Below are 288,358 nucleotides of genomic sequence, written 5' to 3' on the forward strand. Positions count from 1 at the left end.
GGCTCCAGCGGGGCCTCCTTTCATGGGCACCACTGCTCCTGTGAACTGGCATTTGACTGGGGGTGCAGGGACTGGAGTCCTGGTCTAGTGGGTGCAGTTTCTATGGGGTGACAGGAAAATCTGGTAGGGGATGACAATGACAATACAGCGCATGCAAATGAACATCACTGAATTGTATATTTGAAAAAAAAATAATTGGGAAATATTAGGTTGTATGTATCTTTCCACAATAAAAATTTCAAACATAGAACTGCACAACACAAACAGAACCCTAAAGCAAACCATGGACTACACGTAACACTATAGTTCTAGTAATATTGTTCCATCAGTTATAACAAAAACACAGCATTAAAGCAAAGAATAATACAGAAAACTGCCTGTGAGAAGGTTATATGGAACTCTGTAATTCAGTGTGATTTTCCTGAAAACCTTAAACTTCTCTAAGAAAATATCTTTAAAAATAAAATATTATTAAGATACAAAGTAACAAGCAACATGAATTCAACAAGAAACGAATACTGTGGGGAAGTGGATGTGGCTCAAGTGATTGAGCTTCTACCTGCCATATGGGAGGGCCTGGGTTCCATCCTTGGGGCCTCCAGGTCAAAGGAAAAACGCATGCCTGTGCAGCGAGCCAGTGTCCACGCGGTGAGCCAAGTATCCACGCTCTGAGCTGAGTGCCCGTGTGGAGCATCAAGTCCCCAGGCAGCAAGCCAATTCCTATGCAAGGAAGACATGAAGCAAGATGATGACACAGCAAAAGAGAAACAAGGGGAGAGACAAGGCAAGACACAACAGGAACCAGGAACTGAGGTCATGCATGTCACAGGGAACCTCTCTCCACAGCAGAGGTCCCCAGGATGGGAATCCTAGAGGAGAAAAAAGAGAAGACAAAAAGAGAAATAAGCACAGAACATCACACAGCAAAGGGACACAGACAGCAAAAACAGCAGGGCTGGGGGAGGTGGAAGGAAAATTTAAAAAAAGAATACTGTGGCCATGCCATTTGCTGCAGATAAATCATTTGACACAATCCAATACCTTTTCATAATGAAATACAAAGAAACAGGGCAGCAAAACGAGGACTACATAACTAGCGTCATTCTCGATGGTGAAAGGCTGTGAGTTTGGGCAATAACATCAAGGCCCAATCCATGATGCTGCTTTTGCCCCTGCTATTCCTCACTGTCCAGGATGTCCTAGCCAGAGCATCAGGCAAGAAAAAGGAGGTAAAGGCATCCACATTGGAAAGGAAGAACAGAACTATCTCTGTTTAGAAAGGACAGGATTTATATATAAAAATCCCTCTAGGACTCACAAATACTCTTACAGCTAATAATGCCAGAAAGTTGCACAAAAGTCTGTTGTATTTCTATAACATAGAAGCAAACAATCTGAAAAGAAAGTTATAACGCAATTTCTTTTACAGGAGCATCGGAAAGAATAAAATACTTAGGAAGAAATTTAACCAAGGAGGTACAAGATTTGTTACCTGAAAACTACAAACCATTGATGAGACACATTCAAGGAGGGGGACCTGGGAAGCCATTTTAGGAATTAACCTGAATGAGAACTTATGGATGAAGTTTCTGACTCGCTACAGACAGGGCAAGAGTTGTCCCATGGCCCCCGGAGCTTCCCAGGACAGTCCTGCAGAATGAAGCGCTTGTCCAAATGGGACAGGGCAACCAGGCCTCAGGGCCACAGGGAGGCCTTCTCCACTGGGCCTGAGATTCAGTCGGGTCAAAATGATGGCTCAGTTGTCCTAAATGGCATTGCAGGGACAGATGCCGGACATTGTATGTCCTGCCATAACCCACTGAATGGACTGGGGAGAGTGTAAACTACAGTGTAAACCATTATCCACGTGGGGCAGCAGTGCTCCAAACTGTATTCACCAAATGCAATGAGGGTGTCACTTGATGAAAGAGGTTGTCGGGTGGGAGGAGTGGGGTGAGGGGCGATGGGTACAGGGGAACCTCATACTTTTTGAACATAACTTTTTTATCATCTAAGTATCTTCAAAAAAACAATTAAAACATTGATGGGGTCGGGGAGTGAGGAGTAGGGTATATGGGAACCTCTTATGTTTTTTAATGTAATGTTTTGTGTGGTCTCTTAACTTTAAAATAAGATAATTAAAAAAACAAAAGGTCCTCAGGCACCTCTCTTGGCAGCCAGGGTGCAGGAGAGGAACTGCTTGAGCTCACTGTTCAGCTGTGCACACGCGCCCCCTTCAGGCTACCAACAGAATCACAGAAATTAAAATTTTATATTATTCACTGCTATAAATTTGGAAGAAGGAAATGGAGCTAACTATCCAGTGCCTTGATGAGACTGCATGGAGATAACAAGAAGCAAAGTACAAGGTAAGTATACAAAAATCAATTGATTTCTCCTCCCCTGCAGTGAACAACAAAATAAAAAACAAATGCTTTTATAGTTGTAAAAACACATAATAAATTCCTTTGCTCAAACCTAAGAAAATAAGTACGTATTTCTCTCTCATAACCTACTAAAAACTTGCAAGTAGTAAAAAGTTAAATAAATGGAGAAATATTCCTGTTTCATGGTAGGTAGAGTCAATATTTTTAAGGTCTTATATAAAATCATAGAAAGATATTTTGTATATATTTATGAACCTTTTCTACTCCTAGAAGAGCATGCAAAATGCTTAAGAAGGACAAAACTGAGCAGCCCATACTGCCTGGTTCCAATCCTTATTATAAATCTACAATAATTGATAGAGTTTGATGTTGGTACACAGAAAAATGGGGAAAAAAGAGAGTTCATATGTAGATCCATTAAAATACGTTCAAGTGAACATAATCCTTTCAAAATATGGAAATGGAACAACTGGATGGCCATATGAAAATAAATAAAGACATAAACTTTACAGCTTACACACAAATTCTCCTAAAATAGTTTATATGTGAATGTTTAAGAAGCAAAATGATTTTTTAAAAAAAGTGAGTTTCCAACAGAAGAATGACCTCGTGCTTGCTGATGAGTTTTTAAATGCAACATCTAAAGAGTCATGAAAAGAAAAAATGGTAATGGGACTTCATTTGAAAAGTTAAAAGTTCTACTTTGTAGAAGACACTGCTAATTGAATGAAAGACCTCAATCCTGCACTGGGAGTAAGTTTTGTAAGATACATATATTTTGTACCAAAATATACAAAAGCCCTACAGAGCTCAATAAAAAGAAAACAAACCACACAACTAAGAAATTGGAAAATGGCTGAACAGACCCCTCACTAAATTAGGTATACAATTGAGAAATAAGCACACATAAAGACACTTATCATTTGTCATTATTGAAAAGTAACTTAAAACAACAATGAGAGATACTACCCACCCACTGGAATGGCTAACAGCCAAAGAACAGGCAATCCAACTGCTAGCAATGATGTGGGACAACAGGAACTTGCATTCCTTGCTGGAGGGAATGCAAATGGTACAGCCACTTTGGAAGACATTTTAGCATGATTACTAAGGTCAACTTATCTCAGCATGTGACTCATTAATCACACTCCTAGGCCTGTACTCAAGTTTGTTTGACAACTAATGTCCACACACACAAAAATCCAGCACTGATATATTTATAGCAACTTTTAGTTATAATAACTACAAGTTGGAGAAACCAAGATGTCCTTCACTAGGTGAATGGATAACCAAACTGTGGTACAACTACGCCCATATAGTTACTCAGCAGTAAAAAGGAAAGTGTTATCCTGCCACAGAAGGACATGGATGCATCACAAATTCATATTGTTCAGAGAAAGAGGCTGCTCAGTTAGGGTTACATAATGCAAGACAAGGTCACGCCTGCTTGTTGATGGGGTACGATGTTAAGGGCCTCTTTGCACACAACAAAACTAGGTGCTCCAAAACCTGTCAAATTAAAAAATTCAGATATCTGCTGAACTGTCATTTTGTCTTCCTTTAAGATCTGAATTGCAGTGGGGAAAAGAGATGATATGAAGTAGTTACTCTCAAATCTCAGCATCACAAAATGAGTTAGGCACTGGCCCAGCTGCTAGAGAGGTAAATAGACAGTTGAACAAACAGAAATATTCTTGCCATCTTGTCTCTTACATTATTGCAAGATAAAGAAAAAAAAAAAAAACACTGCGGCAACTGTTTTGAGTTACTTCAAGTTTCCAGAGTTAGAACAATTTCAGGACTCTGGCTGGGCCTTTCTTAGTTGAGAAATGTGGGTCCATAGTTCAACATCCTGTACTTTAGTTATAGTACCAGAAGTTAGATGAACTTAGTAGGGGTTGTTTTTATTAATGAGGGTCCATCACCTTGATGGAGCACCACACCTTGCCAAAATGTTTCCCTCATTCCAAATAGGAATGCTGTCGATTTTAAGTCTTTGCTTCTTCTCATTCTGTATACACACCACAGGAATGAATACTCTACATTCTGATGCTATGAGATTATTTATTCTGTATATTTCAAAAAAGTGAGATGACAATACTTGTCCTTTGTGTCTGGTTTATTTCACTCAATAGGACGTCTTCCAAGTTCATCCATATTGTCACACGTATCATGAATTCATTCCTTTGTACAGCTGAATAATATTTCATTGTATGTCTATTCTGTTATACATTTTATTTATCCATCCATTGGGGGAAACTTGTGTTGCTTCCATCATTTGGCAATTGTGAATAGTGCTGCTATGAACATCGGTGTTCAAATATCTTTTTGAGATGCTGCTTTCAATTCTTTGGGGTATATATCTAGTAGTCCAGTTGCCAGATCATTTGATAATTCTATGTTTTGCTTTCAGAGGAGCCATCACTCTGTCATCCATGGTGGATACACCATTTTGTATTGCCACATCCCTCCAACACTTTTACTTTCCATGCGGTTTAATAAAATAAGAGGTGGCCAATTCACGTGTAAGAAGGACGCTCCCTGGAGGCTCCCTTCTGACAGCAGGCCCGGGAAGCAAATGCTGAGAGGGCAGGGCCACATGGGGAAGGAGACTCGCTCACCAGTCACCTCAGGAGAGACCCCCATCCGGGAAGACTTGGATTAGAAGGGGACCAATGTCTCCACAGAAAATCCATGAAATTTTCAGAAACTGCCAGTCCCAACAGATTTCTCCCAAGATCCTCTGACTGTCATGCAGGTCAATTTGGTGAGACGCTGCAGAAGTCCAGTGCCCCTCCTTGCCTTGAGGAAAGGGGAAACCATGGGTGGGGGGGGAGGCTTCCTGTGATGCCTGCGGCAGGATCCTGCTTCCCAAGGGCAGAAAGAAACACTTAGGAGAATGAGCCCACCAGGCTGTGGGTACAGGAGCCCTCTATTGGCATGGTGCCCATCATTGTGCCCTGACATGCCCTGTGCAGGGGAGGGGTGAGGTCAGGGCACCGCTTGATCCTCTGGGCTTGCTGTAGGTCCAGGTGGGGCTCAGAGAGGCCAGAGCACAGGGGCTGGTCTCCTTTGCCTGACATCAGCCACATCCCTTTCATTAATGCACTTTCTATTTATACAAAAAGCAAAGCAAGAGAGCCCTGTTGCATAGAGCCTTGCTGGTCTCCCCCATGACAGCCCAATGACAGTCTTCCCTGTGACATCAGGACAGCTTCCCTGAGGACCCCAATACAGCCTCCTCTGGCTCTCCTTTCAGAGCTAAGCTCCTTAGAAACAGTCCCGTGCAGCCCCTCTCCAGAGAGACATCTCTATTTCAGCCCTCGGTGTGTCTGAACTTGCTGAAGCCTAGCCAACCACTCCAGTGGAACAACTCTCCTATGGGTATTCCAATTACATTCACATTCTCACATGCAAAGGCCACTTTCTTTATCATGCTTGAACTTTCCTTCCTGATTTTTCAGCAGTTTTACAGATTTGATTATGTCTTCCCCTTCTGCTATCTTGGCTTCACCAGGCTTGGGGCTCCCTGCTAATTTTCTTTCATACATCTCAGTGTCCTCTTCCTCTGTTAACTGTTTACATGTTGATGCTCCACAAGGTTCAGTCTTCTTCTCACTTTCCTTCTCATTCACCCTAGTCTATTTCAGTGACCACATCCAAACCTATTGTTTCAAGCAGGATGCCAAGGACCCTTAACTTTTCATATCTAGCCCAGATCTCTCCCCTGAGCCCCACATGTGAATTTCTCACTTGTCTTTCATAAATCCCTCAAACTAAGGCTGTTACCCCACAGTTCTACTCCATTTTCTTTTTCAGTATGAATGTCACCACCCCATGCCCAATTCTCTAAGCCAGAAACCAGATGATTTCCTTTATATTTCCCACTCTATAATTCTGAAATACAATTAGTCTGAAATTGTGTCAATACTACTTCCTAAATATATCTTCTCAATTCCACCCCACCTTCCCATTTCTCATTGTAGACTTAGTCCAGTATTTCATCACTGATAGCCGGGATTATTGTCACAAGCTTCCACATATTTTCTCCACTTCCGGTCCAACCTCCTTCAAACTTATCTTCTACACTGCAGCTAGGACATGATAAAATGCAAAATATTTCTTATCTAAAACCATTCAATTATTTATATGGTTTGCATAATAAAATTCAAATCCTTCCAGCATTTTAGAACAGAAATCTCCAAACTGGCCATGATCCACCTCTATGACTCATCTGTGAACCACCCAACAGAATTCTCTTATACTAAAGGTCAGCATATTCTAAAGTGTTCCAAGGAGCACTTGTTCCAGATATTAATAAAATTCTGGTCTAATAAGTTTGTGAACATGGGGAAATGGACTTAAACACAGTGATGGGCAGGGAGTGTAAACTATAATGTAAAGTATAATATACTTTAGTGGCAATGCTCCAAAATGTGTTCATCAATTGTAATAAATATACCAATATACCACACTAATGGAGGATGTTGTTAATGTGGGAAAATGTGGAAAGGGTTGGGAGTGGGACATATCAGAATCCCCTCTATGTTTTTTTGTAACATTTATGCGGTCTAAGTACCTTTTTTAAAATTTAAAAGTATATTTAAAAAAAATCAACACAGTAATGGGCATTGGGGATATCCAAATAAGGAACAGAGAAGATACAGTTTGAGTGCTGAACTCCTGTTTTTCACTGAATAGCTACTAACACCTGAAGGCATTCAGTTTGGGAAAAGTTACTGAAAGCACTTGGGAAAAGCTAAAGTTCCAACAATATGCTCTACTCTCCTATTTCTTCACCTCTGCCTGGTGAGCCATCCTTTCATTCAGTCATTCATTTGTTCATACACTCCAAAACAATCACTGGAAATCAACTAGTATATGCTTTACATTCAGGGGGAGAACACACTCCTGGGGAGCCAAACTTTGTAAACATATGATTAAAGCAGTCAGGATAAGTGCTCTGAATTTTGGAGCATAGTGTAAGGACCTGAGTTTGGCAGATCAATCGACAGCAAGCTTTCCCCCTCCTCCTTGACAGGGATATCCCTCAGATAGGTGTCAATGTTTGTTTTTTTTTAAACTTTAGGTATTAAATCGAATCTTAGGTGTTAAATGAGCATATATTTACAGGTGTCATATCTTTCCCTTAGCTTGATCCTTTTATTGTTATGAAATCTCCCTCTCTGTAGAGGTGTAGGTAAAGTATATGTACATATCATGAAAGGTAAGTTGGTATCAAATGAAATATGATTTTATATATTCTGGATGTTGCATTTTAACCCCATGGAAAACACAGGAAAAGGAAATGACAATATATCCATATGGGAAAAGGAAGGCAATCAGTGTGGTACAATTCAAAACATCCAATACATATAATAGCAGGAAAAAAGGGTTGTGATGAAAATGAATTGTTACCTTGGGACAAACTTTCTAGATAGAGTTAAGAAATTCATAATAATAATAATTTGAAAGAGTGACAGAGTAAACTAGGCTGATGGGACAGAAGTGATCGTGAGATTATCCCAGATAGATTTTTTCATTATGTTCATGTACCTAATCAAGAAATCTAATATATTTTAATAAAATGCAGATTTCTGGTTCTCCACACCAAATCACAGATAAAAATATCTGGGTATAAGGTATAGAAAATAGTATTTTAAATATGTTTCCTACAAGATTTTCATGTACGATGAAGATCGAACCTTTCTGTTGGGAGACTGTAATGAATTCAATAATTGAAAGGTGCAGAATCCCTGACATAAGTCATATATATTGGCTTCTTCATTTTCCACTGACCACTAAAATATTACATACCTGGGCCAGAGCTTAACCTCCTGCCTCAATGTCTTTATCAAGTGATACTTCATAATTATAGTTTTGTTTTTTATTTACCAAGAAAGGGTTCTTATTTGCTAAAAAAAAATTATCTTTTTTATTATTGTTCATTTTTATTCATTGTCTCTAATAACAGTTCTGTTATTTAATTATCCCTGTAAAAGCTACCACTTTCAGCATTCTTGCAACAGGAAAACTTTTTCTTAAGAATGGAATGTTTTCTTCTCTGTGAAAAACAAATATGTAATTGCTTTGTAGCCTGAGAGACTATTGAACACAAATGAGAAAAGCAGGGCTGCCCTGATGGAAGGGGCTGAGGGTGAGAACTGTGTACTCTGTTTCCTCCATGACTCCTGCACTAATTTCCTAGCTGCTGTAATGGATTCCATGTAATGGGTTGGCTTACCAGCAGGGATTTACAGACTCAAGGTTTGAGAGGCTAGAAGGCGTGCTTCCTCCCAGAGTCAGTGCTTCTATCTCACCAGCAATCTTGGTGCTCCTTGGCTTTTCTGTCTTGTGCTGATGCGTGTGGCTGCATCTTCTCCTTTCTCTTCTGGGCTCCCTTGCCTTCCAGCTTTAGGCTGCTCCCAGAGCTTCCTTTCCACATCCATTTGCTTTGCTTATAAGGACTTCAGCCACACTGGATTAAGGCCCATATATTCAAAGGTCCTATTTACAAAAGCGTTCACACCCACAGACCAGGGGTTGGAAGTTGAACATACCTTTTGTGGGGGACATTATGCAATCCCCAACACCAATGATACCCTCTGACCACTCTCCTTTCCAATGGGACCCAGAGAGCAAACAAAAAATCATTAAGTGAAAAATCACTTTGGAAACCAGTATTTCAAATGTCCACAATTCTCACTTTGCTCTGAACCCTAAGAAATTCAGTCAAATTTGATACAATTTGTATTAACTCTCTTTGTGAGAATGTTTACTTTTGCCTCCTTTATGGCTTTAACTTCTTTAGTGCTTAAGTTTCAAGAGAATTTCATAATTATTTCTATAAATATGTATTTGTGTGTATATTAAAAAACCATTATGGAAAGATGGGGTACAAATAGTCTGAATACATAGTCATTACTGTTATCTTTGTTGAAATCTTGTGAACTCAAATGGCTTCCATTACTTTACAATGATACTTCTGGGAAGATGGCAGACTAGCAAGATAGAGGACTCTCTTCTCTTCCAGAAAAATAGCTAGAGGACAGGCAGCAATGGCCTGGAAAGAAACTTCTAGGGTTCAGGACCCGCGGGGAAGGCTGGACACCACCCAGCAGAGAGAGGGGCAATGGAAAAGAACCACGGTGGCAAAACTGTGAGTACATGCTGCAGCTGCCAGGATCCACCCCACCATTTAGACACTTTGAATTCTCAGGCCTCAGGGCCACTGGCTACAAAGGGGGACCCACCTCCCAGAAGTGAGGAAAGAGCAACACAGCCTAAGGCTGGCTGCTTTTGCCTGACACCTTTGGTCTGCTGTGCCCTTGAGCTCCTGCAGGCTGGGCAGTGCCCTGCTATTGTTTTCCTGGGAGCCAGCAGGGGACTAAAGAGATCCTGGACTAAGGAGAGCTGACCCTCTCAATCGCCCTCTCTATTGACCAGGAGAGACTGTTTGAGTTAGGAGGCTCTTAGGCTCCAGGCAGGATCCTCTATCCCAGTGATCTGGCCTGGTGGATGCAAACACACTCAGACCAGGCTTTGAACTGAAGGGCTGACAGGGAGTGCCATCTGCTGGTGGACCAAGGAAAAGCATGTGGGGAACACAGTAAATAAGCCAGAGAGGCATTTTCTGGTCTTTACCGTCTCCCTCCCCATGGCCCTAGGAAGCAGGTCTGCAACACATTACTCTGCTCAGGGCCAGATCTGAGCAACTAACAGGGACAATCCTAAAGACCCAGAACAAGTTGAACCAAGAATCAAGGACACCAGAAACACACAGCCTCCTGCCACTAAATCCCTATGAAAGGAAAGTGAGCGTCTGAGTAAACTCACCATCCAAATCAGATGCCTAGACACCAGGGAAAAGTTACAAGTCATTCTGAGAAAAGAGAGGAAGTGACCCAAGAAAAGGAAACTATCAAAGTCCCCAGAAGATACACAGGATTTCAGACAACTAGCCAAGGAGAGGCACACAAATTTCCAAAATCAAATTAATGCATTGAAAGATGATATGGATAAAAAGATAAAAGATACCAAGAAGACACCAAGTGAGCACAAAGAAGAAATTGGAAGCCTGAATAGAAAAGTAACAGAACTCATAGGAATGAAAGACACAATAGTGGGATAAAAAACAAATTAGAGGGCAGCAGTTGTAGCTCATGTAGTTGAGGATCTACTTCCCATGTACGAGGTCTCAGGTTTGATCCCTGGCACCTTCTAAAAACAAACAAATGAAAAAATGAACTCTCACTGTGGAGCAGATGTAGCTCAGTGATTGGGCATCTGCTTACAATTCATAAGGGGTTCAATTGCCAGTACTTCCTAAAGAGGAAACAAACAAAACAACAACAACAAAACATTAGAGGCATACAACAGCAAGTTTGAAATGACAGAAGAAACCATAAGTGATGCAGAAGACAGAACAGCAGAAATGGAAGAGAGAAAAGAACAAAGAGAAAAGAATGTGAAAATTTGAGCTAGGTCTCAGGGAGTTGAATGATAACAGAAAACACAACCACATGCATGTCATGTCAGTTCCAGAAGGGGAAGAGAAGGGAAAAGGGGCAGAAAGAGTATCTGAGGTAATAAGAGCTGAAAATTTCCCAACCCTCATGAAAGTAATGACCTTGCGTGTCCAGGAATCACAGTGTACCCCAATCAGAATAAATGTGAATAGACCTACTCCAATAGGTCTATTCAGATTCATAGTAGGTCTAACAGGACTTCTCCAACTGCCAAATGTCAAAGATAAAGAGAAAATTCTGACAGCAGCCATGGAGAAGCAAACTATCACATACAATGGATGCCCAGAAAGAGTTATTGGGGATTTCTCATCAGAACTTGGAGAAGACAATGGCATGATATAATTAGGTTATTAAAAGAGAAAAACTGCCAGCTAAGAAATCTTTATCCAGCAAAACTGGCCTTCAAATATGAAGGTGCGTTTAAAATGCAAAGAAAACAGAAATTAGGAGAATTCATAACAATGATTCAACTTTGTAGGAAATATTAAAGGAAGCTTTACCACCTGACAGAAAAAGACAGGAGACAGAGGCTTGGAAGAGATTATAGAAGAAAGAATAGCAGAAAGGATAACCAAGAGAGCAAAAATACAGACAGAAATAAGACATGACATATGAAAACCAAAGAAGAAAATGATAGCAGTAAATAATGCATTTACCGTAATATCATTGAATATGAATGGATTAAACTCCCCCATCAAAAGGTATAGGCTGGGAAGCAGACACGGCTCAACTGCTAGAGCATCTGTCTACCACATGGAGGGTCCAGGGTTCAATCCCCAGGGCCTCCTGACCTGTGCGGTAAGCTGGCCCACGTGCATTGTTGCTGCACTCAAGGAGTGCCCTGCCATGCATGGGTGCCCCTGCATAGCAGTGCCCCACGTGTAAGGAGAGCGCCCCACAAGGAGAGCCGCCCCATATGAAAAAAAGTGCAGCTCGCCCAGGAGTGGCACTGCACACAGAGAGCTGACACAGCAAGATGACACAACAAAAAAAGAGACAGTTTTCCACTGCTGCCAGATAATGCAAGCAGACACAGAAGAACACACAGCAAATGGACACCTAGAGCAGAAATGGAGGGGGAAGGGGATAGAAATAAAAAAGAAATAAATAAATCTTTTAAAAAAAGATACAGGCTGACAGAATGGATGGCAAAACATGAGCCATCCATGTGCTGCCTACAAGAGACTCACCTTAGATCCAGGGATAAAAACTGCCTGAAAGTGAAATCTTTGAAAAAGATACTCCATGCTAACAGTAACCAAAAAAGATCATGTCCTCTACACAAGTAAAAGAAAAAACTTGCAAACTTTGATGAGCGATTCTGCAGTTCTTTGGGATTTGAGGGTTCTATGACAATGGAAAGAGGCCACTGCCTGTTGTGGTTTAGGAAAGCCTGAGAGAAGAGAGAGAAGAGGCTGGAGGAGGAGGGGACCAGGGGGAGGAGGAACTGGAGGGAGGAGGGAGAAATGGGACATAAAGAATGGCAGCGAAGGTTCATGTGGTCAGAGAGGACCCTGCAAAGGCACTAGTAGAACAGGGGAAGCTTAAGTGAGCTAGGAGAAAACCCTCTGACCAGGTTCTGGACTAGAGCAGAAAAGAAAAATGCTTTAATTTATTCCAGTGATGAAGACTAGCAAGAGACTTGCTCAATTGCAAAATTCCTTTTTCCTCCTAATTCACTCTTGAGTATGTCTGTGTTGATAATACTTGTTTAACTTAATACCCTAGCCTTTAGCCATTTTTAGAACTAGAGAAACCTATTCCTTGAACAGGAACCAGTCAGGATTTTTGTGGCTCCTTTCCAATGTAGGCACACCTTCTCCTTTTGGATGGCATGGAACTCTACCATCAGCAGGTGACAACTCAGAACGGTGCAGGTGAGAGAGATAGTGGAAAGAAAGTGTTCCTTTCAAGCACCAAAGAGCATTATGATTGAGAGTTTCTTTTTCCTCCACTTCACATTATATTTTTTTGTTAGGTGAAAGTGACATAACATAAAATTAACAATTTTAACAGTACATTCTCTGGCATTTAGCACATCCACTATGTTGTGCATCAAATTTATCTAATTTCAGAACATTTTTATCCACTCCAAAGGAAACCTCATAGATCCAAAGGGAGTTCTTCCGCCTTCCCCACTCCCCTCAACCCCTGCCAGCCATTAATCACCGTTTTGTCTCTCTTTATTTGCATAGTATAGTGGGGGGATGGGGCGTGGGAACCTCATTTTTTTAATGTAACATTTTTTGTGCTCAAGGTAGCTTAAAAAAAAAGGCAAGTAAAACTTTTTTTCAAGTTTCCATTTATATGATAGTTTTTTGACATTACAGGAATAATCTGTTTAGAGTGATTACACAAGTCCTGAAAGATGAGTTACTGACAGCTTGTCCCAAGTATTGCTCTAAAATATTCCAAGTGTTGATTCACTTATAATCATAGCATTTCATAGGTCTTAATTTCCCTTGAAGAGTTTCCACTTTAAAATCCTGTGTATCTTGGGAAACTACAATAATTCTGTTCATTTTAACTATTTTTATCATCTTGGGTCCTAGAATCATGACCTTTAGTTGAAAAGGAACCAGTAACCATCTGTTTACAATGAGACTCCCTGTTCCCCCCCACCCAACGCACCCCCTGCTGCCCTTTATTGCGCTGCGCCCTGAGCTTCAGTCTTCTTTGATGTAGAAGAATATTTACCTCACAATAGGGGGCGCCGGCAGCTCTTCCCGGGAGGCGTCCCCACTCCTGGCCAGGTGGACCAGCGTGGCTGCCAGGCGCTAGCCGGATCTCGGGGGTGCGGAGACCCTCCTCCCGGAGGACGCAGGTAGGGGCCCCGAAGTCTAGTGGGACGGGAGCGCGCAGGAGCCCCGAGTGCGCGCGGGTCCGCCTCGGGCCGCGGCGGGGGCGGGGCTCCTGGCAAGGGCGTGGCCGGCGCTCAGCCCAGCTGCTGGCCGCGCCGGCGCATCCCCACCGCTTAGCCCCGCCCCTGGGCGTTCAGCCCGCCCCGAGGCCCCGCCCCCGAGGCCCCGCCCCCGAGGCCCCGCCCCCCGAGGCCTCGTTCGTGTCTGACCGTTGACCTGGTGCTGCGGCCGGCTGAGGAGCCGCGGGGCCCCCGGTGTGCGGTGTGCGGGGATCCCCGCGGGCGGCGGTTAGTGAGCGCCGGCCCGGAACCCTCAGGCGGAGCTCGCGGCCCCTCCTCAGACGCCCGCCTGCGCCGGCTCGGAGCCCGGGACGTGTTTGGCGCCACCTGGCGGCGGCGGGCGGGCGGCGGGGAGCGCCCGCGGGCCTGCGGGCGGGGGGGGGGGCGCGGGGCTGCGGGGCCGCCGGCAGCGCGGAAAAGCGGGCGAGCGGCCGTCCCCGCGAGGCGCTGAGGGCGCGCCCGGCCCGCGGCCGCCCAAGCTCCCGCTCGCTGGACGGTTGTGCGCGGCGGCCCTGCAGGCCCTGCCCTCTGCGTGCGGTTTGTCGCCAGGGGCGTGGGGGCGCCCTTGGCGGGGGAGCGGGGGCGGGGGCCGGGAGGGGGCCCTCCGGGCCTGCTTCAGTCTTTGGCATTGGCCCCGCCCCTGGGCGTTCAACCCGCCCCGAGGCCCCGCCCCCCGAGGCCCCGCCCCCCGAGGCCCCGCCCCCCGAGGCCTCGTTCGTGTCTGACCGTTGACCTGGTGCTGTGGCCGGCTGAGGCGCCGCGGGGCCCCCGGTGTGCGGTGTGCGGGGATCCCCGCGGGGGGCGGTTAGTGAGCGCCGGCCCGGAACCCTCAGGCGGAGCGCGCGGCCCCTCCTCAGACGCCCGCCTGCGCCGGCTCGGAGCCCGGGACGTGTTTGGCGCCACCTGGCGGCGGCGGGGCGGGCGGCGGCGAGCGGCCGTCCCCGCGCTGCGCTGAGGGCGCGCCCGGCCCGCGGCCGCCCAAGCTCCCGCTCGCTGGACGGTTGTGCGCGGCGGCCCCGCAGGCCCTGCCCTCTGCGTGCGGTTTGTCGCCAGGGGCGTGGGGGCGTCCTTGCGGGGGGAGCGGGGGCGGGGGCGGGGGGCTCGGGGCCTGCTTCAGTCTTTGGCATTTTTCCAGACACGGATAACTTGTTCATCTGTGACCGTTACTGGAGTGCAGTTACCTAGTTAGAGCTGCACCGCTGTTTACCATGTACCACCTCCTCTCATCCAAGCCCCGGGTGACAGGCGTTTGTATGTTTCTCCAGTTTTGGCGGCCGTGAACTTGCCGGGGGCATCATGGTACAGCAAGTCGTCGTGGATAGATACCGCGGAGTGGAACTAGCAACAATGATGTAAGTTTATATTTTTAAGAAACTGACAAAATGTTTCCCAAAGTGGTAGCACCTTTTGGCATTCTCACTAGCAATGTAGGAGGACTCCAGGTTTTCCACATCTTCGTGAACAGTTGGTATGATCTTTCTTGATTTTAGCCATTTTACTATGTCTATATGATAAGTCATAGCAGATTTTATTTTGTATTTCCCTACTGGTGAAAGAATTGAATGTTTCTTCTCTTGTGAAAGTGTTATTTACATAGATTCCCATTTTTAAGTGCTGTTTGTCATTTTTTTTAACAAATCATTTTTATCGATACGTAGCAACAAAGCATACAATTCACTGCACAGTCAGTGGTATTTGGCACCATCACATAGTTGTGCATTCATCATCTCAATCTTATTAGCGCATTTTCTTAATTTCAATAATGATAAAAAGGTAAATCCATCCCTTCTCCATCTGTGCTTCCCCTACTGTTCACAGCTCCCCTTTTTGGCTATTCTTGCACAGATACTTTTATTCCCCCCTCTATAAAATGATTTATATTTACATTTTATATAAATGGAATCATACAGTATGTTATATAACATATTTAGTTCATAGCGATCCCGTATTTATTGTATTTGTCCTTTTGTGTCTGGTTTCCTTCACTCAACATACTGTCCTCCAGTTTCGTTGATGTTGTCAAATGTTTTAGGCCTTTTTTTTTTAAGATTTATTTTTTATTTATTACTCTCCCCTTCCCCACCCCACCCCCAGTTGTCTGCTCTCTGTGTCCATTTTCTGTGTGTTCTTCTTGTGTCAACTGGTATTCTTATCAGTGACACCCAGAATCTGTGCCTTATTTTGTTGCATCATCTTGTTCTGTCACCTCTCCGTGTGTGTGGCACCACTCCTGGGCAAGCTGCACTTCCTTTCGCGCTGGGCGGCTCTCCATATGGGGCGCACTCCTTGCACATGGGGCTCTTCTATGCGGGGGATACCCCTGCTTGCCACAGCACTCCTTGGGAAAATCAGCCCTGTGCGTGGGCCAGCTCATCACACAGATCAGGAGGCCCTGAGTTTGAACCTTGGACCTCCCATGTGGTAGGCAGACGCCCTATCTGTCTGGCCAAATCCGCTTGCCCATTTCTTCTTAAGTACTGCATAATATTCCGTTGTGGGACTATACCACTGTTTGTTTATCCATTTGTCAGTTGATGGACACCTGGCTTCTTTCCAGCTTTTGACATGATGACTAGCACTGCTATGAACATTGGTGTGCAGATGTTTATTTGTATCACTGCTTTCAATTCTGGGTGTAGACCCAATAGTGATAGTGCTGGGTCGCTGGCAAAACTATATTCAACTTCTTTAAAAAAAAAAAATTATTTATTTATTTATTACCCCTCACCCCCACCCTGCTCCAGTTGTCTGTTCTCTATGTCTATTTGCTGCATCTTCTTCTTTGTCCGCTTCTGTTGTTGTCAGTGGCGTGGGCATCTGTGTTTCTTTTTGTTGCGTCATCTTGTTGTGTCAGCTCTCCGTGTGTGCAGCACCATTCTTAAGCAGGCTGCACTTTCTTTTGCCCTGGGGAGCTCTCCTTATGGGGCACACTCCTTGCGCGTGGGGCTCCCCTATGCAGGGGACACCCCTGCGTGGCAGGGCACTCCTTGTGCGCGTCAGCACTGCATGTGGGCCAGCTCCACATGGGTCGAGGAGGCCCTGGGTTTGAACTGTGGACCTTCCATGTGGTAGATGGATGCCCTAACCACTGGACCAAGTCCGCTTCCCTATATTCAGCTTCTTTAGGAACTGCCCAACAGTCCTCCACAGTGGCTGTACCATTCTGTATTTCCACCAATTGTGAGTAAGAGTTCCTGTCTCTCCACATCCTCTCCAACATTTGTAGTTCTCTGACTTTTTAATAGTGGCCATTCCAATTGGTGTGAAAAGATATCTCTTAGTTATGATTTGCATTTCCCTAATCATTACTCATATTGAACACTTTTTCATGTTTTTTTCTTGCCATTTGTATTTCTTCTTTGGACAAATATCTATTCATGTCTTTTGCCCATTTTTTAATTGAGTCTTTTTAAATTTTTGAGTTGTAACATCTCTTTACATATCATGGATATTAATCCCTTATTGGACATGTGATTTCCAAGTATTTCCTTCTGCTGAGGCAGCTGCCTTTACACCCTTTTGACAAAGTCCTGTGAGGTATACACGTGTTTAATTTTGAGGAGGTCCCATTTATCTATTTTTTCTTTTGTTTTATGTGCTTTGGGTGTAAGGTCCAAGAAACCACCATGTAGCACAAGGTCTTTAAGATGTTTCCCTACACTTTCTTCAAGCAGTTTTTTTTTTTTTTAAGATTTGTTTATGTATTTCTCTCCCCTTCCCCCCCCCTCCCACCCTGGTTGTCTGTTCTCCGTGTGTATTTGCTGCATCTTCTTCTTTGTCCACTTCTGTTGTTGTCAGCGGCATGGGAATCTGTGTTTCTTTTTGTTGCATCATCTTGTGTGTCAGCTCTCCGTGTGTGCGGTACCACTCCTGAGCAGGCTGCACTTACTTTCGTGCTGGGTGGCTCTCCTTATGGGGCACACTCCTTGAGCATGGGGCTCCCCTACACAGGGGACACCCCTGCGTGGCACAGCACTCCTTGCTCACATCAGCACTCTGCATGGGCCAACTCCACACGGGTCAAGGAGGCCCGGGTTTGAACTGCGGACCTCCCATATGGTAGACAGATGCCCTAACCACTGGGCCAAGTCTGCTTCCCACTTCAAGCAGTTTTATGGTCCTTACTTTTATATCTAGGTCTCTGATCCATTTTGAGTTGATTCTTGTATGGGATGTAAGATAGGGGTTCCATTCCATTCTTTTGGTTATAGATATCCAGGTCTCCCAGCACCATTTATTGAAGGGACTTTTTCCCCATTAACATGGACTTGGTAGGTGTCTGAAAAACTAGTTGACCGTGGAGGTGCGGGTTTATTTATGGACTCTAAATTTTATTATACTGATCGACAAGTCTCTCTTTATGCCGGTGCCTTGCTGTTTTGACCACTGTAGCTTTGTAATATGTTTCAAGGTCTGGCAGTGAAATTCCTCCCACGTTGCTCTTCTTTTTTTAGAATGCTTTTGATTACTTGGGTGCCTTTTCCCTTCCAAATGAATTTGGTAATTGCCTTTTCTATTTCTGTCAATTAGGCTGTTGGAATTTTGATTGGCATTACATTGAGTCTATAAATCAATTTAGGTTGGATTGATATCATCACAATATTTAGTCTTAGAGTACGTGAACACGGAGTGTCATTCCATTTGTTTAGGTCATTTTAAAATCCTTTTGCCACTGTTTTGTAGTTTTCCGCGTCTAGGTCCTATACTTCTTTGACTAAGTTGTTCCCTACATATTGAGTCTTTTTGTTGCTATTGTAAATGGAATCTTCCCTGATTTCTTCTCAGATTGTGTAATACTACTGTACAAGAACACTGATTTCTGCATGTGGATCTTGTATTCTGCCACTTTGCTGAACTCATTTATTATCTCAAGTAGCTCCGTTGTATACATTTCAGAATTTTCTAAATATAGGATCATGTCATCTGCTGGTAGTGCAAGTTTTATGTCCCCTTTTCCTATTTGGATGCCTTTAATTTTTTTTCTTCTCTAATTGCTCTAGCTAGAACCTGTAGTACAATGTTGAATAGCAGTGGTTATCGGGGGCATCCTTGTTTTGTTCCTGATCTTAGGTGGAAAGCTTTCAACCTTTCCCCACTGAGTACAATGTTGGCTGTGGGTTTTTCATATATGCCTTTTCATATATGCCTATTGTGGCATTTTCCTTCTATTCATACCTTTTGAAGTGTTTTTTACCAAGAAAGAATGCTGGATTCTGTCAAATGCCTTTTCTGTGTCTATTGTGATCATCGTGTTTTTTCCCTTCAATTTTTTTTTAATGTGGTGTATTATGTTGATGGTTTTTTAAATGTTGAGCTAGCGTTGCATACCAGGAACAAATCCCCCTTGGTCGTGATGTGTAAGTCTTCGATAATGCTGCTGGATCCAATTTGTCAATATTTTGTTGAGAATTTTTGCATCTCTGTGTTCATTGAAGAGATGAGTCTGTACTTTTCTTTCCATGTAGTGTCTTTATCTGGCTTTGGTGTTAGGGTGATGTTGGCTTCATAAAGGGAGTGGGGTAATTTTCCCTCCTCTTCATCATGTTGGAAGAGTTTAAACAGGATTGTTGTTAATTCTTTTTGAAATGCTTGGTAGAATTCATCTCTGAAGTCATCTGGTCCTGAGCTTTTCCTTGTTGGGAGGTGTTTGATGATGAATTCAGTCTCTTTAAATGTGGTTGGTTTGTTAATTCTTGTATTTCTTGTAGCGTCAGTGTAGATTGGTTCTGCCTTTCTAGGAATTTGCCCATTTCTAGGTTGTCATTGTTGGCATACAGTTTCTCATAGTATCGTCTTTTGATTCTTTTTATTTCTGTGAGGTCAGTCATTACTTCCCTCCTTGAATTTCTGATTGTATTTATTTGCCTGTTTTTCTCCTTTGTTAATCTTGCTAGCGATTTGTCAATTTTACTGACCTTCTCAAAGAACCAGCTTTTGGTTTTGATTTTATCTATTTTTTGTTGCTGTTCTCAATTTCATTTATTTCTGTTCTAATCTTTATTATTTTTTTCCTTCTGCTTGCTTTGAGGATTGGTTTGTTGTTCTTTTTCCATTTTCTCTAGGTGTTCAGTTTAGTCTTTGAGTTTAACTCTTTCTACTTTTTTAACATAGGTATTGAGGGCTATAAATTTCCCTCTCCAGACTGGCTTTGCTGTATCGGTTGCTGTTTTGGTAATTTGTGTTCTCATTTTCATTTGTCTACACATTTACTGATTTCACTTGCAATTTCTTCTTTGATCTACTGATCATTTAAGAGTGTGTTGTTTAGACTCCACAAGTTGCAAAGTTACCTTTTTCGTGTCTATTCTTGATTTCCAATTTTGTTCCATTATGCTCTAAGAAGGTGCTTTGTATAATTTCAGTCTTTTCATATGTATTGAGACCGGCAGTGTGCCCTACATGTGGTGTATCCTGGTGAAGGATCCATGGGCACCTGTGAAGAATGTATAACGTGCTGCGTTTGGATGCAGCATTCTGTGTGTCTGTTAAGTCTAACTCATTTATTCTTTAAATTCTCTGTTTCCTCGTTGATCTTCTGTCCAGTTGTTCTGTCTCATAATGTGAGTGGTGTATTAGACTCTCCAGTGATTAATGTACAGATGCCTGTTTCTCCCTTCAGTTTTGACAGAGTTTGTCTTATGTATTTTGGGGCACCCTGGTTAGGTGCGTAAATATATCTTCCTGGTGGGTTGGCCTTTTTATTAATATATAATGACCTTCTCTGACTCATAACTTTTTTTCACTTCAAGTTTGTTTTGTCCAATAATAGTATAGCTGTCCCTGCTCTTTTTTGGTTACTATTTGCATGGAGTGTCTTTTTCCAACTTTTTACATCTAGCTGGTTTGTATCCGTGAGTCAAAGGTGGGTCTCTTGTAAGCAGCATATGGATGGCTCATGTGTTTGTTATCCATCCTGTCAATCTATATCTTTTGTTTGGTGCGTTTAATCCATTAACAATCGATGATAGGACTGTAAATGCATTGTTTACTTCCTACAATTTATTCTTTGCTTTTCATGTGTCATGTCATATTTTGGTCTGTCTTTTTTCTCTTGGTTATCCTTTCTGCTCTTCTTTTTTCTCTACTCTCCTACAGGCTTTTCTCTTCTTTTTCTTTCAGGCTCTATGGCTTCCTTATTATTTTCTGCAATTTGGATTCTTTTTTACAAACTCTCTTAGTTTCTGTTTGTGGATATTTTATACTCACCTTCATATTTGGAGGACAGTTTTGCTGGGTGCAGACTTCTTGGCTGGCAGTTTTTTTCTTTCAGTCTCCTAATTGCATCATAACCACTGTCTTCTCGCCTGCATGGTTTCTGATGAGAAATCCACACTATTACTGGGCATCCCTTGTATGTGATGATTTGCTTCCCTTACTGCTCTCAGAAGTTTCTCTTTATCTTTGACATTTGACATTCTGAATAATATATGTTTTGGAGTATGTCTATTTGGATTTATTCTGATTAGGATAAGGTGGGCTTCTTAGACATGCAGGATCATTCCTTTTGTGAGCGTTGGGAAATTTTAACTATTCCCTTAAATACTCTTCCTAATCCTTTTCCCTTCTCTTCTCCTTCTGGAACTCCCATGACATGTATGTTGTTGTGTTTTCTATTGTCATTCATCTCCCGGGCCTCTGCTCAATTTTTTTCTGCATTTTTCCTCCCTCTGTTCTTTTCTCTCTTCAATTTCAGCTGTTCTGTCTTTGGTATCACTTATACTTTCTTCTGTCCTTTCAAGTCTGCCTGAAATGTTGTAGACCTTTAATGTGTTTTTGATGTCACCTATTGTGTCTTTCATTCCCATGAGCTCTGTTGCTTTTCTGTTCCATATTTCAAATTCTATTTTTGCTTGGTCAACGTCTTCTTGATGTCATTCATCCCTTTAGCCATATTGTCTTTCAACTCATGAATTTAGTTTTGGAAATTGGTATGCATCTCATTAATTAGTTCTCTCAAATCCTGGATCTCTTCTGGGACTTTGAGATATTCCTTTTCCTGGGCTATGTCTTCCATTTTCTCCTTCTGGCTCATAAATTTTTGCTGATTCTAGGCACCTGATTAGTATGTAGTTTCCTCAGATGCTCAATTTCTTTGTCTTTTGTTGGGATTTAGTGGCAGGAGGCAGTGTGTTACTGTTGCTCTTTGATTCTTGATTCAGCCTGGATCATTAGGATTGTCCCTGTTAGTTGCTCAAAGGTGTGCTCTGCACCCAGTAATGGGTTGCAGACCTACTTCCTAGGGCCTTGGGAGGAAAGCTATAAAGGTCAGAAAATGCCTCCTTTATTTTTTATTTTCTCACATGTACTACCTATTTCTGCCAGCAGATGGCACTCTTTGGCAGTCCTCTCAGTTCAATGCCTGTTTAGAGTGTTTTTGCTGTAACACAGCCTGGATCAATCTGAAAGGGTCCTGCCTGGAGCCTAAGAGCCTTGTAATTTGAACTTTCTTATAAAAAAGTCTCTAGCCTTCTCTGGCAACCCCCTCCCATTTTCTGGGTAATAATCCCACTCCTTTCTGCATCTTCAACAATTAGTCCCCGTTCATCGAGGAGATTGAGAAGTCAGATTTCTTTACTCCCTTACAGCCTCCTAAGGCAAGCAATGGCAAGGCCTCCCTGGCCTGGAAGGGCCCGTGGGACAGAACAGGCCAAATTTGTGAGTCAAAACCCAAGTCAGCCTTAGATCTTGTCCCTCTCTTCCCTGTTTCCTGGGAAGGTCCATCCTCAACAATCAGTGCCAGCTATAAGAGAGGGAAATTGAGAATGTTGTATTTCTCCAGGCCTGTTTAGTGTCCCAAGGTAGACAACAGTGTGGTCCCACTCAGCCTGGAAGGGCTGGTGGGACACAGCAGACCAGAACTGTGGGTCAGAAGCTGTCAGCCTTAGGCAGTGCCCCTCTCTCTCCCCTTTCCAGGGATGGTAAATCCCTGGATACCCCTTTGTAGTCAGCTCAGAGGCCTTTTTGTCCTTTTTAATTTTATTTTTAAAAGATCCTTAGATTACATAAAATGTTACATTAAAAATATGAGAGATTCCCATATGCCCTACTCCCTACACCTCCCACTGTTCCCAACATTACCAACTTCTTGCACTAGTGCGCTACATTCATTACAATTGATGAACAGATTTTGAAGCATTGCAACTAAGCATGGATTATAGTTTACATTGTAGATTACACTCTCTCGCACTCAATTCCGTAGGTTATAGCAGAATATATAATGGCCTGCGTATTAATCAGGCAAAGGGGTACTGATGTAAAATACCAGAAATTGGTTGTTTTTTAGCAAAGGGTATTTATTTGGGGTAGGAGCTTACAGATAGCAGACCATAAAGCATAAATTACTTCCCTCACCAAAGTCTATTTTCACATGTTGGAGCAAGATGGCTGCTGACATCTGCAAGGGTTCAGGCTTCCTGTGTTTCTTCCCTTGCAGGGTATTGCTTCTCTCTGGGTTCAGGGTTCCTTGCTTCCCAGGGCTCCAGCTTCAGCATCAAACTCCAACATCAAAACTACAACATTAAGAACCCTTAACTCTGTCCTTTGCCGTGCCTTTTATCTGTGTGTCCCTGCTCACCAAAGGGTGGGGACTCAGTGCCCTTCTGGCACAAGTGTCTAACATAATTACCTAATCAAGTAAACCTATAAATCCAACATAATTTAATATGCCCCCCAAAAAGATCAGTTTACATACATAATCCAATATTTCGTTTTGGAATTCATCCATAATATCAAACTGCTATAGCCTGTATCTGTCATTGCAATGTCATTCGGGTCTATTCCAAGTCCTGAAAATGCCCCCATATTATACCTCTTTTTCCCTCTTCCTGATTTCAGCACAATCAGTGGCCAATGTCTCCACATTGATGAATAGTTTTTCCATTGATAGAACCACAGTAAGTCTATAGTAGAACACCAATAAGTCCACACTAATCTATATTTTATTCCCCAATCCTGAGGATTCTGGAACGGTGATGCCTACTCTACCTGAGAGGCGACTTTGATCTCATTTGGCTAATAGATGAGACTTTCTTGCCTGCAGTTTTTGACTTTCTCAGTTCCTTGGTATGGTGGTTGTCCATCCTGACCTCCTTGTTAGTTGTCCTGGGTGAGGCCAATGAACTGGAGAGTAGGTGTTACACCTCCACTGAGGCTCAGGGCCCAGCTGACACATGAACCATCCAGAGATTCAAGTCTTTTGGATGTACACCTACCAATTCCAGTATCAACTATAGGTTCAAATAAAAGAGGTGGAAGAGGCATGTGTTGAGAAGACACATTTAAGTCCAACTCTGTCATACTCAGGAGCACAAACTCTGAAGTAGGACCCAGTGGCCAGGCATCAATCTCTGGAGCTATGTGTCCTGAATATATGAGCTGGGTATCTCTGGATCCCTCAGGTGTCCCAGTATTTGTGGTAGCATCTGCTTTGGCAGTCTATGACATCCTGCAGAGACATTTTAAGTGTAAATCTCTGACGGCCTCCTGGCTTACTTTGAAGTCTCTTAGCCATATATACTCATGTATCTTTACCTTTTCCCCCCTTTAGTTCAGTGTCCTTTTCTAGTTGCATCATCAGCTGGTGCTTGATAGTAATCCCTCAGTGCCAGGGAGTCTCATTCCTGGGAGTCATGTCCCACATTGGGGGAGAAGGTAATGCATTTATATGCTGAGTTTGGCTTAGGGAGAGGCCACATTTGAGTAACATGGAGGCTCTCAGGAAATAACTCTTAGGTATCCTACATCACTAGGCTAAGTTGCAAATTTAAGAGCAAAAAGTGCATAAGCATAGTCATCAATCTCAAGGGTATATCAATGGACCATCCTTTTTCACTAGTCCTTGCTCCTTGGGGGACTGTTGCTGTAGCATTAGAGAATGTGGCAGAGCTCCCAAGGATAGGACTTCAATATTCTTTCAGTTATTGTGTGAATCTCTACCCACTGTGGCAATGCCCATGAACATTTGAACATATTTATCTACCTTGTATATATCCCGTGGTGAACTTCCTCCCATGTATCCCCCATCACGGACACCCCACACCAATGTTCCTCCCCTACCATAGTTGTAACCCTTTTGTGATTTAAACTTCTTAAAAAATGAAGCCAAGAATATTTTCAAATTCGCTTAATAGGAAAATGAAATAATAATGAAGGTTTAGACGTCAGAAATAAAATACATAATTAAGGAAACTAAAACTAAAATAGGGTTAAAAAAGGGGTATTTAAAAAATGAAAAATAGTTAAAAAATTAAGTTTTGCCTTTCATCACTGTAATATATGTTGTCCTATATGTACAACTGTACATTTTCTTCCATTACTTCCCTAGTATTTTACCTTTTTCATTTTGTCTTCAAAGAAGTTTTAGGTCACAGTAAAGTCACATACAGAATCTAGGGGACTCCCATATATCCAACATCCCCCCGTTTATCCCCTTTCTTTGTTAAGAACCTTTTTCATATGTGGATGGTACATTTGTTGCAACTGATGTACAAATATTAAAACATAGTTGCAAAGTATGGTCAGTGGTTTCTATTATGGTTTACATTTTAGACCATACACCTTTATGCATTTTTGATGAAATTTAACGTGGCCTATGTCCATCATTGCAAGATCAGACAGAACACTTCCTTTGCCCCCTAAATACCTACTCTTCCATTGATCCCTTTCCTCCCTCTCCCTTCCCTCAGGACTTACTGTGCAGTGACAGTGGACATCCTTCTCTTGTATCCCATCTTAGATGGAAAACTTTTAGGAGTTCATGATTGTCTAGGATTTATCTGTGGGTTTTTTATAAATACCTTATATTATGTTGAGGAAGTTTCCCTCTATTCCTATCTTTTGGAGTGTGTTAATCTGGAAAGGGTGTGTTTTGTCAAATGTTTTTCCTGCATCTGTAGAGATGATCATGTGTTCTTTTTTTTCCCTTTGATCTCTTTAGGTGGTGTATTTAATTGATTGATTTTCTTATGTTTAATGCTCCTTGCTTACCCAGGATGAAACCCATTTAGTCATGGTGTGTCATTTGCTTGATGTGTTGCTCAATATGATTAGCAAGTATTTTGTTGAGGATTTAGCATCTGGTTCATTAGAGATTGGTCTGCAATTTTCCTTTCTTGTAGCATCTTTGGGTTTGGTATTAGGGTAATGTTGGCATTCTAGACTGAGGTAGGTGATGTTCCTTCTACTTCTATTTTCTGGAAGAGTTTAAACAGGATTGGTGTTAGTTCTTTCTGGAATGTTTGGTTGAATTCACATGTGAAACTGTCTGCTCCTGGGATCTTCTTAGTTGGGAGGTTTTTGATGACTGATTCTATCTCTTTACCTGTGGTTGGTCTATTGAGTTCAATTTTCTTCTTTCACCAGTGTAGGCTACTTGTGTGTTTCTAGGAATTTGCCCATTTCCTCTAAATGATTGTTTTTGGCATATAATTTTTCAAAGTGTCCTCCTATGGTACACTTTATTTCTGTGGGGTCAGTGGTGATTTCCCTTTCCTCATTTCTTATTTTATGTATTTGTATCTTCCTTTTTTTTCTTTGTTAGTGTAGCTAAGGGTTTGTCCATTTTATTGATCTCTAAGAACCATCTTTTGGTTTTATTTTTTCTAGTCCTTTCAAATTTTCAATTTCATTTAGTTCTGCACTAATCTTTGTTATTTCCTCCCTTGTACTTCCTTTGGGGTTAGCTTGTTGTTCTTTTTCTAGTTCCTCCAGGTGTGCAGTTAGGTCTTTGATTTTAGCACTTTCTTTTTTTTTTTTTTCATTTTTATTTTTATTTATTTTTTGTATGTTACATAATTTACTGAAATTAAGCCTGAGCCAGATAGTTTTTCATATTATATATAAAACTAATTCTACCACCACAACAAAAATACAACAGAGAGAAAACAATTGCCTATAGCCCACAGTATATTAACTGTTTTGTGTTCTTCCTCTCATCTTTGTTAGCTTTATTGTTTCATGTTTTTTAAATTCAGAGTTTTAAATTTTTATTAAAACAATAATGTACATGGTTAAGAAATCGTATGGTACTGATTGGCTCATAACTTAAAAACAGGTGTCTGCCTTACCCATAACTTTTGTATTTTCTTCTGGTAGTTGTTTCCATTTCTTTAAATATGTTTATACCACTGTTTTTTGGTCTGTCATCTTTAAATGTTATTTACTTCCTGCTATAACAAAGGAGGATTTACTTTTACTGCACCAGTCTTCCCTTCCCTATCTGATCCTTCCAATATAATAATTTCATTTTTAGTTAAATGGTGTTTATATTATTATGACTAAGTAAATATTAAATGTAAAAGTAAGCAGTGTGTTTTGATTACATTTAATTTCTTGTGTTGTATTTCTTTATCATATCTTCCTTTTGTTTTTCCTCCCCATCTGTGCCATTAGGTTAGTGTCTATTCTCTGGAACACTTACTTCTGCTGTTACCTGCTCTCTTGTTTGTTGTCCTCTGTTTCCTGACTCCCACATCTTCTATTTTCTTGATTTCATCCCTCATTTTGCCCTAGCACATTCTTTTTTTTCAAATTCTACTCAATTTATTCATTTTTTAAAATATATTACATTCAAAAAATATGAGGTCCCCATTCACCCCCACTGCCCCCACTCCACCACTCCCCCCTCTTTTTTTTAATATCAGCATTTATGGCTGTGAATTTTCCTCTCAGTACAGCTTTGCTGCATCCCATAGGTTATACTATGTTGTGTTATTTTTTCATTCATTTCAAGGTAGTTATTGATTTCTTTGCAAATTTCTCTTTGACCCACTGATTGTCTAAGAGTATATTGTTTAACTTCTATCTCTTTGTACCTAATCTGCTTCTCTGCCCTTGCTGATTTCCAGCTTCAGTCCATTGTGGTCAGATAAGTTACTTTGTGTAATTTCAATCTGTCCGAATTCATTGAGAGCTGTTCTGTGGCCTAGCATATGATCTATCCTGGAGAATGTTCCATGTGCTCTCAGAAATATTGTATATTGCACAGTATTTGAGTGTAATGTTATGTGTATGTCAATTAGGTCCAGATACTCTAATGTATTATTTAGGGTCTTTGCTTCTTTATTGATTCTCATTGAGATATTCTGCCTAATGGTGATAATGGTGTATTAAAGTTCCCCAGAGTAATTATAGAGGCATGTATATCCCCACTTAGTTATTTCCCTTGTTTGTCTGATGTATTTTGAGATTCCCTGGTTTGGTACATAAATATTTATGATTGTTCTTTCTTCTCAATAGATTTCTCTTTTTTTTTAAATATATAGTGTCATTTTTTGGTCTCTTACAATAGTTTTGCATTTAAAGTGTATTTTGTGTGGTTTTAGTATAGTTACTCTCACCCTCTTCTGATTATTATTTGCATATAAAATTGTTTTCCATCCATTCACTTTCTGTCTCCTTGCATCCCTAGGTCCTTGGTGAGTTTATTGTAGGCAGCATATGGATGGTTCATATTTCCTTATCCATTCTGCCAATCTGTGTGTCTTCATTGAAGAGTTTAAGCCTTTAACATTCAATGTTATTACTGTCAGGGAATTGCTTATATTAGCCATATTTTTTTAGACTTATATATGCCATATGTTGTTTTTATTTCTTTTTATGTTTTTATTCTTATACTCTCATCCACCTCTCTCCTTTTCCCTTTCATCATTAAGAACTCCCTTTAGTATTTCTTTTTTTTTAAGACTTTTTATTTTCTTTCTCTCCCCTATCCCCCCAACACCCCCATTGTCTGCTCTCTGTGTCCATTTTCTTCGTGTTCTTCTTTGTCCACGTCTTTTGTTGTCAGTGGCACGGGAATCTGTCTTTTTTTTCGTTGCATCATCTTGTGTCAGCTCTCCGTGTGTGCGGCACCATTCCTGGGCAGGCTGCACTTTCTTTTGTGCTGGGTGGCTCTCCTTATGGGCACACTCCTTGTGCCTGGGACTCCCCTACGTGGGGGGCACCCCTGTGTGGGACGGCATTCATTGTGTGCATCAGCACTGTGCATGGGCCAGCTCCACATGGGTCAAGGAGGCCTGGGGTTTGAACCATGGACCTCCCATGTTGTAGACGGACACCCTATCCACTGGGCCAAGTCCACTTCCCTCCATTTAGTATTTCTTGAATGGCAGGTTTCTTATTGACAAATGCTGTTAATTTCTCATTATCAGTTAATATATTGAAATCTCCTTCATTTTTTGAATGCCAGATTTGCTGGATAGAGAATTTTTGGCAGGAAGTTTTTTCTTTCAGCACCTTAACTCTGTCATCCCACTGCCTTCTTGCCTGTATGGTTTCAGGTGGGAAATCAGCACTTAATCTTTTTGAGCTTCCCTTGTATGTGATGGGTTTCTTTTCTCTTGCTACTTTCAGTATTCTCTCTTTGTCATGAGCATTGGACAATTTGACAAGTATATGTCTTGGGTAGAGCTGTTCAGATTTATACTTTTTGGGTTGTGCTGTACTTCCTGGACATGTACATCCCTCTCCCTCAGTAGGGTTGGGAAGTTTTCAGCCATCGTTTCCTCCAGCATTCCTTCTGTCCCCTTTTCCTTCTCTTTTCCCTCTGGGATGCCTACAGTGCGTATGCTTCTGCAATTCAAATCCTTCAGTCCCTGCTGGATTTTTTCAGTCTTTTCACCCTTCTGTTTTGCTATCTGATTTTCAGATGTACTGCCTTCCTCATCATTGATTCTTTCCTCTGTCTGTTCACATCTGCTGTTTTGTATTTTCAGTGTATTTTTGATTTCCTGCATTGTGCCATTAATCACCATCATATCCATTATCTTTCTATGTATGTATGTTTTCAAATTCTTCAGTATGTTCTCCCAGTGTCTTTTTTTTAAGATTTTATTTGTTTTTCTCCCCTTTCTCCCCTCCCCACAGTTGTCTCCTCTGTGTCCATTTGCCGTGTGTTCTTCTGTGTCTGCTTGTATTCTTGTTAGTGGCACTGGCAATCTGTGTCTTTTTGTTGCATCATCTTGCTGCATCACCTCTCTGTGTGTGTGGCGCCACCCTGGGCATGCTGCACTTTTTCATGCTGGACAACTCTCCTTTTGCATGGGGCTCCCCTACGCAGGGGACACCCCTGTGTGGCATGGCACTCATTGCACACATAAGCACTGTACCTGGGCCAGCTCATCCCATGGGTCAGGAGGCCCTGGGTTTGAAATTTGGACCTCCCATGTGGTAGGCAGACACTGTATCTGTTGAGCCAAATCTGCTTCCCTCTGTTTTTTTTTTTTTAATATCCTCAGTCTCTTCCTTTACTTCATTAAGTTGACTCATGATATTTGGACATCTTTGATTAGTTCCATGTTCTGTATTTCCTCCTTTTTTTCAATTTGTTCATTAGCCTGGGCCATGTCTTCCTTTTCTTAGTATGGTTCATTATTTTTTGTTGGTGTCTAGGCATCTGTTTATCATGATGGGTTTATTCAGTTGGTTAACTTCTCTTTCTGTAGGGAGAAAAAAAATCAGTAAATGTATGGAATTGGTGTTTTATTTTGTTATTGTTTTTGCATGTTGTAAGTTTTCACTTTGACACTTCATTCCTCTTTTTGTATTTCCTTGCCTGTGTTGTCTTGAAAAAAAATATGACCAGAGGAAAGGAAAGAGATAAGAAGAGGAAAAGAATAATAATAGCAGTAATAATAATAAAAGGTAGAATAAGGGTCATACAAGACCTAGGAAAATATATACTCCACATGAGTAAAATAATCTTAAGAAGGACAGGGGAATAAGTTTTAAAAAGTGGAATCAAAAGAATGAAATGAGAAAAAATAGAGAAAAATAATGAATTAAAAGTCTGGAATAATGAGTAGAGAAGTGAAAAGAAAAGCAAAATGTCAAAAAATAAGGAAAGAAAACAGAAAAACAGAAGGTGAAAAAGAAATAAAAATTTTTAAAAAATTGAAGACCAAGAGAAATAGGCAAGGTGTATGAAAAAGAACAGAAAACAGAAGATAGATAAATGAAGGCAAGAAAAGAAATTATGTAGGTAGAAAAAAATCAGTAAATGTATAGAATTGGGGGGACAAAAAGAGGGGAAACACCACAAAAGAAACGAAACAGCAGCAGCAACAACAAAACAACTGAGGAAAAACAGCCTTCTCTTTGGGTCCCTAAGGAGCTTCTCAGGCTGCTGGTGTTCATCATTCACCCTGCAGCCTACTTTCTACAGGCAGTTGATGTACCCAGTTTTAGTGATTAAAATTTAAAAAGTTAAAATAAAGAAGGGGGACCTTTTTAAAGCAAAGAAATAACAAGTCCAAGAGCACTTAAATCAAAAAGAGTGCCAGTACATTCCTTGTCATAAACTACAAGCTGATGCCTGATAACCAGTTGGGTCACATCTTTGACCAGGGGCCTTATACATGCAAGACAGGACTCCCTCCACTCAGCTAAATTATCTCCTTAGGTTAATGGGTCTTTAGAGAGCGAGGTGCCACCTTCCCCAGGTGTTTGTAGACTTCTGTACCTGCTAGAGTCCTGCTGATAAGGCGGTTGTGCCCAGCCCCTTTCTAGTCTAATGGCTTTCTCTCCTCAAGAGGGCATCTGGGTGCAACAGCCTGCCTGTGGGGATCCCATCTCCCCTCTCCCAGGCAGGTCTGGGTCTCTTCCAAGATTCCAAAGAGCCTGAGCTGCCCAAACTCACCAGAAAGAAACCACTGTCCAGTATCTGCCAGACCCCTCTTCCTCCCAGGGAACACCCCCTCCCAGTCCCTTGGCAGCAGCAAGCCAGGGGCCATGTGGCTACTTGCAGGGATTGTGGGGCATATGTGCGATTTCCAGCCACAGGTGTGAGCAACTCCTGGTTTTCTTCTTTATCTTTCCAGTACCTTCCAGATGACTCAGAGCACCTTCCTGTTCTATAAATATCCAGAGCCCCTCCTTTAGATAGGTACCTGCCTTCTGGGTGCTTTTTTTTGTAGGCATGTCAGTCTCTAGCTACCATCTTCATCCCTTTTCCTGGCAGTCCTCAAGGTTGTTTTTTGGGGGAAAGTGGGCTTGGCCCAATGAATAGGCATCCACCTACCACATGGGAGGTCCACTGTTCAAACCCCGGGCCTCCTTGCCCCATGTGGATCTGGCCAATGCGCAGTGCTTGTGCACGCAGGGAGTGCTGTGCAATGCAGGGGTATTCCCTAAGTAGGGGAGCCCCATGTGGAGGGACTATGCCTCATAAGGAGAGCCACCCAGCACGAAACTACAGCCTGCCCACGAATGGTGCTGCACACAGGGAGAGCTGACCCAACAAGATGGCACAATAAAAAAGAAACAAATTCCTGGTGCCGCTGATAAGAATAGAAGAGGTCACAGAAGAACACACAGCAAAGGACACAGAGAGCAGACAAATGGGGGGAATGGAGGGGAGAGAAATAAAAAAAATAAATCTTAAAAAAAAAGTTGTTTTTTGATGTTTGGTCCTCTAGAATATCCTCCCAGTTGTCTCTATTCCCTTGGGGGAAAAATGCTAAACCCATAGGAAAGGAAAGAGATAAGAAGAATAGTAATAATAATGCAAAAAAGGTAAAGAAGAACTGCATAAGAGCTAGGAAACTAAGGAATATATGTAAAACACCATAAAAAATATAAAGGAATAAGAATAAAAAGAGTTGGAATAGAAAAAAATTAAACAAGAATAAAAATAGACAAAAATAGGATGAGTTAAAATTCCAAGCACATCAGAAGAAAGAAGAAGGAAAGAAAAAGGAAAGAGAAAAAGAAAAAATGAAGACCAAACAAAAACTGGTAGAATGAAAGAAAAGCAACAGAACTCAGAAGGCAGAAAAACAAAAGGAAGAGAAAATAGGTTGAAAAATAAGTTTAAAAAAAGGAACAAAGAAAGGGAAAAGAAGAAAGAAAAGAAAAGAGTAACAAAGAAGCCACCCCAGAAGAGCAGCCTACCCTCTTAGGCCCCCAGAGACCTCATAGTCTGCTGGTGCTCATCAGTCACCTACAGCCTGCCTTCCACAGGTGATGCATCCAGTTTTACCAAGTAAAATAAAGGAAAAAGAAAAAATAATCCAAGAAACCATTAAAAAACAATAGATCCTCAGCCTTCTGTCCCTATCATGAGGTGCTCACAGTGTGCCTACTCTCTCTGGATCCCTTCACTCGGGAGGTACCAGGGCTCCAACCAGGCACCTCCATGCAAGGCAGGGGCTTCCCTCTTGTGCTGCAGCAGCTCTATGAGCGAAGCAGGCTTTTGGAAGCTTGTCTGGCTCTTCCTGGCCCTGTTTCCCTTGAGAGTTGGACTTTCTAACAGCTTTCAGGGGCTGGGCTAGTTGGGTGCCCATCCCTGCCCCTCCTTGATCAAGTTCCTCTCTCCCAGGGTGGCTGGGTGTGACAGCCTGCCTGAGCAGACTCCCCCTCCGCTCTCCCCAGGGCCACCCCAGTGCTGGCTGCTGTCCTCCCCAAGATTCAAAGGGGGCTGAGGTTTCCAAACCCACAGAAAGGAAACCACTCCCCACCCTGCAGCAGACCCACTTCTTCCCAGGGAATGCTCCCTCCCCCTCAGCTGGCCTTTGAGGGCCAGCGGGTCCATGGAGGCTATTTGCCTTGAGGGTGGGGCTTGCCCACCACCTTTTCCAGCCACAGGGCTGAGCACCTCACGGTTTTCCCTTGGGCTCTTTATCTCTTTGTCCAGCTCCCTCCTGAATGATGCCTGCTGCCTCCTGCTCCTCGGATTACCAATACCGCTCACTCAAGTTAGACACTTGCCCCCTCTCTGCCATTTTTTTTTCAAGAGATGAGCAGTACCCACTTACATCGACACCATTTTCCAGATTAGTGCATCTACAAATTTTTGATCTGCTCAGTGAGTGAAAGGAAAACATGAGAATGATGTCTCCCCAAGTAGAGAATATCAATAAAGGGCTAGAAAGTATAAATTTAGTGGAAATAGAAATTCTGGAGTTGAAAAGTAGAATGATACGAGAACTTCTCTCAACAGGTGGTCAACAGGTGTTTCTCTGACTAAAGATCTAAACAACTCCCTCAGCAGCCTGGAGTGTGCACCTTCCTATTTCAATCCTTCCTCTCCCAGATCATGTGCACTCCAGAAGATGTAGCAGTGAGACCTTCTCATTTTCTTATTAATTTTACTGGTCAATAGTGATGTTGAATGAGTTTTTATACCCTTGCTCATGCTTAATTCACTGCAGATCCTGTGATTTAGGGTACAAAGAGGAGGGGACTTGGTCAATTATTGTGTTTTCAGAGACCTCTACTTCCTTCTGAGAACCAAAAACTGCACCCAGCCTGAATGAAAATCCACCAATGGAGAAACAGCTCTGTACTCAGAGATATTCCGCATCCTGGCCTCTGAGTCCGCATGAGATTTACAGGAAAATATTGCCCTCCATTAACAGGGAGAATTATGACTCAAATTTCTGTGAACCCCAATATCCCTCAGAGAATCCCACCTATTCCTACCCAAGTCAACCAGATCTCAATGAAAGCCCTCCTCATGTTATATAAATTAGTCTATCCCAGCCTCACAAGGAAGAAAGGTGATTGTTTTCTCTATTAAAGACACTAATTGAAGCCATTTAAATTGGAGAATCGATTTTTCCATTTCTGTAAACAAAAATGGCTGCTGGGATTTTTATAACTATTATACTGAATCTGTAGTTCCCTGTGGGTAGTATTGATATTAGAACAATACAGTCTTATCATCGTTGAACAATGGATGTCTTGCCATATGTTTAGATCTTCTTTAGTTTCATTCAGTTATGTTTGCTAGTGTTCATGTGTTTTATCCTTTCATTAAATTCATTTTAGCTATTTTATTTGTTAGCAGCTAATTCAATGGACTTTTTTTTTTTTGCTGTGCTGTATAAATGAAACTGACTTTTGTGCATTTATCTCCTACTATGCAAGTTTGCTTACTGCCTTTATTGTTGCATTAGTACTGTGGCTTCTTTGGAGTTATGTATTTAAAGGAGTATGTCATCTATAAGGATAGCTTTCCTTCTTCCATTCCAATATGGATGACTTTATTTCTTTTTCTTACCCAATTGCTCTGGCTAGAACTTCTAGTACAGTGTTGAAAATCAGTGATGAAAGTAAGTTAACTCATCTTGTTCATGAACTGTTGGGAAAGATTTTCAGTATTTCATTATTGAGTGTAATGTTAGCCGTGGATTTTTTAAATGTAGCTGTGAACAGAGTAGAATGACTTCCACAAATGACCATCCAGGTAGTGAGCAGCAAAGAGTCCCCAGATTATAGGCATCCTGTGAGTGCATTTCTGAAATCCTGGAATGTGAGTTATAGGATACCTACATTTTTGTGGCTTTGTAGAACTTAATTCTCACTAATGTCCATATGTTCAAGGTTTAATAATAAGATCATGATAGACTATGCCTAAAATATTTTGATGTGTTCTTAAATTTTAAAAATGCAATAAACCCTATTAAATGAATTTTTCTTTCCTCAGGTTATTTATAAAATAGTATTTTAATTGGAGTAAGAACAAGTATTAGCCAGAATCCTTGAGCACCATGTGTGTGTCTGATGATAGGTATCAAGCCATATGGTGGTAATATTGTAGTTCAGATATAAATGACACTGAACCTATTTGATTACAAATCTAAAGCAATAAAAAATTTTCAAAATTTGCTGACTATGAACCATGATTGCTAACACAAAATATGTATACAAATAGATTGATTTAAAATTAACTAGAAAATAATTGTAGTCATAAAGTATAAGAAACTAAAAGCTAATGATTGTAGGAATACAATACATTAAATATACAAAAACAAGATAATTCAAAAATGAAATATAGTATAACTTATTGAAATAACATATAATTATTGCTTTGGAATATATATAGGCTTTTATAGATCATTGATTTTGAAAATCTATACACGTATAGAGAATGACTAGATTTTGGCAATGTAGTAATGTTTCTCAAGAGAAGAGTACATGTAAAAGGAACATTCAGTAGTCAGATGGAGAAAGAAAATAGACAAGAAAAGGTGCAGTAGAGGTAATGAACTGAGTGAAGACCCTTCTTGGAAGAGTGGTGGAAGTATAGAATCTGAAAATATCAGGAAGACAGCTTCCATACTTTAAACTATTTCATAAAACATACAGAAAGAGAAACAGAGCCGTATTCTTAGAAAGCTATTTTCAGTCTCACTTCTTTCTATAAAATTTTTAAAATCATATGGAAACCAAGAGAAAAAACATTGTTATTTTCAGGTATCAAAGTAATATAGGGAGAAAAGGAGTAGGTACATAGTAATCTACAACAAATGAATGAAAGCTCCTTGTCATGATCTATATTATGTACTGAAATATACTTTCTGAAAAGTAGAGAACGGGCATTAAGAAAATGAAATAATATATGATAAGATATCATAAATTTAAAAAACTCAAAAAGTGAATGAGAAGAAATAAAAATGGAAATGCAGCTCAAAATTGAAATATAATCTCTAAGAAATAGTGTGACAAGATAATGCTTAAGTAGATAGAGAAAGTGAAAACCTGAAAGGGCTGAAAAATTACATGGAGAATGTTAAAGATTAAAGAAAAACAGAAGTTGAGGAAAGGTTCAGATGATCCACTAGCTGAACCCTGGGTGCCTGAAGCAGGAAGTGGGCAGGGCCATCCCCAGTCTGGAGGCCTGGGGTGGGCCCTGAGGTCTGGGTGGGAACTGCACATGGGCAGTGCTGGAAGCTGCCCCACCCCTCCCTCCCATGATGCTCAGCTCCAGGCCGCAGGCCTTGGCAGGTGGTGTCCAGGCTCCTTCAGCCTGGCCTTTGGTGATGGCTGTGGCTCCTCAGGTGCTATGTTGCCTTGAGCTCTGTACCCTGGGGCATTTGTGGGAGGTGTTAGTCCTGTTCACTGGGGAGGGTGCAGACCTGTGCTGAGCCTCATCCTTTAATACTGGGCCTCCTGCTCCTGGAGCGGGAGGTGGTGCATTCGTCTGGGTGGACCTGGGGGACTCCAGTCAATTGAAGAAAGTCCATGAACTCAGTTTCCACAGAGCTGTTAAACAGATGGATGAGCTCCAGGATGACTGTGTGCTCTTCCTTGTTGAGGGCAGCCCTAGTTTATGTCCGTTGTCCTGCCTTTTCATGTCACCCCCTCTCTCTGAGAGTATCCTGATATGACTTTGTGTTACATGGTCAGACTATTAGGTCTATTTTGGGCATTTCTTTAAGAAAGGTTGACTTAATGACTGAATAACTTAAGTTAAAAGAAAACTTGCAAAACATAGGGTGTACAATGAGACACAGGCATATATACTTGTGTCCGGATGGCTTATCCAGCAAGGAGGTGTGTGGAATTGGTAAGGGGGTGTCTGGGCAGCAGTAGAACTGAGGGAACAGGCTGGATGAGAGGGAGGCTTACCTTTCATTGTGTAGCTTTTTCAACATTTGATTTTTATTAAAATGAGTGTTTTTCCTACAAAATACACGATAATAAGATTCTGGGAAGGGACCATTATAGGCATTTGTCCTGTTATGTGAATTTTCCTTCTAGGAGACCTCTAGTCAGCTGGACAATCCCAGGCAATGGGACAAAATTTTGTTTTTCTGTTCATGAGAAATACTGGTATGTGGTTTCCATTCTTTTAATATCTTTTTCTGGTTTTGCCATTGGGGTAATGTTGGCCTCATCTAATGAGTTAGGAAGTGTTCCCTCTGCTTTGTTTCTGAAAGAGATTGTGGGGATTTGGTTTCATTTTCCCTTAAATGTTTGGTAGAATTTGCTATTGAACTATCTGAACCAGGTCCTTTGTTTTTTGGAATGTTATTAATGATTCAAGTTTTTAATGGCTGTAGGGCTATTCTGATGATATATTCTTGTGTGAGTTTTGATAATTTGCATCTGTCAAGAACTTTTGAGTCATTACATCTAAGTTATCAAATTATTGGACATAAGGATATTCATAGTCTTGTTTGACTATCCTTTTAGTGTCTGTGGAAGCAGTAGTGATGACCCCTCTCCCATTCCAGGTATTGGTAATTTTTATCTTCTTTATTTTATGTTTGGTTAGCCTAGCTAGAGATTTACCAGTTTGATTAACAAACTAAGACTTAAGTTTGGGCATATATTTTCATTTATGTGTCATTAATGTGCAGGAGTGCACTTGCTGGGCCATATGATAAGTTTATGTTTAGTTTTATAAGAAACTGCTAACACGTGACTGTACCATTCTACATTCCCTTATGCAATGTATGAGAGATTCAGTTTTTCTGCATTCTGACCAGCATTTGGTATTGTCACCTTATGTTTTAGTTGTTTTAATCGTGTGTAGTTACATATCATAATGTATAGTTTGTATTTCCCTAATGGCTAATTATATCCAGCATCTCTTCCTGTACTTATTTCCCATCCATTCATCTACTACGGTGAAATGTTTGCGCATATATAATGCCCATTTTCTAATCGGATTGTTTTTTTTTTTAATTTTTTTATTCCCCCTCCACCCTTGTGGCTTGCTTGCTGTGTCCATTCTCTGCACACTCTTCTGTGGTTTTTTTTGCTTGTCTCCCTCCTTTGTTGCGTGACCTGGCTGAGTCGGCTCTCTGAAGTGCCTGTGGGCCAGGCAGTGATCTGCAGCCTGTGGGCGAGACTGCCTTCACAAGGAAGCACTGGGATGCCAACCCAGGGCCTCCCATATGGTAGATGGGAGCCCAAGTGATTGAGCCACAGCCGCTTCCCAGGATTGTTTTATCATGGTTGAATTTTGAGAATTTTGGAAATTCTTTTGATTTATTCTAGATATCTGTGTGTGTTTTTATGGTTGGTTTTTTTTTTTTTTTTTTGGTATTAGGCCCAGGGGTTGAGCCCAGGACCTCATTAGTGGGAAGCCAGGCCTCTACCACCAAGCCACATGGGCGCCCCTGAGATTTTTTTGTTTGCTTGTTTTTTGTTTTTGTTTATTTTAGCAAGTACTTGGATCTGAACCCAGAACCTTTTGTGAGAAGCAGGCGCTCAACTGCTTGAGCCACATCCACTCCCAATATTGTAAATACCTGTTCCACATATCAGTTTCAGATAGTCTAGGTATGTGTTCTTTCTTCATCATAGTTAAGTTTGCAAATATTATTCCCTGTCTGTAGTTTGCCTTTATAGTTTCTTTTTTTCCAGATCTGTAGTTTTAAACTTTGGTGAAGAGCCATGTATCAGTTTTATTTTTTATGGATCTCATTCAATGCACTCTGTCTTCAGAATCTGTTTCCATGTTTTCAGATATCAACTAGTTTTGATGATATCCCAGTCTTTCTCTTGCCTAACATCACAACTCCATTGATACTTCTGCTTCAATGTCACAATTTAAAAAAAATTTTGTTTTCATTATTTTTAAAGGAGCTTTAGTTGCCATAGATGTTCCATCAAAAATATAGGTGGGGCAGCGGACATTGCCCAGTGGTTAGGGCATCCATCTACCACATGGGAGGTCCGTGGCTCAAACCCCAGGCCTTCTTGACCCATGTGGAGTTGGCCCATGCACAGTGCTGATGTGCACAAAGAGTGCTTTGCCACACAGGGGTGTCCCCCGCATAGGGGAGCCCCACGCACAAGGAGTGCACCCCATAGGGAGAGCCGCCCAGCATGAAGGAAAGTGCAGCCTCCCCAGGAATGGCGCCGCACACACAGAGAGCAGACACAACAAAATGATGCAACAAAAAGAAACAAAGATTCCCAGTGCCGCTGACAACAACAGAAGCGGACAAAGAAGATGCAGCAAATAGACACAGAGAACAGACAACTGGGGGGGGGAACGGGAGAGAAAGAAATAACTAAATAAATCTTTTAATATATATAGGGGGTTCCCATATACCCTACTCCTTCCCCCTGACACACTTTTCACCTTGAACATTATCCTTCATTAGCATGGTCCATTTGTTTCATGGGATGAACACATATTGAAGCATTGCTGTTAAGTATGGTCTATAGTTTGCATTATGTTTCACACTTTGCACAGCACATTTTCATAAGTTTTGAGAAAATGTATAATGACTTGTATCTGTTATTGCAGTATCATGCAAAATAATTCCAGTGTTTGAAAGATGCCCCATGTAACACCTATTCTTCCCGCTCCCTCCCCTCAGAACCTCTTGTGTCCACTGTCTTTATATATCAGTGTTACAAGTTCTTCCATTATTAGAATAATAATAGTCTCCTTAATCCATTGTTGCTTTCCTCCTGTTTGTTTATTCTTCTATCTTTGGAATTGGGATGTGTCACTTTCTTACCCCACAGCAATACAGCAACAGCTACTTCAAGTACGTGTGGAACCTGACCACCTGATTTCCCTAAATGCTGCTGCTCTGTCTAATCCACCATATCACTTGCCTGGGCTACGGTGATAGCTCCCTAACTGGTCTGCCTTTTGACCTACTTGCCACTGTGGTCCATTCTTACCTAGCAGCCAGAGTGATCCTGTTAAAACCCAAGGCAAGCCTTGGTCCTTGTTTTCCTTTACTGAAGCCCCCATGCCTTCCCAGGTTACAGTAACATGCAAGGGTATTCTACTGGACTACAAGAACCTCCACAATGTGTGCCCCAAGTTTTAAAAGCAGTTTTATTGAGATATAGTTACATACCATATAATCTATCCAAAGTGTACTTTAGTATAATTACAGATGTCTGCATTCCTCACTGCAATCAAGTTTAGGACATTTTCATCTCTCCTAGAAGGAAAGCCCTATAGTCCTTAGAAGGTACCTGTCAATCCCTCTATCATTCCCCAGCCCTACACAACCACTATAAATTTCATCTCTATAAATTTATCTTTACATTTTATATTAATGAAATCATAGAATATGTGGTACTTTGCATCTAGTTTCTTTCACTTAGCATAATGCTTTCTTAAATTACTACAATTTTTTTAAATGATGGAAGTTGTATGTGTACAGAAAATTCATGTAAAAAATACAATGTTCCCCTATATCCTTCTACTGTTCACTCTTTGCATTAGTGTGTCAGCTTTGTGAGGCTTGATGAAAGAATATAAGATATTATGACAACTATAATCCTTAGTTTACATTAGGTGTATTTTTTCCATTTACCTTCCTATTATTAACAATGTGTAATAGTGTGACCCATTTGTTATAATTCATGACAGAGCAATCTTATATTTGTTAACCTCAGTCCATCATCCATAACAGGTTCACTTAGTTAAACAATCCCATCTTTAGGCTTCTAGCTGTCCTTCTAGTAATGTACATGACCTTAAACAATATCTCTCAACCACATTCACAAACATAGAATTCAGAGTAAGGTCCTACCATCACCACTATCCATTCCCAAACATTTATAATCAACCTAAATAGAGATTCTGCACAATTTAAGTATCAGCTTTCCATTCTCTACCCCATTCTATCCCTTGGTAACTTATATTCTAGATTCTAAATCTGTGAGTTTGCTTCTTATCCTTAGTTCATATCAGTGAGATCATACAATATTTTTCCTTTTGTGTCTGTCTTATTTCACCGAATGTAATGTCGTGATGGTTCATCCATGTTGACGCATGCATCAGGACTTCATTCTTTCTTAGAGCTGAATAATATTCCATCGTATGTATTCACCACATTTTGTTTGTCCATTCATCTGCTGGTAGTCATTTGGCTTCTCCCTTTTCTTTATTGTGCTCTGAACATTGACATACAAATACCTGTCTGAATCCTTGCTTTCAATTCTTTTGGGTATATATGCAGAAGTGGGATTGCCAGTTCATTTGATAATTTTAGTTTAACTTTTTTTGAGTTATGCCAAGCTGTTTTCCACAGCCAATGCACTATTTTATATTCCTACCAGCAGTGTACAAGGTTTCTTATTTCTATGCATCCTTCCCAGCACTTGCTATTTTCCAATTTTAAACATAATAGCCTTTTGAATGGGTGTGAAGGATAGCTCACCATGCTTTGATGTGCGTTTCCCTAATGGCTAATGGACTTGAGCATCTTTTCATATGCTTCTTTGCCATTTGTATATCTTCTTTGTGGAAATGTCTATTTAAATGCTTTGCCCATTTTTAATGGGTTTATTGCCATGCCACCTCCCTTGGAGGTCATGCAGTGATCAAGCTCTGTCTTCCTTCTCCACTTGTCACTGGCTATTTCCTTGATGTGGAAATAGCCCCTCGCCACTTGGCTGCTTCTTCCCCCTTCTTTGACCCCCAGCTCCAGTCTTGTCTTCTCTGACTTAGGTAACCTTTTTTGTTTGTTTGTTTGAGGTACCAGGACTGGGCATTGAACCTGGGACCTTGTATGTAGGAAGCTGGCACTGAACCACTGAGCCACATATGCTCCCTTGACTTGGTTTATTCATTTTTTGCTTGTTGGTTTTTAGGAGGCACCAGGAACCAAACCTGGGACATCCTATGTGGGCAGCAGGTTGAACTTCATCCACTCCCAGCATCTTTTTTACCTGCTCTGTTATCCTAACACTGACCCCTCTTCTTCAAGTTGTATTTGCTGATTCTTTATCTCTGACTCACTGGATTGTAAATCACTCCCATAAGGTTTACATTCATCTCTCCCTGCTCTGTGCCTAACACAGAGTCACATAAACAGTCACCATGCACTCACTTTATTTAAGAGAGTGTAAAGAGTGGAGACAGTGTCTCTTTCCAGCATCTCTATGACGACCCTCCTGGCTGGGTAGGTGGTTTCAGACCATCACATTTGCAGCCCTTGGATGTCATTGAGGCTCACCATGGGCTTTGAGGGCAGCCCAACTTGGATGGAATTGTGACTCTTGTGAAGTCATTTCCACAGTGGTTTACCTTAAGTCAAACTTCCCTGTACTTAGATCCTGACATGTACTTGGTGGGTCACTTCAGGAAAAATACTTTGAGATCTTTGTACCTATCCCTCATCTGTAAAATGGTGATAAAAACACATACCTAATTTTTAGACTTTGTTTTATAATTGAAATCTAATTTTAGCTTGCCTAACTCCCCAGATAATCTCCGTCCAGCCCTGTTCCCCAGAAAAGAGAGTGATGAACTCTGTGTCCCATGCTTTAAAATTTTTTTTAATTTATTAAAGTATACCACTCATACATAAGCATACATAGACACTAAGTGTATAATATAGTTGTGAATTTACAAAACAAATATATATAACATCATACAGGACTCTCATACCTCACCCTATCACCAATACCTTGAATTGTTAAACATTTTTAACTAATGATTAAAGAGCATTGTCACAATATTACTACTAACCAAAGTATTTTCCCCCAACCCACCCTATTATTTTTATAAGTATGGTAACAATTGTGAAGTTAGAAAGCAAACATGTATAACATCACTCAGGGGTCCCATACATCAACCCTCCACCAATACCTTGCATTTTCGTGAGATGTTTCTTACAAATTATGAAAGATCATTGTCAAAATCTTATTGTCCTTATCTTACATTTGGTGTATTTTTCCCTCAACCCACTCTATTATTTTTCTTGAAGTATATTTTTATGGCAGAAGTTGTAAACTTATAACACAATCATGCGCATGTACAGAATTCCCAAACACCCCTACACACCTATATCTGAACATTTGTTACAGACAAGATAATATCTGGTTGTTACCATGACCATAGTGTACATTTGGCACACATTTTCCATACTGCCCCATTATTAACACAGTACATCTTTGGCATAGATGCAATAATATCATATTATTACTGCTAACCAGAGTCCATGGGTCACTCCAGTTGTATTTTTCCCATTCTTCTCCACATTCCCACCACCTTACAATAGTGATGTACATTTCCTTTAGCTAACAAAGGACACTCTTGCATCTGTACCATCAAATGCAGTTCTCATCTACTTCTTGGTTTACCATATTATTCAGTTCCTAGATTATTCTTTAGCATTCTGTCAATTGACATTTCATATCTGGACTACCATTTTCAGCCACATTCCCATTTATAAACTAGCTTTTACTCACGATGTGTTGCCATCCACTCTATACATTTGCACACTTTCACAGCAAAGCTAATTAAAACTTCTATGTACATTAACCATCAGTAGTCCACCTCAGTCCCCCCCTTATCTCCTTGAAGAATGTACCATGTGCTACCAAGTCTTGAAGATACTTTCCTACAACTTCTTCTAGAAGTTTTATCATTCTTGCCTTTGTTTTTAGGTTTTTGGTCCATTTTGAATTAATTTTTGGGTAAGGTGTGAGAAAGGGGTCCTCTTTCCTTCTTATGACTATGGATATCGAGTTCTTTCGGTACTCTTTGTTGAATGGACTATTCTGCCCGAGCTGTGTGGGATTGACAGGCTAGTCAAAAATGGCTTGACCATACATGTGAGGGTCTGTTTCTGAACCAAACCATCAAATTGATTCCATTGGTCTATGTGTCTGTCTTTATGGTGGTACCATGCTTTTTGTAAAGCTCAATAGCTAGGAAGTATGATTTAAAGTCTGGAGGTGAGAGTTTGCTTTTCCTTTTTAAGATGTTTCTGGCTATTCAGGATCCCTTACCCTTCCAAATAAATTTGATAATTGTGTTTTTAATTTAAAAAAATTCTGGTGGAATTTCATCAGGCTTACATTGAATCTGTATATCAATTTGAGTAGAATTGACATCTTAATGATATTTAGTCTTCCAATGCATGAGCATGGGATATTCTTCCAGTTATTTACACCTTTCTAAACTTTTTTTAACATTGAGTTGCAGTTTTATGAATACAAGTGCCTTGCATCATTGGTTAAGGTTTTTCCTGACTTCTTGAGTTTTATCTGCCGTATTTTATTTTCACCATTCTTTTCCTCTTTTAGTTACTTTTATTGATATAATCTTCATTTCTAGACTCCCTTTAAGGCCTCTCTCTCCTGTCTTTTCTTGTCAGGGTCTAGCATACCCTTTCGTATGTCTTGAAAATCTTGTCTCTTGGTTAGAAATTCTCTCAGTTTCTGTTTATCTGTGAATATTCTAATCTCACCCTCAGTTTTGAAAGACAGTCTTGCTGGATATAAGATCCTTGGCTGGAAGTTTTTCTCTTGTATCTTAAATATATCAGGCCACTGTTTTATTGCCTCCCTTGTTTCTGAAGGGAAATCAGCACTTAATCTTATTGGTATCCTTTCTGTTATGCTTTGCTTTTCTCTTGTTGATCTCAGAATTCTCTTTGTCTTTGGTATCAGATATTCTGGTTAGTATGTGTCTCAGAGTTGGCTGATTTGGATTTTTTTGGGTGGGAGTACATTGTGCTTCTTGGACATGGATATCTATGTCCTTCAATAGGGTTGGGAAATTTTCTACCATTGTTTCTTCAAATATTCCTTCTGCCCCTTTTCCCTTCTTTTCTCCTCTGGGTCAGCCATGACATGTATGTTTGCACATCTTTTGCTGTCATTTAGTTCCCTGATTCCTTGTTCAGTTTTTTCCATTCCTTATCTGTTCTTCTGTATGTTCACTTTCAAAGCCCATTTCTTTCAGCTTACCAATCCTTTCTTCTGCCTCCTCAAATCTGCTTTATATGATTCCAATGTTTTTAAATTTCATTGATTGCACCTTTCATTCTGAGATCTGCTAATTTGCTATGTATGCTTTCCAATTCTTCTTTGTGCTCCTCCAGTGTCTTCTTAATATCCTTAATCTCTTTAGCCATCTCATTGAATTTATTAAGGAGGTTTGTTTGAACTTCTATGATTAGTTGTCTCAACTCCTTTCTGTTATTTGGAATGTTATCTTGTTCCTTTAGCTGGTCCATATCTTCCTGTTCCTTGGTGTGGATTATAATTTTTGGTTGTTGTCTTGGCATCTGGAGTAGTAGGGTATTTATTCTGGGTGTAGGTTTTCTCTTTAGTTTATGGCTTGCTGCCCTTTCTCCTTTGCTGGTTGTGCAGTAGGAGCCAAGGATGTAGTTGGTGCTCTAAGCTGTAGGTGCTTAAGCTGCCCTCATTACCCAGGGACCTATGAATCTTCTCTCAACTTTCTCCTTTGCCAGGGGTAGGGACAGAATCACAGCTGTGTGGAATAATTCAAGTCATGCAGGCCTAGACTGTAACTGCCCAGAGAGACTGATGAAGCTTCATGCCCCTTTCACCCCTGCCTGGGCAGGGACAGAGCTGCAGGCGTGGGCAGCAATCTATGCGTTGCAGGTCCAAGATGACCGCAGTTGTCCTGGTACACTTCTGGTTATTCAGTCCGTGTCAGCTAAAGGTTCCTGCAGTTACCTGGATAGGCTGGTGCAGGGCCCACCAGGTTCCTCCCTGCCAGAGGTGGGGCTGAAGCCTAGGATAGGACTGCAGGCTGATCTGGATGCAAGAAACTGATCCCTATGTTCACCGAGACTTTCTGTCAGCCTGACTTCCCCTCATGCTGGGGGTGGGGTTAAAATGGTGGCCACCAGCCTCTTTCTAACTTGGACAGGTTCATCCTTTAGCTATTCTTAGGGTTAGACTCTAATCAGTAGCTGAAATCAGTGGCCAGCTCTCTTCCTCCCCTATTTTTGGGAAAATGGAGCTTCCATTTCTAGCCAGAGGGTAGCTCTTGGGGCAGCTTGTGCTGCTATAGTAGGATATTCACTAGCATGTCAACTTGGCTGGTAATTTCCCAAAGAGGCTAATGCAGGTCCCCCAGCTTCCTGCCTGTTGGAGGTGAGGCTGGGTCCTATGCTAGAGCTGCAATCTGATCTGGATGGAAAGGCGCCGAACCAGCACTGGGATTTTTATTCTGTCCTGCTTCTCCTTGTGCCTGGCATGGAGTTAAGATGGCAGTTCCCAGCCTCTTTCTGACTTGGTCAGGTTCAAACTTTAGCTGTTCTTAGGATTATATACTGTAGCCCTCTGAATTTACTCATCAGGAGCTGAAGTTGGTGCCCAACTACCATTTCCTTCCCCATTTTTGGGAAGTGGAGCTTCCTATTTCAGCTGGGGAATAGCTCCCCAGGTGGCTTGTGCCTCCACTGGAGGATGGGCACCAGCCTCCAGGGCATGGGGTGCTCTGTTTCTGAATCTTCTCTGCAGATGGGCAGTCTCCTTCCTTCCATTCTTTCAAGGATGTTGCAGGATGCTCTTCTGGCTTCCTGGCACACCCAAACAGGTGCTTTAGATAGTGCTGTGTGATTACTAACTGCCCTGTAGCAGGAGCTGACTCTAGGAGCTCCTTGCTCTGTCGCCATCTTGCTAGTTGTCCTTGAATTTTGGATATTTTTTATATAGGTCTAAAGTTTCCTTTTACATTTTTGTTGTTGTTTATGTTTCTTTGTTGAGAACTATCTTTTCTTTCATTCCAAGAGGATTTACCTTTCTCATTGAGCAGAGAGTGCTTTGTCACATAATTCCTTCTGTGGTTCATTTGGGACTGTATTGGCTGATTGTTTTTTCCCCTGGAGAATAGATGAGATTTTTCTAGTTCTTTTTATGTTATGTTGTATAATTTGGGATGATATCTTGGTTGCGTGTGCTTATTATATAGTTAGAGACTTCTGAAAGATTGTTTTAGTGAGTTGGTATTTGCTTTTCCATATGAATTTGAGGATCAACTTTTTCCATTCCTAAAAAAAGATTGCGGAGATTTTGGTAGGTATTACATTTAGTTATTTTTTCTTCATTTTTTTGTCTTTATTTTTTTTTAATGTTCTCATATACCCTCCACCCCCCTCACTCTAATTCTCCCCCTATAACAACCTCCTCCATCATCATGAGACATTCATTGCACTTGGTGAATACATCTGTAAGCACCGCTGCACCTCATGGTCAATGGTCCACACCATAGCCCACACTCTCCCACAATCCACCCAGTGGGCCATGGGAGGACATACAATGTCTTGTAACTGTCCCTGCAGCACCACCCAGGACAACTCCAACCCCTGAAAATGTGCCCACATCACATCTCTTCCCCCCACTCCCTGCCCCCAGTAGCCACCATGGCCACTTTCTCCACACCAATGTCACAGTTTCTTTGATTACTAATCACAATGGTTCATGAATAGAATATCAGTAAGTCCACTCTGATCCATACTCTATTCCTCCATCCTGTGGGTCTTAGAATGGTTGTGTCCACTGCACATCTATATCAAGAGGGGGCTTAGATTCCACATGGATGCTGGATGCAATTCTGCTTTCAGTTATAGGCACTCTTGGCTCCCTGGTGTGGTGGTTGACCTTCTTCACCTCCATGATAGCTGAGTGGGGTAAGTCCAGTAAACCAGAGTGCAGGAGTTGCAAATCTATTGAGGCTCAGGGCCTGGCTATCCCATGGACAGTCCAGAGACTCAAGTCCCCTGGGTTTACACTAAACCCCAGCACCAACTACAGATCTGGTAAAAGTAACAAGAGGGTTGGGGACAAAGATCATATCTGAGTCCAGCTCCATCACACAGAAACACAAACTCCAAAGTAGGGCCAACTGACATGTCGCTGAACTCCATCTGCCTTGACCATAGAAGCTGTTGGTCCCTGTAGCCCTCAGAAGAACCAATACCTGGGGTTGTATCTACTTTATCTGTCTCTGGGACTCTGCTGAGGTGTGCATAAGGGCGACCCCTCTGATGACCTCCCAGCTCCTTTTGGAGACTCATAGCCATATAAACTCATTTGTCCTTTCCATTTCCCTCTTTTATTCAGGTCAAAAAGCATTTTTAACTACTGCTATTATATGTAGACTGAGATATTCTGCTGGTCCGAGTTGACCCTTTTATTTAAGGTCATTTTCTAGTTACATCATCAGCTGGTCCTTGGTAGTAATCCCTTGGCAGAAGAAGTTGCCTTGCCAGTTTGCATACAGGCAACACTTATTGCAGTGATGGAAGGCAAAACATCAAAAATACAACTTTTGCATTTTAAAATTTTTGATACCCCAATTTATTTTTACCTGAAGTTTTCTAAATATCTATTCTATATCTAACCTTTAACCTCATCACTACATTCCATTTTACTATTAATGGAACCTGGCAATATATTGGGCTTCATTTTTGAAGAAGTTTTGGATCACAGAGAGGTTCAGCAATGGCAGGGGAGGAATACTGGTGTGGGATGTTACTGACAGGGCACACATGGTTGGCAGGGAGTTCTTCAGGGCATATATCCAGGGTACATAAAAATGTTTGGATATTTTCATAGCTGTTACAATTAAAAACAACAACTGAGGGAGTGCTGAGTTCCTAGTCAGGGGAGCTCTATCACAGTCCCTAAAAGAACACCAACAATCCCCCAAGTGCAACAGCAAACACCAAAAAAGAAGGAAGGTCCAACAATGAGCCCTTGATACTAATGACTATGCTTGTGAGCCTGTGCACCTGAAATAAGAGCAAGGCCTAGAGCTGCAGGGTGCCTAAGAGTTCCCTCCTGAGAGCCTCCGTGTTGCTCAGATGTGGCCAGTCTCAAAGCCAGACTCAGCATGTAAATGTGTTACCTTCCCCACAGCGTGGGGATTGCATTTAATCTGTAGATCACTTCAGATAGTACTGAAATTGTAACAATATTACATCTGAAAGAAGGACACAGTATCTTGCCATTTATTTAGATGATCTTTAATTAATTAAAATGAATTAGGTCATAATTTAGGTCAAATTTAATTAAGTGCTTTGCAGTTTTCAGTGTATAGGTCATTCATCTCTTTACATTCATTCTCAGGTATTCTTTTAGAGGCTATAGTGAATGGAATGTTTTAAAAGATATTTTTTATTTTTTCAAATGTATTTAGGTTACAGAAAATGTTACACAAAAAATATAAGGGATTTCCAAATGCCCCAGTCCACACACCTCCCACCCTTCCCCACATTAACAACTTCTTTCATTAATGTGGTACATTCATTGCAATTGATGAACACCTTTGGAGCATTGCCATGAAGCGTGGATTATAGTTTACATTCTTTCTACTCACTCTCATTCAATTCTTTAGGATATATAGTGGCCTGTATCTGTTTTTGCAGTGTCAGTAAAGACAATTCCATGTTCCAAAAATGCCCCCATATTACACCTGTTTTTCCCTTTCTCTGCCTTCAGCACCTCCAGCAGCCACTGTCTCCACATCAATGATATAATTTCTTCCATTGCTGGAATACCAGTAAGTGTATAGTAGAATATTAGTAAATCTACTCTCATCCATATTTTATTCCCCAATCCTGAGGATTCTGGGATGGGCATACCTACTCCATCTCTAATTGAAATGAGGCTTCAATCCCATATGGCTAATGGATGGGATTCTCTTGCTTTGCAGTTGTTGACTCTCTCAGTTCCTTGGTATGGTGGTTGTCCATCCCCACCTCCTTGTTAGTTATCCTGGGTGACACCAGTGAACTGCAGACTAGGTGTTGCAGCTACTGGAATTGATATTTAATGCCCATTTCAGAGTGTTCTTTCCTGGAATGGAAAAACAAAACTGATTTTTTTAGTGTTTACCTTATACCCTGCAACTTTTCTGATGTTATTTCCTCTAGTAGATTTCTTATGGCTTTTTTGGGATTTTCAATAGGAAGGATCATATCATCTGAGAATAGTGGTAGTTTTTGATTTCTGATTTGAATGCCTTTCTCTTTTTTTGCCTAATAACCCTCACTAGAACTTCCGGTTTAATTTTGAATAGAAGTGATAACAGTGGGCATCCTTGTCTTGTTCCTGGCCTCAGGTTTTGTTCTTTCTTTGCAAGCTTTCATTGTTTCTCACATTGACTACGATGTTAGCTGTGAGTTTTTGTATTTGCTTGTTGTTTCATTCCTATTTTTCTGAGCAATTTTATTATGAAATCATGGTAGATTTCATTAAAGCCTTCTCTGTGGTATTGAAGTGATCATAGATTTCCCCCACCGTTCTTTTAATGTGGTGTTACTATAGTGACTGATTTTCTTACTATAGTGACTGATTTTCCCCCTGCTCTCTTCTAGTTACTCTTAATATGTAATATTTTTTTCTTCTGCATTCTGGAGATAAGTCACCCTTGGCCATGGGGTATAATCCTTATAATATATGTAGTTTGATTTGATTTGCCAGCGTTTTGTTGGAAGTTTTTGCTTCTCTATTCATATGGAAGTTGTTCTTTGTTTTCTTTTGATGTGTCTCTCTGGTTTGGGTATCAGAACAATAGTAGCCTTATGGAATGAGTTAGGAAGAATTCCTACCTCTTCAGTTTTTTGGAAGAGTCTGGGAAGGATTGGCATTAATTCTTGTTTGAATGTTTGGTACAATTCTCCCTGAAGCCATTTGGACTTTGACCTTTCCTTGATGGGAGGTTTTATTTTTTCAATCTCTTTGCTTTCATAGGTCTCTTAAGATCTTTTATATCTTCTTGAGTCAGAGCAGTTTATTTTTATGTTTTAGGAATTTGTTCATGTCTTCTCGATTATCTAGTTTCTTGACATATAAATGTTCATAGTATTCTCTTATAACCCTTTTAATTTCTGCCAGATGAGTGTTAATGTTCCCACTTTCATTCCTTAAATAGTTATTTGCATCTTCTCTCATTTTCTTTGTCTGTCTGGATAAAGGTTTTTCAATTTTATTAATCTTTGCAAAGAACCAAATTTTGGTTTCATTGATCCTCTCAGTTGTTTTTCTGTGCTTTATCTCCCTTGTCTCTAGTCTTTATTATTTCCTTCCTCCTACTAATGTTGTTTAGTTTTCTCTTCTTTCCTCAAGATATGAGGAAAGGTAATTGATTAAATATCATTCTTCCTTAATGTAAGAATTTATAGTTATAAGTTTCCCAATGAGTAGTGCCTTGCTCCTTTCCAAAGTTTTTTGGACATTTAAAAAAATTTTTTCTCTAAGAATTTCCTGGTTTTCTTTGTAGGTGGATTTTGGTAAATTATCCCATTGGTTATTTTAAAATGGGTCATATAGTTTCTACTTAATTGTACAATTTCAGTTTTCTTTCTGTTGATTTTTATATAGATCCATTGGGGTAGGAAAGGATTTTGTGTGGTTTCTGTCTTTTAATTTTTATTGTCTTGTGCCCTAATAGATAGATGGTCTAGTCTGGAAAATGATCCATGGATGCTTTAGAAGAATGTGTAACCTACTATTGTTGAGTGGTGTTCTATATATGTTAGGTGCAGTTTGTTTATAGTATTGTTCACATCCTCAGTTTCCATTCTGAAGTTGTCTTGATGATTGACTCATTCTTTTTTTTTAAAGATTTATTTTATTTCTCTCCCCTTCCCCTCCATTGTCTGTTCTCTGTGTCCATTAGCTATGTGTTCTTTTGTGTCTGCTTGTATTCTTCTCAGATGGCACCGGGAATCTGTGTCTCTTTTGGTTGCCTCATCTTGCTGCATCAGGTCTCTCTTGTGTGTGGTGGCACTCCTGGGTGGGCTGTGTTTCTCATGTGGGGTGGCGCTCCTTGAGGGGTGCACTCCTTGTGCATGGGGCACCCCTACATGAGGGACACCCCTGCATGGCATGTCACTCCTTGCCTGTGGCAGCACTGTGCATGGGCCAGCTTACCACGTGGGCCTGGAGGCCCTGGTTATGGAACCCTGACCTCCTATATAGTAGGCAGATGCTCTATCAGTTAAGGCACATCTGCTTCCCTGATTGATTCTTGAAACTGGTGTTTTGAAGTCTCCAACTATTATTATGTAACTATTTCTTCTTTCAGTTTTGCCAATGTTGTTTCATGTATTTTGTGGCTCTGTGCGTTTATGTTGTTTGTTACTATACCTTCTGGTGGATTGACCCTTTTCTTAATATATAGTATCCTCCATTTTCTTTTGTTGTAATTTTGGACTACAAGGCTATTTTATTCTGATAGTAGTTTAGCCACCCTGCTCTCTTCTAGTTACTCTTAATATGTAATATTTTTTTCTTCTCAGAACTTTCAAACTATTTGTTTCTTTGGATCTAAAATGAGTGTCTTTAAAATACCATAGTTGTTTGAAGTATTTTTTAAATATATTTTTTTACTTATTTCTCTCCCCTCCCACCCCAACCCCAGTTATCTACTCTCTATGTTCATTCACTGTGTGTTCCCCTGTGTCTGCTTCTATTCTTGTCAGTGATACTGGGAATCTGTGTCTCTTTTGTTGTTGTTGTTGTTGTTGTTGTTGCATCATCTTGCATCAGCTCTCAGTGTGTGCAGTGCCACTCCTGGGCAGGGTGGACTTTTTTTGGTGCTGGGTGTCTCTCCTTACAGGGTGCACTTCTTGCACATGGGGCTACCCTACACAGGGGACACGCCTGCGTGGCACGGCACTCCTTGCGTGCATCACACTGCACATGGGCCAGTTCCACATAGGTCAAGGAGGCCCTGGGTTTGAACCTTGGACCTCCCACATGGTAGGTGGATGCTCTATCCATTGAGCCAAGTCCACTTCTCTGAAGTATTTTTAAAATACATTCTGCCAATATGTGTATTTTGATGAGTGAGTTTAATCTATTTCTTTATTTTTTAAAAGATACTTAGATTACATAAATGATGTATAAAAAATATAGGGGATTTCTGTATGCCCCATTCCCTACACCTCCTAAATTTCCCAACATTAACATTCTTCATCAGTGTGGTACATTCGTTACAATTCATGAACATATTTTGGACCATTGCTTCTAATCATGGATTATAGTTTACATTGTAATTTATATTCTCTCCCACACACTTTTATAGTTATGGGAAGATATAGAATGGCCTGTATCTGTATTGCAATGTCATTTAGGGCAATTCCCAAGTCCCAAGAATGCCCCCATATTACATCTGTTTTTCCCTCTCCTTTCCCTCAGAACCTCTAATGGCTACTGCCTTCACATCAATGATATAAATCTTCCATTGCTAGAATCACAATAAGTCTACAGTAGGATACCAGTAAGTCTACTTTAGTCCATAGTTCATTCCCCCAGTGCTGAGGATTCTGGAATGGTGATGCCCATTCCACCTCTAATTGAGAGGGGGCTTTGCTCCCATAGATCGAGATGCATGAGAATATCTTGCTTACAGTTGTAGACTCTTTATGGTTCTTGGGATGGTTGTTGTGCCATCAACCCATCATTATTGTGCCATCATTTCCTAGTGAGTTGTACTGGGTGAGTCCAATGAACTGTTGAGATTCAAAGCCCAGCTGGGACATGGACAGTCCAAAGATTTAAGTCTCTTGAATGTATACCTTAAAATCTATTTATTTTGAAGCAAGTACTTTGAAAAGCAGGATTTATTTAGGCATTTTAAATTCATTTCTTATACATCCTGTACTTTTCCCCCTTATTTCCTCCATTCCTGCCTTCTTTTGTGTATAGTTGATCTTTTGCAGTGAAACAGTTTTTTCCCATTCTTATTTCTTTTTCTGTATGTTTTTTAGATATTTTATTTGTAAGGTTATGTTGGAGTTTATATTTAGCATCACAAATTGATAGTAATCCTCTTTGAATTGACTTGAACTTACCTTCAGTTTCAAGAGTAATAATAACAAACTAAAGGGAAGAAGATTTGGCCCAATAGTTAGGGCATCTGTCTATCATATGGGAGGTTCAAGGTTCAAATCCAGGGCCTCCTGACCTGTGTGATGAGCTGCCCTACACATAGTGCTGATACATGCAAGGAGTGCCATGCTATGCAGGGGTGTCTGCCGCATAGGGGAGCCCCATGGGCAAGAAGTGCACCCTGAAAGGAGAGCCATTCAGCACGAAAAACGTGCATCCTGACCAGGAATGGTGCTACACACAGAGAGCTGATGTAGCAAGATGATGCAACAAAAAGAGACACAGATTCCAGGTGCTGCTGACAAGAATAAAAGCAGACACAGAACACACAGGGAATGGACACAAAAAGCAGACAACTGGGGGAGGTGGTGAAGGGGAGAGAAATAATTTTAAAAAACAAAAGAAACTAAAAGTTAATTATTAGATAAAATACTTTTAAACAAAATTAATTCAGAAATGAATTACATTTTAAGACATATAACTGAAAACACCTCCAAAACTAAATGATCCTGAAAATATATGCACATTTGAGGATTATGACTAGATTTTGGCAAGATGATGGCAGTTGTTCCATTTTAGAAAAACAACTTAATATTGGGTTAAAAGGCAATAATCAGATGCAGAATGAAAAGGACTGGTACCACAGAGACAGAACAAAGGTGTATATTTTAGAGTGGGAGAAATATGGAACCAGGAAATACCCAGAATTAAGCTGCCATGTCTTGTGCATTGTACAGAAACACAGGAGAGACAGCTCTGTGAGGTTTGGAAAGCTGTTCTGAATCATAATACTGACTACAAATTCAAGGGGAAAAAATCATATAAAATGACCAATAGAAAAAATATGTCAATTGACATACAAAGGTAATAAAGGGCAAAAAAGGAATAAATGCAGAATAACAGGACACAATGAAATGAAAAATCCTCATTTCAATGTCCTTTATGGTGTAGTTTTTCAAAAAACAAGGCATTAGGCATTAAGAAAATGAAGCACGATATGAAAAGACATCAGATAATAAAAATTGAAGGGACGGCAATGTGGAAAAAATATGGAAAAAAAAGGAAAAATCACTTCAAAATGTAATGCAAGCTAGAAGAAACACAGTGAATGATAATGCCTTATAAGAAATAGAAGTTGATGAGAGAAAAAATTATTCAAGAGAAAATAAATTCTTTTTTTAAAGATTTGAGAAAAAGTGTCAAAAGCTAATGATAGGTACGGAAGAGCCAATACGTGAATAACTGGTGCACATGAAAAGACAAAACCAAAGCAGAGACCTGAAATAAATTTAAAGGTATCATTTTTGTCTGTAAATAGAAGGAATGCTTTGAGCACTGAGTGAGAATGAACATAATGACAATATATAGTCTAGTAGAATTGATGGGCTTTCCAGAAAAAGAAAAAATCATTTGTGCATTTAGCACAATAGATAGAAAATTAGATCCTCATCAAGGTTTTTGAAGACAATACATTGTGTCAGAAGAAAATGGAGCCATTAATTTTATACCCAACAAAATTGATTTGCAAGTATAAAAGACAGGGAAGTCCAAGTTATACTGTTAGACCCTGAGTCATATTGTTCCCACATTCCCTTCCAGCTGAGTGAACAGTGTTCAGTAAAGGTAGTGTTTAGAAAGACATTGGCCTGAGGACAGATGCTAAGGTTTACATTTACACTTCTTCCACTATGACTAAATGGGGTTGTATGAGAGAGGGAGTGTCTTTGCTGAAAGCTGCTAGGGAGACAGACATAGGATAATTCAGGAAGTTCTAACTCTCTTTAGGGTGCTTGATAAATATTAAGAAAACTTGTAGGAGATAAATATTGTTTAATATAATGATACCTAATATTAAAAGTAATGTCTCTTTCTAAACCTCCCTTTAAATCTGTCAAACTAAAAACCAGACTTTCACTAAATCAGCTGATTAAAGAATGGATATAAGGGGTTGAGTACTGAGGTATCCCCATTTCAGGGAATTATGCCTTTCAGTCTGCAAACACCAGCTCCTCTGAGGGTCTGACAAAGACCTTCAGTTCATGCATGGTCTTCGTAGCTGTTGATACTAAGATCTGGAACACAAACACAAGTTCCAGAATCTGGAAAGGCACAGAGAGTAATGGAAGAGGAAGCTGTATACGGTGACCCTACAGGCACCTACAGCCCTCTTGCCCAAATTAAGGAGCCATTGGCTGGATGGCCGAGCAACTTAGGTGCGTTTATGGAAAGCGTTTCTGTCCCCTGGGTAGAAGTTGTTAGGGCATCCTTTACCTCCTGTGCCTATTTTCACCAGCTAGTTCCTAGCTCCACTTGCATGTTCACATAAAATGTTAATCGCAGTTACCTAGTGTTCCCCTCCATTTTGCCGAATTTCCTGAAATACCAAGAAGATAGCTAGAAAAGCAGTGGATTCCATATGCACTTGTTTCCCTTCCCCTCTTCTTCTGACCTGCTCCACATTTCCTCTTCTTTCTCTTCATCTCTTTTTCTTCCCAAGTCTTGTTTTCTTGAATGAGTACAGAATAATTTCTGGAACCAGACTTGTTCTGGAACAGTGTTGGCAGCTGGGGGAGGGAGGGAAGAAAACATTTATACATGTCCAAGTGAGCCAGTACAGGAAAACTTGTGTGGCCTGAGGAAAGTTCACAGGCAGGGGGGTGGTAGAGTGTGGGGGACAGGGCTGACCTGTCTCACTGGAGCTGTGGGTGCTGAAAGGAGCAGGGAGCCCTGGGTCCTGTGGTCCAGAGACTCTGTGCTGGGCCTGGTTCATTCCAGGAGACCAGGTCAGCAGGCATGTGAGAGCCAGTGTGTGGAAGAAGCCAGGCAGTAGCCCCTTCACACAAGTCCTCCAGAAAGCCTGCCAGGCCTTGGGAAGTACTGAGCGGCAGCTGGACAGCAATCCCTCTCAACTGAGAGCAAGTTCAGGTTTTATTCCTAATCCTTGGATTTGGGTTCTGGGTGTAGAGTGGAGGCTAGAAGTGTGTTCAAGGATATGCATCCCACTGCCCCTCTCCAGGACCCACACTCACACCCCCTCCCCTGCCCCCACATTCCCAAGCACACCACTCAGACTTACACATAGACAGTCCCCAGTCCCTGTACACAGAGTTCTTGCCACCTAAGGGAACACTGATGCTTGTAAAACCTAGTTCTTTACCTGGAAAATCTCTTTTTTTAACCATACCCCAATCCTCATTTCTTCCAGGATATGGAAACAGAATGACTCTCCAGACAAAGCCAGGAAGAATGCTCTGATTTTCTTATGCAGATATTTCCTCAAGAGTGAGTGCTTCCAGAATATGTGCTGTTTCTGCTTCCACTTAGAGTCATTCCCAGTTACAGAAATGAAAACTCCATATTGGATCATGCTGTGTAGTGTTTGCTCAGGTACTTTGTTCCCTTGGTGCTTTAGAAGAACAGGTGGGAAAGGAAACAGTGGTCAAGTCAAAGGCCCTATAAGCCAGTGGAGGGACATCTGTGGCAGAGCACATGCTTTGCTTAAACATAAATCCCTCAAGTCTATTTCACTTTGCGATTACAAAATTCTTAATCAGTGGAGGAAAAAAAGTTGCTGAGGTCAAGACCCCTACCATGGAGTTTATAATCTGCTGCCTTTTGTGGATGCCCTTTTATAGAAGGGGCCAGTTTGAAGAGGACCCCACTTGACACTTTCCCCTGCTAGAAAATTGTATATATCAAATATATTATACATAATTAGATATCCTTATCTGAAGTCAGTGGAAAGAGAAAGAAACAAGAAAGGTAATATTTATATCCTAGACAAAGAATAGTGACCTCACCTCAGCATTAGATGGGCCACCTCATCTTCTTGGTCTTTGGGAAGCTCCACTATCTTTTATTCCTTGGGAGCTCAGAGGTCACAGAGTATCTGTGAGCACATTGATGTTTAACCATGAATTACTCAGGGAGTATTCTGGCCTTGGGCAGGAGGGTAGAGTGGAGTTTGTAGATTAACAAGTACAGTATGAGCTGCTGCTGGGCCACCCTTCTTACTGTAAGAAGAATAGCAAAGACAGTAGAAGAAAAGAATTGTAGTTAATGGCAACCTAAAGTAACTTGTAATAATCAGCCTACAAATGGTTCTACAATTCAATGACAAGTTCCCATGGTGCCTCCCATTTGTTCTGTATCTCACCTAAATTTCCAAAATTGCCAGTGTCTTCTTGACATCTTCCAGATCATTTCAACCTCCATGGAGTCACAAATGCTGGCCCTGCAGATACCATATGTTCTATAGGAATTTCCCTAATGAATAATGACTTTGAATATCTTTTCCTGTGCTTATTGGTATTTGATATATCCTCTGGGAATCATCTGTTCAAGTCCTTTGCCCATTCTTAGTTGGGTTGTTTTTCTTTTTGTTGTGGAGTTGTAGGTGTTCTTTTATACATACTGGCTATTTAAACCCATACTGGAAATAAGATTTGCAACTATTTCTGTAGGTTCTTTTCACTTTCTTGATAATGTCCTTTGACTGACAAAACTTTTGACTTCTGATGAAGTTTACTTCTAATTTTTGTCATTGTTGCACATAGAATTCTGTACCTCAGTTTTTCCACCTGAGGAGGAGGATAGTAAATCAACCATGACATTTGTCTATGAATGACTTAATGTATATAAAGTATGTAGTGTAGATGATTGGGAAGGTTAATTAAAGGTCCAGTGTCTTGCCTGAGATCTCACAACTTAATATGACTCAGATCTGGATCCTCCCCTGGGAGTGGAAACTCCAAGGGCAGTGCCCTATCCATGAAACACAGCTGCTTTGCCAGTAAATGACCACTTTATTTTAATCCTTGCTTAAATTTAAGTGTCTGTCAGCAATGGTGTAGAGGGATGTGAGCCAGTGCCCTTATGGGGAAAACTGATGATAAGGTGGAAGGGTGTAGCTGTGCAGTGGATGGGCATGATGGTGGTACAGTGAGGCTATTGGGATGGGTGGCACTGGTCTGCGAGGGGGTGGGGTGGGGGTGTGTTGCACTGTCCATGGAACTGGGGCAAGGGTTGGGGGAGGGAACAGATGAACTCTGGGGATTAGTTGTGTAGTGAATGGGTGTGAGAGCAGTGCAGTGATGCTGTTGGGTTGGGTGGTGCTGGTTTGTGAGGGGTTGTGGAGGGGAGGGTGGGTTGGACTGTACATGGAACTGGGGAGAGGGCTGGGGGAGGGAGCAGATGAACACATTGGCATTTGTGGGTATGTGGTTGAAATGACAACATTGAGAATGTTATTTTGGCAAATATGGAAGGGAGAGTTATTGGTTTAGGGTGTTGGAGGTGGGGAGCATGCAGGACAGGGCCCACCTGAGACAGGCTTCTAGGGAGTATGTGAGTGTTCATCCCATCATAGTATGTGTTATCAGAGGGTGGAGACCCACATAATGAGAGGGAAGGGGTGGCCTCCTGGGGAGTCCTGCTGTGTTCTCAAATAGAGTGGCAGGAGTCTCTTGAGATTGTGGGCAGTGCTTAAATGGGAGGACAGGCCAGTATATGGAACCCTCAGTGTTGTTGTAAGCAACTATGAATCTCGTTCTTGAAGGAGTGAAGCATGATGCTTGCCCAGGTCCCAAGGGGAGGTGAGAGAGAAATAAAATAGGTGGAACTTGGGGCATTTTTGGGGTGATGGAATTGTTCCACATGGTCTTACAGTGATGGATACAGACCTTGTTAAATGTCATCAAAATTTATAAAAGGGTAGGGTCCAAATTATAAACCATAATGTAAATCATTGACCAGGGTTAGTAGCAATGCTTCAATATTTGTACATCAATTGTAAGAAATGTACCATCCACATGTAAAATGTTATTGATAGGGGAAACAGGAAAAGGGGGAGGATATTGAGTATATGGGAATACCGTATATTCTCCACATGGCTTTTCTATAACCTAAAGATTCTCTGAAGATAAAATGAAGAAAATAAGTCACTAGGGGAATAAATGGAAGAAAATGTCACTGTACATACAAGACAACAGATCTTATAGTGATGGAAGGCATAATGAAAAATTTTAAAATTTTTTTTTCAATTTTTAAAAAATTTTTGTTATTTTTTAAACTATCATTTCATTTTCTTATTAATTGTGTTTGGTTATTTCATTGGCTTCATTTTTTGAGGAAATGTTGGATCTAAGAAAGGCTCCAGCTGTGGCAGGGGAGGGTCATTAGTGTGGGGTGTCAATGATGGGGGATTCATGGGAAGAGGTTCACCTGGGGCATGTATGTGAGGCGTGTGGTCAGATGTTCATGGGCATTGTCACAGTGGGTGAAGAATCACACAATAACCAAGAGAACCTTAAATGTCCAGTTCTGCCGCATTCCCTAATGGGATGGCAAGAATCCCCTGAGTATAGGGGCAGTGACTAGTAAAAGAGCATGGGCCATTGATGGGCCCTTGATATTGATGACTGTACTTATGAACCTTTACTTTTGAAATTGAAACCGAGCTTAGTGTTATAGGCTGCCTGAGAGTTACCTCCAGAGAGCCTCCCCGTTGCTCAAGTGTGGCCTCTCTCTAAGCCAAACTCAACATATAAATGCACTATCTTCCCCCTGGCATGGGACATAATGCCCAGGGATGAGGCTCCCTTACACCGAGGGATTACTGCCAAGCACCAAGTAGCAAAGAAACTGGAAAAAGACATTGACCAAAAGGGGGAAACAGTAAAGACAAATGAGTTTATATGGTTTAAGAGACTTCAAAGTGAGTGGGCAGATCATTCTAGAGGTTACACTTATGCAAGTCCTAGTAGGATCCGATTGCTACAGTAAATAAGTGCCTCAAATAGCTGGGTTCCTGAGAGCTCTGGAGACAGCCAGACACTATAGGCAAGGTTGATGTCTGAGGAGTTTAGCACCCCGCCATTGGATCCTACTTTGGAATTTATGCTCCCCAGTGTGACCGAGTTGGACTCAGTTGCAGTTTCCAAACACATGGCTCTCCTGCCAATTGCATTTGAACCTATAGTTAGTAATAGAATTGATAGGTTTATGTCCAAGAGACTTATAGTTTTGGGCTTTCTGTGTGCCAGTTAGGCTCCGAAACCCAAGAGATTTGCAACACCTACTCTCCTGTTCATTGGACTCACCAAGGACATCTGACAAGGAGATGAGAATGGACAACAGCCATTCCAAAGAACAGACAGAGTCTGCAGCTACAAGAAGATAGTCCCTCCACCTGCCCCTTGGTCTCTAAGCCTCCTCTCAGTTAGAGACAGACTGGGCATCACCATTCCAGAATCCTCACAATCGGGGAATGAATGATGGACTACAGTAGACTTACTGTTATTCTGTTACAGACTTATTGTGATTCTAGTAATGGAAGAACTTTTATCATTGATGAGGAAACAGTGGCCACCAGGGTTCTGAGGGGAGGGAGAGGGAAAAATAGGTGTAATAAGGGACCTTTTCAGGACACTGGAATTAAGCTTAATGATGTTGCAGTGTCAGGTTCAGGCCTTTATATGTCTTGTCATAACTTATAAAATTGTATGGGAGAGAATTTAAACTATAATGTAAACTATGATCCCCACTGAGTGGCAGTGCTCCAATATGTGGTCATCAATTGTAACGAATGTACCACGCTAATGAGGGGTGTTGTTATGTGGGCAAGTGTGGGAAGGGAAGGGAGTGGGGCATTTGGGAATTGGGAAAGGGAAAAGTTTTCCTGAGCCCTTTAACCTTCCCAGTGCCTTGGGCCTTCTCTTTGCCAGAGCTCTGAGTGAGGGGCTAGGTGTGGCAGATTAAAACAGTCATCTAGGCTGTGGAATTAAAAATCAGTTTGTCCTGTGCTTCCCCAATTTAAACCTTTCAATAGCCTTAAAATAAGGGTGGTTAATAATCCTATTAATGAATTTCAGAAAGCAAATGAAAAGTCCTTGAAAGCTATGGAAGATCTTTTCTAAATTATGATTGAAACAAATTAAACAATTGTAATATATTCCAGAACCTAGCATTCAGTATGCTTTTAAGATTACTCACAGTTTTGGAATTGTATTAAAGTGAAGTTTTACCACATAGAAGAGGTGGCATTGGATTGGGAAAAGTGGACATGGTGGATGATGGCTATGGGGAAAGGCAGGAAGAGATGAGAGGTGGAGGCGTCTTTGGGACATGGAGCTGCCCTGGATGGTGCTTCAGAGGTAATCACCGGACATTGTAAATCCTCACAGGGCCCACTGGATGGAATGGAGGAGAGTATGGGCCATGATGTGGAACATTGTCTATGAGGTGCAGAGGTGCCCAAAGATGTACTTACCAAATCCAATGGATGTGTCATGATGATGGGAACGAGTGTTGTTGGGGGGGGGGGAGAGGGGGGGTGGGGGGGTGGGGTTGAATGGGACCTCACATATATTTTTAATGTAATATTATTACAAAGTCAATAAAAAAAAAAGACACAGAAAACAGACAACCGGGGGAGGGGAGGGGAATTAAATAAATAAAAATAAATCTTGTAAAAAAAAAATAAATAAATAAATAATTTTAAGCTGACAATGCCAAAAAAAAAAAAAATAGAAGTTTTAAACCTTATGTAAAGGAAGGAAAAAGAACATTCCTGGAATAAACTATAATGATTTCAATTTTATTTAACTTAGATGTAATCTCCCTACATTTATAGAATGCCAATTAAATAAATATTACATTAAGTCTTTAAGACAATGAAATTCTAAATTCATGTTTAATGGAATTAAGTTAAACAGAGGAAATGTAGATTTGCCCTCTCTTTAATGAATAAAGTAAGCTTCATTGGCTGCTAATTGTAATTTTTAAAAAAAGATTTATTCCCCCCACCTTTTTGTTTTTGCACTCGCATGTGCTTCCCGTGTCTTTTCTTTAAGAGACTCTGGGAACCGATCCCAGAACCTCCAATGTGGGAGAGAGGCATTCACTTTCACAAGCTCCCTCATCTCTCCAGTCTGCTGCATCTCTCAGTGTCTCTCCTCTGTGTCTCACTTTGTCGTGTCACCTTGCTGCACCAGCTGTGCGCAGCATGGGCTGTTAGCTCTCCATGTCAATGGACTTTCAGCTCTACAGTGCTCAGGCCAGTTTGCCTTTACCAGGAGGCCCTGGGAATTGAAGCTGGGGCCTCCTATATGGTAGATGGGAACCTGGTCACTTCAGCTACATATGCCTCCCTAATTGTAATTTAATAAGCTTATTTTAATGTGAAGTATCCAGTCCATGTGGTTGTGGTAAATTATATGGAGTTTGGAAAAGCATCTTCTAAACTGAAGCATTTAAGTGACTAATTCCAGGAAACCATTATTAAGTAGAACTGTACATTGATATTAATAATAAAGGGTAACTTCATAGCAGGGAAACCTATCAGAGGCCACCTCAATCTGCATGTTAAAGTGGTGGTATGGAAAGATACTCTTGATTGCTTTGGGAACCCTTAGTTTTCATAAAATACTGGAGAAAGTAGTTTCTCCCATACTGCTAAAGTAAAATACCTGTTCATTTACATAACTTGGCAAAAGTAATATCATTTAATATGTTATAGAATATATTGGAGGTATTTAGAAAGTATGTAAAGATCAACAATATGGAAGTCTATCTCTTTTAAAATCTCTTGAGCATCCAAACCTGGCTGAAATACCCTGCATGTTGCCTGTCCATTTGAGTTGTTGGCCAAGTTGGTCACTGACCTCTACAAAATAAAGGTATCTACCAGGTCTCTGCTTATGCTCCTGAAGAGGATGAAGAGTACATTGCAGCTTCAGACTCCTGCAGCAGCCATCGATGGATTGCTAATGGCGAGATATACAATGGACATTGCCTCCATAGTGGCTCCATAGTGCCTTCATAGTGTCGAAGGGCACTGTGCCCCAGGCATGTGAAACACTGGAGCCTTCCCTTCCTAGTCTCTCTCTAAGATCAACTGTGCTGCAGCATGCTGGCTGTGTGAAGGACTCACCATGTGAAGCAACAATGATCAGAGTACTGTGAGTAGAACTTAAACACCATTGGCATTATGGCCTACTCCCACGGGGAGGTAACATATATGGTATTGCAAACCTGGAGCTTAGATCTATTAACTGCAGCTCAAAGAGGAGTTTGTGCATTGATTCATGCATTGATTAGTATGAAGTACTTACCTATATACTGATGAATATGATAATATCTCTTCAATTCTAGATCATATGCAGAAGGTTTTTGAGCATGTTAAAAATCTTGGTAAACGTAATTCATTTATAAGTAGGTAAGGAATGTAGCTGTAAGAGAAAGGAATGGCTCTCTTAAGTACCATCTTTATTTTCTTTGCCATGTGCTTGTCTTGCTGCCTATACTGTCTCTGTGAGTTTCTGTCTAGGGCAGTCCCTCTTCACACCTCTCCTAGCTGTCCTAAGCATAACCACTGCTGTAGGAACTGGGATTGAAGTTCATACCAAAACCTAGCAGGTCTCCTACAGTCTCTGCCTGGAGTTAACCAGCAGCATACAAGAATTCAAGGAAGAATGCTGTTTCCATCAAGTTTGGGAGGAAGCAGCCTCTAAAGGTACCTGTCTTCTCACTCTTGTGGTCTAGTATGTCATGACTGCACCCCTTTTTGGTTCTTTTTGCCACCATCTTCTTTATCTCTTTATTGGGACCATGGATTTTCAAAATTCAAATTAAGTTTATTTCTTATGGATCAATGCCTTATTAATCATGTGGGGATTTCATCCAGTTCCAACCAGGATGCAGACCCATTTTTCCTCAAACACAATAGAATAGCAAGAGAGGTTCATGCCCTGTCAGGCAGGGACTACTGCCCTAACCAGCAGGAAGCAACTACAGAAGAATGACCTTGGCCCCTCAGCACCCCTTTAAGAAGAATGGCATGAACTCTCTGAGGGCGAGTTGAGACAGTTGAGTCCAGGGAAATGAGATGAGCCACAACATGGCCAACAGACAAGGCCTTGACCTTGACTTTCAGGTTCCAGTTGGGACTCTTTCCTGGGCTGAGGGGAGGCACTGCATATTCCAAAGAGTACTCAACTTTGGCTCCCATTATTGGTGGGGTAACCAATAGCAGCTTGGGCCCTTCCCATTAGCATTAGTAAGGGGAGGGAAAATTAATAGCTTTGAAGATGACCACACAAGCCAGAACTCACTTTCTCTGCCTAGAGGAGCCAACACCAGTAATGGTGCTTATTTCCATCCTCTCCATTTCTCAGCAAGTTCTCTTCTTTCTCCCATTTCTAAATAAAATCTTTTTCCTGGCCTGACTAAAAAAGAAAGAAAGACAGAAAGAAAAAAGAAAGATTCCACAAAAGATGCTGCAGATGCAACTGTGAATAGGGTTTAGTGACTTCCACAAATGACAGTCCACATAGCAGCAGAATGTCCCCAGGGTACAGGAAGCCTGGATGTGCAATTCTGAAATCCCAGAATGTTACCCCATTAGTAGGAGACCAACATTTTCATGGTTTGAATCCACACAATTCCGAGTAATGTACATGTTTTCAAGATGCTCAAAGTAAGAGAATCAAGGTGTCTTGTGGCGGGCAGGATTTTTATGTGTAGATGGAAAAACTTGAAATACCAGTAAACAAAATTACACCTATTCTTTCTTGCTAGAGGTAATTTCTAAAATAAAGTGTTTAAGTACAGTATGTGCAAAACTTACTGAAGAGTTTTTGGACCATGTGCTATACGTAAGTTACTTTGGCAGATCTTTTGTGTGCCTGCTAATAGGAAAACCAATTGTTGATAAAATTGTAGGTCCTATTAAAATGACTCTTAACCTATAGTATTGGGAATCTATAGCACTAGAAATAAAGCTTTTAAAAAAATCTAAAAACTGCCACCATGAAAATCAAATTAAAAGACTAAATAAAAAGGAAACTGAAATTCAAATGCCTCATATGAATGATAAGAGTCATTGAAAAGGCAGCATTAAAATACAATGAGAAATTAAAATTTAATTGTAGGAGTAAAATACTCATAAATATAAGCTTAAGTTCAGAAATAAAATGTATTTGAAGGATATGTAATTGAAAACGCCTTTAAAGATAATTGATTCTGAAAATATATACACATTTAAAGGTAGTACCTAGACAAGATGGCAGTTGTTCCCTTCCAAAATAAGAGTTAAATAAGGGGCAATAATAATCAGATTGAGAAAGAAACTAGAGAAGGACAGGTGCAGTGGAGAAAAGGAGTACGAAGACCCATACCTAAGAGGATATGAAAAGATCTTGCTGGGGAAGGAGGAAAAGGGTTTGATGTTGACTATATGGGAGTCCCATCTATTGTATATGGGACCTTACTGTAATCTAAATTTTTTTAAGACAGAATTAAAAATTAAAGAAAAAAAAGGGTGTAGGCACCAAGGAAAGAATGGAAGTGAGTGATTGCCTTGCCACTGTACATACAGGGCAACAGCTATTACAGTGATGAAAGGCAAAATATCAAAACCAAAGTTTTATGATATTTTTCAATTTTTAGTACCCCTGTTTTTTACTGTACTTCAGATTTTCTAAATTAATATGAATTTTGTTTCTAATCTTGAAACCTGTTACTATTTCATTTTCGTACTGATCAAATTTGGCAATATATTATGCTTCATGTTTGAAGAAATTTTGAATCACAGTGGGGTTCAACTATGGCAGGGGAGGAACACTGGTGTGGGGTGTCATTGATGGGGGGCACATGGTTGGGAGGGAGTTCTGGGCATGTATATAGGCTATATAAAAATGTTTGGGTATTCGTTGGATATCATCATAGTAGGTAGAGTTACAAACAACAACTGAGGGAGTGCTGAGTTGCCAGCTTGGGGAGCTCTGTCACATTCCCCAGCAGAATAGCAACAGTCCCCCTAGTGCACAGGCAAAGACCAGTGAAGAAAGATGATCTGATGATGGGCCCTTGGTACTGATGACTATGTTTATGAGCCTCTGTGCTTGAAATTCCAACTAGGCCTAGAGCTGCAGGGTGCATAAGAGTTACTCCTGAGAGCCTCCTTGTTGCTTAAATGTGGCCTCTGTCTAAGCCAATCTCAGCATGCCCCCAGCATGGGACATGACTCCCGGGGTTGAGCCTTCCTTGCACCAAGGAATTACTCCCAAGCAGCAGCTAGTGATGCAACTAGAAAAATGCCTTGAATAAAAGGGGGAAATGGTAAAGACAAATGAGTTTCTATGGCTAAGAGACTTCAAAATGAGCCGGGAGGTCATGAGAGGGGTTGCGCTTATGCACACCTCAGCAGGATCCCAGAGATAGCTAAAGTAGATAACAACCCCAGGTAGTGGTGCTCCTGAGGGCTACAGAGGCACACATGTTCTACGGTCATGGCAGATGGCTCTGGTGTTCAATGCCTTGCCAGTGGACCCTACTTTGGAATTTGTGCCCCTGAGCATGATGGAGTTGGACTCACATGTGACCTCTCTACACATGCCTCATCTGTCACTTGTGCTGAACCTGGAGTTGGTATATACTCAGTAGACTTGAATGTCTGGGCAGTCCATGTGCCATTTGGGCCCTGAGTTCAGCGGAGTTGTGGCACCTTAATCTCCGTTTCATTGGACTTACTCAGGTCAGCTAACAGGGAGGTGAGGATGGTGAACCACCACACCAGGGAACCGAGAGAGTCTACAACTGCAAGCAGGAGAATTGTATCCATCAGCTATGTGGGATCTAAGCCTCCTCTCGATTTAGAGGTGGAGTGGACATCACTATCCCAGGGTGCCCAGGATGGTGGAATAAAATATGGATTAGAGTGGACTTACTGGTATTCTACTCTAGAACTGTTGTGACTCTAGCAATGGAAGGAACTGTATCATTGATGTGGAGACAGTGTACAGGGGAGTTGCTGAGCACAGGGAGAGGAAGGAAGCAGTGTGATATGGGGGCATTTGCAGGACTTGGAGTTGTCCTGAATGATATTGCAGGGACAGATGCAGGACATTATATATCCTGCCATATCCCACTGAATGGACTGAGGGAGAGTGTAATCTTCAATGTCAGCTATAATCCAGGCGGTATAGCAGTGCTCCAAGATGTATTCCCCAATGCAGTGAGTGTGTCCCTGATGAAAGAGGTTGTTGATGTGGGATGAGTGGGGTGTGGTGGGGTGTGGCATAATCAGAATGTCTTATTTTTTTAATTAATTAATTAATTTCTCTCCCCTTCTCCCCACCCCGGTTATCTGTGATCTGTGTCTATTTGCTGTGTCATCTTCTTTGTCCACTCTGTTGTCAGTGGCACGTGAATCTGTGTTTCTTTTTATATATCTTGTTTTTTATATCTTGTTGTGTCAGCTCTCTGTGTGTGTAGCACCATTCCTGGGCAGGCTGCAGTTTCTTTCATGCTGGGCGGCTCTCCTTATGGGGTGCACTCCTTGCACGTGGGGCTCCCTCACTTGGAGGGCATCCCTGCATGGCAGGGCTCACCTTGCATGCACCAGCACTATGTATGGGCGAGCTCCACATGGGTCAAGGAGGCCTGGGGTTTGAACTGCAGACCTCCCATGTGGTAGGCAGATGCCCTAACCACTGGGCAAGTCTGCCGCCCACAGAACCTCTTATTGTTTTAAATTTTTAAATTTTTATTTGAGTTTTTTTAAAGATACATAGATCACAATAAATATTACATTAAAATATATAAGTGTCTCCCATGTATGAGGGACCATAGATATGGTGAGAATCATTAGAAAGAAACTTCTGGTTGTAAAGGTGCACAATTCAAAATGAGTGGAGTAACTGTGAAGGTTAGGCTAATGTGTCAACTCGGCCAGGTAATTGTGTGCAGTTGTTTGGCCAAGCAAACACTGAGCTAGTTGTAATACAAGGACATTTATGGACTTTAGTCACCAGTGAGTTTACTGCATAGATGGCCAATTGCATCTCCGTCAGTCAAGGAGATTGTCATCAGCAATGAGTACTGCTTTATCCAGTCAGCTGAATGCCTTAAAAGGGGAAGTGATTCCAGCATTCCGGGACAATTTCCCAGCTCCTGTTTGGACAACCACTGTCTCCCAGACACTCATCAAGAACCATCAGTGGGCTTTCATCAGAGCCCTTGCTTTGCAGCCTGCCTGTGGAACCTGGACTTGTGCATCCCCACGGTCATGTGAGAGACTCTTATAAAATCTCTTACTCTTGACAGATATCTCCTATTGATTCTGTCTCCCTAGAGAACCCTGACTAATAGAGTAACCATGACTATCAAAAAGATGTCAGAATATTGAATTCTAACGTAGACTCACAGGTATTTTCAATCTAAAATATGGTATGTGTACTCTCAGAAAATTGGATGTTAAGTAAAGGATTATGTCTTGAAACTGGTCAGAATTATGTTGAAGGAATACATTTTATTCCACTATTTTCAGAAACAGAGAAACATTTTAAGAGAAAATACGTGTCCCAAAACTCCCAGAGCCATTTTTCCCACATTTTTATTATGTAGTGCATTAATCTCATGAAATGTTGAACTTGAGGAAAGTTCCCTACATCAGTTTTCCATGAAAACTCTGTAGGGAAGACAATATTCAAGAACCATTCTAATCAATGCTATCCCAGTCATATTTTTTTTATTATTTAAGCAAAATATTTTAAAGCTGTAATATACTAATTTATGTTAAATTTCATTTCTGAAAGAATTATTTTTGTCATTTCTGTGTTTAGTTTTCATATCTAAGGGTGAAACTTTTGAAATGTTCTTTGATCTTATCTGCCACAGTGACTTTAAAAGGTTCATAGTTCTGTGATTCTTCTTAGATTTAAGTCTTCATGGTCCTACCATAACTATTTTTACCAAGATAACATAGAATGGTAGATCTAGTAACACGTGATCTGACTTCTACACTTTTAAAAATTGTGAATAATTTTAAGCGGATTTATCTTTTATGGAATTTATTTTGCATATTACAAATAGTCCGATTATTTTTGGTCACAGTTGGAACTTACAAGTATCTATAAGCTATTTGTATGATGGTTTCCCATGGTATAAGTTTTACTCACATATAAATATATCTCTGGCTTTAGAGGAAGGTGTAAGTCAGGAACAGGACCAAAGAAAATGCCTGAGCAATTTAAACTACTGCTTGGTATCATTTTGAAGTGACTTTGTACAAATCTAGCCTGTAGTCTTGGAACATGGACCAGAGTTGCATAGAAACAAAAGAGATAAATCCTTTGCCTTTAGTAAGTTTTAATAAGGAAATTTCCTTGGACACCAAGTACCTTTTAGTATATAATACTCACTGCTACTATAAATACCTATTTTTATATCACACTGACACAACAATTTACTAAGAATAACTTATTTCCTAGTAAATGTTTTAAATACTTAATTGGGAAAAATGGTCTCTTAAAGGTCTGATATATCTTTTTTTTTTACCCCATTAATATTGGATTTTTCTATGTAAATCTTTATGTGTATGTCTCAGATGTGCCTGGTTCATTTGGTATCATTATAGGAGTTATGTGCATTTGTTTCTTTATACTTTAATTTTTACTCATGTTAGACATCTTGTGTCAAGATACCCAAATCCACATACATAGGTCATAAAATATTTAAAAATATATAAATTCCTTCCAGTGAATGATATACACATCAGTTGTTTGTTTATTTGTAACTCTTCATACAATATGGGTTGAATACTTCAATTTCTATTTGTGATTCTTTGCTTTTCTGATAGTTCAAGGGCATTCATTTTGGTATATTTTCATCTGAGCTCTGCAAGCACTTACCTCATTCAAAAGCAAGCCTCTCACATGTCTTGAGAAGCACTGGAGAGAAACCGGAATGAAAAGGAAGACATGATTGTAAGTTTGGAATGCTGGGATAGTATTTAGAGCCTGGTCCTAAATTTATTGCATGACTGTGAGCAACTTTCAACGTATAGGACAGCCAGACATTTTGCTGTTGCTTGTAAAATATTATATATAATTATGTAAGTGTGTGAAATGTAACGAGCTGAGTGAGGCAATAGGAGATACAAAAATAAAGCTCTAGTGCTTTCTCTCCATACATCGAAAGGACATTGGGAAAGGAGGAATCAGGTTAGCTCTTAAATGGTGTGGGATGTAGTGACGTCCCATGGAATCTACAGTCCATCTCTTGCAGTATCGGTGAAGACACTCCAGTTCTAATAGGAGAAATTGGGTTATACAGGCAGGCAGGATGGGGAGCTTCCCTCCTTCCCTGACTTCTGCATGTGCACAGGAGGAGGCAAGTGTCACCAGACAGTCTGCTGCAAAACAGGCAGCAGAGTACACAGCCAGGGCTGGAGAGCAGAGTGAGCATCTGTCAGTGTGCAGCCTTCTCAGGAGGGACGGGCTGCTGAGAGTTCAGGAATTCTTTCCAGGATTAGAAATGGAAAAAACCAGGTATTGGTGTCATTTTGTCCTGTCACTAAGAAACTTTAAAAATTTTTACCTTGGGTGATGGAACTTCTGCCTAGATGACAGTTATCAAATTTGTGTATCCAAATTTTGGATGGACAACCCCTATCCAAAAAAACCCCAATGACAGTATATACAACTTCAAGCAAGACAATTCCTTCTATCTGCTGAATAAGATCTAAACCCCCTCTCATTCTTAAGCAGAGTGGATGTCATCCCCAATACCTCAAGACTGAGGGATAAACAAAATGGGGAGGGCAACCATGGACCACTGTAGATTTATTGCTATTGTAGTTATTAGCATGTGTAACTGAAGAACTTGTAAAGTTGATATAAAATAGTAGTTACCAAAGGTCATGAGAGGAGGAGTAGGGAAGAATAGACGGAACATGAAATTGCTTTAAAGCTGAAGCAGTTTTGCTAGTGTGGGTGCAGTGTCTCTAAAGGAGCTCCCAGATAGCCTTTTGACCTGCACCCCATGGAGCCCCTGCCAAGGCAGCCACCTGTTTGCCATTTCCTTCCTGGTGGGAAAATGCTTAACCCTGGTAGGATGGCATGTGGGTTTGCCAGTCAGCCCCAGGATTGAGTGGGACAGGTTTTGGAATAAAGGCTAGGAGGAGACCTGGGTTAAGCATGCCTTTCATTAACTACTTAGAAAATGAAGTTTACCAGGACCTTTTAACATGTTCAGTATCCCTCTGCAGATGATCTAGAACAGAAATGTCTCATTATAATCGCTAGGCATATAGGTTCTGTGCTTAATACTAATTAATGCAGCAACTGCTGCATACGTTTCTTTTTGAGTGGCCATTAATAGATCTAAGCTCCAGGTTTGCAATACCATACATGTTCTCTCTCCATGGGAGGAGGCCGTAGTGCCAATTGTGTTTAAGTTCTACTTATATGTCTCTGGTAATCATTGCTCCACTTGGTATGCCCTTCATCCAGCCAGCATGTTGCAGCACCATTGACCCTAGAGAAGAGCTAGGAAGGCAGGCTCCAGTATTCCACCAGCCTGGTGCATGGTGCCCTTCAGCACCATGACACCGTGCCAGTCTGGAGGTGATATCATTGTACATCTCACCATTTTGAGCCATTGTCAGCTGCAGCAAGAGTCTGAAACTCTCCCCCACTTTTCTCCATTAAGAAAATCTTTGATTAGTGTAGTACATTGGTTCCAATTGTTGAACACATATTGAAGCATTGATACTGAGCATGAACTATAGTTTACATTCTGCTCAACACAACTTTATAGGTTATGACAAAATGTGTAGAAGGCTGTATCTGTCATTGCAGTGTTATGCAGGACAATTCCAGTGTCCTGAAAATGCACCCATGTTGAACCTATTCTTCTCTTTTCCTCCCCCTCAGGACCTCTGGTGGCCACTGCCTTTACAATGGTCAAAGTAATTTCCATTGCTAGAATAAAATAGCAATAAGTCTTTAATGGTCTAATACTAAGTCGACTTTAGTCCATTGTTCACTCCCCAATCTTGAGGATTTGGGGATGGTGATGCCCACTCTTGTTTCTAATTGAGAGGGGCTTAGCTCCCATGGGACAGATGGATGGAACCATCTTGCTTGCAGCCGCACACACTCTCTGTTCCTTGGGATGGGTGTTGTCCACCATCATCTCCTCGTTAGTTGTCCTGGGTGAGTCCAGTGAACCGGTGAATAGGTGTTGCAACTCTGCTGACATTCAGGGCTCAGCCCTGAACAGACCAAAGATTTAAGTCTCTGGGACATGTATTTAAAAGTATAGTGCTAATTTTAGTTTTATACTTTCAAAGAAATGCTTTTAATTCTGAATTAGTGATATATTTTATTATGACACCCTTCTTTTGGTATGGTTGAAGGACTACACTTCTCTTATTCTATGTAATGTGATTTTTGTGGATGGTGTTTTGTTTTGTTTTGTTTTTTTTGAATGCTGAGAATGAATTTAGAGGACTTGGAATTTTTCTATTAGAAAAATTGGGGTAGAAGAAATAAGTATCCCTTGTCTGCAATATTGATCCTTGATATGATCCAGTAAATCTTTCTACATGCACTTGTAAGTTTTGGTTATCCATTTATCTATCTATACCTACATAATTCTTTTTGGTGAAAATATTCTGTAGTTCTAATGAACTAAGAAGAGTCAAAACAGTGATTCAAAATCCAGTGTTTCTTCTTACTCTATCACATTTTTTGTTTCTCAAAGTGATTAGAAAGTCACAGACTTTCAATGTCATAAAAAGCCCCTTCCTATGACATAGATTCTTCCTGAATCGTTGCTTTTTCTTGATTTCTGCAGCCCCATTGTTCAGATCCTCTTGGACCCTTATTTCTCCCTCCTTTGCACTTCCTCCATATTCTCAGTTTAATATTAATGATCAAGGCTTTTTACTTTTGCTTTTTACCCTCTCCAGTCTTTTTCCCTTTGCAGATCCCTTATTTACCCACATTTACTTGTGCTTTTTATACAATTACCCGCAAATCTGTAACTTAAGCATTGGTTTTTCATCAATTTGTTTGAATCCAGCATCCACCTTTTTTCTTTGGTAGCTTTTACATGAATGTCCCCTCTTTGGGTCTGATGTAATGTGTCTAAAATGTAATTTCTTATCTTTCTGTGAATCCAACAGCCCTTTTGGAACTGATCTTGACTCTCACCTGGGATTGGAAACTCATATGTCATCCTTCACCTTATCCCCACCTTAAAAAATGCAGCATTTACTTGAGTTCTGCAAATTCTGTCCTTTTTAAAATTCTTAGTACCACTTCATTGCCCCGTGTATTAAGAGGTATTTATCTTTGCCTTCAAGATTTTTTTATTAGAGAGGTTGTAGATTTCCAGAAAGATGCATAAAGTGTTCCCATTTCCTGCCCCCATTTTAAACATTTTACATTAGTGTGGTACCTTTGTTACCATCAATGAGTAAATATTATTATTGTTGTACTATTTTTTATAACCTTATCTCAAATTCAGAAAAATATAACAGAAAAATGCAGCTCAACAAGTTATGGGTACATTCCTCCTAAAAACTTCCATCTCATCTTTATCTGGTCTAATTGCAAATTCTAACTCAGTTGTTCCTGTAGTGTTCATAAAGATACAGAGATTAGTTAAATGTCATAATTATGCAATATTAATGAAAAAGTAAGAGAAGAACTGCTTAGTTCTATTCATATTTCATAAAACCAAATTCCTGTCTTTTTTTTTTTTAGCCCTGAGCATTAATGTAGTATCAACCTTGCTTTTGGTAGAAAATCATCACAAAGGTGTTAATTATAGTTCCAAATAATTTGTATTTTTCCATTGTATCAGCACATTCTTAACATGTAGTAGAAGCCCATTGCTCTATCTTCCTAATCACAATCTCCTGCCAAAATCATTGTTCTACATTCCCAGTATTCTTCAGTTGTCCTCTAACTAACCTTAATTTTCCTAGACACTGTTTTTGGCCACATTCTCATTCATAAATCAACAGTGTTTGTTACATTCATTGTAATGTGTTGCCATCAAGTTCAAGCATTCCCATATATGCATTTTACCTGAATAAGTATTCTATATATACCCAGCATCATCTTCCCCTTTTCATCCACATTCCATCTCCCACCTAACTTCATTTCATAGTCCCATCTCCATAAGTCTATTCATTGTATTTTGATCATGTTAGTGAGGCCATAAAGCGTTTGCCCTGTTGTGTCTGGTGCCTTTCCTCAACCTAATATGCTCAGTTTTCCTCCACATTGTCTTTGCTTCCGCAATTGATTTTTTCTTCTGAATAATATTCCACTGTATGAAAATACCAGATTTTGCTTATCAATTCATTGGTTTATGATGACTTAGGTTTTTCCATCTTTTAGCAATTGTGAAGAATATAATTGTCCTATTAATTATAGTCCTGTTTCCTTTAGGGTTCACTGTATTGTGTAGTCCTATTGTTTACTTTTAATTTTTATTCTATCAATGTATATACCACCCCAAATTTCCCCTTCTATCCACATTTAGATATATAATACAGTGGTGTTAATTATATTCCCAATGTCGTGTTGCCATCACCACTGTACATTACCAAAAGTAAGTGATCTTTTCACTTTCCAGTTTCTTCCAGTCTGTAATAGTTCTATTCAGTTTGGATAGAAAATGGTTCACTTCATAAATCAGTATGGAAGTAGGCAATAATGAAAGAATTGAGGTATCAAAAAGATTCAAGACTTGCAAAGCCAAGTGGCATAGCGATATTATATTTCAGAGAAGCTTTTAAGAGTCATGTAGGAATTACCATTCTCTGCCATGAGGTGTCAGTGCCATGTGCACCTCCCATACACCACCACCATGCTGAGTAAGAGGGAGACCGAGCCCAGAGTGATGACTTGGAGAAGAAAGGGTAGAAGACTTGCTTTCTTCATGCACAGCTTCACTCTCTACTTGTAAAGACAGGAAAAAGGAGGTCTTCCAGTGAGTTTTCTGGCTTGTGGAAGGGAGACAGCTACAATAGAAAACCTGGGGCAAAACTGAAAGCAAGAAATGAAAGTAGGATGAAAGCAATCTTTCCCTCAGCATTATAGATGCCAATAATGTACCTTCTTATGCTTTAAGCAACAGAACATTTTCAGAGAGAACCACGCTATCACTTGAGTTATGGATCCCTTTGAGTCAGATCGTGTAGAGTTATAGAAAAAGAATTGGATATTTCCAATGTAGATATTCTGAACTCTTTCAAAGCCAGATATCATTAAGGTTTTCAAACTAGAAATGTAGATGGCACTGTGGCATTCTAGGTTATAATTTCTGATAAGGAACTAGGAAGAGCTAGAACCCACAGAAACCCAAAGTTCTGTGGGATCCTCCATAATTTTGTGGCAAGTGTAGAGGGTTTCTGAGACCAGAAAGTGAGGAGAAACCCCTGAGGATGACCACAGCCTGGACTGGCCCATTGCTTGGATGACCTCACAAGGAGCCATTGTGCAGGGCCTGCTGCCCCTATATAAGGCCCTGCAGCTGAGGCTCAGTGTCCGCTTACCCAGGAAGCTGTTTTTGGTGACCTGTGGACTAGGACTGCCCTTCGCTGGTTTATTTATCATTTGTGGATTCGTTTATTTTGTTTCTTATTTTTTCTTTTTGTCTTAGTTCTTTTCTCCTGATTTTGTTTTCTTTATTATTTACTTTTTTAAAAAATTATTTTGCTTTTACCTTTTGCCTGTTTGTTGTTTTTTAATCTTTTCCTTTTATTTTACTCCTGTTTATTTTTTATTATCATATTTTTTATTTTCTTTTTTTTTTTTAGCATTTTATTTATTTATTTTTTTATTAGATCAGTTATTCAGGCTTTCCCATTGGAAAGTCTGCGTAGAGTCACCGGGTCTCCAGCCCAGCATAAACTCCAGTATGCTGCGGCCTCTCCCAGCCTTGAGGGCTAAGGAGGAGACCCACCTGAAGAATTATCAGTTCTTGCGATTACTAGGCAAAGGTGGCTTTTCCATGACTTTTCTAGCGCGGCATGTCCTCACCCGCCATGAGGTAGCCGTGAAAATCATACACAAGAAGGACAGCCCCAGCAGCCTCCGCATGCGCTCCAGAGAGGTGAGCATACTGAAGAGCCTGCACCATCCCAACATCGTCCAGCTCTTTGAAGTCATTGACAGCCCGGAGAAGCTCTACCTCGTAATGGAGTACGCCCATGGAGGTGATCTCCTGCACTACCTGATGGCCCATGGCCCTCTCTCGGAAGAGGAGGCCCGAGCAAAATTTCGCCAAGTCTTATCTGCTGTGCAGTACTGTCACCAGAAGTGTATCTCGCACAGAGACTTAAAAGCAGACAACCTCCTCTTGGATGCTGCTGGGAATGTGAAAGTTACGGATTTCGGTTTAAGTAATACCTTTGACATCAGCCAGCAGCTGGAAACCCTGTGCGGCACTCCCTTTTATACTGCCCCCGAAATATTTAAGGGGCACACGTACCTTGGGCCGGCCGTGGATGTCTGGAGCCTGGGGGTGATTCTCTACAACATGGTCAGCGGGAAGTTCCCTTTCTTTGCACAGAGCTCCAAGCTCCTGCAGGAGCGGGTGCTCAGCGGGGAGTTCCGCATCCCATACTACCTGTCTGTGGACTGCAGGAATCTCCTCCAAAAGTGCCTGACAGTGGATCCCTGTAGGAGGTCAAGCCTCCCAGACATAATGACTGACCCGTGGGTCAATACGGGCTATGAGCACGCACAACTGAGGCCGTATGTGGAGCCCCTCCCAGCTCGCCAGGACCCCCACCGGATAGCAGTGATGGTAGCCATGGGCTACAAAGAGGAGGAGATACAGGCGTCCTTGCAAGATGGCAGATATGATGAAGTCATGGCCATATATCTTTTGCTGGGCCACAGCAGATGGGAGCAGGGGACCTCCACCAGCGCCCCGCAGACCCAGCCCCCTGCCAGGCCAGGAGTGGGAGGAGCCCACCTCTGTGCCCTCCCACCACAGCCTGCCCCCTGCCCTGGTCCACCCTGCAGCTCTCCTCCCCTGCAGAGGACCATCCTCAGTCAGGCCGTCATGGACAAGGGCCGGGAGAGCCAGCGCATGCCAGAGCCAGGAGCCTCCAAGACGTCGGCTTCCCCCACAGGGCCCCTGGCCCTGCCTCAGGTGCACCAGCAGCCCCGGATGGCCTGGGTGAGGCCCAGCCAGGCCGCCAGGCCCTGCCCCAAGGAGCATCGTCAGGAGGGTCCCCTGCTTGGCCCTGCGGTCATCGCCTCCTCCCACGTGAGAAGCGGTAGGGAAGGAGGCTCTGAAGGAAGCACTCACCTGTCCGCTGTTGGCACGGGTGAAGCCATCCCCAGGGGAACACCCCAGGTCAGGGGTGAGCAGAAGAACTTGCCCTGCAGCGGGAGGCCTGCCTCCCCTCCCAGCAACAGGCAGGGCCAGCCGAGCATGTGGAGGCGATTCTGGACTTTCCTGTGCCTAGGGTGCACCTGCAAGGAGCTGCACCAGGGGAGGGACAACCAAGTGGGCCCTCAGGGGGCCCTGCCACGTTCACGGGACCCCAAGTGGAGGATGAAGGTCACGAGCTCCCTGGAGCCGCACGAGATAATGGGGGAGATATGCCGGGTGCTCGATGCACTTGGCTGCGAGTGGGACCTGATGGGGCCCCACGGGCTGCTGTGCGTGTGCGGCACGCCGAGCCAGGAGGACTTCCTCCAGTGGAGGGTGGAAGTGTGCAGGCTGCCACGGCGGGGGCTCCACGGGGTGCAGGTCAAAAGGGTGTCTGGGAGTTCCAGGGCCTTTAGAGACATTGAGGCCAGACTCACAAAGCTGCTTCAGGTGTAAAGCACTCCCAGGCACCCTCTGGGAGAGCAGGCAAGGGGGCAGGCCCTCGCTGCCCAGGCGACCACTGCCCACACCCCCAGGCAGAACCCCAGAGCTGCCTTGGGCCTGCTCCCCTCTCCTGTCCTTCTCCCAGGCTGGTGGTGAGGCCCAGGGGCTGCCCCTTGATGCCACATGTCCTGGGAGCTGGATAAAGCTCCTTAGTTACTGGTAATGTTCTGCATGCTGTGGAGGTGCTGGGGTCCTCCTCACTGGACCCCCACTGTGAGCCCACCATGGCCTCTGCACACCCCCATCCTGCCCTGTGTACACCCCCAGCCCCGTGTGACACACACCACAGCAGCATGTTTTGGCTGTTGAGGTCCCACTCGCGGCTGCTGGTGATTGTCTCCCATATCTCCTCTGTGGGCTCCATGGGGCTCCTGGTCTCCGTCCTCCATGGTAAGTCTACTGAGTGGACCTTGGTTTCTCCCCTCGGTATTTGCTGAGGTTCAATGACCTCCGGGCAAACCCGACCTGCTTATATCTTCATTTAACATTGAACAGGTTCCCTTTGGGTGTGTTCTGGCCTGGCTGTTGCTAGAACAAGAAGCTGGGGACCCAATGCAGGGAAAATTTCCCTAGATGCCTTGCTGTGGGAGCTGCCCTCTGTGGACAGAGCTCTCTTGGACTTAGCTTGGGAAGATGTTTTGTTTTTGGACTCCGTCCATGCTGCTGCTGTGGGGTGGTGAGGCCACCAGGCCATGCTGCAGGGTTCCTGGTTCTTGGCCTCTCCATTGAGCATTTGTGGTGCCCAGTCCAGAGAGCCTGAGGGGCTGCAGCCAGCTGTGCTTGAGCTGTCTTTGATTCCTGGTCCTGGCGAATGAGTCTGGGAGATGGCAGTGAAATAGGAAGTCCATTGTGAACCTGAGAGTAAAAAGCACATGGAGATGCTCCCACCTCTGGTGAGGAGAAGCAGAGGCAGTGACCAAAATGGAAACCATGGGAAGAGTCCAGGCTGCTCTCCCTAGACTTACTGTGGAGGAAGAAGCTCATGCGCCACACAGAGCCTGAAAGGACAGTGGGGGAGATGAGCAGGTGTGGACACAGCAGCTGTAGTTGGACCTGAACAACAGTTTCGGCTGCTGGGCATGAGCGCCACGTGTGCTGGAGGGCTTAGGGCATGGAGGACGGAGGTCTGCAGTGCTGGGCGGGTCTCGGTGGGTCCACTTGTAGAGGAGATCCTCATCCACAAGGCCTTCCAAGCATCGGCTCCTAAGATCCAGGGGCTTCAGCTTCAGAAGGTGAAGGGAACCATCTGGGGGCCCAGAGGAGCGGCCTGCAGAGCCTCGCTGCCAGGGGGCCACTTGCCCCACCCACTCTGCTGCAGAGACTGGCCTGTGACCCCTGGGGCCCTGCACCCCTCTCCTGCCTTCTCCATCTTCCTCTTTGTAGGAGAGTGGAGTTCATTCTGGAGAAATAAAGAGAATTCAAATGAGAGCAGAGTCTGTTTATTCAAAGCTTGCCCAAGAAGAGGGTCAGTACCATCTCTAGTTTGGGCAGAGACCCCCAGGTAGGCAGGAGCATGGGAAGCATGACAGGGAGCAGCGAGAAGGCTCAGGGGGGCTCCCGATGCAGGCGGTGGGCGGTGAAGCTGGGGGCGGCCACCTGAGAGGCATCTTATGTGACTGTTTGGGGAACTCATTTGGCTTCCCCTGGTAGGTCCTTCTTTGGGAGAATGGGTGACTTCCGCAGGGTGAACACAGGGAGGCTGGGTGTCATTGGCAAAATTCCTCCCCTCCGGAGCCTGATGCTTACAGAGATTTGGGCGTCTCGCAGTTCTTTCCCTGCCCAGAAATTTCCCCTCCCACCCTGTCCTCCACAGTGGTCCAAGGAATGGGAGGAGGGGAAGATGCAGCACAGGGCCTCCCTCTAAAGGACAGTAATATGCATAACAATAGAAAATAAAATTCCAAGGTCCCCTTCTTCTCCAGCTCCAAGTAGGAAGTGGGCACTGCAGCCCTGGGGTCCTGCCCTGGGGACGGGATTCCCTGGCAGCCCTTGCAAAGCCCACGTAGGCTTCTACCTGCCCCTCCCTCCTTCCCCTCAAGCCAACCATCCCGTGGCCTGTCCCTCACCTCAGGACCCTGGGACCCATGCCTGGGCATCTGTGCACCTGGCCTGGTGCAGATCTGAGCAGGAGGGGCTGGCAGCTGCTCTAGGATGCAGAGGTGAGGGTGGGGGGTGCTGGTGACCCCCCTGCACCAAATGCTGTCCCGTTCCCCAGAGTCGGGCATGTTCTTCCCAAGCTGCTGTCGGGTCCTGTCCTCCAAAGAGCCTGTGCTTCCACCTCCCCCAGCCCTCCAGGTGGAAAGAGGGGCTGCCCCAGGCCTGGAGAGAGCAGGGGCTGCAGGCTGCTGGGCCCCCAGTCCCCAGGAGGCTGCCCCGGCGGTCCTCTCCCTGGTGAGGGGAGACAGGCTTCTCCCTCCAGGAGAGCCTCTGCCCCACAGCACCCACCTGCTGCTGCTCTTCCCTCGGGGTGCCCTTGCTGTGATCCACGCAGCTCCTGCCACAGTGACTCCCCCCTCCCCACCTCCCTGGGCCACCCCTCTGCTTCCTGCCTTCCCTCATGGACAGTGAGGCCCTGCAGTGGCTGAAGGTTTACTCTTAGTTTTGAAGGTTTACTTTCCTTCTAGTGTATATGTGGGGCACAACCATGTTTGACAAAAACAAGATATACTTCTACTGCATGTGGAAAAATCATTTTTTAAGTTTAGGTTAAGGCTGGTTCTATTTTTTTTTTTTTTTAAAGATTTATTTATTTATTTAATTTCCCCCCCTCCCCTGGTTGTCTGTTCTTGGTGTCTATTTGTTCCGTCTTGTGTCTTTGTCTGCTTTTGTTTCTTTGTCCGCTTCTGTTGTCATCAGCGGCACAGGAAGTGTGGGCGGTGCCATTCCTGGGCAGGCTGCACTTTCTTTTCACGCTGGGTGGCTTTCCTCACCGGTGCACTCCTTGCGCGTGGGGCTCCCCCACGCGGGGGACACCCTTGCGTGGCAAGGCACTCCTTGCACGCATCAGCACTGCGCATGGCCAGCTCCACATGGGTTGAGGAGGCCCGGGGTTTGAACCGCGGACCTCCCATATGGTAGACGGACGCCCTAACCACTGGGCCAAAGTCCGTTTCCCAAGGCTGGTTCTATTCATTCCTTGAAAGTACACTTGGTTTGGCAAAAATTCAATATTACTTGCAAAAGAAAGATCTTAAAAGTTAAGCAAATTTAATTTTTATTTACGTTTGTAAAGATTTATTTCTCCCCACCCCCTCGTTGTTTGCACTTGCCGTATGCTGTTTTTAGGAGGCACCGGGAACTGAACACAGGACCGCTGATATGGGAGGGAGATGCGTAATCACTTAAGCCCCTGTGTGCCCTGCCCTGTTGTGTGTCTCATTATGTTTTTTCTTCTTGGTCTCTTGTGTCATCTTGTTGCGTCAGATCGCTGCCACTGCCCAACATACCAGCTCGCTGTCTTCTTTAGGATGCACTGGGAATCAAATCACAGACCTCCCATGAGGTAGGCAGGAGCTCAGTTGCCTGAGCCACATCTCTTCCCTTAACTAGATTTAAATATGAGGGCAAAGGAATAAGGAAAATTGTATATGGGATTACAAAATATTTTAGAAGCATAAAATTTAGGCTCCACTAGGAATCTGAGTCCAGTGCTCTTTCCTCAATACACAACACATACACAATATTATCCTCTAAGGGTTCTAGAACATTAGATTCAACAGGATATGAACATTAATGTAATAATTTTATGAAACACTTCCCAATAATCACTGAGAAATGAGCATTGGCATTTACCTCTGTTTTCTCACATAACTTAAATGATGATAAAGCGATTAATTTAAAGGACTGAGCCACAAGGATCAACAGAGAGACAAGGAAAACAATAATAAAATAGTGAAAGTGAAGTGTGGACTTAGGACTAGGAACTTGTTGGCAAAAGTAGAGAACCCTAAGAGAACCTGAGGCAGCAGCGGCAGAAGGACAGGCCCGCTCACTTATGCTCTGATCCCTGCAGCGCTCGGCACCGCAGACATCAGGGACCCTGTGGTGGAACAGGCAGGGAGAAAGGCAGGTCAGGAGAGGGGGAGTCTGGACAGAATGGTCCACAGCCCATAGCTCCTGCCCACTGCAGAAGACTGGGGTTTACTTTCCAGAGGTGTGGATTCAGGGACGCCCTGGACTAAGGACCATCGCCCTGTGTGCAGTAAGATGCCACTTAAAACATGGGGCTGTGTGGAAGTCCACCTGTCAAACAGAGAGACTTCTAGTCCTGGACATTGCATTGTTTCCAAGAGCTGTTCATTAGAAATAATAGTGTGCTGAGCAAGCCCGTGAATGTAGGAGTTTTCTTTCTATTGGCTTATTTTCCCTACATATGCTCTTTCTAGTTTTTTGTGAACCTATTTAGTAAGAGAGTGATATCCAGATGTGACAGCTTGAATTTGGTGAATCCCCCCCAAAATTTATATTTTTTAATTCAAAGGGTGGTGAGACCTTTTGATTGCCTTTGACTTGGTTCTCACCCTGAATAGGTCACTTGATCACTTCATTTTGATGGGACTCCATCAGTGAGGCATGACCCAGGTTTGGTTTCCCCCCTCTTCCTGGGCCTTACATAAATGGAGACACAGGGAGGAGACTTAGAGAAACAAAGTCACCATTTTGTCGCTGCCATGGGAGAGAGGCCTCGAGGATCACTAGCAGCTGAAGCTGAAGCCTAAAGCCCCCAAGAGGCTGGGCTCATGGAGCAGCTCAAGGCTGAAGAGATGAGCAACATGCCTGGTACCCGCAGCCAAGCTCTGGGAAATGGTGAGCCTTGAGCGAAGGCAGGGACCAGGCAGAGATCTGCTGCTGTCTTGTCCCTCCACATGGCAGGGCACCAGGGTCACCAGGAGCTGAATTTGGTGAGAAAGCATCTCTGATGGTGCCTTGATTTGGCTATTTCACAACCACAGAACTGTAGGATTTTGCCCTAATAAATGGGTTGTAAAAGCCAACCCCTTTCTGGTACTTTGCATTGGGAGCTCTCTGTCAAACCAAAACACCACATTATTCTGTTTCATTTCTGTTTGAGTTACCTTTTCTCCTTTTTAAATGGAAACATGATCTTATGGAGTAGATTCAATATTGAAGGCTTAAGTTTTAAAAATTAGAGTCAAGTCATTTTTCCTTAAGAATTCAATGTTGAATGTATTTAGGCTTTCTGCTTTGTCAAGCATTGATGAGAGTGTTAACTGTGTTTCTGTGTGTGTATGTACGTGTGTGTGCACAAGTGTGTACTTGCAGACTGAATACATTTTGCCGGCTGTGATAGCCATCCTTTATAAACCACAGGAAGGTGACTTTCCTGGAGCTCAGAAGGGAGTCATCTCTTTTCCACCTCCTTACCTGAAAAAGCCAGTGAATTACCTAAATAATCCAGAAAACCAGGTCCTTTTTGAAAGATGGGCATTTGAGCATAGTCTGGGAGATCATATGTTTGTCTTGAACTAACAAATACATGCGGTGAAATACATAAAACTTTTTCGCACTTCCTAAGAATTAAGATTTCCAAAAAAAAGCCAGTGTTGTAATTTTTATGGAGCTCTATTTTTGCTTTGATTTATGGTTGATCAAACAGAAGAAAGAATGGTGGAAAGCAAAGTCCTTTTGTCTCTTGCCTCCAACAAGGGCATTACTTGAGATTGTTCTATGTACAAGTCTAAGAATAAAATGGTACTCTGGATAGACGCTCATGGAATCCGCTTTAGGTTTGCATTAAATTGGTAGTTTGGTAACGAAAGGAATGATTGTCTTGTGATTGTAACTCTTCTCTATCTGTTCTTTAGAAATTATCTTGGGGAACAACTGTGTTCTGCAAAGGCTTAAACTTTCCTCCATGATGAAAGGAGATAAGGTATGTAGGACATCATAAGGGTGATAAATGACAGTGAAGGGGGGACAGGAACTGTGGGGTCTAGCACAGGCAGGGAAGGATGACAGAGCAGGGGGGACGGGGGCCCTTCCTGGGAGGTCCATGTCTCCAAGGGTCGGAGGTGGGTCAGAGATGCAGGGGCACCTGGAGGGGAGGGCTGCAGGGGGCAGGGAAGGGTGAGCCTGCGGGAAGGTAAGGGTGCTGGGAGAGCAGCTGCCCTGGAGTGCAGGGTGCCTGAGGGAGGAGCCTCTGCTCTGCAGTGGGAGGAGCCCTGGCTGCCAGCAGGTGCCTGGGAGTACCTGGGCTGGTCCCCAAAGCCTCTGCTCCCTGGGGTGGTCGCCGTCCTGGGCCACCCCAGCCCCTGGCAGCGCCACAGCCATTTCCTGGCTGCAGAGGACGCCGTCCTGGGCTCCTGGTTCTGCACAGAGGCCGGTCCTCGTGGCCCGGGTGGTCGTGCAGCCCCGCAGAGCCGCTCGGCTCCTCCAGGAGGGCCCCTGCTTGGCCTTGCCCAGCAGCGCCCCCTTGGGGCCTGGAGAGCTCAGTGCGCGTCTTTGGGCTCTGCTGCACCCTCTGGTGGCACCAGGCGGAGGCCCCCTCATGCCCTTCACCTTCTCCAAGGGAAGCTGGCAGAGTCCCCTGGGCTCCCAGGGCCCCCCAGCTCCTAGGCCCCACGGGCGAGGAGGAAGGTGCCTTGGGAGCAGGAGGCTCCAGGCTCCAGGCCTGGGCCTGTGAGGAGCTGGAGAGCACCATGGAGGGTTGGGGTGAGCCCTGAGAGGACACACTGGCCCTCCTACAAAGTGAAACTGGTTCCACAAATCTGGTGTCCAGGAAATGGAGGTGTTTTCCTCGGGTGGAGGCAACTCCACAGATGAAAGCAACCAACTACATGTAATTGACTGGAAATGAGTTGTAGTAAGTCCTGCGGCTAGGATACAGCATCTGCGGCTTTCTTAACAGAGAAAATATGACACCATTTTATTGCAAACTGGCCAAAAGTTAAGGTACCCAAACTATGATTTTCTTTGAGGCTACAATTCTGTGGCAGCTCTCAGTACTTTTCCAGAACATGCTGACCCTGGTTTCCATATCACACGCAAGGATCCAGGGCATGACATTTAACAGCTGGCTTTCTACTTTCAGCTAGCATCCTAAACCCAGGAAAGTGTGGATTTACACATACCACTGTAGTAATGCAAAGCTCATTAGAGCTTATTAGAAAGTTTCTTTTATGAATAAACATCAAAGTCAGAATTTGATGGCTGCTATAGAATATTCAGGAATATATCCTAATACTTTAAATTAGTTACAAATGCCCAAGAAGTTAGAGAAATAAGACCAAAGAACTTGTTAAAGGAGGCTTTCTTAGTTTGTGATCCTTTCAGGGTGGAAATGTCAATTGGTGGTGCAGACATTACATAGTTAAAAAGGCCTAGCTCTCCTCAGTGAGTTTTGAAGTTTTCTGGGACATCCTGCTGTGCAAATAAAGTTGCTTTATTCATGCTGAGAATCAAGGATGACTCCCTTGAGGAAGCAATATATGATTTACTTTATCATTATCACAAGTGTGATTGAAGAATTCAGATTAAATAAATGCTTAGGGAATGCTATTAATATAAAAAAAAAAACCTTGAATAATGAACATGGTAACCTAAATTTATATTCTTTTCTTTTCTTGGTCCTCCACTTGCTCAATTCATTTGAAACTCTTGGCTTCATTTATTTTAATACTTGCATCCACAATTCCTATATGAACCTGTGTATAGAGCAAAAGGCTTCATAAACTCATTTCAGATATTACATCTGACAATAAAAGCCTCCCAATTATAATAGATTTGAAAATTATGTGTTAAAATGCATTAAAGTTATTTTGTATGCCTTCTTTTCCTACTTCCTTCAATAAACAAAGCAGAGCATTTCTATTGCCTGTCTTTCCAGATAGACTGTGAGCCTCCCACTGACAGAGGCCAGATCTCCAGAACCTTGCAGTGTGTGAGACGTATACTAAGTGCTAAATAAATATTGAACAGGTCCAATTTTGAATAATCTGTTGTAATGAGGTGGAAGCAGTTGGTGACTGATTCTTGTTTTTTTTGGTAAGCAACATTTTAAGCATTATTAGTGGTTAAAAGCAGGAGTCTTTGAAATGACAAAGCCTGGTTTTGAATCCCAGATTCTTCATGTAATACCTGTGCATCCTTTGGAAATCACTACATTTCTTTAAATTCCATTTTCCTTGTCTATAGAATAAACTGAGATTACATATGTCTAACATATAGGGACCATTCTGTAAATGGTGGCTAATATTATTACAAGAGACTATTCCAATGTTTTGTTTGTTTTTTAATCTGTTTAATTCACCTCTATCTGTGAAGTTTAATGTAAATAATTATAGTGGTATGCAATACTGCTAAGCATGAAGAAGATAGATAATTGGCCCTTCCCACAAATACCCCAAGTCAGAAAGTAAAGAAGTTTTAACTAGTAACCTATTTATTTGTTGAAACTAAACTTTATAAATTACTACTAATCATTGATAATTAATTGGATGATTATGGCCTTATCAGTTCAGAAACTATATTTCCTTCTTTTTCAGTCAGTTTTTTAAATAAATGAAATAGTCTTTATGAATGTTTTTTGTGGATTTTTAAATTGAAATACTAAGTTCATGGTTTTACATAGATTGAGATATTCGGTGTATGAGGTTTACTTGAATTGGTGTGTGTGAGCCCATTACATTTGGGGATTGAACGAATAGGAGATCTAGTCTGTACTTCTAATGTTTCAGCTTCTGTAAATAAATTTAGTCATTTTAAATACTTCTCAGTTATTCTCTTTTCCTACATAGTGAAAGATATAGTTGTTAGGCCTCAGAGCAGGGCCTCTATGGATAAGTAGAGATGGCATGAAGAAAACTTTCACATGAGAGCTAGGCAAACCTACTTTGATTATGTCTGCAGAGGTAAGGAGCCAAGGCCAGTGCAAAGTGGCTCAGACCCAACTCCCCATGCTGCAGTTTCTCTCTTGCTTAAATGCCTAAGTTACTACTTAACATTTGCTTTGATTATGCATTAGTTTTTCTGCTTATGGATGAGCACACATAGCTGGTTATATAATTGCATGATTAGTATGTTCAGGAAATCATGCTTCCACATACATTGGGTGATCAAGAAAGGGGCAGATAACCCCACCCCTGGGTGGGAAATTTGCTATGCGACTGAGCAAGTTGAAGTGAGGACAGCCAGGGGCTTCTTCTGTGCAGGCCCAGCCAACTGGTGAAAGCTGGTTTTCCTACTTGATTGCTTCAGCAGGATATTCTTGACCATGAAAAGTGGAATTTGGTAGAAAGAGAGGGTTACATCTCATTACCTTCTGATTTACATATAATTCTTTCCTTTGTATCCTGGCTGTTAGGAAATAAAAAGCATAACCTTGCAGAAAATTATCTAACAAGCCACTCCTGTGCCCTGCTTCTCTAAATCAGCCCATGAGAACATGGCCTTGCAGGAGATTATCAAATGAACCACTCTGACCTGTCCCCCCCCTCCCCCCCCCCCCCCCCCCCCCCGCTTCTGTGATCTAACAAACCACTCCTGCCCCCACTTCTGTAAATCAGCCCACAAAAGCATGAGCTTGCACCTACCTTCTGCTTCTGTAACCCCACTTGCAAAATTCCACCTAGCGACACATTAGTCAGTGAGCAAGAGCCATGCTAGTCCCACATGAAATCTTATATAAACCTATGAAAGCTGAAAGACAGGGCTCAGAATTTGGAGAGTGACTCTCCTCTGGGCCTGTGTGTTATAAGTCTGTTCCTCTGCTCATCTGAGGACCACTTAGATTTTTCTGCCACTCAGAACTCCCGGCTTTGCTGCAACATTTGGTTCCCTGACTGGGAAACCCAACCACACTGGCCCTTTGAGCCTCTGGTTTGGGACTGGCAGGCATGGCTGGTGGAGATCTCCCCATGAAGGAGGCAGCCCCACCTGTCCCCTTGATGGGGCCTCCTTCGGGGAAAGGATCCCTGTGGGCCATGTCCTCTGACCCAGCCTGACTCAGTGGAGAGGTGGGTTGAACAGCATAAGAAGATGCTGGAAAGGTAAGGCCCCAGGGCTCTGAGTCCCAGTCAGGCCCATCTCCAGACAGAAGTGGAGACTGATCACCTCCCAAAATCTCGAGATTCAAGATTCCAGGATAGGGCAGTCCCTTGGGTAGGACTGTGGAACCTCTGAGTGATTGAGTGAATGACTGGGGACTGCAGAGGCCTCTGCTGATCCAGTCTGTGGCCCCATGGCCTGCGCTACGGAGCCTGAGTGGGTCCCAACCTACACTCAGCGGCTATGTCATATGGCATAGTGGATTATGCAGACTCTACATGATGCCTTAGCTAAGGCGACGCGAAGTTCTCCTGAGAAGCACAGACAAGTGGGTATCTGAGTGGCCTTGTGAGGGGCCCCCCTCCTTTGTTTGACCTGCGACACCAGCTCAGGGATGGGATCATCACAATCCAAACTCACCATCTTAGATGGGATGTTAAAAATTTTCAAATAAGGCTTTCCCAGGAATTATGGTATGTCCCCCAGAACTCTCCGGACTCTGTGCAAAGTCAAGTGACCTGAGTTTAGTGTTAATTAGCCCTCAGGGAACCCTAGAGGTGGCCAAGTTTCATGCAGTTTGGCAGACAGTCACTGAAGCCCCGGCCACCCCACTCAGTTCCCCTACTTCAATTCCTGGTTAGAAATTGCCCAAACCCTGCCCTCTGAGGTTTGATTCTGTGCTGGAAGGAAGGGTCAGAGTAGGGTCCTAGTAACACAAACAGCCAGACTTTGAAAACCTGTTATTCTACAAAAATCTCCAGAAGGAAACCCACTCTTCCTGCTGTATAGTACAGCCATTCCAGAACATTTCCCTGCCCTGGAGCCTCCACAGGCAGATCTCCCAGAGAGGACTCAACCTTCAGGCCCCAAGGCCCGTCAGCCCTGAGGGGGCTCCTGATGTCCCTTTGGTGAGGAGACTTCAGTCAGTGCAGCCTGCGCTTCAGAAGCCCCTCCATGAAACACAGGGTCCACCCAGATCAGTGCAGATGGGACTGAGCAACCCAGGAGGCCAATCCTGTTTCATCAGCTCTTCACACCCTGCAGATCTCTTAAACTGGAAGCACCCACCCCTTCACATTTGGAAAAGCCTCAGGCTCTTATCCACCTCCTGGAGTCTGTTTTCCACACCCACCACCCCACTTGGGGTGATTGCCTCCAGCTCCTCCTAACCTGTTCAATATGGAGCAGAGACGCCAGATCCTCATGGAAGCCAGAAACTGGTTGTGAGAACAGGCCCCCACAACTGTCTTGAACCCAGAGGAATGGGCCCCAGAAGCAGCACCAAAAGCTCAACCAGCCTGAAACTTTAACACAAATCAGGGACAGGCTGCCCTTCCGTGGTATCAAAAAGCCCTCCTCAGAGGGGTACAAGAAAGAGCGAGGCAGCCCACAAACAGCCTACAAGGCCTCCATCACTCAACAGCCTGAAGAACCTCTGGGGGATTTTTATGAGCAACTCTGCAAAGCCTTCCGGATCTACACTCCCTTCAACCCAGAAGCCCTGGAAAGCCAGAGAATGGTCAGTGCAGCTCTCGTCACCCAGGAGGCATCAGACATCAAATGGAAACTTTGAAATCTAAATGGGTTCACAGAAATAAACATCTCCCAGCTCCTCAAAGTCGCAAATGGTATTCGTCAGTCGGGACAAAATTGCTGAAAGGGAAGCAAAAAAGCGAATAAAACAGTAGGTCTCCCTGTTAACTGCAGCCTTAAAAAATCCAGACCCAACCCATCACAAAAGGCCACCCTGAAAAGGGAGGAATACTTCACCCTGAAACACTCTGCTGCTGCCAGTACCTCTTAATGGGATATTTAAGGCCTGGGGCCACCTGATTTTCTTGTCTGAACTTAAAAAAATCCTTTTTTTCTGCCTGTGGGTGGCTCCCAGAACCAATCCCTATTTGCTTTTGAATGGGAGAATCCCAAAACTCAACAAAAAAGTTCAGTTAACTTGGACTCAACTCCCACAGGGCTTCAAACACTCCCCCACCCCTTTTCCTGAATCCTGCCACTTTCCTGCCAACCAAAAGAAAAACTCCTGAGCAGGACTGTGCAGAAGTAACAAAAAAGTGTATGCCAGCTGCCCCGACCTCCAGGACAGGTCACTTTCTTGCCCAGATCAAGCCCTATTCACAGGCAGCAGCAGTTTTCTCAGAGATGGAAATAGGCTCGGATTTGCCAGCAACAAGTTTGGTATCTAAAGTGCGTCATCTCAAAAAAGCACCAGAGGGAAACTGGCTACCTCCAGATGGCTGATTCTTCATCCCAAAGGGGACCTCCCACACCCTTGTTCAACAATAGACCAGCTCACCCACCTGGGCAAAGCTGCTTTAAGAGCCCTGCTCAGAAAATATTACTACAGTGCCTGGATGGCCTCGCCCTGCACCACCATTAGTGGCCAATGCCAAACCTGCCTAAGAACAAACCCCTCCCGAGGTCCCCAGGCCCCGTGGGCATCCAGCACACAGGAACTGCCCCTTTTAAAAACTTAGCAATGGACTTCACAGAAACAAAACCAAGTCGAGGGTATAGGTACTCATTAGTAATAATGTGCACCATCTCGGGCTGGGTCAAGGCCTTTCCCACCACACTAAAAAAGCAGGAAAGTAGCTAAAGCTTTGCTCTGAAAAATAGTTTCATGGCACAGAATACCCTTATCCATAAGCAGCAACAATGGCCTGGCTTTCATAGCAGCCATCACCCAAGAGCTACAAAATGTTACAAATTAAGTGAAAACTCCATACAGCATATAAGCCCCAGAGCTCAGGGAAAGTAAAACCCTAACTCTCAAAACCACCCTAGCCAAGTTTTGTTAAAAAAAAAAAAAGTCCTCCCCTGAGTAAATCTGCTCCCATTAGCACTCCTTAGAGTCAGAGGCTTCCCCAGGTCCTGGGGTTATTCACCTTTTGAAATTGTTTAAAGGACCACATCCAATTACTCAAACCTTCAAGGGAAATCTCGGACTCCTAGGAAAAACTGGCCAGGATTCCAGCAGTTAGGAAAAACCCTAGCCCAAATATACAAACCACCCTGTCTCAGGATCCAATCCCATTAAGCCACCCAGTACACACACACTTTTTTGGAAATCTAGTTTGGTTTAAAAAAAAAAAAAAACTAGAAAAAGGAGACTTTCCAGCCCACCTGTTGCTTCTTAAAAAGAGATGGCACTTCAAGAGATGGAGGTTGTTTATTTCTGGTGGCATGGGGCTGAAAATTAATCATAAAAACATTTATATACACATTGGATATTCCAGATTTTGTGTGTGTGTGTGTTTTGAAAAAATTATTCATTAAGTATTTATTGAGAATAACCTTGTCAGGCATTATTCTTTTGATTTTGTTTTTGTTAAGCACTAATTGTTGTATTACATTTCAAAGATTTAGATTTTATACAATCTTAACATTCAAACATGAAGTGGAACACTGAGGTCCTGCTTTGCCTTTATCTTGGTTTCTTCTCAAGGATTTCTGATGGCTAGTTTGAAAGCATTTCCAATAGGCATGTATAACATGAATGCATTTCTACCCTTTAAAATGGCTTTGTGATTTTTATATCACTTTCTCAGATTTCTGGTTTTATAGCTCTTTGTAAAAAATCTCACTGGTTAATATTCAGATTCTAAATATTAGAAGATTTCAAAAATAAAAATGCTTCACAAACTATTTATGAATTCTTATATTTGAAGTGAAAGCAGAGTTGATCCTATTAAAACCAAATTCCCTTATGCATATTCCATAATGTAGTACTCTCAACAACTTAACTTGCTCCTGTAAATAAAATTCTAGAATAAATTTAGCATATGATACCTATGAAAATGATGGCTTTCTCAGAAATTTCTGTTAGGTAGCAAATAAGTTAGATTTAGATATAGGAAATGGGAAATTATATTTTGGCATGCGGTAGGAAAATACTGTGTAGTTTGAAATTTTATCATAAACTTTTTATCATCTAATCCTAAAGAGATACTAACTTTTGAAACTAAAGATGACCCAAAGTGGTAAAATTTATTACAAATAAATGCTTAATAAATTTGCTTACGTCTTTCCACGTCATACCCTTTAGATTAAGTGAAGATATTAGCAAGAGAAGTGTTGTAAACCTTTATCCCATGGAATCAGCAGAAGCCTTAGAATTACAAGATTCTGCACTGAAGTACGTTTACCTTTTAATAACAAAACCAGACTCCTCCTTTTTACATTGAAGCGTTTGTGCTTTAAATTCCCCTGCTATCTTTTTTCATCCCTTGTTCCTACAGTGGTCAGATTCAGCTGGAGACGTCGCCAGGGTATGAGGTAAGGGTGCTCTCAGACTAGCCAGGGCCTGCCACAGCATCTGGCTGCCACGTTCCCTGAAGATTCATGGGTGGTGGTGGTGGGTCGTATGGAATGGCCTGTCCTTCTGGTGTCATTTTTTTGTAAGGCTAAAACTTCTCTGAAAATAAAGTTTATTATTACTTAAAAAAAAGAAAAGAAAAGAATTTATCAAAGAGAAACTACCAGAACTATGTGAGAACAGGGAAAGGGGGGTTTGGGAAAGTTACATGAAGTAAAATTTGAGTGGCTGTGGAGAAGGCAGTTTTGACATGAAGGTAGGGATGAACCTAGAGGGGCTTAAAAAGATGAACTTGCCCTGGTCACAGGGAGAGATTTGAGTGAGGAACACTCTTTAAGTCCCTTCTTGTCCAATGGCCTTAGAGTGGCCAATGTCGAGGCAGGATTTGTGCACAAGCCAAATTATATACCCTGAGGTGCCATTCCATGTGCAGTCTCACACTGGTAAGTCTCTGTGCTAAAGAAATAGGAGAAAAGGGAGCAATAAAGGTCAGAGCCTTGTCCCCTGAGAGTATGGGTTAGTTGTCGGGCAGAGAGACTTGCAATTGCTTTGGGTATCAGTCATTCCCAGATCAAGGGTTTACCATGGGTCAGTTAATTGCCCTCACTTTCTGTTAATTGGGGTGAGAATAATAGCTGTTATAAAAATGGAACGAGATGATGCAGGAAGGGTCTTGCCACACAGGACACACCATAAATGGTAGCTGTTATTGTTCTCCTGGTCTGTTATTGCTAGGGGGGTGGTCTTAGACAGAATCCGGGCACCCCACCTTTTGGTGGAGATGTTGCTGCATCACCCCATCATGGAACAGCAGAAAGCCTTTCATGTGCAGGCTGCCCTGGGCCCACTTCATCAAGCTCTCCATTCCAGACACTGCTGCTGCTGATTCTGCACGGGCACGTTTTATTTTTTAAGGACTTTATTTGGAAATCATTCTAAACTTATAAAAGATTGCCCCCCCCAAAAAAAAGCCATTTCAAGGAACATTCATATATTCCTTTTTTCTATTTTTGTTAAAGAGACTTAGATATGCAACTGTCGCATAAAAATGTACAGGATTCCCATATGCCCTGCTCCCCACCATCCATTTATTCTTTTACCCACATTTGCCTATTATTAACACGCACTGCATTTGTACTGCCATTTACTCCATCTCTACTTCCCCCTTCCCTCTCTTCTCTTCCCCTCCCTCCCACACCCACAACACATACACACAGAGTTCTTTTTCTAAACCATTAGCGGGTATGCTTCTTACACCACAGCCCTTTACTCCTCACCATTTCAGTGTGGGGTTTTACTAACAGGCATTTTATCTTAGAGAGCTACCTTTCAATATTAACTTCATACATCTACATTGATAAAATACTTCCATCTAATCTTCCTTCCATAGGGAAGGAAGGTCCTTCATAGCCTTGCCCCCTCCAGTGCTGGATCTAGTCTAGGGATTGGTGTTGCATTTATTGGGGGTGTAGCTACAGCCTCCTTTGATCTGGAACATACTACAAACTTTAACTTTTGTGACCTTGAAGTTTTGAAGGACACAGTCCCTGCTCTCCCCCACCCCCTTTCCAATAGAATGCTCCTCCTTTTATGTTCATCTGAGGTTTCCTGATGATTCATAATTAGATTGGGGTTCTGCACTCTTGGTTGGAAAACTGCCCCAGCGTGCCCCAGCTGGAGGCCTGCCACACCCATCTACCCCTTCCTGGTGGTAGTAATTCCTTCACCTGGCGAAGGTGTGGCCCGATTTCCCCACTGGGTAATTACTGCTTTTTTAATCCTCCCTTGCAACTCATAAGTCTATGGGGGGATGTTTCTAGACCAAGGTAGTGTCCTGCTGCAGACACGCTTTTGACTTCACCAGACAGATGCCCACTGATGAGCATGGCATCAGGAGTCCCAGCAGGGCCCAGAGCCTCTAGGGGAAACAGTGTGTCCGCTCCATCTCAGTGTACAATTGGAGGATCATCCAGGATCTCCAGTGTCTTCCGCTGAAATGCAGGTTTTCTCATCGTGAAACCTGCCACATATTGAGGCCTTACTGCAACCGGACAGGGTGTGAGGTGTTTGACATGTGTCATTGTTATTCCTTTCATTCCGCACATACTTACTGAGTACCTACCAAGGGACCCAAAGAACTAGCAGTGAACTAAGCCACAGTCTTGCCCTCAGGAGTTCTGGATCCAGATAAGGTATTAGGGAAAGGGTGGGTGATATGAGGCACAATCTACAGGTGCAGGACCTGGAGCTGCCAGAAGGGCATGTGCTGGCCCGGATGACTTAGGTGGTAAATGGCTGGGCCCTTCTTTTCCACTCTATCATATTGCCTCTGCATGATGTGGACTAGTGGTGATAAGCCTTGTCATATTTAGAAACCTAGTGGGACCCGAATAGACCAATCCTTTTCTGAACAACTAGTCTGAGTAGGGGTAGAGAGCATGTGTGTCCATGATGATGCATTTTGCCTCCCACCAGGAATGCAGATGGGGAATGGAAGGAACATGGGTGGGTATATCCTGGACTAAGTACTGACTGACCCCAGGTCAAGTTTTGCCTTGGTCTAGTCTTCATCCCATCATTTAATCCAAGAAGCTCTATACTTGAGTGCTTTTTGTTGATGCCGTGGAGCACTAGTCGGTTCCAATAGTTAGTAAGAACTTCTACTAAGGTTGGACATCTCAGTGGTTAGGAAAGAATATTTCAGTGTCACATTCTCTTAATATTTGTCCAAGATTGTCTTAATGTTGAACTTCCTCTCATTTTCCCATCAGCAAAGGTGAGCTGTTTCTCTGCAGTCAGTTCTAGATTTTCCCAGGGGATTTTTATTCTCTTTATTGATCTCCATTTTATTTTTCCTGTTCTTTGCTTTTCTGCCATTGTTTGACACAAGCACAGACACTTAGGGCTTCCCTTCTGAGCAGGGTCATGCACAGTGGCTGGCACAGAGCCAGCAGTCCCTGAGGGCTTACAGAAGGGAGAGAAAGAGAGGGGATCCGATGATAAGAAATGGACTTTGGGAAGGAGAATTTCAGTGTCCTGCCCATTCAGTGGAGAGAGCACTGGGTTTTCACTGATTGCTGAAGGTACTCCATCATTTAGGCACAATTTATATTCTATTCTTGTAATGCAGTTCCTTATGCTTATCTAAATTGAAACGCATCTGGAACGTTTCCACTTGCCCGTAAAGCTTCATGGGATTTTCCCAAAGTTTGAATATTTGCCATCACTTTATTATGTGGAGAATCCTACTGTCATCCCAAAGAAGGATATTTCAGTTCCAAGTAATGTATCAATCCTTAAGTCAGTTTGGTAACCACCCACCTCCCCCCTTTGTTTAAGCACCTGCTTGAAATGTCCTTGAGCTTTCCCTCTCCTAGAGTCTCAAAAAGAGATATATACCTGTGTACCTGACTTCAGGAGATTGGGGGAAACACAAACCCTCTGGGAAAATACCTTGAGTCCGTCTCTTAAGTATAATGTTTTGCATTATGTTAATTAATTCAAGGTGTTTTTTCCCATCCTTTTTGGTTGGATGAGGAGTCCTCCTACTAGAGTAAGAAATTCTTACTCCCTGTCTTCCTTCTAGGGCAAGACACCATCTTTGACTAGATGCGTGTTCACGATTTTAAAAAGGGAGGTTGGATTAGCTGGCTCTGGTGGGAAAAGGAAGTCACAAAGAGCAGGAAAAAGAAAAGGAAGTTGTGCCTTGGTAAGGCTGGAAATAACGATTATGCAGAACTTAAATATGCTTCTCATTTATGATCTGGTTATTTTCACATTGTCTCTTTCATCCCATTTGGGAAGAGAGCAAACCTTCCAGGATACTCTTAAGTCAACTAACCAGTATCTCTTGGTAACCTGGAGTGGCTTTAGCCTTGTTCTGGTGTAGAGGACTGGAATATGAAGGCAATAAAGTTATCATCCTGAGTCTGTCTTAGGCACTTAGGTGGCTGAGGATGGGAAAAGGAGTTTACGGAGAGAGGAGTCAACCAGGCTGGTGGGGTGGGGTGGGCTTGGATTGGTAACTGGAGGCTGTGGTGAGCACGTGTGTAGGAAGCTGCACCGTGTGTAATGGTGTGGGGCCCAGTTAGATACGGGGAGGCCAAGAGCATGAGGCCGTTTGCCATTGGCAGTGCTTTCTCTGACTTTATACTCACGTTTGATGACTTTCCACAGCAAGTTTGGGTAGCCTTGGCATCCATTCAGGGAGAACTGCAAATGACCTTTCTGTATATAAATAATAGAGAATGAGCTGAAGGGTTAGGGGGAATGACAGGAAATAGGAGGGGAAGGCGTTGCTTATCGTGAGAACCAACCCAGAAGTCAAGTTCCTTGTTGGGAGTTCTAACAAAGCCACTTAACTGAATAGGGAAATTAAGGACATTTCCCCCCCTAAAAATATGTTCTGGTTTTGACATAAACCCAAAGCTAGAACATTATATATATATAAAATATTTATTTTATTTATTTCTCTCTCCTTGGTGGCATTTATGAAGATGTTTATATTAGCAATTCCCAGCATTTTCATTAGGGTGGCTCTACGGGGTTCTTGATTATCATAAAAAAAAAAAAAAAGGAGGTAGAGCATAGCAGTGTAGCTCAGTGGCTGAGTGCCTGCTTTTCATGTACGAGGTACCAGGTTCAGTCCCTGATATCTCCTAAAAAATAAAATTAAGAAAAGAAGACAACATCATGAAATAAGCTAGCATTGTACCCTGCAGGGCCCCTCATCTCTGTGCATCTCTCTCCCCTGGTTTTTCTGGTATGCTACGGGCTCAGGTGCCCCTTGAATAAGAATGGCTCCAGGCCCCAATCTCTACCCCCCAAAATTCAAATATGTATATCCAAAGGACTGCTGACCTTTTTCATCTCCAGGCCTCCTACATTTCTCATTCTCTACATGGCTAAAGAAAAGCTATCAAATTCCTTAGCTAAAAAACAAACAAACAGGTGTTGTGGTCATATATGTACAGCATAAAATTTCCCATTTAGCCCCTTTCACGCATACAGTTCATTGGCCTTAATCCCACTCACAGTGTGGTGCTCTCAACCCCATCACCACCATCCATTCCCAAAATGTTTTCCTCAACCACCCAGAAACTCTGTACTCATCCCCACCCCACCCCGACCTTGTAGTCTACCTCCTGCCTCTATGAATTTGTGCATTCTAGTTATTTCCTATCACCAAGATCCTGCCACGTTTGCCCTTTTGTGCCTGGCTTCTTCTATTAAAAAAGGTTCATCCATGCCATCGCGTGAGTCAGGACTCCATTCCTTCCACAGCTGCGTAGTCTTCCGTTGTGTGTAACACATTTTGTTTGTACACTCCTTCTCTTGAAGGACACTTGGGTTGCTTCCACCTTGTGGCTAGTATGAGTATTGCTATGCATAGCTGCTGCAGGCCCCACTTTCAGGTCCTTGGGGTATATACCTAGGCCATATGTTAATTCTGTGCTTTCTCAGAACAAACTTTCTACAGTGACTGCACCATTTTACATTCCCACCAAAAATGTTCGAGGATGTGTTTCTCAACATCCTCTCCCACACCTGTAACTTCCCATTGTTTAAAATAGTAACCATTCAGGTGGGTGTGACTTGGTATCGCATCTTGGTTTTGATTTGCATTTCCCTAATGGCCAGTCATGTTGAGCATCTTTTCATGTGCTTTTTTGCCATTTGTATATATTCTTTGGAGAAACATCCATTCATGTCCTGGGCCCATTTTTTCATGGAGTTGTCTTTTAGTTGTCAGCATCCTTCTGGAATTGCTCCCAAGTGTCTTCTCTGTGGGCTTCAAAGGTGCCAGCACCCACTGAGCCACTCCTCGTGGAAACCAGAATGTCACCCATGGTCAATTCCAAGCTCTGCACATTTTAACTGAGCTTTTTTTTGTTGTTGTTGTTGAAAACTTTCTTTGAACCATGATTGCCAAGGCAAATTGTTGTTGAACTGACAGCATGTGATTTGCCCAGGTGATTTTGGGTTCAGGCAAAGGTTTTTATTAACAGCTCCCCGTGTGACTCTGTATTTGGGAACTGCTGGCTTGGACCCTTTCTAGAAGACTGTAATTAAAATGGGGTGGGGGCTGCATGTGGAAGAAGCCAATGGCAGCATGGCTGGTAACCACGCAGGTAAACAGAGAAACTGATGTCGACAGGTACTTTGTGCTGGGAGGTCCCTCACCTTAGTTTGTGTTCCAGTTCATATGTACTCTTCTAGGAATACAACTTTCATGGTTTAGGAAATGTGTGTATGCCTGACTTAACACACTCACTAGTTAATGTAGTGTAGGAAGGAAGAAAGATGCATTCTTACCACAGCAATTTTACAGTCCAGGGGAATATACCATGCTTTCTTTTTCTTCTTCTGTAAGGTGCAAAACGATGTCACATTGCAGAGTAACAGCAGTCAGTATTCTCCAAATGAGTTGAGTTTCCTGAAGGTTAATGAAACTGGAGGCCTTTCATAAAGCCTGAATTGGAGCATCTTTTACAGCAGGCGGTCTTAACCAGGGGTCTGTGAGCTTGAAGTGAAATTCAAAAATACATTATTCTTGTGGGGACGTGCTGGAGTGGGCATGAAATATTTATTAAATAATACACAATACAGTATAGACTTTTTAAGGGGTCCATGGTTTTCACCTGATTGGCAGAGCGGTCTGGAACAAAAACGGTTAAGAACCCCTGAGTTACAGAAAGAGATCATCTAAGACTGTGCGATTAATGAGTTAACTGAGTGTTGCAGATTCTCTGGGAACTCCACCTCACTTTCATTAGCTATCTTAGCCTTACTTCGCCCTAATTGTAATTAAAGATTGTTCATGAGATATAAATATATTTGAAAAACCAAATAGGGGAACTTCTTTATAGACTGTCTGTGTCCTAAACTGAATGAAACCAGCTCAAATCAAACCACCTTTGGAATATCTTGTTATCCATAAATGATTCAGTGTGCTTTTCCTGTAGACATCTATTCAGTGAGTGTTGCTTCCTTGTTTCATTGCATTATGAGATTCTTCATCTGATATGCTCCATTTTGGATGTGCTGGGGAAGAAAAGGATTCCCAGTTTTCCATAACTAAAATATTTCTGTAAAGAACAAATAAAAAATTGAGTGAATTCCCCCCAAACAATATTCTTTTGATTGTACCATTTTTAAAAATTGCTGTATGAAGATGCATCTATTATTGTATATTTTAGCCAGGCCCTCATCTCACAGCAGCAAATGCAAAAAGCCAGTGGCTTTATAATCGCCCTGGAACATAGAGATGCCTGCTGAGTTCTCTTCTGTTTTTTATTTTTTATTTATTTATTTTTTATTGACTTTGTAATAATATTACATTAAAAAATATATATATATATGAGGTCCCATTCAACCCCATCACCCCCACCCCACCTCTCTCCCCACCAGCAACACTCATTCCCATCATCATGACACATCCATTGCATTTGGTAAGTACATCTTTGGGCACCTCTGCACCTCATGGTCAATGGTCCACATCATGGCCCATACTCTCCCCCATTCCATCCAGTGGGCCCTGTGAGGATTTACAATGTCCGGTGATTGCCCTTGAAGCACCATCCAGGGCAGCTCCATGTCCCAAATACGCATCCACCTCTCATCTCTTCCTGTCTTTCCCCATACCCATCAGCCACCATGTCCACTTTTCCCAATCCAATGCCACCTTTTCTATGTGGACATTGGATTGGTTGTGTCCATTGCACCTCTGTCAAGAGGAGGCTCAGATTCCACATGGATGCTGGATGCAATCCTCCCACTTTCAGTTGTAGTCACTCTAGGCTCCATGGTGTGGTGGTTGTCCTTTGCCTTTCCTTCTAACACCGCAGGTGAGAGAGGACTCACCTGCAGTGTCTCCTACCACTGAGTGCAGCACTCCCTTTGCCTGAAGCCTCCATCAGATAAACAGAACGCTCAGACAGTTTCATTAGCCTTTGAAAATGATCCATTGTCAGTGTGAATGTCCTTATTGATCCTGCAAGTATAATAAATCCTGACCTCAAAATCGGACCACCACCTGGGAAGCCCAAGCCTCAGAGCTTTGCTTCCAAGGAATCAGCTGATAAATTAGTATTTTCAGTCACGGATGGCTTGCCTCCTTCCAAATCAGAGTAAAAGTAAAGTGGTGATGGGTGTGTGTAGAGTGGAGAAGAAATGATCTTTGGAGGTTTTTGATACCCAGGGATTATCTGTCAGCGATTCCATTGCCCCAAGGGTGCCTGGTGCTCTGCTGAGTCCATGATTAAGGGCTGCCTCTAGGGGAGGAGCTCCTTCTCCCACAGCCTGCACTTGCTTCCTGAGGCTGGCAGGTTCTATGTATTTACTCTTCTAATAGGATGGTCATTTCAGGATTTCCCTGCAAGGCCAGGAATCATTTAAAAAAAAAAAAGCCTTTCTTGAAAGCATTCTGCTTCTATTACCTCCTTTCTTTTCAGTTACTGTTAGTATATCACAGAAGTAAATTATAGCAATGTGCAAAATATTTATTGATTTTTTTTAAAAAGGGCTACAGCTAGAAATGTTCTTCTGATTTCTCCATTTATTTAAAGGTCTGGTGCTATATACCTTCTCTCAGGTCCTTCTTTGTTTTCATATATTTGATTCTTTGGGGTTTGGCACCCACTCACTACAGATGCTTTTAAGAAAATGAAAGACGACTCAGACACTTCTAAGCAAAAACTAGCTCAGATGTTCTTAGGTTTTCCAGTAAAGCATTTTGGCAACAGCGTAAGTTCTACATACGCATATTTTGGGAAAAAGGTGGGGAGGACACCCGTAGAAAAAAGAACAAAGATGACTCTTTTACACAGAGGAGCCTTTCATTTCTGAGCAGGCTGGCCAGGTGTAATGGTTTCCCAGCATTTCAGATGGACAGGGAGGCAAAGCCCTTTGACAAGTTGCTTGGGCTTGGCAAGGGTTAGTGGGTGCTTTAGGGAGAGCAGAATGGTATGAGAAATAAGGCTCAAACGCTGGCCCCTCGCTGGCGCCTCGTGTGGAGCTCTGAGCATATGCCGCCTCTGAGCCGTGGGCCCTGGGCTTCCCGTCCTCCCAGGCTCAGACCTGTGCCGGGGAAAATGGAGGCCAGTCGGGGCACGGCTCAGCTCTGCCTGCACAGAAAGCACCTGAGGACTCCCTGGGAAAAACGGCTTCCTCCTAAGCTTTGCAGTCAGTTCTGCACAATCTTAAAATATTTTTACGTTAAGCAAATCAAATAAATTTTTTAGGAGGTACCAGGGATGAACTCAGGACCTCGTACATGGGAAGCAGGTGCTCAACCACTGGGCTCCATCTGCTCCCCAATGAGAGTTAGTTATCTTGTTTGTTTTGTTTTTAGGAGGACTGGGGGTCAAACCTGGAACCTCGTTCATGGGAAGCTACAGCAGCTCCCCAGACAGTATTCCTTTGAAAGTGCAGCTTTGCACTTTAGCAATCAAATTTTTAGTGACTTTAATTTATTTCCATTTATTTGTTTAAAAATATTACAGTATGCAATTATCACATTTTCTAGGAAATAATGTATCTAGTAATCTTAACTGAAGGTCAGATGGTTAAAAAAGATAGAAACCCTTTTGACTGAGTAGATCTAGGAAAAAGCCAAGGAATTTTTATTTTAAAATTAAGTATGTGAATTTATGTGATTTATGTGTTATGTATAAAAGAAAGCAGACTCCTCAAACAGCAAGTTGGAATAAGAACTTAGATTCTTAAAGTCAGGTGATAGTTTTCTTCAAATTCTTTTGACTTCTGATTTTTTTTCCCTTAAAGAAAGATAATTGCATGTACCCAAATGTCATTCCTAGAACCATGTCCATTTATTTTACTGGTCCTGCCTTACGATTAAATGAAAAAAAATATATAGCTATTTCCTAAACACATGAAATTGCATATTGCTATATGGTTATTTAATGAAAAAAAAGAGGAATGTGCTTCATTTCATTACTGGCCCACTAGAGTGCTTGAAATTGACTGACCTCTATTGATTAATTGGGCTTGTTGTTAGACTATTACTAGGGTCCAAAATTAACCAATATATATATTGACCAATATTCAAAGACAATATTGAGGAGTGTGTCAGAGATTGAGAAAAGATTTGGCTAGGTTCAATTATCAATAAAGCATGCCAGTAGAATTACAGTTGTCTTTAAAAAGAAATTTTACGTTGCCTTGGGGGAAAAAAATCACACCTGGTCAATACTGATCCTGTCATCGATGGTTGAGTTTCTAGAGAATAGATATATCCACACCTCTATTAAGCTTTTCCTGTGCAACCAGATTTTTTGCGATTGTTTGCTAAGAGCATTAATTATTTGGAAGGCCTTTGCAAAAAATTACCTGATAGGTCTTTTTCTTTTTTTCTGCACGACCTATGGGTACTTGCGTCCTGCTGACATGTTTCATTAGAACTTTAAGTCTTTGGGCTTTCTGTTGAGATGAACGATATTAACAGCATGCAAAGTAAATGACTGATAAGTACTAATGCTCAGTTTTTATCATTCTTTTTATTCCTTGCACCATCTCCTTCTGTATTGTACATTTGAAATGAACCCCATATCAATGAAATCTGCTTCACTTCCATACAACCCTTACGCCATTTTGAAATGCTGCTGCCCCTTTGCTTTGTCCTGGTCCCTGTGCAACTCAATGTGGACTGGCTCTCCTGCTCTCCTGCAGACCCAGCCCTCACTCTTCCTCCTATCTCCTACAACAAACTTACGCAGGCACAAACATGGGACAGTTCTAGCAACAGTGTTCCATCTGCAGGGGACAGTGACAATGGTAGGTGGCTATCTATGTATCTTTCAGTTTGCTCGTTAGTAATCCAATGACTGTACTCAAATGTTCCTTTCCATGAAGCCAAAGATAGAGCATATGCAAGTGCATGCCTGATGTTGATATAGTGAGGGAGGTAGAGAAGTCAGAAAAATATGTGCCCATTGTTCTCATCATCTTGAACATTTTGAACGTTGGGGAGGACTTTAAAATATTTTTTCTCTACCTTTTCTGCTAGGGTTTTTGGTTTTTGTTTGCAAAACTTTGGGATGTGTGCATTTGAATTATCTCTGCTTGTTCCTGCATCTGAACCAAGTGCTTTTAGAGTTTGATCTTTTATTATCTATGCTTACCATATGAGATTTTTAAAGTAACTACAAGGTACCTCCACTGACCCCCGAGGTCACACTGAAAATAGTATTATAGAAATTTCTAAAATGAAGAGAATCACTTGCCTTCTCTGCTCCCTTATTTGCATGTTTTGACTGCTGATACCTCCATGAGTGTAAGTGCATCTTGAATAATATTGAACAATATAATTTGGCCTGAGGATCAAATGTATGAATAAAAATTGAGGACACTCAGCCAAGCTTGGTGGTATATCTTTTACTTTTGTGACCATAAATATCTTACCTTGCCTAAGAGAATGAAATAAAACAATTATTTGGATCTACATAGCACGTATAACTGGATCTCCATTCTAGTTTAATACTGGTTCTGATTTTAAACATTTTACTTTAAAATACAAAATGATAGTAGTGATGTTAAGTGGTTCTAAGGGTATGATTTATAGATAAGAGAAGTGAGATGTGAAGTATAACCACAATGCAAATGCAATAGGGAGATAGATTTTCTGGTAATGTTTATTTTTTAAAAATCTAAGTGTGTCATGTCATGTGTTACACATGGGAAATATGTAGTTTTAAAAACTTGCAGTGATTTCTGGTCAAAATTGCTGATCCAGTTTCCTTACATAGAGGATAAGGTATACCCTGGAAGAGTCAGTTACAAATGAAATTTTAAAGTTTTGTATGCTTCTAAGATTTTTAAAAATAAGTATGACAAAAAAAACGTAATGAAACAAAAACTCTTATATCTACCTGTTTTAAATTCTGAAAGTTGAAGAGGGCTAAATGGAAACTTTCTGGATAAACGGCTTCTTTACTTAAAATTAAAAGAATGGGGGAAGAATTTTTTGTTTTTCAGAAAACATGGCTATTTATGAGTCTAATATGTGTTAAAGGAAATCAAGTCTGGAATGAAAGATTTATGCATGATTTGGTATTTCCTTAGGAATGATATCTGAAACCGAAGGACTTTAAAAAAAAACAACACTGGGAAAGAATAAGGCATCCGATAGAGAACTAGAACACCAAATATTGTAGATAAACCAGATAAAACCTCCGTCTCTGCATAGCCAGAGCCACACTGAGCTATGCAGAGATGGAGAGGCAAGCCCAGGCTCTGGATTCCTGTGTCATCTCCTCTGCCACAGCTACATTCTTTTCATAGAATGAAAATTCTCAGTATTTACTGAGGATACTTATGTGCAAGGTATGAAGCTAGACTGCCTTCTTTTTAGTAAAATCCTAAGATATCCATAAAAAATGGTTATTGCCAAAATCCTGTAAAAATAAAAGAACCAAGGGAAATGGATGTGGCTCAAACAGTTGGGCTCCCATTAACCATATAGGAGGTCCAGGGTTCAATGCCCAGGGCCTCCTGGTGAAGGCGAGCTGGCCCACTTGGAGTGCCGGCCACCAAGGGAAATGCCCACCCTGCAGGAGTGCCAGCTACCCCAGAGAGCTGGTACAGCAAGATGATGCAAGAAGAGACAGAGGAGACAAGAAGAAGATGTAGCAGAACAGGGAGCTGAGGTGGCACAAGAGAGTAATCATCCCTCTCCCACTCCGGAAGATCTCAGGATCTGTTCTCAGAGCCACCTAATGAGAACACAAGCAGACACAAGAACACACAGCAAATGGACACAGGGAGGAGACAGTGTGCGTGGGTGGGGTAGAAATAAATCTTAAAAAAAAAAAAAGAATAAAAGAACCTTGCAGTACTTATTGATATGAGTGAAAGTTCCAGGAAGTCACATATTGCTTTTATGCTCTACCACAGTAATATAAAGGGATTGTTTTCAATACTGCTTGGCAGGGCCAGTCATGTCAGATGTTCAATGGTTGTCATTTTTCCTTATTTGCAATTTGACTATAATGCACCTCAGGCAACAGATGATTTTCTCTTCAGAAATGTACCTTACCAATATTCTCTAGGGGTTAAATTATGACTTGTGATTTAAATATATTTCCAGTACTTTTCTTTTTAATTAAAGGAGCTGTACTCTGTATCCAGAACTGTGTGGGCTGATGTTCCAAGAGGAACACAACCTCCTTTCTGTGCTGTTCTTAATGTTCCTTTTAGGTAGGGGATCCTATTTAGTGGCCTCTTGGCATTTCAAAGCTGATTACCACTTTGTTTTGTTTCCTCATGTTTGCTCCATTGTCCAAAGTCCATAGCTATCTCTTGACCTTTGTAAATGACTGGCATCATATTACCAACTCAGCCTAGTAAGCTGGACTCCCTGTTATAGACCAGCGATATCAGCCAGACTCAGACTCTGAATAAAGTTCCAATTGAGAGCTTTATTAGCCATGCAGCAACTGTGTCACCCTACACAGAGAAGAGAGCAGCCCCGGGTTGCGGGGGAAGTTTGCTTATATAGGCCTTTAGTTTCAGGGCAGGGGGAATAGCTCAGCAAGCAAGCACGCACAGAAGCAGATGTTTGCAGTTAATTAAGTGCTGGGGATTCTATCAGAAGAGACAAGCAGTTGGAGAGTTCTTGTTATTTACAAGGGTCTGGGTCAGGTTGGTCTTTTGGCAGGGGCTGATGAGATTTTCTACAGGAGGAGGCTCTGAGATAAGGTTTAAATTTGAGCAAGCTTGTTACAGAAGCGAGATGTATGTGGTTAGGGGGCTGTGGAATTCTCCTCTCAGGGGGGTGGTCACAGGCTCCTACTTCTCCACATTCCCTACTTCTCTTTTGGGAAGATTCAAACCCTTGAATTTGAGTACTCTCCATTGTCTTGCATAGGTAAGTTTTGGTATGTGGTGTTCAGGATTAAGAGCTTAACGGTTTGCACTTGCTCTCAGATAAATCAAACTAAATGATTATGAGTGGGCCTCAGGTTAAGGGATCTGAAAGGGCAGTGATAAGGGTTGTAAGCCACAGGGACTGATTAAATAAACTTTCATGCTAATTTTCAGTGGCTGACGGAGCCTTTTCTCATTTTTCTAATCATTTCTGGACTAAGTTTAAGCTTTCTTTAATGATGCTGGAGTGGTTAGCATAAAAGCAACAAGTTTCTCTTAAAGCTAAACAGAGGCCTCCTTGTTTGAGAAAGGAGCTGGTTCTGAAGGACTACCTTGGCTAAGGAATCAAGTAGCTCTTCTAAATGTGAAATTTGAAGTTCAAGGTTCTTGAAGTCCTGGGTAACTAGGGCTGACAATCGGCTGACATCAGAGTGACTCTTTACGAGAGCTGCTGCTTTTACCCTGGTCAACCCAGCAGTGCCCAGCCCAATTAGAAGGGGAACTAGGATTGAGGCCCTCTTGTACCAGTGGTGCTCAAGACTCAATGTTTCAATATACTCTCCCCCAGTTTCTCCAGAGAAGGGCCACCATGCCTCAGTTTTTAACATTTCCCCCTTTTTGCTTTAGTCGAGGTGACAGTTTAGGTTGCCCTCCTTTTGAGAGTCTTACACATCATTGACTACCAGCCAAGCTCTTCAACTTGGGACAGTTACTGAAGTGCTTTTGCTAGCACCAGATTATTAGCATGTCCCATGGCTGTTACACTTTGCAATTTTCTTTGAAAGCACTATCTGGCACAGGTGAAAATCATGAGCATCAGAACAAATATGATGAGCTCTATTCCTAAAGCTGACAGGAAATGCTGACAGGAATTCTACTAATTGACTGGGTTAAATTTTGTAATCTGTGAAATCATATCTGAGAAAATATCCTTACTATTGGCTACATGAATTTGATATTGAGACATTTCTAATATTTTCTTTTTAATTCAATTATTTTCAGAGAGATATTACTTTTATGACCTAGCAAATGATTTTTAATATTTTTCCATTCTATATTGGATGAATTATAGGCAAGAGGAGTAATACAAAAGTTGTTTTCATTCCAATCACATTTCAACCCCTTAACAAGTTTAAATTATACAATTGATCTCCAATATGCCAGACAGCTGATTCTAAATCATTAACCCAATTATCTAACTGCTCATCAATGTGCTCTTGGCTATGCCACAAAACACTAGCATTTTTATGCCAATCATGCATGTATTGTTGTTTATATTTTCATGTAAAGCTACCATAGCAGTAGCAGCAGCTGTAATGATTGCAATCAGTCCCAAATGCTTATAATAGCAGTCCAATAAAGTGTTTAGTCCATTTCAAGAATTCTTGTACCATATGTAGCAATAACTGACTTTCAGGAGATGATTGCCAAATCCACATCATTCTCACAGGTATCCGGGTGCCTTTTTATCTTCAGGCCATCGCTATTGTTTTTCTATCCTGCAACACACTTTCTGGTAGACATGTATACAAGACACATTTTCATAAAGCAATGAGTCATTCTTAATAGTTACCTTACCAGTTATGAAAACAAATGGATCTCTAACACAGGCTTTAAGGTGATATGTTTGATTAAGGGTCAAATACTGTTTTGTCTTATTTATATTTCCCAACCATTTGTAAGTAGGGGCAATTCTAAGAAATATTTTCCACAAATTCTTTTGTAGGTTATGAGTTGAGTAACATTAGCCCAAGGGGCCAGTATCCATTTTTCTTTGTAATGTTTACAATTCTTGTCACAATAGCATAAACAGAGGGCACACAGGCCCAAAGTCCATCGGCAGACACAAGCTGCAAGTTCACAGTTCCAGGATTTGTAAAGTTAATGTGATGCATGACAGCAATTGCCGCAGGTCTCAGTGAAGTATTTTAACCTTGGGCCATATTTCCATTTTTCCCCTTTTTTGTTTTTGTAAAGTAAGGAATACAGCTTGGGGAGATTTTTGTTGTATTGCTCCCCAGAGGATTTGAATTGTGCATTTGGGGGCTCATTCTTCTCAAGAGCAGAAGGGATCTGATGTGAGTCATTGGAGTAAGCTTGAAGGAAGTTATGGGGGATGTCTATGAGCTGTTGGCAAGTAACAGGCAGCCAGAACTGCTGGGCTAGGCACCACAGGGTTTGGTACTCATGATGTTTGCCTTTTCAGTGGAGCCACCTTGCCTTTTCTCAGGTTCTAGTGGTAGGGCCCTGGATCTTCACAAAGGCATCTGCGTTAACAGTCCTAAAAGGGATGTTAGTGGGGTGGGCAGGGATATGACAGACAGTTACCTGTTACTACTAGCAGGTATCTCAGATGTTTTTTCATAGATCTGAGAGTGATTTATAACCATCCATTATTTCTGTCTTGCTTTCAGTATTTGCAATCTACCCCTGGATAGGGATGGCAGTCTTCAGAGTGACCAGACACTACTGGGTTAAATCTTTCACTTTTAGCAGGACCTCCTATGCTGCACACAATTGCTTTTTTATATTGTACTTTGGGCCTCCTTCCAGAATTGTGATTAAGACACAAGGGGTACTTGTGTAGATTTGTCTTTGCCACAAACTCCACCCAAAGCCAATATTGGTGCTTGCCACATCCAATTCATAGGCTAAGTTAACGTCCACAATTTACTTTCCTTTTATTATTATTTAAAGCAGCTTGCTGGAGGTTTTCCTACTTCTGTGAAGGACTTTCCTCAATTAATACAAACAATGGTTTTAATATTTGAGCTAAATGAGGGATGAAGATTTTTAATATTTTAACAGTATTACAAATTCATTAACATGAGAAAATATTGTACTTTATTAATTACAGCAGAAATTATAGTTTTATCTTACCCAACTAAACATTTAAAAATTTGGTAGAGCAGCAGGGACTTTGCAGCTTGTTACAATTGTTTGCCTAGTTTAGGCTTTTAAGATACTATTGTCTCTGATGTTTCTTTTATTTCTGAAAAAAAGGGTTACTGGTTAACGTCATCAGTAGGGTTTCAGCTACTGATTTTTTCTACGCAGCCAGATTATTATCCCCATACCAGGAGAGATGGTTGGGCTATGCACATAGCCCTGAAAAGCACTGCAAAAGACCATTGTTGGGTTTTCCACAGATAGAGGAATGCAGCTGGCTTGACCTGTCTAAGAAGACACTAAAGAAAGTCTTAGCAAGTTTTAAAACAAAGTGTTAGCAACACAGCTGGACATTAATTTCTTACATCAAACTAGCAGTGTTTGGGATTGCTGCATACTACAGTGTTGTTATTTTAATCTATGATAAGAGGTTGCTTCTGTGACATATATCTTTTTATAATAATTAAAACCATAATTAACCACATTGTACTTCTGTTTAATATTATGCTGAGATTTTGGTAAATTTATACACTCTTAAGTATTCATAGGAACCTTTTACTCATACAACTTTAATTAACGGAAGTTAAAGAAAAAAACTTAATTTTATAACACTTTTAAACACCTTCCATTTGACTTATAACATATTAAATGAACTTAACTATTACTTTAATTTTTCTTTCAACGTAAAAGAATAGATCTCTTGTAATTAGTTTGGAATAAAAGGCTACTTTTCAGGATTTGATTTTGAGAAAGCAGGTTTGAATATTATGTTCTTTTAAAAGAGATAAGACCTTTCCTTCTTGGAACACTGAGGAAATGATGAGGTTAAAGCACAAGAAGCTATTTTGATAAAACAGACTTTCTTTATACTGATTATTCAGGATAAAAACTTTCACCAAAACAGATTAATGACTTGAGAGACTTTGAGAAAGAACAAAATTTTAACTTTGCATTAGTATACTACTTGATACTAAACCTTTTAAAATTTTATAGATAGACCCATCAAATTTTATTTAACTTTAATCATAAAAATTTCTTTTCCATGAACCTTCTACACTTTCAGTATTCACCTAGGTTTTGTTGCACACTCTACTCTTTCCCAATAGTCAATCATTTTATCTTAGGACAAAATCATCTCCTGTTTCCTTAATAATAAAAACACATTCCATATAGCCCACATACTAAGTTATCAGGCAAACTTCTTACAACATATAATACCATCAACACTAAACTAGCTTGTTAAAATAATGAACTTTACTTCAAATACTTAGTAGCATGCAATAGCAGAAACAGTCTCCTAGAAGCAAGTTGTCAGGGCAGGCTGTCTGCTGCCAAGTTTTCCTGTTATAAAATAACCTTTTATTATTGTTGTTATTATTAATTCAGGTTTGTTTAATAATGACTTTTTGGAATTAGCCATTTAAACACTTTAATTTAAACAATGCTTCATTAAACTTCTTGTAATTATTTATAACCATATAGACTATAATTATATTATTTTAAGACAAATTTTACCTTCACAGAACACATTTACCTACTTAAACTTACCACAATACTTTCTACAACTTGCCACATGCATTTACATTCCAAGAATTTATGAAAATTAGCCATCCTATTTTAGGACAAAACATGCTTTTTTGAAAAAAACTTATTGAATTTGAGTCTGCATTCTCACAAACTTTTAGCCTTCTTTAATCATTTATGTTTTACATCTTTCATTTTATCCTGTGAAGAGAAAAAAACTATTCATTTCAATCTAGGCAGGAACAACTTTTTATGAAAAGATTTATAGTAATTTTGTTAAGCAAGACTTACAATTTTTATCATTGTAGAGATCTTATTAACATTTAAACGTATGTATTAATATAAGCACTTATTTAATTTTTGGCCATTTGAATAGAGCTCTTTTAGAAATTTACTTATTAATTTATATCACCATCTGGAGGTATCATAATATACACGGACATTGAACAAACAGACAAACACAAAACAGTTACTATACATTAATAGAAACATAAGTTTACAATTGACTCATAATTCTTACTTTTTTGGTGTAGCTGCTTTTAAGTCTTTTGTTATATCACATCTTAGATTTTACTTTTAAAAATTTCTTCTGGAATCCATGTTGTCTGTAACATGCAAGTTTGTGCTTGGAAACACTTTTATTAGTTATCAGCAGTCAGTTAAGATAACTTGAGCAGCATAAATGTAGTTAAGCTCTTATTTAGCAGTTTAGAAAGACTGTTAACACATTTTTGGATTACTACTCTGTAAGACTATACTGAGCACCTCAAGCTTTTGTTCTTGTTCCAATTTACTTTCTTTCATTTCAGATTTACTTATGGGCTTAGGAAATATAGTAATTTCATCTTTCTCTCCTTCTTCAGACTGTAAAGGATTTAAAGCTGCTGCTACCTGGTGGCATAAGGCCCATACTGATAATGGAATGAATTCCCTTTTTTCATATGCTCTTCGTAAAGTTTTCATTACACATCTCCACTGTTTCAAATTTAAAACATTACACCCCTGAGGCTGAAACCAACCACAATACTTTTGTATTAAAGCAAACAATTCTATTAACTCACAACTTTCTACAGGCATCCCACTAGCTTTCAATAAAGTTTTTAACACTTGCAAATATGCTTCCACATGTCCCATTTGATTACCCATTACCCTGATGGCTTCGCAGAAATGTTACTTACTTAATCTTGAAGACTCGAGTCACTCTGCTTTGGACATCTCACTTGACCCTCGATGAGATCTTTTCCATGGTTCCTGATACTGATTTGGAAGACTCTCTGACTGCTTCAGGCCCCATGTTGGGCACCAGATGTTGGAGATTTGGACCCGAAGGATATTGGGAATGAAAGAAAGAAAGAGAGTGAAACAAAGAGAGAAAGGAAGAGAGAGAGCTGGGATCAGGGGGTCTGCGAGTAATGACTCCTCAGACAACTTTATTTTCTACATGTGGCATTATATATACTCCAGGTACTGAGGTAACAAGCAGTGTAAGTACACATTAACAAGACTCATGAATTAAAGAACTTATCTCAAAGTACAAAGATTTAGTATTCCTTTCAAACTATAAAGTGTGTTTGCTCATATTTCTCCCTGCCCTGGACAGCTCTATGCTGTTGACTCGAAAGGCTTAATTGCTGCATTCCTATTTTAAAAGCATAGCCATGGAAAGAGCACATCTCCCTTTGCAAGACCACCATGCCTCAGTTTCCAACACTGATGAGTGGGTATCTAAAGTGTGGTATATTTATACAATGAAATATTATTCAGCCATGAAATGGAATAAAGTATTGATCCATGCTACATCATGGATGAACCTTCAAATCATTATGCTATGTGAAAGAAATAAGGTATAAGAGACCACAAATTGTAGGATTCTATTTACAAGAAATGTCCTGAATAGTTCTAGGCAAATCCATAGAGACAGATAATGGTTACCAGGGGCTGGAGAGGGGGTAATTGGGAGAGACTGTGATGGACTATGGGATTTCCTTTTAGGATGTTGAAAATGTTCTGGAATTAGATAGTGGAGATGGTTGTACAACATTGTGACTATACTAAAAATGATTAAATTCTACATGTAAGGAGTGAATAGTTTGGTATGTGAATTATATCTTAATAACAAAAATTATATATTTTCTCTAATTTATCCCAATACCTCTGTCATATACTTGCTTTTTTCTTGGTTATTAAAAAGTTTTTAATCAAATTAATGCTTGCATGTTGTGTTGTGGTAGGAGGACATTTCAGAATAATTTGCTTTGTTAAACAGCTGGAAATGGAAACATAATAGATATCATTTATTAAATTAGATCTGTCTTATGATTACTTTTACACATAACCTCTGTCAAACACTTATTTTTTCTTCTAGGTTATTTCAAAATTATTTTAATCAGATTAACACATGTATTAATAAGTTAAACAGTAGTATGTCATAGAAGGAAAAACAGCTGCCTCCTATCTGCCAACTTCTTCTATTTCAAATCCTGCTTCCCAGAGGACACCACTTTAAACTCTTAGCTGTTTCTTATTTTTGCTTCCATATTTCAAAACAACATGCTTTTTTATCACTATTTCTTGGATTTATTTTATTCATTACATATTCTTCTCTTAGTATGGAAGATGAGGATTTGCCTTTCACAACTACCTCCACTTTCTTCCCCCTCCTCTAAATATAGACATATCATAATTTCTGGATATGCAGTGTTCAGTTTCTACATTATTCTATGTAAATATTTTGCTAACTGTTCAATCAAGGAATGTATTCTAACTGTTTCCTTTCTTATACATCTTGTTATTTTTTTCTGTAGTCAATAATTAACTCATTATTTTCATTACTTGATTTTCTAATGTGCCTATAATCTTTCAAGTTTACTTATGACATTGACAAAATCATTAATCATTTGCGTGTTTTCCCTTTAGACTTCTCTTCTAGAATCCTACATCTTCCTATTCTTTTGTGGACTGGTGGTATTTCAGACCTTCTGTATAGCTTTCATCCAGGGACTTTCTTTTGCTGCTCTCCCCTTTTGAAACCCCATTTCCTATACTTGTATTTTGCTTTTTCTTTTGATTTCCCCTCAAGTATACTGGTGCAAACATCTTCCAGTAGCTTCCTGAGAAAGAGTGCATGGGAGGTAAATCTTTTGAGATTTCCTTGTCTGAAAATATTTTTGATCCTCTCTCACAATTGATAAATACTCTGTTATGGTAGAGAATCCTAGATTGGTTATAATTTACTATTAGGATATTGAAGGCATATTTCACTGTTTTTAGCTTCCAGTGATTGAGAAGTCCAGTGCCATTCTGATTTCCTCATTCTTCTTATATGTGTCATTTTTTTCTCTTGACACTTGAAGATTTTTCTTTTCATCCCTGATATTTTGAAATTTGCAAATGAAGTATTGTTATAGACCAGTAATATTGACCAGACTCAGACTTTGAATAAAGTTCCAGTTTGCGGCGGCTTGCTCGGTCGGTAGAGGTGGGGTCTGGCTGCGGACGAGGGGTCGGTCCAGCTCTGGACGAGGGGTCGGTCCCGCTTGGGACGAAGGGTGGGTCCCACCTGGGACGAGGGGTCGGTCCGGCAGCAGACGAGGGATCGGTCTCACAAGGGGTTGCGCGGTTCGGCTGACGGGGTCGCTCGGCGAAGCCGGCGACGAAGGGGTCGCCCGGAGAAGCAGGCGACGAAGGGGTCGCCCGGAGAAGCAGGCGACGAACTGGGGACAAGGGAGGCCAGGCCCTTGTCGGGGGCTCTCAGGACTGGAGGGCGCACGGCAGAAGAACTACCGCGGAGACAAGGTAAACACGCAAGTCCACCTTATTGAGGGAGAGGCAACAGTTTTATAGGGGCTGGGGAAGGCTGATTGGTCAAAGCCACGCCCTGTTCTGATTGGTTGCCGGTGAAAGGTCAGTGGGCGGTACTGGACAGGGGAGGGGTGGTGGTTAGGGATTGGCTGTCGCTGTTGCTGGGGGAAGGGGCAGGGTTTAGGGATTGGTGGCTGCTGTTGCTGGGGTGGAGGGCAGACTGGAGTTTCCCGCCCACGCCTGGCTGTTGATGCTGTCAGGGGGAGGAAAAAGGGCAGACTGGATTTTTCCGCCCACGCCTGGCTGTTGCTGCTGTCGGGGGAGGGGAAAAGGGCAGACTGGATTTCTCCGCCCACGCCTGGCTATTGCTGCTGTCGGGGGAGGGGAAAAGGGCAGACTGGAATTTTCTGCCCTGCGCCTGCGCAGGGAGAAGGAAGAAGAAGGGTGCCGCCCCACAGGCATCGTGTGGCGCCATCCGGGAGGAGGGGCGGCCACGGAAGCATGGCTGCCGAGAAGGGGAGACCCGAGGACACTCTGCGCCCATGCCGAGCTCCCTTCAGGGGTGGCGGTGAGTCCGACCAGCCACCCTATTATGGGGGCAGCGGCTTGGCCTGCCGCGGCTGCTCCCCCGCCAGGCCAGGAAACCACACTTCAGCCCGAGGGGTGACCGCATTTCCCCCTTCTTTTCAAATAAGGACCAGGATGGCAGCAGCAACAAGTAGCTGAGGCCCAAGAGGCAGTAAGCAATGAGGGAAGCGGGGCTGAAGAGGGAGGTGAGTATGACGGGGATATAAATGTACAATTTGGGGGGCGGTATCTTGCCGTTGCAAGCAAGGGTGGCAAATGTCCAATTCTCGTTGATCTCGGTGGCTATAAGGTCCATCTGCTTGTTAAAAGTCCAGGATGACAGCGTGTTGCAGGTAGTTGATCTCTCCTTGGCAGCAAAGACATTGTAGGAGAGGATTACTTTTTCCTGCCAGAGGCTTACTGTCGAATTAAAAGGCTGATGGCTGGGGTTGGTGAGTGCAATGGGGAGTGTGAGGAAAAGAAGGGTGATGGTTTTGGACAAGAGGAGGCTTGGTGAAGTCATTATGGGAGGAAGATAAGGAGTAAAGCATAAAAGAGGATAATAAACAGAAAGGCGATGGAGAGTAGAATTCGTTGGCCGAGGTTCCAATCTTCTGGGGCGGTAGCGGCTAGACAGATGGTGGAAAATATTATCAAGAAAGCAAAGGTTATGAGGAAGAAATAAAGTATTAAAGGCTGTGGGGGAAGTGAGAAGATCATTTAGAGGATAGGGTTGAGAATGGTATGTTTAAGACAGACCTTTTATTATTATTATCATATATATATTTAAGAATGACCTTTTGGAATTAGCCATTTAATACCTTAATGTAAACTATTGAAGATAAATTTTATCTTTACAGAACACATTCCCCTACGTAAAGTTATCACAATACCTTTTACACTTGCCGCATGCAAATTAAGTTTCAAGAGTTTATGAAAAATTAGCCATCTTACTTTAGGACAAAATACGTCTTTTTGCAAAACTTATTACATTTCTATTAGCATTTTTACAAACTTTTAACCTTTTTAATATTCATATAAGTTTTACATTCTTTATATCATCCTGTGAAGAAAAATAAGTTATTCATTTTAATCTAGGCAAGAACAACTTTTTATGAAGACGTACAGTTAATTTTGTTAATTAAGACTTACAATTTTTTTTAATTGTAGATATCTTATTAACATTTAAACTTATGTATTAATATAATAAACTTAAGTATTAATATAAGCGCTTATTTAATTTTTGGCCATTTGAATAGAGCTCTTTTAAAGATTTCTAGTAATTTATATTTACCATCCGGAGGTATCACAATATATGTTGACATTGAACGAACAGACAGACAAACACAGAACAATTACAACACATTAACAGAAATATATAATTTATTTACAGTTGGCTCATAATTCTTACTTTCTTGGTATAGCTGCTTTTAAATCCTTTTTTATATAGCATATCATAGATTATACCCTTCAAGATTTCTTCTGGACTTCATGTTGCCTGGAATAAGCCAGGAGGGAATCTTTTACCTTCCTGCTCCACAGCAAAAGTGACCCTATCTATAAGGCGAGTATAGGTGTCCGGGTCCCAAAGCTGACATGTGGTAAGCCACGGATTAAAGGGGAGAAGAAGGTCCCAATATACTTGAAGCTGTTTGAAAGAGATCTTACACCAGTGAGTGTCTAGGAGACCGGCGAGGGCCCGAACTTGTGGGGCTTGCTTAGCAGATAGGATGTTACCCATTGCTAATGGCCTTTTGGAGCCGATAAGAAAAGGGGCCCTTACCTTGAGAGCGCGGCGATGGGAGCCGAGGTGCGCGGTGAGACGAGGGGTCGGAGCCGATGGGACTCCGACGGTGGTCGCGGGCCAAGAGAAGGCCCCGACGAGGGGAGGGCGGAATGACGAGCAGTGGAGCAAGGCAAAGGGGAACAAGCATGGAGGGGAGGAGGCAGAGGTGAAGGCAGGGGTGGAGGTGCTCAGGCACGCGCTCCTGAGAGTTTTATTGGAGCCTCTTAATCATAGCGGGTCGGTATAAGCCCCCGACATGGAAGGAGAAAGCCATCCAGCGATTCTCCCAGACCACCGTGGATCATATGAGGTCACCAAGTTTCAGGAGCAGCAATGCAGAGTGAAAAGATAGGGGTGAGAAGAGAGGAGAGCATAGGGCTATGGTAGGGTTACTTCAGACGTGCAAGCGCGCGCTCCCGAGAAATCCAAGGCTCCTCTTAATCATAGCGGGTCGGTATAAGCCCCTGACATGGAAGGAGAAAGCCATCCAGCAATTCTCCCAGACCGCCGTGGATCGTATGAGGTAGCCAAGGCTCAGGTAGCAGCAATGTTGCACGAGAGAAGTCCCAAGGTGAGAAGAGAGGAGGGGGTAGGGCTGTGGTAGGATTACTTCAGACGTGCAAGCGCGCGCTCCCAAGAAATCCAAGGCTCCTCTTAATCATAGCGGGTCAGTATAAGCCCCCGACATGGAAGAAGAAAGCCATCCAGCGATTCTCCCAGACCACCGTGGATCATATGAGGTAGCCAAGGCTCAGGTAGCAGCAATGTTGCACGAGAGAAGTCCCAAGTGAGAAGAGAGGAGGGGGTGGCCGCCAGGTTATGGAGTGAGGCTGTGGTGGAGTTGCCTTGCCCCACGTTGGGCGCCAGCTGCGGCGGCTTGCTCAGTCGGTGGCGGTGGGGGTGCTCTGCCCCACGTTGGGCGCCAGCTGCGGCGGCTTGCTCGGTCGGTAGAGGTGGGGTCTGGCTGCGGACGAGGGGTCGGTCCAGCTCTGGACGAGGGGTCGGTCCCGCTTGGGACGAAGGGTGGGTCCCACCTGGGACGAGGGGTCGGTCCGGCAGCAGACGAGGGATCGGTCTCACAAGGGGTTGCGCGGTTCGGCTGACGGGGTCGCTCGGCGAAGCCGGCGACGAAGGGGTCGCCCGGAGAAGCAGGCGACGAAGGGGTCGCCCGGAGAAGCAGGCGACGAACTGGGGACAAGGGAGGCCAGGCCCTTGTCGGGGGCTCTCAGGACTGGAGGGCGCACGGCAGAAGAACTACCGCGGAGACAAGGTAAACACGCAAGTCCACCTTATTGAGGGAGAGGCAACAGTTTTATAGGGGCTGGGGAAGGCTGATTGGTCGAAGCCACGCCCTGTTCTGATTGGTTGCCGGTGAAAGGTCAGTGGGCGGTACTGGACAGGGGAGGGGTGGTGGTTAGGGATTGGCTGTCGCTGTTGCTGGGGGAAGGGGCAGGGTTTAGGGATTGGTGGCTGCTGTTGCTGGGGTGGAGGGCAGACTGGAGTTTCCCGCCCACGCCTGGCTGTTGCTGCTGTCAGGGGGAGGAAAAAGGGCAGACTGGATTTTTCCGCCCACGCCTGGCTGTTGCTGCTGTCGGGGGAGGGGAAAAGGGCAGACTGGATTTCTCCGCCCACGCCTGGCTATTGCTGCTGTCGGGGGAGGGGAAAAGGGCAGACTGGAATTTTCTGCCCTGCGCCTGCGCAGGGAGAAGGAAGAAGAAGGGTGCCGCCCCACAGGCATCGTGTGGCGCCATCCGGGAGGAGGGGCGGCCGCGGAAGCATGGCTGCCGAGAAGGGGAGACCCGAGGGCACTCTGCGCCCATGCCGAGCTCCCTTCAGGGGTGGCGGTGAGTCCGACCAGCCACCCTATTATGGGGGCAGCGGCTTGGCCTGCCGCGGCTGCTCCCCCGCCAGGCCAGCAAACCACACTTCAGCCCGAGGGGTGACCGCACCAGTTGATGGCTTTATTAGCTGCGTGGTGACTGTCTCATCCTACGCAGAGGAGAGAGCAGCCGCAAGTCTCAGGGAAGGGGTGACTTTATAGCCTTTTAGGAAGGGGTGCGTTTGCGAGCAAGCAAGCAGGCACAGAAGCAGAACACTGCAGTTAGCTGAAGATAGCGTATCTATTTTTTTCTTTTTTTAAAAGCCCCTTCTTGTGAGCATCCCCATGTTATTTATTGACCCTTTCCTTGGGGACAGTCCTAAGTTATTTATTGGCACTCTCCTTGGTGGCAGCCCTAAGTTATTTATTGGCACTCTCATTGGAGACAGCCCTAAGTTACTTATTTATCTGAAGGCACTTGAAATTCCTGTTTCCTAATGTAGTTCTATTCCTATTTTCCCAATGTGGCCTTACCCTTACAGTATCTTACTATGTATCTTTCCATTCATTGTTCATGGCCCTTGGTGGGCCCTTTCAATTCAGACTCAGGCCTTCAGTTCTGAGCAACATTATTGGCTATATTTTTAAAATATTTTCTCCTCCATTTCTTCTTTCTTTTTGGCAGATTGGATTCTTGGACCCCAAACCTCTAATTTTCTAAACAATTCTCTCCTTTTTACTCATTTTATTGAAAAGACACTTTCTTTTTTTCCTTGTTTCTATTTTTTGGGCGCTTTCTTCATCTTTATTTTCCAGTCATTCTTTTGGAGTTTTCAGTTTTGGAAAATAATTTTTCCCCATTTTTAAAAATTAAGGTGAGTTTGCACAAAGTAAAATCCACCCTTTTAATTATACAGCTCTGTGAGTTTTGGCAAATGTCATCAGTCATGTAACCACCACTACAATCAAAATATAAAGCAGTTCCATCACCCTCTTTTGTAGCTAACTTCCATATTCTGTCAACCACTCATCTGTTTTCTGTATTTCCTTTGCAAGACTGTTACATAAATGAAATCATGCAGTAATATAATCTTGTGAGTATGACCTCTTTTACTTAGCATAATGCATTTAAAATTCATCCACATTTTTGCATGTTTAATAGCTCAATCATTTGTGTTGCCAAATTGCATTCCATTATATAAATGTTTCACGGTATATTCATATACCCATTGCACAGATTAGGGAATTGGGTTGTTTCTGATTTTAGGCAATTATGAACAAAGATGTTACACATATTTCTGTATAGGTTTTTGTGTGAACATAGGTTTCATTTTATTTGGATAAATACTTAGAAGTGGGCTTGCCCAGTCATATGATAAGTATATCTGTACTTTATAAGAAATTTTATTTTCTCAACTAACTTTATCAGTTTGCATCGCTGCCAGCAGTGTTTCATATTTCCAGTTGCCTTACATCCTTACCAGTGCTTGGTATTGTTGGGCTGTTAGTTTGTTTGTTTGATTGTTTGCCATTCTCATAGGTGTATAGTGGTATCTAATTTGCAGTTCCATATTGAGCATCTTTTCATGTGCTTATTTGCCACCTGTATCTCTTCTTCAGTAAAGTGTCTTTTCAAATTTTTGCAATTTTTTTCTTTTTATTCTTTACTGAGCTTTTTTTTAAGTTTCCAAAACAATTAAAATACATGCTTTATTTACCACTATGTACTTATTATTAATTTTAAAGATATTTAGGCTACATATATGTTCCATGAAAAAATATAGAGGATTCCCATATGCCCTGCTCCCCAAACCTAACATTTTCCCACATTAACAACATCCTTCGTTAGTGTCTACATTCACTGCAATTGATGAACACTTTTTGGAGCATTGCCACTAAGTGTGGATTAATGTTTTTATTGTAGTTTACATTCTCTCCCACTCAATTCTGTAGGTTATGGTAAGATATATAATGACCTTTATCTGTCATTGCAGTGTCACTCAGGACAATTCTCAAGTCCCCCAAATGCCCCCATATGACACCTGTTTCTCCTTCTCTCTGCCCTCAGAACCTCCAGTGGCCACTGCCTCCACATCAATGATATAATTTCTTCCATTGGTCGAATCACAATAAGTCTATAGTAGAACACCAGTTAGTCTACTTTAGTCCGTAGTTCATCCCCCAATCCTGAAGATTCTGGAATGGTGATGCCTCTACCTCTAATTGAGAGGAGACTATGATCCCTTAGGGCTGATGGATAGGGCTCTCTTGCTTACAACTGTAGACTCTCTTGGTTCCTTGGTGTGGTGGTTGTCCATCACCACCTCCTTTTTAGTTGTCCTGGGTGAGACCAATGAACTGGAGAGTAGGTGTTCCAACTCCGTTAAAATTCAGGGCAGAGCTGGCACAGGGACAACCCAAAGATTTAATTGTCTTAGATGTACACCTATCAACTCTAGTACTAATTATAGGTTCAAATAGAAGGGCAGAAGAGCCATGTGTAGGGAAACCACAACTGAGTGAAACTCTGTCACACAGGGGAGCATAGCACTGCCTATAGTATCTAGATGTCTCCAGAGTCCCTGGGAGCCCTGCTCTTTGGGGTAGTATTTTCCTTGGCAGTCAATGAGATCCTGCTGAGACGTGCATAAATGTAACCTCTGGAATGACCTCCCAACTCACTTTGAAGTCTCTTAGCCATATAAGCCATATATTGAGTTTTGAAAGTTCTTTATATATTCCAGATGCCAATTGTTGAAAATATTTTCTCTGAGTCTGTGACTTATCTTTTCATTCTCTTAACATTGTCTTTTAAAGAGTTTATTAATTTTAAGAATTATTAATTTTAATGGTTCAGTTCATTTAATTTTTCATGGATCATGCTTTTGGTGTTATATCTCTAGGAAATTTTTGCCCAATCCAAAGTTACAGATTTCTTCCATTGCTGTGAGCCTTCTTCCCTTCATGCACCACGTTGGGCACCAGTTGCTGCAATCATCTCAGTGACAGGTTGGCTTGAAGGGAGGGCAATACAGAACTAAAGAAATAAAGGACAGAGAGAAAGACACGAGAGGCAATAAAGATGGGACCAGGACACTCACAGCTTCTGGAACTGAGAGCCTCGACCCTAGTTTCTGCATCATCTTTATTAGTAACTCCAAAGCACCTGTTCTTCATCAGTATGGCAAAGTTCATCAGTATGGGGACAAGTGCAAGAAATAGGGAACAGGTAAGGCAGCTTCCCACAACAGTCATGTTTTCTTCTAGAATTGTTATACTTTAAAAATTTACATATAGGTCTACAATCCATTTGATTTCATTTTGTTTTGGTACAAGTTATGAGTCAGGGTTCATTTATTTTACAGATTGATCTCTACTTAACCCAGCACCATTAATTGATTTTGATTTCCTTTCTCTATTGGATTGCTTTTGCACCTTTTTGCAAAATAAATTTTTTTGTTTAAATATGAAACCCACAATATATTTATATATTTATTTATTTTTGAAAATTGTCTCTTCCTTTGATCTATTCTTTTTCCAGTAGCAAGTCTGAAAACCAGATAGTATGAAAAAAACTGTCTTACTTTTTCAAAATTGTTTCATATATGCATTTTAGAATCAGTTTGTCAATTTCTATAGGACAGCCTATGATTTTGTTAGGAATTGCATTGAATTTGTAAAAAGGTTTAAGGAGAATTGATATCTCAACAATACAGTCTTCCAATCCATGAACATGATATGTCTCTTCATTTATTTAGATCTTGTATTACTTTCATTAATGTTTTGAAATTTTCAGCATGCAGATCTTGGAACTATTTGGTCCGCTTTATACCTAAGTATTTCATGTTTTTTTGGGAGTTATTATAAACAATCCATTAAAATTTCAATTTCCAATTTTTTCATTGTTAGTATATCGAAGTATGATTGATTCTTGTTGGGTTTGGGGTAAGTCACTATTGGTAAGAACTTACCAATAGTGAATACCAGGAGCCATGCTCTCTAATTCAAAGTTACCTCACTCACAGAACTCTCCACACAGAGCACTTGCGTTAAAGTGCTCTGTCTTGCTGACTGGTCATTTATTCCCTTTATGCTCTTTTTACCAAAGAGATTGAGAGAGGTTAATACTGACTGGGAAGGGAATCACTGGTATCAACCCTGGATCCTGAGTTTGCTACCTTGTAAGAGGAAGGTGTCCATTATGATGATAATATCATTGCTAGGTGGGAAAGGAACCTTGTAGCCTGGATAAACGAAGCCCATGGGGAAAAATCTGTTTAATTCAGGAAAGAGGACTAAAACCAAAATACATTGTAAAGTTTCTAGTTCATGCTGCAAAAACAGAAGCTTCTCAAAGTATGATGGCCATAGTCCAGTCACATTTCTGTGCCTGGCTTATCTGGTACTTCATATCATTGTCCAAATGCAGACCTTAGGTTCATCTGGAGTTCTTGCCCATGAAATACATTGCTTAGTTTAACGCTAATGAGGATAACAGAATGCCTTACCAGTAGGGATGGATTTTCCCATTCTTATAGGGGCATGACTAATTTATCTGAAATCTGGGATTTAGATATATCATACCTGTGCCTCACTGTATTATCTTACTTATCCTCAATAGTTGAAGAGTCCCAGCGTTTACATTCACCTATAAGGTGAAGCTACGAGCTTTTCTGCTTCCTTGCAGCTCTTGCAAAGCAAGAATAATTCCTAAGATGGTACCAAAGATGAAAGTTCTCCTTTCAGTGAATCTTTTATATTGGATGTGGATGGTGCTGAATTGATGATTAGATGAAAAAAGGGCTGTCCCCATTGTATTCTATTATTTTCAAAACAAGAATTAAGACCTTGAACTTAATTGGTGCTGCAACTTAACTTGCCCTTTATCCAACACAGGGCATATACCATGTACTGCTAATTTTCTCTGAGAACTCCCTAACTTTAAAGGTTTTCTTAATAATTTTTTGGCTTATGGACTTTGTGCTTGAAAGGAATAAGAAGTGAGAGCCTCCTTACAAATCTAGAAGATATGAAAAAGTCTACAACCTATAACTTTAAAAATTTTATATAAATGTATATATTGCCCATTTAAATAATAAAGAGCACATAAAACTCAAATCAATGATGATGAAGATAGAGCTAAAATGGCTAACAAGTCAAATGTGATGGTGTTAATATAAATCTATACCTGTCTTAAGGGTCATAGAACTAAACATATAAATATATTAAATGAGTGTATGCAAAAATTGCTAAAGTCCGAACAAAGTTTGTAGTGTAGTTAAATGCATTGGATAATATGAATTTCTTGGTTTTGATCATGTACTATAGTTATGTAAGTTGTTACCTTGGGAGAAGTGAGGGTGAGGAGTGCACAAAAGCATTTTTGCAACATCTTGTAAGTCTATAATTATTTCAAAATTTAAAAATTTAAAAAGTAAGAAAAAATTTCCAAGAAACCAATGAAGTTTTCCATGCCTTTTTAGTAATAAAATTAAGTCAGTTTAATATGGCATAACTATATATTGTCAAATGAATCTAAATATATGTTTTTCAATATTGCTAATGATAATAGCATCAAGCAGTGAGGAATCGGCCATTCCCACATGGGCCAATTTTTAAATGTGTATATAGGTACAGTGTTTCTGTAGTGCAAGTTTTCTATGCACAGGAGAAGATTTAAAATGTATGTTCTTACAATTTGAAAAATCCATTTATACGACTTTATATTATGAGACTAAAAAATGTTTTAAAATGGGGAGCAGATATAGCTCAAGTGGTTGAGCACCTGCTTCCCATGTATGAAGTTCTTTGTTCAATCCCTGGTACCTACTAAAAATAAAATGTGTTTTAAAATATATAGGCTAGGTTCCATTTTTTCTTTTAATTTTTCTTTGAATAACATATCTATGACCTATATTGCTCTCTCTAAACCACATTCACACTCATAATTCAGTGCTATTAATTACACTTACAGTGTTCTGTATGTCTGTCAGGTCCAGCTTATTTATCATGTTGTTCAAATTCTCTGTTTCCTTGTTGATCTTCTGATTGTGTTATCTATTGGTGTGAGTGGCATGTTGAAGTCTCCAATGATTATTGTAGAGACGTCTGTTTCTCCTTTCAGTTTTACGAGAGTTTGCCTAATGTATCTTGGGGCACCCTGGTTAAAGGAACAGATATTTATGACTGTTACTCCTTCCTGGTGGAGTGTTCCTTTTATTGCTATAGAATGGCTTTCTGTATCTCTTATCACTTTTTTGCATTTAAAGCCTGTTTTGTCTGACACCAGTATAGCTACTACTCCTCTCTTTTGGTTACTGTTTGTGAGAAATGTCTTTTTCCAGCATGTCACGCGCAGTCTGTTTGCATCCTCAGGTCTAAGGTGAGTCTCCTGTAGACAGCATATGAATGGCTCATGTTTTCTTATCCATTTCATCAGCCTGTGCCTTTTGATTGGGAAGTTTAATCCATTAACATTCAGTGTTATTATTGTAAAGGCATTACTTACTTCATCCATTTTATCCTTTGGCTTTCATATGTCATATCTTATTTTTGTCTATCTTTTAAACTTTTTGGTTACCCTTTCTGATAATCTTCACTTCTACTCTCTCCTCCAATCCTCTCTGTCTTCTCTTTATTGGTTGCAGAACTCCCTTTAGTGTTTCCTGCAGGGCTGGATTCTTGTTTATGAACTTTCTTAGTTTCTGTTGATCTGTAAATATTTTAAGCTCACCATCATATATGAAAAACTGTTTTGCTGGATAAAGAATTCTTGGCTGGCAGTTTTTCTCTTTTAGTACCTTCATTATATCATATCACTGCCTTCTTTCCTCCATGGTCTCTGAAGAGAAATTCACACTAAGTCTTATTGGACAGCCTTTGTATGTGATGTTTTGCTTTTCCCTTGCTGCTTTCAGAATTTTTTCTTTATCTTTGGCACTTGCTATTCTGCATATTATGTTCTTGGGGTAGGTCTATTTGGGTCTATGCTAATTGGAGTATGCTATGCCTCCTGGGCATGTATATTCATGTCTTACATGAGACTTAGGAAATTTTCAGCTATTATTTCCTCAAATAATCTTTCTGCCCTTTTTCCATTCTTGTCTCCTTCTAGAACTCCCCTAACACGTATGTTGACTTCACGTTACCATTCAATTCTCTGAGCCCCTGATCAATTTTTTCTCATTGTTTTCTCTTTGTCCTTCTCTCTCTTGATTTTCAATTGTTCATTCCTCTACATTGCTGACTCTTCTTCCATGATTTCAAGCCTGCTGTTTTGTGTGCCTCTGCTGTATTATTAATCTCACTTATTGTGTCTCATTCCCATAAGCTCTGTTGTTTTTCTGTCTGAGATTTCAAATTTTTCTTTGTGCTCACTCAGTTTCTTCTTGTTTTAATATAATAAACTTTATTTGTAAAGAGCCTTTCCCTCTGGGCTCTCTCTCTCAGGCTCAGCTGCTCTGCTTCTTCCTTCTTTCACCTGGAGGCTGGTGTAGAGCTTGTCTCTCAGGGTTTCCTGTATCAGTTTCATCTCTCCTCCCAAGGTCAGCAGTAATGTATTAGGTAAAATGATTTCTCTCTCCCTGGGGCTGTAGCTGTTTGAGCCTTCTCCTTTCTGTCACATGGCAGGACATGTGTGTGTCTTCTTGTGTGTCTGTCTGTGTCAGTGCCCGTTTATATCAGACCCATCAAGGAGGCAGAGACTCAACCTGAGTCACACCTTACTGATGTGGCCAAATCAAAAAGCCCTCAAATGAATCTTAACAGGTAATCTAATCAAAGGCCTCTTAACTGAATTTAATATAATAAAGAGGCATCACACCCTGAGGAATAGATTAGTTTACAAACATAATCTTTCCTTTTTGGGATTCATAAATAATCTTAAACTGCCACAATAACTCTTAGTTACTATTAGGCTGAGTTTTAAATTTACAAGAGTAAGGTTCATAGTTACATGCATTAATATTGAGAGCTTGACATATTGGTCAGTTTTCTTTTATTAGGCACTGCCTATGTGCTTGAGAGATTCTTGCCCCTCTATTTGAGAACAGAGCAGGATCCCCCAGGACTGGAGTTAATATTTTGTTGTTTGTTGTGTGTGTTTCCACCCACTGAGAAAATACCCTAGGACAAGATGAACACATTCATGTACCATAGAAGCATACTCCAGGTGCATCTTTTCCCACACATCCCCCGCCCAGACACCCTGCAATTGTGACCCTCCCCTGCCATATTTGCCAAAAGAACATTCCCACAATTGTATTTTTTTTTATTGACTTTGTAATAATATTACATTAAAAATATATATATATGTGAGGTCCCATTCAAACCCACACCCCCACCCCCCCTCTCCCCCCCCAACAACACTCGTTCCCATCATCATGACACATCCATTGGATTTGGTAAGTACATCTTTGGGCACCTCTGCACCTCATAGACAATGGTCCACATCATGGCCCATACTCTCCTCCATTCCATCCAGTGGGCCCTGTGAGGATTTACAATGTCCGGTGATTACCTCTGAGGCACCATCCAGGGCAGCTCCATGTCCCAAAGACGCCTCCACCTCTCATCTCTTCCTGCCTTTCCCCATACCCATCGTCCACCATGTCCACTTTTCCCAATCCAATGCCACCTCTTCTATGTGGACATTGGATTGGTTGTGTCCATTGCACCTCTATGTCAAGAGGAGGCTCAGATTCCACATGGATGCTGGATGCAATCCTCCCATTTTCAGTTGTAATCACTCTAGGCTCCATGGTGTGGTGATTGTCCTTCTTCAACTCCATCTTAGCTGAGTGTGGTAAGTCCAATAAATCAGATTGTAGGTGCTGGAGTCCCACAATTGTATTTTAAACCCCAGTCTTCCACCTCTCCAGAGTTCACCTGTTCCTTCTTCCAGCCCTCCGGTTTCATGGATAGTCCAAACAACCCTCCCCACCCTGCTCACCCTCATACGCTGGCCCCATCAACCCTACTCTTCTGTGCACCACCATTACCACCATTCACTGCCAAACAACCCCTTCCACCTTATCGTGGAATCTATCCAGGTTGAGCATCAGCTCATCACTCTCTACTCCCTTTCTGTCTCCTGGTAACCTATCTTCCAGACTCTTATTTCTGTGAGTCTTTTCAAAATCCTTAGGTCATATCAGTGAGGCCATGCAATATTTGTGCTTTAATGACTGACTGACTTCACTCAACATAAGAACTTTGAGATTAATTCATGGAATTGAGTGTGCCAAAATATCATTCCTTCTAAAAGCTGAGTAACATTCCGTTGTATGTATATTCCACATTTTGCTTACCCATTCTTCTATTTATTTACGTCTTGATTTCCTTTAACAATGTTGTGTAGATTTCTATGTACAAGTCCTTTGCATCCTAAGTTAAGTTTATTCCTAGATATTTGAATCTTTTAATTGCTATTGTAAATGGAAATTTTTCTTGATTTCCTTCTCAGATTGCTCTTTTTTTTTTTGCATGTGGATCTTATGTCCTTCCATTTTACTGAATTTGTTTATCAAAAGTTCTAGAAGATGTGTTGTAGTTTTTCAGGGCTTTCTACATATAGGATCATGTCATGTGCATGTTATCTACAAATAGTGAAAGTTTTACTTCCTCCTTTACCATTTGGATTCCTTTTATTCTTTTTCTTGCCTAAGTGTTTGAATGATGCTTCTAAGACAATGTTAAATAAGAGCAGTGACAATGGGCATCCTTGTCTTGTTCCAGATCTTAGGGGGAAAGCCTTTAGCATTTCACCATTGAGTATGATATCAGCTTTAGGTTTTTCATCTACACCTTTTATCATGTTGAGGAAGTTTCCTTCTATTCCTGTCTTTCAAAGTGTTTTTATCAAGAAAGAATGCTGTATCTTGTCAAATAATTTTTTCTGCACCAGTGGAGATGATCATATGATTTTTTTCTTTTGATCTGTTAATGTGGTATATTACACAGATTGATTTTCTTATGTTGAACCATCGCTGCATACCTTGATCATGGCGTATAATTCATTTGATGTGTTGTTGCACACAAGTAGGAGTATTTCATTGAGGGTTTTAGCATCTAAGTTGATTAGAGAGATTAGTCTGTAGTTTTCTTTTCTTGTGGCATCTTTATGTGACTTTGGTATTAGGGATGTTGGCATCATGGAATGAGTCAGGTAATGTTCCTCCATGTGGCAGTTTGAAATTATTTATGAATCCTTAAAAAGAAAGATTATGTTTGTAAACTGGCCTGCTGCTCTTGGTGTGATAGTCTTTGTACTTAATTCAAAGGTTTTAAGTTTATGTAATAAAATCAATTTAGGGCCTTTGATTTGACTCAAGGTTGAGAGTTCCCTTCCCCTTGGTGGGCTGATATAAATAGACACTACTCAAGAAGACACACAGATAAAGGGAGAGCTCCATAGACATGACAGAGGAGAGAACTTTGATCCTGCAGCCCTGGGAAGAGGATGAGCCAATCACTTGATAGTTTGCATTTGAGCAGCTGAGAAAGCCCAGAAAGAAACAAGCCCTATGCCAGCCTGTAGTTAAAAGAGAGAAAGGTTGAACCCTCACAAGATAGCAACCATCTTGCTTCAACAAGACTTTGACTTGCTTCAACTGACTTTGGTGAGAAAGTAGTCTTGAGTTGGACTCTTTTGGGCCTTGTAGCTGTAGACTTTTATCCCAAATAAATACCCTTTATAAAAGCCAACCGATTTCTAATACCTTGCATCAGCATCCCTTTGGCTGACTAATACACTTCACTTCTATTTTTTGGAAGAGTTTATGCAGGATTGGTGTTAGTTCTTTCTGGGATGATTGGTAGAATTCACCTATGAAGGCATCTTGTCCTGGGCTCTTCTTGGTTGGGAGGTTTTTAATGACTAATTTGATCTCACTAGTTGTGATTGTTGAGTTCATCACTTTCTTTTTTGTTAATGTAGGTTGCTTGTGCATTTCTGGAAATTTGTCCATTTCATCTAAGTTATCCATCTTGTTGGCATACAGTTTTTCAAAGTATACTCTCATGATATTCTTTATTTCTGTGGGATCAGTGGTGATATCTCCTCTCTTGTTTTTTATTTTATTAATATGTATCTTTCTTTTTTCTTTGTTAGTCTAGCTAAGGGCTAGTCAATTTTATTAATCTCAATTGAATGGCTTTTTGTTAATTCTAGTGGTTTTTTTAATTCTCAATTTCATTTAGTTCTGCTCTAATCTTTTTTTTTAAAGATTTCTTTCCTTCTTTCTCTCTCCTTCCCCCCCCCAACCCCAGTTGTCTGTTCTCTGTGTCTGTTTGCTGCTTAGTCTTCTTTGTCTGCTTCTGTTGTTGTCAGCAGCATGGGAATCTGTGCCTCTTTTTGTTGCATCATCTTGTTGTGTCAGCTCTCCGTGAGTGCAGCGCCATTCCTGGGCAAGCTGCACTTTCTTTCGCACTGGGTGGCTCTCCTTACGGCGCGCACTCCATGCATGTGGGGCTCCCCTACATGGGGGACACCCCTGCGTGGCAGGGCACTCCTTGTGTGCATCAACACTGTGCATGGGCCAGCTCCACACGGGTCAAGGAGGCCCAGGGTTTGAATCTCGGACTTCCCATGTGGTAGACGGATGCCCTAACCACTGGGCCAAGTCTGCCACCTGCTCTAATCTTTATTTCCTTCTTTATGCTTACTTTGGTACTGGTTTGTTGTTCTTTTTCTAGTTCCTCTATGTGTGCACTTATGTCTTTGATTTTAGCACTTTCTTCCTTTTTAAAATAGGTACTTATGGCTATTGATTTCCTTCTCAGCACTGCTGCAGATGCATCTCTTAAGTTTTGATATATGTTCTCATTTTCATTCATTTCAAGGTAGTTACTGATTTCTTTTGCAAATTCCTCCTTGACCCATGGGTTATTTTAGAGTGTGTTTTTAGCCTAAATATATTTGTGCCTATTCTGGTTCTCTGCTGCTTATTAATTTTCAGCTTCATTCCATTGTGGTCAGAGAATTACTTAGTAAAATTTTAGTCTTTCCAAGTTCAGTGAGACTTGCTTTGTGACCTAGCATGTGGTTTATCCTGGAGAGTGATCCATGTGCAATCGAGAAGAATGTATATCCCACTGTATTTGGGTGTAATGTTCTGTATATGTCTGTTTGGCCTAGTTCCTGTAACATATTATTCAAGTTCTCTGTTTTTTTATTAGCCATCTGTTGAGATGTTCTAATGATGATAATGGTGCATTAACGTACCACACTGTGTTTAGAGGCATCTGTTTCCCCTCTTAGTTTTTCCATTGTTTGACTCATGTATTTTGGGGAACCCTGGTTACGTGCATAAATATTCATGATTGTTCTTTCTTCTTGATAGATTTCCCCTTTTATTAATATAAAGTACCCTTCTTTGTCTCTTACAGTACTTCTGCATTTAAGGTTTATTTTGTGTGATATTAGTATAGCTACTCTTGTCCTTTTTTGGTTATTGTTCACATGTAAAATCGTTTGCCAACCTTCCACTTGCCATCTCCTGGCCTCACAGGGTCTAAGGTGAGTTTCTTTCAGTCAGCATATAGATAGGTAGTATTTCTTTATCCATTCTGTCAATCTATTCTTTTTTAAATAAAGGAAAGATTTATTTTGCTATATAACAACATTTCTGGGATGGTGCACCATCTAAGAATCCTCAGGATTGGGTAATGAATGATGGACTAGAGTAGACCTACTGGTACTCTACTAGAGACTTATTGTGATTCCAACAATGGAAGAACTTTTATCATTGATGTGGAGGCAGTGGCCACGGGCAATCTGAGCAGAGGGAGAGAGTAATAGGTGTAATATGAGGGCAATCCTGGGACATGGGAACTGCCCTGGATGATGCTGCAATGACAGACACAGGCCATTATATATCTTGTCATAACATATACTATTGTGTGGGAGAGGAATTAAAACTATTATCTATGAGTAGTGCTCCAAAATGTGTCCACTGAGTGCAGTGAGTGTGCCACAATGATGGAGGAGGTTGCTGGTGTGAGGAATGGGGTGGGGGTGGGGTGGGAGGCACACAGGAACCTCTTGTATTCTTTATTTTTCTTTTGTTTTTTTGTCTTTATTTTTAATATTACATTAAAAATATGAGGTCCCCATATACCGTCCAACCCCCCATAACAACAACCTCCTCAATCATCATGAGACACCCACCGCACTTGGCGAACACATCTCTGAGCACCACTGCACCTCATGGTCAATGGTCCACATCATAGCCCACACTCTCCCACAGTCCACCCAGTGGGCCATGGGAGGACACACAATGTCTGGGAACTGTCCCCACAGCAACACCCAGGACAACTCCAACCCCTGAAAATGCCCCCACACTCACATCTCCTCCCACTCTCCACCCCCAGAAGCCACCATGGCCACTTTCTCCACACCAATGCCACATTCTCTTCAATTACTAATCACAATAGTTCATGAATAGAATATCAGCAAGATCACTCCAATCCATACTACATTCCTCCATCCTGTGGGCCTCAGAATGATTGTGTCCACTCCACATCTATATCAAGAGGGGGCTTAGATTCCACATGAATGCTGGATACAATTCTCCTGCTTTCAGTTGTAGGCCCTCTTGCAATCTGTATCTTTTGATTGGAGAGTTTAATCCATTAATGTTCAATGTTATTACTGTCAAGGCAGTACTTACATCAGCCATTTTTTCTTCAGGTTTATATATGTCATATTTTGTTTTGATTTCTCTTTTTATCCTTTTAGTTACTCTTACCAATAATCCTTTTTACACTCTTCTCCACCTCTCTATCCTGTTTTTCTGTTTCTACCTGCAGAACTCTCTTTAGTATTTCTTGAAAGGGAGGACTCATGTTAACAAACTCTCTCAGTTTCTGTTGATCTATAAATATTTTGAACTCTCCCTCATTTTTGAATGCCAGCTTTGCTGGATACAGAATTCTTGGTTGGCAGTTTTTCCTTTTAGCACCTTACTATATAATACCACTGCTTTCTCATCTCTGTGGTTTCAGATGAGAAATCAGCACTTAATCTTACCAAGCTTCCCTTATACATGATGGATGTCTTTCCTCTTGCTGCTTTCATAATTCTCCCTTTGTCTTGAATGTTTGACAATTTGATAAGTATGTATCTTGGGGCAGACCTGTTAGGACATGTACTCTTTGGAGTGGGCTGCACTTTCTGGACATGTACATTGATGTCCTTCATAAGAGGAAAGTTTCAGCCATTACTTCCTCTAACACTCCTCCTGTCCCCTTTCTCTTCCTTCTCCCTCTGGGATGCCTATAATGCACATGTTTATGCATTTCATATTGTCATTCAATTCCTAAAATCTTACTATTTAAAAAAATTCTATCTGTGTGATTTCAGGTGTTCTAGTAGGTTGGTGCAAAAGTAATTGTGGTTTTGCATTGTTGGAATTTCCCATTTGATATTGGCATACATTCCTAAATAAAAGTGGTTATGTTATACCTCATTTTAATGTGCATTTCTCACTTTATTTTTTTGCTAATGACTTATTACTTGTTATTTATTTTATATTTATTTTAGGCTATGAATATGATGTTAGACAAAAAGCAAATCTAAGCGATTTTCTTATTTGAGTCAAAATGGGTTGTAAAGCAGCAGATAGAGCTCACAACATTTGGCCCAGGAACTTCTAACAAATGCACAGTGCAGTGGTGGTTCAAGAAGTTTTGAAAAGGAGACAAGAGCCTTGAAAATGAGGAGTGTAGTGGCCAGCCATCAGAAGTTGACAACAACCAATTGAGAGCAATCATTGAAGCCAATCCTCTTACAAGTACAGGAGAAGTTGCTGAAGAACTCAGTGTTGATGATTTTATGGTCATTTGGCATTTGAAGCAAATTGGAAAGGTGAAAAAGCTCAATAAGCGGGTTCCTCATGAGCTGACTGAAAATTTAAAAAATTGCCATTTTGAAGTGTTCTCTTCTCTGTTGTCTTCTCTTATTCTACACAACAACAGCAAACCATTTCTTGATTGGATTGTGACATGTGACAAAAAGTGGATTTTGTACAATAACTGGTGATGACCAGCTCAGTGGTTGTACCGAGAAGAAGCTCCAAAGCACTTCCCAAAGCCAGACTTCCACCACAAAAAGGTCATGGTCACTGGTGGTCTGCTGATGGTCTGATCTACTACAGCTTTCTGAATCCCAGCAAAACCATTACATCTGAGAAGTGTTGCTCAGCAAATTGACGAGATGCACCAAAACTGCAATGCCTGCAGCTGATACTGGCCAACAGAAAGGGCCCAATTTTTCTCTATGACAACATCTGACCACATGTCACACAAGCAACGCTTCAAAAGTTGAACGAATTGGGCTACAAAGTTTTGCCTAATCTGCCATATTCACTTGACCTCTTGCCAACCTACTATACCACTTCTCAAGCATCTTGACAACTTTTTGCAGGGAAAATGCTTCCATAACCAACAGAATGCAGAAAATCCTTTCTAAGAGTTCTTTGAATCACAAAGCATGGATTTTTATGCTATAGGAATAAACAAACCCATTTCTCATTGGCAAAGATATGTTGATTATAATGGTTCCTATTTTGATTAACGAAGATGTGTTTGAGCCTAGGTAAAATATTTAAAATTCATGGCCTGAAACTGCAATTCCTCTTGCACCAGACTTCTTCAACATCACTAATTCTTTCTTCTGCCTCTTCAAATCTGCTGGTATGTGCTTCCTGGGTACTTTTATTTTCTTGCATAGTGCCTTTTATCACTAACAGATCTGTTATCTTTATGTATGTTTACAATTTCTTCTATATGTATTCCCAGTGTCTTTTTTTTTAAGATTTATTTTTTATTTATTTCCCCCCCCCCCCAGTTGTCTGTTGTCTGTGTCCATTCACTGTGTGTTCTCTTGTGTCTGCTTCTATTCTTGTCAGCAGTCTGGGAATCTGTGTTTCTTTTTGTTGTGTCATCTTGCTGCATCAGCTCTGTGTCTGTGTGGCACCACTCCTGGGCAGACTGGACTTTCTTTCATACTGGGCGGCTCTCCTTATGGGGTTCACTCCTTGTGCATGAGGCTCCCCTACACGGGGGACACCCCTGAATGGCATGGCACACCTTGTACACATCAGCACGTGCATGGGCCAGCTCCACATGGGTCAAGGGGGTCCTGGGTTTGAACCCCCATATGGTAGGCAGATGCTCTATCCATTGAGCCAAGTCCACTTCCCCCCAGTGTCTTCTTAATATCCTTTATCTCTTCCTTCACTTCATTAAGTTAATTCATATTTGTTTGGACATCATTGATTAGTTGTTCTGTGTTCTGCATCTTCTGCTTTTTAGTTCGTTCATTAGTCAGGGCCATGTCTTCTTTTTCAGTCTGGCTTGCAATTATTTGCTGGTGTCTAGACATCTCTTTAGCCTGATGGTCTTATTCAGTTGGTTAGTTTCTCTTTCTACTCTAGGGTTTTATTTTATTTGGTTTTGTGCTGTGGGACCTCTTTGACAATTGAGTCTACTTATTCCATATCCTTGTAGTTGTGTTTCCCCAAAGAAATATTAAGACCATAAAAAAGGAAAGAAAGAAGAGAAAAAGAATCTTAAAAAGGATATAAAAGGAACCATAAAAGAGAAAGGGAAAAAGTAATGAGTGACAAATCATAAAAAATAAAAAGGAATAAGAATAAAAGAGATGGAAGAAAAAAATAATAAATGGGAAAAATAAAGACCAGGAAGATGAGAAGAAAGAAAATGAAGACCAAATAAGAGAAAGTAGGATGAAAGAAAAGCAAAGGAAGAGGGGGAAAAGAAAGAAAGAAAAGCAATGAAGAAAATAAGGAGAAAAAAGAAAAAACGAAGGGAAAAAAACAAAAACAAGAAACAGGTCTTTCTTTCAGGCTACTAGAAATCATTTCAGTCTGCCAGTGCTCACCAATCAATCACACTGTAGCCTGTCCTCTGCAAGTACCCATATGTAGAGAAAAAAATAAGGAAAGAAGAAAAACTAAATTAAAAAAACCCCCTGCAGTCTGATTTCCCTGTCTTGACCCATACTTCCTCTCCCCCAGGGTGCCTGACAATCTGCTGGATTGCTCTCTGGCTCCCTTCTCTTCTGGGCTGTTTGGGCAACTGACAGCCCACTATCTTCCTCTCTCCACTCTCCTTTCCCTCAGTTTGATTTGGGCATCTGAAGCTCACCTGATTCCTCTTCCAGCTACCCTTTCACCCAGACTGTTGGGTGCCTTTCATCTCACCCCCACACTCACCCAGTTCCTCTTTCTCCCAGGGTGGATAGGTGTGACAGCCTGCCTGGTCAGCTACCCCTCCCCTCTTCCCAGAGTCCATTCAGAGTTGGCTGGCATCTTTCCTTTTTCCGGAACCAGCTAAGATCCAGTCTACCTGCCCTATCTCCCCTCCCCCTGAGATGGCTGGGTGCCAATCCCCACACCTGTTTGCCCTGCAGCTCCCCCACCTCGATAACCTGCTGGGCACTGGTATGTACTCTTGGTCGCCTGGTGGCTTTCCTCACTCTCAGAGCTCCCTGAGCACTGACCTTCCAGCCAAATCTCTCCCTCAGCCTCCCTCTCCCTCTGAGATGGCTGGGTGCTGGCTTCCTGCTCTGTCTTCCCTCTCTCCTGGCCAGCTAGGTCTCGCTTCACAGGCTGCCCTTTCCATTGCCCCTGTAGTCCTTTGGCCCACCTTCTGCCAGGTAATCCTGCCTGCCTTCCTGCATTTTCTGGAGGAATGCAGCTGCTGTTCCCTACTCTGCCATCTTGGATCTCCCCACTCGGTGTCTTCTTCTTCTTCTTTTTTAAAGATTTATTTATTTATTTCTCTGCCCTTCCCCCCCCCCCAGTTGTCTGTTCTCTGTGTCTATTTGCTGTGTGTTCTTCTTTGTCTGCTTCTGTTGTCAGCGGCATGGGAATCTGTGTCTCTTTTTGTTGTGTCATCTTGCTGCATCAGCTCTCCCTGTGTGTGTGATGCCATTCCTGGGCAGGTTGCACTTTCTTTCGCACTGGGTGGCTCTCCTTACATGGTGCACTCCTTGCCCATGGGGCTCCCCTACAGGGGGGACACCCCTGTGTGACATGGCACTCATTGTGTGCATCAGCACTGCACATGGGACAGCTCCACATGGGTCAAGGAGGCCCAGTGTTTGAACCAAAGACCTCCCATGTGGTAGATGGATGCCCTAACCACTGGGCCAAGTCCACTTCCCTCAGTGTCTTAATGTTTTTTATTTCTGTAGCCATGCTGTCCTTCAACTCAGTGATTACATTTCAGGGGTTGTGTGAATCTCATTTATTAGCTGTTTTATATCCTGTGTCTCATCTGTAGCTTTGATTTGTCCTTTTCCTGAGTCATAACTTCCTTTTACTTTGTATGGCTTGTAATTTTTTCTAGATGTCCAGGCATCTGATTCTTTTTAAAATATATATATATATATTTATTAAATTGTCTTTTTTTAAAGATACATAAATCACAAAAAAATGTTACATTAAAAATATAAGAGGGTCCCACATACCTCCCTACTCCTCACACATCAACAGCCTTCCTCATCATTGTGGCACATTCATTGCTACATTTTGGAGCACTGCTGAACTGCATGGATTATAGTTTACATTGTAGTTTACACTCTCCCCAGTCCATCCAGTGGATTATGGCAGGATACATAATGTCCAGCATCTGTCCCTGCAATATCATTTAGGACAACTCCAAGTCCAAAAAATAGGCATCTGATTCTGGTGCTGTATTTATTCTGAAGTTAAGTTTCTCTCTTTTACCTAGGAATTTACTGCAAAGTAGCTGTGTGCTGCCACTGTTCTTTAACTCTTGGTTCAGCTTGTTCTAGATATTTAGGATTGCCTCTGTTTAACTGCTCAAACCAGGGCTTGAGGACCCAGTAATGGGGTGCAGGCCATTTTCCAAGGGCCTTGGAGACAGTGGCAGTACAGACACCTGCCGGCCTCTTTTATTTATTATTTTTCTTTTTTCATGCATTTTTGTGGTCTGGTCAGCAGGTGGCACGCTTTGCCAAATCGCTCGACTCCAGGTGTTAGTGGGGAGTGCATTCAGAGTAATTCCTCAGATGGGTGGTCAGTGCAGAAGCAATGTCCTCAGAGCTGGCCAAGCTTCACAAACAAACTTTCTCAGAGGCTATTCTTCACCCCTGGTTCCCTCTGCCTCCTCAGCAACCAATCCAAGACAGTAAGAAGGATGTCTGAGAAGGCGAATTATCTTTAGCTCCCTGCCAGCTCTCAGTGCAAAGTGTTTCCATATTTAGCAGTTGTGAATAATGTTGCTATGAACCTTACTGTGCAAATGTCAGTTAGCATCCTTATTTTTAGTTCTTCTGAATATATTCCTAGTAACGGTACTGCTGGATCATACAGCGGTTCTATATTCAGCATCTTGAGGTATCACCTCCACTACTAGGGATGTGAACTCATACATGAACAGGATCATCAAGAATCTTATTAATGAAGGGAATGCCAATGTGCTACCCCTTAAGGGTGGCCTTAATTCAATATGCATGGAGGCCTTATAAAGAGAGGAAGTGTAGACAAATTCATGAGCCAGAACAGGAGACAGGTATAGACATATGATTAAATGAATGGTTGAGTAAGGGTTTGCTGGCAAGCTGCCACCAGCTTTAGGGAACATACCACCAGGCTAATACCTAGACTTTACTTCTAACCACCTAAACTTGAGACAATCAATTACTGCGTATGTACCAAGTAGCCAATGTGTTATCAGCCCAGGCAAACTACCTCAATCTAACTCACCCTTTTCTAAGAGACCTAAATTGGTGGCACTCAAGGTCACTCAACAGTGTTCACTGAACTCAGTAACAAAGGAAGGTACTTGGTTGAGCTTAAGTGGATTGGAGGTCAAAATTTGGTCCTGAACAGAGCTAGAACCCTCTCCTCCAAATTAAGGTGTCTTGGGGAGCTATAATTGAGCAATCTTAGGGATTATGTGGAAAGGGTTTCTAGTCCCTGAGGAGAGGTTCTCAGGACACCCTTCATTTGCCTGAACTTATTTTTACCTTCCAGTTCTTATCTCCACCTCCATGTTCACACACAAGTGAAGCCACTCCACTAAACTCTTCAGGAATGCTGAATTTCCTGTAGTGTCAAAGAGAAAGTTAAGAGTCATCTGAGGGAAGCAGACTTGGCCCAGCAGTTAGGGTGTCCATCTACCATATGGGAGGTCCATGGTTTAAACCCCAGGCCTCCTTGACCTGTGTGGAGCTGGCCCATGGGCAGTGCTGATGCGCACAAGGAGTGCCGTGCCACGCAGGGGTGTCCCCCGCATGGGGGAGTCCCACGCACAAGGAGTGCACCCTGTAAGGAGAGCCACCCAGTGTGAAAGAGAGTGCAGCCTGCCCAGGAATGGCACCACATGCACACGGAGAGCTGACACAACAAGATGATGCAACAAAAAGAAACACAGATTCCTGTGCTGCTGACAACAGAAGCAACCAAAGAAGATGCAGCAAATAGACACAGATAATAGATGGGGGGGGGAGAGAAATAAATAAATAAATCTTTTAAAAAAGTGTCATCTGAGTGCATGTCAACTTGTTTTCCTTTCCCTCCTCATCCTACCACTCCACACTAACATTTCTTTTTCCTCTTTTTTTTTTTTTACATTTTGAATTCCTTCTGTGTATTCCCAGGAAAAAAAAACAATTGATATAAATATGCTCCTCCTCCTAAAAGAGTGAAGCCAACTCCAGGGAAGAGAACACACTTGCATTTCCAGAGTGACATGTGCAGGAAAAAACCTGTGAGGGGAGAGCCCAGCCTAGAAACAATTTTACAGGAGCCCCTCCATATAGTGTGGTTCAAGGCTTCTGCCTTCCAGCACAGCTGCTTGCCTGGGCAATTCAGAGTTACATGAGCTAATTCAAGATGCATGGTAGATTTGGAAATCTGTGCAAAGTTAAAATACAGTGGGTAAGGAAGTTGGGGAAATATTTTTTGTTTGTTTTTTTTATAAAGAGGGGGAAAGGGAAGTGCTACAAAGAAATGCTTACAAATAGAAGCAGAGGGGAGGCGATACAAGATGGAGTCTGAATACGTGCACCATCATCATCTCTCCTGCAGAGGACCAGCTAAGCGGTGACGGAATCCTGCCAGAGTGGGCTGTTTCAGGAACCTACAAAGCAGGAGGTGTCCAGACATCAATCTAGGGATACTGCAACAAAATTAGGGCTTCCTCAGGGTAAAGCTGTGGGTTTCTAACACTGAACTAGGAAGCTGTGGAAAGGTAAATCCCTTCCCCCTATGGCTAAGGGCCTCAGCGCTCCCTGAGAACTACCAGTCACACAGCAGCATTCCCAAGCCCCATGTTCCCCAAACACATGAACCCCAAGCCTGTGTTTCCTGAACCCCTGCAACCCACATTTCACACTTACATACCCCAAGTCCACATCCTCCTGGGCCTCTGTTTCTCAAGCCCAGCCCTCCCAGAAATCCAGCATTGCCCTAGTCCTCTTGTCATGGACTAACTCCAAGAGTGGGAGGGTTTAGGTGGGAGGTACAGAGGGGTCCAAGGAGTGTAGGTTCAATTGTCTGATCCCCCATTTTATTGAGTTTGGAGGAGCATATCAGCTGACTTGGGGAGAGGCTAGGAAGAGAGGAGAGGCAAATTCATTGAGAGAGCCTGATTTACCTAAATGCCCTGGGGAGATAGCAAACTTGGTCTGAGAGAAGGTAGAGTCAAAAAATTAACTAGTCCCCCTGTAGCACACCTGAGAGGGACAGTAAGATGGGCTTTGCAGGCTTCCAATAGTATATTTAAGGTCCCTGGCAAGAGGTGAGTGCTCTCAAGAAATTAAGAGACATTATTTTCTGAGGTGAATTGGTTCACCAGGGGCCCATTTGAACGTCCTACTGGAACCCTCACACAGCCTTCATATTACCCTGGGAGAGAGGGAAGTGAGGAAGGAAAAATCGGGGAAGGTCAGACTCCTAAGCAGTTTATTCAATTGCAAAGAGGATTCCTGGTCTTTTTTTTTTTTTTTTTGGTTTGTTTACTGTTTTTCTTCCTCTTTATCCCACCATGGCCCTTTTTTCTTTCTTTTTTTCTTCTTTTTTTCTTGCTTGCTTTTTTCCCCCTTTTTCACTTTTATTCATTATCTTCTTTTTCTTTTTAATATTAGGTGTTGCAGGCAACACTTCTTATTTGCTGTGCTTCCTCATCCTCAATTTCCTCTTTTCTGTGTGTACTGACTTTGGCTACCAATGTTATTCCCTTTCCTTCACATCTTTCTATCCTCCACATTTATTGTTCCTCTTACATTCCACCTCTCTTTGGTTAGCCCTCAATATTTCTGACTTTTTATCTCTAATACCTCTATTCTGTTTTCTATCTTTTATTCACTTTTTATATTATTGTCCTTTCTTTTCTCTATCCCTCTCTCCTGACCACATTGGCCTTTTAACTCATACTATATTCCTTCCCATATTCAGTTTACAATCTCATTATAGATATATCCATTCTCCTAGATCTCACATGGTTCTTTTGCGAACACTCACTATCAATACTACTATTATATTTTTCTTTTCTTACTCCTTTTGTTTTCTCTGATACAAATATTTTCCTTCAAGGGAACTTAGCCAACGACAAGGATAAACCCTGGCCCAAATACACAAATCTGTCCTGTCTCAGATCCCATCTCATTAGGCCACCCAGTACGCCCACACTTACCTGGAGACCTAGTTTGGGTAAAAGACTGGAAAAAGGAGCCCCTCCAGCCCACCTGGATGAGCCCACATACTGTTATCCTTGTAACCCCACTGCTCTTAAAGTTTCAGGTATTGCCCCTTGGATTCATCATACTAGCACTGAAAGGGCACACTTCAATAAAAAAAAACAAACAAACAAGATGACTGGATAGCTTACCCTGTACCTGACTCTTCCTTGAAAATCCAGAGCCACCGAGAATCACCATCACCAAACTAGATGTACTCCTGTTCCCTGTGGTTCCTACTACTCTTTGGACTGCTCAGATTCCTGTTTTAGACTGGAAGCTACACCTCCCAGAGACTGGAGTGTAGCTGAAAGGATACTAATCTTAATAGTGTACTCGAGTCTTGTAGGATGCTTTGCTATTTTAAGTTGTTTTTCTTCACTTGGCTTGGGGCCACTGCCAATGCCTACCCCCACTGTACTGGGTGCTACAAGGCCATAGCATCCACTGCTCTACAGAGGGTAAAGCAGCTCAAGAAAGAATGGTCTCCTGTGCCTGCCTTTAACTATCACACTTACATGCCAGCAAAATGTTACAATATCCAAACTTTTACCCTATGTTCAGAAAATGGGCAAAAGTTCTGGATGGGTGTAATGAAACACTGGGCCAACTGCAAAACCTGGGGTAAACCAGGGGAAACTGTAGGCTGGACCTACATGTCAGACACATGTCTGATGGGGGAGGAGTGCACAACCAAGCCCAGGAAAAAGTCCTAAAACAGGTCTGCACCAAACTCATCTGACTAGCCAAAGGTCCCAAATATCTATATCAGTGGGTGAACCTCAAAGGCCTCCACCAACTTACTCAGCTCATAGCCCCCATTCAGCAGGTGGAGCAGCCAGTCAACACCACTAATACCCTCCTCCTTAACGCTCACCTGGACACCAACATCTGTTGACTGTGCCTGCCCCTCTCGAGAAAAACCTTGTAGGCACCCCATCTACTCCAGGGTGGACCCCCAAACAAACCTTAGCTAAAATGAAAAATGAAGTTGCCCCTATTGGCCCCATGGCCCTCAACGTCCAGCTAGTTCTCTCAGAAGGCAATCAAAACTATATAACCTGCTATCTGGGTAAAAACTCTGATTTAACATCAGAATTGGTTGGGACAATCCCTGCAAATTTATGTACTGCCAGTAAAACCCTAGCAAACAACTTGACCCAGTGTAATCTCCCAGTATTGTTCTTCCTATGTAGGAGCACTGCATATAGATGCTTAGAAGCCAATTGGACAGGGAATTGCATCATGGTGTTCTTAATACCAAAAGTGTCAGTATATACTGAAAATGAGGTAGAACAAGCCCTAAACCTGCACCAAGAGTGGGCCAAACAAACACTGCTTGCCACCACTCTTATAGGAGCAGGTATAGTTGCAGAAATAGGAACTGGACTGGGAGGATTAGGTTCTTCCTTCAACTTTTATTACAAACTCTCCTGAGAATTAAATGAGGACATAGAACAGGTTGCTGACTCCATAGTCTCCTTCCAGAGCCAAGTCAACTCACCAGCTACAGTAGCCCACAAAACAGGAGAGCCTTAGACCTATTAACAGCAGAAAAAGGAGGAACATGCATCTTCCTCAGGGAAAAATGCTGTTACTACGTCAACCAATCAGGAATAGTTTATACCAAAGTAAAAGAGCTAAGAAACCGGATTCAGAGAAGTAAAAGGGAACTAGATGAGACATGGAGCTGGAATCTCAGACAATGGTCTTCTTGGTTCCTGCCCCTAGCAGATCCCCTAATCACTTTACTCACATTAGTCACATTTGGCCCCTGCACAGTCAATGCCCTTATCAGGTTCTTTGAAACAACAGAAACCTAGAGAGCAACAGCAAGAGTTCTGACCACAAGAGAATATAAACCACTTAGCATGAGTGATGCCCTATTAAAAAAAACTTTTAGGGGCATCAAAGGGGGGGAAATGTTGAGAAATAAAAAGCCTAACAAAGACTACAAAAATATCTAGCAGATCACTTCTGCCCCTGCTTCTGTAAATCAGCCTGTGAAAATATGGCCTTGCAGGAAAATATCAAATGAATGACCCCTGCCCCCTGCTTCTGTAAATCAGTCTGTGAAAACATGGCCTAGCAGGAGAATATCTAACAAGTAATTTCTGCCCCTGCATCTGTAAACCAGCCTTTAAAAGTGCAGCCTTGCACCTGCATTCTGCTTCTGTAACCCTGCCTGCAAAATTTTGCCTAGCAGTGCATTAGCCAATGAGCAAAAGTTATGCCGATCCCACTTGAAATCCTATATAAACCTATAGAAAATGAAAAATGGGGCTCAGAATTTGGAGATTGACTCTACTCTGGGCTCACATGTAATAAATCTGTTCCTCCATGTCTGAGGGCTGAATTTGGGTTTCTCTCTTATTCAGTACTCCTAACTTTGCTGCAACAAAACAATGAAACATCTTAAATGTCTAATTTATGTTATTATGGAAAACATCTAAAAATTAATTTGTGATGTAAAACACAAAGAAAAAATTAGATCAAGTTGATCATTATTGATGTTTGATAACCAGAAAATATAAAATAAAATAAAAGATAGGTAAAGGAAAGGTTTAGGGAAAATATGAAAAAGTTTCCTTATATTTCTAACTAAGGCATCTGAAGTAATTAGAAACATAATCTACAAATATGTAAATACTAAAATATGCATAATGACACTGTCCCATAACTCCACCTGGCTGCAAGCATAGCCTAACCTCCAATAGCTTCTTTACACCTTCCAAACCACCTTACACAGATCCATTTATGCTGTCTCTGCTTTTGTCATCACTTAATGAAATTTTAAATTCAAGTGGAGGACCGGATTATTGAATTTTGGGCAAAATATTTTATCATATTTAACCAGTAAACTATTACTATAAAGGTCATCAAATATTGAAAATTAAAATATTGAAATCCTAACATTTAAAAGTAACTGTTCTTTTTCATAACTATTTTCCTTCTTGGCTTCCTTTTTTATTACGTGTGTATGTTCATCAAATGATCTGGCACTCTTTCTACACTGGCAATAAGCACTCATTCAGGAGAGTAGGTGTAGGTTGAGCATAGAGGTTCTCTAATCCAGGTGAACAATACACTTCGAAAAGACTGACACAAGCAAAAAAAGAATTTTGGGGGACAAAATAACCCAGGGAGATTTTAATTTCTTACCTGCTGCTGTATATGAAGCACATGGCTTGTCAGATTGGAGCATTTCATCGGCTCATGAAAATAATGTTATGAAATATACTAAAGTATCCCTCCAATTATAATTAGATTCCAGTCAGGTAATAAAGAGTGACCCAACTCTAACAGATGTTGACTTTCTTAAGTGTTGACCTTGAACTCTTAGATCTATGGATGGCCAAAAGCATGGGAAATTTATAGTGAGATGCTTTGAGAAGGGCCCTGGGTTATGTTATACTGGCAGTATCTTGTAACAATGGGCATTGGTTGGGTACTCTGCAGGCTTGCAAAATTTCAAACACATGAACAGATGCTAATTTTGTCTAATATTCCCATATATGTTGTGTAATATTCCCATGCCTGAGTTTTAAGTGCATGTTTACAGTTTTAACATTCAGGCCACCTGCCTGGGTACACATCTTGGCTCTAAGTCATAGAAGCTAGTAACATTATTGACAGTTGTCTCTGTGCCTCTGTTTTCCATCTGATGTGTGTATATAGTAAACAGACACCACATATGGCTTGATCAGAATTCAGTGAGTTACTATAGTAAATTTTGCTATGGTCAGAAGGAAGTATTTTGTTGTCAGAGTTGACAGTGACAATTTTCCTGTGTAAACACAACACAGTCTAGTATGAAGAAATACAAGCACACTCACATATATATACTCAGATATACAATAACATGATGTAGACTTGTTCATTGACATCCCTTAACTCCAATTCAAACAAGTCCATACTATGAAGTGGAATGCAGTTGCTTCCAGGGACTGCAGAAATGTTCAAATTCTTACACTTGAGATCGGTTTCTCTCACCACACCCCAATTCTTACTCTCACATGGAATCAGGAATTACACCAGTTCTCCCCACTAAAACCATCAAGGAAAAACCAATGGGATTCATTTAGATTTCCATCCTTTTCTATCCTCAGCCTGTGAGAGATCCCCAAATACACACCTTTTTCTCTTGTTCTTGAGGCCACCTGTAATGAAAGAAAGGAGAACATATGAGGATCAGATCATGCTGTATACTGTTTACACAGGTCTTTTGCTTCCTTAGTTACTCTAGAAAATCAGATGAGAAACCATGATTGAGTCAAAGAACACAAAAGCAAGAGTAGAGGACACCATTTGAAAAGATGCACAATTTCCTACAAGTTATTTCTTTCTCTTCCTTTTTGGTAGGCAATTCCAAAATTATTAATCCAAAGAGGAAAATTTGTCACTGAGGAAAAGGTCTTCTATCTTTGAGTCTCCCACCTGAAGCCACCAAAACTGAAGCCTCTCTGTCACCAGGTATCTGTTGGTTAGAGAGTCTACCCATGCCCACTACCCCCAATCAGACAGTACCTGAATTCTATTACCTACATAATCAGGTTTTCAAATCTGAACTTGATTGAAAAAGAAACCTAGAAAGCAACACATCAATTTCAAACAAAGAAAGGAAGCCTTACCTTGGTCTTATATGGATTCTACACATCTGCCCTGGAATTAGGAAGTTCCTCCAATGGATCACCTGTGGAAGATGGGAAAATACAGAGTAACTATCAGTATATTAGAGATGCACCTTGTGAATTACTCAGGTAACAATGCTTGACTCTTACAATGTGCTTCTGTTTATGGATGTTTATCAAACAAAAATTGACCTACTGGGCTATCCACTGTGCAAATTTTATTTCTCTTTTATCTATATATATTATGTTTTCTCATTGTGGAAACTGCCTAAGTACTTGGTTATCTATCAATTGCTATGAGTTAATTGAACTAATTTTCTGAATATCACTGTGTATTGAAAGACTATTCACTGCACAGTGGAGAAAATGTCCTCTATTTTCCCAATACTTACCATTATGGAGGACAATGGATAGGTGAAAGCATTGATATATAACTATATAAAAATGGAAATTTTAGATTAACCCACAAGGATAAAAGCAAATGTGCATGTTGGTTCATAAATTGATATTTAGAAATTCAAGTTTTTATAGTTTTGGAAAACTAATTATGTGAATGGAAGGAACAGACCCCACATATACTGAGTTATATACACATTTCAAGATGAATAGAAGTTGAAAAGTATGTTAAAAACAAACTTTCAGACGTCTCATCATGTGAAATGTCTCCCTTTTGATCACTACAATTCCAGATTTACTACATAATCTGAAATAAATAATTGACTAGATCCTTCCTTGGTAAAAAAAAATATTATCAGAATAGACATGGCCATGAGGTAGAGAGTGAAAGATACAGAAAATCATAAGAAATACTAAATTTCTCTAAATGGAGATTCATTTTAAGGCAATAAGCTTGACAGAAGGACCTAATATATATATTCAAGAGTAAGAGAAAAGTATAAAACACATATAAAAGTCTGTAGAGCAAATTGGAGAAGATGAACTAAAAAAAGAAAAGAATATTTTGTGAAAAAAATAACCATATTTAGGGGGGTTGGGTTAATTAAGTAGGTCAATGATCATATCTCTCAAGCAGCAATTGAGATTTCCCATCTCTGTGAACCATAGGAATGAATGTGGGAGCTTTTCCACCTGCTACCAACTTCAAATCTCACTGGGCACAGAGTGACTGTTAGAACCATGAGCCATATATGTATCATAAGATAACCATGCCAACTGGTCATAGCAGAATTTTCAGAGTGAATGTATTCTCCATATTGCGAGGTCCAACTGCTGCTCTGCGACCATTTTCCTTGCCACCAGCAATGAATGTGTACTACTGGTTTTCCACATCCTCTCCAATACTTGCTATTTTCAGTTTTGTTTTTTATAACAGTCATTCTAGTAGGTGTTAAATGGTATCTTATTTTGGTTTTGAGTAACATATCCTAATATTAATGATGGTGAACCTCTTTTCACCTGCTTTCTGGAAATTTATATGTCCTCTTTGAAGGACATATAAGTCTTTCTCCAATTTTTTAATTGGGTTGTTTTTCACTGCTTGTTGAGCTTTAGGGTTCTTTATAAATTCTAGATATAAAACCCTTATTGGATATATGGTTTACAAATATTTTCTACCCTGGAATTAGTTGACTTTTTGTCTTTGTGATAAAGTCATTTTAGGCACAAAAGTTTTAAAACTTGATGAGGTCTCATTCATCTATTTTCTGTTGCTATGTGTGCTTTTGGTATAAATTCTAAGAAACCATTTCCTAACACAAGATGGTGAAGGCCATCTTTATGTTTTCTTCTACAAGTTTAATGTTTCTAGCTCTTCTAAGACTTTATAGATTTTCAGTTAATTTGTGTATATGATATGAGATAGGGGTCTTCCATCACTCTTTTGCATATGGATATCCAGTTTTCCAGCATCATTATTGAGGCTATTCTTTCCACCATTGAGTGGACTTGCAAGACTTGTCAAAAATCAATATGACATACATGTGAGGATCTATTTCTGAAATCATGCAGTCCAATTGAAGAACCACATGCTCATAGGCATGTATTAGTTTAATTACTTGATCTTCTGAGATTCACAAAAGAACATCAAGCTCTTACAGATTTTAAGAGCACACAATTGCATGCCAACAAATTAGAAAACTAGATGGAATAGATACATTCCTAGAAACACATGAGCAACCTACAGTGACTCTAAAAAAGATAGTCTCAACAGAGCAGTTACAAGTAAAGAGGTGAAATCCACATCAAAAACCTCCAATCAGAGAATGATTTGAAAAAGCTCTCCACAGAAGACAAGCATAGGGCCAGAAGGACCTTGAAAAGATGCTCAACACCGTTTGCCTTTAGGAAAATGTGAATTGAAACCACAGTGAGATACCTTTTCACATCCACTAAAATGGTTGCTATTAAAAACAGAAAATAACATGTAGAGAGGATGAGGATAAATAGGAACACTCAAGGCCAGTGTCAATGTCAAATCGTGTAGTGGCTATGGAAGAGAGACTGGGGATTCCTGAGAGATCTAAGTATAGAACTACCATATGACCTGGCAATTCCACCACTAGATATATACCCTAAAGAAATGAAAGCAGGGTCATCTTTTCATGAGAAAAGATGTTTGTACACCAGTGTTCATAAGGCCATTATCCAGAATTGTGAAAAGATGGAAGGAACTCAAAGTATCAATCAACAATGAATAGATAAGCAAAACATGGTATACACACATACACACACACACACACATGCATACAGACATACAATGCAATATTATTTAGTCATAAAAAGGAGTGGAATTATCCCCATTATGCAAGCGTGGTTCCAAAAAAAGAAAATCTGTTAATATAATACACCATATTGGCAAAAAGAAGGGAACAAAATGATCATCTCAATTTATGTGGAAAAGGCATGTGACAAAATCCTGTTTCTTTTCCTCATAAAATCACTTAGAAAAGTAAGAATAAAAGGAAATGCCCTCTACATGAGAATGAACACTGTGGCAGTTTGAAATAATCAATGTACCTCCCAAGTGTCATTATGTTTGTAAACCCCCGAAAGACATTATTTTGTAAATGGACCTGTTCCTCTGAGTGTAACCCATGTTGATTGCCTTAGATTCACCACAGAGGTCTTTAACTAAATTACCTGTTAAGAATTGGAATTGTCCTGAATGACACTGCAACGACAGATACAGACCATTATATATCCTGCCAAAACCTACAGAATTGTGTGGGAGAGAATGTAACTTACAATGTAAACTCTAATCCATGCTTAGTGGCAATGCTCCAAAGTGTGTTCACCAATTGCAATGAATGTACCACACTAATGAAAGAAGTTCATGAGAGGAAAAGTGGGAGGGGTGGGGAGTCAGGCATATGGGAATCCCTTATATTTTTTTTAAGAAACATTTTATGTAATCTTACGTATCTTTTAAAAATAAATATATATTTTTAAAACTTACCTGTGAAATGTGGGCTTTGATTCAACTAAGTCAGGAGGATGTGACTCATGTTTGAGTACCCACCCCCTTGATACAAAAGGACTCTTACTCAAGACAACACACAGGAAGAGAGAAGAAGACAAGGAAGAGAGAACTTTGTCTGTTCTGGAGCCCTGAGGAGAGATGAGTCATTTGCCTGGTTGTTTGCCCAGAGAGACAAGGCCTATGCCAGCATAAAGCTGAGATTGGAAGAAACTGGGCTGGCAGTCTTAAGAGGAAGAAAGAAGGAGGCAGAGAACACCCACCATCTTGTCTCAGCACATGGCAATTGACCTTGGTTGGAAAGCAGCCATGAGCTGGAATCGGTATGGCCTTATAAGTGTAAGTTTTTACCACAAATAATTACTCTTTATAAAAGCCAAAAGATTTTTGGTACTTTGCTTCAGCACCCCTTTGGCTGACTAATATAGGCATATAGGAAACAAACCACTGCAAACATCATACTGAATGGTGAAAGATCGAAAGCTTTCCTTCTAAGATCTGGAGCAAAACAAAGATGCCTGCTGTCATCACTGCTCTTCAGCATTGTACTGGACATTCCAGCTAGAGCAAGAAGAGAAGACAAATAAATAAAAGTTATCCATATTGGAAAGGAAGAAGTAACATTTTCACTATTTGCAAACCGCAAGATTCCATGTATAGAAAGCCTCATAAATCTACATCAAAGATACTAACTAGAGCAAGAAAGAAATTGAGCAAAGTGATGTCCTATGAGATAAACACCCACAAATCTGTAATATTTATGAACGATTGTAATGAGCGTTTCAAGGAGGAAATGAAGAAAAATATCCATTTCCAATTACAATTAAATCAAATATCTCAGAATAAATATAGCTGCGGTTGTAAAGAATTTATGTATGGGAACTACAAAACTGTGCAAACAGAAATCGAAGACCTAATAAAGGGAAAGCCATTGCATGCTCACGGATTGGAAGGCTAAATATTGCCAAGATATCAACTCTACCAAAAACGAATGATAGATTCAATGCAATCCCAATGAAAATTGCAAAAAACAGCTTTGCAGAAATGGAAGACAATCATCAAATTTATTTGGAAGGATATGCTATCCTGAAAAGTCACAACCATCATGAAAGACCGAGTTGGAGGATACACCTTTCTTGACTTGAAACTTATTACAAAGCAGCAGTGGTCATAAAAATATGGTCCTGGCATAAGAATAAATATATAGATCAATGGAATCAAAGTGAGAGTTCAGAAATTGACCTTCACTTTTATGGCCAAATGATTTTTCCCAAGGATGCCAGGTACCCTAAATAGGGAAATAATGGTCTCTTCAGAACTGGGCATCCATATGTAAAAGTATGATAGAAGACAACTATCTCATATCATACACAAAAATTAACTGAAATGTATAAAGACTTAAAAGAACTAGGAACATAAACTTTGTAGAAGAAAACTTAAGAAGATCTTCAGAACCATGTGTTGGCAAATATTTAGTTTTGTTTTTTAAAAATATTTTTTTATTATTATCATTCTTATTTTAAATATACATAGACCACACAAATTGTTGCATTAAAAAATATAAAGGTTCCCATATACTGCATTCCACACACACACACACCCCACTCCTTCCAATCGACAACTCCTTTCATTAGGGCGGTACATTCATTGCATTTGAAGAGCACATTCTGGAGCATTGCTACACTTCATGGATTATAGTTTATTTTGTAGTTTGCACTCACTCCCAGTCCATTCCGTGGGTTATGGCAGGTTATATATGCCTGCGGTCACCCCTCGGGCTGAAGTGTAGTTTGCTGGCCTGGCGGGGGAGCAGCCGCGGCAGGCCAAGCCGCTGCCCCCATAATAGGGCAGCTGGTCGGACTCACCGCCACCCCTGAAGGGAGCTCGGCATGGGCGCAGAGTGCCCTCGGGTCTCCCCTTCTTGGCAGCCATGCTTCCGCGGCCGCCCCTCCTCCCAGATGGCACCACACGATGCCTTGTGGGGCGGCACCCTTCTTCTTCTTTCTCCCTGCACAGGCGCAGGGAGGAAGGTTCCAGTCTGCCCTTTTCCCCTCCCCCGACAGCAGCAACAGCCAGGCGTGGGCGGAAAAATCCAGTCTGCCCTTTTCCCCTCCCCCGACAGCAGCAACAGCCAGGCGTGGGCGGAAAAATCCAGTCTGCCCTTTTCCCCTCCCCCGACAGCAGCAACAGCCAGGCATGGGCGGGAAACTCAAGTCTGCCCTCCACCCCAGCAACAGCAGCCACCAATCCCTAAACCCTGCCCCTTCCCCCAGCAACAGCGACAGCCAATCCCTAATCACCACCCCTCCCCCATCCAGTACCGCCCAATGACCTTTCGCCGGCAACCAATCAGAACAGGGCATGGCTTCGACCAATCAGCCTTCCCCAGCCCCTATAAAACTGTTGCCTCTCCCTCAATAAAGTGGACTTGCGTGTTTACCTTGTCTCCGCGGTAGTTCTTCTGCCATGTGCCCTCCAGTCCTGAGAGCCCCTGACAAGGGCCTGGCCTCCCTTGTCCCCAGTTCGTTGCCTGCTTCGCCGGGCAACCCCTTCGTCGCCGGCTTCGCCGGGCGACCCCGTCAGCCGAACCACGCAACCCTTGTGAGACCGATCCCTCGTCTGCTGCCGGACCGACCCCTCGTCCCAAGTGGGACCGACCCCTCGTCCCAAGCGGGACCGACCCCTCGTCCAGAGCTGGACCGAGCCCTCGTCCGCAGCCAGACCCCACCTCTACCGACTGAGCAAGCCGCCGCAGTTGGCGCCCAACGTGGGGCAAAGCACAATGTGGGGCAAGGCAACTCCACCACAGCCTCAATCCATAACCTGGCGGCCCCCCCTCATTTCTTCTCACCGTGGGACTTCTCTTGTGCAACATTGCTGCTACCTGAGCCTTGGCTACCTCATACGATCCACGGTGGTCTGGGAGAATCGCTGGATGGCTTTCTCCTTCCATGTCGGGGGCTTATACCGACCCGCTATGATTAAGAGGAGCCTTGGATTTCTCGGGAGCGTGCGCTTGCACATCTGAAGTAACCCTCCCACAGCCCTATGCCCTCCTCTCTTCTCACCCCTATCTTTTCGCTCTGCATTGCTGCTCCTGAACCTTGGTGACCTCATACGATCCACGGCGGTCTGGGAGAATCGCTGGATGGCTTTCTCCTTCCATGTCGGGGGCTTATACCGACCCGCTATGATTAAGAGGCACCAATAAAACTCTCAGGAGTGCGTGCCTGAGCACCTCCACCCCTGCCTTCACCTCTGCCTCCTCCCCCCCTCACTTGCTCCCCTTTGCCTTGCTCCACTGCTCGTCGTTCTGCCCTCCCCTCATCGGGGCCTTCTCTTGGCCCGCGACCACCGTCGGAGTCCCATCGGCTCCGACCCCTCGTCTCACCGCGCACCTCGGCTCCCATCGCCGCGCTCTCAAGGTAAGGGCCCCTTTTCTTATCGGCTCCAAAAGGCCATTAGCAATGGGTAACATCCTATCTGCTAAGCAAGCCCCACAAGTTCGGGCCCTCGCCGGTCTCCTAGACACTCACCAGTGTAAGATCTCTTTCAAACAGCTTCAAGTATATTGGGACCTTCTTCTCCCCTTTAATCCATGGCTTACCACGTGTCAGCTTTGGGACCTGGACACCTATACTCGCCTTATAGATAGGGTCACTTTTGCTGTGGAGCAGGAAGGTAAAAGATTCCCTCCTGGGTTATTACAGGCAACATGAAGTCCAGAAGAAATCTTGAAGGGTATAATCTATGATATACTATATAAAAAAGGATTTAAAAGCAGCTATACCAAGAAAGTAAGAATTATGAGCCAACTGTAAATAAATTATATATTTCTGTTAATGTGTTGTAATTGTTCTGTGTTTGTCTGTCTGTTCGTTCAATGTCAACATATATTGTGATACCTCCGGATGGTAAATATAAATTACTAGAAATCTTTAAAAGAGCTCTATTCAAATGGCCAAAAATTAAATAAGCGCTTATATTAATACTTAAGTTTATTATATTAATACATAAGTTTAAATGTTAATAAGATATCTACAATTAAAAAAATTGTAAGTCTTAATTAACAAAATTAACTGTACATCTTCATAAAAAGTTGTTCTTGCCTAGATTAAAATGAATAACTTATTTTTCTTCACAGGATAATATAAAGAATGTAAAACTTATATGAATATTAAAAAGGTTAAAAGTTTGTAAAAATGCTAATGGAAATGTAATAAGTTTTGCAAAAAGACGTATTTTGTCCTAAAGTAGGATGGCTAATTTTTCATAAACTCTTGAAACTTAATTTGCATGCGGCAAGTGTAAAAGGTATTGTGATAACTTTACGTAGGGGAATGTGTTCTGTAAAGATAAAATTTATCTTCAATAGTTTACTTTAAGGTATTAAATGGCTAATTCCAAAAGGTCATTCTTAAATATATATATATAAAACTGAATTGATGATAATAATAATAAAAGGTAATTTTATAACAGGAAAGATTAACAGCAACCAAGCTCCCCTGCCAACTTGCTTTTAGGAAACGGTTTCTAATACTGCATGCTACTAAGTATTTAAAGAAAAGTTATTCTTAAGGAAACAGAAGATGATTTTGTCTTTGCAGCCATTGTCTATTTAGCAACACCCCTCGCTATCGGCCTAGCCACTGTTGCGCCGGACGATTGGAACCTTAAACAAAGACTCCTCCTCACTGTCATCTTCCTATCTATCATTACTATATTTACTGCCCTCATTCTCCTTCGTTTATAAAGCAGTCTCCTACAAACCACAAAGCTTCTGTCTTAAACATACCATTCTCAACCCTATCCTCTAAATGATCTTCTCACTTCCCCCACAGCCTTTAATACTTTATTTCTTCCTCATAACCTTTGCTTTCTTGATAATATTTTCCGCCATCTGTCTAGCCGCTACCGCCCCAGAAGATTGTAACCATGGCCCCCCATGCCGCCATCGCTCTCAAGCAGCTCCAGCCCTGCTAAACGGCCCGCAACCCGCTTTCCCTGGCCCGCGGCCTGCTTTCTAGCATCCAATAACGTTTCTGCTTTTGTCTCCCCATACTTCTGTGGAGCTTCCTCCTGTCTCGACCTCACTCCTCTTCTCAGCCATCCAAAGCGTCCTTTCTCGTCCCCTGCCCCCCTCCTTTTTTGCTTGAACCCCCATTGCGTTGCAGATTGGGCCACCCCATGTCGGCCTGCCCCGTTAACATCGGCCTCTCTCGCGCCCGTGGAGACTTTGGCCTTCTTATTGCCCTCGCCTACGTCTCCACCACTCCCGACGCTGCCGCCACCACCATCGCTGGTGCTCTGACGTGACTTGTCCTCACAACTGTGATCCTCCAGACCATCATACAGTCTGCCTCTGCCGCTCTTCACCGCCAAGGAGAGATCAACTACCTGTAGCGCGCTGTCATTCTGGACTTTTAACAGCAGATGGACCTTATAGCCACCGAGATCAATGAGAATTGGACATTGGCCACCTTTGCTTGCAACGGCAAGATACCGCCCCCTAAATTGTACATTTATATCCCCGTCATACTCACCTCCCTCTTCAGCCCCACTTCCCTCATTGCTTACTGCCTCTTGGGCCTCGGCTACTTGTTGCTGCTGCCATCCTGTCCCTTATTTGAAAAGAAGGGGGAAATGCGGTCACCCCTCGGGCTGAAGTGTGGTTTGCTGGCCTGGCGGGGGAGCAGTCGCGGCAGGCCAAGCCGCTGCCCCCATAATAGGGCGGCTGGTCGGACTCACCGCCACCCCTGAAGGGAGCTCGGCATGGGTGCAGAGTGCCCTCGGGTCTCCCCTTCTCGGCAGCCATGCTTCCGCGGCCACCCCTCCTCCCAGATGGCACCACACGATGCCTTGTGGGGCGGCACCCTTCTTCTTCTTTCTCCCTGCGCAGGCGCAGGGCGGAAGGTTCCAGTCTGCCCTTTTCCCCTCCCCCGACAGCAGCAACAGCCAGGCGTGGGCGGAAAAATCCAGTCTGCCCTTTTCCCCTTCCCCGACAGCAGCAACAGCCAGGCGTGGGCGGGAAACTCAAGTCTGCCCTCCACCCCAGCAACAGCAGCCACCAATCCCTAAACCCTGCCCCTTCCCCCAGCAACAGCGACAGCCAATTCCTAACCACCACCCCTCCCCCATCCAGTACCGCCCACTGACCTTTTGCCGGCAACCAATCAGAACAGGGCGTGGCTTCGACCAATCAGCCTTCCCCAGCCCCTATAAAACTGTTGCCTCTCCCTCAATAAAGTGGACTTGCGTGTTTATCTTGTCTCCACGGTAGTTCTTCTGCCGTGCGCCCTCCAGTCCTGAGAGCCCCCGACAAGGGCCTGGCCTCCCTTGTCCCCAGTTGGTTGCCTGCTTTGCCGGGCGACCCTTTCGTCGCCGGCTTTGCCGGGCGACCCCGTCAGCCGAACCACGCAACCCCTTGTGAGACCGATCCCTCGTCTGCTGCTGGACCGACCCCTCGTCCCAAGTGGGACCGACCCTTCGTCCCAAGCGGGACCGACCCCTCGTCCAGAGCTGGACTGAGCCCTCGTCCGCAGCCAGACCCCACCTCTACCGACCGAGCAAGCCGCCGTAATGCCTGCATCTGTCCCTGCAATATTATTGAGGGGAACTCCCAAGTCCTGAAAATGCCCAATATCACACCACTTTTCCCCCCGCCCCTGCCTTTGGCAACTCCCATGGCCACTGTCTTCACATCAATGAAATAATTTAATTCTTCCAATGCTAGAGTCATGACAATTCTATAGGAGAATACCAGTAAATCCACTCTATTTTTTTCCTGCATCCTGAGGACCCTGGGATGGACATGTCCACTCCAACTTAAATCAAAAGGGGGCTTAGATCCCACATGGCTGATGGATGGAATTCTCCTATTGCATTTGTAGACTCTCTGGGTTCCCTGGTGCAGTGGTTGACTATCCTCACCTCCCTGTTAGTTGACATGGGCAAGTCCAATGAACAGGAGAGTAGGTGTTGCAACTCTTCTGAGGCTCATGACCCAGCTGGCATATAGACAGTCCAGAGATTCAAGTCTCCTGAGCATACACCAAACCCAGCACCTATCACAGGTAAGGGAAAAGTGACAGAAGAAGCATGCATAGAGAGGTCACATCTGAATCCAACTCCACAGTCAGGAGCACAAATTCCACTGACAAGGCAGTGAACTCCAGAGCCATCTGTCATGATCAGAGGACCTGGGTGTGTCTGTATCCCTCAGAAGGACCCTTCCCTGGGGTTGTACCTACTTTGCTGTCTCCTAGATCCTGCTGAGATGAGCATAAGTGCAACCCCTCTGAAGACCTCCCAACTCATTTTGAAGTCTCTTTGCCATATAAACGCATTTGTCTTTACCACTTACCCATTTTGTTCAAGGTTTTTTTCTAGGTGCATCACCAGCAGGTGTTGGTAGTAATACCTCAGCACCAGGGAGTCTCATGCCGAGAGTCATATCCCACACTGGGGGGAAGGTAATGCACTTACATGCTGAGTTTGGCTTAGAGAGTGGCCACATTTGAGCAATATGGAGGCTCTTGGGATGTAACTCTTAGGCCCCCTACAGTTTAGGCCTACTTGTAATTTAAAGCACTTAGGCCCATAAACATAGTCATCAGTTTCAAGGGTCTATCACTGGACCATCCTTCTTCACTGGTCTTTGCCCTTGTACTTGGGTTTTGTTGCTGCTCCAGTGGGGAGTGAGGCAGAGTTTCCCAGAATGAGAACTCAGCACTCCCTCAGTTGTTGGAAACTCTGAAGTGAGGTATCATTGATTGGGAATGCAAGGGTGGGAGGGAGTTCTCCAGGGCAATGTCTTCTTAGGTTTTACACCCAAAGCAAAAGCAACAAAAGAAAAACAAATAAGTGAGACCTAATCAAAATTATAAACCTTTGTGCCTAAAATACCTTTATAATGAAAGCAAAAGCAATCTAATTCTATGGAAGACTCTATGGGGTACCATATATCCAATGAGGGTTTTCTATCTAGAAAATATAAAGAATCGTGAAGGTCAACATATATAGAATGAAAGACAACCCAATTAAAAAATGGACAAAGCTACTGTCAATTGCACAGTGGAGTGGGCATCGCCATGCCAGAGTCCTCAGGATTGGGAAATGAAATATGTAAGTGGACTTACTGGTATTCTACTACAGAATTATTGTGGCTCTAGCAATGGAAGAAATTATATCACTGATGTGGAGACAGTGGCCACTGGAGTTGCTGAAGGCAGTGACAGGGAAAAGGAGGCATATTATGGGGGCGTTTTGGAGACTTGGAGTTGACCTGAATGATATTACAGGCACAGATGCAGGGCATTATATACCCTGCCATAACCCACTGAATGGACTGGGAGAGAGTGAAAACTACAATGTAAACTATAATCCATGCTGTGTAGCAATGCTCCAAAAGGTAGTCATCAAATGCAATGAATGTACACCACTAATGAAAGAAGTTGTTGATGTGGGAAAGTGGGGGTTGTGGGCAGTGGGGCATATGGGAATCTCCTTCATTTTTTAATGGAATGTTTTGTGTGATGTACATATCTTTGAAAAATAAACAAAATATTGCATCTGAGGCTGTGTGGAATCTCTCCTGAGTTATTTATGGTAGACTGAATCAAAATAAATGTTTCTAACAGTAAAAAAAATGAAACTAAAAATACATTTTGAAACATGGGCAAAAGTCTTGGATATGTCTCCAAAGGGTAAAAAATGGCAAGAAAGCACATAAAAAGATGCTCACTGTCATTGCTATGATGGATATGCAATTCAAAACCAAAATGAGATATCATAACATACCCACTAGAATGGCTCTTATTAAGACATGGAAAATAACAAGTACTGGAGAGGATGTGGAGAAATAGAAACACCCAGTCATTGCTGGTGGCAAAGGAAAATGACCACACAGCAGCAGTTGGGCCTTGCAATATGGAGAAGGCATTCACTCTGAAAATTCTGTGATGACTGGTCACCATGGTTACTTCATGATGCACATCTGCCTCACAGTTCTGTCACTCTGTGCCCAGAGAGATTTGAAGTTGGTGGCAGATGGAAAAGCTCCCAGCTTCATTCATACAGCTCATAGAGATGGGAAATCTCAATTGCTGCTCAAGGGGTGTGAACATACTGACCTACTTAATCTAGTTAGTACCCCTCAAATTGGCTAGTTATTTTTCAACAAAGTATTCTCATTCGTTTCTAATTTCCCCTCTCTAATTCATCCTACAACATTTCAGATGAGCTTTATAAACTTGTCTCTTACTACTTCATTCATATTTTAGATCCTTCTATCAAGCTGGTTGCCTTAAAATGAATCTCCCATTAGAAAAATTTAGTATTTCTTTTAATGTTCTGTACCCTTCCATCTTCTTAGCTCCATGTCTGTTTTGATGCTTTTTTTACTCAGCAAGGGCCAAGTAAATTATTTATTTCAGAATTTGGAGTTAAAATGGATGGCTAGACATTAGAAGTGAGGCATTTCATAAGACCAAGTGTCCTAAAGTTGGTTTTTAACATGCTTTACCATTTCTATGCATCCTGAAATGCATACATAACAGTATGTTTAAGGAACCCATTGCTTCCATTCATATAACTAGTTTTCCAAAGCTAGTTATAAGAACTTGAGTTTCTACATGTCAGTTTATGAACCAATATGCACCTTTCCTTTTCTCCTTGGAGTTTATCCAAAATTTTCATTTGACAAACTTACTTATTGATGCTTTCACTTACCCACTGCCTTCCCTAATGGTAAGCATGGGGAAAATACTGTAATTTTTTTGTCCACCACCCAATGAGCAGCATATCTTTCAACACACAGCAACAGATAGAAAAATAGGAAAATTAATTCATAGACATTGATAGATAAGCAAGTGCTTTGACACTTCCCCACACAGAGAAAAAAGATAATGTATATAGATGAGAAGAGAAATAATATTTATGTAGTCAGTGGCCCAGTAGCAGCCCAGTTCAGGTTTGGTATAACCAACATCCATAAAGAGAAGCATCAAGAGTCAAGCAATCTTCCCAGAATAATTCATGAGATGTATTCCTGATATACTGAGAGTTATTCTGTGTCTTCCCACCTCCCACAGGTGACCCATCAGAGGAACTCCCTAATGCCAGGGCAGATGAAGAGAACCCATCTAACACAAAGGTAGGGTTGCCTTTCTTTATTTAAAATAAATGTGTTGGTTTCTTGGTTTCTTTCTTTTGCAATCAAATTCAAATTTGAAAAATTCATCATGTAGAGTATAGAATTTAGGTACTGTCTGCTTGGGGTAAGCAGGAATGGGTAGACTCTCTTACCAACAGACAGCTGGTGCCAGAGGGCCTTCAACATTGGTGGTGTCAGTTGGGAGACTATGTATAAGACCCCCTGCCTTAGTGGCATTTTTTTTCTCCTTAGATCAATAATTTTGTAATTGTCTGCCAAAAAGGAATAGAAGGAAATACATTCTGGGAGGGTCCGCACCTTTTCTAATGGTGTCCTCTACTTTGCTTTTTTGTTCTTTGACTTAACAGTGGATTCCCATCTGGTTTTCTACAGCAACTAAGAGAGCAAAAGACCTGTGTAAACAATACCCAGCCTAATCCGATTCTCACATGCTTTCTTTTCCTTCATTACAGGTAGCCTCAAGAACAAGAGAACAAGGTGTGTATTCTGGAATCACTGAATGGTTGAGGATAGAAAATAATAGAAACCTAGATGAGTAGGTGGGCTTTCCATGATGGCTTAGGTGGGGATAATTGGGATAATTCCCAATTCCTGGTGGGAGTGAGAATCGGGGATGGCATGAGAGAAACCGATCTCAAGGGAAAGAACCTTGATCATGTTTCTTCAACTTTGGTCATGTTTCTGGAAGCTGCTGGGTTGCCCTTGGGTAGTGTGGATCAGTATTGATTGTAGTTGAGGTATGTTGATGAGTAAGTCTGTGTTGTGTAACTGTGAATCTGAAGTGTGTATGTCTGTGTGCTTGTATTTATTCATACTAGACAGTGTTCCTGTTTACACAGGTAAATCAACATTGTCAACTCTACCAAGAAAATAATTCCTTCTGAGCAGTGCACAGTTTACATACAGTAACTTATTAAATCCTCATCACAGCCATATGTCATGCATGTATTTAAAATACCAACACCTCAGCTGGAATACAGAGGCACAGAGACACATGTCAACAATCTCACTAGAGCCTAGGACTTATTGCCACGTTCTGTGCCCAGGCATGAGGCTCCAATATTGAAACTGACCCTGCATTTAAAGCTCAGACATGGGGATATCAATGTACATGGGAAATTTGGACAACATTAGCATCTATGCATGTACTTGAAAGTTTTCAAGCCACCGAGTTTTCAACCACTGCTCATCATTATAAGATTTTGCCAGTGTCACATAACCCAGATTACCTCTCAAATTACCGTACTGCTAATTTCACATGCATTTGTCCAGTCACATATCTGAGAGTTCAAAGTCACTATGTAGGGAAACAAAGTCAATATCTCTTAGATTTGGGTCACTCATCATTACCTGGCCAGTATCTGATTAAAATCGGGAGATTCTTTTAGTGTATTTGCTAACATTATTGCCAGTAGCCCAAGAAATGTGCCAGTCTTGCAAGCCATGAGTTGTATGTACAGCAGAAGGTAAGAACTCAAAATTTCCCTTGGTTGTTAGCCCAGGTCACCCTTATTGAACTGTCTTGTGCGCCTGGTTAGAGATCCTCTGTGCTCAACCCATGCCTATCTCCTTAATGAAATCTCCAGTGTGGGCTGCTTAGTGCCATTGTAGATCAAGCACCAGCTCATTCATGAATACACACATGGAATAAAAGAGGAACTTGTTATTATGTAGTATTTACATAATCTACAATTTCTATAAATATAAAAAAAATTTTAAGTTGAGAAGGAAAACACAATAGCAAAAAGAGTAGTTATCTTAAATGTTAGGATTTCAACATTTTAAATTTCAAAAGTGGACTTCCTATATATCAACAGATCACTGAATAAATACACAAAATACTGTGCCCAGAATTCAATAATCTAGACCCTAAATAAACTGTAAACTTCCATAAAAGGGACAACAAATGGAGAGGCAGCATAAATGGGTCTGCAGAAGGTGAAATGGTTTTAAAGGTAGTTAAGCTGTGCTTCAAAACAGATGGTGTTATGGGCTGCAGGCTGTGTCAGAATGAACACATTACTATTTATGCATCTGTAGATTTACCATCTGTAAGACACTAGGAATCCTTAGCTGGAAATCCAAGGAATCTGCTTCTCATTTGTTCCTGAACCTTTCCATTATTTCCTTCCTTCCTTCCTTCCTTCCTTCCTTCCTTCCTTCCTTCCTTCCTTCCTTCCTTCCTTCCTTCCTTCCTTCCTTCCTTCCTTCCTCTCTCCCTCCCTCCCTTCCTTCCTCCCTTCCTTCCTTCCTTCCTTCCTGTCCCTCACTCCCTCCTTCCCCCCTTCCTTCCTGTCCCTTGCTCCCTCCCTCCTTCTTTCATTCCCTCCTGTAAGCAACGTTGTCACTAATGACTCACTTTCTTCTTTCTGTTTTATATCAAATATTGATTTTCTTTGTTTTTTTTTTATAGCAACTCACTTAAGACTTTTAAGGTACTTCAGTGGTTATGAAGCATGACTATATAAATAAAATAAATGCGTAACTTAAATGGAAGGATTCCTTTTAACAGCCTTTTGCATTAGTGAACTATCTTCACAGAAAACTTTTGCCAGATTTTGAAGTACATCACAGAAGTGATTTCTTTGCATGGTTTGTTTGTAGTATTACTTATAATACTATACCCTGTATGACAAAAATGTATTCAAAGTACAGATACATGTTATTTCATATTTTTGCCGGGAAACAAATGCAATGAAAACTTTAACTTGAATATCTCATTCTCCAAGATATTAAAAGGCAAAAAAAAAAAAAAAAAAAGGGAGAACTAAAAGTTTTGATATTTGTCTCCTGTCAAATCATCCACAGTACAGATTCTTTTGCAGAAGGTGTCACCTATACAATATATGTCAATTGCATTGATGTACAGAAGGGATAATTGTATCCTGGATGCTCTGGGTGCCTCTTAAATGTGACAGAATGACCTGGGTCTAAAGATGAACACCAAGAATGGGTGCACACATGGAGAAACTCACCCATGATGCTGTGGGAAGGGCGCTGCTACAATTCACCTGGAAAACAGTGTTCTGGTATGGATTAGAGGCATGTGCACCTGTGACCCAGCAGTCCCTGTCCTTGCTCTATATAATCTAAGGGCCATGAGTGAGGCATGAATGTGATGTCCACACAAAGGCCTGCAAAGACTCATTTGCAACAGTTTGATCCTGAGTAGTCATTCAGGGAAGCAATACAGTGTATAAAATGTAGAAGGAATACACTTATTGTGCTATGTCCTAATGTGATATTAGTTGGCATTCCAAGTAGTGAACGTTGATTCACACAGCAACAGCTTGGAATTCCCACAATATTCAGATATAACATTCAGCCATACTCAAAAGAGTCTATACTCTGTGCTTCCATTGATAGGGTGTGAAAAAGAGAGAACTCTAAATTATGGTGATCATGGTCAGAATAGTGGTAATTGCTGGGGGCTACTGACAGGAAGTAGCAAATGATAGGCTCCAGGGGCTGGACACGTTCTGAGTGTAGGTCAGGGTGTTCACAACACATGTGTTTATATGAACCACCAAGCCCTGTGAAGTGCATTTGTGTACTTCACAATCATTACAATAAGCATTCATGTTTAGAAAAAAGAAATACAAAAAGTAAGCGTGCCCACAAAGTAATCTCTAGGTCCCAGTGGCTTCCTATGTTTACCACACAATATTCATAAAGACATAATGCTAAAGTGGAACACACTTGCAAGGAATAGATAGAGGGACACTCTTTCATCAAATCAAGAGAATCTCGATACCAAACTCCAGAAAGACAAAGATGGGAAAGGGAAATTACAGAGAACATTCTTCTGAATACATATGCTGCAATGCATGGAAAACGTCTGCATTTTGGACCAGAGATTACAAAGGAAAGTACCTGGGATTTCCTGGCAGGATTTCTGTGGGACGATAGCAGAGGATGCAGGTTTCTGAGGGCAGCCTGGGAGAGGGAGTAGAAGGGAAATCCCTTAATTGATCAGAGTGTGGGACCCAAAGGAATGCAGGCCCGGGTTGCTGAGGAAATCCCTAGATGGGGATTCTAAGCTATGTCTAGGGATGGGACTCTCTCCTTCCTCACTGCTTATTCAGGCTTCACTGGTTGAAGGGAGCTAGTGCTTTGCAGAGCTGCCCTGGGCAGTTATTTGTGAAAATCCTGGGTTCTGAGCCACCATGGTAGCCAAGCTGATGACTGGTAATCAGGAGTGGTTAGCTGACCCCCAGGAAGTCTTGCTCAAGGCAGCTGATGGTGTGAATAGTTTGGGGTAGGATGTCCACAAGAGTCCCTGGTCCTTCAGGGGAACTCCGTTTGGGGGAATCTGAGTCATATTCTGCATCAGAGGATTAACTTTTAGGTAGACAGTAGGGTGAGGATTTGAGCCATTCTCTTCCCTGGAATCAAGTACTTGGCTGGCCTTTGTCCACAGCTCCTGGGAGGGAACTTGGAACCCCTGGAATTTGTCAAGTTGGGGTAGTGCTTACATTTCCTGACCCAAATCCTTCACTCAGCAATGTTGTGAACACACAGAACTGATTTGGGGGTGACAGGACATTGCATATATTCTCCAGGAGCTCTAAAGCATCACACCCATGTAGGGCTGAAAGTCAGTGTCACACCTCCCCTGTCCTGAGCCATCAAGGCTCAGGACAAGCCACCCTCTCTGGAGGAAAGCACTAGTAGAATACTTGTTTATTCCTCCCAACTTTTAACAATTGAACTCTAAGTCTTTTATGACATATTGGGCATTTTTCTTAAGGATTTGCTTGCATTTACTCATTTTCAGTTTCATAATATGCACAATTAAGTAGATCTTATTAAAGTTTTCAAATGACAGTGCTGAAAACTGAACCCAGAAAATTTACAAGCTATAACCTGGCTTGGGTGGCCTCTAAATGGTATTTGAACCCAGTTGAGCTGACACTAGCACACATGCTTTGGTCACTGTGCTTTGCTGCTTTCCTATGCTGTCTCATCTACATAAAGGCATCCCACATCTGTCTATTGAGTGTCTAAAGTGAACAACACAAAACTACAACATCTTTTGAAACCAAAATTAGACCCAGTGGGGTCTTCTGGGAAGCTCCTTAATAAGAGGATGATAGTTCAAACTCTAAATAATTCATTAAAGATTTCCTATGCTCAACTGTCAATAACATGTCAACTGATATTTCTGTTGTGAATGCGTTCCCAGGTTCATGTCTCAAGTATAAAAAAGGAAAATGTGCTACTCAATCCAAAAAGTCTACTACCTGCCATTCCCAGTCTGTCAGAGGTCGCAAAATCACCATGTGGCCAAGGAAGAGGAAGGGCCATCAAATACCCACAAGCAACTCTTCTTCTTTGGAAGGTACAGTGGAATTGCAATCATTGTATTGCCTCAGTAATGTTGCCTGTAGTTTATTTAGTGTCCCCTACTGAGGAAACACCTATACAAAGGCTAAGACACCATCTTTTTTTAAATTCATGTTTGACAACTTTATTAATCATGTTAGTAGACAGCAACACAACCACATAATGAAAGATGCACTGACAAATGTTGGTTTGTGTTTGCTGGTAAACCGCATTTCAAGGTAATGTTTGGTCATTAATCTATTTATGAACTTTAGCTGAAAGAGTTGACTTCAAAAAAGTGCTGTGAGATTGTTACAAAAATGATATAAATTGTTAGAGGAGTTTTAGATTCACATAAAAATTGTGCAGAGAGTACAAAAAGTTCCTACATGTTTCCCTGCCATCCTTCCAGTGCATACCCAGCACTGTTTCCCCTGTTGACCACTCTCATTATTATGGATGTGTGTACAATTAAAGGGACAGTACCAGTACATGGTTTTGGAGAATCATGCTTCTTATCTACCCCTCTGTGCATTTTGACAAAGGCATATTGTCATGTAACTCCCATGACAAAAATTCAGGTGTTTTATTGTGTCCCACAAATTACATTCAGAAATCCTTGGTAACTGTGTGTGGTGGACTCATTTGGAAATAATGTATTTGCAGATGTGATTAAGATGAGGTCTATTGAATTAAGGGTGGGTGTTAATATTCTATGACTAGAGCACTTTTAAGAAGGTAAGAGACAGAGGAGAAAGCTGTGTGAAGATGGACCCACACTGGGAGAAGGAGGCCACGTGAAGATGGAAGAAGAGACTGGAGTTGTGCTGCCATAAGCCAGGGCACCTGGAGCCACCTGAAGCCGGAAGAGTCAAGGAATGATTCCTGGCTAGGCTCCTCAGAGAGACAGAGAGTGGTGCTATGGATACAATACTTTTGGAGTTTTTGTCCCTAGATATCTGTGAGGGAATAAGTTTCTGTTCTCAGCCCACCCAATTTGTGGCAATTTACTATGGAAACACTAAGAAACTAACTAGATTTGGTACTGGGAAGTGGGGTGTTGCCTTAATAGATACATGGAGAGGTCTCATAGAGGCTTCACCTCAAAATATTGCTTCTGAACACAGGCATGGGTGAAGTTGACCCACATGTTTCTAAGTTGTGTGCAGCCAGTGAGACTTCCCATTGAGGCCCCAGACATCAAAGATAACAAACAGAACTCAGCACTCTGCACTCCCCAGATTTCCAAATATGTAAAAAAAAAAAAAAGGAAATCGTTGTTGTATTCAAGAATTTCGGAGAGTAGCCTTTTTGCATAAGATAACTACAAAAAATAATGTAGACAATTAAAAATATATGAAAAACTGTATATTGAAATTTGATTGACTTTCCCTCCATTTTCTGTACTCTTCTAGGTTCTGTCGTTAAGTACCAACTGTTAAACTTTTGCACATCCTTTCAGATTTACTAATTGAAAATTCATGTGAAAGTGACACTGTACCACAACTTTTCTAAGGGCTTTACCTGTAGTACTCACATGTTCTTCATTTTTAAAGAAGTTTTAGATTACATGAAAGTTATTTGTAAATATAAGGATTCCCATATACCCTACCTCATCTGCTCACATTTTACACATTTAACAACATATTTCATTATTGCGATATATTTTTACAATTGATGAACAAATATGGAAGCATTGTTACTAACCACGGTCTATAGTTTGCATTAGAGTTTACACTATGCCCTGCACAATTTTACAGGTTTTGACAAAATGTACACTGGCCTGTATCTGTCATCACAATGCCACGTGGAACAATTCCAATATGCCAAAAATGCCCCATGTTACACCTATTCTTCCCTGTGCTTCCACAGAAGCTGCGGTGATCACTGTCCTACATCAATGTGGAAAGGACTTCTAGTCCTAGAGTAATAATAAGTCTACTTTGGTCCATATTTACATTTTCCTCTTATGGGTATTCATTTCTCAATCTTGAGGATTTTGGAATGCTTATGCCCATGCTAGTTCTGATTAAGATGGGTTTAAGGTCCTATGGGGTAGATGGAGGAAACACTTTTGCTTGCAGTGCTAGATACTCTCTGTCTTTGGGGATGGGTGTTGTCCATCATCCTTCTTTTGTTACTTATCCTGGGTGAATCTGAGGAACTGGAGAGTAGGTGTTGGGTGCAACTCTGCTGAGATTCAGGGCCCCACTGGCATATGAACACACTGCAGATTTAAGTCTCTGGGACATATATCTAATGGATATAGTGATAAGTATAGGTTCAAATATATGGGCAGAAAAACCGTGTGTAGGAAATGAGCCTAACTCTGATACACCGGGGAGATTGGCTATCATATATTCTATGGTAAGGCCCACCCATGTGGTGCCGATTTCCTGAGTTTGGCTGAAAGGCCTCAAGTGTCCAGATGTCCCTAGAGCCCACAGCAGCACCCCTGCTTGAAGCATTGTTTTCTATGGCAGTCATTGAGATCGTCCTGAGATGTGCAGAACACTCATGTCCTTGCATGTGTCAATTATTCATTGAAAGAAACTGGCTGTGAATCAGCAGTGATGGTCATTTGTATGGAGCCTTCCATATCATGAAGGGTACTATATTCATTTTCCAGGGCTGCCATACAAAGTACCAAAATCTTGACCACATAATAACAAACTAAAAGAATAAGACCTAGAAATGTATTCTTCTACAGCTCTGGAGTGCAGAAGTCTGGAGTCAATGTGTCACAGCACCATGCTCCCTCTGGAGGCCCTAGGGGAAGAGTTCTCCTTTGGTTTTCCCTCTCTTTTGGTGGAGGATGGCAATCTTTGGTGATCCATGACATGTAGCTGCATGAGTTCAGCCTCTGCCTGCACATTCATATAGCCTTCTCCCTTTACTGTTTCTTTCTGTGTCCCTTCTCATTTTACAGGGACACAAGCCGACCAGATGAGAGCTTGGGAAAGGTATTACATGCCTTTTTCTACATCAATGTGCTCTCTGGCCAGGGAAATGTTTCATGTTTCTGGGGAGGTCTAATTTTATTTCTTTCCCCCTTTTGAGTTCCTGAATACTTTGTTGCAAATGCTTTGGTATTTACATTTTTTTCTGATACCTTTTCATTTTTCTTTCTTTGAGAATTACTCAAAGAATTGGAACTTTATGATAAACACTTAGTGTCTTACACATAAAATTATTTTGTCATTTACTTCAAGTGTCATTTGAAAATTACCCATTTCCTAGATGCCTTAATCACTGTTCCAGTCATCGTGTGGGCACTGCACAGGAGCACTCCCTGATAAAATATTGGTCAGTGTCTTATTATACCTCTCCTAAACAGTCCTCTCCCAGTCCTTTCTCCATCCCTCCTTTCTCCACTCCACCCCACACAAACATACACTCCACCCCACAGCAAAGAAATATATTCCCATTTAGATGCTGCCAACATTGGGGTCACTGTAAAGGTCTCCTAATTCTTCACTCAGAACTCTGTTCAAAGTTAAGTTATGGTTCATTCCATGACTTGGCAAATATATCAATTGAGACACTTAAGGTAAAAAATAATCCAAAGTGATGTTTTTATGCATTTTGGGACAAAGGACTTCATAATAAATAAGACCACTGTCATTTGTAATTGCTGTTCCTCTCACTTGACTGGGTCTCTGTTAACAGTCAGGAAACTCTTTCATTCGGAAGAACAGTCATTCAGAAGAACAGTCATTCAGAATGAACAGTTCTTCATTCAGAAGAACAGTCTGCCAGCTTTGTCAGATTCATTCAAAAGGGAGATGATACATAAATAACGTGGCTGTTGTTAAGCAAAGCAGGTAAACTTGGAGTGTGGACTCCTGGGTTGGAAAATAGCTGAGTCTTGAGTAGATGTATCTTGAAAGAATGTATGCAAATTGATAATAAGCACAAGAAATGATACTCAATATAATTAATCCTCAATGAAATACCAGTCAAAACCACAATGAGGTGCCCCTTATATCCAGTAGGATAGCTAATGTTTTTAAGAGAAAATAAAATGAAAAATAAATATAAGTGAGGCTGTGAATCAACTGGAAGGCCCATACAATGGTGGAAGGAATGTAAAATGGATCAGCCACATTAGGAAATAGTTTGGCAATCCCTCATTGAGATAAACACAGGATTACCATGCGATCAGCAATCTAACAACTAGGTCTATATATAAAAAGAGTTTAACTTAAAAGAGGGACACAAATAGGTATTTGAAAACTCAGTGTTTGTTGAAGCATCATTCAGAATGGCCAAAAGTTTCAAACCACCCATGTGTCCATCAATATGGGAATCAGTAAAAAAAAAAAAAAAAAGCATATCCACAGAATGGGCCACACAAAGTAAAGATTTTCTGATGCACCTTACTATATGCATGATACTTAAAAACATTATACTGATGAAATAAGGAAGATATGAAAGAAAGATAGTGTATCGATGTACTTTTTTGAAATATAAGAAGAAAATTCAGAGAAAGAAAAGGAGATTAGACTTCATTACCAGGGGCTAGGGAGATAGGAGATTAGGCTTATTGGTTAATGGTTATAGAGTTTCTGTTTCAGGTAATGAGAAAATTTTGGAATTGAATGTTTGATGAGATGGTAACACAACATTGGACATGTAAATAATTGATGACAGTAAATTAACTGTATAGATAAAAATGGGTAAACTGGCAAATTTTACGTTATATAGATGTTAACTTGTTGAAAAATTTTAAAAACCCAGTAGAACAGATGAGAAATTCAAAGTCAACAAAGATCTGTGAGGGTGAAGCAGTATCTCATGATGTCAATGAAATTCTGGCAATTTTGCTAGATTTCAGAATGGGTCAGATAAAAGTTGAAGCCATGTCACTGTATCATATTGTACATTTTAGTACCACTTGTTCGTGAGCTATTTCACATTGATTTAGACTCTCTTTAGCTACAATATCAAGGATCCTATTTCTGATGCCCATGATTTCCTCTCTTTGGTCTCCTTCTTCCACGAAGTGTGTCTGGGTAACTCCACAGTCCATGTTTCCTGACCACCTGGACCTGCACTTTGTAAGCCCCTGTCTGAGTCAAGCAAAGATCCCTGAATAATATCAGCCATAGCCCACTGTACTGACTGTTACTCTGTGTCCCCCTAGCTCCCCTGGAAGACCTGGTGGAGGACCCTCTTCATGACAGGGAGGATGAAGTGGTTCCACCTAATGTTGAGGTAAGGTCATCTGTTTTGGTCTAAGATAGAACTATTCCTTTCTCTTATTTGTCCTTTTCAACTGAGTAAATATCATAATATATGATGGTGTGAATTATAGATATCACCCACTGGTCAGGGGAAAGGATATTTGGAAGGGTTCTCTTACCAAAAGAGCCCTGATAAAGAAGGCATTAGAAATTGAAGCACCAGGTTATATAGCATATAGTAGTGGGCTTTTGCCTCCGCACCAGTATTCTACTTGGACTTAAACTTTTGTAACTCCCATCAAAATGGTCTGGAAAGTCATATCCATCAGGCAATACTTGAGCCATTCCTAATGTATTTTCCATGTTTATTTATGGGACCTTTGACTTTATGAATGTTTTCCATCAGGCAACACTTGAGCCATTCCTACTATATTTTCCATGTTTATTTATGGGGCCTTTGACTTTACGAATGCTTTCCATCAGTTTTCATAAAATCACCAATACCTGAGAAGATGCTACTCAAACATCATAGGATCCTCATAGTGTTTTCTTTTTTGCAATTGCAGGGGAACCCCAGAGAAAGTGAAAACTGTAGGTATTCTCTGCTAATCCCACATCTGAGGGTAAAGTAGAGGTGAAATAAGGAACTTCCAGAAAACTTTCAGCTGGGGACATCCTGGACAAAGCATCATGGTGATGATGAAATGGTTTCTGTGAAGGGAATCTGCCCTTGTTACTACAGTCTGTGGTTTTGTCTGTGGTCTCTTTAGGTTGTGCAGGCTTTGCATGCATGGGGGTTTGGGGAGTCTAGTGTGAGTTTCTGTGGTGTAATTTTGACTTTGTGTGTGTGCATATGGGGGCAACCATGAGCAGTTTCCCAGATGTTATATCCCATTTAGACTGGACAACAGGGACAGTTTTCTCAAATACACCCCATCACCACTGCATGTTCTATGTACATGAACTTGTTCCACACTCACGAAAGCTGGATCTGGGGTTTGCTTTCTATGACCACAACACAGATGGAAAACTGAGGGCATGTTCTATGTACATGAACTTGTTCCACACTCACGAAAGCTGGATCTGGGGTTTGCTTTCTATGACCACAACACAGATGGAAAACTGAGGGCAAAGGTGAACATCCCAAGCTCTTGCACTGCTAAAGAGAAGGTCCTAAATGGGAACCTAGTCACATGTCATAATACTTTGAGTTACAGACCTGAACTTGCCACTCAGCCATATGCTTACTAGAAACCATACAAGGGAGTTACAGCATCTGTATATATGCATACACCAGAATTACACGAGCCTACAGAGACCAAAACTGCCCATCATTATAAAGTAGCCTCAGTGGTCACATGACCTAGGCCAACTACCTGTGCTGACTACCACAGACTTTGATATAGTTAGTAGTGCTCAAAGGACACGGTAATCATACATGCTAATGAGCAGCTCCAAATTCTGAGAGTCATGAGGCATCACATAGGATGACATGATCCATGATAACTGGATTGAGGTCACAGCTCAGGAACTTACCCAAAGCAGATAGGCAATGGGAGGACAATTTAGTACATATGACAGCATCATCCCAAAGGACACGATAGGCACTTAAATCATGAGTCCCACGAGATGGTCTTTGAAAAATAAGAATGCAGATACATCTTGGTTCTTAACCTGGTGTCCAAACCCCTTGTGGAAATATTCCTAAAGAGCTGCATTTGTGGGTGTTGACATTCAATCTGTATGTCCCTACATAATGGCTATCCCATATTTGATGAATAATGGGTTAGTGAATAAATACAATAGAATGGATTACATGGAATGGAATCCAGACCACCAGAAAGCTTTGCTTCTAATCAAGTGATAAATTTCTGTAGAACAAATGGTAAATACAGTGTCTATATATGTGGTGTGGAGATTGAATTCATTTGGAGTTATCCAGAAGATACTGGCACTTAAGTTGAGATATACTATAAAGAGGAGGGATGGTGGGACTTAGGCATTGAATCATAGCATGTTTTTCAGTGCCATTTGTACACTGGGTATGGTCAGAAGGTTTAGGTGGATGTTAGTTTCAGAGCTAGGGATATATATTTTTGTTTCTTTCTGGCTGCTCTCTTTGCATCCTTCCTTCATGATGGAAGATGGTCCCACAGCAGTTCTCAGCATGCTTGATAAACTACCTCCTCTACACAGTTAAGAATCTTGTCCAAGGCTATAAATTTACTTTGAAATTTATAAGAAACACACCAATGTGATGAGTTATTCTGTGTCATCCTAGAAGACCAGGAACAACTGATGGGGACACTTCCAAGTGATCAAGAGGATGAAGAGGTCCCATTTAAAGCCAAGGTGAGCTTACTAGTCATTGATCTAAAGTTGATTTTTTGGTCTCCTTCATTGTAATTGATTTCAGATGAGGATTCCTAATCATGAACATATTAGATGAAACATTCCATTTCCTTGGGGTAGAAAACATCATGTGGGGGCTCTTCTAACTGATCTAACATTGAAGAGATCAACCACAAAGGGGAGCAGAAGTTGATAAAGTAAGCTTTTGCTCAGCTACAATTTTTTTCTCCTTGGATTAAGAATTTGTAATCACCACCCAAATTGAATTTAACAAATGTGCGTCCAGGAAAAGCTCATGCCTTTCTTGGTGTGTCTCCTACACCTGCTCATCAGGTTTGCTTGACCCCTATTTCACATCTGAATTTCTAATGCTGCAAATCAAGCAAAAATCCTTTGCAAACAGCCAAAACATGATCTGATCCTCATAAGGTTGTCTCTAATTGCAGGTGGCCCCAGGAGAAAGTCAAACTGGTATGTACCTAGAATTACCGAAGTGGGGTAATTTTGGATTAGACAAGCAGGGCATTGATCCTAGGTTTGCCTGGAAAGCCAGGGTGGTTCCAGTTACTGGTGGGATTTTTTGAGGTATGGTCAAACATTAAACATTAATTCCTCCTGATAAGGAATATGGTCCCGCTCTATTGTTCTCTCAGTAGATGTATTCACTTCACTTGTATGGATTTGTGTCTATGGCAGTCATGGAGTGTGTATGAGTGAGCCTATTGGAGGGATTGAGATGTGTGTTGGGGCATTGCTATGTGTTTCCCTAAGTGAAGGGTCCAACATACACAGGACAACTGTCATTGAAACCTTTCTAAAACATCATCACATCACCACAGCACATATTGCATATAATAACCTGTAAACATCTCACTAGAATCATTCCTAGAATTATGTAAACTCTCCCTGTCCCTTACTGCCAGGTTCTGAGGGGCATAAATTAATGACCTGAGATTTCAAATTCCTAAGTTGTAGAGACAAGATTTGGACTGAGGCATGTAACCCCTATACTATACTCTGAACTACTAATATTACCTAATCACAGGTATGGGTCACTGGTGACAATGAAGGAATTTCCACTGCCTGTATATATGTATGTGCCCTAGGCATTTCTTAAACATGACACTCATGTGTTAGATATTCACAGGGGTCACATAATACAGGTTAGCAGGTGCATTTTACAAGATACTTATTCACAGTTAGTAGTGTGAAAAACACAGAGAGCCCCACATGTTGCTGGTAAACTCACAGACTCTCAGACTTGTGAGGTTTCAGTAGGATAAGCTTGCCAATCGCTGCCAGTACTGGGTCACAGCTCAGCACATGGCCCAAGCAGACGGACAAGGATTGGAGAGATATTTTCATCTATTTAATAACGTTATCACCATAAGCCATTAAAAAAAAAAAAGATCATTCTGTGAGCTACTCTTTTGAGGAAGAGTAATGAGTAAGAACTCAAATTTCCTCTTAGCCATTAGGTTCATGTTCATCATTCTTATTTCAGGTTTCCCTTATAGCTAGCATAGAGATTCATGCTCACCCTCAATCGATCCTAACTAACTCCCACTGTGGGATGGATCATATAAGCATGGAGAGTCACATCACACAATGAATACAAAAGCATGGTAATGAAAAGGAAGATGAAGGAAAAATATCATATGGTGAACATCGGGTACTTTTAAATGGTAGTCCATGAGTATTATGACAAACCCTATAATTATTATCTTTATGACACGTTAGTGACTCAATACAAAAAATACCTTGTCTAGAATTAAATCCAGTCAACCAATAAATGAAAAAATAAAACACTATACAACCATTAGTATTGTAGTAGAAGCACTTTGCATTAGTGGAGATGGAAATGACCTTGGAAAGTTCAAAAGGGCATTGACAACTTGTCTAGATTCAAAACAGGAAGGGGGAAGCAGATTTTGTCTCAACGGACAGAGTGTCCACCTACCACATGGGAGTTCCAGGGTTCACATCCAGGGCCTCCTGACCCGTGTGATGACATGGTCTCCTGTCCCATGTGCAGTGCTGATGCACATAAGGAGTGCAGTGCCATGCAGGGTTGTCCCCCGCATAGGGGAGCCACACACACAAGGAGTGTGTCCCATAAGGAGAGCCGCCCAGCATGAAAAAAGCACAGCCTGCCCAGAAGTGGTGCCACACACACGGACAGCTGATGCAATAAGATGACGCAACAAAAACAGACACGGTTTCCCAGTGCTGCTGACAAGAATATAAGTGGACACAGAGGAACACACAGCGAATGGACACAGAAAGCAGACAACTGGGGGGGTGGGGTGGGGAGGAAGGGGAGAGAAATGAAAAGTAAATCTTAAAGAAAATAATAAAAACACATCTATTAAAAAACAGGAAGGAAAAGTGATGGAGTGATGGAGCTCTGTAAGTAATACCATCTGTTTAATACCATTTTTAGATTGAATATATCATGTTGAATTTGGATGCCTTTAGGTACACAGACAAAAAGTCTTCATTTCTCATTTTTTTCCTGTTCCTTCTCCTTTACCATCCTTCTTCCACCAAGGAGGATGGCCCAGCAATATATTTTTACAGACTTATTACCCCTCAGGTCCCTATTTTCTCACCCATTGCAGTGTCAGGGTAGGTCCCTGAGTAACCCATGAACACCGCCCAATGTATTGACATTTACTGTGTCCTCCCAGGAACCCCTAAGGGCCTGCTGGATGAGTCCCCCAGTGAGAGGGAAGATGAGGAGGTTCCGTCAAATTCCAAGGTATGGTCACCCATTCTTTCTCTGCTGTCAAATTGCTGATTTTAAGTTTTTTGGTTTTTTTCCTCTCTTTTATTTGCCAATTGAGTTCAGATATGAAAATCAGACCAAATAATTATAGATGTTGTCTACGATTTCCTTAGTCAGGAGAGTGTTCATTTGGAACCTTTTACTAACATCTCTGCTTCAAGAGGAACTTCAAGGAGTCCCCTCTACATTACAGGGCTAGGTTTCCTCCTCAATAGATGGGAGAGATGCATAAAACAGGAAATGCTGTGCCTTTCCACAAGTGTCTGTTACAATTACTTTTTTTTTTTAATATTTATTTATTATTGTTTTTTTAAATTACATTAAAAAAAATATATGAGGTCCCATTCAACCCCACCGCCCCCGCCCCCCACTCCCCCCACAGCAACACTCTCTCCCATCATCGTGATACATCCATTGCACCTGGTAAGTTCATCTCTGAGCATCACTGCACCCCATAGTCAATGGTCCACATCATAGCCCAGACTCTCTCACGTTCCATCCAGTGGGCCCTGGGGGGATCTACAGTGTCCCGTAATTGTCCGTGAAGCACTATCCAGGACAACTCCACGTCCCGAAAACGCCTCCACATCTCATCTCTTCCTCCCGTTCCCCACACCCAACAGCCCCCATGGCTACCGTTCCCACACCCATTCCACATTTTCTCTGTGGACATTTGATTGGTTGTGTCCATTGCACACCTATGTCAAGTGAGGGCTTAGATTGCACATGGGTACTGGATGCACTCTTCCCGCTTCTAGTTGTAGACACTCTAGGCTCCATGTTGTGGTGGTTGACCTTCTTCAACTCCATGTTAGCTGAGTGGAGTAAGTCCAATAAGTCAAAGTGTAGGAGCTGAAGTCTGTTGAGGCTCTGGGCCTGGGTGTCATATTATCAGTCCAGAGATTCAAATCCCCTACATATATCTTAAACCCAGCACCAACTACAATTCCAATAAAGTAGCATGCAAGTCTTGTGAAAAGAGATCCCCTCTGAGTCCATTTCCATCATGCAGAAACACCAGCTCCAAAGAAGGGCCATCTGTCATGGCAGTGAACCCCTTCTGCCATGACCATAGAACCCGTGGGTCTCTTTATCCCTCAAAAGAACCAATACCTGGGGTTGTATCTACCTTATCTGTCTCTTAGACTCTGTTCAGTTGTACATAGGGGTATTCCTTCTGACAACCTCCAGACTCTTTTTTAGAGACTCACAGCCTTATAATCTCATTTCTCCTTTCCATTTCCCCCTTACATTAGGTCAAACCGCTTCCCAAAGTCATGTTATTATATGTAGACAGGTATATTCTGCTGTTCCACATTGAATCTTTAATTCAAGGTCATTTTCTAGTTGCTTCTTCAGCTGGTATGTGGTAGTGATCCCTCGGTGCCAGGGAGGCTCATCCCCGGGTGTCGTGTCCCACGCTGGGGGGAATGCATCACATCTACACGCTGAGTTTGGCTGTGAGAGTGGCCACATTTGAGTAACATGAAGGCTGTCAGGAGGAAACCCCCAGGCACAATGCTACTCTAGGCCTTGTTCTTATTGCAGGTGCTTAGGCTCAAAAGTGTAGCCATTAGTATCAAGAGCCCACTGTTGGGCCCTCCTTCCTTCCTGGTTCTTGCCGTTGCACCTGGAGGATTGCCGCTGCTCTCCCAGGGCCCACAACAGTGACCCCCCGGCCAGGAGCCCAGTACCCCCCCAGCTGTTGTTTTTAATTGTTTCCACTATGAGTATATATAGACATTACCATATACCCTGGGCATATGCCCTGTATAACTCCCTGTCAACCATATATATCCTGTCAATAACATCCCAAATCAGTATTCCTCTGCTGCCATTGTTGAACCACTCTGTGATCCAAAACTTCCCGTAAAGTGAATCCCAACATAATGCCAGCTTCAGAAGGGTCTTAGATCACCAAAATTCATATATACAATATACAGTATTTCCCCAGATCCACCATAAAACCTTTTCCCTTCCACAGCAATAATCTTTTAACTTATTCATATCATATTTCCTGAAACTGATGTACAGATTCCGAAACTATAGTTTTCAAACAAGGTAACATTTGTGCTTACTATGTGGTCCATACTTTAGGTTGTACAGTTTTCTAAATTTTTTAGTTATCCTATGTTTTGTCTTATGGTTTTCATTATTAGTTTGTCGTCCCCTATATGTTTTTGGTGTAATATTAGCTGTTTTATATTCATCCTCGTGTACTCTCACATAACTCCTCTTTTGTCCCCTTATTTACCTTTGTTCCATCCATTGCACATCCATTTTCCCCTCCCCTTAGGGCCCACAACGCCTGCCAATCTAATGCCCTGGGAGCCGTCCTTTCTCACGAGAGATACAGTTCTCTCTATTCGACGGCATTAGTCTTCCCCAGGATATGGGTCCACCCCACCCAATGGTAGAACCCACCTTGGCAAAATGAGCCTTCAGCTATTCCCTCCGGAGTCCGTCCCGCATCAGACCATACCCCCTGAGCATCCTAACCAGGTAACCCTCCTACTTATACTTTGATACGTTTTACTCAACATTTAGTTCTCAATGAACTTCTGGCACTCTCCCATGTTTGTATGTTGCCCCTCCCTCCCACCTATTTCTTGGACCATATTACCCCTCTTCCCATCCCCAGCCCCCCTCAAACCCAGAAAACCCCACCCGAAGGTAACCCCTTGCCCCCATTTTGTCCCTTCTTTGTGCTCATACTTACCCCCAGCTCATCACAGATTCCACCCCTACAGACATTAACTCACAGCCTTCCTCCACCCCCCGATTTCCAGTAAGCCACTTTTCCAGACTCTAGCTCTCTGAGGCAGTTAACTTATTTCATATCATTGAGGTCATATAGTATTTGTCCTTCAATGCCTGGGTTGCTTCACTCAACATAAGATTCTCAAGGTTCATCCATGTTATCACGTGCGATTGTAGTGTATTGGTTCTTACAGCTGAGTAGTATTCCATTGTGTGTATATACCACATTTTATTGATCCACTCATCTGTTGATGGACTTTTGGATTGATTCCAACTTTTGGCGATGGTGAACAATGCTGCTATGAACATTGGTGTACATATATCAGTTTGTGTCCTTGTTTTCAGATCTGATGGGTATATACCCAGCAGTGGTATTGCTGGGTCATATGGCAAATCTATAGATAATTTTTTGAGAAACTGCCAAACTGTCCTCCAGAATGGTTGGATCCTTCTGCATTCCCACCAGCAATGGATGAGTGTTCCCCTTTCTTCACATCCTCTCCAGCATTTGTATTCTACTGTTTTTTTCATGGCTGCCAATCTTATGGGAGTAAGATGGTATCTCATTGTAGTTTTGATTTGCATTTCCCTGATAGCTAGGGATTTGGAGCATTTTTTCATGTGCTTTTTAGCCATTTGTATTTCTTCTTTGGAGAAGTGTCTATTTAAATCTTTTTCCCATTTTTTAAATGGGTTGTTTATCTTTTTGTTTTCGAGATCTATGAGTTCTTTATATATGCAAGTTATAAGTCTCTTATCAGATATATGGTTGCCAAATATTTTCTCCCATTGTGTGGGTTCCCTTTTTACTTTCTTGACAAACTCCTTTGAGGTGCAGAAGGCTTTAATTTTGAGGTAGTCCCATTTATCTATTTGTTCTTTTGCTGCTCATGCTTTTGGTGTGATATTCATGAAGCCATTTCCTATTACAAGGTCCTGTAGATGTTTCCCTACACTGCTTTCTAAGGTCTTTATGGTCTTGGCTCTTATATTTAGGTCTTTGATCCATCTAGAGTTGATCTTTGTATAAGGTGTGAGATGGTAATCCTCTTTCATTCTTCTACATATAGCTATCCAGTTCTCCAGGCACCATTTGTTGAATAGGCCATTCTCTCCCAGTTGTGAGGGTTTGGTGGCTTTATCGAATATTATGTGGCTATATACATGAGGTTCTATATCTGAACTTTCAATTCGATTCCATTGGTCTGTGTGTCTCTCCTTATGCCAGTACCATGCTGTTTTCACTACTGTAGCTTTGTAGTATGTTTTGAAGTCAGGAAGTGTGATTCCTCCTATTTCGTTTTTCTTTTTCAATATGTCTTTGGCTATTCGGGGCCTCTTTTTATTCCAAATAAATTTCATAGTTAGTTTTTCTAGTTCCTTAAAGAAGGCTGTGTTGATTTTTATTGGGATTGCATTGAATGTGTAGATCAGTTTTGGTAGGATAGACATCTTAATAATATTCAGTCTTCCTATCCATGAACAGGGAATATTCTTCCATTTATTTAGGTCTTCTTTGATTTCCTTGAACAATCTTGTATAGTTCTCGATGTATAAGTTTTTTACCTCTTTAGTTAAATTTATTCCTAAGTATTTGATTTTTTTATTTACTATTGTGAATGGTATTTGTTTCTTGATTTCCTCCTGATCTTGCTCATTATTGGTGTATAGAAATGCTACTGATTTTTGCGCATTGATCTTATAACCTGCGACTTTGCTAAACTCATTTATGAGTTCTAGGAGCTTTGTTGTAGATCTCTCAGGGTTTTCTATATATAGGATCATGTCATCTGCAAATAATGAAATTTTGACTTCTTCCCTTCCAATTTGAATGCCTTTTATATCTGGTTCTCGTCTCAGTGCTCGAGCCAGTACTTCCAAGACAATGTTAAATAGAAGCGGAGACAATGGGCATCCTTGTCTTGTTCCTGATTTTAGAGGGAAGGATTTCAGGATTTCGCCATTGTAAACAATGTTGGCTTTAGGTTTTTCATATATACTCTTTATCATGTTCAAAAACTTTCCTTGTATTCCGATCTTTTGGAGTGTTTTTATCAGGAAGGGGTGCTGTATTTTGTCAAATGCCTTTTCTGCATCTATAGATATAATCATGTGGTTTTTTTCTCTCAATCTGTTTATATGGTGTATTACATTGATTGATTTTCTTATGTTGAACCATCCTTGCATACCTGGAATAAATCCCACTTGGTCATGGTGTATAATTCGTTTAATGTGTTGTTGAATACGATTAGCAAGTATTTTGTTAAGTATTTTTGCGTCTAGGTTCATTAGAGAAATTGGTCTGTAATTTTCCTTTCTTGTGGTGTCTTTGTTTGGCTTTGGTACTAGGGTAATGTTGGCATCATAGAAGGAATTAGGCAGTGTTCCTTCTGTTTCGATTTTTTGGAATAGTTTCAACAGGATTGGTGTTAGTTCTTTCCGGAATGTTTTGTAGAATTCACCTGTGAAGCCGTCTGGCCCTGGGCTCTTCTTAGTTGGGAGATTTTTAATGACTGATTCTATCTCTTTGCTTGTGATTGGTTTGTTAAGAGCATCAATTTCTTCTTTCGTCAGTATGGGCTGCTTATGTATTTCTAGGAATTTGTCCATTTCCTCTAAATTGTCATTTTTGTTGGAATATAGTTTTTCAAAGTATCCTCTTATGATAGTCTTTATTTCTGTGGGGTCAGTGGTGATATCACCTTTCTCATTTCTTATTTTGTGTATTTGCATCTTTTCTCTTTTTTTCTTTGTTAGTCTCGCTAAAGGTTTGTCAATTTTGTTGATCTTCTCAAAAAACCAGCTCTTGGTCTTGTTTATTTTTTCAAGTGCTTTCTTATTTTCTATTTCATTTAGTTCTGCTCTTATCTTTGTTATTTCCTTCCTTCTTCTTCCTGTTGGGTTACTTTGTTGTTGTTTTTCTAATTCCTTCAAATGTGCAGTTAATTCTTCAATTTCTGCTCTTTCTTCTTTTTTGATATATGAATTTATGGCTATAAATTTCCTTCTCAGTACCGCTTTTGCTGCATCCCATAAATTTTGGTATGTTGTATTATCATTATCATTTGTTTCAAGGTAGTCATTGATTTCTTTTGAGATTTCCTCTTTGACCCACTGTTTTTCTAAGAGTGTGCTGTTTAATTTCCAAATTGTCGTGTGAAGTCTGGGTCTCTGTCCCTTGCAAATTTCCAGCTTGACTCCACTGTGGTCAGAGATATTGTTTTGTATGATTTCGATCTTTCTGAATTCATTAAGCCTTTCTTTGTGGCCTAGCATATGGTCAATCTTGGAGAATGTTCCATGTGCGCTTGAGAAAAATGTATATCCTGCTGTGTTTGGGTGTAATGATCTATATATGTCTATTAGATCCAGCTCTTCTAATATACTGTTCAAATGTTTTGTTTCTTTAGTGATTCTCTTTTGAGATGTTCTGTCCAGAGTTGATAGTGGTGTATTAAAATCCCCCACTATAATTGTAGATGCATCTATTCTTTCACTTAGTTTTTCCAGCGTTTGCCTCACATATTTAGAGGCGCCCTTGTTAGGAGCATAAATATTTATGATTGTTCGATCTTCTTGACAAATTGTCCCTTTCACTAAAATATAGTATCCTTCTTTGTCTCTCACAATTGTTTCGCATTTAAAGTCTATTTTGTCTGATATTAATATAGCTACTCCTGCCTTTTTTTGGTTGTTGTTTGCTTGTATGATTGTTTTACAGCCATTCACTTTCAACCTCCATGAGTCTCTGGGTCTAAGATGTGTCTCTTGTAGGCAGCATATAGATGGGTCGTATTTCCTTATCCAGTGTCCCAGTCTGAATCTTTTGATAGGTGAGTTTAATCCGTTGACATTCAGTGTTATTACGTTTAGAGAGTTATTTATGGTAGCCATATTTTGGTTGGATTTGTGTTTGTTATATTTTGTTTGTATTATTTTATTTTCCCCTTCTATTTTTGTCTTTCTTGTTGCTTTTACACTCTCCTCCATCTCTGACTGTCCTGTTTTTTCCTTTCTTCCTGCAGAATTCCCTTAAGAATTTCTTGAAGGGGAGGTTTCTTGTTGATATACTCTTTCAGTTTCTGTTTATCTGTGAATATTTTGAACTCTCCATCATTTTTGAATGCTAGTTTAGCTGGATAGAGTATTCTTGGTTGGAGATTTTTTTCCTTTAGTACCTTGACTATATCATACCACTGCCTTCTTGCCTCCATCATTTCAGATGAGAAATCAGCACTTAATCTTATGGAGTTTCCCTTGTATGTGATGGTTTTCTTTTCTCTTGCTGCTTTTAGAATTTTTTCTTTGTCTTGAGCATTGGATAATTTGACAAGTATATGTCTTGGGGTGGGCCTGTTGGGGTTTATGACCAGTGGAGTGTGCTGTGCTTCTTGGATATGTACATCTGTCTCTTTCAGTAGATTTGGGAAGTTTTCATTCATTATTTCCTGGAACACTCCTTCTGACCCCTTTCCCTTCTCTTCTCCTTCTGGAATGCCTATAATACGTATGTTTGAGCGTTTTGCGTTATCATTCAGGTCCCTAAGTCCTATCTGGATTTTTTCTACCTTTTTATTGACCACTTCTACTATCTGTTTGATTTCCAATGCACTGTCTTCCACATCACTAATTCTCTGCTCTGCCTCTTCTAGTCTGCTGATATTTGCTGCAAGTGTATTTTTGATTTCTTGAATTGTGGTGTTCATTTCCATCATATCTGTTATTTTTTTGCGCATGTCTGCAATTTCCCCTCCAAGTGTTGTCTTCACGCTGTTAACCTCTTTCATTACTTCATCAAATTTGTCAGTGATAAATGTTCTGAGATCTTTCATTGCTTGTGCGAAGTCCTGCCCCCCTTCCTGATTTTCAGTTTGTTGATTGGATTCAGCCATGTTTTCCTGATTACTGGTTTGGTTTGTAGATTTTTGTTGCTGTCTTGTCAACATTTTTTCTTTGACGGGTTTAATCAGTTCCTTAGCTTCTTTGTCTAGTCTTGGAGATTAATTAGCTGTTGTTTTTGCGTAAGTGTTATATCTTCTCTTTGTCACTTTGTTCTTCTTATTCCAATTTCTTATTGCTAGTTAAGCTCACTTTAAAGGAAAGTATTAGTGCTGGGGAAAGTCAATTGTGTAAGGAAGGAGAAAGTGTGAAGTAGTATTGGTGATATATGTTTACAAAGCAACAATATGAGTTCTGGGCGGATGGAGGTTAGATCATGTAAATTGTGTAGAGTTATAGTAGTAGGAAAGTACCTATAATGAGGTAGACGACTGAATATGGGAGGAATGTGGTACGTACTAAGAGGCTATTGTTTTCGTGAGAGAGGGAAAGAGAAAAGAAAGGTAATAGTTTCAGGGACGAATACCAGATGGAAAACTAAACAAAGGTATTAGAAATTAAGAGTTAGACACTTTGTGGATCAAAGAAAGGGAGATGGAATATAGGAGAGATAACAGATGGTGGAGAATATCAAGTTGTAGGGGAAAGGGGATAGTGTAGATAGGCTAAATCTATTCACAGAGAAATGAGGCAGTGGAGGGTGAGGAAACCCAGCAAATGTGAGGTATTTCCTGTAGGACCTATTGTATTGTTAAGGTAAAATAGTATAAGAAGAATATTGGGGACAAGAAAGAGAGGATTGAAAAAAAAAAAAGAACAACAACAACAACAACAACAACAAAAAATTAAAAAATAAAAAATAAAAAAACAAAACAAAAAAAAAACCAAAGAACAGAAACCCCGCCGCCAGGCTCGGCTGGGCTCAGCTGGGCTCTGGTCCCCCGCCCACCGCCCGCCGTGGCTCGGCTGGGCTCGGCTGGGCTCGGCCGGGCTCGGCTTTCCTGCCCGCCTCCCGGCGCCGCGCAGCGCGGCTCGGCTCTCCGGCTCGCCGCCCGGCGTGGCGTGGCTGGGCTCGGCCGAGCTCAGCCGGGCTCCGCCCCTCCACCCGCCACAGCTCAGCCGGGCTCAGCCAGACTCGGCTACCCTGGCCGCCGCCCGCCGGGGCTCTGCGCGGTGCTAGCTGCCTCGGCTCCACCTACCCATGGAGGGAGTCCTCCACACGTAGCTGGGATCTCCGTGTATATTTTACAGATGGATCCTCTCTGTTACCTTCCCTCCAAATCGATGTCCAGACACCTCCGGACCAGGAAAAATCCCGAAAGAGCCGGTCCCAAAGAGTCTCCGACGCCTCCCAGCCGATTCCCCCCAGGACCTAGTAACCGGGAAGTTCACTCCGCCGCCATCTTGCCTCCCCCTCCTGAAAAGTCCCAATTTATATCTTATAGACCAGTCCTTTCCGTTACCTTCCCACCAAATCGATGTCCAGACACTTCCTGCCCTGAAAAAATCCTGAAAAAGCCTGGTCCCGGAGAACCTCCAGCGGTGCCCAGCTGCCTCTTCCCAGGAGAGACGGCAAGGCAAGCTCACTCAGCCACCATCTTGCCGGAAGTCCTCTGTTACAATTACTTTTTGGGCCTTCATCTCAACCTGTTTCCCATCTAGTTTTCTAAAGGCAGCAACAGAGTAAACCAACTGTGCAAACACTATACAGCCTGCTCCAGTCCTCAGAGTGTTTTCATTTCTCTAATTGTAGGTGGCTTCAGGAGTAAGTGAAAATGGTATGTATTTTGGCATCACTTTTCTTCTTTTTTAAAAACATCTAGATGATTTAAACTAGGGGTTTCATGCTTTCTTTACTGTGGAAAGCATCCTGATTTTACCTTCCATGTGGGCATAAGAAATAGAGGGGTCCTTCTGTTTTAGAGGAAGAAAAATGGCCACATTGTACAGTACTTCTAGCAGTTGTGTTCCCCTTGGGTGGATTGGGTTTTTGTTCATATCCCATGATACTTGCACACTTTACATGTATTTAAATGTTCAAAGTTCAACAACAACATTGGGCTTTAAAATGGGCAGGAGTGGTAAACTGTCATTGAAAAACACCCTCCTTTTTACTAGCTTTGCCGGTTCCTTTTATGGTGCTTTGGGATGTCATTAGCTACAGTGCCAAGGACTGCTTCCCTTTGTATTGCTGCTCCTCCCTGTTGCCCTCCTTCCACTCCTTAGCAGCTCACTTAGGCTTGTACCTGCCTCCTTGTTATTCTAATCCCTCATCCAAGTCAGGCAATGCTTCATGACTAAACCCAGAGCAACTACCCCAATGTACTGATGCTAACTGTCTTCCTAGCTCCCCCAGAGGGCCTCCTGGAGGAACTCCTAAGTGCCTAGGTCATAGAGCACACTCCATTTACTTACACCAAGGTAAGGCCAACTTTCTTTATCTGAGATAGAACCACTGCATTCTTGGTTTCTTTCATTTCTAATCCAATTCCGTTATGAAAATTTGACTACGTACAATATAGATGAGAGGTTCAAATGCTTGGTGCATCAGTGTTCAGTGGGCATGTATTAGGAGCTAATCCCAGTATGAAGGGGGCAATCATAAATAGCAACATCAGGTTATAAACTATATGGCAGGACATTCTTTAGCAGAAATTTTTTCATCTGGAATTAGAAGTTTGTACTTAGAATCAAAATGGACTTGAGAGATGCATCATCCAGGACTGTTCACGCTTTACACCTGCTTTTGGCTTTCCTTAACTTCATTCTTTCCCTCTTGTATTGTAAAGTCACCAAGAGGACACAAGCCTCTCATAGCACTATAGATTAAGTTCTGATCCTTACAGCATTATCTTCTCTGTAAAATTGCAGCCAGTCCCAAGAGCAAGCAACAATGGTAAAAGTATTCTGAAATCATACACTTGCTGAGAAAAAGTCCAGATATTAAAAAACATGAGTCTTCCTTGTCGATTGAGTTTAAAGAGGTTCCTGATGACAACCTCCTTGAGGAAATAAGGATTTGGGTGTGGTGAATGAAATGGATATTCCAGGTAAGAACTACGGTTGTCTTTTTTAAGAAGTTGAGTACTGATTAGTTGGCATGTGTTTGTCTGCATGGAAGTGGTGTGTGTTTACATGTGTATGTTTGTGATGTGATTCTCAGAATACATGTTTTGATTCTCAATGGGCATGTGTACAAATGTGAGTCTTTAATGTGTTTTCTGGATTTTTCACACACCAAACAGCGCAATGACTAGTGTCAACTTTCTTTGTAAAAAATCCCATCAATATCTCTTCTTGGATAAATATGTATGTCAAATATTATCAAATTGTGTACTAAATTAGCGTGGCTTACAATATGTCAAGTATACCTCAATAACTGAAGAATAATCCATCAACATCAAAGAAAATTTTTACAAAGCTCTACAGGGATGGAAATGTGGTACAGGACCCTTCTTTCTGGGATGTAATAATATGTCTTGGCTTTATAATAAATCTCTCCTCTTTATAAGGCTTTACTTATACCTCATAGCATTTTGAATGGTCAGGATGAAAGAAAGGTAGACATACATGTCCATTCATTAACATATGAGAAAGGAAAGTTTTGAGAAGGTGAAAAAAAGTCTTCAGAACTGGACATTTAATGAATACAGACCAAAGAACTTGAGATTTTAGGTGCTTTGACTCCTAATCCACACATTTTCTTCAAGTCTCTTCTGCCTGACAGAGTCTCTAAAGTTCTGCTATGAATTTTATCAACATTTGTCATTTTAGTGCACACAGCCAGGGCATCTAGAGCAGATTCTAGTTTTTGCAGTTTTGCTAAAGCCCAATACCCATTTTTGCTGGTAGCTGTGGTAGTGATGATGCAGAAGGGAACATGTTCATCCTCACAAAATGCTCCCCAAGGCAGCAACCCAGAGTCTAGCACTAGGTCTGTGCTTTGAACTCATCTAAGACAGAGCATGTCCAAAGAGTCATAATTGCAGGGTGACAAGATTGGAGGTCAGTGCTCTATTTTCCAGCTAAATAAGGGAATGAGAAGTTGAGAGCTGATACCTCCCCCTCCTCTCCCTCACTTGCAAGCACTTTGCACTTCCTTGCTAAGGCCTCAGGCTCCAGAGGGGCCCAGGAAGGTCTTAGAACCCAGCAAAGAGAGCTGAGTTTTCCTATGGCACCCAATAAGGTCTCAAGGAAGAAGGGAGGGATGGGAGTGGCCCAATCCTTAATAACGTTCCTGCGGATCTTGTTTTCCTAAAGACTGGCTTGCAGACCACAAGTATGACTCCACTAGCAGCGATGATGACAATGACAATCCAGGTAGGTTACAATTCTCAAGGAAGGATCCAATGGAGAAGATACCAAGATCAGTGGTTATACATGGTGCCTTGGATTCTATGGAAGGGGGCATGATATTAGAAAGTATAGGAAATATTTATGAGGGCCTGCTTTCATCTTTTCATTTTCAATAACATAAAAGTAGGAGATATAATGAGTGTGAGCTTTGTGTGTGTTGTGTGGTAAATGAACTTTCCATGTATTTTTCTTTTAAAATAACTTCCCATGGATTAGTTTTTTCATGTCTTCTCAACAGCCTGACAACAAAACTTTGGTTTCCTTTGCTTAGCATCCCATAGTAACTGATACAAGAGATTGTGGTTTGTATTTAAGTGTTGAACTTCAATGGAGTGGGTCTGTTGGGACACAATCTCTCAGGTTTTCACCTGGACCTGGGACAAAGTGTTTTTAGCTAGTGCCAGATGGCACTTGAGAAGTAGATCCTCATCCTGTGTACTTTTAGATCTAGTTTTACTTTCTTCATGTTCTATCCTTACTGTGGATTCTGTTTTAAAGGTTAACCATGGGTTGGAAGCCATGAAGAACATTTTCTCTGGGCTTAGCATGTACCTGTGTCCTTGAGAGGCATGGCTAAAGCACATTCTTGAGCTCAGTACCATTTTGCACTTCCAACCCAAATTCAAAATACCAGTGTAGTTTGGAAACCTAAATTTAATTACATCTGAGAATAGTTTGATTCCAATTGCCCCAGAAGAGCTTTCAAAGCTCAGCAGGCTTTCTGAGGACTTGTGTGAATAGGCCACTGACTTGTTTCACACACTGGCTCTCAGAGTCCTACTGAGCTGATGCTCTGGAATTGAATATGCCCAAATCAGAGCCTCTTGGCAGCAGGGCCACAGGTTTCCTCCTGCTCTTTGAATTCAGTGCTATGGTCAGCAGTTCCCTGTTTCTCAAGCAGTATTCCTTTCTCTCCCTGTGCCTTTCCACAGGCTTCTCAAAGCACCCAAGGTACCCAGGCCTAAGAAGGCTTGATGAAACCTAGAAGGCTCAATTCATTTAAATGGCCACACATTCTACGCAAGGTTATTAACACACTTGCAAGATAAGGGAATGTGGACAAGTTACTTTACATCTAATTTCATGTTAATTCTCTCTAAATTGCTTTTTTGGAACCTATGGAGATGTTGAGAGGACAGAATGTTTGCTTCACACCTAAAGCCATACCAGACACTTCAAAAACCACTTGATTTTGGGGGTTGGTGGTAGCTCTCTTCCACAAGATCTGATTCAACTCCAGATCCTGAGCGTTGCATCTGGAATTGGTTGAATTGGTAATTGGCCAATCCACTGATTGGAGAGGGTGGCATGATACACTTGATCATCCCTCTATGTTCTCATAAGGAAGAATAATGTTAATGGAAGACAAGAATAAAGGAAATAAGCAGTATTGAGAGAGAAGAGAGGCAGGGAGGTTCTGAGGCAAGATGATGGAAAGGAAATCAATATCATGCTTAGCAAGACATAAAGAATATGACTGCCTTCTTTGAGGACAAAGTGGAAATGGGCATTCCTCCCCAAAATTATAGTATGTGAGGTCTGGTAAATGGACCCTGTTGACATTAGGCCAACCACACAGGGCACAGGAGACACTATCGAGGCCCAAAGAAAGCTGGGAGTGATACAGACAGAATTGGGTGCCAAGCTCAGATCACGGTATGACAAAGACAATAGGGGCTCTAATTCTCCCCTGAACCCTAATTTTCCCCTTTCCTTTTGCAAGGTCACCCTATCACAGTCACCACAATGATACACTCAGAGGCGTTTTTCTCAGACTCAGAAGAGTCAGACGTAGAGAATGGCAATATACATGTAATTTATTTCCTCTTCTTGCCTAATTTTAAAATCTTCCTGTTTCTTCTTTCTAAGCATTTCTTTGTAGCTCTTCTCTTTCCCTCTCCTTTTGCAATTGTCAGCTCAAAGGTCCTGGTAGCCTCCAGGAAGTTGAGGTTATACAATTGACAATGTTTTAAAAATGTTTCTCCACCTTCTTCACCTACTGTATTTTAACATTTCATGGATTTCCAACCCTACTGTGCACCATAAATCAACTGGTGTGTCCCTGAATGGCCCAGGCAAGAAGTTGTGCTGAAGTCTGAAAAATTGACCCACATCATGTGGGGTTGGCCCCTGGGAAGTTTGTTCTGGGATGAACTCTCCCTTCACTGCCGTGTCCCTCCACATATGGCTCTGGAAAAGTAAGTGTGTTCTCTACCCTGCAGCTGTCTACACTCTTTGAGGAGGAGGAGTCTGTTTACATCAACCTTCTTTTCTGGGAATGCACAGAATAAATCAATGATATAAAAAGAGAGGAAGAAGAGGAAGAAGAAATGTTAGTGTGGAGTGGGTGGGATGAAGAGGGAAGGGAAATGAGTTCACATGCACTAACTTTCTTTGCCACTTCAGGAAGTTCAGCATTCATGAGGAGCTTGCTGGAGTGCCTGCAACTGTGTGTGAATATGGAGTTGGAGATAGGAATCTGATGGGGAAATGAGCACAGGCAAGTGAAGGGTGCCCTGAGAATCTCTCCCCGTGAGTAGAAGTGCTTTCCATGTTAACCCTAAAGCTGATCAGCTATGCCATCCCTTGGCTCCTTAATTTGTAGGAGAGGACTCTAGCCCTCTTCAGGACCAAAGTTTGCCCTCCCAATCCACCTAAGGCCTGCCAAATCCTCCTGTCTTTCTTACTGAGTGTGGTGCACACTATGGAGTAACCTAGAGTGCTACCAGTTTTCACAGGGAAAGGGTGAATTAGTCTGTGTTAGTTTGCCGGGGCTGCTTTATCTGATACCAGTAATTAACTGGGGTAAACACAGGAATTTACAATTAGTTTAGGAGATTAGAAGCAAAATCTAGGTGTCAGCATGATGATGCTTTCCCTGATGCTGCCAGCAACACATAACTCAACCTCTGCCTCCATCAACTGATCATCTGTCTTCATCTGTCTCCCGGTGCTCCTGCTCTGAATTTGTCTAGTCTTCCTCTCTTTGGAAGGACTCCAAGCATAAAGGATTAAGGTCACCCAGATGCAGGTCGGCCTCCCCTTCACTAGTAAGATCTCTGACGACCCTATTCACAGTTGTGCGGGTGAGGATGAAAGCATGAGTTTATGGCTTCCCATTATTCAATCCAGAACCCAGAACAGTGGGGTCACTCTCAGGCAAACAGTGTAGCTATTGAGGCCCTGTTTTCTATCTCAGTGGGACCTGAGTCACAGCTGCCCAAGCCTTGGGGTTCTAAGCCTCTGTAGTTTCCTTCTGCATCCCACTTCAGCTCACATTCATTTTCTCATGCTGTACTTCTTTAGAATTTATTCATGTATGTAGAATTCAAACAAACACAAAGCACAAAGGAAATCTCCCTGCAGGGCTTGCTAGGAATGAGAAAATCAGAGAGGATTACATGTTACTTAAGTCCCCTTATTTATTTTATAGTATTTAAGTAATAACTCTTATTAGATTATGATGAGTGTTTTCTAATATTTACATGTTGGAATATCTTAATATAAGAAAATATATGATTTTGGCATCACAGTCACTTTATATTAACATGGATTGCACAGTAAGCTCAGTGTTTGATTTAGAGTGAAACTGTTAATTAGGGAAAGAGGTCCAGGAATCTGCCCCTTTTTAATCTGAGGCTTTCACCACTGGGTGCTGTTGAGGACCAGGGTGGAGGGAGCAAGGTTATCACTTCCACACCTCTCTCTTCAGAATTCCTGCCCCTCACCTGGCCCAGGGAGATGGGACTCTGCCTTTTCTTTCTAGAGGACTTGAGCCCTCCTTTTCCTCTGCATCAGTTTCATTTTCCAGAGGACATGCACTGGAAAGATGCCCAATCTGGCAATCAGGTCACAGCCCTTTGCCTGGAAATTTAGAGACACTCTTAGTCATAGACAGCACCCTATGCAGACAGCAGCAGTAGGAATTCAGTCCCTTTGGATCTGGCTCCTTGGATATCATGGACCAAAGGTCACCTCTCCAGGGTTGGTCTGAGGTAACTTTTGAGTCCTGCAAACCACCTCAGGGAAACCTAAGCTCCTACCACCTCTGTGCCTCCCCAGTGATTCCAGATCCCGTATTTGTGTTGCAGATCCTACAACTGACTGCTACAAGGATGCTGAGCTGGAGGCCTCAGCCTGAAGCTGAGTAGACCTGGAGATCTTACGGTGCTTGGAGACACTTATGTGCTCACCATTCTACTCCACTGTGAATGAACAACTAAGTGGCACTTTAGTTTTTAATCCAAAGACTTAGATGAAGTCTTAGAAATAGGTTTTACTTTTAATTTTATATGTCATATTAAACAACTTTTGTACCTTTACTACTTATATTTCTTATTCTTTATGTAATAAGTAAAGAAATATAGTGATAAGTACCCTAAACAATGTTAGAGCTATATGAATTATAATATCTGGTCTCCGTATTGGCTCCCACCAAGGTGGTGCACTCACTCATGGAATCCTTATTTGTGGGAGGAAGGGCGCCCGGCTTGCCACAGTAGCAAACAGTGTGGCAAGAAGTGACACCACCTCTGCCCACTGGGCCTAGATAAGGTGACCACGCCTGACTAGGCCTTTGCTGCTAACGGCTGGCTGGCGCTGCCCTCCCCCTTTCTATCTCCCCCGCCTAGCCCAACATCCAGCCAGCTCTCACTTCCCCTTTCCCCTCCCCTATTCCAAACCTCTCAGCCAGCCCTCTGCCTAGCAACCGCTTACAATCACCTATCAGGAAGCAATACCCGCCCGCACCTATCAAATCTCTCCATGCAGTCCCTAACCCTATAAAGCTGTATCCCCTTCTGCAATAAACCAGACTTGTGCCATCAGCCTGTCTCCGCCTCTCGCTCTTCTGGTCTGCGCCCCTCCACGCCTTCAGAGCCCCCGAGGGAAGCCTCTGCGGCCACACGAGGCTTTCTTCCCCCCATCAGGGACCCCCGCGTCCCGCACTTATTGAGTGTTAGTTGAAAAAATAACTGGAAACTGACAGCTTATCATAAGTCCTCCTGTCAATGGGTTTTTGAAATTTCATTTACTGAACTATGTTCAGTCACCTGGAATGGGTCATGCCAAAAATACTCATCTTGGTCTAGCAGGACAACTTGAAGTTCAGGGCCTTTTTCACTTACATTTCAGTGTTGCTGTGTATAAAACCATGATTCACATTTCATTCCACAAATGTTACCCTATTTGCATCTGGCACAAAATCTTGTTCTCCAAAACACTGATGAGATTCTAATTCCTTCACATAATATGAATGTAAATGTTTTCACATTTTTGTTAACCTGGTTAATTTTCCTAGAATATCCCTAGCTTTTAGTCCTTCCGAGTCAGTGCACAGCATGCACTTCTGACACGCAGCTTCGATGAATTTCCTTCCAGAGGAAAAAAAAATTGTAATTTTTAGCATTTCTTTCAAGTCTTTGCTTTGGATTTCTGGTTCAGACACTCCAGTGTTCAGATATTAGACCAACTATGCCATTCTTCATTCTTTTACTTTTTTCCCCCAGATCTTTTACATTCTCCACAAAATTTCTTTTCAACACTATCTGCTTTTCCTTTTGCTTTCTACTTAACAATTTCTGGTCATTCTATTTATTATGCATTACATTTCAATTTTGCCCTGATATTTTTCTTATTTTCTGATGTCATCCCAATTGTTTTTTGATTTTCTATTTTTATTATTTTATATTTATTTTTAATATTTTTATTATCATGTATTGTCTCATTTTCTAAATGCCTTTTATCTACTTTTGAGAAAGCATTTTTCAGGACATAATATAAATAATGAAGCAGGCCTTTCATGCATTTGTTGTGGTTACTCTGTATTCTGTTTCTCCCTAAATTACTTTGTTACATGAAAATAATGTGATTTTTCTTCATATTCATATAATTAGAAAAAATTATAGAAGTGCAATTCAAATTAGCTTTCCCAGGAACAGAGATAAGTGTGTCTTCCTAGACTTTTTATGAAATTTTTCAAAGTACAAAATCTTTCTTCCTGGTATTTCCAGATGCTTGCTTCAATTCTACCACTCTTAAACATGGGACTTTACTTTCATCACCTCTATTGCACCCATCTTTTTCTTCTTCATCTCACTAGTGAATATTCCTTTTCATATATACTCTTTCCTTGAAGTGAAACATCTTTTACCACATTGCCAAAATCTAGTCATTTTCTATAAATGTCCATGTAGGTTGAAAATTAATTATCTGTAAGGGATTTTCCATTAGATACCTTGCATTGTATTTCATTTCTGAATTATATTTGCCTATTTATCTGTGTTTTATTTCTATAATCATTTAGAGTTTAGCTACTTATATTTATTTTACATGGAAATTTCTTTGTTTTTATACTTCATATTTGAGTCATTTGAATTCAGAATTATTAATTTCCTCCCCAGTTTTAAATTGGTATTCATATATATTTGGTGTTAGCAATGGCAGTTCATATTCAGTGAATTTTTTAAAAATTCTGTTGCTTTAGAGTCACAATGACATAGGTTCACTGTCATTCATATCAGGTCTGCAATATTACCACCATATGTCTGTATACTTATCATCAGACACATACATCAGCATCCCCCAATGTAATCGTTCTATTTCCCATGGTCTCCAAGGATGTCCTTAATACTTGTCTCTCCTCCATTAAAACTAATGTTTTAGAAATAACTTCTGGAAAGAAAAAATTCACTTAATATGGTTTACTGAATGTTAAAATTTAAGAATACATAAAAGACATTTCAGACATATTCTACCATGATCTTATTATGAAAGTTGGACACTTGTACATTAGTAAGAATTAAGTTCTTCAAAACCATAAAAATGTAGGTCTCCTACAATTAACTCACATTCCAGGATGTCTGAAGTGCACTCACAGCCTTCCTATAAACTGGGGACTTTCTGCTGCTCACTGAGTGGAGGGTCATTTGTGGAAGTTATTCCATTTTCTGCACAGTTGCGTCTATATAATCCACTGTGAACATTATATTCAATTGTGAAATACTGAACGTGTTTGTCATGACAACAAGATAAATGTGCTCACTTTCATCACTGCTATGCAGCATTGTACTGGAAGTTCTAGCCAGAGGAATTGGGCAAGAAAAACGGAACTGAAGAAGGAAGCTATCCTAATACACAGATGACATAATCTTTAAATAGATATTCCCAAAGAACCCACAAAAATACTACTGGAACAAATACAGACATTAAGAAAATTTGCATTGTATGAGATATACACACAAATGTCAGTTCTGTTTATATAGTATGGTAAAAAAAAGTCTGAGATGGAATTTTTTTAAAAATCCATTCAATTACCCTCTAACAAATAAAATATCTAGGAATGAATTTATTGAAAGTGTAAAGCACTTGAACAAGAGCAGTCATACCTGAATGAAACTGAAGAAGACTTAAAACAAAAGGCAAGACATCCATTGTTCATGGGTGGTAAGACTAAATATTGTTCTAATACCAATACTACCCACAGGTATTATAAACATCCCAACCGACTTTTTTTTTTTTTTTTTTTTACAGAAATGGAAAAACAGATGCTCCAATTTATATGGCATCAGCAAGTGGCTAGACCATGCAAAACAACTTTGTCTATGGTGAGATTGGGATTGATTAATTTATAGAACAGGAGGAGGGCTTTGTTATGATCTGGCTGCTTTCAATATGTAGGAAGTTCAGGGATACTCTGAGGAATATTGGGGTTCACAGAAAAAGGGGTTCTAATTCTCCCTCTTAATGGACTGTCATCATTTTCCTGAAATTCTCATGGGAACTCAGAGGCAAAGATGTAGAATATCTCTGAGAACAGTACTGTGTCTTTCCTTTGGGCAATTTTCATTTAGGCTGGGTGCAGTCTTGGGTTCTCAGAAGGAAATAGAACTCTCTGGAAGAATAAATAACTCACCGTGTCCCCTCCTCTATATACCCTAAATCATAGGATCTACATTGAGTTAAGCATGAACAAGGGTATGACAATTTACTCAACACAACTAGTGACCAGTAAAATTCACATGAAAAAGAGAAAGTCTCATTGACACATCGTAAAGAATGGACACAACTTAGTTGAAGAAGGATTGGGGAAGGTGTATATACCAGGCTGCTCAAAGAGTGGTTCAGGTCTTCAGTCAGGCAGACAAATGTTGTCAACCTCTAGAGAAGTTCTCATATTGGTGACTGTACTTTTCAGTCCCAGAATTTCTATTTCAGTTGATTTTACACTTTTACCTCTTTACTGATATTCTCTGTTTACTGAGACATCATTCTCATATTCTCCTTTTATTCATTGAGCATATTAAAAATCTGTAATTTATAACTGTTTTATAATAAAGGATATTTTCAATTGAAGGATATTTTCTATTAATTGTCTTTTCTCTTGTGTGTGGGACATTCATTCTTGGTACACTCCATGCTCATAAAACTGGATCTTTTGAATATTTTAAGGTGGCCAGTCTGGAAATTAGATTTTCCTGAATCCAGGGTTTGTTGTGACTGCTTGTTGTTTTTCTTTGTTTGGTCACATCTTGGCACTAATTGTGTGAAGTCAGTACAATTTGTCATGGATAGTCACTAAAATTTCTTGTCCCAGTAGCTTACTGGCCAGACAGTGAATGGACAGAAATTTCCACATATGCTTAAAACCAACAATAAATTTAAAAGTCCTTGCAGATATGTTGTATGTATACACTGGAACATGGCTTCAACACTTGGTTTATGACTCCACAACTCCACATGTCCTGTTTGTACAAATCTTAATAGTAAACCAGAAATGAGTGCTTAGGTCATTCTCAGGTCCTTTTCATACATGCGCCCAGTCCTTCTATATACACAGTTTGTACATAACCAGGAATATATTGCAGCTTTTCAAAGATCTTATTAGCCAAAGCACCTCATTCCTCAGCCTTCCTCCAAAACATTCGTCTTAGTGTTTTGCTGCCCCAATGTATTCCTGTGAGCCATGTGGCATCAACTAGTCTATCTGTCTTAAATGTTTTGGGTGAACCTCCCGGGTAACCACCTGAGCACTGAGAGTTCCCTTAGGAGAAATATATGCAGGTCCTTGAGAAGGACCTCCATGGATCTGCCATCCAAGTAAAACAGTCAACCAGAAGCCTCTGTGAATAAGGTCCTTTCTGCTCCCTCTGGTATAGATTATTGTAACAGAAATGCAGGCTGTTGTCTTCAAAGCCATACCAAGGTGGTGAGCAGAATGGGACCAGGGTAAAGGAAAATAACCCAAACCTCTCTGACAAGTTTCACCTGTTGTATTTATTTTTTCTTTCCCTCACCTGATTCAAAGTTCCCCTTCTTGATGTAGGATTTTGGTTAGATTGCAGAGTTCATAACAATTTTCTTCTGTGATTTTTGTCATTTTCTTTGTTGCTTTTGTGGGTGGCTTGACTCCAGGACTCCCCAAATCCACTACTTTTGCTGTTGACATTCTGTTCCTTTATAACTAACCAGCCCTTAAAATTTGTACATAGTGTGAAATACTTTCCCAATAATCCATGATGTGAAATTCCAGATACATGACTTTGGCCACTGCTGGTAAGGACAAAGATATTAATTAGGAGGAAGAACTCTTTGAGTCATTCCTGAAGCAATAATAATTACAATCATCCTCATCATCATCTCTAACTCACGTAGTCCTCACACCAGTGGCACCAGTGGGGAAGGAGCTGTTATTATCTTTTAACAGCAAAGCACAAAGCAGTTAAGTAACTTTCCCAACATCAAAGCCAAGAGGCAGCCCTGCTGGGACATGGACTCCATCAGGCTTGAAGCCCAGACCCGGATGCTGCTAAAACCTCAGGACAAGGAGCATCCCCAGCTGGACCCAGAGAGGCTGCCAGCACAGGTGGGGTGAGTTTGGGTGAGGGATCAAGGCTAAGTGAAATGTGGAGGTCAGTCAGGGAGTCTTCGCCAAGACACACCTGAGAGCTCTGGCCCTGAGGCCACAGCCTGAGCAAGATGCGCCCTGGCAGGAGAGGCAGGCACGGAGCTCCCTAATGACAGGGTTAATTGTTTCATGGGTGCGATGCGAGGGTCAGAGGCTCTGCCAGCCTCTCAGGCACCAGCCTGGGCTGGGAGCCAGGGAGCCTGACCCACAGGACTGACCTTGCAGCAGAAGCCTGAGGAGTGGGTGGGAGTGAGGCAAGCAGAGTGGGAGAGCACCCCAAGGAGAGGACACGGCCTGGGTAGGACCTGGGGCTACCGCGCTTCCCTCTTACCTTAGAAAGCAAGAGCAAAAGGGAATTATCTTTAGAGAACAAGTGCAAAAGGGAGTTTTTTAAAATTCCCATAACCCTGCCCCACCCCCCAGATGGCCTTGGATCCCTCCTCCATCAAGCAGATTCTGCCCGGCCATTCCAGTAGCTGTTTGCACTTGACAAAATGCCTAGTGTTCTCGTTTGATCCTTACGACCACCTGGAGGGAGCAGGTGTCCGGCCCCTGTACAGAGGGGGAAACTGTGGCAGGGGGTGGCGTGCCTTCCTGGGCCACACAGTAGGTGTGCCTCTCCTCATCCGGGCAGTCTCCCCCGGGCAGCCTCCCCCACCCCTGTGCAAGATGCGCTTCCTGGCTCCTTGGCTCTGGGGGGCTGGGGTGTCACGTGACACATCCAGGTAAAGCGCTGAGCAGGTGGAGCTCAAGGCCGGGGCTGCCGTCGTGACGACGACGAAGCGCCTTCCCGGGGAGCCCGAACGGGGTTTCTGAGTCCTCCCTCCCCCGAGAACCTGCAGCCCCGCGGAGAAGGGGCGTCCTGCGGGCAGGGGCCCCGGGAGCGGGGACGGGGCTGCGCCTGGACAGCAGCTGGACCCCCGGCGACAGGCAGCGGTGAGCCCGGGGACGGGGTGAGGAGCTCTGCGGAGGGACGTGGTGGGCGCGGGGCAGGAGGAGCCGGGGAGCCCCGGGATGAGGTCCAGGGGGGCCCAGGCGGCCCAGCGTGAGACGCCACCGGCGCGGGGAGCAGGCGCTTCAGATTGTTTCCATTCTAACACCTTTTTTAAAATGTACTGGATGCATATAATTTCTTAAACACTTTATTTTTTAAATAATTTCAAACTTACGTACTGTGGCAAAAACAATACAACCCCTCCCACACACACAGAGAACTCCAACATACCCCCACCCAGGCCCACCACCCGCTTTCAGCATTTTCCCGCCTTTGCTGCAGCAGACTCCTCTTCACAGCAGCGTTTACCTGGAATTCTCTTCCCCCTAAATTTAGTGACGCACCGTGCAGGAAAGGTGGGGACACACGCGCGGTGGGAAATGAAAGCCCCATCATCTGTAACTCACCACCCCAGGCAGCCTGGTCATCCTGTGGGGTCTCTTCTTCCAGTCCTGAAAAGAAAAGAAAAAAATTCACCCCCTAAGGGGCAAAAAAAATTCCAAGTGCCTAAGAGATGACTGCACGGGGACGTCCCGTGGCTGGGGAGGTCCAGGCAGGCTTCTGGAGAGAAGGTGGGGGTCAGGATGGCCCTCCGCGAGTGTGGGAACGGGTGACGTTTAATTTCCACAAAGCGGAAGCCGGAGCCGCTCTGCGCTGGGGAGGGAGGGAAAGGGCTTCTGGCGGCTTTGGTGCGCAGGGAATTTGAAAAGTGGCGCCAAAATGAGAGGGGCCAATGGTGAGTGTTGGGGGCGGGGCCAGTGGTGAGAACGGCCAATAGTGAGTGTCGGGGGCGGGGCCAATGGCGAGCGTCGGGGGCGGGGCCAATGGTGAGAAGGGCCAAACGGTGAGAAGGGGCGGGGCCAATAGTGAAAACGGCGCCAAATTGGAAAAGCCGCCAGGGGTGAAGGCGGCGCCGAGGCCCACCCCGCGGGTGTGTGGAGGCGGGAGCAGGGACTGAGCGCGGGCCGTGGAGCTCAGACGACGTGGGGACCAGGGAGGGCCCTGGTGCTAGGTGGGGGGTGTAAGCCTCAGCATTCCTGCTGTTTGGGCGTCGGTCATTTTATCCAGGTCTGCGCCCGTTCTTGCAAGATGGTTAATAAAGTCTTTTCTCCTCCACACTCGGGGGAGCCTTAGTTTTGTTACGGGTGCGGCTTTCTCTTTAACAGGAGGGGCAGGGGTTGGAAAGAGCACAGGAACAGAGATGGGATTCCGGCCAAGGGGGCCACGCCAAGCTGGGAAAGGAGCTAATAAAATGGGGCTCCCGCGCCCACCGCCCAAGCTTCATCCCCCAACGACCCGCGGGCGAATAAGGAGTGGCCTCATTCAGCACGGGTCCCGAGCCCACCCACCCCGGGCTGCTGAGGGGGCCGGGGGTCGGCGGGTCCCCGGAAACGCCAGCTGGTTGTGGGGGGTGCCAGTCGCGCCCAGCGCCCACCCGGGGGTCCTCGCGGGGCAGAAGGCGCTTCGAAGCCGCGCACAGCGGGGGAAAGGGAAGAGGAAGGGGCGGGCGGGCGCCTCGCGGGCGGGCCCCGAGCTGCGCGGGCCTCACCAGGGCGCCCCGGGCCTGACACCCGCCGCGCCTCTGAGGGGGCCTCGGGCACGCGCCCGCCGGCCTCGAGGAGGTCACCAGGCCCTGACTGCTGGTGGCCCAGCCCAAGCCCCTCCCCTGCTACCCGGTTAGGGAGGTGGGGAAGGGCAAAGCCAGGCAGGTGGGGAAGGGCAAAGCCAGGCGAGGAAACCAGCGAGGACGATGTATTTAAACCTCTCCCGTGGGTGCGCGCCTGCTGGCTCCTGAAGCGCTCGCGCTCCCGTCCGCAGTGGGGAGCAAGCCCACCTGGGCTTCCCGTCCCCAGACCACTCATTCCTGGCGGTGCTCAAGCCTGGGCTTCCTCATCTGTAAAACGAAAGCAGGCGAGCGACGTGGCTTGAGCGGTTGAGCGTCTGCCTCCCATGTACGAGGTCCTGAGTTCAATCTCAGGTACCTCCTAAAAACAAAATCAACTCAGGGAGCCGGTGTAGCTCAGTGGCTGAGCGCCGGCTTCCCACATTGGAGGTCCGAGGTCAATTCCTGACCCCGGTACCTCAAAAAAAAAAAAAAAAAAAAAAAGCAGTAACCCCAACCTTCCTTGTCCAAATCTAGTGTCCCACCAACCTGTTGCCACCTTCCTGCTGGCCCTTTCCTTCCCCGTGCCTCCCCACCCCCTTCTCCAGAGGGTACCACCTCTGCCTGCGCCAGGCACCCCAGCCTCTGCCAGCTGGAGGTTGAGTCAGACCTGGGCCCACCACTGCACCGCCCCCGCTGAGCTCAGACAGCCGGAGGCTTCTTGTCTCGGCTCCCACCCAGTGTGCACCAGGCCCAGGGGACAGCCGGGGAAGGGGAGGAGGCGGGCGGAGGGAGACCCAAGGCGAAGGCTCCGACTGTGCCGGCCAGGCTGCTGTGCCCTGGAATGCCAGGCCAGGGCAGGGGCTCTGCCAGCAGAAGACTGCCCTCCAACAATGACGTTTCTCCCTGGGTGTTCCGGAAGGTATCGGCCGCCTTCTAATACAAACCAGCAGGAGGAGGCGCCATAGGCTGAGTCTCAAAAAGGAGACAAGAGCCCCCTGGAAGGGCCTCTGGCGAGGGCCCCCCCTCCCCGCCTCCTGAGCCAGGCCCGGGCGCATCCCCCATGGGGCACAGCACCCCCGCCCCCTCGATCCCTGGCCCTGCGCGGGGCTTCCACAGCGGTCACCGTGGGAGCTCTGGTTTTAGCTGCGCTTATGAGCACCCTCTGAATGCCAGCGTCTGTGCTAAGAACTGCATGTTCACCACCTCTCAAAAACCACTCACTCTTTTTTTTCCTCACTTAAACTTTTTATTTTGACATAATTTCAAATTAACAAGACAGTTGCAAAAATAATACAAAATCAACCCAGAGAACTCCAGTATACCTCTTCTCCCCACCCCATATCCAGAGCCACGATTTTAACATTTTGTTTCATTTGCTTCATTGGTCTATTTAGCTATCTATCATCAGTCCAACTATCTGTTTATTTTCTAAATATTTGAGAGGTTGTTACATCGTATTTCCTGAACACATAACACTCCTATGTACCTTTCCTAGGAACAGGATTATGTAACCACTTTAAGTACAGATTTATCAAGTTCAAGAACTTCAGCATCAGTATAAAACTTCCAATCTACATTCCAATATTTTCATATGTCCTTTAGGGCCTTTTCTCCTCCATTATTTCAATCCCTACTCTTTTTTTAAAAACTCTAGTTTCATTAGAGAAGTTGTACACTTACAAAGCAATCATGCACATGTGTGGAATTCCCATACAACACCCCTCCACCAACACACTACATTGTTGTGGAATATTTGTTACAGATTATGAGATAATACCAGACTATTACCTCCAACTATGGTCTATGGCATACATCTGGCATATTTTTTCCATACCCCCTTATTGTTAACTCAGTACATCTTTGACATTGATGCAAGAATATTACAGAATTGCTGTTAACTATAGTCCATAGGTTACATTAATTGTATTTTCCCACTGCTTCTCCACATTCCCACCATCTTGCAATAGTGGTGTACATTTGCTCTAGTTCATAAAAGGATATTCTTTATTTGTATTACTCACCACTATCAGCCACCTCTGTGTTCAATATACTATTCAGATCCTAGATTATTCTCTAGCTTTCTTTCAATTGACATTCACATCCCCAGATTACCCTTTTCAGCCACAACCCCATTTATAAACCAGCTGTGTTATTAGTTCTACTCACTATAATGTGTTACCATCAACTCTATCCATTTCCACACTTTTACAGTCAAGTTAATTAAAACTTCTACATATATTAAGCATCAGTACACCTTCTCAGCCCTCCTCTTATCTCCTAATAACCTATACTCTAGGTTTTAACTCCATGCATTTGTTCTTCATATTTAGTTCATATTAGCAAGACCACACGATATTTGTCCTTTTGTGTCTGGCTTATTTCACTCAGCATAATGTCTTCAAGGTTCCCCCATGTTATCACATGTGTCCCAATTTCGTTTCTTCTTACAGCAGCATAGATTCCATTGTATGTATATACCACATTTTGTTTATCTATTCATCAGTTGGACACTTGTCAACCACCTACTCTTTCTTGTTTTTATCTGTTATTGTTTTTGTTTTTCTTAAACCACCTACCCTTACTGCATGCCCAGGAGAGAACGACGGGGCTGAGCAGTGTGATAAGACCTTGCCCCAAGTCCCCCGAGCAGGGCTGGAAGAACTTGGCTTTCAGCCCTGTGTCTGCCTCGGGACTCGAGCTCCCCCCACCAGGTTTCACTTTCCAGTAAACGGAAAGTTTAAGGCTCGCCACACGCCACCCACTAGGATGACTACAATGAAGACTGATGATGAGTATTGGCAAGGAAGGGGAGAACCTGGAAGCCTGATACACTGCTGGTGGGAATGTAAAGTGGTGCAGCTGCTTTGGAAGACAGTTTGGTGGTTCCTCAAACAATTCAGCACAGAGTTACCACACACGCCAGCAATTCACTCCTCAGTATCTACCCAAGAGAAATGAGACTAGTTGTCCATACAAAACAAATGCTCCTAGTAGCCTCAGTCACAATAGTCAAGAGGTAGAAACAGCACAAATGTACATCAACCAATGACGGATAAACAAAATGTGATATAGGCATATGATGGAATATTATTTGACCATAAAAAGGAATAAAGAAGAGGTCGATATATGCTGTGACATGGGTGGAAAACATTTCATTGGGTGAAAGGAATCAGAAACAAAAGGGCAAATATTCTATGATTCCATTGTTATGAAAATCCAGAATAGGGAAATCTATAGAAACAAAAAGTAGATTTGTGGCTGCCAGGGGCTAGGGGAAGTTGGGAGAGTAAGGGTGAGATAGCTAATGGGCACAGAGTTTCTTTCTGAGGTGATGAAAATGTTCTGAAGCTGTGATAAATATATGAAAACTGTTAAATTGTACACTTTAAATGGAAGAATTGTATGGTAGGTGAATTATAGCTCAATAAGGCTATAAAAAATTAAATGGTTTAAGATTCAGCCTTTACAAAGACAAATGAGTTTATATATATTTATATATATATAAAGAGTCAGGAGGTCATCAGAGGGTGGCACTTACGTGTGCCTCAGCAGGACACCAGAGACAACCAAAGCAGATACAACTCCAGGTACTGGTTTGCCCAAGGGCTGTGGAGACCCACAGGTTCTATGGTCATGGCAGATGGCTCTGGAGTTCAGTGCCGTATCAGTGGGCCCTACTTTGGAGTTTGTGTTCCTGAGTGTGATGGAGTTGGACTCAGATGTGAACTTTCTACATATGCCTCTTCTGTTACTTTTACTGAACTCTGTGGTTGGTGCTGGGGTTGGTGTATACTCAGGAGACCTGAACCTCTGGACTGGCCATGTGACAGCTGGGCCCTGAGCCTCAGCAGAGTTGCAACTCCTACTCTCTGGTTTGTTGGACTTGTCGAGGTCAGCTAAAATGGAGGTGAAGAAGGTCAACCACCACACCAGGGAATCGAGAGTGCCTACAACTGCAAGCAGGAGAATTGCATCTACCATCCATGTGGAATCTAAGCCCCTCTCAATATGGAGGTGGAGTGAACATCACCATCCCAGGGTCCACAGGATGGAGGAATAAAATATTCCTCATTAGAGTGGACTCACTGATATTCTACTATAGAACTATTGTGATTAGTAATGGAAGAAATTGTAGCATCGATGTGGAGACAGTGGCCATGGAAGTTGCTGAGGACAGAGAGAGGGAGGAAGAGATGTGATGTGGGGGCATTTTCAGGACTTGGAGTTGTCTTAAATGATATTGAAGGGACAGATGCTGGACATTATATTTCCTGCCATAACCCTCTGAATGGACTGGGGGAGAGTGTAAACTACAATGTAAACTATTATCCATGTGGTGCAGCAGTGCTCCAAAATATAGTCACCAAATTAAATGAATGTGCCACAATGATAAAAGAGGTTGTAGATATGGGTGAGGGGGTGGGGTATATGGGAACCTCATATATTTTAATGTAACAATTTTTTGTGATCTATATATCCTCAAAAAATACAATTAGAAAAATGATGGGGTGGGGGTGGGGAGTGGAGTATATGGGAACCTCTCGTGTTTTTTAATGTAACATTTTGTGTGATATATTAACGTTTTAAAAAGATAATTAAAAAATAAAATAAAAAATTTAAAAAAGGCTCAGCCTTTAAGGAGCTCACAAGTCAGAGAGGGCCAAGAAGCAGATATGTCCCAGCAGAGTGATGAGGGCCACAGCTCCAGGAAGCATAGGTGGGGGCAAGAGGTGGCCTGGGGGATTAGGACTGGCCGAGGACAAGTGCCTGAGTCCTGGTGTGAAAATAACAAGTTTTCCACCAGAGATCTCACTGGTCTAATAATTTAGGAAGAGAAGGGTGCATCTCTCAGCTTAGGGAGTGAGGCCGAATGGGGAGGCAATCCTGGAAGGCTTCCTGGAGCAGGTGATACTGGGCCAAGTGCTGAAGAATGAATCAGGCAGAAAAGTGAGGGGCAGAAAAAGACACCACAGAGGGAGCAAAGGCACACTCGGGGAATGTGCTGAGGGGCTGAGGAGCTGAGTGCTGGGTGGGAGCTGGTGGGAGGCTGAGAGGGAACTCTGGAGGGGTGGGGGGTCTTACCCCTTCCGGTCTGGCACTACCCCTCCTCTGTTCCCCAATGTGGGCCTTGGTTTCAACAGCAACAGCAAAAGCCTTCCATCTCAGAGGCTGCAAGTCTCTGAGTTAGCCACTGATATTGAGTTAAGAGGACAAACAAGTGACAGGGAGCAAGTACCGGGGTGCCCACGGCAGGAAACGAGACCTCTCAGACACTAGGTACCCACGGGCCACATCCCACCACCCCAGGAAACATCAGCGCCTGAGAGAAATTCAAACAGGAACCCAGGTGATTTTCCCTGGGCAGATTCCAAGGAAGAAGAGAAGGTGGCATCGAGAGGGGCCACCCCACCAGCTTTGCACCCACCAGCCACCAATCAAAAGAGCAGGCAGGTGAGAGAAGCAGGTGCCCGGGCATGGGCCCCGTCTCCCTGCTCCACGTGCCCTCGCCCACCCACCAGTCAGCTTCGAGTCAGCTGAACTGCGGGCCTCGGGCCCCCCGCGGCCCTCGGACTTCCCAGCACAGCCGCTTTCCTCGCCCTTCCCGCTGCTGCCTCCCTGGGTCGCTGAGGCCCTGGCATTTACACATCCTGAATTTGGAGCCAGACGATCCGGGTTCAGCTTCTGGCCTTGTGGTGATTTAACTGTGGGCTCGGAGCCTCAGTTTGCTCCCCTGTGAAATGGGCATCGGGCTTGCTGCTCTCTCTTTCTATTCCCAGCAAATTGGAAGACAATGTGTCATAGGTGACAATGAGGATCAATGCAGAATTGCTTTAGTGTGGAAACCCTTGGTGGCAAAGCAGATCTGAGGGAAGGGCGAAAGTGGGCATGATGAGGTCAATCCCTCTACTGTTGTTTTTTTACATTTTTATTGCAGTGACATATACACATCACTAAATTTCCCATTTTAACCACTTTCCTGTGTATAATTCAGTGGCATTAATTACCCTCTCAACACTGTGTTCTCATCCCCAGCATCCATCACCAGCACTTTGCCATTCCCCAAGTGGAATCTCTGAGCCCATTCACAATCACTCCCCATTCCCCCTTCCCAGTCCCTGGCAACCCCTGATAGCTTTCTGTTTCTAGGAATTTGCTCATTTCTTATAAGTGAAGTCACACGATATTTGTCCTTTGTGTCTGGCCTATTTCACTCAGCATAACGTCTTCCAGGTTCTTCATCTTGTTCTGTGCATCAGAACTGCATTCCTTTTCGTGGCAGGCTACTATTCCATTGTATGTCTAGACATACCACATGGTCTTTGTCCGCTCCTTCATCTACTGACACTGGTGCTGGTTCCCCCATGCTCTTTTGTGCAGCATTTTCACCTTTAAAAGCATCTTCCCATCTGTCTTTACCCCCATCTGACAGGAGACAAAGCTGAGGTAAAGCAGTGGTGTGACTGAGAGCACCCCACACAGGGGATGTCGGGTGCCTCTGGGCCTGGGCCTCTGACGCTGAGCTGGGGTGACAGGACCCTGGCGCTTTTCACACAGCAGCCCCTACCCAAGGCAGGAGGCCACACCACCACCCAACTCCAACTTCTGGGTCCCTGGAGGGTGCGCAGCCTGCACTGGGGGAGATTCACAAGCACGTCCTCAGGTAGCTTAAGGCCCCTCATGTGGAAGAGGAGTTAGGCGAGTTCTAGGTAGTCCCAAGGCAGAAGCAGGACAAGTGCTGGGAGTTATAGAACAGAGAAGAGATTTCAGCTCACTGTGAAAGAAGCATTCCAAATACACTGAACTGGGTACAGATGGAGAAGGCCACCTGAGGGGTAGTGAGCTCCCTGCTACTGGAGGCGATCAAGTGCAGGCCAGACAACCAGCTGGCTGAAGCAGTTCAGAGGGGAGCAAATTCTGTGGTAGCATTTCACCTAGAGCAGGACTCCTCAATCTTGATACTGTTGACCTTGGAGCAGATAATTCTTTGTTTTTTAAAAATAGTGATAACATCCATGTAATATAAAATTGGCCATTTTAACATTTTAAGCATACTATTCAGTGCATTGATTACATTCAGTGAGCTGCCATCACCGCCCTCCCTTACCAAAACTTTTTCATCCTGCAACCAGTAACTCTGCACCATTGAATAATAACCCCAATTCCCCTGCTCTCTGTTTCTATATATTTGCTTATTCTAGATATTTCCCATAAGTGGGACCATAAAATATTTGTCCTTCTGTGTCTGGCTTATTTCACTCTACATGACATCTCCAAGGCTCATCCATGTTGTCACAGGTGTCAGGACTTCACCCTCTTTACGGCTGCCTAATATCCCATTGTGTGCCTGTGCCACATTTCTTCGTCCCCTCACCTGTCGATGGACGCGCTTGGCCCCGTGCATACTCCGCTGTGAGCCCTGGTGCACGTGTGGCTGGGTGATGGCTTGCTGCGGGCTCTCCTGAGCATTGTAGCATATTAGCAGCATCCCCGACCTCTACCCACTAGGCACCAGCAGCAGGCCCCACCATCCCATCTGTGACAACCAGAGTCCCCAGACCCTGCTCCATGTGCCCAGGGAAGCAAAGTAGGCCTCATTGGAAAACTGGCCTAAAAGACCTTAATGACTTTTAGGTAAGATTCCATCATACTCCACGTGTAACCACAAGAACCATGATTGGGAAGCAGATGTGACTCAAGCAAGCACCTGGGCTCCTGCCTACCACATGGGAGGGCCTGGGTTCAGTTCCTATGCCTCCCAAAGAAATCGAGTAAGAGAGTGAGCTGACAGGACAGGCTGGTGCAGTGAAGTGATGCAAGGAGGAAAATAAGTGAGAGACACAACAAAGCAGGCACTGAGGTAGCTCAAGCAATTAGGTGCCTCCCTCCACATGGGAGGTCCTGGGTGCAGTTCCAATGCCTCAAAAAGAAGATGAACACACAACAAATAGACACAGAAAGTGCAAACAACCCAGGGGGTGGGCGTTGTGGAGTAAAGAAATAAATAATAAATCTTAAAAATAAAAAGAACCACTGTCATTTTTGGAGCCCCTCGTGGCCTGTGCCATGCCAGGAGTCTTATACATCACCTTGTGGAATGTCGCAGCCTGCCTCAGTGGTCCCTCTCCTTGCACCGTTCTTCCCCCACCCCCTGCCTGGCTTACTCTGTCCTCTTATGTCCCAATGACGTATCACCCCCTCCTCCTGGAGGCCCACCTGCCCCCATCACGTTCACAACCCCCTTCTTTCATTGCATCCCAACACCCCACTTCTTCCCTGAAGAGCGCGGCACTCTGTGAGTCTCCATCTGACACCGTCTTCCCACCGACAGCGGCTCCTGGAGGCACCTGGCTGGCTCATCTATGGTTCCCACGAGCAGGGCCTCAGTGGAGTGAGGCAGAGACATGGCTCAGTGGCACTGACGGACCAGCCACGGTGCCCAGGCAGCCTGCCCCTGTGCAGAGCCGCCTCCCTAAGCAGCCAGCTCCTCGGACCACCCCTTCTGCAGACAAGGCCTGCTGGGCCCCTGCTCCCCAGCTCCTCCATGCAGAAGCCAGCCACGTCCAGAGAGCAGGAGGAAAGGGCCTGGAGAGCACAGGCCGCTCCCCAGGCCCCAGAGCCCACGCCGGGCCTCTCATCCAAGCTGGAGGACGTCACTCGGGGAGCCCAGTCAGGGCCTGGCGGGGACGTGGTCAGGGCTGAGGGCGTCCCAGGCAAGTGGGTGTCATGGCGCAACATGGGGAGACCCCCATGCCTGGTGGTCTACCCCCATCCTGGGGGTGCCTCTGCCACCCCCTCCTCCTCTCAGGGCCTCAAAGCTTTCTTTTGTAAAGTGAGGAATATTTGAAAGTGAACATCAGTGATTTTCACGCTTTCCCTTGCATTGTAATTTTGATTTTAACAAAAAGTACCTCACCCCCTTATTAAAGGAAAATTGCACACGCTATCCCAACATGCAAGACTCCAATACGCAAAAACTTCTCGGCACCCCCATGTCCCACCCTGCCCCACACTGGCCCTGGGTAACTTCCCAGCTCCGCAGGCTCCGGGGAGCCCTTCAGCTCCGGGCGTCTGTGAGTCCCGATTGGCCCCACTGGACACGGCGCAGATATGGGGTGAGTCCAGGCCCTCCAGGGTCCTCAAGGCCCTGGGTGGTGGCGGTGACTCATGTCATCCTTGAACACGCTGAGATTCTCGATATCTGAGTATCCTGTTTATTTCTGTGGGTCTCTGGGAAACAGGAACCACAGTACCCAGCAAAGAAAACTTACTGAACTCATTACCCCAGAAAGGGTTGGGCAGTGCTCACTGTGTTTGAATGATGGGGCCTCAAATCGAGACACCCAGGCCTGATCCCAGCCTGAGAGCAGCAGCCCCGGCCCAAGGGAGCAGTGGTGGTGACAGCAGCTCCAGCATTTTCCCTCTTTTTTTTAAGGAGGTACCGGGGATTGAAGCCAGAACCTCATATTTGGGAAGCAGGCACTCAACCACTGAGCAACAACCACTCCCCAAAATATTATTTTTTCAGGTGGTACCAGGGCTTGAACCCAGGACCTCATACATGTGTGAAGCAGGTGCTCAACCACTGAGCTACAACCGCTCCCATTTTCTCATGTTTACAAATTGATAAACTGAGACTCACCACAGAGGAAAGTAACTGGCAGTTTCTCAGAAAGTTATCTAAGAATCATCATATGACCTAGCAGTCCCATTCCTAAGTATAAACCCAAAATAACTGAAACTGAGGACTCAATTTCTACCCCCGTGTTCATCACGGCACTATTCACAAGAGACAACAGGTGAAAGCAACTCAGGTGTCTATCAACAGATGAATAAACAAAATGTGGTATATGCACACAATGGAATATTATTCAGCCATTAAAAGGAATGAAGTTCTGATGCATGCTATAACGTGGATGAACTTTTTTGAGTAAAATGGGCTAGACACAAAAGGAGAGATATCATATGATTCCATTTAAATGAAATAACTAGAATATGCAAATCCATAGACAAAGTAGATTAAAGGTTCCTAGGGGCTGTGGAGAGGGAAATGGGGCTTTATGGCTACATGGGTGCAGGATCTTGCGGGTGATGAAAAAGTTCTGGAAATGGAAGAACAAATGTAAATGCAATTAATGCCACAGAATTGTACACACAAGGGTAGTTAAAATGCTAAATTTTCTGCTATATATGTTACCACAATAAAAAATGATTAAATAATAATCAAAAAAGAAAGTAACAGGCTCAGAGCCCTGGAGTTGCCAGCAAGTGGCTGAACCAGAATCATTGCCTTCCCCATTGGAGGCCTCGAGTGGCCGTGAGCAAACCAATTTGTTCTGGGAGCTTGGTCCTGAATCTGGAAACAGCAGGTGTGTGGCTGGAGCATGCCTTCATGCCGACACACATGTGCTGACCCCACATGGGCACGGGGTCAGGTTAGACACCGGAAATAGAGAAATGAATAAGGCCCTGCTTGTCTGGGAACCTGCTGTCATGGGCCCAGAACAGTGTGACAAGTGCCATGTCAGAGCTAACTCTGCCAGGCCGTGGGTGGGGAGCCACTGGAGAAGGCTTCACCTAGAAAAGGAGGCCTGAGCCAATTGGGAGATTGCATAGTCAAGTGGTAGAGAGAGGTGGAGGGAAAAGCATTTCCTCCAGAGAGAACAGTCTATGCTAAGGAGAAGAGGCATGAGGCCAATCTTGAAGAATTCCTCCAACTCTAACTCTTCAGTACTGAAGGGTCACCATTAAGAGATGAAGAGGGGAGAAAGGGTGGGTATCTGGGGGTCAATATCTCAGGTTCCAGGCTTCAGGGAGCTTGGGGCTGCCCATAGGAACCTTTCTAATACTTATGAGAGTTTCGGAGTCAGTTCTTATTAGATCCAGGAGAGCCCTTTAGGGATCTACCATCCAACAGGCTCATTCTACAGTTGAGAACACTGAGGCAGGACCAGCCTCTTGCCCAAAGCCAGTCAGGCAGTGTCAGAGCTGGACTGGGACCTGGTCTCCCCGGAGGTCCCAGGAGCCTGGCCCTGAGGCCACCGTCAGGGCATGAAGCATATTTTTTAGATTGTGCTGGACATTGTTCTGAGTTTCATATCACTCATCTCAGGGTAACCCTGTTCTACAGATGAGGCAGAGAGGCAGAGAGAGGTTCAGGAACTTGCCCAAGGTCACACAGCCAGTCCCTGGGGACTCTGTGTCCTCTAGAATCCAGAACAGTCCTGAGTGCCCATTGTGGACACCGACAGGGGATGGTCTTCTTCGGGGCTCAAGACCGACTGGATGGAGCAGGGATTTACAGTCCAGCTGGGGAGACAGACACAGAAAAGATCATTCCCTTGAGTGTGGGGGAGAGGTCAGCCTGGGGCTGTAGGGAGAATTCCCACAGGGAAGCTTCTTGAGCTGAACCTCAAAGGAGAAATAAAATTATCCAAGGAAGAAGAAAGGGAAGGACACTTAGGCATGCTGCCTGAGTGCACAGAACTGAGGGAACAGAAAGGAGCCTGGTGTACTGGGAACTGCACACGGGTCAGTCTTTGTCAGAACAGACAGCAGGAAGTGGGGGGTGTGAGGCTGAGAGGGGCGCAGGGGCCAGACTGAGGCTTTGGACCCTCTCCTGTGGGTACGGGGAGCCATGGAGGGTTTCAAGCAGGAGCTTCATGGGTAGATTTTTGTTTTAAAAATGTCCCCCTGGCCCCAGCCTCGACTCGGGCCTTGGGCCAGGCTTGGTGAGGCTGGGATAGGAGCGGGCCTCTCTGCAGAGCTCTCCTTCTGAGGGCTCCCTTGCTGTGTCCAGGCCCCAGCCTTTGCTTGGCGGTTGTGAGATGAAGCTGAGATTCGGAACAGGAAGAGCTGTGCTTGGTTGATCCCCTCCCTGCCCCTTCTGTTCAAGTCTCACATGGAAGAGAAAAGGTCTTCAACAGAATTTAGCCCAGAGCAAGCCTTTGTGTGGATGAGAGAAGTAGTTGCCTGTGGGAAAGAGAACTAATGGAACACTAAGGGAAGTTTTGTCAGTGTTTCCCCAGAACGCAGCCCTGGAAGAGTCTGCTGGAGAAGGATCCATGACACCTTATGAACTGCATCCCCACCAAACTATATTAAAGGCTCTGGGAAGTCCTGCAATGGAAAACATCTTTTATGTTTTGTTTCACCCAGTGTTCTCCAAACCTTTTTATTTTTTGGGAGGTACCAGGGATTAAACCCATAACCTTGTACATGGGAAGCAGGCGTTCAACTGCTGAGCTACATCTGTTTTCCTCTCCTCTCCAAGCCTTTTTTTTTTTTTTAAGATTTATTTATTTCTGCCCGCCTTGTTTGTGGTCACTATTCATTGTGTGCTCTCTTTGTCTGCTCATCTTCTTTTAAGGAGGCACTGGGAACCGAACCCAGGAACTCCCATGTAGAAGGAAGGTGCCCAATTGCTTGAGCTCCCTCCCCTTCCTGCTTGCTATGTCTCTTGTTGCATTTCCTTGTTGTCTAATTTTGTCATTGTTGAATCATCTTGTCATGTCAGCTCACTCTGCCACCCTGTCATGTCAGCTTGCTGTCTTGCTTGTCATCTTTAGGAGACACCAGAACTAAACACAGGAACTCCCATGTGGTAGGCAGGGGCCCAACTACTTGAGCCACATCCGCTTCCCTCTCCAAATCTTTTTGATGTGAAGTGCTTTTTTCCTCTGAACACCAATGAACTTCCCTAGAAACTGGAGAGCAGCAGAACCCACTTTGGTCAGCGATGGTATAGAAGAAAGAGCAACAGACCAGGAGTCAGAGGCTGGGGCAGATAAAGGTCCTGACAGGGGCACTCACTACTTCTCTGAGCCTCAGTTTCCTCCTGCTACCTCCTGTTTGGCCATTGTCTTGTTGTACATAATGTATGAACACACTGCCTCCTGGGGAGCTTGTGTTTCCATCTGGGGGTAGCTAGTATGGGGCACAGGGCCTGGTACTGAATGATTGAATGAATAAATGAATATATGAATGAGTGAGAGCCTAAAATGAGACTCAGCATTGCTTCAGCAGCACACATACTAAAATTGGAATGACACAGGTTAGTGTGGCCCCTGCGCAAGGATAATACACAAATTCATGAAGCGTTCCATATTTTTTTTACAAAGTCCAGCATCCTGTCTTGATAAGAACATTTCAAAAGATAAGATTAGAAGGAAACTTCCTCAAGACGATAAAGGGCATATATGAAGAACCCACAGCTAGCACCATACTCAAGCCTTTAGCCTTTCCCTCTAAGATCTGGAACAAGGCAAGGATGTCCACTGTCACCGATCTTATTTAACATTGTGCTCAAAGTACTTGCTCAAGCACTCAGGAAAGAAAAAGAAATAAAAGGCATCCAAACTGGAAAGGAAGAAGTAAAATTTTCACTATTTGCAAATGACATGATCCTATATATAGAAAGTCCAGAAAAATCTACAACAAAGCTTCTAGAGCTGGTAAAGCAGTTCAGTAAAGTGGCAGGATATGGGATCAACATGCAAAAATCAGTAGCATTTCTGTACACTAATAATGAGCAATCTGAGGAAGAAATCAAGAAAAAAATTCTATTTATAGTAACAACTAAAAGAATCAAATATCTAATACCTAAGAATAACCTTAACTAAGGATGTAAAGGATTTTAGATGACATTGCTAAAGGAAATCAAAGAAGACCTAAATAAATGGAAGAATATTCCATGTCATGGATTGGAAGACTAAATATCATTAAGATGTTTATCCTACCCAAATTGACAGATTCAATACAATCCCAATGAAAGTTCTAACAACATTTTTTACTGAACTGAAAAAGCCAATTATCAAGTATACTTGGAAGGGTAAAGGGCCCCCAATAGCCAAAAACATCTTGAAAAGGAAGAACAAAACTGGAGGAATCACGTTACCTGACTTTAAATCATACTACAAAGCTACAGTGGACAAAACTGCATGATATTGATACAAGGATAGACATTCTGATCAAAGGAACTAAATTAAGAGCTCAGATATAAACCCATGCATATTTGGCCAACTGATATTTGACAAGGCCATTGATCCAATTCAACTGGGACAGAATAGTCTCCCCAAAAATTGGGGCTTGGAGAATTGGATATCCATATCCAAAAGAATGAAAGAGGATCACCATTTCATGCCCAATATAAAAATTAACTCAAGATGGATCAAAGACCTAAATATAAGAACTAAGACATAAAGCTCCTAGAAGATAATATAGGGTATCTTTTATGAGACCTGGTAATAGGAAATGGTTTCATAAACTTTACACCTGAAGCACAAGCAAAGAAAAAAACAGAAAAATGGGACCTCCTCAAAATTAAAAAGCTTTTCTTCTTCACAGGAGTTTTTCAAGAAAGTAAAAAGGCAGCCTACTCAAGGGGAGAAAATATTTGGAAACTACCTACCTGATAAAGGCCTAATTTCCAACATATAAAAAGAAATCTTACATCTTGAAAATAAAAAGACAAACAATCCATTTTTTAAAATGGGCAAGAGAATTGAATAGACACTTTTTCAAAGAGGAAATACAAATGGCTAAAAAGAACATGAAAATATGTTCAACATCACTACATCACTAGAAAATCAAAACTACAATGAAATAACATCTTACACCTCCTAGACTGGCTGCTATTAAAAAAATCCAGAATACTACAAGTGTGGAGAGGATGTGGAAGAATAGAAACTCATCCGCTGCTCATAGGAATGTAGAATGGTGCAGCGACTGTGGAGATCAGCTTGGCAGTTCCTCAGGAAACTAAGTACAGAATTGCCCTATTATCTGGCAATCCCACAGCTAGGAATATACCCAGAAGAATTGACAGCAGGGATGTGAACAGATATATGCACACCAATGTTCATTGCAGCATTATTTATAATTGCCAAAAGTTGAGGGCAAACAAAGTGTCCTTCAATGTATGAATGGAAAAATAAAATGCAGTATATACATATGATGGAATATTACTCAGCTCTAAGAAGGAATGAAGAATTGACATTTGTGACAACATGGTTAAATCTCTAAGATCTTATGTTAACTGAAACCAGGCACTAAAGGACAAATATTGCATGATCTCACTGATACAAACTACAGATATTGAGCAGACTCACAGAGGTAGAGTATGGAAGATAGTTTACCAGGGGAGAGAAAGTGAGTAATGAGTGGTGAGCTAATGCTCAATCTGGGTAAAATCTATCATAAGGTGGGTGGAGGAGGTTTGGTAGTGGATGAGGTGATGGTGGTGGAGTGATGGGAATGGTACAGTGATGCTGGAGTGTGAGTGTGAGCAAGGTTGGGGATTGGGTTGGACTATCCATAGAGCTGGGGGGAGGGCGGGAGGAAGGAACACGTGAGCTTTGGGGAGGTTGAGGACTGTGGTTGTGAGTACAATTTTGAGTGTTCTTTTAACAACTATGGCAGGGGGAGGGTCCCTGGTGCAGGACAGCAGTGGTGGGGTAGGTGTTGAGAAGGGTGCACATGGGGCATGCCTCTGTGGAATACGAATGTGTTCATGTAGTCATAGGGTATTATCTCAGTGGGTGGAGACCCACACGACAACCAAGAAAATATTAAATTCCCATCCTGCAGGCTCTTGCTATGTTTTCTAATAGAGTGGCAAGAATCTAGAGTACATAGGCAGTGCTTAATAAAAGAAAACAGACCAATACGCCAAGACCTCAATATTAATGCTTGTACTTATGAACCTTATTCTTGTAAAATTGAAACCTAACCTAATAATATACATTGCCTAAGAGTTTACCTCCTGGGAGCAGATGTGGCTCAAGCAGTTGAGTACCTGTTTACTACTTGGGAGATCCCAAGTTTGGTTCCCAGTGCCTCCTACAAACAATAACAAACAGTGAGTAAAGAAATGTGAAAACCAACTCAGCAAGGAAAGGTAAAAACCAACAGCTAAGCCTAATGGGGCTCAGCAGTTGAGTGCCAGCTTCACATGAGGTCTCTAGTTCAATCCCTGGCCCAGGTACCTAAAAAAATTAATTAATTAATAAAAGAAAAACAAAAAGGTTACCAACTGAAAACCTTCTTATTATGCAAATGTGGCCTCTCTCAAAGCCAAACCAGGCAAATGAATTCCCTACACACTCACTACTGTCTCCCTGGCATGGAATATGACTTCTGGGGAAGAGCCTCCCTGGCACCAAGGGATTATTACCTAGCACTAACCAGCAATGCATTTGGAAAAAGACCTTGAACCAAAAGGGGAAAAAAATTAAAGAAAATTAAATTAAAAAATTAAATAAGAGATTTCAAAGTGGGTTGGGAAGTCATTCCAGAGGTTATGCTTATGCATGACCCAGGAGGATCTCACTAACTGCTACAATAAACAAAGCATCAAAGAGGGGTGCTCCAGGGAAACAGATGAGGCTCAAGCAATTGGGCAGCTGTTTACCATGTAGGAGGCCCAGGGTTCAATGCCCAGGACCTCCTGGTGAAGGCAAGCTGGCCCTTGTGGTGACTGGCCCACGCAAGTGCAAGTTTATGTGGGAGTGCTGCCCCATATGGGAATGCTGCCTGATGCAGGAGTGACCGCAGTGCAAGAGTGCCATCCCACGCAGGAGAGCTGTCCTATTCAGAGAGCTGGCACAGCAAGATGATGCAACAAGAGCCACAGAGGAGAGATAATAAGAGACATAGCAGGAAAGGGAGCTGAGGTGGCACAAGAGAATGATCATCTCTCTCCCACTCTGCAAGGTCCCAGGATCAGTTTCCAGAGCCACCTAATGAAAATACAAGCAGACACAGAAGAATACACAGAGAATGGACACAGACAGTGGGGGTGGGAGTGGGGAGGAGAGAAATAAATAAATCTTTAAATAAAAACACAAAGAGGGGTGCTCCAGAGAGATCTAGAGACATCCAGACACTACAGGCAAGGCACACAACCCCATGAAATCAGTACCCTATCATGGGCCTTGCCTTAGATTATATGATAACCTATTTCCCCACTGTAACAGAGTTAGGCTCATTTATTTATTTATTTATTTTTAATTTATTTAATTCCCCTTCCCTCCCCCGGTTGTCTGTTTTCTGTGTCTTTTTGCTGCGTCTTGTTTCTTTGTCCGCTTCTGTGGTCGTCAGCGGCACGGGAAGTGTGGGCGGCGCCATTCCTGGGCAGGCTGCACTTTCTTTCGTGCTGGGCGGCTCTCCTTACAGGGTGCACTCTTTGCGTGTGGGGCTCCCCTACGCGGGGGACACCCCTGTGTAGCACGGCACTCCTTGCACACATCAGCACTGCGCATGGGCCAGCTCCACACGGGTCAAGGAGGCCCGGGGCTTGAACCTCGGACCTCCCATGTGGTAGACGGACACCCTAACCACTGGGCCAAAGTCCATTTCCCGAGGCTCATTTATAATTTCCCTACACATGAGTCTTCTACCCCTTTTATTTCAAACTATAATTAGCATTAAATATAAGTTTTAATTAGCATTAAATATAAGCTCTAGAGACTTAATCTTTGGTCTGTTCACATGCTGGTTGAGCCCTGAATCTTGGCCGAGTTGTAGCCAACACCTACTTTCCAGTTCATTGGACTTGCCCAGGACAACTAACTACATGAGGACAGTGGGAAATCTCCATTCCAAAAAGTAAAGGGTATTTACAACTGCAAGGAAAGCAGTTTTTCCCTCTGCCCCATAAGATCTAAGCACCCTCTCAATCTGAAGCAGAGCGGGCATCACCATCCCCAAATCCTCATGGTTGAGGAATGAACAAACACAAGGGAGAATGCAACCATGGACCAAAGTGGACTTATTATTATTCTAGCAATGGAAGGACTTGTAACACTGATATAAAGACAGGGGTCACCAGAGGTGCTGAGGGGAGGGAGAGGAAGAATAGCTGGAACACAGTGCATTTTCAGGATGTTGAAATTGTGCTGCATGATTTTGCAGTGACAGATACAGGCCCTTACATATTTTGTCAAAACCTATAAAATCATATGATGCTAAGTATAAATCATAATGTAAACTATAGACTACAGTTAGTGGCAAAGTTTCAATACATGTTCATTAATTGTAACAAATGTTCTACACTTGTGTAAAATGTTATTAATAGGGAAAAATGTGAGAGGGGGAGGGAGTGGGTATATGGGAATCCCCTATATTTTTTATGTAACTTTTCTGTAATCTAAAATTTCTTTTAAAATAAAGTTAACTTATTATTGATATAAAGGCAGTGGCCACCAGAGGTTCTGAGGGGAGGGAGAGGGAAGAATAGGTGTAACATGGGGGCACTTTTGGGACACTGGAATTGTCCTGCATGAAATTGCAATGACACTGCAATGACAGATACAGGCCATTAAACATTTTGTCATAACCTATAAAATTGTGCGGGGCAGAGTGTAAATGATAATGTAAACTATAGTCCACGGTTAGAAGCAAAGGTTCAATATGTGTTCATCAATTGTAACAACTGTACCACACTAATGACGAATGTTGATGATGTGGGAAAGTGTGGGAGGTTGCATGGGGCATATGGGAATCCCTTATGATTTTTATGTAACATTTATATAATCTAAAGCTTCTCTAAAAATAAAAATAAAAATAAATTTTAAGTTAAAAAAATAAAAAATAAAATGAGACTCACTTCTCCCATAGGGTTATTCTGAAATTAAGTAAGTGAATGCCTATGAGATGAGCTTTATGTTAGAAAACTTTAAAGCACCATCCACAGGTAAGGGACTCTTTTTATTCTCTACACTAATTTAAGGGCCCCTCACCCCCACTGACTTGCCATGGTGCTCCAAATTCCACCGTTAGTCATGCATTTTCCTTTGGGCTCTGCAGGCCCCAATTAAAATACATCTCCATGTATCCATTAAGCCCCTGGCACCCACTGTTGCAGCATCATGCCATCATTGCAATTAGTTTACCAGATTAACCCAGTAGAAGCCTGTTACCGAGCAAAAGCCGAGGGTTCTCTGCCCAATGCACTCTAGTGACCAATTCAGGAGACATCGGGGTTTCAAAGGGAGAAAGAGTTTTTTGCTAAGTGGCAAAGTGAGAAGGTCAGAAGCCCCATCTGCCTAAAATCTCTCTACCCAAATCTAAGGATTTTAGGGTTTTGATGGATTCAAACAAGGGAAGTTGGAGTGGTTGCTCTTACAATAGCAAGTATCAACAAGGGTTGGGATTAGTCTCGTGAGTGTCAGTAATTTTAGGTGTTGATTTCTGGCTCTTCTATAATATACTATAAAATTAGCAAAAGCAACTACATAATGATTCAGAATTCATAATCATTTTTTAATTCTTGACTCTCAGTTACATTTCCTCCCTTTTGCTTATTGCCTCAATCTTGACAGTGCTCTAACTTCTTCATGCTCAGAAGGGGTGTTGGGGGAAACAGACATGGCTCAACTCACAGAGCATCCACCTACTAAAAAGGAGGTCCTGGATTTGATACCCAGGGCCTCCTGGCCCATGTGGTGAGCTGGCCCATGAGCAGTGCTGCTGCAAGCAAGGAATATGGTGCCATGCAGGGGCGCACCCACATAGGGGAACCCCATGTGCAAGGAGTACACCCTGCAAGGAGAGTTGCCCCACGTGAAAAAAGCACAGCCTGCCCAGGAGTGACACCGCACACATGGAGAGCTGATGCAGCAAGATGACTCAACAAAGAAGAGAGACAGTTTCCCGGTGCAGCCTGACAATGCAAGCGGATGCAGAAGAGCATACAACGAATGTACACAGAGAGCAGACAATGGGGGGGGGGGAGGGAAGGGGAGAGAAATAAAATAAATCTTTAAGAGAAAAAGAAGGGGTGTTGGCATTATGGGATAGAGGAATGAAACTGGTTGCCATCCTTGGAGAGACTAGTACCTCTAGGTGTTTGTGCTTACCTGGCAAAGGAACAAGCCAGCGGCTTTATAGTCTCTGGGAAAAAAAAACTTAATAAGTAAATTGAAATTTATAGTTTTAAATAAATATGTTACATCAGGGAAATAATTTTTTTAGCCAGGGCCCAGAGGAGTCCTTAAGGTTTTCAGGAATGCTGTTGCTTGGGACTTTGCAATATCTGGTTGAAACCTGCCTAAGAGTAACCCCCCTAATGACCTCCCAACTCTATTTGAAATCAAGCCATTGAAATTTTATTTTGTTTTACTTCTTTTCCCCCTTTTGATCAAGAATCCCATAGTGCCAGGGAGAGACTTACCCCTGGGAGTCATGCCCCATGGTGCCAGGGAGATTTTGTCCTGGGAGCCATGTCCCATTTCAGGGAGAGGTAGTGAGCTTATTTGCAGAGTTTGGCTTAGAGAGAGACCACATCTGAGCAACAGGGAGGCTTCCAGAGAGTGACTTAAAAAAAAAATTAACAAATCAATTTTAATTTTGTAAATATATATATATATATTTTTTAAAAGATACTTAGATTACATAAATATTACTTTAAAAAATAAAGGGGATTCCCATATGCCCTACTCCCTATACCTCAATTTTATTGATACATATTAATAAAGTATACAAATCTTCCAAAATGTATAATCAGTGGTATTTGGTATAATCATGGAGTTATACATTCATCAGCTCAATCATCATCGGAGCATTTTCATTAGTTCAATAATAAAGAAAATAACTAACAAGAAAATTCTTCACCCCCTCAATCTCTCTCTGCTTCCCCTGCTGTACACAGCCACTATTTCTGGCTATACTTGCATAATTATTTATTTATTAGGTAGCTTTATTGAGATAAATTCATATACCATAGGATCTATCCAAAGTGTATAATCAATAGTTTTTAGTATAATCACAATGTTGTGCATTTATCACAACAAAAAATTTTAGAACAATTTCATTATTCCAAAAAGAACTCTACTCTTTAGCAGTCCTTCCCAAGCCCTATATAACCATTAATCTAATGTCATCATTATAAATTGATTTATAGTTACATTTTTTACACATGGAATCATATAATATATAGTACTTTGTGTCTGATTTCTTTCACTTAGCATAATGTGTTTTTTTTGTTTTGTTTGGTGTAGTAACATCCAGAGAGTGACTTTTAGGCTTAACTATAATTAGGCTTCATTATAAAAATGAGTTTCCTTGGGTTTCTTTTCACAGGTCTCCCTGCTCTCAGTTCTTAGATTTAGGCCTTGCAAAGTTATCTGATTACAGTTTTAGTAAACTGGGAGCCCCTACTGCTTGACAGAATAGCAGGAATTCCCAAGGTGGGCAAGTTTCATGCTTTCCTGCCCCAGTGCCTGAAGAGACCTTGCAAATCCCTTTTATTTTATGCCCAAAACACTCTGAAATGCATCAGGGTACTACTTCAACCTGTACAGAATACCAAGATCTCATTCCCTGTCTGAGATTCCTTGTTAAATAATGCTGAGCTAGGTTGTTCAAATAAACCAACCAGACAGATTGAATTAGATTGTGTGCCACAGATATTTAAAAAATTTTTTTTTGACAAAATTAATTTCTCCTTTTTTGGTCCTCATAAGTACTATAGGTTAAAAATACAGATAATATTACTGTTTACTTTGGATTCTGACTCACCTTAGTCTTTAACTAGATCAGTCCCATCCCATTTTTGGTTGAAGTCTGGTCCTTTCTTTAGCTTCTTTAACACTTGCTGTGTGGGGTGGTCTTTCTCAGTTACTGCTGCTTCTTCAGCACCTTTAGAGCTGGAGAACTTCAGCTCTGAGTCTCAGATGTCATCAGACACCTAAAGTTCCAGGGAGCTACTAGGTTAAGAGAAAGAGCAGAGCATCTCGGAACTTAGAAATAACAAAGTCCCAGAGTAAATGTGACTGTTATAAGAGCTTACAGTCTAGGCCCTAATTCCCTTAGAAGCATCTTTAAATGAAACTATTTTTAGAAATAAAAATCATTTGATGATTAATTTATATTGAGGTGATTACATTGAGGTGATTAATTTATATTGAGTGATTGGGCACAGACCATCCGCAGAAGCTTTGTTTCATTTACCTTTACACCTTTACCAGGGTTACATTAATCAACAGGTAGAACATAGCTTAACAGACTTGCTTTGCTTCTCTTTAAAAGTCCCTTTTTGATGAAGATGAAGTTCTGGGAAATGGATGTAGTTCAAGCAGTTGAGCTCCTGCCTACCACATGGCGGTCCAGGGTTCGGTTCCTGATGCCTCCCGGAGAAGACAAACAAGACCACAAGCATATTCTGGTAGGACATGGAATCTTTGTCTTCTGGACAGAATACTCAGATAATTGAGACAACTTTTTATAAACTTTCATTAAGAGCAGACTAATAATCCAAGAAAATGTCATTATTTTAACAGAGAGAAAACCAAACTTCAGTTTTGTATGAACACTCAGTTTGATACGAAACCTTTTTTAAGGTTAAAAAGTATCATAAGTTTATTAAATTTTAATTAGCATTGACTGTGACACACACAATTCATACTCACAAACCCTCTGTGACTTTCCGTATCCATTCAGATCAGCCTGCATGTTCCTACCTTTCATAAAACTAGGCATTGGTCTTAGGAAAATCACACGCCCTGAAACTATGGCAAACAAAATTCCCTTCCACAAACCCTCTGCGACTTTCCATGTCCACTCAGGTCTTGTCCTACATATTGGTACCACTGATTCTGTGAAAGCCAGTGATTGCACTTCAGGACAAAGCTACACTCTTTTCTTTAACAAAGCATATGCTGCAGGCTTGATACACATGCACGCTTTCAGTTACCAAAAAAGATCTCTGAATTGCTTTCATACATCGTACAAAATACGATCATTTTTAAATAACATTTGCCAAAATAAACTCATTAAACACAAACTTACATTTTTCATCTTAAAGATCTAATAGACATAATGCTAGCTTATTTTATTAGTCCCCATATAAACTTAGGGAGAACATACCCAAGTAGATTAAAATGTAAACAATGACAGTTTATGTAAGAAATGTTTTTTCTCTTCTTCCACAGCAGGTTAAAAACCTCCTTGTTTCCATAATATTCTGAAATGAACAACCTCAAAAGCATACGATCTTTGAAGAATATACTACAATTGTTCATAGCATTTTGCCCAAAGCATAATCCAGGAAAACCTTTTTTATAGCTCTCAAGGAGCTTTACGTAGTGAAGTCTGGCAATTAGATTAAAAACTTTTTTTCCATTAAACAAATTGATGTATATCATTCGGTACATGAACATACATAAAAAACAAGTGTGTAGTAAAAGTTGTGAATATAAAACAATCATACATAGTATCACACAGGGCTCCCATACCTTACCCTACCTGGCAAGTCAACTTTATTTAGTTATCCCTGAGGCTACACATATTGTTTTCTTTCTTCTTCTTTTTTTCTTTTAAGTGAAGTACTGGGTCAAGGGATCGAATCCAGGACCTCACATGTGGGAAGCAGGCACTCAGTCTCTCGAGCCACATCTGCTCCCCATGGTTTTTGTTTTTTGGCTATCTGGTTGTGTCATTGTCCTTTTGGTGTGTCACCACACCTCTTGGGGGCCTGTGCCTCTCCGTGCAGGTCTGGGACTCCTCTTTTCTATTTTTCACCAGGAGATCCTGGGGATGAGACCCAGGTACTCCATGTGGTAAACGGGAGCTCAACCGCTTGAGTCACAGCCACTTCCATCCCCATGTTTTAATAATGAAAAGAATAATAATCTCAAGGTGGGAATTCCCTCAGAACTCTACAGCAATCCAGGAACCCACTGTGCAGAATAAACCAGGCAAAACGTGGCTTATTCCATAACATTTTCCTTGTGCTTAACTCCCTAATCCCCCGTAGAGAGAACTCTAACTTAAACCCACACCATCTCCATCATTTTGGGCCCTGCCCTTCCCCCTGAGCTGCCTCTACTGGGAAAGCCCTGGAGCCGGAGATTCAGAAGATGAGAAGAGAAGATTGTGACTCAGGCAGCCCGACTGAGGAGTTACCCCAAAGGCACTGGCTTCCTTAGGGGACAAAGAGCCCTCGGATCGGGTGCTGCTGTTTTCCGATGTTTCAGGGATTTTTTATTTTTCTTCCATTTTTTTTTGTCCAAATAGTTTTGTCTATCTAGATTTTGGCATGGCCTTCCTGTTCATTAATTAGTAAAGGTCTGAGTATTCTGGCTTTTAAGTTTAAATGGTAAGATGGCAGGAGGAGTTAAAAAGAGCTTCTAAAGCTCTACTTTCCTAATGTTGGGGACTCCAAGAGTACTAGTTTATATACAAGCACTTAATTTTTTAAAGCAATTTGAATAGAACTCTTCTAAGAATTTTGTTTGTTCCTTTGGTATTACCATCTGGAGATGTGAAAATATGTACAAACAGACAGATGCAAATAGAAACACACACACACAAACAAAAACACAGAACACATAAAAGTCACTAAGGTGAACACCATTTTTTGCTCTTTCCTGGTATGACCTGCAGTTAAGCTCTCTACCACGTATATTCCTCCTAGAGGAGCTGAGGGTTTACATTTAATCTTGCCACCTGAGGCTCCAGGTGGGAGGCTGAGGGAAGTGGTGTTTTCTTCATTCCTGGGCTCTGCCAATTGCCACCCAGTTTTCTTCTGGCTGGGGGTGGGGGGGTGGTTACCAGGGGATGGGAGGGCCATCATTTTTCCAGTGTCCTTTTTTCTTGAAATATGCACATATATAGGTTCTTTGGGGCCTCCCTGTTCATTTATTCCTGTAGGCAGTTCGTAGAGGGGTAGAAATTTTGCGGTGGCTCAGCTGCTGGTTTTAGAGAGCGGCCCTGTCTGAACTGAGTACCCTGACAGGTGTGGGGTGGGGTGGTTATTTCCATTCTCAGGCTCAGTAAAGGGGAATAAACAGGAGGAGCTAAATAAAGGCTTCATTGGATTCTTCGGGGTTGAATCTGGGAGGACATTTCTCAAAATAGTCTTTACAGGTAAGATTTTAAAATTTCTCATTAATACTGACTTTTGAGAGAGACAAATAAAGGACTGAATATACATGATCTCAACAACACATCAGGTAACAATTGGACATTAAACACTTAATTTTACTAAATACCAATTAATTGCTGAATTACTTATTTCTTCAGGAATATACTCAACAGATGGACTCAGACCAGGGCCTCAAACCCTGGACAGAATGGTACTCAGAAACTAGAAAGGTGTAGAGGTCAAAGCAAGAGGGATTGTTCTGGAAGCAGGGCCCAAGGCCTCAAACCCAGGCCCAGGAGACTCAAACCTGCATCCAAACTCCCCAATCCACATCTACTTTGGTGACCCACTCATCTAGTTAGATGTCTAGATCTGGAACTGGAAAGTTTCTGCCTTTGAGATGTTAAAGTGGTGAGGGGCCTGGAGTGCCAGCAAGGCAAGAAAAATCCAATGGCTGAGCTTTTACACTGACAGGGTCTAGCAGCTGCAAAAGGCTAGGTGCTCACCTGTCCTGCTGGGGCTCCAGAACCTTGGGCAGATTCCTTTTTCCTTAGGGACCCTTGGTCTCACTAGAGCTGCCAAAGTATTACTGAGCAAAAGGTGGAGGGTTCTCTGCCAATCACTCCAGTGACAAATTTTAAAGAGAGAAAAAATTTGTTGCTAAGTGGCAAAGCAAGAAGATAGGGTGGTCTATCAGCCCAAAGTCTGTCTTCCTGAACCTAAGGATTTCAGGGTTTTTCATGGATTCAAACAAGGGAAGATGGAGTGATTACTATTATATATTACAATAGCAAGTTTACACAAGGATTGGGATTAGTCTAGGATAATCATCATGATAATAAGTATAAGCAAGGGCTGAGACTTAGTCTGGTGAGTTTCTGTAATTTTAGATATTAACTCTTGGCTATTCCATAATATACCAGAAAGTAAGAAAAAGTGTCTATGTATGACTCAGTAATCATAATAATTTGTTTATTTCTAACTCCCAGTTACAACACTGGGCCAAATGAGAGGACTCAGAACCAGGAAGCTCCATATGGAAGAGAGAATGTGGGGCAGGAGGTGGGGGTACCTGTAATGATGTTTCAGGGCATCCCAAGAAGCTGCAGGGAAATGAGAGGGGTGGGCTCTAAACACAAGCTCAGTCATTGTCAAACCATCACCATCACCCAGATGGGCTTGGCTAAATCTCCTGCCTGCAAGGACACCCAGGTGGGGCAATTTGGAGGGGCCTGGGCCAAGACTGTCCCTTGGGGCTGGGAGCAAGTGTCTGACCCATTTGGCCCGGGGTGGTTCACTTGATCCAGGGCCTCTGAGCTGCTGTCTTTGGAAGTCCATGCAGCACAGCCCTCCCAGTCCTCGGGGGCCAAGTTGGCCTTGCCAGCTGTGGGCACCAGGAACAGGTCATGCCTCCTGGGAATAGGTGCAAAAAAATGGGAGGGATGGTAGCTGCTGGCCATGTTAGGATTGGGCCTTTCTGCATTCCAGCCTTGGGACTTGCACAAAGATGTTTCAGAGAAGCACTGCCTCTTGACCAAAGCTGACTCATCCCTGCCTATGTTAGTCAGCCAAAGGGGTGCTGATGCAAAATACCAGAAATTGGCTGATTTTAATAAAGGGTATTTATTTGGAGTAGGAGCTTACAGATACCAGGCCATAAAGCATAAGTTACTTCCCTCACCACAGTCTATTTGCACGTGTTGGTGCAAGATGGTTGCTGACATCTGCAAGGGTGCAGGCTTCCCAGATTCCTGTGGGCTCACCTCCTCTGTTTTTTCCACGAGGTCATCTGTAGACTATGAGGCACTCTAGGCTCTGCCTCTCCCTACAATGTCAGCTGTAGACTATCAGGCAAATGGCTCTGTCTTTCTACCTGGGGCTCCAGCTTCAGCATCAAACACCATCATCAAAACTCCAACATTAAAAGCCCTCAACTCTGTCCTTTTCCAGCCTTTTCTGGAAATTCCTCTGTAATATTGGGCTCTCTGTGAGAATGGTGGTTGCGTTCAGAGGCTCTATGCCACCATGAGTAAGATGCATGTAACAAAACACAGAGGGATATACATTCTTCTCAAGCACACATGGATCATTTTCCAAGAGATACCACATGCTAGGCCACAGAGAAAGTGTCAATGAATTCAGAAAGATTGAAGTTATACAAAATAATTTCTCTGACCACAGTGGAATGAAGCTGGAATTCTGGAAGGGCCAGAGGACCAGATTAGGCACAAAGATATGGAAGTTAAGCAACACACTCTTACACAAATAGTGGGACAAGGAGGAAACCTCAAGAGAAATCAATAACTGCCTTGAAACCAATGAAAATGACAACACAAAATATCAAAACATATGGGATGCAGCAAAAGATGTACTTAGAGGGAAATTAATAGTCATAAAATTCATACATCAAAAAGAAGAAAGAGCTAAAAATGAAGACATAACTGCACACTTGGAGGAATTAATAAAAAAGAGCAACAAACTAAGCCCATAGGAAGAAGAAAGAAAGAAAGAAAGAACAAAGATCAGAGCAGAACTAAATGAAATAGAAAATAAGAAAGCACTTGAAAAAATAAAACAAAGAACTGGTTCTTTGAGAAGACCAATGAAATTGGCAAACCCTTAGCTAGACTAAAAAGGGAAAAAAGAGGAAGATGCAAATACACAAAATTAGAAATGAGAAAGGGGTATCACCACTGACCCCACAGAAAAGAATATTTTGAAAATCTATAGGTCAACAAGAAGGACAATTTAGAGGAAATGGGAAAATTCCTGGAAATACATAAGCAGCCTACATTGATGAAAGAAGAGACTAATGATCTCAACAAAGCAATCACAAGTGAAGAGATAGAATCACTAATTAAAACCTCCCAACTAAGAAGAGCCCAAAGCCAGATGGCTTCATAGTTGAATTCTACCAAACATTCTGGAAAGAACTAATAACAATCTTGTTTAAACTCTCTTGAAAAATTGAAATGGAAGGATCATTGCCTAACTAATTCTATGATGCCAACATTACCCTAATACCAAAGCCAAAAAAAGATGCCACAAAAAAGGAAAATTACAGACCAATCTCTCTAATGAACCTAGATGCTAAAATCCTGAACTGAATACTTGCTAAACGGATTGAACAACACATCAAATGAATTATACACCATGACCAAATGGGTTTCATCCTTGGTATGCAAGGGTGGTTCAATTTAAGAAAATCAATCAATATAATACACAACATAAACAGATCAAAGGAAAGGATATCACATGATTGTATGTATAGATGCAGAAAATGCATTTGCCAAAATACATCACCTTTTCCTGACAAAAACACTGCAAATGATAGGAATAGAAGGAAACTTTCTGAACATGATAAAGGGTATATATGAAAATCCCACAGCTAACATCATTTACAATGGTGAGATCCTAAAATCTTTCCCTCTAAGATCAGGAACAAGACAAGGATGTCCACTATCACTCTTCCTATTTAACATTGTGTTAGAAGTACTCACTCGAGCAGAGGCAAGAACCAGATATAAAAGGCATCTAAATTGGAAAAGAAGTAGTCAAAATTTCACTATTTGCAGATGATATGATCCGATACAGAGAGAAAGTCAAAGAGAAATCTACAATAAAGCTTCTAGAACTTATGAAACTGCAGGTTATTAGATCAATGCATAAAAATCAGGAACATTTCTGCACACCATTAATGAGTAATCTGAGCAGGAAATCAAGAAACAAATACCATTTACAATAGTAAGTTAAAAAATCAAATACCTAAGAACAAATTTAACAAAAGATGTAAAAGACATATACACAGAAAACTACACAACACTGTTAAAGGAAATCAAAGAAGACTTAAATAAAAGGGCAAATATTCCCTGTTCATGGATAGGAAGACTAAATATCATCAAGATGTCTATCCTACCCAATCTGATCTACAGATTTAATGAAATCGCAATAAAAATCAACAGAGCATTTTTTAATGAACTGGAAAATCTAACTATGAAATTTATTTGGAAGGCCAAGTGAACCTGAATAGCCAAAGACATATTGAAAAAGAAAGAGAAAACCACAGGAATCACACCACCTGACTTTAAAACATACTAAAAAGCTATAGTGGATAAAACGGTATTGGCAAAAGGACAGACGTACTGATCAACAGAACCAAATTGCAGGTTCTGATATAAATCCTTGCATGTACAGTCATCTGATATTTGACAAGGCCACCAAGCCCACTCAACTGGGAGAGAATGGCCTCTTCAACAAATGGTGGTTCAAGAATTTGCATCCATATTCAAAAGAATGAGAAAGGATTACTATCTCACACCTTATACAAAAATCAACTTAAGATGGATCAAAGACCTAAATATAAGAGCCAAGACCATAAATATCTTGGAAGACAATGTAGGGGAGCATCTATAGGACCTTGTAATAGGAAATGGCTTCATGAATTTCACACCTAAAGTACGATTGGCAAAAGAAAAAGTGGATAAATGGGTCTCTTCAAAATTAAAGCCTTTTGCACCTCAAAGCAGTTTATCAAGAAAGTAAAAAGACAGCCTACCCAATGGGAGAAAATATTTGGTAACCATATATCTGATAGGAGGCAATATCCAACAGATACAAAGAAATTCTATATCACAAAAATAAAAAGGAAAATAACCCAATCAAAAAATGGACAAAAGATTTGAACAGATGCTTCTCCAAAGAAAAAATGCAAATGGATAAAAAAAAACACATGAAAATTGCTCAACACCACTAGCTATTAGGGTCGCAAATCAAAACTATGATGAGATACCATCTTACACCAATTAGACAGGTGGCTATTAAAAAAAACAGAGGACTACAAGTGTTGGAGAGTATGTGGAGAAATGGGAACACTCATCCACTGCTGGTGGGAATGTAGAAGGATCCAGCAATTGTGGAGGACAGTTTGGTGGTTCCTGAAAAAAACTAGCTATAGATTTGCCATATGACCCAGCAATTCTACTGCTGGGTATATACCTAGAAGAACTGAAAATAAGGACATGAACCAATATACGCACATCAATGTTCATAGTGGCATTATTCACTATTGCCAAAAGTTGGAATAAACCCAAATGCCCATCAACAGATGAATGGATAAGCAAAATGTGGTGTATACACACAATGGAATGCTACTCAGCTGTAAGAAGAAACACAGTACTAACACATGGGATAACAGGGATGAATCTTGAGGACCTTATGTTGAGCAAAACAAGGCAGGCATTGAAGGACAAATTCTACGTGACCTGTCTCATATGAAACAAGCATATCAAGCTATCTCGGAGAGCTAGAGACTGGAAGAAAGGCTTACAGGAAATAAGTGGGGAGAGGAATTTTGTGAACCATGCCCACATGGGTGAAATCTATGATAAATTGGAGGTAAATTGTTGTGCAGTGAAGGGATAAGATGGGACCATAGGGATACTATTGGATTGGGCTTTGCAGGTTTGTGGGGGATCTGGGTTGGGAGGATGGGTCAGATGGTCCAAGGAATGGGTGGGAGGGTTGGCAGGAGCAAGTGAACAGAGGAGATTGTCAGGTATGTAGTTCAAACTATAATGTTGAGAAAACTCTAGAAAATATAAGAAAGGGTTACTGGTCTAAGGGGGGCATGTGGCATAGGGTGCACCTGCAGCAGGCTTCTAGGGAGTGTGTGAGTGCTTATCTTGTCTTAGTGTGTTGTATCAGTGGATGAGACCCATACAATGAGCAAAAAGGTATTGTACCCCTATCCTGGGGATGCCTGGTGTTCCCAAATAGAGGGGTGAGTGCCTCCCAAGGCATGTTTGGCTCTCACTGGGGGAGAACAGACTAGTATGTCAAGCCCTCAGCATTGTTGCAAATATCTATGAATCTTGTCCATCAAGCAGTGAAGCTTGGATGTCACCGTGGGCCCTAAGAGGAGTGGATAGAGGAACAGAATAGTTGAAGGGAGAGTAACTAGGGGACAATGGAAGTGTTCTGCATGATCCTGCAGTGATGGATACAGGCAATTTAAAATATCACCCAAATTTATAAAGGTGTATAGACTAAAATGTAAACCATAATAGAACCAACCACATGGTTGGTAGCTATGTTTTGATATCTGTACATCAGTTGCAACAAATATAACATACACGTGTGTGATGGTTAGGCTATTGTGTCAACTCAGCCAGGTAATTGTGCCCAGTTTTTGGTCAAGCAAGCACTGGGCTAACTGTAATAGAAGATCACTTGTGGACTTCATTCACCATTGGCTTTACTGCAGTGGTAAATCATAGATAGCTGGTTATAATTACATCAATCAGAGATTGCCATCAGCAAGAGAAATGCTTAATCCAATTAGTTGAATGCCTTAAAAGGGGAAGTGATTCCAGCATTGAGAGAGAATTTCCCAGCTCGACTTTGGACAGCCAACATCTCCCAGACCTCATCAAGATCCTTCGTTGGACTTTCTTTGCCTGCCTGTGGAACCTGGACTTGTGCATCCCCATGGCTGCATGAGAAATTCTTCTATAATCATATACTATTGACAGATCTCTTGTTGATTCTGTTTCTGTAGAGAACCCTGACTAATACAACATGTAAAAAGATCATTGCAGGGAAAGGGGGAAAAAGGTTTAATGTTGGGTTATGGGAATTCCCTATATTCTATATGTGACTTTACTGTGACCTAAAACTTTTTTGAAGACATAATAATAATAAAAAAGAGGTTGTAGACACTGAGAAAGAAATGGAAGAGATTGCCTTGCCACTGTACATAGAGGGCAACACCTATTACAGTGATGAAAGGCAAAATGTCAAAAAATTTTTCATGATCTTTTTCTATTTTTAATGCCCCAATTTACTTTTCACCCTATTTTAGCTTTCATAATTTATTATGTATTCTATTTCTAATCTTTAAACCTATCATTACTATTTCCTTTTCCTATTAATTGGATTTTGCAACATATTAGACTTCATTTTTTGAAGAAATTTTGGATCACAGAGGATTCAACAATGGCAGGGGAGGAGCACTGATGTTGGGTGTCATTGATGAGGGATGCATGGGTGGGAGGGAGTTCTCCAGGATATGCATATAGGTTATATAGATATGTTTGGGTGTTTGTTTGGTATTGACATAAACGGTAGAATTCCACATGACAACTGAGGGAGTGCTGCGTTCTCATTCAGGGAAACACTGCCGTACTACCCAAAGGAGCAGCAACAACCCCTCAAGTACAAGGGCCAAGACCAGGGAAGAAGAATGGTCTAATGATGGGCCCTTGATGGGGATGACTATGCTTATGAGCCTGTGTGCTTGAAATTTCAACTCAGCCTAGAGCTGCAGGGTGTCTAAGAGTCACCTCCTGAGAGCCTCCTGGTTGCTCAAATGTGGCCACTCTCTAAGCCAAACTCAGCATATAAATGCATTACCTTCCCCCCAGTGTGGGACATGATTCCTGGTGGTGAGCCTACCTGGCATGGAGGGATTATTGCAGAGCACCAGCTGGTGATGCAAATAGAAAAAGATCTTGAATAAAAGGCAGAAATGGTAAAGACAATGAGTTTATATGGCTAAGAGACTTTAAAATGTGTCAGGAGCGTCAGAGGTGTTGTGCTTGTGCACATCTCAGCAAGATCTCAGAGACAGCCAAAGTAGATACTACCCCAGGTAGTGGTGGTTCTCCTGTGGACTATGGAGATACCCAGGCCCTATAGTCATGACAGATGGCTCTGGAGTTCAGTGTCTTGCCAGTGGGCCCTAATTTTTAATTTGTGTTCCTGAGTGTGATGGAGGTGGACTCAGATATGTCCTCTTTATGCATGCCTCTTCTGTTACTTTTTCTGAACCTGTGGTTGGTGCTGGAGTTGGTGTATGCTCAGGAGACTTGAATCTCTGGACTGTCTATGTGCCAGTCAGAGTTGCAACCCTGACTCTAGTTCATTGGGCTTACCTAAGTCAGCTAACAGGGAGGTGAGGATGGCCAACCACCACACCAAGCAACCAAAAGGTCTACATCTGCTAGCAGAATTCCATCCATCATCCATGTGGAATCTAAGCTCCCTCTTGATATAGAGGTGGAGTGGACATCACCATCCCAGGATCCTCAGGATGGAGGAATAAAATATGGATTAGAGTGGACTTACTGGTATTCAACTATAGAATTATTGTGACTCTAGTGATTGAAGAATGTATTTCATTGATGTGGATAAAGTGAGTGACCTCAGGAGTTGCTGAAGGCAGGGAGAGGGAAAAAGAAGTGTCATATTAGGGCATTTTTCAGGACTTGGAGTTGTCCTGAATGATATTGCAGGGACAGATGCAAGACATTATATATCCTGTCATAACCCACTGAATTGCCTGGGATAGAGTGTAAACTACAGCATAAACTATAATCCATGCTGTGTAGCAATGCTCCAAAATGTACTCATCAAATGCAATGAATGTAGCACACTAATAAAAGAAGTTGCTTATGTGGGAAGAGTGGGGGATGTGGGGAGTGAGTTATATGGGAACATCTTACATGTTTTATTGGAACATTTTGTGTAACTTATGTATCTTTAAAATGATAATAATTTTTTAAATGAAAAGAATATTGAATTCCCATCCTGGGAAGTCTGCTACATTCCCTAGTAGAGCAGCAAGAATCCCCCAAGAACATCACAGTGCCTGGTAAGGTTGGACAGGCCATCACACCAGGCCCCTTGATATTGATGGTTATACTTATGGACCTTTTCTATTGAAAGCCAGACTCAGTCTAGTATTATATATTGCCTAGGAGTTACCTCCTGAAAGCCTCCTTGTTACTCAAATGTGGTCTTTCTCTAAGCCAAATTCAGCATGTAAATGTGCTACATTCCCCCTAGTGTGGGACATGACTCCCAGGAATGAGCCACCCTAGCACCAAGGGATTACTACCCAGCACAGACCAGTGATAAATTTGAAAAAAAAGACCTTGACCAAGAGGAGTTCATATTAAATACAAATGAAGTTAATTACAGAGTTTATGCTTATGCTTGTATAGGCAGGTCAGCAGGATCTGATTGACTGCTTCAGTAAATGGTTCCTCAAACCGTGGGGCTCCTCAGGGCTCTAGAGATATCTAAACATTGTAGGAACAGCAAACAATCTCAGGAATTTGCCCTTCCTTTGGAACACATGCCCCCCAATGAAACAATGCTACACTCAATTACACTTTCCCTACACATGGCTCTTCTGCCCCTTTAATTTGAACCTATAATTAGCTATATACTTGCTAAATATATGTCCCAAATATTTAAATATTGGGTCTGTTCATATGTCATTTGAGCCCTGAATCTCAGCAGGTTTTAACATTTACTTACCAATTCTTTGGACTTAACAGGACAACTAACAAAAGGTTGATAATGGAAAATGCCCATTCTAGGTGACGCAGGGCCTCGCAGCAGGTAAGACCGATGCGAGTGATGCTCACGGAGACTGGCTGATGGTGCAGGTCTGCTTTATTGCAGAAGTACATACATTTTATAGGGCACAGGGTGACGTGTAAGCCGTTCATTGGCTCAACTATTAGAAGCTTCTAATTGGTTACTATAGGCAGTTGCTAGGGAAAGGTTTGAAATCTGAGGGCGGGTACTAATGGGCGGCTGTCAGGGTTGATGAGACTGCGGCATTGTGATTGGTGCACGTAAGCTGCTACCAGGGAGCATGACATGATTAGAGAGCCTGAAGCAAAGGGCCCGGCACTGGCACCATGCCTGGCACTTTGGAGCGGGCTTTCAAGGAGGCGGATTATCTACCTCATACTTGATGCCTGCAGGGGAGGCGCGTATCAACCTCAGACCCTGGTTTCAGCTACTTGCGCCAGCCATATTTTTACCTGCCTGTGGACCCTTCCCTCACTAGGAAGCGGAAAGTGTCTGAAACTGTAGGTAATACAGGTAATCCATCATCCCCATGGGATTTAATCCCCGTCCCAATCAGAGGCAGGGTGGGCATTACCATTCCAAAATCCTCAAGCTTGTGAATGAAAAAACATAAGGGTGTGAAAGCAAATATGGAATAAAGTAAACTTATTATTATTCAATTAGTGGATGAACTTGCATTATTGATATAAAGGCGGGTGCCACTATCGGTTCTGAGGAGAGGGAGAGGGAAGAATAAGTGCAACATGGGGGCATTTTGGGGACACTGGAATTGTCCTGCATGACATTGTAATGTTGAAAACAGGCCATCATATATTTTGTCAAAATCTATAAAATTGTTCAGACAAAAAAATTGTTCAGTGCAAAGTGTAAGCTATAATGTAAACTATAATCCTTGGTTTGTACAATGCTTCAATATGTGTTCACCAATTGTAACAAATGTGCCCCACTAAAAAAGATGGTGTTAATGAGGGAAAGTGGGGGATTGGGAGGGTATATGGGAATCCCTTATTATTTTTGATGTAATATTTACATAATCTAAAATGTCTTTTTAAAAAAGGTAGTTTGGAAAATAAAAGATGACCATGCAGCTCAATTATAAAAATAAAGCTACCCAATTTAAAAAATGGGCCAAAGAGTTGAGGAGACAATTGTACAGAGAAGAGATACAAGTGACGAAGAAGTACATGAAAAAATACTCAGCATCACTAGCAATTTGGGAAATGCAGTTCAGAACTACAACGGAAAAACATTTCATACCTATTACAGTCGCCACTATTAAAAAGTTGGAAAACTCTAAGTGTTGGAGAGGATGTGGAGAGCTAGGACACTTATTCACTATCGGTGGGAATGTGGAATGGTGGAGCCACTGTGGAGGCCTGTTTGGCAGTTCCTAAGACATTTGAATATAGACTTGCTATGTGATCTGACAATATAATTACAAGGCATATACTCAAAAGAACTGAGAGCAGTGGCATGAACAAACATTTGCATACCAATGTTCATAGCAGCATTTTTCATGACTGCCAAAGAAGGAAGCAACACTTATATCCATCAACTGAGGAATGGATAAACAAATTGTGGTGTATGCACATGATGGAATATTATGCAGTGCTAAGAAGAAATGAATTCATGAAGCCATGACAACATGAATAAAACTGAAGGACCTTATATTAGATGGGGAAAGCCAGACACAAAAAGACAAATACTGTATGATTGTGCTTTATGAAATAAATATATTGTGTGAACTCATGGAGCTAATAATAAGAATATAGGTCAACTGAAAATAGAAGGCATGTAAAGATCAGAAAGCTGAGGATCAATCTGTGCAAAATTGGTAAAAACTTTGAAAATCTTTAAAAATGAATAACAATGGGAAAACACACATAGTTTTTGTAACTAGCAGAAATATTGTAAGTTATGACAGTAGTTGAAAGGGTAAGTATAAGGTCATGTATATTTCTAGAAGGAAAGCTAAAAAATGTAATATGGGACTGTATAATATAGTGAAGCCTTGTGTGAAATATGAATATGGGTGATATTGCATATATAAGCCTGGTTTTAAAAAAATAATTTCAAATAAACTAGAGATACAGAAACAGAATAACAGCTATGTATAGCAGGGGAAGCATAGAGAGACTGAGGGGTGATGATTTTTTTGTTTGCTTTTGTTTATTATTATTATTGCAATAATGAATATGGTCTGAGAATGATTGAAATGGTGAATACACAATTATGTGATTATAATGAATACCATAGAATGTACATGTAAGAGGTGTTTTTGCTTTAGTAATATGCATACATATAATTGATTAGTTAAAAAATTTCAGGCAAGGGACTCATTAATGGAGCTTAGATTTTTTCCAAGGGGTGGGTTTAAAGAGAAACCTAAGGGCAATTTTTCTCCTTGCAATTTCCTGGCAAGCCAGCAGATGGCCCTTGTTTGCAAACCTTTCCATGGATTTGTTTCTTTCAACCTCCGCTTTCCTGGGTTTCTTGTCTGGTCAGATCTGAGTTTCAAAGTGGGCTCTGCTGGTTGAATTCACTGAAGAGAAGCCCTCTGACTCACACTCCCTCTTGCCTTGTAACAAATGACAGGGAAGAAGATGTCTGTTACCCTTTCAGTCTGCTCCTGTGAGCCAGGGTTTCTATCCAGGCTTGACGCTGTGGGATGGGTGCCCTTCCCAGGTGCTGTGAGGGTTTAGTAACTCATGTTTTTTGTTTTGGGTTCTTCATCTATCTGTCCCTTGCCCTCATAGGATTTGGACAGAACTGTCCTGGCCTGCTAACTCCTAACGCATGTCCCTTAGATAGCATCTGGCCCTTTTTCCATTGTTTTTATGAGAGAATTGAGTCCTGACTGCCTGCTCTGATGCCATATTCCCAAAACTCCCTCTCCCTTTGAGCTTTTGAACATTCTTCAATCTTTAAGATTCAGGGTGCTGTCTACTCTACTTCAAATGGATTAAGTGCCATCATTGGGAGGGGATGAGGAGGTACAATTCTGTAACTTGAAACTTCTGGAGACAAATTGTACTACAAGGCTAAGTACTATAGTTCAGAAAAGGAGCAATAAGAATACAAGAGTGAAGGTTCTGATTAAAAAGGAAAACCATGAATGTTTTAGATCATAATTTTTGAGAGTTGTCCAGAGGTCATTGGCCAAGGGCTTGTGAAAACCATGAAGCCAGGAAACTTGATTGCTAACTTTTCTAATGTTCAGTTCTATTTGTCCAGAAGAATTTGCCCATGAACAAAAAAAGACATTGAGGAAAACACAAACTACTTACTCAGCTAGTAGAAAGTCTAGAGCCATCCATTTATCTAGAATAACCCCGCTACAAATTCTAGGGGGAATTGAATTTGCTTTAATGTATTTGTAGTAGCTATAGCTACATGTTCTGTTTGGGAGGGCAAGTGCCAGAGCAGTTAATAGTATTTCTTTGATTGTGTGATATGACTGATGATTTGACAGTCATCATTGACTTTTCCTTTATGCACTACATGCAAAGGTTTAGCTATAAGTTCAAAATTGGAGATCCAGATACTTCAGAACATAGTCATTCTCATTAAACACCAGTGCTGTGTCCTGGTAGTTGGCACAGCCATGCTAACAAATGCCTCTTCTATCTGGTAAAACATTTCTTTGCTCTTCTGATAATTCAAACCCTATGTGTCTTTCTATCAACTCTAAGATTTAGTCCTTTTTCTTGGACATTGGTCTGCTAGGAAGTTCAGAGTTGGGAGGGTATTTTATGCAAATATTCCTTGGTATTACTGGTGATTAAGAGGCTGTTTATGTACTGTAGTATAATAGAACTCCATCCTGTAGTTGTAATTCCCTCAAATCTTTAGACAGTAATTCTATAAGAGTGAGGGCATTTGTAAATTCTTGTTAAAGGACGGTCCAGCAATGTTGCTGTTTTCTATTGGTTTTAGGATCCTCACACTGAAAAGCAAACCATTCTTGAGAATCTGGACTCAGAAGTATATAGTAAGAATTATTTTTTAGGTCAAATACCATGAACAAATAGAGGTTTCTAGATAAAGTGGTGAGTAATATGTAGGGATTTGGTACCACCAGGTGAATGTCTTCCACTATGTCATTAATGGCCCTCAAGACCTCTACAAATCAATCCTTGGGGCCAGTTTTCTGAATGGGCAAGATGGGAGTATTTTAGGGAGATTGGCAAGGCTTTATGCCTTTCCTGGCCTTTATTTTTAAGAACATTTTTTTAGATGAGGTGTTTTCACATCAGGATAAATTTTACCTTAATTGGTTTAGTAGTTTTGTTTCTTTCCAGCATTCCATAAGTCCATACTTCTCTTTTCATTTTCAAGAAAATATTTTCTAGGATCTCTATTTGGGTTTCTCCTTCTATTTGTAATAAGGCAGCTTGAAGCATGTATGCATGAATGGGAAATTTTCAATATTTACTCTTTCTGGGCAGAAAGTCACCTGAAAATTTAATTTGGTTAATAAATCCCATCCAAACAATGGCACAGGAATTTAGGCATATAAAGGTAGTTATATATGCTTATATGTGATTGAGTGCAGAATCATTCCACATGCTATTCTACTACAAACAAGGACCACTGGGTGATGTTCTTTCTTTCTGGGGAAGCCAAGATGCATCATTATGGCCTGGTAATTGTTGGACAAATTGAATGGTGTAAAAATTTTGAAAACACATGTTAAGTGATACAGGAGGAAATATTTACTTCCAGTTTAGTTGCGGGAAAAAGTTAAAGCACTAAAGAGTATTAATTATTCCATGGTTTACTCATAAACTGTAATACATAAGAAAAACAAGGACAATCACAGAAGAGAAATTGTCATAGCCTTTTGGTGACCCTTTTCCTTCAGAAAAAGTATTTTCTCATATAACCTGATTGCCCCTGACTTATCCCTTTCTAAGTATTTCACTCATGTGTCAATCAGTCCAATTTTGAAATTGTAATTTGCAAAAGAATCTCTGGTGAAGGCACTATACCTGGCAAACTGTGTTTCCTTTGGGTTGTCAGCTATATCTAATGTCCTAGCACTCCACACTTCATTTCCTCATCCTACAGCTTCCTGAAGAATTACTTCAATATAGGCAAATTTCAGTTTCTTATTGGAAGATTGGGGATACAGTTTGCTAAAGAGCAGCAGCAGAGGAGTTGATTTTTTCCTTCATACAGGGGCCATTTGCATACATTTCCTATCACTACAGCCAGCCTTATACATAACCCTTAGTCACAGCATCTATAATCGGGTCTCAACCACTGTCTGAGTTACAATAATTGGTTGGGATGCTAAAGTAGGTAGTTACAATTACTTGTCTTAATGAGGAGGGCAGAGACCAATATACTCTCCTGGCATATTATTCATAGGGTTGGCATCAGAGAGTTGCTATATGGAGCCATCTTGGCTTTGTCATTCATGGGATCCATAGTAAGAGGCTGGGTGGAAGAAGCACTAAATTTTCCCTGGTTTTACTATAACAAGTCCCAGGGTCTCACAGATGCAGATTAACTGTACATTTCCACAGGTATATTAACCTGCTCACCATGAATGATGAGTTAATACCTACAAGAATAAAGGCCTTTCCTTAACCACGTTGCATCCCAATCCTCCTCCTTTCAGGTGTGCTTGCTTGAATAATTGCTCTGCCAGCCTGACTTCCTCCTCACTAAAGTGCACGAGATTTATTCAAAACACAGGGATGTACTATATTTCCCTAACAAATTTCCTAAAAGCTACCGAGTGACTGAATGATAGAAAACAACACATTATAACTCAGTGAACTTCTGTGCATCTACATAAGTGTGGCCAGCTGCCCCCTCTAAACTATTCTTGCATCTTGTAGCATAAAATAATATTGCTAGATGCATAGTTTTGAGCATATTACATTCAGTGCATTGATTTTAATAACCGAAATCTGTATTGGGGCAGGGAAGAGGTTTGCAAGTAACAAAAAATTCTAAGTCAGAGGGAAGAAGATATTTTGCTGATTCAGAGAAACCTGCAAGAGTTTCAGAAAGCAAATCACAGGCCTCCATGCCGAACAGCACTCAAATCAGATTACTATTCTCTCCCTTTATCTGCTGTTGGCTCCTTTCTATCTAGGAAAAATGTTTTCCATCTATAAGGAGGAATACAGGTAGTGATGTACCTCTAGCAACTGCAGCAAACATAAACTAACTTGATTCCACATTCCACTTTGGAAAGGTTCAGTTAAGGAAACTATCTGGTCTAGCTTTTGTGAGTTGTCCTTCCATGCAAAAATATCTGGATCCGGAAGAGGTGACCACCTAGAATCATATTAGGAAACAGGCTTAAATTTAAGGTGAATACCATCTTCTTATCTGGAACAATTTGGAAAAGGGAAGGATGTGCTATTCATAGTTATTCTGGAATAATAGATACATAAATTGTACCATGCTGACTGTGTTGAGTGAGCAGAATATTACCTTAGAACAATGTGAGGCATGCTACTTCTTACCTTAATCCCATATTAGAAACAAATACTACACTCTGATTTCTCTGATATTCACAATTTTTTAACTTTCTTTAATTTTGTCTAGTTAAATTGAATTAAGTAAGCCTCCTTTGTCATATAATGATAATAGTGAATTTCTAGTGCCTATTATGAAAAATTCAAGTTTACTTTATAACAAATGGAGCATGCAATTTAATTTTTAAAATGATAACTCTTACTATTACTCCAACTGTGATGGCAGTTTCTTTCCTTCCCCTCCCCATATGGTCTATGCCCTTTTCTGCCATGTTTTATTCCCTGGAAGATGACCTATAGGAATTTCATCTTTCAGGGTCCCTTCCCCCTGCTTCCTTTTTGGTTTGGATTAGCAGGCATAACAGGCACTGGTAGAGTAAATGAGGTAAGAAGAGAGAGAAGTTATGGCATTAATCCACCTTGTTCCATTCTTGCTTGGGTGGCCTATGGCATTTCTATGCAAACCCTCAACTATCAGATACACAAAATGACCAAACCAGTGAGTGTTATTCATCTTTTCTTCACTGAAGCACTGGTGCTTGTTCAATGAACCCATTGAAATTTAGACCTGGGGCAGTGATAAAAGCCATGAATGTGCTCAACAATAGTTTATCTCCCTGTTACCAATTTAATACTTCACCAGCCTACAGCAAAGACCAATATTCAGCCACAGAAATGGCTCTATTCTCTGGGTGCCCCGGTCATCCTTAATGACAGTGATTTGTCCTTATGGGCAACTAGCCTTTATCATCTTTATAAAACTAACAAGAAGGCATGACACACATGACCTTTGAAAATGGAACTAATTTTATGGTAATGAAAGCATGGGAAAGATCTTACCTCATTGGATTCACACTTATTGTCATTTCATCTGGCAGCAACCAGGCTGGCAGAATGGTGGAATTAAGGCTTGGCTGTGGTGTAAATCACTCTGTGATGCTTGGATAATATACAGAGTTCAGTAGGTACTTTAAAACAGAGGTTAAGTCATGCAACTATTTCCCCAGAGTCAGGTTATATAAATCCAGAAAACAAAGGATGTGAGTGAGATGGCTACTCTCAATATTAAATGTACTTGCTCACTTACAGAGACCAGGAGTCAGTACTGGTGAGGGGGCTTGATGATGATTACCATGCGAAACTGCATTGATGTCATGCAATGAAGGGATGGGAGACTTGTCCAGAACCAGGAGATTTGCTGGACAACCATCAATCCATTAGTGTTCATACAATATCTATGTATTGAAAATATCTGATATGAAACAAAAGTAATTTTAAACATGAAAAAAGAAACAAAATAAACTAACCAAGGTTATGGATGCTGTGAGAATGTAAGTTTGTTATACCATAGGAAGGTAGACAATAAGGGTTATCCTGCTAGACAAGGCAAGAAAGAATAGGTGGCAGAGGAGGTTTATCTAGTAAGAAGTCATAACGTATTTCAGAATTGGGACTGTACAATCTTGTTGCAGGTTGTATTTGCTACTTTTTCTTCATCATACCCATGAAGCACATTGATGGTAGCAAAGTTCCAATTAAGGGTCTGGGGCGCATCTGACTAATACGATAGGGTTGATTTTTGGTTTCCCCTGTATTTGGACATAAAAATTCACAAAAGGAAATAATATATTATGAAGTGCAAAACTGGTGAAATATGGTGTAGGGTGATTAAGATTACAGAGAGCTCTGTCTCCTGGATAGGACATAAGACTGAGAATGCCTAAGGTAATAACTCAAGGGTGCTCCATGACATTGTGACAAATTAAAGCCTAACAGAGGAAGTGGTCTGCAAGTGGTCTGGATGGGGAGACAAATTTCACAGTCTAAGAAGATTACCATTCATTTAAAAAGAAAAAGAAATTAAAAAAACCCAAAAAAACCACTGCCCCATTTTACATTGCCACCAGCAATGAAGAGTGTTTCTGTTTTTCCACTTTCTTGTCAACACTTTAATTTTCTGTTTTATTGTTTAATAGCAGATATTCTATGGGTATGAAATTGTATCTCATTGTGGTTTCTATTTGCATTTCTATTAAGGCTAATGATGTTGACCATCTTTCATTTTATTTTTTGCCATTTTTATATCTATGTAAAGATAGAAATTTAGAGAGCTATCTATCCAAAACTTACCAATTTTTAAACTGGATTTTATTTGTCTTTGTTTTTAAATTGAAAATTTTTTTATACATTCTAGATATTAAAGTTTTATCAGATATGTGGTAATTCTCTAGTAAAAACAAAAGAAAATCTACTCTCAGGGTCCACAGGGTAGAGGAATAAAATATGGATTAGAGTGGACTTACTGATATTCTACTATAGAATTATTGTGACTAATAATGGGAGAAATTGGAGCATTGATGTGGAGAAAGTGGCCACAGTAGTTGCTGAGGGCAAGGACAGGGAAGAAGAGGTGATGTGGGGTATTTTGGGGACTTGGATTTGTCCTGAATGATATTGCAGGGACAGATGCTGGACATTTTATATCCTGCCATAACCCACTGAATGTACTGGAGGAGAGTGTAAACTACAATGTAAACTATAATCCATGTGGTATAGCAGTGCTCCAAAATGTATTGATCAAGTGCAATGAACGTGCCACAATGATGAAAGAAGTTGTTGATGTGGGAGGAGTGGGGTGGGGGAGTGGGGATATATGGGAATATCTTATATTTTTTAATGTAACATTTTTTGTGATCTATGTATCTTCAGAAAATACAATTAAATGTGATGGGGTAGGGTGGGGAGTGGGGTATGGGGAATATCTTATGTATTTTTTAAATGATTTTTTGTCTTTATTTTTTAAATATTACATTCAAAAAATATGAGGTCCCCATATACCCCCCAGCCCCCTCACCCCACTCCTCCCCCCTTAACAACAATCTCCTCCATCATCATGAGACATTCATTGCATTTGGTGAATACATCTCTGAACACCGCTGCACCTCATGGTCAATGGTCCACATCATAGCCCACATTCCCCACGTTCCACCCAGTGGGCCATGGGAGGACATACAATGTCTGGTAACTGTCCCTGCAGCACCACCCAGGACAACCCCAAGTCCTGAAAACGCCTCCACATCTCATCTCTTCCTCCCATTCCCTACCCCCAGCAGCCACCATGGCCACCATCTTATGTATTTTAATGTAACATTTTGTTTTATCTATTAACTTTAAAAAAAGATAATTAAGAAATAAAATAAAATTTAAAAAGAACTACTTCCTCATGGAGTGAAATATTTGGGTAAGGCTCTTCATCACAGAAGAATGAGGTAAAAGATGTGCGTTTATACCCAACTGTAAATATTTGTATCAAATCTTGAAATGCATAAAGCACAAAAGTAAAAATATATTGATTTGGATGAGCTTCATACTATGCTAGTCAATCCAAAATTCTACCCAATATACTATTCATGAATTAGAATTACTCAATATTAAAACAATGGCATTGATTCTAAAATATATAGAAAAATGCAGAAGACAAAGTATAAATGCATAAATTTCCTTATAATTAAGACCATATGTTCTTGCTAAAAATATAGACAAAATAAAACAATAAAGTTGAGAATATGAATGGGGAGCAATAATTGATTCATGATTAAATGATACTACAGAACAGTGGGAAATAGACTAGTTCTTTTTTTATTTCCTTCTTCATTTTTTAAAAAAATTTACATTCAAAATATGAGGTCCCATATACCCCCCACGCCCCTCACCCACTCCTCCCATATCAACAACCTTTTTCATCATCGTGGCACATTCATTGCATTTGGTGAATACATTTTGGAGAACTGTAGCACCACATGGATAGTGGTTTACATTGAGTTTACACACTCCCCCAGACCACCCAGTGGGTCATGGTAGGACATACAATGTCTAGCATCTGTCCCTGCAGTATCACCCAGGACAACTCCAGTACTCAAAATGCCCCCACATCATATCTCTTCTTCCCTCTCACTAACTTCAGCAGCTACCATGGCCACCTTCTCCACATTAATGCTACAATTTCTTCCATTACTTATCACAATAGTTCCATAGTAGAATATCAGCAAGTCCATTCTAATCCATACTCTATTCCTCCATCCTGTGGACCCTGAGCTGGTTATGTCCACTTCCCCTTTATATCAAGAGGGGCTTAGATTCCACTGGATGATGGATGCAATTCTCCTGCTTGCAGTTGTAGGTGCCCTTGGATCCCTGGTATGGTGGTTGAACTTCTTCACCTCCCTGTTAGTTGGCCAGGGTAAGTCCAATAAACAAGACAGTAGGAATTGCAAGTCTGCTGAGGCTCAGGGCCTGGCTGTCACATGGACAGTCCAGAGTTTCAGGTCTCCTAAGTATACACCAACCCCAGCACCAAACACAGGTCCAGTAAAAGTAACAGAAGAGGCATATGTAGAAATGTCATATCTGAGTCCAACTCCATCACACTCAGGAACACAAACTATGAAGTAGGGCCAACTGATATGGCACTGAACTCCAGAGCCATCTGCCATGACCGTTTAGCTGGTGGGTCTCTGTAGCCCTCCAGAAAACCAGTACCTGGGCTTCTATCTATTTTGGCTGTCTCTGGGACCCTACTGAGGTGTATGTAAGCATTACCCCTCTGATGACCTCCTGACTCTTTTTTTGGAGACTCATAGCCATATAAACTCATTTGTCCGTTCCATTACCTTTTTTATTCAAAGTCATAAAGCAGGTTTTTTTCCTTATTAAAGTTATATTTTATTTATTTATTTTTGAAGTGGATTTTTTGTCTTTATTTATTTTTTTAATATTACATTCAAAAAATATGAGGTCCCCATATACCCCCCACCCCCTCACCCCACTCCTCTCCCCATAGCAACAATCTCCTCCATCATCGTGAGATATTCATTGCATTTGGTGAATACATCTCTGAGCACCGCTGCACCTCATGGTCAATGGTCCACATCATATCCCACACTCTCCCACATTCCACCCAGTGGGCCATGGGAGGACATAAAATGTCCAGTAACTGTCCCTGCAGCACCACCCAGGACAACTCCAAGTCCCAAAATACCTGATATTACATGTAGACTGAGATATTCTGCTGTTCTGAGCTGACCCTTTTATTCAAGGTCTTTTTCTAGTTACATCATCAGCTGGTGCTTGGTAGCAATCCCTCAGCACCAGGGAGGGTCATCCCCAGGATTCACATCCCACACTGTGGTGGTGGGGGGAGGCTCTCAGGAGTAACTCTTAGGCACCCGGGAGCTCTAGGCCTAGTTGAAATTTCAGGCACACAGGCTCATAATCATAGCCATCAGTATCAAGGGCTCATTATTGGATCATCTGTCTTTATTGGTCTTTGCCATTGCACTTGGGGTATTGTTGCTGTTCCATTGGGGAATGTGATAGAGCTTCCCTGGCTAGGAACTCAGCACTCCCTCAGTTGTTGTTTTTAACTGAAACCACTATGAAAATATTCAAACATTTTTATGTACTCTGAATACATGCCCTGGAGAACTCCTTCCCAACCATGTGCCCCCCATCAATAACACCCGACATCAGTGTTCCTCCCCTGCCATATTTGAACCTCTCTGTGGTCCAAAACTTCTTTAAAAATGAAGCCAAATATATTGCCAGATCCATTAATAGTAAAATGGAATATAGTGATGGGTTTAAAGGTTAGATATAGAATACATACTAATTTAGAAAAATTAAAGTAAAATTAAATTGGTGTATCAAAAAATGAAAAAATGAAAAAGGTTTGCTTTTGAAATTTGCCTTTCATCGCTGCTATAGGTATTGCCTTGGATGTACAGTGGCAATTTCTTCCATTTATTTCTCAGTGTCTACATCTTTTCTTTCTTTCTTTTCCTACTTATTAAATGTGTCTTCACAAAAGTTTTAGATCACAGTAATTCACATATGCAATATATGGTATTCCCACATATCCAACATCAAACCCTTTGTCCCTTCCCCAGCAATGACCTTTTTACATGTTCATGTTACATTTGCTGCAGTTGATATACAGATATTGAAACAATAGCTTTCAAACATGGTTCCATTTGGGTTTACATTATAGGACAGTTCTTTATGTGAGCTACATTTTGAAAAACTCTATTCTCTGTATTTCATACAGTTTTCAGTTTCTTCCCATATTTTCATATTTTGGACGATTTTCATAGAGTTTGTACTTATAAAATATACAAAATATCATTTTTTATGCAAGAACTATATTAGAAATTGAAAATATTGGAAAATTATTAGCCATTATCTTTTCTGTATCACTTCTGACACATTCTCCCTTTCCTCTTTTTTTGAGACATTTTACTGTTACCACTTTTCTTACATGCTTTTCTGGTTTTTCCATAGTTGCTTCATCTTGCTTCATTTTGAATCATTTCTTCTGAATAAATGTTGTTGTATCTCCCAAGCTGTTAAAACTGTAGAGATTTTAAAAATTCCATTTGCTCCTTTTATAACATTTTCAGTTCTTTGTCAAAAAACTCAAACACTTTTTTATTTGAACACTTTATATATGATTGTTCTTAATCTCTGTCAATTTCATTACCAGTGTCCTCCATTGTTATTTTTTATTTTAATCTTGGGTTTTGTTATATTTGATTCTTCCCTTTCTGGCTGGCGTTGTGTATATGCATGTTGTTGAGTGTGCCATAAAATATTTAAGAGATAATTTGAAATATAGCAAAATGTTACCTTTTATTTAGAAGGATACTTAAGACAGGAAGAATATGCTGAGTAAATTAATTAATTAGATTGGGAAGATTCAAAACTGTGCCTAAATCTTGGAAGAACAGATGTATTTTTGCTTTATGGTTAAGATTAGGGTATATCCCTTCAGTCTCAATCTACCCTTATATATTTTGAATTCCACTGTTTGGTTCCCAAGTTCTTTGTGTCAGGTGAAATGCTTTAGTGATTTCTCATCAACTCCATTTCCTCTTCCACATAGGTTGATGCTTACAGGAGCAAAGATTCTTCCAATTCCATGTTCAATTTCCTGAGTATTCTCATGATCCCAGATTTGATCATATCTGTTTCCAATAACATTTTTGCTCTCTGAAAACCTCACAAGCATGTTTTTGGTATTTTGTCAGAACTTTTCCTTTGTTTTGGTGGGAACTTTTCACTGAATCATCTAAATCCTCATTATTGGAAAACTATTTCCCCATCACCATTTTTTCATCATATTTTATTTCTACTTCTTTGTCTACTCCCTTTCTGAATCACTTTGATGAGTCACCTTTCTTTCTCCCTAGCTCTGATCTGGAAATATCCTATTCCCCCCCAAGCTCTGATCTGGAAATATCCTGTGTTTCAATGCCTTTGACATCGAATTTTATTTATTTAGTTTTTTTATCCCATGTGTTCTTCAATACATTGGATCAAAGGATAATTTATAATATGTGTGTCCTATTCATATAGCTTCTTAACTGTAATTCACTAAATTACTAAAATCTTTCAAGTGATTTCTCAACAACTTAATCCATATTTGGGAAAAAAGTAGAGATGAGTAACTATATGTCTATGCAAGATACACCCCTTAATTTCAAAGTTATAATTAGTTTGAAAGTTAAAGAATGTAAAAATAATATGCTCTATGTAAGTAGTAATCAAAGAGAGATAGGGGAGCTACACTAATCACAGATATAAATGGACTTTAATTCAGAAACAATTACAGTGTATGAAATGTTCATTGTTATGATTAGGTTCATATGTCAACTTAGCCAGGTAATGTTGCCCATTTATTTGGTCAAGCAATCACTGGACTAATTGTTACTGTGAGGACATTTCAGCTGATTACATATACAATGAACGGAGAAGATTGCCTTCAGCAATGGGAGACATCTCATCCAATCAGTTGAAGGCCTTAACAGGAGAAATGATTTCAGCTGTCGGAAGAGAGAATTTCTATCTCTACTTCAGCCACCCTGATGCTTCTGGGGAACTCATTCAGGACCTTTGTCTGAGTTCCTGCTTTGCATCCTGTCTTATGTAATTTGTACTTTGCATTCACATGATTGTACTCACATTCACATGAGACAATCTGAAATTAAAAACCTTCAACTCAGACCGGCAGAATATCTCAGCCTACATGTAATATAGGTGTTAAAAACTGCTTTTTGACTTTGGATAAAGGGGGAAATGGAAAGGAAAGTGAGTTTATATGACTATGAGTCTCCAAAAAAAGAGTCAGGAGGTCATCAGAGGGGTTGCGCTTATGCACACCTCAGCAGGGTACCAGAGACAGCCAAGGTAGATGGAAATGCAGGTGCTGATTCTCCTGAGGGTGGCAGAGACCCACAGGTTCTATGGTCATGGCAGATGGCTCTGGAGTTCAGTGCCATATCAGTTGGCCCTACTTTGTAGTTTGTGTTCCTGAGTGTGATGGAGTTGGACTCAGATATGACCTTTCTACACCTGCCTCTTCTGTTACTTTTACCAGATCTGTGTTTGGTGTTTGGGTTTGTGTATACTCAGGAGACCTGAAACTCTGGACTGTCCATGTGACAGCCAGAACCTGGGCTTCAGCAGAGGCTTCAGCAGAGGCTGTAGCTCCTACCCTCTGGTTTGTTGAACTTACCCTGGCCAGCTGACAGGGAGGTGAATAAGTTCAACCACCACATCAGGGAGCCAAGAGTGCCTACAGCTGCTAGCAGGAGAATTGCATCCATCATCCATGTGGAATGTAAGCCCCCTCTTGATATAGAGGGGAAGTGGACATAACCATACCAAGGTCGACAGGATGGAGGAATAGAGTGTGGATTAGAGTGGGCTTGCTGGTGTTCTTCTGGGGAACTACTGTGATTAGTAAGGGAAGAAATTGTAGTAGTGATGTGGAGAGAGTGGCCACGGTGGCTGATGATGGTAGGGAGACAGAAGAAGAGATATGGTGTGGGGGCATTTTCAGGATTTGGAGTTGTCCTGAGTGGTGCTATAGGAATAGATGCTGGATGTTGTGTGTCCTGCAGTGGACTGGGGGAGGGTATGAACTACAATGTGGACCACCATTCATGTGGTGCAGTGGTGCTCCAGAATGTATTAGCCAGGTGCAGTGGATGTGCTGCGATGACGGAAGAGGTTGTTGTGGGAGGGGTAGGGTGGGTGGGTGGAGGGTATATTGGTACCTCATATTTTTTGAATGTATCATTAAAAGAAAATAAAGAAGAAAAAATAAATAAAAAAATCATTAAAAAAACAAACAAAAATCCTCTAAACAGAAAAGTCCAGGACCAGATTGCATCACAGGTGACTTATACCAAACGTTTCACAAAGACTTATCTCCAACTCTGCTCAAATTCTTCCAAAAATTAAAGAAAGCGAAGACTCCCTGTTTCATTCTTTGAGGCCAATATCAACTTCATACAAAGCCAGAAAAAGACACCGAAAGGAAAGAAAACCACAGACCAATATTTCTTATGAATATAATGCAAAAGTCCACAACAAGATTCTAGCAAACTGAATCCTACAACACATTAAAATTATTATAATCATATGGAATTTATCTCTAGAATGCAAGATTGTTTCAACATGGAAATCTATTACTACACCACATTAACAGAATGAGAAAATAAGGAAAAACAAGTGATCATCAAAATTGATGCATAAAAATCTTATGACAAAATACAGCACCCCATCTTCACAAAAACACATAGAACACTATGAATAGAAGGAAATTTCCTCAACATGAAAAAGGACATACATGAGAAGCCAACAGCTAACATCCTACTTAATGGTGAAAGATTGAAATCATTCCCTCTAAGGTCAGGAACAAGGCAAGAACCCCACTGTCACCACTGCTTTCCAGCATTGTACTGGAAGTGCTTACCAGAACAATTAGGCAAGAAAGAGAAACAAAAGGCATAAAAATTTGAAACAAAGAGGTAACACATTTCCTATTTACATATTACATGGATAAATATACAGAAGATCCCGGAAAATTGAAATGAATACACTCCTAGATCCAACAAATGAATACATCAAAGTGGCAAGGAGCAAGATCAACAGCCAAAAATCAATAGAGTTTTGAAAATCAAGCAATAAACAATTAGAAGTAGAAAACAAGAAATAAGTCCATTTAAAATAGCTACTAAGAGTTTCAAATATATAGGAATAAATCTAACTGAAAATGCAAAGAATGCTGAAAAAATGCTCATCACATTTGTATATTTATTTTGTTTGAATAAACTTGAGACATTCAAATGTTTAACATAATAGTTGTTAAAATATCAGTATTTGATCCATTTTCATATCAACTGTGTTATACCTGGGCATTATTCATGTTTATCAAAGATCTTTTATTGGGAAGAAAATTAAGATATGAAATTAATGTGAGAAATTAATATGTAATGTTGGCTCAGAACAAACTTTTGAAAACCTTGAAAAAAGCATGACTTTTGAAATCTCTGAATACCTAAGTCCTTAGTATTATTATTCTTTACTGAACTATTTCTTATTAAAATGTTATTTTAAGATATTTTTCTGACAGTATTATGTAACTTGTTTAGAGTATGTAGAAGGGATTGTCACTTATATGTTATCATGAAGTGGAAATGTACTTTGTATATTCTTACTGTCCTAGTACTTTCATGCTATGCATGTGCCATTGCCAACCAATTACCTATGAGAAACATATAAGATATTGTATTTACAAACACTCTTACAAGTTTATAAAATGTTTCTCTATCTTTTTCATGTATGTTATATATATTCAAAAAGAATTTATTTCTTGAATGCTAAAAGGATATATAATGAAAAAATCCACAATTTTGAAAGCAGAATAAAATGTATAAAACATTTCTAGAAGAAATCACTATAAATGGAAGGACATTCTATGCTTTTGAAGACTAATTGGAACACTAATAATTTTAAGATGTTTTATAGATTCAGTGCAATCCCAATATTCTACTATAGAATTATTATGAGTCTAGCAATGGAAGAAATTATATTATTGAAGTGGAGGCAGTGGCCACTGAAGGTTCTGAGGGCAGGGAGAGGGAAAATCAAGTGTAATATAAGGGCACTTTCAGGACGTAGGAATTGTCCTGAATGACATTGCAATAACAGATGCAGGCCATTATATATCTTGTCATAACCTACAGAAATTGGTGGGACAGAATGTAATGTACAATGTGAACTTTAATCCTTGCTTAGTGGCAATGCTCTAAAATGTGTTCATCAATTGCATTGAATGTACCACATTAATGAGGGATTTTGTTAATGTGGAAATGTGTGGGAGATGTGGGAAGTGGGGCATGTGGGAATCCCTATATTTCTTGTATAACACTTATGTAATTTAAATATCTTTTAAAAAATAAGATTGAAAAGAAAAAAAAGTAAAACTCCAAAAACCAAACAAACAAAACAATAAAGAAGCTGTGGAAGTAGATGTAGCACAAGCGGTTGTGTACTTGCTTCCTATATAGAAGGTCCTAGTTTGATTCCCGGTACCTCCTGAAGAACAAACAAAACAAAAGAAAACAAAACAAAAAACTCTCGCTGGAGAGCAGATATAGCTCAGTGGTTGAGTGCCTGTTTCCCATGTTCTGGATTGAACCCAGAACCTTGTTCAATCCCTGGTACCTCTTTAAAAAAATAGCTGTTGGTTATCAATGCATTTGCTCAGCCATAGACACTTCAAGAAGGATCTTCACTGATAGCACTCATCCATCTAGGGCCAGGAAATAAGGACATGAACTATTTAGTGAGGATGTTGGTATACAACAAAGGTAGTGATGAACACATTCTTTTGTCCTAAAGTGATGCCAGTACACAGTGATTGATCTCGCAGTCATTGCAAGTGCAAACATGTAGCAACCCAATTGTCTAAGTTGCTTTTAAAAAGTCCAATTCCCACACCTTGCTCAGAATGTACAGGGGCTAGGTCACTCATATTTTTAGTAAGCTGCCTTACTATTACAGATATCTGTACTTCTTTAGATGACCTGTATAATTCCTTCTGTACTTATTTCATGTTTATCATTACAGCTTATGACTCATATCTGAATGCAATGCCCTAAAGAAAGAAAATCATCTGTTCATAAGGGAAAATGATTTCAGTCTCCAATACAACTGCATTTCTTATAGTAAATTGAGGATTGCCATTCTAGTTTGTCCAGACTATACTGTGAGCTGGATGTAGTCAATTGCTACAAACCATTGTCCAAATAAAGTTTCTGCACTCCTCAATTCTGAAGATCAGATAACTCCAGAAGGAAACTGTAAAATTGTGAATCCTCTTAGAAATTAGATAGCCTGTAATACCTTCATTTCAAAGATCTAAGGTAAAAGTTTATTATTATCAATATAATAATTTCTTGTCCTCTGTTTATATATACACATTATTATTTTAGTGTTAGTATTTGCTGAATATTAAGTAGTATACGAGAATGACCCACTCGTTCAGTGACTGACTTCCTTCAAAAGGTATCATCAAGAAAATTTCAGGAATAGAGGCCCCCAGGTGAATATTACAGGATTTGCTGTTTTATCTTTGTACCTAAAGTAGTCTTTTTTGGTGTCACAGCAGTGGAACATTATTCCAGAGGGTTCGCTTGACTGCATCATGACTTCATGATCCATTGCAAAAGATTTGTTCTTTTACCTTGAAAAATTAATGTAATAAAATAGTTAATTTCCTTTAATATGTTGTAAGTTGAATGGAAAGTGTTTAAAAGTATTATAAAATTAAAAGCATTATTTAACCCTCTGTTAAAGTTGTATGAGTAAAAAATTCATATGAATACTCAAAGAATATATAAAATTCTCCTAAATCTACCAATGTTTTAGCATAATATTAGACAAAAGTACAATGTTGCTAATCATGGTTGTAGCTGTTTAATAGTATATGTCACAAAAACTGAAAAAGAGCCCCTCCAACCTACCTGGGTGGGCCCACATACTGTTATCCTTGTAGCCCCACTGCTCTCAAAGTTTCAGGTATTGGCCCTTGGAGTCACCATACTAGAGTTAAAAGGGCACACTCCAACAAGAAACAAAACAACTGGACAACTCACCCCGTACTTGACTCTCCCTTAAAAATCTGAATTGCCCAGAGCCACTGAGAATAGCCATCACCTGACTAGATGGGCTCCTGTTCCCTCTGGTTCCTACATTTCTTTGGACTGCTCAGCTCGCTATTTGGGACTGGACTGGCAGCTACAGCTCCCAGAGACTGGAGTGTAGCTGTTAGGACACTAATCTTACTAGTGTTCTTGTGTCTTGTAGAAGGATTTACTACCTTAAGTTTTTTCACTTAGCATGAGTGACGCACTATAAAAAAGTGTATAGGGGCATCAGAGGGGGAATTGTTGAGGAATAAAAAGCATAACCTTGCAAAAATAGTTAACAAGTCACTCCTGCCCCCACTTCTGTGGATTTGCCTGTGAGGGCATGGCCTTGCAGGAGAATTTCAAATAAATAACTCCTGCCCACTTGCTCCCTGTTTCTGTAAATCAGCCTATGAAAACATGGCCTAGTAGGAAGATATCAAATGAGTGACTTCCCCCTGCTTCCTTAAATCAGCCTGCAACCTTGCAGCTGCATTCTGCCTCTACTTGCAAAATTTTGCCAACAACTTGTTAGCCAAAGAACAAAAGTTATGCTGATCTCACCTGAAATTCTATATAAACCTATGAAAACTGAAAAACAGTGCTCAAAATTTGGAGATTGACTCTCCTTTGAGCCCACACATAATAAATCTGTTCCTCCACTTCTCCAGACTAGTTGGTTTTGGGTTTTCCTGCACTTCAGAACTCCTGGCTTTGCTGCAACAAGATGACAAATTAGGCAGATGACAGTGCTTTTGTAGAAATGCACTTGAAAGAATTTTAAAAATTATTTCTGGCATTATATACTGCATTCATTTATAACGTTATATGCTTTTTGTTCTTTAAAATCTTGTTTAATTGGAAAGCTTTTAAAAGTATTTTTACTTTAATAAGGAAAATGTTATGAAGTGGTGCATATTCTGAAGAGAAAGTTCACGTCACCTTATCAGTTTTGCTATGTAGTATTCTTATTTTTAATTCTTTAAAGAGATATGATGGAAAATTCAGTGTTTATTTAATAGAAAATAAGTAAGGATTTGATATAAATTTGTAGTGGACATGACTTTTTTTCAATTTGTGTATTTTATTTCATTCAGAGAAAATATCAATATATATAAGATGAAGTAATTGTAGAGTGAATACAAATATACTCATCACTTTATCTCAAACTGTGCTATGATCATTTTGCTTTCTGGCTTAATCATATATCTGCTCACATATGCATCATTCTTTTCATCCATCCAAACATTTATTTTTAATTTCTTTGCCTTTCAAAGTTAAGTTGCATTCATCAACTCTGTTCATGCCTAAACACTTCTGTATTAATAGAATTAATTGAAATTAATTTTGTATTTTTCATTTTAGACATTTACAAGCAGTTAAATCCTTGAAAGTTAATTTTACATATCTAATGGTTTTGAGAAGCATAACTATCCTATAACCCCATCCCCAAGAAAATAAATAATATTCCCATCATAGTCCCTCAAATTTTCCTAGTAAATATTCACATTGCTCTCCTTACTAAGACAAAATTACTTGTCTACTTATTTATCCATTTATATGACCAGGATTAATTTTTCTTGTCCTTTTACATTTTGAAAAACTATATCATGTAATAGTCCTTCCCATGTGTAAAGTATTTTTAAACTCTAATATTTTGAGATGCATTCAAATTGTTGGGTATATACACAGCCATTTTTAAAATTTAAGTAATATATAAATATTTTGCAAATGTTTATACTCTTTTCTGTGTTGGATAACTGCACATTTCTTTTTTTAAATTTAGCATGAATAAAGCTCCTGTAAATGTTCTCCTACATAGTTTTTTCTGTTTTTTTTTGCACTGATTTCTCTAGGATACATAATGAAGACCAGACTCACAGGAGATATTTGGTTTTATTAGAAACTGCTAGACACTTTAAGAAATATATATAATTTGTAACCAAATCTTGCAACTAAATGCATGAGCTGTTAGGTTCAGGAGATCATCACCAACATTTTGCATTGCCAGACTTGTTAATTTTGATACTCTGTAGTTATATACTAGTATAGCATTGCTTGAAATTATTTTCCTTTGAGAATTTACGAAGTGGACAACATACTGAACCATTAATCATGTCTTCATGAATTGAAAAGGACTTAATGTTTTCAGAATATGTTCTCTAAATAAATTGGAATTAAATTAAAAATCAATAAGATAGACATTTTAAATTATACAACATCCATCTAAGAAATCTTTGTATCAAAAAATTCACAAGGAATTTAAATAGTTTAAAATTATAAGTCCTTTTACTAGAAAAGGAGAAAGGTCTAAAGACAATGACCACCATTTCTAACTGAAGAAACCAGGAAAAGAAAGTGAACCTTTAATAAGTAGAAGGAAGAAAATAGTAAAGAAAAGAGAAGAAATCAATGATATAGAAAATAGACAAAGAAAAGGAAAAGCTAACAGAAGCAAAAAGTTTTCTTCCCTTTTAAAAGACCTACCAGATTGATTAACTTCTACTTATATTTATCAGGAATTAAAGAAAATAAAATCAAATATCATTAATGAAATAGGAGTTTCTTGAAAGACAGACTCCACTATCAAACTGACTATAAAAAAAAAAAATAAGAAATTAGTTGCAAATGATAAAAGTTGGGTTTCAGTGGTATTAAAGTTTTAGAAAAAATGTGTCCCCCCCATAACCTTTGAAGTTTCCCAATACTAAGATTTAGCTGATAGAACGGTTGGTTATATAAATAAATGTGTTTATTTATTGTATTAAAAAAGTTTCAGATTTATAAGCCACCATCTCTATGTAAACCAAAAGTTTCTAGATGAACAATATATGATGGTATAAATTATGTATAAGTGTGAAAAAATTCAATACTTTTCATTCAATGGATATAACTTTTACATAATATGAAAGTTCCTTAATATGGTCTCAGATTATAAACTGCAACTATTCTTTATAAATCACCACTTGATGAAATTTTTGTAGAATATTAGTATTATGAAAGAATATTCAGTGATTTAAAAAGTTAATCAAATACTTCCCATTTTTAGCAATATGTCTGCATCAAGCCATATTTTCTTCAAAGTATGAATGAAGAAGCAGATAGGAAATTCCAGTTCTTTCCTTGAAAACCAGGTTTTAGAAATGAATACATTTTGCACAAAATCAATGTATTAATGCATTATTGCATAAAGGATTCACTAATTTTAATAAATTAAATAAGTATGCTTGTGTCACTTTAAATTTCTAATATGGTAATATACAATATGTATATACACATATATATGCCACATTAATTCAAGTGTGTCTTCAATATTCTTAAGAGTGTAAAGGGTTAAAAAAAAACACAAAAAGCAGAAAATATTGAGTTGATGATATTACTTCCATTAAAATATGTTTTCAAAAGTACAGGAAACCTTAGGTAGTATAATCTCATATATGTTATTCCTACCAGTATCCTCTTTCAAATTTCATATTTCCTTGAAAATAGAGACTGGCTTTATTAGACACTTGTCCATCTTTATTCATTTATTAGATGTCTGCCCATGATTCTGGGGCAATATTTAGGCTTCCCTTCACAAATCTGAATGTGATCTACAAATATTTTTATGAAATATCTCAAATTTTAAAGATATTCTCTTCAAATGTTCGGTTTTCTGAGTTTTTTGTACTGGTGATGAGTGCTTCCATTACCTTAGTATATTCTGCCTTTTTGTTTATGTCATATATTCTTCATCACTAGTGTATAAAATTACCAATGATTTTTGCATGTTGATCTTGTATCCTACCATTTTGCTGAAATTGTTTATTACCATTGGCACCTTTGCTGTGGATTTTTCAAGATCCTCTATGTGTATGATCATGTCAACTGCAAATAGTGAATGCTTTATTTCTTCCTCTGCCATTAAAGTGCCTTCTATTTTATTTTTTCCTGCCTAATTGCTCTGACTAGAACTTCCAGTACAATGTGGAATATCAGTGGATGTAAGTGGGCATCCATGTCTTTTCCTCATATAAGGAGGGAAGACCATCATCAGTCTTTCACTGTTGAGTATGATGTGAAATGTTGGATTTTCATATCCTTTATCAAGTTAAGGGTTTTTATTTTATTACTAATGCTCTGAGTGTTTTTACCTGGAAGAGGTGAAAATTTTTTTCGATGCCTTTTCTGTGCCAAGTGAGATAATCGGACCTTGTTTTTCAGTCCTACCCTTTCTCTTCTAACAGGTGTGGTGTATTACTTTATTTTCTTTTTAAAAGGAGTTTTGTTGAGATATATGCACATATGATACAACCCATTCAAAGTGTGCATTAAATAACCTTATGTATAATCACACAGCTGTGCATTCACCCTATCAATTTTTGAAAATTTCATTACTCCAACATAAAAAATTCCATGCCGCATAACATTCACATCTCAATCCCTCTATCCTTCCATAGCCCTTTATTACCAATAATTTATTACTGTCTCTATAGATTTATCTAGATTTACATTTTTATATATGAATCATACAATATGTTGTATCCTGTGTCTGTTATTTTTACACTTAACATATTGTTGATTCTATTTATTTATTTTATTAGAGAAAGAGGTTTACAAAAGGCCATGTTAAAATATAATGTTCTCATATACCCCCCTATTGTTGGTACTTTGAATCAGTATAGAAAGTTTGTTACTATTTGTGGCAGTTTGAGATTGTTTATGAACCCCCCAAAAGAGAAGGATTATGTTTGTAAACTAAGCTGTTCTTCTGAGTGTGATACCCTTTGATTGTATTAAGTAAAGGTTTTAAGTTTACTAAATTAAATCAATTTAGGGCCTTCAATTTACTGACCATGTCAATAAAATGTGACTCAGGCCAAGTCCCTGGCCCCTTGGTGCACTGATATAAATGGACTCTCACTCAAGAAGATGCACAGAAGTAGACAGAGGAAGAGAAAGAGCTCCATAGACATGGCTAAGGAGAGAAGTTTTATCCTGTGACCCTTGGAAGAGAGATGAACAATATGCCTGATAGTTTACCATGCTGAGAAAGCCCAGAAAGAAACAAACCCTATGCCAGGCTGGAGCTGAGGGAGAAGAAGGCTGAACCTTCACAAAGATTGGCAACCTCCTTGCTTCAACATGTGGCAACTGACTTTGGTGAGAAATCAACTTTGAGTTGGGCTTTTTTAGGACCTTGTAATTGTAAGCTTTTACCCCAAATAAATACCCTTTATAAAAGCCAACAGATTTCTTATACTTTGCATCAGCACCCCTTTGGCCAATACACTATTGATGAACTAATATTAAAATAGTACTATTAACTATAGTCCATAGTTTATATTAGGTGCATTTTGCCATAAACTACCCTATTATTAATATCTTGTATTCATGTCTTACATTTGCTATAATTCATGAAAGAACATTTTTTTTCCTTTAAGATTTATTTATTTATTTCTCTCCCCTTCTCTCCCCTGGTTGTCTGTTTTCTGTGTCCATTTACTGCATCTTCTTTGTCCGCTTCTTGTTGTATCAGCTCTCCGTGTGGGCGGTTCCATTCCTGGGCAGGTTGCACTTCATGAAAGAACATTCTCATACCAGTGATATTTACCTTAGTCCATCATACACAACAGGAGCCACCATGTTATACAGTCTCATGTTTTATCTTCTAATTTTCATTTTAGTAAGATACACCACACTTGAAAGCCTGGGGAAAATCTCACTTGGCAATGTTGTATAATTATTTTAAGGTGTTGTTGGCTTAAATTTGCTAGTATATTTCCAGGACTTTTGCAGCTATACTCATGAGTGATAATGGTGTGTAGTTTTTTTTTGTTTGATTAGGTTAGTGCTAGTCTCATAAAATTAGTTGAGAAATGTCCTTTGCTATTCCAAGTTCGGAAGACTTTGAACGGTATTGGTGTTAATTCTTTGAATGTTTGGTAAATTCACCAGTGAAACCATTTGGTTTTGGGCTATTCTTTCTGGGAGATTTTCTGTGTATGTATGTATGTTTGATATAATTTTTTGTAGCATATTTCATGTTATCCATTTACTTAATGCTCTTTTTCCTAGTTGTTCTATTCATTGATGAAAGTGGTGTATAGAAATCCTCAATTATTATTGTGGAGATTTCTTTTTCTTCCTACAGGTTTGTCAATGTTGGTTCATGTATTTTGGGGCTCTGTGGTTAGGTGCATATATATCTATGATTGCCATGTCTTGTTTTTGGTGGTTTGACCTTTTTATTAATATATATTATATTCTGTCTATTTTGACAGTCTTTGCCTTAAAGTCTCTTACGCCAAATGTTAAGTAAAACTACTCTCGCTCTCTTTTGGTAACTATTTGCATGCAATATTTTTCCTTCCTTCACTTTCAAACTATTTGTGTTTTGGTGTCTTACATGGGTCTCTTGTAAGCATCATATAACTCTTTCTTTGCTCTGTAGGCACGCAACTAATCTGTGTCTTTTGATAAGACTGATGAATCCATTTACATTCAATTATGGATAAGGTAGGACTAGCTTCAGCCACTTTTGTCTTATTTTTTCTTTTATGTCCCCCTTTTGCTTTGTCATAGCCCTTGTTTGTGTACGATTGATCTTTTATGATGTAACTGTTCTTCTCCTGGGACCTTCATAATGGATATACTGATATGCTCTTTCCTTTCCTTGTTGTTCCACAGGTTCTTTAGGCTCTGTTTATTTATTTATTTCTGTATTGGTTCATCAGTCTGTGATCTCAACTTTCCTTCTTCTAGTTAACTGATTCCTTCTTCTTCCTGTTCAATCTGCTATTGTGTGTCTCTAGTGTATTTTTAATCTCTTCTATTGTGCCTTTCATTCCCATAATTTCAGTTATGTTTCTTTTTATACTTTCCTATTCTTATTCATATCCTTTATCTCTTTGGCCATATATTATTTCATCTCCTCTGGAGTTTAAATTAGTTCCTTTGATTGGGTCATAAACTTCTGTTTCTGAATATGGCTTGTAATTTTTCACTTATGTCTAGGTATCTGATTATCTTCATTAGTATTTAGTTTGCTAAAAGTTGCTGGGAGCAATATACCAGAAATTGGTTGGCTTTTATAAGGAGAATTTATTAGGATAGAAGCTTACAGTTCAGAGACTAGGAAAATGTCCAAATCAAGGCATTTTCATAGATGCTGATCCATTGAAGGTTAACTGCTGGCAATCCTGGACACTTTCCACATGGCAAGGCACAAGGAAGCATCAGTTTCTCTTCTGGGCCTCATTCCTTCAGGTTTTGCTGCTCTTTCTGTGGTTTCTTCTCTCCCATTTCTTTCTGAGCTGCTGGGTTCCTTCTCTGCATCTCTGCAACTTTTTCTCTGTGTGTCTGCTGCTTTCCATCCCCCATTTATAGTGGACTCCAGGAAGATGACCAAGACCCACCTTGAGCCACAAATCATTGAAGCAATCCAAACAAAGGTCCCAAACTGAATCCAATCTAAAGTGCCCAAATCCACCAGGATGGATTAGCTCCAAGAATACATGTGCTTTTCTGGGATCCACAAAATCTTCAAACTGCCACAGTGAGTTTACAATGAAAATCAGTTTCTCTCTCTGGCCTAGGACATTATTGTTGACTGGCTTTGCATTAAAACTCTTCTTTGACACTTGTCTCAACTTATTCCAGACTTATAGAATCGCCTGTTTTAACTAATCAGATTTTCCCAGATCTTCTTTGTCTGATTCAAGGCCATGTATGTGGTATAATTTTTAAGATTGCACTATTTGTAATTCTTGCACCCCAAAAGAAAGATCCTTTCTTCAATTCCTTCTCTGGGAATACTGATCAGCTTTCTTTACTATGTTTTGTTTCTATTGCTTTTTATACACTCCTTTCATTGCATCTAGCTGTTTTGCCTGGAGGGTAATTTATTGAAGATGGGTCACCCCAGAAAGGACCTTCCCAAGTCAGTTTTTCCAGTGAAATCTGGACCAAGACTCACAAAGAGGGCCAGAAAAGCACCAGAAGAGCTCTGGTGGGAGGAAAAGGTAAGGTACCAGAAGCGTTTTTCACAACTCCATGAAGCTTGCATTCCTGGCTTGCCCCAAACTGTTCCCTGCAATCCTAAGGAGGCATTTTGTCTTTAAACCTTCACTGCCTCCCCCCATGTCAGCAGTGGGGTGGTTCAATGGCAGTGGTCATCCATTTCTGGGCAAAAAAAGAGAAATTCAAAACTGGAAGCCAGTGATCCAAACTCACTGATCAAAAGATGATCAATGCTAGGCTTTGCCTCCTCCCCACCACTCTTGGAGTAGAAGACTTCCATTTCCTTCTCCATCCACAACAGGCAGCCAGGGACTGGATCCCAAGGCAGCCCAAACCATGAGTGGGTGATGGGTGTCAACAGTCACTTCAGAGTGAGCTACTCACAGTTCCTTAACAGTTTCTCAGCTTCTTCTATCCACTCTTCCCTGGATTCTGTATAGTGCTTCCCTGGCCTCTCAAGCTCCAGAGCAGTTGCTTCAGGCTATTCCTGCATTCCCCTAGCTGTTTTGGAGAAGGAGTGTGTCCTGGATCTCCCTGCTCTGCCACCTTCCAGATGTTCCCTTGCTAGTGTAAACAATTTTCATATAGATAGAACAAGATAAACTATTCCACATCTTCTTCACTAAACATGGAAGAAAGCTTTATACAGTTTCCCTCATGGGAAATAAACAATCATGTATGATCTAAATTTAGGATAAGATTAAATGCAGAAACCACTTGGAATGTCTATTTGTTTCTTTCCTACCTTTTGAGGATGTCATATTAGCATCATTATGTTGCCATTTGACAAAAGAGTGAGTTAGTCTGAGCAAGCAGAAAGCATTTCTATTTAGATGATGTAACAATCCATGTATGTTATTTCCAATTAAGTATATTGAATTTTGACTTCATACATGATTTGAATATTGATCAAATCATATTATGTAAGTGTTATCTGTATTGCATAAGGGGAAATGTGGGCATTACAAGTGGTAGTGGAGTATTTGTCATTGAATCGATATCTAGTTTTAGTGATTTTCTTTGTTAGGTCTGTAAAAGTATAATTATCAGAGTCTCTTAATTTCTTTGTCATTGAATAAGGGAGCCCCAAATCAATTTTCTGAATATAACCCAATTGGTTATATTCAGTCTGACATATATCCAATTTTGACCCTGTCCTACTTCAGTTTTCTACGTATGAAGAATATATTTTAGTCACCAAGTTGAAGGTAGTGAAAAGCTAAGCTAAAGCTTCGTGTAAAATCTCCCAATACCTAATTCATGTTGCTTAGAAGTCTTTAAAAGTTCTGACTAATTTTTTAACAGGATGCCAAATCCTGTAAAATAATTTACCTTTTTTTTTTTTTTTTTTTTTGCCCATTGGTCAAATTTTGTTAGATAGAACATTTTTTAGGTCCAGTTTTTCATCTAGATACTGGCAAACCCAGCAAACATTAAATTTATAATGCTAGAAACCTCTTGAAAGACCAGAGTTAGGGCATGATCTAAGCTTAAAGGAGTAGCAATGATTAATAATGTTATTTCAATGAAGAGTGTATTTTGGTGACTAGAGAAAGGATGGAAAATAGACTTTGGAAGAGGGTAACAAAAGAATAAAAACAAAATGATAAAAATAGATAATGCTCAAGCATTTCAATTAAACAAGGGAATTTTGGTGTAATGAAATAAATTAAATTATATTGGCACACCTTCATCTTGTCTGGCTTAGTCATAAGTTCCCCTTTTGAGCAACAATCCCAGTTAGCCCTTCCCTGGACATAACTACAGCTACCAACACCTGCACCTCCATAGGTATGGATGACAACCATTAACTTCAGCTTCTGTGACAAGCCTCTGCCACTTCTTCTCAATTGCCCCCTTGCCACTGTTGCTCTTTCCTGCTGCATCATTTACTTACAAGGCATCTATCTCCATATGGCTTGGAAAATAAGAAGCTGCCCTCAGTTTCTCCAATGGACCTTAATCACATCTGCTTTTTCCACTATTTATTTCAAAACTGCCAATCCCCTGAATCCATAGGAAACTCTATCCCTTCCCTCTGGGTAACAATAAAGGCAAGAGCCTGGAACAAACGTGATTTTCCCCACCTCTCCATGAACCCTCACAGGAGCCTAGGTTAGGAAAGCTAGAGAGCTCCACTGCCCTCATTCTCCATTCTATCCACCAGGCTCTTTGATTTAATAAACCTCTCATTTCATGCAGTCTTGCTGGGTATGTTTACTTGTACCTCATCACCCAAAAAATTTCCCTAAAACATCCAAAACACTTGATTGAATGGGTTCTTGCTCCATGATCTTGGTGTACCCATCAGATGGTATCAACTGTTTTGAGTTATTTGGGTTACTTTTAGGTCATATTCCATCTCATATAATGACCTTGGAAATTGCATCAAATTTAGGTGGGAATTATGTACCCAAGACAAAAGTCCTTCTAATTTGACAGCTATATGTGAAGATATTAAAATGAGATAAGATTATTTCAAGGTAGGCTAGAGACTGGTTCTTTGCTGTTCTCTTTTCCAGAATATGAGGTCATCAGATTGCAGGTGGCAGAATGTTGATTTTTGGTGGTAGAGGGTGAGTAAAAGCTTCTGTAACTACCTGAAAATATCCCTAAGAATATTCCATTAATTTCTTACAGTACTGGAAAAAAATCACACTTCACTATCATTGGATCCTGTTTTAGTTTGCTAAGGTTGATGAAACCAATATACTAAAAGTGAACTGGCTTTTTCAATGGGGGGTTATTGGCTTGCAAATGTACAGTTCTGAGGCTTAGAAAAGTGATGAAATCAAGGCATCATCTGGGAAGCTCTCTTCTCAAAGACAGTTGCCCGTGATCCTAGACTCCTCTGTCACATGGGAAGGTACATAGTGGCATATGCCAGTCTCTACCTTCTCCTCTGGACTCTGTTGCTTTCAGCTTCCAGTTTCTCTGCCTGTGGCTTTCTCTCTCACCTTCTGTGGGTTTCTTTCTGGGCACCCACATCAATTTCTCTCCACATAAGTCCCATTTAGTAAGGACTCCAATAAGGATTAAATCTCACCATGGTTCATACCTGACCGAAGTAATCTAAAAAAAGGGTCCCACTTACAATAGATTATATCCACAGGAATGGATTAGTTCTAAGGACATGATTCTCTGGGATCAATTCAGCATCAAACTGTCATAGAGTCTCTCTACTGAACTTACCCACATACATGGGCTGCCTTATAATTATGTCAGGTGTTGTCAATGGTGTTTTCTCAGGAGAAAAGATAGCACTGAGTACTTAAATTTTAATTTCAATATCCTATAGATTTATTCTCCCTTACAACATATGGAGGATGGTATGGACAATGGAGGGTTTTGCTGTATGGGAAACACTTTTTTATAATCTTTTCAGTGAAATTACTTCCCAGGTTACTTGAGAGTTCAAAGGGTGCTCCTTCCACTGGAAAACTGTTTTTTCATAGTTTTTTCCCCCTGCAGTTGCAGTATTCCTATTTTGACAAGGGAATGCCTCAATCCATTCTGAAAACATGAAAAGCATGAGCCATAATAATTATAACACATTGAAAGTACAGGCTGGTAAAGTCCATCAGCTGATGTTCAAGTAGTCCAGTTAGGGAGGCAAGGTTTACGGTGATACATATATCAAGGATTTGCCTGGAAAATGTGCCTGGCAAGTATGAATTTTATTATAGCTATTTTGAACTACCTGATCCAAGACTACCCACCTATATGTTTTCATGTTCTCTTTCATTGTTTTGCATTCCATAATGTATGAATCAGGGTTCTCTAGGAAAACAGAATCAACAGGAGATATCTGCAAATCATATGAAATTTCATAAAATTCTCTCATGTGACCATGGGGATGCACAAGTCCAAATTCTGCAGGCAGACTACAAACCATGTGGTCCTTGATGAGTTCTGAGGAGACAGCTATCCAAAGTAGAATAGAAAATAGACTCTGAATGCTGAAATCACTTCTCCTTTTAAGGCATTCAACTGATTGGATAAAATATCATTCATTGTTGATGGCAATCTCCTTGGTTGATTGCAGATGTAACCAGCCATTTATACAATGACCTCACTGATGGCTAAAGTCCATAAATGTCCATGTATTACAATTAGCCCAGTGCTTGCTTGACCAAACCACTATGCACACTTATTTGGCCAAGTTGAAACATTAGCCTAACCATCATAATCCAACCCTTGGCAACTTGGCAGCCATACACATCACTTTAAACCATACTTAGTTTCTTAAAAAAAAGTAACACACTGTATTAGTCAGCCAAAGGGGTGCTGATGCAAAATACTGGAAATCAGTTGGTTTTTATAAAGGGTGTTTAATTGGGGATAGGGGTGTACAGATACCAGGCCATAAACATAGGTTACTTCCCTCACCAAAGTCTATTTGCATGTGTTGGAGCAAGATGGCTGCTGATGTCTGCCAGGATTCAGGCTTCCTGGGTTCCTCTCTTCCCAGGTCTCACTTCTCTCTGGGCTTAGGGTTCCTCTCTTCCCAGGGCTTGCTTCTCTTTCCTCTGTGTTCTTATTTCCTGGGGCTCCAACTTAAGACTTCAGCATCAAACTCCAACATCAAAACTCCAACATTAAAATCCCCCAACATCAAAAAGCTCCAACTCAAAGCATCATGGAGGTTGGGCAGTACATGCTGGAGTTTGGCTGATATCTGCCTCAGGGCTGGGAGGAGGTCCATACTCCCTGGGTCAGGCTGGAGGCTGGGCAGTGGAGGCTTTAGTTTGGCTGGTACCACCTTGAGGCTGGAAGGAGGTTTGGACTCCTTGGGGCAGGCTGGAGGCTGGGTGATGCAAGCTTGACATTGTGTGGTCTTCAAAGGGCAGAATATCACAGGTTTATCTGGCAAAGTCTCAGTAGAATTTAGAGCTCCAATGTCCCCACTGATATCATCATCAACCCATATGTCTCCTTCCTAATCCTCAGGGTTCCACTCCTTTCCAATCAATGCCTTCACTTTAACAGCAGACAAAATGAGAGGTTGAAATTCTAGTTTCCTTTGTAACTCTGCTACTCATACAATGAGAGTCTGATTCTGGTTTTCAGAGATCTCAAGTCTGTGGCTGCATGAAGTGATTTTCTTTCAGAGCACACATAGAAACTTTCACATTATTCATGCCTTGTTTAAGTTGCAAATTTGAATCCTTTAGCTCACCCTTTTCTTTTGTAACTGTATCCAGAGTATCTAGGAAGACCAGTGAACATCATTTTACCTTTTGAGTCCACAAAGCTCTGTTAAGATGTTGAAAACACTCTCACCCAGATCCTTGCCTCTTCTAAGATTGGAAGTAGGGGGTTCCAGTGGTGATATTTTGCATATCTCCATGGACTGTCAGTGGCTTCTTGACTAATAGAAAGGGAAGAATCATTAGTACTCTTTAGTCCAATTAGAGTAGAGAGTCTATTGCAAAACTTTCCCAAACACTTGAGAAATCCCATGTTTAAGATTCTTTTCCTCAAGAACCATTCCCAATACCAAGCTACCAAGCTGTATTAGTCAGGGTTCTCTAGGGAAACAGAATTGACAGGAGATATCTGTAAATCATATGAGATTTTATAAAATTCTCTCATGCAGCTATGGGGATACACAAGTTCCAATTCTGCAGCATAGGCTGCAAAGCAGCGGCTCTGATGAAGGCCCTTGATAAATTCCCAGGAGGTGATGTCTGTTTGAAGTAGAGATCAGAATTTGACCTCAGAATGATGAAATCACGTCTCCCTTTAAGGCCTTCAACTGATTGGATGAGACTTCACTCATTGCTGACTGCAGTCTCCTTAGGTGATTGTAGATGTAATCAGTCATCTCTGCAATGAACTCACTAATGACTTCAGTCCATAAATGTCCTTATATTACAATTAGCCCAGTGCTTGCCTGACCAAATAACTGGGCACAATCCTGGCCAAGTTAACACATTAGCCTAACTATCACACATAATGAGTAGTTTCATGAAGTATTCACATGTAGATCCTTTTAGGGACTCTGGGGCAACCATGGCACTATCTAGCACTTCCTAGATTCCATTCCCAGAATTTAATTTGTAACCCTGCTGACACAATTCCTCTGTTTAAAGTTGAGAAGCATTTTGCTAACTGTTAGCTAACTTATTTGGAGAGGGACATTATTCATGGGAAAAAATCTTTTTGTCTCCACAATTTCTTGAGCAGATAATGTGGCATTTTTCTTATACTCTCACCCAGTTTTGTGAGTGTGAGCCTTCATCAGTATCACAGCAATTTTTCCTTGTTTTGCCTTTCTATTAGGTGATGACACTGCATCTATTAGTTCAGATACTTATTTATCATTTTGTTTGGTTCCTAATGACTTCAGGAAGCATCATTTGTTTTCATAAAATTCCAAAATTATGAACTACTCCAAATGTATATCTATGGTCAGTACAAATATTAACAAATATTCCTTTAGTTAAATGACTACCTCTAATTAAAAGTTTTAGCTCAGCTTGCTAGGACAAGGTGAGGCCAGGGGCTTGTTGACCATTAATTGCTTCTACTGTAGTAGTTCATAATCTGTTCATAATCTGCCTCATGTTTATATGTTTTAAGGTAAGGCATGTCTACAAATAAGATCAAAACAAGGGCTTTTATTTTGTACATCTGGCCCTGAATATGATAACAATAAAACAAGAATTACAAAATCTAGAGGCCAACTTTCTTCAGAGAGGGGTAAGAGAGTGCTGGCTTTAATGTATTACAATGGAGGATTTGGATATTTTAAGGAGAGAGCAATATGATTTCATAAAAGGTCAGCCTTTGAGCTTTCTTGAGATTAGAAAGTGGTGAACAGTATACTCTGTTAGCCACAAAGTGTCTCCCTGAACAAATCAGCTGACACTTTCACTAATTTTGCAGTAGCAGCTACTGCTTATATATAGCTGGGAGTGCTCTAGTCACTGCATCCAATTGCAGACTGGAATTTGCTACTGGTTTCACTTGACACCCATTTCTCCAGTAAGGACTCTTAAAACTTTTATTTTGATTTTCACAAATATACAATGATAAGTTTAATTATAATTCGGTATAAGTAAAGTTGAATATGTTGGAGATAGTATAAAGTCAATTTAAAAATAAATGAAGGGCCCTGTTGGCAAAGTATTTGACCTCATCTTGATTTAAAAACCATCCTTACCTCTCAGTTAACATTCCTTTTTTCCCCTGAATGCAAATCTCTCATCTATACCTAACTGTAAGCTCTTTCAAGGAAGTGCCAGAGTCATATAATATAACTGAACAAGAAACTCGATTGTTTTTGTGTCATGTAGCATATTATAAAGAATAACTGAAATTATAACCAAGAATACTATACTGTTGCATAATACCTTTCAGATTGATACAAAAACATTTCATGAATGCTAAAGTCATTAGCAACTCTCTAGGAACTTCATATAATTTCTGACTCATTTATGTTAACTATTTTACCACTCAAATTTCACCAACAGAACATTAGAAAATTCCTTTTAATTTGACTGCACATTCCATTCAAGTCTCCCAACATATCAAATAAACATAGTTTTAACATTTCTCTTTTTATAAGGGGAAAGAAGAAATCTTTGTGATTTTTCTAGGACACCTGCCAAAATATGAGATCAAGGAGACATACATGAGTGATCCAAAATATCACAATTGTCAGGTGGTTTGTTATACATGCCAATATGGTCAAGGGTCACTGTGAACAATACTTAGCTCCTTATGTAACCAAAGTGACAATAAAAGATTAAAACAGCATTATAGAGGTAGTATGATTATTTACAAACAGTTATTTTAAAGGGAGATGACAGTATCCATGTGGAATCTAAGCCCCCACTTGACATAGATGTGCAATGGACACAACCAATCCAATGTCCACAGAGAAAATGTGGAATGGGCGTGGGAAGGATAGCCATGGTGGCTGCTGGGTTTGGGGAATGGGAGGAAGAGATGAGATGTGGAGGCGTTTTTGGGATGAGGAGATGTCCTGGGTGGTGCTTCACGGACAATTACAGGACATTGTAGATCCCCCCAGGGCCCACTGGATGGAACGTGGGAGAGTGTGGGCTATGATGTGGACCATTGACTATGGGGTGCAGTGATGCTCAGAGATGTGCTTACCAGGTGCAATGGATGTGTCACGATGATGGGAGAGAGTGTTGCTGTGGGGGGAGCGGGGGGTGTGGGTGGTGGGGTTGAATGGGACCTCATATTTTTTGAATGTAATTTTTAAAAATAAATAAATAATTAAAAATAAAATAAAATAAAATAAAATGAATTGTTACTTTAGGAAAAAAATTAAAGGGAGATGACTTGATTCTATTAAAAAACTTTGAACATAATAAGGATGACAAGAGTGACAGTGAAAATTGTTGTGTTAAGACACAGAATAAATGCCTTCTATGCAAATTACTCAGAAGATAAATAAAACTTCTAATAACCTCTTATGAGGAGCAGACATTAATCCCAGAAAATATTGTGATTTTAATGGAGAGAAAACCAAATTTCAAATTTGCATGAATATAATGTTTTGAACAATCTTATAGAAAACCCCACTATATCTCATCCAGCTTTGACCATGGGAAATGAAATTAGTTTTCTGCAAAACATTTACAACTTTCTTATTCGCTCAGGTTTTTTCCTACATTTTAACCTTTTTGATGTTGCAATAACCAATGATTTTGCTTTAGGACAATACTATTCTCTTATTTTCCCTCAACAAAACCATACCCTGCATACTATACAAACTTGATTTAACCTAAACCTATGAATATAAGATATCAAAAGAACTTGAGCTCTATATTTAAGCTGACAATTTATACAAAACTCAGTTACAGTTGAAATCAATTTTGTCAGAAATTACTCAATTTCATTAAATTAAAACTTAGTTATTTTCTACAGTAAATACATAGCATCATACTCTAAGGAATCTTTCTAAAAGGCTATTTTAGAATCACTATAGATTTTTGAACTTCTGAATACCCAATCAGGGAAAGCACTTCTTTACTTTGGTGGAGACCAGGAACTTCTTTATGTGCACACCTCAAATGGTCGTCCTTGGTTAATTCAAATAGTCCCCAAGTACCAACTGAAAATTCAAGTCATCCTTGGTAAAATTCACCCATTTATTCAGAAACAAATATGAACTGGGCCCATTGTGAGAAAACATGCATTAGAGCATTTTTCAGGAGAGAAGATAAAAGATTTTGACTATGAAGTCCTCATGTCTGACCAAAGGCTCCAAAAATGAAAATTATACATAGGCTCCTAAAACTGAAAAGCAGCTGTCTTAAGGTGTGCCAAAATCTCTATACTATACTCTTCCTGCCCCAACAGACATAACCATGACTCAAAGAGTAGACCCTGGAACAAACAAAAAACCAATCCAACAATAAAACTTGCAGAGTTCTTCTGGGGAAGTTGTGGACATACTCCACGTCCATCTCCAGCCCTTGCCTATTACCTTCTTACCACTCTTGATTGTGCTATGCAGATATTTTGCTATGTTTCTGTTTTGTAGCCCAGGGGAGACATTAAGTTTCAACTGTGAAAAATAAAGCTGCCCATAAGCTACCCATAAATTTAATGGCCTGGCTGTACTTTGAGCCCCAAACTGTCAACAAACCACTCCAGCTGCTTGTCAGGCTGGGAACTCTGCATAAAAGTTACCTGATGCAAGCTTTCTTGCACAGTGGCAGGGTCCCTTACCATGGGGTGTATATAAAACCCAACACTTGAGCTGCACAGGATCCCTCATTTCTGATACTCATTTCTGACATGAAGCAGCATGTATGGTGTCATCATCTACTAAACATCAACCATGAAGTTGGTCTCCCCAGGCCACAATTGGATCTATTCCTTGGCATTTTTGGATCCTTTGGGCTGTGTATGTAATAAAATGGTCATTTGCTGGCAATCTCTGTTGTGACTGAGCCTGAGTTCCTATGACACACCTTGTAGCAACTCATTTCACTAACTCAAAATGTAGAAAGAACAGAGCATTAATCTATATATGGGAGAAACTTATCCCAAGCTCTCTACTGGAGGAGAGAGAGTAGTGGACAAATGGGTCCTGCAGGTACCACACCTGGTCACTCATGAGCCCATGAAATCATGCTGGGTCTGCTCAGGAACCTACAAGCAAGAAAGAAATAACTGATATTATCAAAGCTACATTTTTAATTAAAGAGAAACACCACCAGCAGGAGAATCTCAAACTGGGGAAATCAGAAGTGAAAGCCTCAAAATGGTGAGTTGGTAACAGTCATAAAGGCAATTAGGGCATTTCAAAGTGGGAAGTTACAAAGATTAGATAATAATTACTTCAGTACACAGGAGGACTATACAAGTTAAGGAACAGATATATATACTGGTTACTATAGCACACTTTTCCATGTTTATCAGGTTATCCTTACCAGACAGAAACCATAATCTAATTCAATGTTGTTCAAATTGCAGTTTATCACAAATTCTCCACTTTCTAGTCTCTACTTATCCTTGGCTAATTTTTGGCTTACAAAAAGACCCTGCAAAATTTTTGTAAAGGATTTCTGCTATTGGCAACTCCCTCCCAATTCTGTTAGATGTTTCATTTATGCAAAATAACAAAACAGCAAAAACAAAAATAATAAAGTTCTAAATCATAGATAATGTAAATAAACCATTTATAGTGTTTATATAATTAGGTATAAAGAGATGGATAAATAGATATTATTACAATTAAGAAATGCATGTGATTTTGATCAATCAATAAAAATATACATTCAAATATATATCCAATTATTTTGTGTTTATTTACTTGGTACGTGGTTTTGTTATATCTATAATGTTATGTAGTTTATAAAACAATTAAGGCTTGTGAAATCTGGAAAAAAGAGTTAGAAGAAAGGCACATCAATATATAAGAAAGCTAATGTTTTGGAATATTTTAAATTTTATCAAATTTTTAAAGTAACATTTTCTCATCTTTTCCTATATACTATCTCATGTATTCATTATCTTAATATGTTATCCAGTACTATATAACACTCTCAAATGACAATTTTGGCAAATAATTATATTTATTTAGAAGAAATGTTCTTCAAAATCTTTCATTAAGTGCAATATTATATGCTGTATTTCTTTTGAACTTAATGTGTTTCTATCATTTAAAATACTATTTATTATGAAATTATAAATAATTTTCCCTTTAGGTAATAAAAAGAAATTACTTAAATTTGTTACATTTATTTGAAAAATAAATGCTTGCATCTACTCAGAAATTCACTAGGAACTGTATTATTAAAATATGACACTTCATTTCATAAAGAGTCTCACAGTACAGACCCTGCATTCGTTCATTGTATAGCAAATATTTATATATCTGTCATTTAAGGTCATATTATACAATGAGCATTTTGCTGTAATTTTTATCAATTTATCTTTCTCTCTATCCATTGAATCCACTTTGTTTCCTTGTGTTTTTTAAAAAATAATTTTCTTTTCAAATTAAGTTGCAGTCACCATTATTCTTTATTACTACACATGCAGTTAATTATTTGAGTATGGGTCTTTTTTTAGGAAAAATTTGCAGCTAAGCACATTTATCATAAATTCTTATGTTTCACTGATACCAGTCAAAAATTATTATTTTATCAAAATGCTTATCAAACAGAGCTTATTACCATCATACCAGTGATTTCTCTCTCCTTCCTTGTTAGTCCTAAAATCATTCTCCATAGAGGCAGCTACTAGGCAGTAATTTATTTGTTTTTCTCACTGGCAAATGTTTTATGCTATAAAATTTTACATAAACTGCTTCGTGCAATAGTCACTCTTTTGTATATGACTTCTTTCAAAAAAACTCAAAATAATGTTTTTGAAATACATTATATTGTTGAGTATATTAAGAGTCTATCAATTTTTAAATTTTATACTATTTGTTTTATAAACACAGTACATATTATTTATGAGTTTTTCTTTGATGACCACCTGCACCATCTCCACTTCTTAATTAATTTGAACACAGCTGCTGTGAACATTCATGTACAAATTTCTTTTGGATCTAGTCATTCAGCTCTTGGGAGTACATAATGAAAGAATGACTTGCTGGTTAATATCAATTTTATAAGAAACTACTCAAAGTTTTCTGAATTATCATAGCACCTTGAATATCACCAATATGTTGGAAAGGTTAGTTTAGTCATATCATAACATTTAGTGTTTCTGGAATTGTTTATTGTAGAAATTCTGTAATTGTTTAGTAGCAGATCACTGTGGTCTTCATTAGTGATGTCCTTGAGACAATACACATAAAAGCCATTAAACAAGTATCCATGCTTTTAAAAAGACCTAATTTTCAACCACCACACCAGGGAGCCAAGAGTGCCTCCAACTGAAAGCAGGAGGAATGTATCCAGCATCCATGTGGAATCTAAGGCCCCTCTTGATATAGAAGTAGAGTGGACACAACTATTCCAGGGTCCACAGAATGGAGGAATAGAGTATGGGTTAGAGTGGACTTACTGACATTCTATTCATGAACTATTGTGATTAGTAATCAAAGAAAATCTGGCATTGGTGTGGAGAAAGTGGCCATGGTGGCTGCTGGGGGTAGGGAATGGGAGGAAGAGATGAGATGTGGGGGCATTTTCAGGACTTGGAGTTGTCCTGGGTGGTGCTGCAGAGACAGTTACTGGACATTGTATGTCCCCCCATGCCCCAGTGGGTGGACTGTGGGAAAGAGTGGGCTATGATGTGGACCATTGACCATGAGGTGCAGTGGTGCTTAGAGATGTATTCACCAAATGCAACGAATGTCTCATGATGATGGAGGAGATTGTTGTTATGAGGGGAGGAGTGGGGTGCAGGGGGTGGGGGGTATATGGGAACCTCATATTTTTTTATGTAATATTAAAAAAATAAAGATAAAAAAAGGAATTATAGAAAAAGAAGAAGAAGAAGAAAGAGCTAAACTCAAAGATCTAACTGAACAACTGGAGAAACCTAGAAAAAGAACAAGCCATTCCCAAAGCAAGCAGAAGGAAAGAAGTAATAAAGATTAGAGCAGAAGTAACATTACAAAAAACAAATAAAGACAAAAATAAAAAATAAAAATAAAAAAATAAAATAAAATAAGAAGACCTAATTTTACATAGAAAGTTCTCTAAATACTATGGAAATAAATTAGATGTCAACAAAAACCAAATATTTGAAGATTTAACAATGTATATTTACAAAATCTGTGGGACAAAAATAAATCAGAAAATTATAAAAATATATTATACAGAAATATATTTATAAATTCTTATTTATATTTCCATATGTTATATATATTAATAAACACAAAGCAGTACATAGAGAGATGTTTACCTCTCTTAGTGCTTATTCTAGAAAAGGAGAAATGTCTATAGATAATGACTTATATTTCCCTCTCATCAATCCAGGAAAAGAAGATCAAAGTGAACCACCAATAAGAACATAAAGAAGAATATTTTAAAAAAGAAATGGGTACAAATGAATGATATACAAAATAGAGAAACAAAAGGAAAAATTGACATAAGAAAATGGTTTTCCTTGAACTAATCAACCACATTGATCAAACTCTGCCTTGATTAATATGAGTAAATGAAAACGGAAACAAATTACCAATATCACTAATGAAATATGGGTTCTATCTAAAAGACTACAACAAACATACTTCAGTTTTTGGCAGACATTCTGTAGAAAATGGATTTAAAAGAAATAACTAGTAAAGGAGAGGACTGTGAGAAGATGGCCAAGTAGGAAGCTACAGGACTCAGTCCTTCCACCAGAACTAATAAGCAGAAAGTGTCTGAAACAAATATTCTGAAGCTCCACAGGTCAGAAGAACACTGTACAGCATCCAGGGAAGAGCAGGCTGCTGATAAATTATAATAAAGGACAACAATGTCTCTCTCCATGCAGTAGCTAAGGGCACCCATTCCCCACTCTTGCAACAGGCCACTTTGTGCTCCTTCCATGGCTAGCTGGCTGGTGACAGAAAGGGACATACGAGTCATCTTTCCCAAGAACAGTGGTGAACATGGCCAAGCACGGTGCAACGCTTCTGAACAGCTACAGCAGATCACTGGGGTCCTGACTGTGAGGGTTACCATTGTTTGAACCCAACCCTGACAAAGGACACAGTGGAGAGACTTAAAGATGCAATGGTCCCTCAGGGCTGCTGGGGACAATTGAAAGGCTGCATTTGCTGGTCAGGACAAGAAAGATCAACTTTGGGGAACTGTGGAAGTAGCTCTTGGAGTCCTTCTTGATCACTGCCCAGGGTATTTTAGTCCTTCCTGGGTCCCTGGCATGGTTTCAGCAGGGAAAGATTGATTTCAGAAAGTCCTCTCCATTGTGCCCCTCCTCCTTGAATTTGCCCTCCAGGCAAAAGCAGCTTGAGACAAAGAAAGGAAAATAGGTAAATATAGAGGCTGATCATCTGAGGGAAAGGCTTATGGCTTCAAATATGCAGGAAAGGGGGGTCTGTCTCCTGGGAAACAGGGGAACAAATAAGTCCTGAAATCAGGAAAACACCACACAACTGGCAAAAGCCCAGGACAACATGCAGGCCCAGAAACAGGGAAAACCCTGCACACCACATTTGCCTTGAGCAGACAGTCCTTATGGCAGTGGTGAAGTTCAAGAAAATCTCTGACTTATCACCAGTTGGTAACAAAATCAAGAAACAGACATCTCAGGGAATAAATCCCAGAGTTAAGATAAAATATTAAAATGTATAGCATGCAACAAAAAAGTACAAGACAAAAAAAGAAGCAAAGAAAAACAACTAGACATGATAGTCTACCCAAATGAAGGAAACAAATATCCAGAAAATTACAATGTTGAAGAACAGAATATAGACAAAAGGAACAAACCACATTAAAAACAAAAAAACAAAAAACTCAAGGTGAAGGAAAATCCAAAGAAAAAACTAAAGGATACCAAGTAAACAATGAATTAGCAATATGAGCCTCTTAATAAAGACATAGAAATATTTAAAAGGAAACCATACAGTACTATCAGAGTTTAAGACCAAATGAGCAGAAATGAAAAATTCCCAGGATGATTTCAAGAGCAGATTGGAACTGGCAGGAGAAATGAACTAGAAGACAAGATACTTGAAATGAGCCAGGCTAAGAAGCAGAAAGATAAAAGAATTATTAAAAGTGAAACTAGCCTTAGACATCTCTGGGACACCATCAAGTTTACCTAGAAGGGAAAGAAAGAGAAAAGGAGTGAAGTTGGGGGATGATGGATTCCTCCAGTTCTTTGCTATGTTACACAAAAGAATTTAAGAAGGTGCTGGTTTTATTAGGTCAGTAGTTTATTGAGAAAAGCTAGAAGAGCACAAGTTTGCACACCTGAACCTGCAGATGCAGGCTCCTTTAGGCAGGGAGAGAATTTTAGGCTTGTGGGGCTATCTTTATTAAGTTATTACTTACTCCTCCCTTTCCTAATGTTGGGGAAGGGCCCTAGCTATTTGCTCTTCAGATTCCCCCACCCACCACTTCACCAGGGGCCAATGGAAGGTCCCTTCAGGATATCCAGTGTTTTCCATTGACCCCAATGAGATCTTATTCCAATCTTGTTCCAAATGGGGTTCTTGTGGAGTCTTTCCAGCAGCCTTCTCGGTGGTGGTCTTTCCCTCAGGGGATGGCTAGGCAGGATTCCATGGTGACATGTTTTGTGGCCATGTTTTTCTGCCAGATCTTAGACTCATCTTGCCTTTTCCTAAACTAACCTGCCTCAAGAGAAGAAGGAATATTAAAAAAAATATCGACAGAGAACTTCACAAACTTAGAAAAATATGTGAATATTCACATCCAAGAAACACAGAGGACAATAGATTAAACATAAAGAAAAATATACAGAGTCATATATATTTTTTAATTTTTTTAATTTTTTTATTGACTTTGTAATAATATTACATTAAAAATATATATATGAGGTCCCATTCAACCCCACCCCCCCCACCCCACCTCTCCCCCCCCCCCCCCCCCCAGCAACACTCATTCCCATCATCATGACACATCCATTGGATTTGGTAAGTACATCTTTGGGCACCTCTGCACCTCATAGTCAATGGTCCACATCATGGCCCATACTCTCCTCCATTCCATCCAGTGGGCCCTGTGAGGATTTACAATGTCCGGTGATTATATATTAAACACACTGTTCAATGCAAAGGATGAGGAGAGAGTTCTGAAAGCTGAAAGAGAAAAACAATATTCTGTGTAAAAGGGAGGTGCAATTGGATGGAATATTGATTTCACATAAGAAACCATGGAGACAAGCAGGCAGTGCAATGAAATAACTAAAATGCTGAAAGAAACAACTGCCAACAAGAATTTTATATCCATTAAATATATACCCCAGACACTTAAATCTTCTGGCTGTTCTATGCTCTTTGAGCCATAAATCTCAGGAGAGTTATATCACCTACTTTGGATTTGCCCAGGACAAATAATAGAAGAATGATGATGGACAACACCTATCTCCCAAAATAAAAAGTGTCTGCAATGGCAAGCAAGACAGTTCCATCCATATGCCCCATGGGATCTAAGACCTCTTTCATTTCAAAATGGAGTAGACATTACCACCCCAAAATCCTCAAGAGTGAGGAATGAACCAACATAAAGGGGGAGTTCAACTATGGACTAAAATAGACCTATTAATCTAGCAATGGAAGAACTTGTAAAATTGATATAAAGGCTGTGGCAACCAGTAGTTCTGAGGGGAGAGAAAGGGAAGAATTGGTGCAACATGGGACATTTTGGGGACTTTGATATTGTTCTGCATCACACAGCAATGATGGATAAATGTTATTATGCATTCAGTCAGAATTCATAAAATTTTACAGTGCAAAGCATAAACCATAATGTAAACCATAGTTCATGGTTAGTAGCAGTAATTCAAAATGTGTTCATCAGTTGTAACAAATGTATCACACTAATGAAAGATGTTGTTAATGAGGACAAGTGGAGGAGGCTGGGGCAGGGTACATGGGAATCCCCCTGTATTTTTTTGTTATATTTTTTATTTATTTTCAAAAATACTTAGATTATAAAAAATGTTACATAAAAAATATAAGGGATTCCCATATGTCCCACTCCCCACCCTTCCCACTTTTCCTCACATTAACAACTTCTTTCATTACTGAGGTACATTCATTAAAATTGATGAACACATTTTGGAGCATTGCCACTAAGCATGAATTATAGTTTAGGCTGTAGTTTACATTCTCTCCCACTCAATTCTGTAGGTTATGACAGGATATGTAATCACCTGTATCTGCCATTATAATGTCATTCAGGACAATTCCAAAGTTCTGAAAATGCCCCCCATATTATACCTCTTTTTCCTCCTCCCTGACTTCAGCAACTCCAGTGGCCACTGTCTCAGCATCAATGTTATAATTTCTTCCATTGCTAGAATCATAATAAGTCTATAGTAGAATACCAATAAGCCCACTCTAGTACATATTTTATCCCCCCAATCCTGAGGATTCTGAGATGGTGATGACTACTCCACCTCTAATTGAGAGGGAGCTTTGATCCCATAGGGGTGATGGATGTGACACTCTTGCTTGCAGTTGTAGACTCAGCTCCTTGGTGTGGTAGTTGTCCATCCTCACCTCCTTGTTAGTTGTCCTGGGTGGATCCAACAAACTGGAGAGTAGGTGTTGCAACTCTGCTGCAGCTCAGGGCACAGCTGGTACATGGACAGCCCAGAGATTCAAGTCTCTTGGATATACACCTACCTGACTCCAGCACCAACTATAGGTTCAAATAAAAGGGGACAGAAGAGACATATGTAGAGAATTTACATCTGAGGTCCAGCTCTGTCACACTTGGAAGCACAAACTCCAGAGTACGGCCCCACTGGCAAGGCACCAAACTCTGGAGCTATCTGCCATGACCATAGGACCTGGATGTCTCCAGAGCCCCCAGGAGCCCACTAATTTGGATAATATCTACTTTGGCTGTCTATGAGATCCTGTTGAGTCATGCATAAGTGTTACCTCTGGGATGATGTAATATTTATGTAATCTAAAGCTTCTTTCAAATTAATTTTTTTAAATGAGGAGACATTAAGGCATTCCCAGATAAACAATAGCCGAGGGAATGCATCTCCATTAGACTTATCCTAAAATTCAAAGGGAGTTCTTCAGAGTGACAAGAAAAAGATAACTGACAGTGATTTGAATTGGCATAAAGAATTACCATTTGGGTAATTATAAATGCCTATAGTAATATTGTAATGTATCATTTGGTATGAAACACCACATCTTACTTCCTACAGGTTCTAAAATGCAAATGCCTAAAAAACAATGATAAATTTATGGCTTTGGACATACAATGTACCAAGATATTAGTGGAAAACAAGTTGAAAAACAGTGGAGGGACATAGAGGTATTGAAAGAGTATATGTTCATGCTATATTAGCTAAGTTGGTATCAAAATAAATATGAGGAAAGTGGATTTGGCTCAACAGAAAGAGCATCTACCTACCACATAGGAGGCCCAGTGTTCAAACCCAGGGCCTCCTGACCCCATGTGATGAGCTGGCCCATGTGTAGTTCTGATGAGTTCAAGGAGTGCCCTGCCATTACAGGCATGTCCCCCACATAGGGGATCCCCATGTGCAAGGAGTGAGTCCCATAAGGAGAGCCATGCAGCATGAAAAAAGTGCAGCCTGCCCAGGAGTGGTGCCACACACACACGGAGAGCTGATGCAGCAAGATGATGCAACAAAAAGAGACATGGATTCCTGGTGCCACTGACAAGAATATAAGAAGACCCAGAAGAACACACAGCAAATGGACAAAGAAAGCAGAAAACTGGAGGGAGTGGGGGTGGGGGGAAGGGGAAGAGAGAAATTTAAAAAAAAAATAATGTAAATAAATAAATAAATATGAGTTTTATATATTTAGGATGCTAAATTTTAACTCTGTGGTAATTACAAGGAAAATAGGTGAAAAAAGTGTCCACATAGAAAAAAAGGAGGCACTCAATATGTCACACAATGAAAATTAAATAAATACAATAATAGACATTAACAGAAGAATTGAAGGGCAAAAAAGGTATGATATAAATGTTAAACAGCAAAAAGGCAGAAGGAAGTTCTGCATTATTGGTAATAACTTTAAATATAAATAGATTAAATTCTCCAGTTAAAAGGCAATGATTGGAAGAACAGATAAAAAAAACATGACCTTATATGTTGTTTGCAAGAGGGTCATCCTAGATTGAAAGATATAATTAGGTAGAAAGCAAAAGGATAGAAAATATATAAAATGTATGTAGTAAAAAAAAGAGAACTGGGGTTAAGAATATCAATAACAGTTAAAATAAGTTTAAAAAAAAAGTACAAGGTCAAAGTCAAATATTATATATAGATAAAGGGAAATTCAACAAGAGGATATAAACAGTTATAAATATATAGTAACCCAACAGCAGAGCCCCAAGTGATACAAAGGAAGAAATTGATGGCTCTATGCTAAGAGCAGGAAAAAAATACACCATTTCAATAATTGATAAAACATATAGCCAGAAGGTCAATAAGGAAATAGTCTTCTTGAACAATACTCTAAACCAAATAGATGCAATAAACCAAAAAACAGAGGGAGAGAGAGCAACATGGCGGCTGAGTGAACTTCCAGGAGCTCCTGCGGGGAATCGGCTGGGCGGCGCTGGAGACTCTTCGGGACCAGGCTGTTTCGGGATTTTTGCTGGTCCGGAGGTGTCTGGACATCGATTTGGAGGGAAGGTAACAGAGAGGATCCATCTGTGAAATATATATGGACATTCCAGCTACGTGTGGAGGATTCCCTCCTTGGGTAGGCGGAGCTGAGGTGTCTGACGCCGCACGGCAGCGGGGGGAGCCGGGCCAAGCGCTGAGCGGCTGTGGCCGGGGGGTGGGGCCGAGAGCCGGGTGGAGCGCTGAGCGGCGGGTGGGGGGTGGGGGGGTGGGGTGGGGGCCAGGCTGAGCCAGGCCAAGCCCAGCGGCGGGGTTTCTGTTCTTTGTGTGTGTGTTTTTTGTTTTTTTGTTTTTGTTTTTTTTTAATCCTCTCTTTCTTGTCCCTGATCTTCTTATTCTATTTTATCTTAACAATACAATAGGTCCTGAAGGAAACACCTCACATTTGATGGGTTTCCTCATCCTCCACTGCCTCATTTCTCTGTGAATAGATTTAGGCAACCTACACTATCCCCTTTCCCCTACAACTTGATATCCTCCACCATCTGCTATCTCTCCTGTATTCCACCTCCCTTTCTTTGACCCATAAAGTGTCTAACTCTTAAATTCTAATACCTTTGCTTAGTTTTCCATCGGGTATCCACCCTTGAAACTATTACCTCTCTTTTCTCTTTCCCTCTCTTACGAAAACAATAGCTTCTTAGTACGTACCATATTCCTCCCATATTCAGTCGTCTACCTCATTATAGGTACTTTCCTACTACTATAACTCTACACAATTTACACGATCTAACCTCCATCCTCCCAGAACTCATATTGTTGCTTTGTTAACATATATCACAAATACTACTTTACACTTTTTCCTTCCATACACAATTGCCTTTCCCCAGCACTAATACTTTCTTTTAAAGTGAACTTAACCAGCTATAAGAAATCGGAATTGGAAGAACAAAGGGACAAAGAGAAGATATATCACTTACACAAAAACAACAGCTAATTAATCTCCAAGACTAGACAAAGAAGCTAAGGAACTGATTAAACCCGTCAAGAAGAAATGATGACAAGACAGCAACAAAAATATACAAACCAAACCAGTAATCAGAAAAACATGGCTGAATCCAATCAACAAACTAAAAATCAGGAAGGGGAGCAGATCTTCGCACAAGCAATGAAAGATCTCAGAACATTTATCACTGACAAATTTGATGAAGTAATGAAAGAGGTTAACAACATGAAGACAACACTTGGAGGGGAAATTGCAGACATGTGCAAAAAAATAACAGATATGATGGAAATGAACACCACAATTCAAGAAATCAAAAATACACTTGCAGCAAATATCAGCAGACTAGAAGAGGCAGAGCAGAGAATTAGTGATGTGGAAGACAGTACATTGGAAATCAAACGGATAGTAGAAGTGGTCAATAAAAAGGTAGAAAAAATCCAGATAGGACTTAGGGACCTGAATGATAATGCAAAACGCTCAAACATACGTATTATAGGCATTCCAGAAGGAGAAGAGAAGGGAAAGGGGTCAGAAGGAGTGTTTCAGGAAATAATGACTGAAAACTTCCCAAATCTACTGAAAGAGACAGATGTACATATCCAAGAAGCACAGCACACTCCACTGGTCATAAACCCCAACAGGCCCACCCCAAGACACATACTTGTCAAATTATCCAATGCTCAAGAAAAAGAGAAAATTCTAAAAGCAGCAAGAGAAAAGAAAACCATCACATACAAGGGAAGCTCCATAAGATTAAGTGCCAATTTCTCATCTGAAACCATGGAGGCAAGAAGGCAGTGGTATGATATAGTCAAGGTACTAAAGGAAAAAAATTTCCAACCAAGAATACTCTATCCAGCTAAACTAGCATGCAAAAATGATGGAGAGTTCAAAATATTCACAGATAAACAGAAACTGAAAGAGTATATCAACAAGAAACCTCCCCTTCAAGAAATTCTTAAGGGAGTTCTGCAGGAAGAAAGGAAAAAACAGACAGTGAGAGATGGAGGAGAGTGTAAGAGCAACAAAAAAGACAAAAATAGAAGGGGAAAATAAAATATTACAAACAAAATATAACAAACACAAATCCAACCAAAATATGGCTACCACAAATAATTCTCTGAACATAATAATGCTGAATGTCAATGGACTAAACTCACCTATCAAAAGATTCAGACTGGGACACTGGATAAGGAAATATGACCCATCTATATGTTGTCTACAAGAGACACATCTTAGACCCAGAGACTCATGGAGGTTGAAAGTGAATGGCTGGAAAACAATCATACAAGCAAACAACAACCAAAAAAAGGCAGGAGTAGCTATATTAATATCAGACAAAATAGACTTTAAATGTGAAACAATTGTGAGAGACAAAGAAGGATACTACATTTTAGTGAAAGGGACAATCTGTCAAGAAGATTGAACGATCATAAATATTTATGCTCCTAACAAGGGTGCCTCTAAATACGTGAGACAAACGCTGGAAAAACTAAGTGAAAGAATAGATGCATCTACAATAATAGTGGGGGATTTTAATACACCACTATCAATTCTGGACAGAACATCTCAAAAGAGAATCACTAAAGAAACAAAACATTTGAACAGTATACTAGAAGAGCTGGATCTAATAGACATATATAGATCATTACACCCAAACACAGCAGGATATACATTTTTCTAAAGTGTACATGTAACATTCTCCAAGATAGACCATATGCTAGGCCACAAAGAAAGGCTTAATGAATTCAGAAAGATTGAAATCATACAAAACAATATCTCTGATCACAGTGGAGTGAAGCTGGAAATTTGCAAGGGACGGAGGCCCAGATTTCACACCACAATTTGGAAATTAAACAGCACACTCTTAGAAAAACAGTGGGTCAAAGAGGAAATCTCAAAAGAAATCAATGACTACCTTGAATCAAATGATAATGATAACACAACATACCAAAATTTATGGGATGCAGCAAAAGCAGTACTGAGAGGGAAATTTATAGCCATAAATTCACATATCAAAAAAGAAGAAAGCAAAAATTGAAGAATTAACTGCACATTTGAAGGAATTAGAAAAACAACAACAAAGTAACCCAACAGGAAGAAGAAGGAAGGAAATAACAAAGATAAGAGCAGAACTAAATGAAATAGAAAATAAGAAAGCACTTGAAAAAATAAACAAGAAAAAGAGCTGGTTTTTTGAGAAGATCAACAAAATTGACAAACCTTTAGTGAGACGAACAAAGAAAAAAAGAGAAAAGATGCAAATACACAAAATAAGAAATGAGAAAGGTGATATCACCACTGATCCCACAGAAATAAAGACTATCATAAGAGGATACTTTGAAAAACTATATTCCAACAAAAATGACAATTCAGAGGAAATGGACAAATTCCTAGAAACACATAAGCAGTCCATACTGATGAAAGAAGAAATTGAGGATCTTAACAAACCAATCATAAGCAAAGAGATAGAATCAGTCATTAAAAATCTCCCAACTAAGAAGAGCCCAGGGCCAGATGGCTTCACAGGTGAATTCTACAAAACATTCCAGAAAGAATTAACACCAATCCTGTTGAAACTATTCCAAAAAATCGAAACAGAAGGAACATTGCTGAACTCCTTCTATGAGGCCAACATTATCCTAGTACCAAAGCCAAACAAAGACACCACAAGAAAGGAAAATTACAGACCAATTTCTCTAATGAACCTAGACGCAAAAATACTTAACAAAATACTTGCTAATCGTATTCAACAACACATTAAACGAATTATACACCACGACCAAGTGGGATTTATTCCAGGTATGCAAGGATGGTTCAACATAAGAAAATCAATTAATGTGATACACCATATAAACAGATTGAAGGAAAAAATCACATGATTATATCTATAGATGCAGAAAAGGCATTTGACAAAATACAGCACCCCTTCTTGATAAAAACATTCCAAAAGATCGGAATACAAGGAAACTTTTTGAACATGATAAAGAGTATATATGAAAAACCTACAGCCAACATTGTTTACAATGGTGAAATCCTGAAATCCTTTCCTCTAAATGCAGGAACAAAACAAGGATGCCCATTGTCTCTGTTCCTATTTAACATTGTCTTGGAAGTACTTGCACGAGCACTGAGGCAAGAACCAGATATAAATGGCATTCAAATTGGAAGGGAAGAAGTCAAAATTTCATTATTTGCTGATGACATGATCTTATACATAGAAAATCCTGAGAGATCTACAACAAAGCTTCTAGAACTCATAAATGAGTTCAGCAAAGTCGCAGGTTATAAGATCAATGCGCAAAAATCAGTAGCATTTCTGTACACCAATAATGAGCAAGATCAGGAGGAAATAAAGAAACAAATACCATTCACAATAGTAAATAAAAAAATCAAATACCTAGGAATAAATTTAACTAAAGAGGTAAAAAACTTATACACCGAGAACTATACAAGACTGTTCAAGGAAATCAAAGGAGACCTAAATAAATGGAAGAATATTCCTTGTTCATGGATAGGAAGACTGAATATTATTAAGATGTCTATCCTACCAAAACTGATCTACACATTCAATGCAATCCCAATAAAAATCAACACAGCCTTCTTTAAGGAACTAGAAAAACTAACTATGAAATTTATTTGGAAAGGAAAGAGGCCCCGAATAGCCAAAGACATATCAAAAAAGAAAAATGAAATTGGAGGAATCACACTTCCTGACTTCAAAACATACTACAAAGCTACAGTAGTGAAAACAGCATGGTATTGGCATAAGGAGAGACACATAGACCAATGGAATCAAATTGAAAGCTCTGATATAGAACCTCATGTATATAGCCATATAATATTCGATAAAGCCACCAAACCCTCTCAACTGGGAGAGAATGGCCTATTCAACAAATGGTGCCTGGAGAACTGGATAGCCATATGTAAAAGAATGAAAGAGGATTACCTTATACAAAGATGAACTCAAGATGGATCAAAGACCTAAATATAAGAGCCAAGACCATAAAGATCTTGGAAAGCAGTGTAGGGAAACATCTACAGGACCTTGTAATAGGAAATGGCTTCATGAATTTCACACCAAAAGCATGAGCAGCAAAAGAACAAATAGATAAATGGGACTTCCTCAAAATTAAAGCCTTCTGCACCTCAAAGGAGTTTGTCAAGAAAGTAAAAAGGGAACCCACACAATGGGAGAAAATATTTGGCAACCATATATCTGATAAGAGGCTTATAACTTGCATATATAAAGAACTCATAAATCTTGAAAACAAAAAGATAAACAACCCATTTAAAAAATGGGAAAAAGATTTAAACAGACAATTCTCCAAAGAAGAAATACAAATGGCTAAAAAGCACATGAAAAAATGCTCCAAATCTCTAGCTATCAGGGAAATGCAAATCAAAACTACAATGAGATACCATCTCACTCCCATAAGATTGGCAGATATGAAAAAAACAGAAGAATACAAATGCTGGAGGGGATGTGAAGAAAGGGGAACACTCATCCACTGCTGGTGGGAATGCAGAAGGATCCAACCATTCTGGAGGACAGTTTTGTGGTTTCTCAAAAAACGAATCATAGATTTGCCATATGACCCAGCAATACCACTGCTGGGTATATACCCATAGGAACTGAAAACAAGGACACAAACAGATATATGTACACCAATGTTCATAGCAGGATTGTTTACTATCGCCAAAAGTTGGAATCAATCCAAATGCCCATCAACAGATGAGTGGATCAATAAAATGTGGTATATACACACAATGGAATACTACTCGGTTGTTAGAACAAATACACTACAATCACACGTGATAACATGGATGAATCTTGAGAACCTTATGTTGAGTGAAGCAACCCAGGCATTGAAGGACAAATACTACATGACCTCAATGATATGAAATAAGCAAACTGCCTCAGAGAGCTAGACACTGGAAAAGAGGCTTACAGGAAATCGGGGGGTGGAGGAAGGATGTGATTTAACGTCTGGAGGGGTGGAATGTGTGACGAGCTGGCGGTAAGTATGAGCACAAAGAAGGGACAAAATGGGGGCAAGGGGTTAACTTTGGGTGGGGCTTTGTGGATTTGAGGGGGGCTGGGGCTGGGCAGAGGGGTAATACTGTCCAAAAATCAGGGGGAGAGAGGGGCAACATACGATCATGGGAGAGTGTCAGGTGTTAGTTGAGAACAAAATGTTGAGAAAATCGTATCAAAGTATAAGTAGGAGGGTTACCTGTTTAGGATGCTCAGGGGGTATGGGCTGATGCGGGACGGGCTCTGGGCGAATAGCTGAAGGCTCATTTTGCCAAGGTGGGTTGTAC

At 41.1% G+C, this 288,358-nt stretch overlaps 1 long non-coding RNA gene and 1 pseudogene across 1 annotated transcript; both read left to right on the top strand.

Annotated features, from left to right (window-relative positions):
* The first annotated feature begins 91,279 nt into the window (after window positions 1-91,279).
* On the top strand, window positions 91,280-93,440 carry LOC139436557 (uncharacterized). Its single transcript, XR_011645893.1, has 2 exons — window positions 91,280-93,003; window positions 93,107-93,440. It is a non-coding gene; the product is annotated as an uncharacterized lncRNA (long non-coding RNA).
* Window positions 93,441-213,547: 120,107 nt separating this feature from the next.
* Window positions 213,548-213,645, top strand: LOC131273581 (U6 spliceosomal RNA; annotated as a pseudogene).
* Window positions 213,646-288,358: the final 74,713 nt, after the last annotated feature.

The sequence above is a fragment of the Dasypus novemcinctus genome, chromosome 15 (assembly GCF_030445035.2).
Source record: "Dasypus novemcinctus isolate mDasNov1 chromosome 15, mDasNov1.1.hap2, whole genome shotgun sequence".
In the NCBI taxonomy this organism is placed as follows: domain Eukaryota; kingdom Metazoa; phylum Chordata; class Mammalia; order Cingulata; family Dasypodidae; genus Dasypus; species Dasypus novemcinctus.